The sequence below is a fragment of the Balaenoptera acutorostrata genome, chromosome 2 (assembly GCF_949987535.1).
Source record: "Balaenoptera acutorostrata chromosome 2, mBalAcu1.1, whole genome shotgun sequence".
NCBI classification, from domain to species: Eukaryota; Metazoa; Chordata; class Mammalia; order Artiodactyla; family Balaenopteridae; genus Balaenoptera; species Balaenoptera acutorostrata.
The window spans coordinates 182,862,613-183,132,748 of NC_080065.1; the positions used below are offsets into that span (position 1 = coordinate 182,862,613).

The 270,136-nt window shown below is 54.6% G+C and overlaps 16 protein-coding genes and 1 non-coding gene across 45 annotated transcripts; 7 read left to right on the plus strand and 10 right to left on the minus strand.

Moving 5' to 3' along the window:
• The first annotated feature begins 916 nt into the window (after positions 1 to 916).
• PLIN4 (perilipin 4) lies at positions 917 to 12,808 on the plus strand. 2 transcript variants are annotated; one of them, XM_007169161.3, is made up of 8 exons: positions 917 to 1,041; positions 1,160 to 1,227; positions 1,731 to 1,878; positions 2,695 to 2,756; positions 5,120 to 9,266; positions 9,379 to 9,566; positions 11,696 to 11,773; positions 11,845 to 12,808. In XM_007169161.3, the coding sequence occupies exons 2-8, from the start codon at positions 1,177 to 1,179 to the stop codon at positions 12,175 to 12,177; spliced, it is 5,007 nt and encodes a 1,668-aa protein (XP_007169223.2). In that variant the 5' UTR covers positions 917 to 1,041; positions 1,160 to 1,176; the 3' UTR covers positions 12,178 to 12,808. The 2 variants fall into 2 exon arrangements, with proteins under 2 accessions (XP_007169223.2, XP_028019054.2); XM_028163253.2 differs by lacking the exon at positions 917 to 1,041 and having other exon boundaries at positions 1,069 to 1,227.
• On the minus strand, positions 12,808 to 32,572 carry HDGFL2 (HDGF like 2). Of its 5 annotated transcripts, none has more exons than XM_057540858.1 (16): positions 32,402 to 32,572; positions 29,946 to 30,022; positions 29,714 to 29,852; positions 23,746 to 23,937; positions 20,230 to 20,406; positions 20,045 to 20,116; positions 19,274 to 19,433; positions 19,100 to 19,175; positions 18,718 to 19,027; positions 17,546 to 17,649; positions 16,646 to 16,719; positions 16,441 to 16,511; positions 15,979 to 16,080; positions 15,581 to 15,773; positions 14,763 to 14,895; positions 12,808 to 14,424 (listed from the first exon to the last, which is right to left on the minus strand). In XM_057540858.1, the coding sequence occupies exons 1-16, from the start codon at positions 32,471 to 32,473 to the stop codon at positions 14,325 to 14,327; spliced, it is 2,052 nt and encodes a 683-aa protein (XP_057396841.1). In that variant the 5' UTR covers positions 32,474 to 32,572; the 3' UTR covers positions 12,808 to 14,324. The 5 variants fall into 5 exon arrangements, with proteins under 5 accessions (XP_057396841.1, XP_057396843.1, XP_057396842.1 ...); XM_057540860.1 differs by having other exon boundaries at positions 20,230 to 20,346; positions 32,402 to 32,571; XM_057540859.1 differs by having other exon boundaries at positions 12,808 to 14,427; positions 20,230 to 20,346; positions 32,402 to 32,571.
• Positions 32,573 to 43,416: 10,844 nt separating this feature from the next.
• Positions 43,417 to 55,279, plus strand: UBXN6 (UBX domain protein 6). 2 transcript variants are annotated; one of them, XM_057541544.1, is made up of 10 exons: positions 43,417 to 43,607; positions 46,873 to 47,036; positions 47,491 to 47,555; positions 48,620 to 48,748; positions 52,251 to 52,348; positions 52,906 to 52,981; positions 53,684 to 53,768; positions 53,875 to 54,225; positions 54,399 to 54,547; positions 55,129 to 55,279. In XM_057541544.1, exons 1-10 carry the CDS (start codon positions 43,525 to 43,527, stop codon positions 55,252 to 55,254), a joined length of 1,326 nt encoding a protein of 441 aa, XP_057397527.1. In that variant the 5' UTR covers positions 43,417 to 43,524; the 3' UTR covers positions 55,255 to 55,279. The 2 variants fall into 2 exon arrangements, with proteins under 2 accessions (XP_057397527.1, XP_057397528.1); XM_057541545.1 differs by lacking the exon at positions 43,417 to 43,607 and adding an exon at positions 44,311 to 44,444.
• A 2,382-nt stretch (positions 55,280 to 57,661) lies between these two features.
• CHAF1A (chromatin assembly factor 1 subunit A) lies at positions 57,662 to 84,681 on the minus strand. 2 transcript variants are annotated; one of them, XM_057541170.1, is made up of 15 exons: positions 84,480 to 84,680; positions 81,746 to 81,796; positions 79,591 to 80,456; positions 73,933 to 73,989; positions 71,162 to 71,391; positions 70,924 to 70,984; positions 70,377 to 70,445; positions 67,688 to 67,914; positions 66,998 to 67,166; positions 66,758 to 66,838; positions 66,227 to 66,319; positions 65,234 to 65,486; positions 64,092 to 64,582; positions 58,719 to 58,815; positions 57,662 to 58,144 (listed from the first exon to the last, which is right to left on the minus strand). In XM_057541170.1, exons 1-15 carry the CDS (start codon positions 84,529 to 84,531, stop codon positions 58,044 to 58,046), a joined length of 2,898 nt encoding a protein of 965 aa, XP_057397153.1. In that variant the 5' UTR covers positions 84,532 to 84,680; the 3' UTR covers positions 57,662 to 58,043. The 2 variants fall into 2 exon arrangements, with proteins under 2 accessions (XP_057397153.1, XP_057397154.1); XM_057541171.1 differs by lacking the exon at positions 73,933 to 73,989 and having other exon boundaries at positions 84,480 to 84,681.
• On the plus strand, positions 82,784 to 82,907 carry LOC114236191 (small nucleolar RNA SNORA28). Its single transcript, XR_003622188.1, has one exon. It is a non-coding gene; the product is annotated as a small nucleolar RNA SNORA28 (small nucleolar RNA).
• A 2,452-nt stretch (positions 84,682 to 87,133) lies between the features above and the next one.
• SH3GL1 (SH3 domain containing GRB2 like 1, endophilin A2) lies at positions 87,134 to 120,024 on the plus strand. 3 transcript variants are annotated; one of them, XM_057540138.1, is made up of 11 exons: positions 87,134 to 87,382; positions 112,717 to 112,813; positions 114,722 to 114,790; positions 115,124 to 115,196; positions 116,033 to 116,176; positions 116,567 to 116,700; positions 116,865 to 117,023; positions 117,392 to 117,495; positions 118,174 to 118,298; positions 118,465 to 118,524; positions 118,921 to 120,024. In XM_057540138.1, the coding sequence occupies exons 3-11, from the start codon at positions 114,782 to 114,784 to the stop codon at positions 119,151 to 119,153; spliced, it is 1,041 nt and encodes a 346-aa protein (XP_057396121.1). In that variant the 5' UTR covers positions 87,134 to 87,382; positions 112,717 to 112,813; positions 114,722 to 114,781; the 3' UTR covers positions 119,154 to 120,024. The 3 variants fall into 3 exon arrangements, with proteins under 3 accessions (XP_057396121.1, XP_057396119.1, XP_057396120.1); XM_057540136.1 differs by lacking the exon at positions 112,717 to 112,813; XM_057540137.1 differs by lacking the exon at positions 112,717 to 112,813 and having other exon boundaries at positions 87,135 to 87,382; positions 118,957 to 120,024.
• LOC130707046 (40S ribosomal protein S23-like) lies at positions 91,123 to 96,056 on the minus strand. Its single transcript, XM_057539708.1, has 2 exons — positions 96,014 to 96,056; positions 91,123 to 91,621 (listed from the first exon to the last, which is right to left on the minus strand). The coding sequence occupies exons 1-2, from the start codon at positions 96,054 to 96,056 to the stop codon at positions 91,179 to 91,181; spliced, it is 486 nt and encodes a 161-aa protein (XP_057395691.1). The 3' UTR covers positions 91,123 to 91,178.
• A 673-nt stretch (positions 120,025 to 120,697) lies between the features above and the next one.
• MPND (MPN domain containing) lies at positions 120,698 to 130,490 on the minus strand. 4 transcript variants are annotated; one of them, XM_057540133.1, is made up of 14 exons: positions 130,241 to 130,490; positions 129,946 to 130,108; positions 129,589 to 129,865; positions 128,622 to 128,858; positions 126,111 to 126,243; positions 125,170 to 125,254; positions 124,874 to 124,970; positions 124,500 to 124,572; positions 124,345 to 124,421; positions 123,346 to 123,514; positions 123,189 to 123,259; positions 122,538 to 122,627; positions 121,750 to 121,842; positions 120,698 to 120,944 (listed from the first exon to the last, which is right to left on the minus strand). In XM_057540133.1, exons 1-14 carry the CDS (start codon positions 130,266 to 130,268, stop codon positions 120,858 to 120,860), a joined length of 1,680 nt encoding a protein of 559 aa, XP_057396116.1. In that variant the 5' UTR covers positions 130,269 to 130,490; the 3' UTR covers positions 120,698 to 120,857. The 4 variants fall into 4 exon arrangements, with proteins under 4 accessions (XP_057396116.1, XP_057396115.1, XP_057396117.1 ...); XM_057540132.1 differs by lacking the exon at positions 130,241 to 130,490 and having other exon boundaries at positions 129,946 to 130,193; XM_057540134.1 differs by lacking the exon at positions 130,241 to 130,490 and having other exon boundaries at positions 129,589 to 129,848; positions 129,946 to 130,086.
• Positions 130,491 to 136,081: 5,591 nt separating this feature from the next.
• Positions 136,082 to 146,426, plus strand: STAP2 (signal transducing adaptor family member 2). 4 transcript variants are annotated; one of them, XM_057541731.1, is made up of 13 exons: positions 136,082 to 136,327; positions 140,186 to 140,257; positions 140,397 to 140,519; positions 142,430 to 142,486; positions 142,988 to 143,088; positions 143,572 to 143,706; positions 144,070 to 144,139; positions 144,232 to 144,334; positions 144,460 to 144,543; positions 145,531 to 145,686; positions 145,773 to 145,856; positions 145,933 to 146,013; positions 146,176 to 146,300. In XM_057541731.1, the coding sequence occupies exons 1-13, from the start codon at positions 136,226 to 136,228 to the stop codon at positions 146,232 to 146,234; spliced, it is 1,227 nt and encodes a 408-aa protein (XP_057397714.1). In that variant the 5' UTR covers positions 136,082 to 136,225; the 3' UTR covers positions 146,235 to 146,300. The 4 variants fall into 4 exon arrangements, with proteins under 4 accessions (XP_057397714.1, XP_057397715.1, XP_057397713.1 ...); XM_057541730.1 differs by having other exon boundaries at positions 136,084 to 136,327; positions 146,268 to 146,426; XM_057541732.1 differs by lacking the exon at positions 143,572 to 143,706 and having other exon boundaries at positions 136,083 to 136,327; positions 146,268 to 146,426.
• Positions 146,427 to 146,793: 367 nt separating this feature from the next.
• On the minus strand, positions 146,794 to 157,436 carry FSD1 (fibronectin type III and SPRY domain containing 1). Of its 2 annotated transcripts, XM_007169166.3 has the most exons (13): positions 157,303 to 157,436; positions 156,214 to 156,309; positions 155,918 to 156,049; positions 155,049 to 155,150; positions 154,333 to 154,355; positions 154,041 to 154,162; positions 153,318 to 153,527; positions 149,991 to 150,089; positions 149,029 to 149,188; positions 148,595 to 148,674; positions 147,346 to 147,597; positions 147,154 to 147,242; positions 146,794 to 147,054 (listed from the first exon to the last, which is right to left on the minus strand). In XM_007169166.3, the coding sequence occupies exons 1-13, from the start codon at positions 157,315 to 157,317 to the stop codon at positions 146,944 to 146,946; spliced, it is 1,491 nt and encodes a 496-aa protein (XP_007169228.1). In that variant the 5' UTR covers positions 157,318 to 157,436; the 3' UTR covers positions 146,794 to 146,943. The 2 variants fall into 2 exon arrangements, with proteins under 2 accessions (XP_007169228.1, XP_057397712.1); XM_057541729.1 differs by lacking the exon at positions 146,794 to 147,054 and having other exon boundaries at positions 147,071 to 147,242; positions 147,437 to 147,597.
• TMIGD2 (transmembrane and immunoglobulin domain containing 2) lies at positions 156,290 to 166,022 on the plus strand. The gene is made up of 5 exons (XM_057541734.1): positions 156,290 to 156,335; positions 160,444 to 160,803; positions 165,277 to 165,306; positions 165,391 to 165,492; positions 165,826 to 166,022. The coding sequence occupies exons 1-5, from the start codon at positions 156,290 to 156,292 to the stop codon at positions 165,897 to 165,899; spliced, it is 612 nt and encodes a 203-aa protein (XP_057397717.1). The 3' UTR covers positions 165,900 to 166,022.
• A 985-nt stretch (positions 166,023 to 167,007) lies between these two features.
• Positions 167,008 to 172,809, minus strand: SHD (Src homology 2 domain containing transforming protein D). The gene is made up of 6 exons (XM_007169169.2): positions 172,159 to 172,809; positions 170,961 to 171,066; positions 170,694 to 170,882; positions 169,293 to 169,416; positions 168,049 to 168,168; positions 167,008 to 167,420 (listed from the first exon to the last, which is right to left on the minus strand). The coding sequence occupies exons 1-6, from the start codon at positions 172,453 to 172,455 to the stop codon at positions 167,234 to 167,236; spliced, it is 1,023 nt and encodes a 340-aa protein (XP_007169231.1). The 5' UTR covers positions 172,456 to 172,809; the 3' UTR covers positions 167,008 to 167,233.
• A 5,110-nt stretch (positions 172,810 to 177,919) lies between these two features.
• Positions 177,920 to 195,453, minus strand: YJU2 (YJU2 splicing factor homolog). 2 transcript variants are annotated; one of them, XM_057541398.1, is made up of 8 exons: positions 195,342 to 195,453; positions 193,260 to 193,360; positions 191,069 to 191,213; positions 188,975 to 189,109; positions 186,447 to 186,628; positions 184,753 to 184,873; positions 181,379 to 181,523; positions 177,920 to 180,338 (listed from the first exon to the last, which is right to left on the minus strand). In XM_057541398.1, the coding sequence occupies exons 1-8, from the start codon at positions 195,363 to 195,365 to the stop codon at positions 180,223 to 180,225; spliced, it is 969 nt and encodes a 322-aa protein (XP_057397381.1). In that variant the 5' UTR covers positions 195,366 to 195,453; the 3' UTR covers positions 177,920 to 180,222. The 2 variants fall into 2 exon arrangements, with proteins under 2 accessions (XP_057397381.1, XP_057397380.1); XM_057541397.1 differs by lacking the exons at positions 177,920 to 180,338; positions 181,379 to 181,523 and adding an exon at positions 181,532 to 184,550.
• A 2,157-nt stretch (positions 195,454 to 197,610) lies between these two features.
• Positions 197,611 to 205,234, minus strand: EBI3 (Epstein-Barr virus induced 3). 3 transcript variants are annotated; one of them, XM_007169173.2, is made up of 5 exons: positions 204,612 to 205,234; positions 203,867 to 203,987; positions 201,989 to 202,167; positions 200,087 to 200,244; positions 197,611 to 198,146 (listed from the first exon to the last, which is right to left on the minus strand). In XM_007169173.2, the coding sequence occupies exons 1-5, from the start codon at positions 204,682 to 204,684 to the stop codon at positions 197,994 to 197,996; spliced, it is 684 nt and encodes a 227-aa protein (XP_007169235.1). In that variant the 5' UTR covers positions 204,685 to 205,234; the 3' UTR covers positions 197,611 to 197,993. The 3 variants fall into 3 exon arrangements, with proteins under 3 accessions (XP_007169235.1, XP_007169234.1, XP_007169233.1); XM_007169172.2 differs by having other exon boundaries at positions 203,867 to 203,990; XM_007169171.2 differs by lacking the exon at positions 204,612 to 205,234 and having other exon boundaries at positions 203,867 to 204,511.
• A 47-nt stretch (positions 205,235 to 205,281) lies between these two features.
• On the minus strand, positions 205,282 to 230,498 carry ANKRD24 (ankyrin repeat domain 24). 6 transcript variants are annotated; one of them, XM_057541683.1, is made up of 23 exons: positions 230,405 to 230,498; positions 228,389 to 228,460; positions 220,623 to 220,980; positions 219,710 to 219,796; positions 219,478 to 219,608; positions 219,312 to 219,400; positions 218,186 to 218,250; positions 217,631 to 217,688; positions 216,016 to 216,086; positions 215,748 to 215,854; positions 215,385 to 215,572; positions 214,863 to 214,891; positions 214,149 to 214,229; positions 213,904 to 214,011; positions 213,245 to 213,289; positions 213,057 to 213,155; positions 212,136 to 212,208; positions 211,785 to 211,903; positions 210,200 to 211,606; positions 208,029 to 208,196; positions 206,668 to 206,793; positions 206,374 to 206,439; positions 205,282 to 206,165 (listed from the first exon to the last, which is right to left on the minus strand). In XM_057541683.1, the coding sequence occupies exons 3-23, from the start codon at positions 220,950 to 220,952 to the stop codon at positions 206,088 to 206,090; spliced, it is 3,525 nt and encodes a 1,174-aa protein (XP_057397666.1). In that variant the 5' UTR covers positions 220,953 to 220,980; positions 228,389 to 228,460; positions 230,405 to 230,498; the 3' UTR covers positions 205,282 to 206,087. The 6 variants fall into 6 exon arrangements, with proteins under 6 accessions (XP_057397666.1, XP_057397661.1, XP_057397662.1 ...); XM_057541678.1 differs by lacking the exon at positions 219,710 to 219,796; XM_057541679.1 differs by lacking the exons at positions 214,149 to 214,229; positions 219,710 to 219,796.
• A 1,125-nt stretch (positions 230,499 to 231,623) lies between these two features.
• Positions 231,624 to 238,812, plus strand: SIRT6 (sirtuin 6). Of its 5 annotated transcripts, XM_057541646.1 has the most exons (9): positions 231,903 to 232,037; positions 232,418 to 232,478; positions 232,861 to 232,988; positions 234,355 to 234,537; positions 234,820 to 234,879; positions 236,765 to 236,860; positions 236,938 to 237,018; positions 237,666 to 237,789; positions 237,878 to 238,806. In XM_057541646.1, exons 1-9 carry the CDS (start codon positions 232,027 to 232,029, stop codon positions 238,217 to 238,219), a joined length of 1,086 nt encoding a protein of 361 aa, XP_057397629.1. In that variant the 5' UTR covers positions 231,903 to 232,026; the 3' UTR covers positions 238,220 to 238,806. The 5 variants fall into 5 exon arrangements, with proteins under 5 accessions (XP_057397630.1, XP_057397632.1, XP_057397633.1 ...); XM_057541647.1 differs by lacking the exons at positions 231,903 to 232,037; positions 232,418 to 232,478 and adding an exon at positions 231,624 to 231,737 and having other exon boundaries at positions 237,878 to 238,803; XM_057541650.1 differs by lacking the exon at positions 232,418 to 232,478 and having other exon boundaries at positions 231,901 to 232,037.
• A 684-nt stretch (positions 238,813 to 239,496) lies between these two features.
• CREB3L3 (cAMP responsive element binding protein 3 like 3) lies at positions 239,497 to 257,424 on the minus strand. Its single transcript, XM_007169175.2, has 11 exons — positions 257,346 to 257,424; positions 251,047 to 251,188; positions 250,418 to 250,546; positions 249,665 to 249,962; positions 248,685 to 248,797; positions 246,550 to 246,684; positions 245,883 to 245,989; positions 243,119 to 243,187; positions 240,807 to 240,891; positions 240,505 to 240,601; positions 239,497 to 240,297 (listed from the first exon to the last, which is right to left on the minus strand). The coding sequence occupies exons 2-11, from the start codon at positions 251,071 to 251,073 to the stop codon at positions 239,984 to 239,986; spliced, it is 1,374 nt and encodes a 457-aa protein (XP_007169237.1). The 5' UTR covers positions 251,074 to 251,188; positions 257,346 to 257,424; the 3' UTR covers positions 239,497 to 239,983.
• Between the last annotated feature and the right edge of the window lie 12,712 nt (positions 257,425 to 270,136).

Consider the following 270,136-nt stretch of genomic DNA (forward strand, 5'->3'; position numbering starts at 1 on the left):
TCTGCCACTTCCCAGCTCTGTGGCCTCAGGTATAGGATGCCTCTTCCAGGAATCCACCCTCGGTTAGCCCAAGCCCACCAGGTCTGGATCTCACTTCTAGGGCACCTCCAGTTCTGTTGGTGTCCTGTCTTGGTCTGTATTTAGGCTCTTTCTCAAGGGAAGTCCCTTCTGGAGAGTGACACGTCCCCTCACTGCTCAGGACAGACCCTGCTCATCTCTTTCTGCCTGGACAATGCTAAGCTGATGTTTCTTGAGCACCTGCTAGGTACCAGGCACTGGGGTAAACAGGTTACATGCATGACCTCATTTCATGCTCACAACTACCCTATGAGTTGGTCCGTTTAGCCAAACATTTATTAAGTTGCCAACTGTGTGCCAAGTGTTGTTCTATTGCAGGGGACACAGCAACGAACAAAAGACAGGCCTGGTGGAGGTGAGGGAAGAAGCTGTGTGGGTGTCTGGGGAAGATGCTCCAGGCAGAGGGAATAACAGGTGCAAAGGTCCTGGGGCAGGGCCATGCCTGGAGATTTGGAGGAACAGAGAGGAGGCCTGTGTGGCTGAAGCATGGTGAGTGAGAGGGGCAGAGAGGGAGGGAGATGAGGGCAGGGAGGAAGTAAGACCTTGTGGGCCACGGTGAGGAGTCCGGAGGGGGCAACTGAGGCACAAGGATGGTAACTGGCCAAGGTGGCCCAGCAGAGTGACTTGAACCGTGCCTGTCACACAGATGGAAGTCAGAGGCCGAGAGTGTGCAGGCTGTGCCTTGAAGGTACAGGACGGCCCATGAATCACTCAGTCTGGTGGGGGTGGGTGCCATGGGCAGAGGCTGCCCAGTGCTGAGAGCAGGGGAAAGGTGCTGGGCCCGGGGCCCACGCTGGAGCGGGCAGGCACGTGACTATCCAGGGCCCTCCCCTGGCCCACTGGCCGCCTGCCTCTGCCGGCCAGGCCTGCACCACCCCAGACCCTATAAGGCCTGGGAGCTGAGAGCAGAGCCAGATGCCAGCTGTGCTTCCCGTCACTCCAGGGGACCCTCACACGGTCCAGGTGAGCAATGCCAGGGTGAGGCTGGCCTCCGGGCGGGTAGCGGGGGACTGCTCAGGGTTATGGGTGTGGGGCAGGAGGCCCGGGAGCCCCCATTCATGACCCCTCTCTGCCCTTCCAGCTGCTTAGAGGATTACCATGTCTGCTCAAGATGAAGGAGGCCGGGATCCCCCCAAACCCAAGGGCAAGGTGAGGGCAGGAGTGGGAGGGAAAGATCTCAACTGGGGCCTGGAGAGACCACAGAACCTTGGGAAGGTGACCTCCACAGTCCTGGGGTCTGGAGGGGCTTCCCGGGGGGGTGGGGGGGGAGGGATCTGAAGGCCACAGTGCCAATCTTCCCTCCGGTCCCAAGCTGGAGGGTGGGGGGTGGGAGGATGCACTCAAACCTCAGTTCTTTCCTTGCTGTGTGACCCTGGGCCAGCCTCGGCCCCTCTCTGAGCCTCAGTTTCCCCATCTGAGAAATGTGGGCCATGGAAGGAAAAGGAGAGACCCAGAGAATGAACTTTTTCTCTGTCCATGGGAGGCAGGCTGAACCTGCCCATTGCTCAGGCGAGGAGACTGAGGCTGAGTGGCTGAGGTCATCCAGGAGCAAGGGCCTGAGGTGGTTTGGGAACCCAGGGCTCTCTGATGCTCCCCTCACCCCACCCCCACCATGGCCTGGCTCTGCTCATGCTGTCCCCCACCCCATGTAGACCCTGGGCAGCTTCTTTGGGTCCCTGCCTGGCTTCAGTTCTGCCCGGAACCTGGCGGCCCACGCCCACAGCTCAGCGAGAGAGGCCCGGCCGGTCGCCCATCCCGCAGGTGCTCCAGCCGCCAAGACTGCCCAGCCCCAGGCTCAGGGTGAGTGCACAGCTCCATGGAGGCGGGAGCTCTGGAGATGGACCCCAGCAGGGACTTGTGCCCATCTTGGGGGTGCTTCATAGGTGCCTGCGTCATCTCAACAGAGCCCACGCAGCTGGCATGCTCATTTAGTGCCAGATGGGGACCTGAGGCATAAATATGAGTGGCCCAAGGGGGCACAGCCAGCAATGCCCCCCACATTCTCAACCCCCCTTCCACCTTCCATCACCCCGTTTCTGACGCCCTGTGGACCAGGGGCTGGGTGTTCTGCATGTCTAAGCTCATCAAAGATTTTGATCCTGGTTCCAGAGAGGGGCAGCAGTTTCCCTGGCGTCACACAGCCTGGGGTGCTCCCCATCCTCCAGTTGCTCAGCTGGGGTGCTCGGGGCAGCCCTAGCCCCAAGTCCTGAAGAGGGGCTGGTGCAGGGGAGCCCAGGCTGGGGCGGCCGCTCTGGGCCCCCGCAGGCAGCTGACTTCTGCTCCATATACCCAGGCCTGGCAGGCGGCTGCCAGCTGTGGTGGAGTGGGGCAGGGCGGGGCCCCGAGTCCTCTCCCTGCATCACCCCGGGTGGGCATCCAGCATCCAGGACCCAGGCAGAGAAAACTCTAGAGAACCCCTGCTCCAGGAGACCGCCCCTGGGGGTTGAGGGAGCCAGACCCACGGCCGTGGATGTCACCTTCTGCCGTCCCTGGCAGGGCAGCTGGGACATTCCTGACCTTTTGGGCTGTGCCCGCTGATTGTGCAATGGGCTTCAGGGTGGCTGATGCCAGCGAGTGTCCCTCCCTGGGTTGCCTGATTGGCTCTTGTCCCCACAGTGGCCACCGACCCGGAGCAGACGACCAGGGGCATTGAGAAGACGCTGCCGCTTTCAGACAGGGTGAGAGGGGCTGGCAGAGCCTGGTCTGGTCTGATGGGCTCCGCCTCCCCCTGGGTACCTCCTCCTGGGATGTTTCAGTTCCTGCCATTTGGGGGTTGTCATAGGCCAAGGAGCAGGCAGACACCCCTGTGGGATTCCAGGCCAGTCTTCCCCTCTAAGCCTCTGTTTCTACATCTGTGAAATGGGTGCAGTACTGCCTTACTGCTCGGCACCATGAGGCTCCATCCGGTCTACAGACACCCCCCACCCCCACTCCAGTTCTGTGCCTAGCACATTACGACCCAAACAGTGGTAACTCACTCACCCTGTGTCAGGCTCTGGGCTCAGTGTTTACATGTGCTGCTTAATAGTTAACCCTCCCAACTGTCCTGCGAGGAAGGGAGCAATAGTACCCCACACAAAAGCTGAAGCACAGAGAAGCCAAGCCACCTGCCAAAGGTCACACAGCAAGACACTGTAGCATGGGATTTGAACCTTGGGCAGTCAGAGGCTGAACAGTGGCCAACGATGCATCCACCCTCGGTCCTGGATGACCAGGGACCGCCCATATAACCATGTCCTCAGGGCCAGGGCAAGCGGAGTGGCTGATGTAAGACTGCTGAGGGCCATAGCAGGGTGACAGAGCCCTGATACAACCCTTCCGCCCAGCACACACCCCACACTGGCGTCTTCCTCAACTCCCCTCTGCCCTCAGCTCGGCCAGATCTGAGTATCTCGGAAGGCAAAGAACCACCGGGCTCACCCTGTGGCCCAAATTAAAATGGACCCCGGCAGCTGAGGGCCCCCCTCCCCACTTTTTCACTCCTCCCCCTCCACCCCTCTTCACTTGCATTAATGGAGCATCTGTTGCCTGCAAAGTGCTTCAGGCACCTTGACTCAGTTTTCTCTGCCAATCTTTGAAGGAGGTGCTGTTTTTATTGTTTTTTGTTTGTTTGTTTGTTTTTTTAAATGGCTGGGAGGGGATTTTTTTAAATAAATTTATTTATTTATTTATTTATTTATTTATTTATTTATTTTTGGCTGCATTGGGTCTTCGTTGCTGTGCATGGGCTTTCTCTAGTTGCGGTGAGCGGGGGCTACTCTTTGTGGCGGTGCGTGGGCTTCTCATTGCGGTGGCTTCTCTTGTTGTGGAGCACGGGCTCTAGGCGCGCGGGCTTCAGTAGGTGTGGCTCGCAGGCTCTAGAGTGCAGGCTCAGTAGTTGTGGCGCACGGGCTTAGTTGCTCCGTGGCATATGGGATCTTCCCGCACCAGGGCTCGAACCCATGTTCCCTGCATTGGCAGGCGGATTCTTAACCACTGCACCACCAGGGAAGTCCAAGAGGTGCTGTTTTAATTGCCACTCTTCAGATGAGGCTCAGAGAGGGGATGTGGCTTGCCTGAGGTAACACAGCAAGTGTGGGAAAGAGCTGAACCCAGGTCTCTGTGGGCAAGGTGCCCACTTGAGACGATGCTGGGCAGGAGGCAGGTGGTGAGAATAACATTTCAGGGCTTCTCAACTTCAGTCGTCTGGCCAATTCAGGGCCGGGTCATCCTCTGTGGGGGGCCATCCTGGGCACTGGGGGGTGTTCAGCAGCACCCCGACCCCACCCACCCACTCAGTGCCAGGAGCTCCCTCTTCCCTGAAGTTGTGATCGTCACAGATGTCCCCAGACATCGCCCAGTGTTCCCTGGGGGGGGGGGCAGGATCACCCTGGGTCACCCCTAACCCTGGGTTAAGAACCCCTGAATTGGAAATAGGAAACTGCTGGTTGAACCTGGGTGGTGGCAACCCTGAGGCCATCACAGCCCTTCAGCAGTTTGGATGAACAAGAGGAAACTGCCCTCATTTTTGACCTACCAAGTTATCGACAGTTTCCTATGGCTCAAACCCAATACTTGGCCCTGTACTTTTCCAGTTATTACTCTTCTAAACATAGATACCCAGATCCCCTTCTCTTACTTGAATACATTCATGCTAACAAGCATTTGGCCTCCTCAAATTTCTCCCCGTGATGGGGAAACCAGTCTCAAAATTGCCATAGAGATTAGGCAAGATGAAGAAAACACGTAATTCAATGGCTTGCTGAGTACAAGGCTAAGGGATATTGAGCAAGGAGGGTCCCAGAGGTGCTAGGGAATAGCTGTCAGCAGTGGGGGATCTATTGTGTCAGGGGAACCACGGGGCGCTGGGACAGAGCTCAGTAGGCTGTATCCTGGAAGCCAGGGAGGGAGGTATGTCAGGGTTGGGAGAAGAGCAGGCTGGGCCTCTGGGAGGAAGGTCCCACTCCCCGGGTCATGTTAGGGATGAGGTGGAGACTGGGGAAGGGTGGGGAGTGAGGTGTCTAGCACTCTCTGCTTGATCACGAATGTCCTTCCTCATCAGGTCATCTCCGGGACAAACGACTTAGTGTGGTCCAAGATGACCAGGACCAAGGATGCCTTCTCGTCTGGGATGGCCAACGTCGTGGACACAGCTAAAGGCGTGGTCCAAGGAGGCCTGGGCATGACCCAGTCCACGCTCACAGGCACCAAGGATGCAGTGTCCACTGGGCTCACTGGGGCAGTGAACATGGCCAAGGGCACTGTCCAGATGGGCATGGACACCACCAAGACCGTCCTAACAGGCACCAAAGATGCAGTGTCCACTGGGTTCACTGGAGCAATGGGTGTGGCCAAGGGGGCGGTCCAGACAGGCGTGGACACCACCAAGACTGTCCTAACAGGCACCAAAGATGCAGTGTCCACTGGCCTCACTGGGGCAGTGAACATGGCCAAGGGCACCGTCCAGACTGGCATGGACACCACCAAGACTGTCCTAACAGGCACCAAAGATGCAGTGTCCACTGGCCTCACTGGAGCAATGGGTGTTGCCAAAGGGGCCGTCCAGATGGGTGTGGACACCACCAAGACTGTCCTGACAGGCACCAAAGATGCAGTGTCCACAGGGCTCACTGGGTCAGTGAACATGGCCAAGGGCACTGTCCAGTCTGGCATGGACACCACCAAGATTGTCCTGACAGGCACCAAAGATGCAGTGTCCACTGGGCTTACTGGGGCAGTGAACATGGCCAAGGGCACTGTCCAGACTGGCATGGACACCACCAAGACTGTCCTGACAGGCACCAAAGATGCAGTGTCCACTGGGCTCACTGGGGCAGTGAACATGGCCAAGGGCACCGTCCAGACTGGCATGGACACCACCAAGACTGTCTTCACAGGCACCAAAGATGCAGTGTCCACTGGGCTTACTGGGGCAGTGAACATGGCCAAGGGCACCGTCCAGACTGGCGTGGACACCACCAAGACCGTCCTAACAGGCACCAAAGATGCAGTGTCCACTGGGCTTACTGGGGCAGTGAACATGGCCAAGGGCACTGTCCAGACTGGCGTGGACACCACCAAGACCGTCCTAACAGGCACCAAAGATGCAGTGTCCACTGGGCTTACTGGGGCAGTGAACATGGCCAAGGGCACTGTCCAGACTGGCATGGACACCACCAAGACCGTCCTAACAGGCACCAAAGAGGCAGTGTCCACTGGGCTCACTGGAGCAATGGGTGTGGCCAAAGGGGCCGTCCAGATGAGCGTGGACACCACCAAGACTGTCCTAACAGGCACCAAAGATGCAGTGTCCACTGGCCTCACTGGAGCAATGGGTGTGGCCAAGGGGGCCGTCCAGACGGGCATGGACACCACCAAGACTGTCCTCACAGGCACCAAAGATACAGTGTCCATTGGGCTCACTGGGGCAGTGAACATGGCCAAGGGCACCGTCCAGACTGGCATGGACACCACCAAGACTGTCCTAACAGGCACCAAAGATGCAGTGTCCACTGGCCTCACTGGAGCAATGGGTGTGGCCAAGGGAGCCGTGCAGACGGGCATGGACACCACCAAGACTGTCCTGACAGCCACCAAAGATGCAGTATCCACTGGGCTCACTGGATCAGTGAACTTGGCCAAGGGCACCGTCCAGACTGGCGTGGACACCACCATGACCGTCCTGACTGGCACCAAAGATGCAATGTCCACTGGGTTCACTGGAGCAATGGGTGTGGCCAAGGGGGCCGTCCAGACCGGCGTGGACACCACCAAGACCGTCCTGACTGGCACCAAAGATGCAGTGTCCACTGGGTTCACTGGAGCAATGGGTGTGGCCAAGGGGGCCGTCCAGACCGGCGTGGACACCAGCAAATCTGTCCTGACTGGAACCAAAGATGCAGTGTCCACTGCGTACACTGGAGCAATGGGTGTGGCCAAGGGAGCCGTCCAGACCGGCGTGGACACCAGCAAATCTGTCCTGACTGGAACCAAAGATGCAGTGTCCACTGCGTACACTGGAGCAATGGGTGTGGCCAAGGGAGCCGTCCAGACCGGCGTGGACACCAGCAAGTCTGTCCTGACTGGAACCAAAGATGCAGTGTCCACTGCGTACACTGGAGCAATGGGTGTGGCCAAGGGAGCCGTCCAGACCGGCGTGGACACCAGCAAGTCTGTCCTGACTGGAACCAAAGATGCAGTGTCCACTGCGTACACTGGAGCAATGGGTGTGGCCAAGGGAGCCGTCCAGACCGGCGTGGACACCAGCAAGTCTGTCCTGACTGGAACCAAAGATGCAGTGTCCACTGCGTACACTGGAGCAATGGGTGTGGCCAAGGGAGCCGTCCAGACCGGCGTGGACACCAGCAAGTCTGTCCTGACTGGAACCAAAGATGCAGTGTCCACTGCGTACACTGGAGCAATGGGTGTGGCCAAGGGAGCCGTCCAGACCGGCGTGGACACCAGCAAGTCTGTCCTGACTGGAACCAAAGATGCAGTGTCCACTGCGTACACTGGAGCAATGGGTGTGGCCAAGGGAGCCGTCCAGACCGGCGTGGACACCAGCAAGTCTGTCCTGACTGGAACCAAAGATGCAGTGTCCACTGCGTACACTGGAGCAATGGGTGTGGCCAAGGGAGCCGTCCAGACCGGCGTGGACACCAGCAAATCTGTCCTGACTGGAACCAAAGATGCAATGTCTACTGCGTACACTGGAGCAATGGGTGTGGCCAAGGGAGCTGTCCAGACTGGCGTGGACACCACCAAGACCGTCCTGACTGGCACCAAAGATGCAGTGTCCGCTGGGTTCACTGGAGCAATGGGTGTGGCCAAGGGAGCCGTCCAGACCGGCATGGACACCAGCAAGTCTGTCCTGACTGGAACCAAAGATGCAGTGTCCACTGGCCTCACTGGAGCAATGGGTGTGGCCAAGGGAGCCGTCCAGACCGGCGTGGACACCACCAAGACCGTCCTGACTGGCACCAAAGATGCAGTGTCCACTGGGTTCACTGGAGCAATGGGTGTGGCCAAGGGAGCCGTCCAGACTGGCGTGGACACCACCAAATCTGTCCTGACTGGAACCAGAGATGTAGTGTCCACTGGGTTCACTGGAGCAATGGGTGTGGCCAAGGGAGCCGTCCAGACCGGCGTGGACACCAGCAAGACCGTCCTCACTGGCACCAAAGATGCAGTGTCTACTGGGCTCACTGGAGCAATGGGTGTGGCCAAAGGAGCCGTCCAGACTGGTGTGGACACCACCAAGACCGTCCTGACTGGCACCAAAGATGCAGTGTCCACTGGGTTTACTGGAGCAATGGGTGTGGCCAAGGGAGCCGTCCAGACCGGCATGGACACCACCAAATCTGTCCTGACTGGTACCAAAGATGCAGTGTCCACTGGGCTCACTGGGGCAGTGAACATGGCCAAGGGAACTGTCCAAACTGGCATGGACACCACCAAGACCGTCCTCACTGGCACCAAAGATGCAGTGTCCACTGGGCTCACTGGGGCAGTGAACATGGCCAAGGGGGCCATCCAGACCGGCATGGACACCACCAAGACCGTCCTGACAGGCACCAAAGATGCAGTGTCCACAGGGCTCACTGGGGCAGTGAATGCGGCTACAGGGGCTGTGCAAACTGGGCTGAATACAACCCCAAATGTTTCAGCTGTCACAAGGAACACCGTCTCCAGTGGCATGGCTAGTGCCATGGGTGTGGCCAATGCTGCTGCCCAGTGGGGTCTGGACACCTCGAAGGCTGTCCTCACAGGCACCAAAGACGCCGTGTCCACTGGGCTCACCAGGGTAGGGAACGTGGCCCGAGGAGGCGTGCAGACTGATTTCAGAACCATCCAGAACTGGTTACCTGGTTCCCAGGATGCTGCCTCAGGTGGACTCGCCACTTCCGGAGCCCCAGATGAAGGAGAACAAACCATCCTGAACCCTCATGAGGCTCAGTCCTGCGGGGTCTCCAGGCCCCCGGACACTCTGCGTGCACACCTGGACCTTGCTGGGAAAGCCACCACCCATACCAAGGGCCTCGTGTCAGCTGAGGTGACATTCACCCAAGGGGCCGCCCTGGGCAAGGAGGATGACGTAGGGCCTGGGGCCACCACTTGCGGCCAGGAAGGAGCCCGGGGCTTTGCAACACTCCGGGACGAGCTGGAGGAGCTGGGGGAGATCTTCCAGCCCATGAGCGCCGAGGAACAAGGTGAGAACAGGACAGGCTGGTCCCAGCTCCCAGGGGCCTGGTCGTCTGTACAACGCATGCCCCTGACGCCCGAGGGGCCTCTCGGGTTGAGTGACCCTGTCTTCCCTTTCAGCTCAGCTGGCTGCCTCCCAGCCCCGGCTGAGGGAGTCCACGGCCGACCAAAGCAGCTACTTCGTGCGTCTGGGCGACTTGGACCCCAGCTTCCGCCAGCGGGCTTTCGAGCACGCCCTGAGCCACCTGCAGCAAGGCCAGTTCCAGGCCCTGGACGTGCTGGCCCAGCTCGAGGACGCCTTCTGGCTGGTAAGAGCCCTCCCTTCTGCCGGTGCCTTCCTCAGCCACACGTGGGGGACTCGACAGACACTTACTGAGCACCTAGTAGACAACGGCCGTCGGCCACTCAGTCACGGGTCTGCTCTCAAGGAGCTTGTATTCCAGGGAAGAAGATGGACACAAGACCCAATACTTGCCACCAACGGGGTTGCAGAGAGGGAAACAAGACAGTTGTGCAGAGAGGGGCAGGGCAGGAGTGTGTCTGTTTGAGCCAAGTCGTGTGGAAAGTGGGGACCGCAAGGACAGTGGCCTGAGAACAAGCTAGGTGTGTTCCAAGGAGCAGAAGGGCGGCCGGTGGCAGGGGAGGGTAAAGTGAAGGGGCTGACAGGGTAGGGGGAACCGATGCGATCTGGGCGGGGTTCAGTGATGCAAGGAAGGGCCCAGAGGAAGGTGACTTGAACGCCACCGCGGGGACAGGCACCGAGCCAGCAGGGTCATGCTCTCTCGCCAGCCCCACTCACCCCTCCAACCCAGGCTTTCTCCCCCTGCAGCACCACTGACACCCACGCTGGCTCCTTGTGGGTGCTGCTGGGGCTGACCTGCCTGCGGTAGGAAGTTTAGTGGCATCCCATCTGTGGCTGATGCAGACGGTGATGGACCCCCAGGTCTGAGCATCTCCAGGTTCTCAAGGTCATGGGTCGTAAATGTCGAACAGCCCCGTCTACACAGGTGGCGAGGAACCCAGCCGTGCTGCCTGAGTGGGGATCCCTGGGATGCGCTCAGGCACCTGTGTTTTCCGTCAGTGCCCCAGGGGTCTGTGGTGAGCCGCAACTTGAGGACCACTGCTCCAACCCAGAGGGTCTCAACGGGGCAGTCGTGCCCCCTGGGGACACTGGGCCACGCCTGGGGATGTCTGTGGTGGTCACCTGGCGGGGGGTGGGGCTCCTGGCATTGAGTGGGTGGGAGCAGGGAGGCTGCTCCTCGCCCCGCAGCGCCCAGGACTGGGGGCCGAGGGTTGGCCTGATGCGACAGAGGTTTTATTTAAGGGGATCCCTCTGGCTACTGTGGGGAGGACAGGCCACCGGGGTCAAGGGCCAGAGCCCTTGGAAATGAGTGAGGTTTCTGCAAAACTCCTGGCAAATGCTGAGGGGGGCCTTGGGAGTAGCATCGGTGGTGGCAAGAGGCAGTTGGGTTCTGGATGTGTTTCCAAAGCAGACCTACCAGCTTAGGTGTGAGAAGTGGGAGAGAGAAGTGTGAGAAGTGGGAGAGAGAAAATACCCTACAAGGTCTCGGGGACTTCTAGCAGGGGACACCTAGAAATGCCCTGGGTGGGTGGGTGGTGAACATTAAGGCTTGGTCTTGGACAGGGTAACCTGGAGATGACTAGTAGGCCCCCCGATGGAGTCGCTGGGGTAAGAGCTGGGAGGGTGATGGAAAGTTGGAGTCAACATTTGGTCCACTTGCTGAGCTCTCAGGAGGACAAGGAAGATTAGTCAATGGGGGTGTGGGGCTCCTATGTGCCAGGGACCCAAAAGGCAAGGAGGAAAAGGTCCTGACAGAGCTCCCACCCAAGGGGGGGAGATAAACAACAAAGAAACTCACGGTAACTCGACAGTGATAGGCCTCTGAGGAGAGTAACAGAGATCTGACAGGGAGGGCCTGGGGGGCCACCGTACTGGGCCAGAGGAAGCATGTTTCAGGCTGAGTGGGCAGCATGTGCAAAGGCCCTGAGGCAACAACATGCTGGACGTGCTCGAGGGACAAAAGGAGGCCAGCGTGGCCTGAGCAGAGAGCACAGCGGGATGTCAGCAGGAGGTGAGGTTGCAGGTGTCCTGAGCAGGCCACGCAGGCCATGGTGAGGAACTGGATTCGGTCCAAAGGCCACTCACTGGGAGACGTGGGAGGATTCTGAGCTGGGGTGTGACATGGTGCCCCTGCCATTCTGCTCTCTGAGCTCCCTGACAACCTCATGAGGAACTTGGATTATTGCCTCTTTACGTGAACCATCCTGGTGCAGCTGGCCCTAAACCTTTCCACCACGCCACAGGAAAGGTAGACACGAAGCTCCAGGCCAGGCCTGGGAATGCTGCCCCCGGGGGAGTATCGGGAAGGTCCCTGACAAGAAGGCCTCATGTCTCTGCTGGGCTGTCTCTTTCCAGATTGAGGAGGCCCAGCAGGCTCCAGACCAGCAGCCGTGGCCGGACCAGGATCTGAGCAGCCAAGCCGGCGCCCGAGAGGTGCGTACCAGGGGGCCGGTGCTCCTGCCCCTCCCCTCCAGCCCCGCTCACCGCCCTCCTTCCGCCCACAGGTGCCAGCCGCCGGGGCTCTGTCCAGGGTCTGCAGCCTTGTCCAGCAGCTCCATGTCGCCTACAGCAGCCTGGCCTCCGGCCTCCAGGGCCTCCCCGCCGAGCTCCGGTGGCAGCTCAGGCAGGCGCGGCACAGCCTCTGCGAGCTCCACAGTGTCGTCTCCTGTGCCACCTCCGTGGCGGAGCTGCCGGCCGAGCGCCTGGCCCAGAGCCGCCAGGGCGTGCGCCAGGCGTGGCAGGGGCTGGAGCAGCTGCTGGAGAGCATGCAGCACAGCCCTCCGCCCAGCTGGCTGGTGGGGCCCTTCACCCTGCACCCCGATGGGCAGCAGCTGTAGGAGCCCCTCCCCCGCCCGAAACCAGCCCCAACCCCCGGAAGCTCCGGGCCCTGCCGGCTGGCGCCCCACCTTTCTCCCAGAGCACAGCTGGCCCCTTTGGCCGAGGAGCCCGGGGCGGCTAAGACCCTCGACGGCGGCGGGGGGGCCCGGGCTTCGCCTGAAGATCTCAAGCAAGCGCTTCATTTAGGAACAAGAAGGGGAATCGTGCCTGTCTTGAAGGTTCTCCACTCAGCACCCCCAGTAGGGCCCTTTTATCTTTTACCTCTGGGGGGGTCTTCCACCCCGGCCTGGGCCCTCTAGCTATACCAGCTTGGCAGGCGGCCCCGCTCCTCCATCCTGGGCTCCAGGCAGCTCCGTCCTCGCTCTGAAAGCCTACGCCCCTCAGCAAACAGCGCATGCCAGAAGGTACCAGAACGCCACCATCATCCTGAGGCAGGTAGGCCCCCACCGCCTCTGCCGACCCCCGGCCTGGCCCAGGGGCTTCATGAAGGCAAAGCCGCAGCAGCCACTGACAGCTGAGGACCGGCCTGTCCGGGCGGGGGTGGGGTGAGTACGCATCCCTTCCTGCTGCAGCCCACTCACCCGGCAGCGCCCCCTGGTCGTGGGTGATCACAAGGATCCCACAGATGATGTTCTCAGGTCCCTGGGCCCAGAGGCTGCCGATGAAGGAATAAAGGGGCTCCCTCACAAGGGATGCGGCCCTAGGGAGCACGTGACAATGTGCTCGGGGGACTTCCCAGGTGGTCCAGTGGTAAGGGCTCTGTGCTTTCACTGCCAAGGGTGCGGGTTGGATCCCTGGTCGGGGAACTAAGATCCCACAAACCACAAGGCGCGGCCAAAAAAACCAAAAACAGAAAAACGTGCTCGACACACGTTCAGGTCACGTGCTCCAGGCCAGAGACCAGCAGCCCCGGGACAAGGGCCCCTTCCTTCCCGCCGTGCTCTCCCTGGATCCTTGGGGCACCCTGCGAGGTGGGCTGCACATGGGAAGGTGGGACAACAGAGGGCCACTCCCCCTGCTCCCCGGGGCCCCGGGAGATGCTGAGGGAGCTGCTGCGTCAGAATTCCAGCGGCCCGAGGCTTGTCAAGCCCCCACTTCCCACACCCGCAGCCCCCCTATCTGGCCACCTCCTTGACGGAGGAAGCAAAGAGGCCCCGCTTCTCAGAAATCACCAGGTGCTCCCAGCCCTGGGAAGGAAGGGCCAGCTCTCCCCAGAGGGTCACCAGGGCTGCCAGGGGCCACGAGGGGCCCTGCACCACAGGAGCTGGCCGAGGCAAGACATGGGGACCAGTCCGGGAACTTCCCCGAGCCCTTCCTTCCTCACTCCCCATCACAGACGGCCATCGGAGGGGGTGACACTGGAAACAGTCGTTCACGGAAACCGAGCTCAGCGACAACCAAATCCAACCAAACCAAACCTAACCAAAAGGGGCAGGGGCAGGGGCGGGGGCGGTACGCCAGGCCCAGGGAGCAAAACCACACCACACCTCTCTCTCAGCCGGGACAGAGGGGCTCGGCCACCGGCAGGACAGGGGACACACGGTAGAGGCCACCGTTTAACCAGCAACCGCCGTGTGCAGATGCCTGGCTGGGTGCTGCACACACATCCCCCCACATCTGAATCCAAGCGACAGGTGAGCACAGAGAAGCCCAGAGCGTGGGGTGTCACTCGGCCCACATCACACAGCGAGTCCTGCCCCCAACACCCACGCCCTGTGAACATCGAGAACAGACAGCCCTCAGCATCCCTCCTGGTACTTTTGGAAAGGCCTTGCTCACTGCCTCCGTCAGCCCTGCAGGGCTTGGAGCACCATCAGAACCAAATTCATATTCGCTGTTCACGGTGACCCTATGGCTTAAAATCCTCTGTCCCTGGACAGCTCCTTGACAACTGCAAACCAGACACGCTAGAAAACCGAGCCAATAAAAGCAACTTTTTTTTTTCATTAAAAAAAACCCTTTATAGTCATTTCATGTCCGTTGGAAATCACAGAAATTAGGCAAAAAAAAAAAAAAAACCCAGGGGAACAGATACAAACAACAGCGTCTCCCCAACAGTTCTCTGCTCCCTGGGTGCCGGGAAGGAGCCAGGCAGGCCTCGGGGCGGCTGCGCGTGGCGGCGGGGCCCGGCCGCAGGCTGCCCGGCTCAGCTGTCCTCGTCGTCCAGGGACTCCGAGTCCACCCGCAGCCTCTCTCGCTCCTGCCGCTCCTTCCCGGGCCCGTCCAGGTCGGGGCCCTCCCGCGCGCTGCTGGTGGAGGACAGCACGGGCGGGCGGGGGTGAGCAGGCCCCTTGCTGTCTGTCTCCTTCCTTCCACCTACAGAGACCAACAGCCCTCGCCCCCAACCTCCCCCTGCCGTGCCTGCGGCCCCGGTGCTCCCGTGGCGGGTGTCAGGAGGGAGCCCCACCCTCCTAAAGCTCAGGCCCAGGCCAGTCAGCCCCGAGCCCAGAGCTCCCTCCGAGGGGCCTGGGGGTCAGTCAGCGTGTGGGAGACTGCTGTCCCTCTGGCCCTTACCCACTGGGAGCAGCTCAGACACCGGGCTGCCTTCTCCAGAAGTCGCCCCTGCGGCCCCAGCGACACTTACTCGTTGTGTAACGGGTCTTCAGAGGAGCCGCCCCCCGGCCCCTCCTCTGAGTTCTGTCCTTCATCCGGCTCCTTGTCCTCCATGCTCTCCCCCTTCTGGGACATGGCCTCGCCGTTCACGGGGGCTGCGAGATCTGCGGGGAGAGAGGCTCGTGGGACGCTGTGGGGCAACCCCCCTGCAGAGAGCGAGCAGCGTGCGAGCACCCGCCTGTGCACCTGAATTCACCCGCACTCCCAAGCCACCGGACACACGGGGGCGGCCGGCTGCGTGGGGCTCTTCCTCCAGCCGGCCCCTGGCCCGTCCACGCAGCCTGAATATGGGAGGGGCCGGTAAACAAATGGCCGTGGGCAACACTGGAGAAAGCCTGCCACGGCCGTGTCCAAACAGACGTAAAGAGAAACGCCCCCTCTGTGCTCTCCCCCGGGCAGCCTCGGCTTCAACTAAGCCCTCTCGGTGCTGGCCTTACGGGCTGCTCCAAGCATCTCTCACCAGGACCGCATGACCCCAGCAGGAAGGAACGCTCTCCTGTCCCCGCAGCCACTGTCCCCACCGCAGACGCCCTTTCTCCTCTCAGCCCACCCGTGGCCCTCCCCTCCCAGACCTCTGCGACCGCCCGTCCCAGAAACACTGGCGCACCTGGCCGCACACACACAGCCTCCCCTGCTAGCTGGCTCTGAGGGTCTGGATGGAGCCTATGAGCAGCACGGGGGCGTGTGGCCCGGACACCAGCTGCCTTGGGGACACAGCCTGCGCAGCGAGTACCGACAGGTGGCACCACCTGGGCGGTCTGCTCAGCGCCCCGCCCGCGAGCTCCTCACCAGCGCTCGTCTCGTCCTCCGCCCTCTCCGCAGGGGCCTCCTCTCCTGCCAGTATCTCCTCGGCCTTCTCCGGCCCAGTTCTGGTCGCCTTCTGGATGGCCTCGATCTTTGGTCCCAGGACCCGAGACTTGAGCCGGGCGTAGACCTCCGCAGCCTTCTCCATCACCTCCTTGTTGGCCTTGTAGCGGCGGATCTGGCCCACCAAGAGGCCTGGCTCAGGGGGCGCAGCCACCTCACCCCCCGCCCAAGACCCTCCCCCATCACCGCACCCCGCAGCGCCTCCCGTGCACACGGCTTCCTCCTCGCTGACCACAGGCGGCCGTGGCCGGAAGCCCAGCGCCCCAAGCAGACCCGTAGCCCCACCACCAGCCCCTTCAACCCCTGGGCTCCCGCCGCACCTTCTTCAACGTGGCCACCACGTCCGTGTTCTTCTGGAGGATCTGTGAGGTCACCTGTAGGGTCCCTAGTTCCTCTAACGCGTTCAGACACCTCTTCACATCCTGCAGGGCAGCGAGGGCAGCGAGGAGGGTCAGCGCCTAGCTGCGGGGGTTCTAGGGGGCCCAAGAGGGCAGAGAAGGACACCTTGGGCTGAGCAACAGGGAGCCCCGGGGACAGTGGTGAAGCACCCAGAACTCGAGGGGTCTTGGGGCCTTGTGTGGCATCACCTGGTGGGAACGCAGAGCACTGCACTCAGGAGGCCAAGCTGGGCCCTTATCTGGTGGACGCCCACGTGAACAAGGACCCTGCCCTGCGCATGCGGCCTGACTTTGCCTCAGCGTCCCCAGACTTCTCAGGGAGCTCGAGCGATGAGGGGGCAGGGAAACTGAGACATGACCTCTGCACCCCGAGGAAGGTCTCACCGGATTGTCAACCTTCAGGGCGAACTTGATCTCGCTGTGCAGCTTCTGAAGCTTCTCCTCCACGGAAGGTTCTGTGGCCAAGAGAGAAGGCAGCGCCCAGGCCTGAGCGGGGTCCCTGGTGATGGGAACCGGCTCCTCCAGGGCCGTCCCTCCTCCCGTTCGGCGACCTCAGGCTGCAACCAGGGCTGGGCAGCTGGCCCCTCACCTTTCTTCTTCTCAACCTTCCGGTCTGGTGGGAACCCTTCTGACCGCTTCCGGGTCCGCTCCACCTTCGCGGACCTGTGGAGAGTCGTGCCCTTAGAAGGCCCCTGACCAATGTCCCCACTGAGGGCCGGGGGCCTGTGGGGGGACCCATGGCCGCTGCAGAAGGAAACCATCAGGAGGCCCAGGAGGCTGGGAGGAGGAGGCTCAAGGCCCGCCTGACCTGGTCTACGGCAGCACCTGAGAGGACCCAAGACATAGCCCTTCCTCTAGGAAGTAAATAATGTGAAAGCCCAGAAATTTTTTTTTTTTTTTTTTTAAACAAGTGGTTCAGGGTGAGTGGCTAGTTACGTAGACCCCAGCGCATGAGTTACTCTGATATGATGCTGGGAAACGGCAGCAGGCATGTCACCGAGCCTTCGATTCTACATCCTGCTCGGCAGCCTGGCTGCCACGTTCCCAGGGGGCAGGTTCGTTTACTGATGGCTGGGATTCCACACAGAAAGTGGGCAGGGAGATGGGCTCTGTGCTCCCACCTCAGTGGGCCTTGGACTTTAAAAAGCCTGAGAGCCAATGGTCTGGGGACAGTCTCTCCCCCTAAGCACTGGCGACACGGGGGCCACGTCATCCTCTGTGGGGCTCCATCCTGGGCACTGTGGGTAGAGGGGCAGCCTCCCTGGCTCCACCCACTGGATCCCAGGAACCGCCCCCCATGTGACCACCACAGATGTCCCAGGACACTGCCCGGTGTCCCCTGGGAGCAGGGTCACCCCGGGGGGAGAGGCCTGCTCTGGGGAAGGACCACAGACCTGGGCAGTGACTCCTGCATAACCTGACGGGGCCTTCCCTTGAGATGTGGGGACCCCCAGGGGGATATGGGAGGAGTGGCAGTGCGGGAACGGACCTGGCCCGGGGCTTCTCCTCGGGGCGCCCTCTCTTCTCCTTCTGGCTGGGTCTCCGCGCGGGCTCTGTGCTTTGCAGGTGCAACTTCTTCGCTGATTTCTTCACCTGTAGCAGCCAGAGAAAGGGAAGGGCTGGAGTGGCAGGCGGCGTGGGGCTGCCCCAGACCCCCGAGCTGTTCCCTTAGAAACACAGTGTGACATTCCCTGCTGTCACCTTCGCCTGATGGGAGCTGACGGACTGGGCAGGATGGACCCCGTGTCCAGTCCATCCCCGGGCAGCAGCTTCTCAGGCCCTGAAAGGATCACCCAACAGTGGGGCAGCCCCACTGCATTCCCCTTGCCGAGCAAGACACCTCCCGTGCCAGGGAACTTGGTCCCCCTTTTGTGACAAAACGGAGAGCAGTGGGGAGAGAACAGGGCATTGTTCAGCTCCCCCACCCCTATCGAGTGGGATCCTGGGCTCAGACTAGAAGGTGATGGGCCCGGGGGGCTCGGATTCCTGGACTCAGGCTGGCCTGTGAGAGCCAGGAGGACAGGGAGCTGACGTCCTGTGGTCACGCATGGTGCTAACGGTCACCACCAACATGCACCAGAGATCGAACTGCTCCCATGCTTACCCCACAAGCCGTTCCCCCGCAGCAGCCAGAGGGCACCTGTGAGCACCCACCCCTCCTCTGCCCACAGCCCTCCAGGGTCCCACCTACCTCCCTTGGGGTAACAGCCCAAGTCCTCCACAAGGCCCTACACGACCTGCCCCGTCCCCTCCCCTCCTCCCTCTCCCCCCCTCGCTCACTCTGCTCCAGACACACGGGCCTCCTCGCTGTTCCTCCAACACACCAGGCATGGTCCTGCCCCAGGGCCTTTGCACGGCCGTGCGCTCAGCCAGGAATGCCTCTCCCCCAGGTATCTTCTCACTTCATTCAGATCCTTACTTAATGTCGGCTGCGCGCCTGAAGCCTCTGAGGTCTGCCCTCTTTGCGATGGAAACCCTCTCGCCCCCGCAGCTCACACCCCGCCCCGGCTTCCATCTCCTTGGCACCACACACCATCCTCAGGTGGTCCGCTGCCCGTCTCCCTCCCTCGTGTCAGCTCCTTAAGAGCGGGCTCTCTGTGTTTCCCTGACCGCTTGGCGCCCAGCACACAGCGGCTGCTGCACGGACGCCACCGCACGCACCTCTCTGTCCAGTTCGGCCTCGGGCTCCGAGTCGGAGGAGGACTGGGGGCCCCGGCCGCGGCCCTTCCGGCCGCGCTTCTTGACGGGCTCGTCGTCGTCCTTGAGCTCGTCGCCGCTGCTGCCCGCGCTGCCCGCAGGCGCCGCCTCCCCACGCTCCCGCCCCCGCCGCCGCTCCTTCTCCTCCTTGTCGCGCTCGCGCAGCCGCCGCAGCTCCTCCTCCTGCTCCCTGCGCCGCCGCGCCTCCAGCTCACGCCGCCGCTCCTCGTCCCGCCGCTTCCACTCGCTGATGCGGTCCACCTCGTCGCTGTCGCTGGGGGTGCGGGCCGGTTAGGGCCCCCGTCCCGGCCTGCCCGCGCCCCCGCCCCGAGGGCCCCGCACCCACCTGTCACTGCTCGAGGTGGTCGGTGGCCGCTCAAGCTTCGGTTTCCGTCCGCGAGGCTTGGGGGGAGGCTTCTCGGCTACGGAAGGCGTCTCTCGGTGGGCGTTCCCCCCCCCCCCAACCGCCAGGCCAGGCCCGGCCCAGGCCCAGGGCAGCACCCCCCCACCGCCTGCCTACCTGGCTTCCTGCCCCGAGGAGGCTTCTTTACGGACACGTCCGAGTCGGAGGAGGAGGAGCAGGAGGAGGAGGAGGACGCCGACCTCGCCACGGCCACAGGCTCAGCCTTCGCCCCGTCCGATTCTGCTTTGGAGTCCGAGTCGGAGGCTGACGGCGCCTTCTGGGGGAGGCCGGGGGAGGTGAGAGCAGCCAGGGCGAGGGGGCCCCAGGCGTCCCTGCAGCGCCCCGCCCCGCCCAAACCCACAACCCTTCGTTCTGGCCCAGAACCCCAGACATACACATGCACACACCACACTCACACACTCATGCACACATACTTGTGTACACACAGTACACTTGTACACGCTCATACATGCCTGCTTGCACACAACACACACACACGCACATACATCACACTTGCACACAGGCGCGCGCACGCGTGCATTCTCTCTCTCATGGGGCCCCTAAGAGTGCTTTGCCCCCTTCCGATGCCAGCATCCCAGCATCCCGTTTTCCAAACTGGCCTCTAAGGCCCTCTCGGGGGCAGCAGCGGCTGGGTGGTCTCCTGCTCCGGGGAGGTGCTCCGCGCACACAGCACTCGGAAACCATGGGCCAAAGCCATGAGTGAAGGTGGAAGCGGATGTCAGCGGGCCCCGGGGTCTCCCTGGGGCCTACAGCCTCCCCTCCTCCAAAACGGACTGACCCTGACCGCAGACCGTGGCTGGTGACCGTGGGAGATGCTTGAGGAGCTTCCACCGGCCAGTGTGTGGGAACAAAATAAAACACCCGTACCTTTTTCTTCCGTCCTGGAAGGGGGCCCCGCCGTGGGGCCCGGACCACGGCTTTCTTCTCGGGGGTGAAGTCCTGGGCGGAGATAAGGGAGCTGGACGTGGTGCCCACCGGCCGGCTACCCCTCGGCGCCCCCCCGGTGCATCCCTCCCCCTGGGCACCTGCCCGGGGTCTGGCCAGCTGCTCACCTGGTCACTGGTCTTCTCTGACTCGGAGGAGCTTTCCGAGTTCTCCTCCTCGGATGGAGACATGCTGGCTTGATCCAGGTCACTGGAGGCCTTTCGAGCTCGTTTTGAGACCGACATCTGGAAGGGGAGCAGCCCGGACACATCAGCAACTGAGAAAGCCCGTGTGCTCGGGAAACTCTGGGGGGAGGAGGGCAGGGACCCCTTTGAGAATCTGATAAAAACCAGGGATACTGATCCTAGAAGACATGATGCTCAGTGAAAGAAGCCAGACACAGAAGGACAAATACTGTGTGGTCCCACTCACAGGAGGTCCCTAGAAAGTCAGACCCACAGAGACAGGAAGTAGATGGTGGGGGCCAGGGGCTGGGGGAGGGGTGGGGAGTCAGGGTTTCATGGGGACAGAGTTTCAGTTTGGGAGGATGAGAAAGTTCTGGAGATGGATGGTGGGGATGGTTGCCCAACGGTGTGAATGTAAAATGCTACTGAACTGTGCGCTTAAAAATGGTTAAGATGGTGAATTTCACGTTGTGTGTATTTTACTACAATTAAAAAAAATGAAGAATACAAACCAGGGATCCTTCCCCCAGAAAAACACATACACATGTGTTTTGCAACTAGATAGAGGTGGTGGTTGCACCACACTGTGAATGTATTAAATGCCACTGAGTTGTACGTTTTAGAACGGTTAATTTTATGTGAATTTCACCTCAATAAGAAAGATTTTTTAAACACACACACACATACAATTCTGAATTAGGTTTCAGGGGTTCACAGACTCCCAGATGCCCACTCAAAGAAGCCAATTTAAGAAACTGTATAAGGAAGAACTGAGGAGGCAAAGAGGACTGAGCTTTGGACACAGATCTCAGCCCACTGACGCCTGGTCCTCCTCGTCAGGGCGTGGGTTTAGGTGCGATGCACCTCTGCCTCTGTCCCGTTACAGCCCAGACTCGCTGGTTCTCGTCACAAGCACTTACTGAGAGCATCTTGCCTCCTCCAGGGCCTGACCAAGGCCAGGGTACGATGGGCTGCACTGTGTTCCCCCAAAGCGCATACAATGAAGCCCTGACCCCCAGGACCCCAGAATGTGACTATTTGGAGATGGGTCTTTGAAGAGAGAATTAAAGTAAAACGAGGTATTAGGGTGGCCCTGACCCAATATGACTGGGGTCCTTATAAGAAGAGGAGATTAGGACACAAACATGCACAGAGAGAGACCACGTGAAAAGATGGTGGACACACAGAAAAACAGCGACAAAAGAACGTTAACTAGAGAGAGCACAAAGCTGACCCGGCGGAAAGCCATAGCCACGCCCCCAAAAATGGAGAAAGGAACACCAATAGGTGTGTTCCCAGCTAGGGTGCTGGGTTACGAGGGAAGAGGTCGTCGAAATGTCTCCCTAGTGTGGGGGAAAGGTGTTGTAATAATGACTTATATTCATTTAATGCAAAGTTGGCCATAAAAACCCCAAAAAACAAAACCTGAATACATACTAACCTACAAGTAGTGGTTAATATCTAAGAGGTAGGATGGGGGGGGCCATTTATTTTCAACATATTTCTGTCTGGGGGCCATTTATTTTCAACATATTTCTGTCTAACTCCTCCAATAACCGTAAACAGAAACAACAGGGACTTTTAAAAAACGATGCCAGGGACTTCCCTGGTGGTCCAGTGGTTAAGAATCCGCCTTCTAGCAACCTAAGTGTCCATCGACAGATGAATGGATAAAGAGGATGTGGCACATATATACAGTGGAATATTACTCAGCCATAAAAAGAAACAAAACTGAGTTATTTGTAGTGAGGTGGATGGACCTAGAGTCCGTCATACAGAGTGAAGTAAGTCAAAAAGAGAAAAATACCGTATGCTAACATATATATGGAATCTAAAAAAAAAAAAAGGTTCTGAAGAACCTAGGGGCAGGACAGGAATAAAAGACACAGACGTAGAGAATGGACTTGAGGACACGGGAAGTGGGAAGGGTAAGCTGGGACAAAGTGAGGGAGTAGCATGGACTTATATACACTACCAAATGTAAAACAGATAGCTAGTGGGAAGCAGCCGCATAGCACAGGGAGATCAGCTCGGGGCTTTGTGACCACCTAGAGGGGTGGGATAAGGAGGGTGGGAGGGAGACGCAAGAGGGAGGGGATATGGGGATATACGTGTGCATATAGCTGATTCACTTTGTTATACAGCAGAAACTAACACAACATTGTAAAGCAATTATACTCCAATAAAGATGTTAAAGGAAAAAAGAAAAAGAAAAAAAAAAAAGAATCCTCCTTCCAATGCAGGGGGCGGGGGTTCGACCCCTGGTCGGGGAAGTAAGATCCCACATGCTGCGGGACAACTAAGCCTGCACGCTCTAGAGCCGGCACACGCCACAACTAGAGAGCCCACGTGCTGCAACTACTGAACCCACGCACCACAACTAGAGAAGTCCACACGCCGCAACGAAGAGCCCGACACAACCAAATAAATAAATAAATAAATAAATAAAATATTAAAAAATAATCATAACGTTTAAGGACAAGGAAATGCTCATCTATTAGGTGGAAAAACAGCAAGACACATTACGTGCGTGATTGCCAATTCCATACTTTACATACCCACCCCGCCCGTGAGGCACACACAAGATCACGGAGAAACACATCAGGATGTTTCTAGTCCTTGGCGCAGAAACCCCCTCAGATAGTTCAGGCATTTTTCACCGGCTTCTTTATGCTTTTCACATCTTCTAACTTATCTACGATGAGCATGGCTTATTGTTATAACTGGAACCAAAAGCAAAGGTTATTTTTAAAAATCATAAAAACAATGCCTTACTCTATCAAAAGAATTTGCTGCTAGGTCCTGGTCCTTTCATTCTGCACCCAAATATTCGGAAGCAGTCAAAAGGCAGAGAAGAGGGGAAAAAAGGCAGGAAAGAGAATCTCTCCAAGAGAACTTAAAACTCACATCCACACAAAAACTTGTACACAAATGTTCACAGCAGCGTTATTTGTGATGGCCCCAAAGCGGAAGCAACCCGAATGTCCATAAACGGATGACAGATAAACAAAGTGTGGTCCAGCCACACCCAGGAATATCGCTCAGCCATGAAAAGGAGAGAAGCCCTGACACTCGCTACCACATGGATGGACCCTGAGGACACGATGCTCAGTGAGAGAAGCCAGACACAGAAGGACACACGGTGTGTGATTCCACTGATGGGAAACGTCCAGAACAGGCAAGTTCCACAGAGGCGGATTCCTGGTTACTAGAGGCTGCGGGTGGGGATGTGGGGGGACTGCCAGTGGGGACGGGGTTTCTTTTTGGGGTGATGGAAAGTTCTGGAACTGACAGAGGGGATGCTGGCACAACTTTGTGAATGTACTAGAAACCGAAAGAAGGAAAGGGAGAAGAGCAGGCGGCCAGACGGAACCTGTGGAGGGAGGAGGAAGGGCGGGAGGAGGAAGGACCCCAGCCCCCCACAGGCCAGCTGTGCCCGCCCCATCCCCATGCCCCTACCTTCAAGGCCACCGCCTTCCGCTTGAGGCCGCTGTTGTCACTGCTCTTGTCCGAGTCCGAGTCGCTCTCCATCCTGTCGCTGGCGGCTGCAGCGGTCACGGCTGTGACGGCCATGACCCCCCGGTCCTCGTCGTCCTCACTGCCACCTGCCGGGTCGGCTTCAGGGGCCTCGCTGTCGGAGGAACTCACCGGCTGGGGGTGGGGACGGAGAGAGCAGGTCACCACCAGGTGTGGCCCACAGGACAGCAGCCACTGGCCGGGTCTCAAGTGTCAGGGTCTGGCCTGCTGGCTCTCCAAATGCGGGAACTGAGGCCCAGAGAGGCCGGGTCTCAAGTGTCAGGGTCTGGCCTGCTCGCTCTCCAAATGCGGGAACTGAGGCCCAGAGAGCTCCAAGGGGGACTTCCCTGGCGGTCCAGTGGTTAAGACACTGTGTTCCCAACGCAGGGGGCGTGGGTTCAATCCCTGGTCGGGGAACTAAGATCCCACACGCCGTGCGGCGCGGCCAAACAATATTAAAAAACAAAACAGAAAGCTCTGAGGACTGATGCGGCAGGACGAGATGGGCACGTGTCTGCTAGCCACTAGGATTCAAGCACTGCAGGATCTGAGGGCAAACCCTGGGCCAGTGACTTAAGCCCCTGTGTGCCTCATCCCACATCTGAGCAATAGGGCCGACAGCACTTTGGCCTCACAGGGCTGTGGCGAGGGTGAGACAGAAGTGGCATGTACTGAGGACAGTGCCCAGACTGGCAGGAGGTCCATCGAGGTTTGCTTTTTGTAAAAATTATTATTATTGCAATTACTGATGAGGAAGAAAATGACCTAGGACAGGACCTCTGGGTGCGAACTTCCAGGCACTTCTATTTCTGTTTTAGCCAAAATGCCTGCTCAGGCGGTAACAGCCGCAAAAATAGCAGACACGTAGATAGCACTTCTTCTGTGTTAGCCGCGTGCCAGGCTCATCTGCACACCAGTTGCCGTCTGTGAGCAGCAGCCAGGTGCCAGGCACTGTGCTAGGGAGGTGGGAGCGCCCAGACGTGAACACGGCACGGGCCCTGCCCCTGGGGAGCTTACAGTCTAGTGGGAGACCAACCACGGCCATGTGAACAGACCAGAGTCAGGGGGTGTGGAGGAAAAGGAACCCTCCTACACTGTGGGGGGGGGGGAATGTAAAGTGGTTGCAGCCACCACAGAAAACAATATGGCGGTTCCTCAAAAAACTAAGAATAGAGCTACCACATGACCCAGCAATCCCACTCCTGGGCATATATCCAGAGAAAACTATAATTCGAAAAGATCCACGCACCTCTATGTTCACAGTAGCACTATTTACCATAACCAAGACACGGAAACAATCTGAATGTCCATCAACAGATGAATGGATAAAGAAGATGTGCTACGTATACACATTGGAATATTACTCAGCTGTAAAACAGAATGAAATTATGCCATTTGCAGCAACATGGATGGACCTAGCAATAACCATACTAAGCAAAGTAAGTCAGAAAGAGAAAGACAAATACCATACAATACCACTTATATGTGGGATCTAAAATATGACACAGGGAATTCCCTGCTGGTCCAGTGGTTAAGACTCTGCGCTTCCACTTCAGGGGGCATGGGTTCAATCCCTGGTCGGGGAACTAAGATCTGGCATGCCGTGTGGCACAGCCAAAAATTAAAAAAAAAAAAAAGGGTAAAAAGTGCCACACGAAGTAGGTCAAGCCCAAACCTGAAACACTGGGAGAGAACCATCAGGCTTTCAGGCGGATTTCCCTCACACCTCTCCTCCAGGGCGTCACTTTTCTCTGGGGCACCCCTGGTGAGTGGAGAAGGGAAAGGACGTCCCCGGTTCTTCACGGAGGAAACAGCAGCTTGGAGTGTGAGTGACTAAATGGAGGGTCCAGGACCCTCCTGATCGTCTGCGGGAGGAACGGAGCCAGCCTCGTGGCAGTGAGAGCTAGCAGACACGAGGGATCACCTCTCTCCGTGTAGCATGTGGGGAGCTGTCATTCTCACTCTGCAGACAAGGCAAAAGGCGGCGTGATGGAGCCAGATCACACAGCGACTAAGCGACAGAGCTGGGGTGCAAGCCAGCTCTGCTGGGCCCCGAAGCCTGGCCCACTGGACACAGCTACTGCCTGTTAGAAACCCCGGCTTGCTTCTGCTAAGCGCTCAACCAGCTGTGGCCGGATGTGCGCCTCGACAACCGGGGAGGCGACTGGGATGAGTGGGCATGTTCCATAAGTGGGGAAACGAGGTCTCGGGGAAGGTAAGTGACTTGCCCTGCACTGTGCTTTGGGGATAAAGCCAGGAACTCTGCATCTCCTGGGCTCGGCCCACAAGACCTAACTACCTGCCAGCAAAAGTTTTGGGAAATCCGATCCCCATGGAGACGTCTGGAGGACAGGAACACTGGTGGCTCGGAGAGGAACCAGGAAATAAAGGCCAAGAGCCAGCTGACCTGCAACCATCCCAAGACCCACTGGTTGAGTGAGATGAGTGATGAGTGTTGGTCTCTTTCACTGTCTTTTTTTTTTTTGGCCTCACCGCGCGGCATGCGGGATCTTAGTTCCCCGACCAGGGATCGAACCCGTGCCCCCTGCATTGGGAGCTCAGAGTCTTTTTTTTTTTTTTTTTAATTGATTGATTGATTGATTGATTGATTGCTATGTTGGGTCTTCATTTCTGTGCTAGGGCTTTCCTTAGTTGCGGCAAGCGGGGGCCACTCTTCCTTGCAGTGCGCGGGCCTCTCACTATCGTGGCCTCTCCTGTTGCGGAGCACAGGCTCCAGACGCGCAGGCTCAGTAGTTGTGACTCACGGGCCCAGTTGCTCCGCGGCATGTGGGATCTTCCCAGACCAGGGCTCGAACCTGTGTCCCCTGCATTAGCAGGCAGACTCTCAACCACTGCGCCACCAGGGAAGCCCGGGAGCGCAGAGTCTTAACCCCTGGACCACCAGGGAAGTCCCCTCTCACTGTCTTAATGGGTCGAGAGGGTGACAGAGATGGAAAGGAAAGGTCAGGCCCAGCCTGGCCTCCTCGGTCCCCAACACCTCGCACCCCTGTGCCGGGTGCCTGATGTGCACTGGCTCACCGTGTTCCCCCGACAGCCCCGTGAGAGATCGTCGTACCCTGAGCCTCTGTTTTAGATGAGGAAACTGAGGCTCCGAGAGGTGACATCAATCAATCCCCAAAGAACACGGTGAACAGGAGGAAGAGCCAGGCCTCGAACCCAGGTCCACGCATCCACACAGCAGGGCTCTTACCCCAGGATCCATGTGTAGAGGTCCTTCTCTGGGCCCACCTGCCCCTCCAGGACCCCACCCAGCTTGTACCGACCAGAAAAGAACTTCAGCCTGGGAGACGGGAGGCCTGGGTTTTAGTTCCAGCTCAGCTCAAACCAGCTACTGGGACAGGTCCCTTTACCTCCTCTATCAGGTCACGAGGATGTATCAACTGGGATCCTTCTAGGTCAATCCTTCTCAACAAGGGGTGATTCTCTCCCCCAGGGGGCATTTGGCAATGTCTAGAGACATTCAAATTGTCAAGATGCACGGGGGTCTTGGCATCGAGTGGGCGGGGCCAGGGATGGTGCTCAACAGCCCACAGTGCCTAGGACGCCCCATGGAGACGGAGAGAAGTTGAAAAACCCTGGTCTAGGTTTCTGAGGCCTCACGTTCTAGCTGGGTCCTTCCGGGCAATCAAGCGAACGCTCCGGGCCTCAGCGTGCTCAGCTGTAAAATGGAAAAGATGCCACCTACTCAGCCCATCTTGGGATTACCGGATATAGCTGGAACCACACTGAGATACCGTTTTCCACCTCCTGGCTTGGCAGGAGGGTGCGGGAACAGGCCCTGCCGTACGCTCCTGGTGGGAGCACGCCGAGTTAAGGCTGTCAAAAAGAATGAAGCCATTCTCTGCACAGACGAGGGAGACCAATTGGGGGAATAAAGCCAAGTGGAGCATTACATGCTTCAAAAAAAGCAAGCTATGTAGGGTTTTACGTGAACAAAGAATCTTGGAAGGACACACAAGGAACTGGTAGCTGGGGCTACCTTGAGAGGAAACTGAAACAGAACGGCCGTGAGGCAGGGCTGATCCCTCACCGTACGCCCTTTTGTACTTTTCAGTCTTGTACCAGGAGTCTGTACTCCCACTCGAAACGTAAAACTAAACGAAAACCTTACAGGATGAAAAGACAGACTGCCCGGGCACCCTCCAAGCGGTGCTTCCAAAAGCCTGCTGTGGACTGGCTCCATCAGAAGCATCTAGATAACTCGGGGGATGAACCACCTCAAGGTGCCCAGGCCTCAGCCCTAAACTACCACACCTAAACCTCTCGGGGTAGGGCCCAGGGATCTGCATTTTTAACCCAATGTTCTGTTTGGAGGCACAGATGGGTCAGAGAACCAAAGAGCAGTAATATGCTCTCACACCTATAGCTACTTCTCAACCTGGGGTCTGTATGGGGCGGGTTTAATGTCAAGGTTACTCCATTTTTGAATTTCATTTCCTTGAGGGCAGGCATCTATGCGGTACTTCACAGGCTGAGGGTGCGTAATAAACATTAAATGGTGTGATGATTCACCAGGAGGCAATAAGCTTAGGACAAGACTAACCAGCACTTGGGCTAGGGCCAGAATACGGTCTCATGAAACTCAACTACCTTCAGGAACTTCCAATCCGTTTACCCAAGTGGGGAATGTGCAAAGCCCGGAGAGACGGCGGGGACCAAAGCAGGGGGAACGTCCATCTCCCAGACCCATCACGGGAGGTAAAAGACACCACACACATGAAACGTGGGCCTGGCCCCTTGAGAAGGGGCTGCCAAACCCTCAGCACTGGAGAGAGCTCTTGAACGGACCCCAGGTTCTAGATCGTGAGCTCCCAGAAGGCAAGAGGTGTGTCTGCTTCACCTAGGATTCCTCGTCCCTAGTGCACCACATGGCATGCGTGCGGCTGGGGTCTATACAGGAGTGTTTGTGGGGTCGGTGGGTAGACGGAGGCACAGGAGAGGCACACCCAGACCATCTCGAGACCCCGAGTTCTCAAGCAGGACCAGATGCTACAAAACTACTCGGTCCTTCTCTCACACAAACCAGACCCTCTCCGACTCCCGCTTCCCCGCCCACAGACCAGGAGGGAAGTCCGTTTCTTCCCTAACAGCAGAGGTCCGAGCCCTGCGGTCAATTTGCCGGCTCTTCCGGCCCACCTGGAGCCCACCCCTGCTGAGGCCAGGCTACTCCACCTCCCCGCAACTCCCCTCGTCTGCATCTCGCCCCAAAACACCCAGAGCAAGGCACCCCTCTGCCACCCTTCCTCAGCTTTCCACGGCTTCTGTACGAATTTAACTTCAACTTCTCTAAATTCCCTTTTTTCCCTGAATGTTTCCAGACACTGATTTGCCACTGAGAATGTCATCTCTGTGACTCTTAGCACTTCTTTCCCACCTAAGCAAGAGCTCTCACGTCTACTAACTACAGCCTTTTTCCGAGTCTGAAATCTGGCAGTAATGGGGGAAGGAAAGGGTGTTACTGAAAGGAAAAAAATTTTTCTCCTTAGAAAACAAAAGGTTTCTTAGGAGCTCTAACGATGCTGTTTCACATTCAGGCTAACCCTAGAGCAGTGGGTCTCACCAGGAGGGATCCTGCACCCCTCCACCCGACACTCGGCAATGTCTGCCAACGTGTTTGGTTGTCACAACTGGGTAAAGAAGGAGCTCCTGGCATCGCATGGGTGGGGCCAGGGATGCTGCTCCAACCCCGACAGTGCCCAGGACCGCCCTCACGGAGAACGATGAGGCCCCAAACATCAGCGGTGCCCAGCGGGAGGAGCCCTGTCCCAGAGGCCTCTCCTTTCTCTGTGGGACAAGCTAAGACCACCTCTGGTCCCCAGCGCACTCGAGTGCCTGCCTGACCTGGGCTCCGCAGACCCCCGCCAGCCTCCCACCCCCAGCACGGACTCACCAGAGGAGCACTGTAGCTGGCATGGGGGTTGTTCTGGATCTCCCACAGGCCCTCATTGAAGCCTTTCCTCTTGTTGGGTTTCCCGTACTTATCTTTACACTTGTCGTAGGGAAACAGGTCCTTGGGTCCCAGGAAGGCTCTGGAGAAAAGAACCACGGGCCGAGCCCAGGTGAGCCAGGCCACCCGGGAGGCAACAGCTGGGAAAACTCCACCCCCAGCGGGGGACACTTACGTTTCGTGGGTACCAAAGAAGAAGATGGGGTACTTGTTGGGCGGGGGCTTCACGGCACCGTCGGCGATGTCATCGATCTGCAGTGAGAGGCCAGTCAGGGGGTGGCTGGGGGGTGGGGGACAGCTTCACCCACTGACCCAGGAAGTGACCAGGAAAACAGCCAAGTTACTTGGGGGAAAGCACGCTGGGAGGAGGGGAGCCTTCAGAGGAAGGCTCATCACCTTCCAATTAGGCATCTGCCTTCTTCTGTGCAACGCGCCCCCCCCCAATTGCATACCTGTCCGCTCCCCCCAGGGTGCTCTCTCTTCCCCCAAGGTAGGTGTTTCACCTGGGCAAAGCCAAATATGGTCCTCTGAGCAGCCAGGGGCTGGGGCCAAGCCCAGCTTCTGTGAACTCCCAGGACCCCCCAAAGGACCCCCTCCTGCAAAGAGGCAATCGGTGATCAGTCTCCCAGAGGCTGCAGCTGGCAGCTCCAAGGATGCAGAGGGTGGGGGGTGGGCTGCAGGAGACAGGCCCGGAGCATCCAGGAAGTCCCACCCTCTCCCTATAGGCCCATGGGCTCCAGCAGCTGTCAGTCATTTCCCCACAGGAGGCTAGCAGCCCCTTCCCTTCCAATCAGGTGCTTGGAAGCATTCTGGGCTTAGAGAGCCAGCTGGAGGGGGGCGCGGAGGAGAGGGAGAAGCTGGTACTCTGGGAGGAAGGGAAGTGCCCGTAAAGTTTTATCACTCTGGTGCTTCCAAGAAAGTAAGCCCGAGCAAATCAGGTTGAGTGGGTTCTCTGGTCCCCATTAATTCCTTCCCGTCCTCTTCAAAGCCTGGGAGCTGCTGGAACCTTCCCTGCCCCCCTCACCCAGCTTCCTTCCTCAGTTCTCTGGGCTACTTTTCAAAGTCCTTGGGCCCTGGGCCCCAAACACCCATCCCAAGCATCCCGCTCCTGCACAGACACATCCCCAAACTCCATCACCCTGAGGACCAGCCTGCCATGCCTTCCAGGCCCGCTTCTGCTCTGACCCCACCCAGGACCCGCCTCTGAGCCTGAGGCACAGACATCCCAGCGGCGGCAGCACCCTTTACGGACCACTCTCAGGGCTGCCTGGTTAGCAGTCCCTGAGCCCACTCCTGGCATCCTGTGGCGGCCTCTCTGCAACCAAACGCCCAGCTCTGTGTGATGCCCTTCTGCTTACTTCCACCCAGAGGGAGGGAGGGTCTGGCAGGGAACGAGGCTGAAATCTCCAGGCACCCCACAGTACTGCCCAGGCAACTCCTGAGCTCCTTCTGTTCCAGCCGAACCTTCAGCTTCATGCTTCTACTGCCTCCCCCTCCAAATTCCTTCAGTCCTAACATGCATATTCCACCAACATCAGTCCTGGGGTGACTTAGACCTGGGGATGGCAACAACCTCCTGGCCCCTCCTCCACACTGGCCTGCCCCACAGACAGTGCCTGAAACTCCACTCTGCAGTTCTGAGACTCGCACTCAAGACTCCCTTCAGAACTGGACCCCTCGAATCATCTGGGTTCTCTGGATCCCAGCTTCCTCCAGAGGGGATCCCTAAAGTCCCCTGGGCCCAGCCCCCTCCCTCAGGGGCTCTCTCTTTCCAGCTTGAGTCCCCGTGGCTGGCCTCTGATTCAAGCATCCCTCCACCCACCCCAAGCCCTCCCTCCACCCTGTGCCCCCACCAGCCTCCTCCACCAGGGTCTGGCGGGGGAGTCCTCCAGGGCACCAGTCCCCAGGGTCCCCCAAACAAGTCTTATTCCAATCTCCGGTCTCTGATGCCCCACATTTTCAGATCCAGTCCCCTCAGCTCCAGCGACCTTGTGAACACAGCACCCAGCCCTATTTCCAGCCCTAGTCCTGCTAAGCATCTCTCAATCTTGACCCTCAACCCTTCTCCCTTACTGGAACCCTTATCCATAGGCCCCCTTCATACGTGGCTCGGACCCCCAGCCCCTCAGAACTTGGCTTCTTTTTGCCCCCCATAAAGAGGTCCTTCAGCCCGGAGCACCTCCTTCCCATTAGTTTGAACCCTCTCCTCAAATCCCAGATTCCTCAGCTCCCCTCACACCCACCAAACTCCTTCAGATTTGAACCCTGGCTCCTCAGGCCCCAGGTCCCTCAACCCCATGTCCCTCGGCTCTGGGACCCCCAGAGCGGGTCCCTCAGGCTCGGGGCCCTCTGCACCTCCGGCGCGCGGGTCGCTCAGGCCCGGGACCCCCAGACCTCCTGGCCCAGGTTCCCGCACAATCCCCGCGCGAGGGTTCCTCAGGACGGGGACCGCCAGACCCCCAGGCACGCGAGTCCCCCAGGCCCGGGTCCCCCCAGAACCCCGGCGCGCGGGTTCCTCAGGCCCGGAGTCCCCCAGACCCCGGGAGCGCGGGTCCCTCAGGCCCGGGGCCCCTACTGCCCCACCCCACCCCCAACCCCCCGTCGCCTGGCCCATCTCCCTCGCGGCCTCACCCGGGCCGGCCAGTGCGGGTAGCCCTTCATCTTGGCGAACACCAAGTCCCCGGGCTTGAAGGCGTGCGGCATGCTGGCGGCGGGAGGCCCAGGCCGCGGGAAGCGGCAGCGGCACGGGCAGCAGCAGCGGCGGCGGCGGCAGCGGCGGCAAGGGGAGGCGAAGCCGGGGGCGGGAGCAGGGCGCCAAGGGGGCGGGGGCGACGGCCTGGGTAGCGGGTCGGAGCGTGTTTATTGGCCTGCCCGTCGCCGGAAGTCCCGCCTTACGGCCGTCACGGGCGGGCGACGCCGTCGCTCAGGACCACGTGCGGGGATAGAGGAGCAGGGGGACCAATGAGAAGAGGGGTTGGAGCAGAGCATGTTAACGGGATTGGATAACGGGTAGAGCCAAGGGGGCGTGACCCAGAAGCCTAATGGGAGGGGACGGAGGTTAAGGGAGGTGAAAGAGGAAAGGTAGGAGGAGGGAAACAGGCGCTCTGGGAGAGTAGAGGCAGGCAGCCAGGCTCTTTCGGGGCTGGGCTTAGGGTAGAGGGGCGGGCCATAGAACGCCACAGGAGGAGGGGCCTTAAGTAGGAAACATGCTATTGGATTACCACAGGAAAGAAGGCCCAATCACTGTAGGGGGCGCGTCATTAATAGCCTCCCGCTCCTGTGAGGAGGGGCATAATATAGAGCTGAAGGGCATTGGGTACCACGAGAGGAGCGGCTCAAAGTAGAGAACCGGCATTAGCTATCACAGGAGGAAAGGCTTAAGCGGCTGTCCGCCATTGGATATCGCAAGAGACGAGGTTCAACTCAAAATAGGGACGCGCCGTTGCCTGCTCGAGGGGGCGGGGCTTAGGGGTAGGGACGGGTCATGTGGTGATCTGAGGATAAACAGACAAAAAATTCACAAAACACTTATTTCTTCACTCACGACAAGTTTATTGAACACCATATGCCAGAGCCACAAAATACCCAATATACATACTAATTCAGTCGAGAAAAATGTATTGAGCACTGCCTGGCCAAGTTATGTAATCTCTGTGCCTCAGTCTCCCAACCTGTAAAACGGGACTCATAATGGTACAGATCTTATAGGGGAGTAAGGATTAAATGACATCACCGCCCCTAAGGCTCTGGAAACTGTGCCTGGCAGCAGGAAATACTGGACGCACTTAGGTGCTGTTACTCCGGCTCCTGAAGTATCCAACGTCTAGCAAGGCAAAGAAATGTTAATTTCTTTGTAATTAAGACCCAGGGAAGGAACTCTGAATAAAATAGGATGCTTAAGAAAGAGCTGAATTGGGCTTCCCTGGTGGCGCAGTGGTTAAGCATCCGCCTGCCAATGCAGGGGACACAGGTTCGAGCCTTGGTCCGCGAAGATCCCACATGCAGCGGAGCAACTAAGCCTGGGCTCCACAACTACTGAGCCAGCGTGCCACAACTACTGAAGCCCATGTGCCTAGAGCCCATGCTCCGCAACAAGAGAAGGCACTGCAGTGAGAAGCCCATGCAGCGCAACGTAGAGTAGCAACGAAGACCCAACGCAGCCAAAAATAATAAATAAATAAAATAAATAAATTTATTTTTTTTTTTTAAAAAGAGCTGAATAAAACAACAAGGTCCACTTTATAGCACGGGGAAGTATATTCAACATCCTGTGATAAACCAGAACGGAAAAGAACATAAAAAAGAATGTATGTATATGTATAACTGAATCACTTTGTTGTACAGCAGAAATTAACACAACATTGTCAATCAACTATACTTCAATTTTTTAAAAAAAGGAAAAAGAAAAAAAAAAGGCTGAGTAATGCCAGAGACTTCGTCTATCATGGGGGAACAGAAGTATTTTCTGGAGGAGATAGTAGTTTAACCAGAGAGTTCAAAGATGACTAGAAATAGGTCCAGGTAGGGAGGTGGGCACTGGGAGGGCATTTAGGGCAGAGCGGATAGCAAAAGGGTCCGTTAAGGACCTATCATACGCCTTGTGAATATCAGTGACACGCTTGGGTTTTATTTTAACTTCTTGGGGAAAAAAAACCGGGAGGGATTTGATCACAGGGTACAGAGATAATACTTTAATCTCAAGAAACATCCTTATGCATGTGAAATACATCTCAAAAAGGCAGGTTTTTCTGCTTTTTGGGTTTTTTTACAAAGTTAAACAAAGACTTACCATATGAACCAGCAATTCCAACTCTGTGTATCTACCCAAGAGAAATGAAAACAAACATCCACACCAAAACTTATACAACTAATAGTCATAACAGCATTATTCACAAAAACCAAAAAGGGGAAATAACCCAAATGTCCATCTATGGATAAATGGATAAACCAAATGTGGTATATCCTGATGATGAATTTTACTGCTGACTCTTCAGCAAGAGAAAGAAACGAAGGACCGATACACACTACAACAGGGATTAACTTCCAAAACATACTCGGTGAAAAAAGCCAGACGTAAGATCACATACTCTATGATTCCAACATCATATGACATTTGATAGAATGTCCAAAAAAGGCAAAATTTTCAAGACAGAAAGTAGATCAGTATTTGTTTTGAGCTGAAGGTAGGAATCTAGAGTGACTGCAAAGGAGTATGAGGTTTCTTTAAGGTGATGGAAAATCACCTTATATTCTAAAACTAGATTGTGGTGATGGTCCTAGAGCTCTGTAAATATACAATAAAATTCATTGAATTGTACACTTTAAAAAGGTGAATTTTAGGGTATGTAAATGATATATCAATAAAGCTGTTTTTAAAAAGATTCCTGGGGCTTCCCTGGTGGCGCAGTGGTTAAGAATCCGCCTGCCAATGAAGGGGACATGGGTTCGAGCCCTGGTCCGGGAAGATCCCACATGCTGCGGAGCAACTAAGCCCGTGCGCCACAATTACTGAGCCTGTGCTCTAGAGCCCGCGAGCCACAACTACTGAGCCCACGTGCCACAACTACCAAAGCCCGCGCTCCTAGAGCCCGTGCTCCGCAACGAGAGAAGCCACCGCAATGAGAAGCCCGCGCACTGCAACGAAGAGTAGCCCTCACTCGCGGCAACTAGAGAAAGCCCGCACGCAGCAACAAAGACCCAATGCAGCCAAAAATAAAATAAATACAATAAATAAATTTATTTTAAAAAGTAAATTAAATAAAAATAAAAAAGATTCCTTAGGCTGCTGTGTGAAGAAAGGCTGTAGGTAACATTGCCAGATAAAATTCAGAATTACCAGTTAAATCTGAATTGTAGATATGCAACAAATACTTTTTTAGGGTAAGTATGTTCCATGCAATATTTGTGACATACCTATACTAAAAAAGTACTTATTACACATTCTACAACATGGATGAACCCTGAGGCCATTATGCTCAGTGAAATAGACTAGTCACAAAAGGACAAATACTGTATGAGTCCACTTATAAGAGGTCCCCAGAGGAGTTAAATTCATAGAGACAGGAAGTAGAATGGTGGGACCAGGGGCTGGGGGAGGGGATGGGAAGTCAGTTAATGGGGACAGAGTTTCAGTTTGGGAAGATGAGAAAGTTCTGGAGATGGATGGTGGGGATGGTTGCACAACAGTGTGAATGTGCTTAATGCTACTGAACTGTACACTTAAAAATGATTAAAATGGTTAATGTGTTATATATATTTTATCACAATAAAAATAATTAATAATGCATATATCATGAAATAACACATAACAATATCTGACACATAGTTCTTTTTCAAATGGTTAAGATTGTAATTTTTTTTTTTTTTTGGCCGAGCCACTGGGCACGCGGGATCTTAGTTTCCTGACCAGGGATTGAACCCGGGCCCCAGCAGTGAAAGCGCCAAGTCCTAGCCACTGGACTGCCATGGAATTCCCTGTAAATTTAAATTATATATATAAAACAATAAAGTATTTGTATCTGAAATTCAGATCTAACTGGGCATTCCGTATTTTTATTTGCTAAATCTGGGCACCCTCACATAGAGGTAGAAATTGCACAATAAATGAGGAACTTGGTGCAGAGGGGTCTGGCCTAGGCCAGGGTACAGATGGGGATATTGAGGCCCAGAGAGGGGCATACCTTGCCTGAGGTCATACATCCAGTCCTTCCGAGGGCAAGAATGCCACTTCTCTGGGTGCCCACCTCCAGGTCCCTCCTGATTCAGTGCAAACTTCTCCCCCAGACCTTGAGCCAGTGCAGAAAACCAGAGACTGAGCTATGTCGAGCAGCTGAAAAAAGATCAGGCTCTGATGGAAGCCAGGGGGCAGAGTTCCCCAAGAGGGTTAGGAGGGCTCCCCCAAAGTGGCAGGCTGAGCGGGGAGAGGAGCCATGCCTTCCCGCCAAATCAGAAGCCACTGAAGCCAACGGCTGGGCCATTAGTCATCACCTGGGGAGGTGACTTTGCTTCCTGTTCCCTGAGAGATGGTGCCTGGCACCTGGCCGGAGGAGGCAAGGTGGGGAAGGTGCTGCCCTGCCCCAAGAACTGTATGGAACGTCTCCTTCTAATCAGCAGGTGACCTGAGCACCTACTGTGTGCTGCAGGCTTGATCTCCAGTTTACAGCCTGGGCCATCAGCTTTCAATCCTATCATTTTTTTTAAAAATATTTATTTATTTAGGCTGTGCCGTGTCTTAGTTGTGGCATGCGGGATCTAGTTCCCCGACCAGGGATCTAACCTGGGCCCCCTGCATTGGGAGTGCAGAGTCTTAACCACTGGACCACCAGGGAAGTCCCTCAGTCCTCTGATTAACAAATATTTACTGCCCACTTACCCAAGTAGAATAATAACTAAGATTTATTGAGCAGCTACTATGTTCCAAGTCACATATAGTAAGCATTTAACATGGTTAATTTCATTCCCATGTCAGTTGTTATTTTTCACCCTTGCTTTCCAGATAAGGAAACTGAGGCACAGGGATAGCACCGGGGGATTGGAATCTGGGAGTGTTGGACATTTGCCCCAGAGCTTCTCCTTACCTGAGCTGTGAGGGTAACATTCATTCATTCATTCCTGCCTCATTCATTCTCCCCAGGAGGGTGTTGTCAGAAATGCAGAATCGCAGCCCCCTCAAGACCAGAGGCAACAAAATCTGCCTTTAAATAACCTCCCAGGACTTGCCTGGTGGTCCACTGGGTAAGACTCCGTGCTCCCAAGGCAGGGGGCCTGGGTTCGATCCCGCAACTAAGAAGTCCGCATGTCCCAACTAAGAAGCCCGTATGCTCCGACTAAAGATCCCACATGCCGCAACAAAGATTCCACGTGCTGCAACTAAGACCCAGCGCAGCCAAAATAAGTTAATAAATAAATAAATATTTTAAAAAATACATAAACAAGCTCCCCATGGGATTTGAGTTTGCATTATGGTTCAAGAAGCACCCACTGAAGTGTGATTGGGGTCCGATGGTCCTGGGTTTGAATCATCCCTCTGCAAGCTGCAGGGATATGAACAAGTCCATCCAGAACTTTGCAACCTCCCCTATAAATTGGTGAGAAATATCAGTACTTGTTTCCTAGGGTTATTTAGTCTAGGGGTTGTATTCATTTCCTATTGCTTTCGTAACAGATTACTACAAACTTAGTGGCTTAAAACAATGCAAATCGGGCTTCCCTGGTGGTGCAGTGGTTGGGAGTCTGCCTGCTAATGCAGGGGACACGGGTTCGAGCCCTGGTCTGGGAAGATCCCACATGCCGTGGAGCAACTAAGCCTGTGAGCCACAACTACTGAGCCTGCGCGTCTGGAGCCTGTGCTCCGCAACGAGAGAGGCCGCGACAGTGAGAGGCCCGCGCACCGCGATGAGGAGTGGCCCCCGCTCTCCGCAACTGGAGAAAGCCCTCGCATAGAAGCGAAGACCCAACACAGCTAAAAAAATAAATAAATAAAATAAATAAATTTATAAAAACAAACAAACAAACAAAACAATGCAAATCTATTTTGACCATTCTGGAGGTCAGAAGACCCAAATGGGTCTCACTGGGCTAAAATCCAAATATAGGCAGAATTGCACTCCTTCTGGAGGCTTGAGGGGAGAATCAGTTTCCTTGCCTTTTCCAGTTCCTAGAAGCCGCCTGCGTTCCTTGGCTTGTGGCTTCTTCTTCCATCTTCAAAGCTGCAATAGCAAATCGGGTCCTTCTCGTACTGTTGTGGTCATCACATCTTCTCTGACCCCCCTGCCTCCTTCTTATAAGGACCCTGTGATTACGTGGGGCCCATCCAAAGAATCCAGGATCATGTCCGCATCTCAAGGTCCTTGATTTAGTGACATCTGAAGCATCTCTTTTGCCACAAATGTCACCATATTCACAGGTTCTCAGGATTAAGGCATGGTCATTTTTAGGGAGCACTATTCTGCTGACCACAGGGATTAAAAGTATGGACCCTATAGGGACTTCCCTGGCGGTCCAGATGTTGAGACTTCTCCTTCCAATGCAGGGGGTGCAGGTTCGATCCCTGGTCAAAACATAAAACAGAAGCAATATTATAACAAATTCAATACAGACTTTAAAAATGGTCCACATCAAAAAAAAAATCTTAAAAAAAATATGGACCCTATAGAGTTGAAGTCCTATTTCTCTAGGTCAACTAAACAGTCACATGAATACATAAAAACAACCTTGACCCCTACCTTATATCATACACACGCACAGAAAGAAATCTTAAAGTTAATCACATACCTAAATGTAAAAATTAAACTGCAAAGCGTTTTTTTTTTTTTTTTTGCGTTTTTAAATTATTATTTAAAAAAAATTTTTTGGCCGAGCCACACGGCTAGTGGAATTTTAGTTCCCTGACCAGGGATCGAACCCCGGCCCTTGGCAGTGAGAGTGCGGAGTCCTAACCACTGGACCGCCAGGGAATTCCACTACAAAGCTTTTTGAAGAAAACATAGGAGAAGCTTTTTCTGCAACTGTGGGATATCTTGGAACACAAAAATCAAAAGCCATGTAAAAGCTGGGTGACCTTGAGCAAGCAATTTGATTTCTCCAGAACTTAGTTTACTCATCTGTAAAATGGGAGTCCTAACACTGTTTGATTTATAAACAGAGCTGCTGTGAAGATTGTGAAGATGACACACAGAATATGGGCACGTAAAGAGCACTCAGCAAATATTACCAATGATTTTTATAAGAGGGAGGTGCTTTGGGAGCTCAGAGTAGACTACACCCAGCATGAGGAAGGTAGTCAGGAAGGGCTACCTGGAGGAAGAGGACTGCTTTAGACAGATTGGGGACAGGTCTCTTCCAGCAGAGGTGACTGCCTGGACAAAGGTCTGGAGGTAATAAGCGGTGAATAGTGCCAGGTAGCTAAGGCAGAGAGGGCAAAGTGGGTGGTGACAAGAGATGAGGTTTTTTAGACCCTCAGGAGCCTCCTGATGTTGAATGCCAGACAGAGTAGTCTGATAGCACTTTACTCTCAGGGAAAGGGGTGGCGGGTCTCTGCCATTGTCTGGCTGTGTGATTTTGGATTAGTCTGTTATCTTCATTTGAGAATATGAGGGATATGATCCTTTATTTCACAGTACTAAACTTTAATTTTCAATATTTCAAACATTTAGAATAGATGAAAAGGGTAGCACAATGAACACAGTACGTTCTTCTATTAGTTAGCTATTGCTGCCTAACAAATTACCTCAGAATTTAGTTGCTTGAAACAACAAACCTTTGGGACTTCCCTGGCAGTCCAGTGGTTAAGACTCTGCGCTTCCAACACAGGGGGCGCGGGTTCGATCCCTGGTTGGGGAACTAAGATCCCACATGCCACGCTGTGCAGCCAAAACAAACAAACAAACAAACATTTATTATGTCATGCAGATTCAGAGGGTCAGGGATCTGGGGGGGTTCTGGCTCAGGGTCTTTTATGAGACTGCAGTCAAGATATCAGCCAAGGCTACATCATCTGAAAGCTCAGCTGGGGCTGGAGGAACCACTTCCGTGTCAGCTCCCTCCCATGGCTATGGGCTGCAGGCCTCAGCTCCTCATTGCATGGACCTCTTCACATCACTGCTTGGGCATCCTCACCACATGGCAGCTGGCTTCCCCCAGACTGAGTCATTCAAAAGCAAGAGCAAGGGGGCTTCCCTGGTGGCACAGTGGTTAAGAATCCGCCTGCCAATGTAAGGGACACGGGTTCGAGCCCTGGCCCGGGCAGATCCTACATGCCGCGGAGCAACTAAAGCCCGTGTGCCACAACTACTGAAGCCCACACGCCGTGCTCCGCAATAAGAGAAGCCACTGCAATGAGAAGCCCGCGCACCGCAACGAAGACCCAACGCAGCCAAAAATAAAAATAAATAAAATAAATTAAAAAAAAAAAAGCAAGAGCAAGGAGGAAGATGCAGTGTCTTTTATGATCTAGTCTAGAAGTTGCACGCTATCACTTCCGCCCAATTCCATTTGTTGAAAGCGAGTCACCTGGGAACGCATGACCTTTGACCCGCCGGTGGCGCGTCCGTTAGTCGGGCCCCCGCGGTTGCCTCGACTGAGGCCGGCGCGGTGGAGTTGCAGAAGCTGCGGGTGCGGAGGAGCTGTGGAGCCGACCCCGCGAGCCGGGAGCATGAGGACCTGGTGTCTGTGTCAGATTTGTACCTGCAGCTGAATATTTGGAAAAATATCCTATGTATGGCAATGTTCTTCCACCTCAGAGTCTGAAGCCCAAGCAAGAATTTCGAGCACATCGTGGTAAAATGTAAGGAATAACGACATTTAAGTCGGATTATCGTCCTTATGAAATAGTCAAACAGCCTCGCCATGCACCAGAAGAATATAAACCAAAGCAGGGGGAGATTGATCTTGGTATTACCTACAAACGGGATCTTAATTCTTATAAAGTGCAGCGTGTGGCAATAGCTCGGCCTTTGGAGAGACAAGTTAAAAAAGGGAAGTGGGATACTGTCCCAACCTATAAAGGTAACTTGCCATTTCAAAAATTAAAGAGCCAAAAAACAAAAACTTACTTCCAGCTTTGAGATCTAACATCAAATCATGATTTCGGTGCATTGCCAAACTTAAGTCTCTGTGGCTTAGGAAAAAACTTTTTTCTCTGTTGTCCAAATAGTATTGTATAGTGAGAAAAAAAAAAAGACTATTTGCTTGATGGAGAGTTAAGAGACCTGGATTCCTGTCCAAATTCAGCCACTTAGTTTTCTCTATCTCAAACCATGAAAACAAAGGATACCACTGAACAAGCATTATGTCATATTTGTCACATTATGCTACATTTAGTCGGCACTGTTCCTTTCCTTCCATCCCAGAATGAGTTGAAACTTTACTGAGCATACTGGAGCCTTTGAGAAAGTCAAATAAAGAGCAACCCTCTTCGCCATTCACATAAAAAAAAAAAAAAAAAAAAGTGAGTCACCAAGTCTAGCCCACATTCAAGGGGAGGGGAATTAGGCTCCACCTTTGGAAAGCAGGATCATCAAAGACTTTATGGACATATTTTAAAACCACCACAACCTTACACCTATATTCAACAATTGTTAACATTTTTCCATATGTGCTTTATATATGTGTGTGAATATATACGTATTTGTTTTTAAACATTTGAAAGTTTCATACATCCATCATGACCCTTCACCCCTAAATACTTCAGCATTTCCTAAGAATAGGGACGTTTTATTACATAAGTGCGATACTTTTATCACAGCAAAGAAAATTCATATTTATGCCAAAATATTATTTAATATTCAGTCTTCTAATTTTCTTCATTGTTCTAAGAAGCTTTTGCAGCTTTTTTTTAACAGGGATCAAATCAAGGTTCTTGCACTACAAGTAAAGATTATATTCCTCTAATCCCTTTTAATTAGAATCTTGTTTATTTTTCACAACATTGATGTTCTGGAGCAACCAGGTCAGTCGGCTTGGAGAACGTCTCACAGTCTGGATTTGTCTATCTCCTCATGAGGCTGTTTTTGTTTTTTTGTTTTTTTTTGGCGGGGGACGGGGCATGCCACTCGGCTTGTGGAATCTTATTTCCCCGACCAGGGATTGAACCCGGACCCTCAGCAGTGAAAGTGCCAAGTCCTAACCACTGGACCGCCAGTGAGGCTGTTTTATTCTTTGTCCATCCCTTGTAATTCCCATAAATTAGACCTAGAGGCTTAATTGTCTTTTTTTTTTTTTTGGCTGTGTTGGGTCTTCGTTGCTGCGCGTGGGCTTTCTCTAGTTGCGGCGAGCGGGGGCTACTCATCCTTGCGGTGTGCGGGCTTCTCATTGCGGTGGCTTCTCTTGTTGCAGAGCACGGGCTCTAGGCGTGCAGGCTTTAGTAGTTGCGGCCCGTGGGCTCAGCAGTTGTGGCTCATGGGCTCTAGAGCGCAGGCTCAGTAGTTGTGGCACACGGGCTTAATTGCTCCGCGGCATGTGGGATCTTCCCAGACCTAAGGCTCGAACCCGTATCCCCTGCATTGGCAGGCGGATTCTTAACCACTGCGCCGCCAGGGAAGTCCAGCAGGTACTATTCTTATCCCCATTTCATAGATAGGAAACTGAAATTCAGGAAGGTTAAAGTTTGGGCGGCACCAGATTCTTCCATTCTTCCTTAAACTCCGTCAATGCTCTGAGGATAATCTCCCGATCTCCTTAATTTAAACCCTTGGGGTCCGCCATCGTGGGTCCCCAAGCCCCAGCTCTGTGCATCCTCTTCATTCTCTCCCACACTGTGTGCGTGGGGGACTACTAGGGCGGACCACCGGGTTGCCTTGTGGGAACCTTGAATGCCCCCATATTGAGTTGGGACCTTATCACGTAACCGCTGGGGAGCCAGAGATGGTTCTTGAGGAGGGAAACGGACAACGCCAGCGCTTTCTCCGTGGGGTCGTAGGTCTGTCACTCCCTCTCCTGTCACTCCTTGGGGAACGCGGTGGAAGGCGCCCAAGCACAGCCTCCCGCTGGAAGCGCCCTCGTTGCCCCTGGCAACAGAGTCCAGGAGAACCACCGAGACGCGGCCCGACAGTGCAGAGCGCTCACTCCGGGCCAGCAAGGCGCGGAGATCTAGAAAGCGGCGCCTGACCGATTGTCACGTGGGCTGCCCTCGGGAAGGCGGGACTTCCGGCGGCCCAGTATTTTCTTTCCGGTTGTTGGCTCCTGCCGGCCCCTCCCTTACTGGCCCCTGCGGCCCCCTCCCCCCGCGGCCCCCCGCCGCCGGGCCTGCCGCCACCATGAAGAAATTCTTCCAAGAGATCAAGGCCGACGTCAAGTTCAAGAGTGCGGGGCCCGGTCAGAAGCTCATGGAGTCGGTGGGGTGCGTGACAGGCGCTGAGGCTTGAGGCCCGGGGGCGGAGATGAGCGGAGGGGGAGGGGCGGGGAGGCCAGGGAAGACGAGAGGCGGGGAGGGGCGGCAGAGAGTCAGAGCGTGGGGAGAAACCTCGGGGGGCGGGGCAAGAGGGAGGGAGTGGGAGTAGGGGGGAGGGGAGGCCACCGGGGGCGGGGCAGGAGGGGGAGAGGCTGGAGGGGGCGGGGCTGCAGAAAGTGAGGGGGGGGTCCCTGGAGACCCTAGGAAGTTAGGGCGGGCGGTAAGGGAGAGGCCGGGGATGCGGAGAAGGGGCCCTGAAGAGGCATCGCATAGGGCTTGGGGGAATCTAGGTGACCAGAGATTGGGGACTGAGCCTGGAGAAACAAGTCGAGCTGGGGTCGCAAAAAGTCGTGAGGCTTAGACTCTGTGGCGATAGGGGTCTGGGCCTTGGTTCTGGAGCAGGAGGGAGGACGGGTTGAGAATCTGGAAGCCCAGGGAGCCTGAGGCGTTGTTGGAAGGGTGGTCAGGGACTTGGGAGGTGCGCGTGCACTGGGTGGGTGGTGGGTGCTGCAAGGGGCTGAGGAAGGTCTGGGAGGAGAAGGGAGGCAGGTGGGTGGAGGTGGGGAGCTGGGGGAGTCTGCGACCGGAAGGAGGTGGGGGGCCTCGTGGGTGATGGCTGAGTGGCCTGGAGGCCCCGAGGGTGACCTGGGAGGGGAGGGGAGGTGGCCTGCATTTCCAGGCCTCTGTGACTTATTTGGGGAGGACTTGGAGAAGAGAAGGGCCTGGGGCCACACTGGAGGCGTGACGGGCCAGTGCTGTGCAGAGGATAGTGAAGAGCTGGACCAGGTGAGGATGCCAGACTGAGGGCTGGTGGGCTGAGAAGGAGGCTCCACTGGGGGGGATGGGATGAGAAGAGGGAGTTCAGGAGGGGCTGGGGCTGCTACCAGGAGCTACAGAGGGGGCTGGGGGGCCCCAGGGGGTTTAGGATGGGGAGTGACTGAAGAAAGAGGTCAGCCTGGGGAGGGGTCTGTGAGGCATAATGGAAGGGATTGTGAAGAGGTCGGAGCTGGGAGGGGGTTGGAGGAGAGGCAGGGAGGCTGGCAGGAAGGGGTGGTGGGGCATCATGAGGCAGTGGGGGTGGGTGAGGGAGATCGGGTGCGTGGCAAGGAAATCAGGGCATCTGTCACGAGGATTGGGGGCCCCTGGGGTTCTTGGGAGGGGACAAAGGAGTAGTGGGACAGAGGAGGCCCATGAGGGTCAGATCCATGAGTATGGGAGGGAAGTGCAGGTCCTGGGAGCCTGGTGTGGTGACAGGGAGAGGAGGGCAGCTTAAGAGGGGCCCAGGGAGAGCGGTGGGCCAGACAAGGGGGTCCATTCATTTGTTCCTCAAGTAGTGGGTGGAGGTGGGGGGCTGGTGCAGCTGGGACTGTGTGTGACAGGAAGGAGGTGGGGGCTGATGGCTGTGTCAGACTGGAGGCCTGGGAGGACAGGAGAGGGGAGTCACATGGAGATCCAAGCTTCTGTGACGTGCCTGGAGCCGGACTGGAGACTCAGGGTGCGTGCGAGGGTGTGTGTCCAGCACTGTTACGGCATGAAAATCCGTGCCCTCTCAGGGCTCACGTTGTAGTGGGGAGAGAAGGACAAGTAGAACAACACATAAACGATGAGAGATGGGCCCTGAAGAAAAATAAACAGGGTCCAGAGAGTGAGCCATGTGGGTGACTGTTAGGTGGTCTGGGAATGCCTCTCTGAGAAGGTGACTTTTGAGCGAGAGCTGGATTAGGTGAGACTCAGCTGTGTGGAAATCAACCCCTGTCTCTCTGTCTCTGTCTCTCTCTTTCTCACACACACACACACACGCACACAGTTGAAGCGGTGCCTGTCCCTCCCAGGCAGAACACTCCAGGTAGAAGGCACAGAAGGTGCAAAGGTCCTGTGGTAGAAGGTTGGGTCTGTGTGAAGAACAGCAGGGAGTTTAGATAGGAGTGAACAAGGGAAAGGGGCAGGTCGTGAAGGGCCTGTAGGGCGCGGAGGCTGCAGGATTCTGTCCTGCGTGGGATGAGAGGGCTTTGTGCAGAGGAGTGACTGGGTTTTAGAAGGATCCCTCTGGCTGCCCAGAGGAGCCATGAAGCGGGTGAGTGAGGGGTCTTGGAAAAATGGCGTTTTTATGGAAAGATGGGCTAGGGTGGCACTATGTGACTTGTCTTTTCTTCGACCTGAAACTCTCAGCTGTTGGGAGGGCTGGAGAGAGGGGCCGGGATGGGCAGGAAGCTCCCAGAGGCCTGGGGACAAGAAAAGAGGGCTGCCTGTGTTTGAGCAGAGCGGGAAGCATGAGGGCCATGAACTCAGAGCCTTGGCTCCTGAGAAGGTTCTAGAGATATAGCACAGATGATTCCAACTACTGGCATCGGGAGAGGGTCCTGAGGAAAGGAGGAGGGTGAGGCAGGTGAGTCAGACCCTGGTGGGAAGAAGGCCATCTCTGCTGGAACGTCAAGGCCAGGTCGCTCTGGAGCTAGGTTGGGTTAGGAAGCTGCCCATCCCGTGGGATGATCACCCTGCCTACTTCCCAGGGTGGAGGGGAGATTAAACCAGATCTTTGTTTGTTTGGGGTTTTTTTTGGCCATGCTGCGCAGCATGCCGGATCTTAGTTTCCTGACCAGGGATCAAACCCAAGCCCACAGCAGTGAGAGCACCGAGTCCTAACCACGGGACCGCCAGGGAAGTCCCTAAACCAGATCCTTGTAACACACTCCACGCAGGGCCTGCGTGCGGCCTGGCCCGCTGCCCGAGCTTCCGTGGCCCTCTGGGGCTTGTGAAAGGGCGTCTGGAGCGCTCGCTGGGAGGCACGTTGCCATGCGGAACAGACGCGCCGAGCGACAGCTAGCTCCTGGCGCGCTGTCTGGCGCACAGTAGGCGCTCAGTAGACGAAGCCTCCATGTCTCAGCCTCGTAGACAGTAAGGGTGGAGCCTCTCGCCCAGGGAAGGGGGCGACGAGCGTCAGCCCCTGCGGACGGTAGGTGTGCTCTTACCTCGCCTGACAGAGGATGACTCCGACGCCCAGGCCGGTGCAGGGTTTGTCCAAAGTGGCGGGCAGGGCGGGGAGCAGGGTCACTGTCTGCCTCCCGAGGCTCCTCCGTCTGCGTTAGACCCCATCTGGTGGCCCCTGGGGCAGAGGCCCATGTCTGTCTGCTGGGGCAGGAGCAGAAGTGGGAGAGGGACAAACGCTCTTCTGTCTGCCCCCACGTCACCTCACGGTCTCTCCGCGTCTCCTTAGGGAGAAGGCCCCCAAAGAAAAGCCCAGCAAGCCGGCGCTCCGGCAGCCCCGCCAGGGACCCACCGATGAGGCGCAGATGGCGGCCGCGGCAGCCCTGGCCCGGCTCGAGCAGAAGCAGCCCAGGGCGCGGGGCCCCACGTCGCAGGAGTCCATCCGGAGCCAGGGTGAGCCTCGGCCGTCCTTGGGCCACGGGGGTGGGGACGGGGGGCGGTGGGGCAGGCCTCTGCCCCTCTGTCCTCGAGGCTGATCCTTGACTTTTCAGGCGTTCCAGGTCCTGTGCTTGGCTCTGGCTGAAAATAATTTCACAGCCAGCGATTCGGGGTGGGAGGAGGGTTTAAATCACAGCTGTGAGCCAGTCCACAAAGGGGCCATGCAGGTGGAAAGGCTAAGGGGTCTGCTGTGGTCTGGGCAGCACGGATGTCAGGGAGGTTGCAGAGGGGAGGGCTGGGACTCAGAGGAGGAGGAGCACGTGGCCTGGCGCAGCCTGGGGGCACGGAGAGGTTGGCGGGCTGGGAGGACCTCGAGCTGGAAGGACTAGAATTTGACCCACATGAGGGTCCAGGCTGGGGAATGGTGTGCCTGGCTCACACATTGACCCGTCCCTGCCTCTCCCCCCAGTGAGAAAGGAACTTCAAGCTGAAGCAACTGTCAGTGGGAGCCCGGAGACCCCAGGGACCAACCCGGTAAAAGCATCACGATGGCAGCACGACACCCAAGGGGTGGCCTGGGGCGGGCGGGGGAGCTGGGAGCCCTTGGAGTGCCCACTTGGGCTCTCTTCTGCGTTTGGTCTGATTGGTGCCCAGCCCTGGGTGGTAAGCATCTGGTGCTGGAGAGGGTGGGGAGATGCAGAAGGGATATCGGGGTGGATCGAGGTCATCTCTGGCCTCAGGACACTGGGGATCCCCGTGGTTGAGGGTGGTGTCGTCTGGGACCTGCGTGCTTGGCACCTAATGACACCAGGCCCAGGCCCTGGGGGAGGGACTGCACCTCCGTTAAGTCCCCTCCCTCCCCTGTAACCCCATGAGGGTAGGTGCTGTTATAGTTCCCACTTTTCAGAAGAGAAAACTGAGGTTCAGAGAGGTGAGGCCCGGTGCCCTTGGTCATGCACCTCGAAACCAGCAGGGGCAGGACTGGAACCCCAGTCTGTCTGAGTCCAAAGCCCTTAGCCTTAGCGCTGCCCTCTGCTGCCTTCCTCGGATACAGGAGGGCACCATGGAGACTGGTGTAGTCAGGGAGGCCTTCCTGGAGGAGGCAGGCCTCAAAGGAGAACTTGGCAGAAAGGGTGTTCTGAGCAGCACCACCTGTGAGGCCTCACTGAATTTCAGAATGGAAGGGACCCTGGATATTACCTAGGAATTGAGGCCCAGAGCAAGGCTGGGACTCGTCCAGGGCACCATGACTCCTCACTCTCCCACCAAAGCCCCTTCCTCACCAGGTAGGGGGGGCGGGAAGAGCAGGAACGATCAATTCAGCACTTACACCGTGTCCGGAGCTGCTCCACACTTTCCGTTCCTTACCTTGTTGAATTCTGAGGTGGTCCCTCGAGGACATCTTACAGACCAGAAGACAGGCTCAGAGGGGCTTGGCCACTGGGCCACGGTGTCCCATGGCTAATAGGCAGAGGGGACAGCATTGGGACCAGGATGTCTGGCTCCCAGGGCCAGGCTCTCAGGACTGTGGCACTCGGGCGGCTCGGGGTGGCCTCTGTCCACAGTCTAGGCTCAGACACCCTCACCCATCCTCCCAGGTGCCCAAGCCCAAAGAGGAGGGCTCGACACACCTGGCAGTGCCCGGAGTGTACTTCACCTGCCCGCTCACAGGGGCCATCCTGAGGAAGGACCAGCGGGACGCCTGCATCAGAGAGGCCATTCTCTCGGTGAGTGCCGGCCCCGGTGCCGGAGCCGCCCCCTGGGAGCCCAGATGGCACAGAGCATATGCTGTGGTTCTACTCTAACCTCTCTAAAGAGGGAATACTTACCTGAGGAACAGAATTCAAGATACAGAAGGGTAGGCGGGGAAAAGCCGCCTCCCACCCACCTCGCGGCCATTCTCCCTGAGGCAGCAGCTGTAAGTAGTCTAGGCCCCTTTTCAGAGATGCTCCAAATATGTACAAACTACCGATGCATCTATATCTGCCACACGTGCTGTGTGTTTGTTTTACGTAAAAGGTAATGTACCGTTCACGCCTGACGTGGAAACTGCTAGGTATTATATCAGTACAGAAAGAACTTCCACATTTTTTTCCCCCTTAAAACTCTGTATTTGGAAATAATTTCAAACCTAAAGAAAAATTGCAAGGAGAACAAAAAGAACACGTGAACATCCTTTACTCAGGGTGGGAGTGTCCTATTACTGTTCTGACAGATTACTAGGAACTTGGTGCCTCCAGACAGCATGCCTCTTATAATTCTGGAAATTAGAAGTGGGACTTGGGTCTCACGGGGCCACAGTCAAGGTGGCCGCAGGGCAGTGTGCCTTCTGGGAGCCCTAGGGGGAGTCGGGCTGTCTGTACTCCATGGCTCCTTCTCCATCTTCACAGCCAGCGGTGCCAGGCCAGGTCTTTCCCAGCTGCCATCTCTCTGCTTCTCTCTCTCTCTCTCTCTTCCCCCTTTTAAGGGCCCTTGTGATTCCATTGGGCGCACCTGGCTAATCCAAGCTAATCTCCCTATTTTAAGGTCCACTGATCAGCAGCCTTAACTCCATCTGTCACCTCCACACCCCCTGACCCATAACTTAACATACTCCCAGGTTCCAGGGATCAGGTCACAAATATGTATGTCATTCTGCCCATCTTACTCACATTTGCCAGTTGCCAGCATTTTTACCCCATTGGCTCTGTCATGCCTCTGTTTTTTCCTGAGCGGTTTGAAAGCCTGCATTCTCCACAGTGACTGCGTGATGACTCACGGCAAATTGTTCCCTGACTCTTTAACCAACCCCGTGTTGATAAGCGTGTAGGAAGTTTCCAGTCTTTTGCTAGTGAGGACAATATTTATGATGAAAACCTTGTCTGTACATCACTTTGAGCTGTAGGCTCCATTCCAGAAGCAGAGTTGCTGGGACAGAGGACAGCGTGTAGGGCTTTGGATAGTTGTCACCAGATGAAGTTCCATGTGGGTTGTCCTGATTCACACTCACTCAGCAGTGTGTGAGAAAATACCAATTTCCCTGTCCCCCGTCGTCACTGTGGGTTACCAAACATTTTTTGTCTTTACCCAAACTGATTGGTAAAAATAATATCTCAGCATAGTTTTAGTTTGCATTTCCTTTTTTTGGCTTAGGTTGGCTGTGTTTTCATATGAGAATGCATCCTTTGCCCATTTTTGTGTTGGGTGGTTTTTTTTTTCTTATTGATTTGTAGGCACTCTTTACATATTAGGAAAACTAGTCTTTTGCCTATGATCTGAGTTGTGAATATTTTTCTCCAGTTGTTTACTTTTAGAGTTGGCTTATGGTCATATGGCCATGTAGAAATTTTTAATCTCTATGTAATTCAGTGTGTCGGCCTTATTTTATGGCTTCTGGGTTTTGTGACCTACTTAGGAAGGCCTTCGCCACTTCAGGATTAAAACAACTCTTCCATGGTTTTTCTAGTGCTTTTCTGTTTTGTCTTTTGTTGTTTGCTTTGTTTAATGTTTAAAGCTTTGATCCCACTAGAATTATACCTGTGTAGAATAGGACGCATGGAGCTAGTGTTATTTCTTTTTTTTTTCCAGATAGTTATCCAGTTTTCCCCAATCCTCATTTATTGAAACACCTGTCTTTTGGCCACTGTGAAATCTGCCGTTATCACAAAGTAAATCCCTACGTGGATTCGGTTCCTTTCTGGATGTGTCTGTTCCTTTGTCCCCTTGTCCGTTCGCGCACCCTGGTCCTAATTTAAACAAGGCTGCAGGCTGCCTGGAAACATCTGAGAACAGCATTTGGAGCTGCAGCTCTTCCCTGGGTGGGTGGGTGTGCTTGTCCTGAGGAGGCTGGCGTAGGGGGCGGTGAGCCTGGCTCAGCCGTGTCCTGAGGACACCCCCCATCTTACTGCTGCTTCTCTGCAGACCCGATTTCTCTGCCCTTCCACGTCTCTTTGTCCTACCCTGGCAACTTACTGGCAGACTGGGCTGGGTCCCAATTTGAAGCTCCCAGGAGAGCTGGCCCAGTTCAGATCAGACAACTAAGTGACACAGCTGTGGCCGCTGAAGGCTCACCCCAGTGTAGCTGAGGGAAGGTAGCTGGGGCAGGGCGGAAGCCCCACAGCTGCCTTCCAGGAGCTGTGGCTGGGCTTCTGTGGGGCTGCCCAGGGGTAGATCTGAGTGGGCCAGGTCGTCTGTGCTCTTGATTCATCACCTCTGGTGACCCAGCTGTTCACCCCCACCATTTTTTTTTTTTTTCTTTTTGGCCACACCGTGCGGCATGCGGAACTTCCCAGACCAGGGATCGAACCCGTGGCCCCTGCAGTGGAAGCGCGGAGTCTTAACCACTGGACCGCCAGGGAGGCCCCACCCCCACCATTATCCAGGCAGAGCAAATGACTTTGGGGCTGACGCGGGTGCCAGCCCCTCTCGCCATGTAACTAGTGACTTTCTGGGGCTGCAGAGAAACAAGACCACACGGTGTGGCCGTGTGCAGTGGCTGTCCAGAGCGTGAGCGGATCTGCTGCCCAGTCTTGCCCCTCGCCTTAGTTATCCATTCTCAGCCTCTCCTCGCTGGGGTGCTGTTCGCAGGGTCCCCAGGGCTGCCCAGAGGCTGGGCCGGTCGAGGGATCAACTGTGGGCCCTGTGACCTCTCCATCTGCAGCTCCTCCTCTCCCCAGGGAAGCAGGGGGAGCCCCCGAGGCACGGGGACCGGTCAGTGATGGCTCCACTATCTTGCCTCCCCCAGGAGTGACCAGGCAGCCGCAGGTCACAGACCTCTTTTGCGTCCTGTCTCTGCCACCTCCGTCTGTTTCTAGAACGTCCCTCATAGGGATGGGGGATGAGGAGGGATGGCAGGTCCGCGGTGGCCGGCGGGTCCCGGGCACTCAGCTGCTGCGCCCTTGGTGGCGCGCTCAGTGCTGGCGTTGGGCGCCAAAGCCAGAGCGGTAGGCAAAGGTCTGTGTCACGCCGACCTGAGGAGTGGCGTAACCCAGGCTGCCATCGCCCCCTTTTCCCTAGACGTGAGGGCAGGGCTGAGGCCCCAGGCTGGAGTCATCAAAAGGGCTTTCCTCCTCCTTTTTCTGCTGTTGAGTTTGCTTTGGTCCCATGCTAGGGCCTGCTGTCAGACAGTTCTTACTGTTGTCACCGGTGTCACTGCTGCCACCTGAGTGCTGAGACCTGGCTGCTTGGCTGGCATGGCCTCCAGGCCCTGAGGTGGACGCTTTCTGACTCAGCTTTCCTCCCTCCTCCCAGCACTTTTCCACCGACCCAGTGGCCGCCTCCATCATGAAGATCCACACGTTCAACAAGGACCGGGACCGGGTGAAGCTGGGCGTGGATACCATCGCCAGGTGAGTGGGTGGCCCCCTCCCACCGGGGTGCCAGCTCCTGGGCCTCCATCGTGACCGGCTGAGCGGCCCCGGAGGGAGCACGGCCATGGGAGTGAGGCCAGGCCCCACACTTCACTCCCCCTCGCCCTCGGGGAAGGGGCTTGGCCTCTCTGGGCCTCAGTTTACCAGTCTTTAGAACGAAGAGGTTTACTGAATCGGGGGTTCCCAACCCTGGCTTCTCTTTGGGATCATCAGAAGAATGTGAAGCAGGCAGGGTCTCCCCCGCCGCCAACTCCTCTGATGGGAGCAGGTCGGGGGTGGGGCCAGAAGTCTGTGTTGCTCAACAACCCCCAAGCCGGCTCTGGGGACCCATCAGCTCTGGCTCTGCCTGCTCCACCCCCACCACGGTGGCTCCTTGGTGCCCTCAGGGGGAGGCAGGACCGAGGAGGAGGCCCAGTGTCAGGGGCACCAAGGGTTGGGCTCTATGGGGTGTCCAGGGTGTGACGGCAGCCTTCCCGGGGGGTCACTCTTAGCACGAGCCGGTGTGGCTCTGAGCTGCTCTCCCCTGTCCGCCCCAGGTACCTGGACAACATCCACCTGCATCCCGAGGAGGAGAAGTACCGGAAGATCAAGCTTCAGAACAAGGTGTTCCAGGTGAGGGCTGCCACCAGAGTGACTTAGCCTGGGGTGGCCGGCGTGGCCGGGCCTGTGAGGCCACCCAGAACCCAGGCTGGCGGTGGGAGCAGCTGGGCTGCAGCCAGCCGGTGGTGGCCAGAGCCGGCTGCAGAAGGGCCCCTGCAGGGCTTGGGAGTTGAGGTGGGCAGAAGGTGCCAGGCAGGGAGGGAGGGCTTCGTGAGCGCAGGACGAGCACAGTATGCGTACACTGTCTGCTCTCGCCACCAACCCACGGCGTGACTCGACTTTTCTTTGAATTAGCTGGGAACACATCGGCACTGGGGAGATTTTTCACGCAAACGCAGACTTCTGGTTTCTGTGGAGAAATCGCGGGGTCCTAGCACTCTGGCCCGTGGTACCCATGCAGCTGGCGGGGCCCCGCTCTCTCCTGGGGGTCCCCACCCACATCCAGCATCCCAGAGCCCGCCTCCCCCGCTTCTGGGGACTCCCAGCCTCCGCTGTCCTTTGGCTCTTCAGCCTCCTTCACCCTGGTGTTGACCTTTTGGGATCCCAGGCCCTCTGTGAGCTCACCCCTGCAGACAGCTTTGGGGGTTCATCCTGTCCAGGGGCAGCGGCCGCTCTGAGACGGGACTCTGGGCCAGAAGGGCGGGGTGGGCAGTGAGGCCGGTGGGGCACGAGGAGGCCCCAAGTGTCCCGCATGACCTCTGGCTCCGCTCTCAGGAGCGCATTAACTGCCTGGACGGGACCCACGAGTTTTTTGAGGCCATCGGCTTCCAGAAGGTGCTGCTTCCGATCCCCGACCAGGGTAAGAGAAAAAGAGAAGGGCCGTGGCTGAGCCCAGGGGCAGGGGTGGGAGGGGCCGGCTCGGGGGTCTCCCTGCCACCGCAGAGTGACATGCCCACGTGTCCCAGAGGGCCCCGAGGAGTTCTACGTGCTGAGCGAGGCCGCCCTGGCCCAGCCCCAGAGCCTGGAGCAGCACAAGGAGCAGCTGCTGCGCGCCGAGCCCGTGCGGGCCACGCTGGCCCGCCAGCGCCGGGTCTTCCGGCCCTCGCCCCTGGCCTCCCAGTTTGACCTGCCTGCGGACTTCTTCAACCTCACGGCGGAGGAGCTCAAGCGAGAGCAGCGGCTGCGGTCAGAGGCCGTGGAGCGGCTGAGCGTGCTGCGGACCAAGGCCATGCGCGAGCGGGAGGAGCAGAGGGAGATGCGCAAGTACACGTACACGCTGCTGCGCGTGCGCTTCCCCGACGGCTGCCTCCTCCAGGGTGCGTGCTGCGTGCTGCGTGCTGGCGATGCTGCCTCGGGTCCGCCGTGCGCCGGCAGGAGCAGCCTGCTCTGTTCTGAGCTCGTCCTGGGGGAGGAGGCCGAGGGCTCAGGGGGCTGGGTGGGCTCAGGGGGGCTCCCACGAGCTCCAGCGCCACTCTTGTCCCACCGCCAGGGACCTTCTACGCCCGGGAGCGGGTGGCAGCACTGTACGCGTTTGTCCGGGAGGCCTTGCAGATCGACTGGCTGCCTTTTGAGCTGCTGGCCTTGGGAGGGCAGAAGTTGTCGGAGGACGAGAACCTGGCCTTCAATGAGTGCGGGCTGGTAAGTGACGGGCTCCCCGCACAGCGGATCCGGGTTCTCTGGGTTCTTGTTGAATCGGCACAAACCCCCGAGGAGGGGGTTGCTCTTCGGTTGGGGATGGCATTAGGGGAAGGGGTCCTGGGGCCCGGCTCCCTGGGTGTGAGTCCCACCTTTCCACTTCTTGCCACGTGATCTTGAGTAACTTCTCTGTGTCTACAAAATGGGAATGTGCCCAGTGTGTTTAGAGTCCTCTGCGGCGCAGAGCCAAGGTGGCGTTCAAAACGCAAGCAATTACTGGGAGGGTGCAGGAGGGGGCTGGAGGGCGGTCAGACCCTGATTCAGGGAGGCCTGGACAGGAAGTCCTGACTGCTGCCCGATGCTGGGTTGGCTTCAGCCAGGCCAGGGGGCGTCCCCGAGCCCAGGTCATCATCAGAGGAGCCCCTGTTATATGAGAACGGACTGAGCGCATGGGTGTGCCGTCAGCGGCGGGGAGCGGCCCCGGGCGTGCGTGGCCCCGGCTCCAGCAGGAAGATTTGAACGTGAAGCGGGAGCTCTGTCACATAAAGGCCAGAGCGAGGCTGAGGCTTCTTACCCCACTGCAGGTGCCCTCGGCCCTCCTGACCTTCTCGTGGGATGCAGCCGTGCTAGCGGACATCAGGGCTGCGGGGACCCAGCCAGACTCATCTGTCCTGAAACCCGAGCTCCTGTCGGCCATCAAGAAGCTCTAGTGAAATAAAAGCAGGGTTGGCTTCAGCCCCTGTGGGTCTGTCTCATGCTCTCTCCCTGCTTCCTCCACATTCCCCTCGTCCCCGGTCCCCCCACCACTCCGGGGCTTCCCAGCCTCCTCCGGAACCTCCTCCTGCCCACGGGCACCGCAGGCATGGGGAGGGCTGCTGGCTGGCCGTGGACGCATGCTGAGACTGCCACCAGGCTGGAGCAGCCACTAGTAGCCTGCTTAGAGAAGCCTGGGCCCAGTCCCCGTGTGCTGTGGCCCCGGTGGCTGCGGCTAGCCCTGAGGTGACTGGCGCAAGAACGAGACGCTGGGCCTGTCAGGACACGGTGTGTAAAATGCTAAACCTGAATAAATAGGGTGTTTGACTACTTTCCCGGTGGTGAGTTGAAGCCGTGGGAGGCGGCGCAGGGTGGCAGCTCTGCAGAGCCGCCAGCAGGCGAGGCCCGGCCGTGGCTCCCGGTGAAGTGGGCCCAGGCGGACACCCCGCGGCTGCCTGGGCACCTAGGGGCCCCTCACGTCCGAGGCGAGCTCTTCACTTCCCGCACCTTCCTAATTGTTGTCCCCACCGGCCTGATGAGCCAGCCCTGCTGAGCGCTTCCCAGGGCCCCGGAGCCTTGCAGGCCCCGCAGGGCAAGCTCCCCCAGATGTCCACATCCTCCTCCCTGGAACCTGTGAATGCGTTACTTTACGTGACACAGGGACTTGGCCTGTGATCGGGGATGAGATGGGAGGTGGCCCTGAGTTAACCTGGTGAGTTCTAATGCGTGGAGGAAAACAGAAGGGACGGGGAGATGTGGAGGAAGGGGCCGCGTGCCAAGGAATCGGGTTGGCCTCCAACAGCTGGAAGAGGGACAGAAACAGATTCCCCCTAGAGCTTCCAGCGGGAACCAGCCCTGCTGACACCTGATTCTGAGCCAGTAAGGCCCTTGTCGGACTTCTGCCCCCCAGAACTGCCGGTAGAGCAAGTCTGGTGGTTTGTTGCAGCAGCCGTGGGGAGCCAACACAGACGGGGGGACCAAGGCCTGGAGGGTGCGGGCACTCGCCTCTGCTCACACCTCTGCCGGGAGACACCTGAGCCCCCACTCCTGGCCACTCGTCTGGATTGTCCCCTCCCTCTCACCCACAGCCTGGCCCCGGGCTGCGGCCCCTACTGGACCCTTGCCTTCACGGAGGCCAGTGGTGGCTGGTTCTCTGGCCACTGTGAGATTAAAGCATCCAGGCCCCAAATGTGATTGAAACAAAATTCCCTGGTAACCCCGTCAGCCACACCACGCGCTTTGCCTCCCACCTGGGCCGCCAGCAGCTCTGTTCTCACGTGGGGGCAGGACCTGGGCCCATGCTCCTTTGCCGCCTCATCTCCGGAACCCAGCACTGCCTCGGCTTGATACCCCGCTCTCATGTTCTGCTCTCAACTACTGGGAGTCGACTGCAAGTTGTCAGGTGGCAACTAAAACGGTTTAAGGCAACGTGACCGCTGCAGGTAGTCACGTCACAGGTGGAGTCACACCTGCGTCCTGTCCCTGTGCCAGCACTCAGCTGCACCCCACCTGCAGCAGCTCGTCCTGGATTGGGCCAGGGTCCTCACCCCACAACTGGGGTGCTTGTCAGCCCCACCCATGCGGAGCTGGAGAGGAATGGGACCCCTCCAGGAGGATTGGGGTGCTGCCAGGAGAGGCAGGCCCGGCAGGGACCTGGCCACCACACGGCGAGCTCCCTGGGGCTGGGGTCGTGTCGCCCTGTCTCGGGTGCATCCACAGTCAACACTGAACCATTATTCACAATGAGATGCCAGCCGACTCTTCTCTCTCGGGAACAGCGGCAACAAAGACAGCATGATGTGAGGGGCCAGCAGACAGGAGCCCGGTTCCGATGGGAGTCTGAATTCTGCCAAAATCTCAGCTGCCCCAGGCCCTCAGCGCATGCTCGGACGCCTCTGCGGGGCCTATCACAGCCCCGTCCGAGGGCTGCTCCAGGGCCTCAGAGGCCAGGGCTCCAGCAGGCGCCGTGGCTGGCTCCACGCTGCTCAGCTTCAACACTCCCGAGGGGTGGCCTGACCCAGAGGTCGGTTCTGGAAGCCAGGATTCAGCTCCTGGAGGTTGGGAATACCTCTGCTCGCCTACCCGAGGGGCAGGAGGGATTAACCGGCATAAGCCACCTGCCGAGAAGCCCTCACCTTGAACTAGGTCAGTGGGGAGGTTGAGGATTTCACAACAAAGAGGTGGAACAGCGCTTTTGCAAAGCGTAAAGCTTTATACACATGCCACAGGTCCATGCGTGGCGGGGAGGGGGCAGCAGGGCGGGGAGCGGACACCCGACGGCACAGAGCGCCGGGCTCGGGCCCAGGGCAATGGACGCACCAATCACAGAAGTGACGTGTTTGAAAAGACGACAGACATGCCAGGTCAGGCTAGACAATAGTTTATACACATCCATGTCAGGTCCGGGCGCCACACCGCACCCGAGGGGCTTCAATTCATTTACAAGCATCTCATCACAGTGCCTGCCAGGGGTCCGGAGAGCACAACCAGGCTTTCCCCGTGCAGGTCATCACATCACAATAATGCTTTATTAAGGGACAGAATAATATGCAGCTTTGGGGGGGAAATTTTTACAAATATCAAAAAGAACTAATCAAGCATCCTATATAAAACTTTCCAAACTTCCAGGGAGGTCTGCGAAGCAGGACAAAGTGCTCTTTACACAGGAATCGGGACTTTCAAGTATCTGAGAGGCATTGAAAATACCCTAACCATTCTACGTACATACACAGGCCAGTCGGGGCGCTCAGGAGGGGCTGAGCGAGCTGGAGGCCACGAGGCTCTCACTGGTGTCCACTCCCACAGACCCCCCAGCTCCAGAAGTGGTTCCACATGGGGCCTGGATGTCTGCAAAGCAAGAGAGGGAGGGGCTTCAGCCGCCGTGTCCGCTGTGGGGCCGGGCAGGCTGCCCGATCCTCACTAGAGCTTCGGCCGCGTCCACCTCTAGCCCGTGTGCTTCCATGGCCACTTTCCAGCGGCTTTACCCTTGACCCTCCAGGGCAGGGGAAGCCCGTGGCAAAGATGAGGAAAGTGGGTGGCAAGGCCCAGTGGCTTGCTGGAGCTCATGCTGCTGAGGATGGCCGGCCTGGGGCTCACTGCCCCTGGGAAGCTCGGTTCAGAGGCTGCCCCTCACCAGTGCCGGGCGCCCCACCCCAGACCCTCCCTCCCTGACACGGCTCATCACCACCAACCTTCAGATCTCTGGTTTCCTAAATGCAGCTTTCAGGCCAGGGCAGGCAGCCCAGGGCCTGGGCTGGAGCCTACTGCCCGCACCACCATCAGACCGGCCCGCCCAGCGCCTTCCAGGGCCTCCTCACTCAGTCCCCGTTAGTCACAGGAGGCGAGCGGGAGAGTGACCGTAACCATTCTTCCCTTTCCTGCCAGCCTGAAGGAAAGGAGGAGGGTTTGGGACCCTTCTCACCCCCAACATCCGAGATGTCCATGATCACACAGTCGCCTTCCTCCTCCTCCTCCTCCTCTGTGTCCGCCTGGAAGCCGTCCAGGTCCCCAGCTCCGACCTGAACAGACAAGGCACACGGCCGTCAGCAGCGGCAGCACCAGCAGACAGGGACGGTGTGGCCCCTCCCGCCACCCGCTTCCCTACTCCTGATCTCCTCCACCCATCTTGAGGAGTCTGTCTGATGGGTTATGATCCAAGGAAACTTTGGGGGAGTTCTCTCAAATGAACTAATTATGTTCAGATTTCTGAAAACTACCCCCATTGTTATTTACCTGATTACAAAAATAATTTGTTTATTGTTTTTGAATGAGAACTCTGGGTTTCCGGTTTGGTTTGAAAGAGAGATGGATAAAGCACACACTTTCTCTGAATTATTATTTGCATTAAGTGGCTGAGAAGTTAGTTGGTCAGTGTTTTCTTCTCTGCCCAACAGCTTCATCCCCTCCGCCTGATGCTTGGTTAACTCTCTCCCTCTGATTGAGGCTCCGACCAGTTCTGCCCATGAGGACATCATCTGCACCCTGTGGACAGGGGTTGGGAGGGGTGGGAAGGCTCTACGGAGGGTAGGATTTCCAGTGAGATTCCCAGGCTGTTTTCATTGGCTTCCACCAGAGGGGACAGAGAGACAGACTGTGGAAAGTAACAGGACCGATTTTATACATCACCCATCCACACGCGGCTCGCACTCTGTACATGAACAAAGAGCCAGCAGAGGCGGTGGAGTTGGGGTTACTTCCGCGGGGAGGCTATTTCTCAAAACACTCCTGGAGTTCCTCTGCTACAGAAGTCTCCGTTTGCCTGGAAAAGGGACGACAGCACACCAGGGCTGTCCGCCTTGCCCACGGTTCCCCAGCCTGGCCGGCAGACAGGGCTCAAGCTCGCAGCCCCCTCAGTGCTAGTGTAGAAGCTCCATGCTGGGCTCCTCGGGCTGGGAGCCACCAAGGCAGGAATGGCCCCAGGCAGGCAGGGGCACCACTGGGGACGCTGTGGGCAGTTTCCAGCTACCTGTTTCAAGAGAGCTGACTGGCCAAGACGAACAGACAGCGCTACTCTCCCCCACGCTGCCCTGGAGGTACTGGTTTGGGTCGGGTGAGGGATGGGACAGATGTGTCTCTTTAGACCTCTCCCCAGCCCCTGGGCCCTCCAGACAGGAAGCCAAGAGCAGATGAATGAGGAAATCTCGGAGGAACCACCACCCACAGCCCCACAGGCACGCGACAGGTTTCAAGCCTCTGAAGTGAGGGTTCTGGACGGTGCCCCGAGTCCTGCTGAGCTGAGGGCCACGGGACAGCTCGCCACGCTGCTATCACTACTGCAGGGGAGGGTGCAGCGCCGGAAAGTGAGCCTCCGGAGTAGGAAGACACTGAACCACAAAGCATGGAGACTGGAAAGGGCAAATGCAGCCCCTGCCCATGTAAAAATAAGACCAAGGCCGAAGGGTTGAGCTGCCGTGGGGCCACACACACACTTGGTGGCAGAACTGGCACCTGACCTCAGCCTGTTCGATTCACTAGATCATGGTACCTTGTAAACCTGTAAGGTAGCATGGCTACTTTGAACTCTAAATGAAAAGATTTTCGAATTCCCACAAATTGAAAAAGCCCAACCCAAGCTAAACTATTCATATGCGTTTATAGTTTAGCAACAATTACCGCCAAGCGTGTGGAAGGATCAGTTAGTGGCTTTACGAAAACGCAAGGGGAAGCATTCCGCGTGCTCCCAGGCCTCCTCCAATCCTGACCTCAGAAACTACCACCCGTGGCTCCCACTTCATGCCGGCGCCGTGCAGCACAGGCCCTGCTCAACGCAAACCCAGAGCTATCCTCCCACCCGCCCTTCCAAATCAACCAGCATTCTGTCCGTCAAGGTCTCATTGAACCAGCCTCTCTTGCAGCTGGGGTGGCTATGCCAGAGCATTCCAGCCAGAAAGATAAGGTGGAAGTCAGCCTCCCCTCCAGCCAAACGGGAATCCTCCCCAGGGTGGGCTTGGCCATCCTCGTCTTGCTGGCTGGAGGTGCAGCAGCCATTCTGCCACCATGAAGACAAGGCCACAAACTAAAGCAGGAGGGAGTGCGACAGGAGGTGCCTGGCCCCGGACGACAATGTTCACAAGCTCCGGACTTCCTGTTGCTGGAGACAAACTCCCATGAGTTTAAGGTGACGCAGGGGGCTTTATACCTGAGGCCTGCCCAGTTCCAGGGGACCAAGTGTTGTCACAAGCAGGGTGTCACACCTCGAGCACTCAGAGGAGCAGCGGGGATGACTCCCCACCACCCTGAAGAGCCGGTGCTCTGAGCTTCCCTTCCCGAGATGCACCCGTTGTGCTGGGCCATGCTGTGGTCCTGGGGCCTTCCCACGGGATTCCCTGAGAAGGGGCTTTTAAACTGCAGACCTTAGCACCTACCCCACACCCACTGAATCAGAACCGCTGGGGCCAGCACACCCAGAGCCACCGGCTGTGTAGCCTTCCGTGAGTCCCCGCCACACCGCGGAGCCTCTTCAAGGCCTGTGAACGGGGAGAAGCCGCACTGCCTGCTGTTCACGTGTGTCTTGTGGGATGAAAGGCGTCACTGACTCTCATGAATCAACCCCTCTCACCTGGGGAGGGGCACCCAGTTTATGTGGGAGCATTTTCTCGTTCCTGGTAGCTCAGTAAACAACGAAGCACCAATGAAACGTAAGAATCCACGTCAAGTGCCTGGCGTGAGGAAAGTAATAAGGGCTAAACAGTCGTTTTCCACGTAGAGAAACACAGGCAATGAACACGCGTGGGGATGGCCACACCAGGAGAGGAAGAGCAGAGAGGGGCTCAGGAAGACAGCTGTGTCTCGCGAGAATCTGAGGGAGGGCTGATGGGGGTAGGAGCCCACGAACACTGCTTGGATAAGGACACTAAGGAGGTCTTCCAGACCCAGCCCCTTTCAAACAGGCTCTCTGGCCAGTTTCAACCAGAGCAGCCACACTCGCGGTCCTGCTAAGATTGTCTGGCTAATGACATCGACCGTGAAAAGGCTCTGCGGCTTGAACACAGCTTGAACACATAACGGATTGTTTTGGGTCGAGGCCCAGGGAGGGAAGTGTTTGTGGGGCTGGGGCCCCCAACTCCTCACCAGGTGGGCTCCCCCAGTACTAAGCCGTGTCCACAGGCCTCACAGGGACAGGGGCTGGGGAGTGGCAGGAACAGCCAGCATGACCACACTGGACGGTTCTGACGGTCCCTCTTGCTGTGACAGTTTAGGAAGCAGGTTTACGTTGCACCCGAGACCTCACCAGTCTGCTGGCCTCAGGGAGAAGGCTAAACGTCACTCCAAGAGCCGTTCCCCCCACCCCGACCCCCCTGGCCTCCTCACCCTGATGGCCTCACGGAGAAGGCTAAACGTCACTCCAAGAGCCGTTCCCCCCACCCCGACCCCCCTGGCCTCCTCACCCCGATGGCCACACACTAACTAACAGCAGAGGAGCAGGGGGCGGGGGGCAGGGGTGGGGGTGGGGCGCATGCCGGCTCCCCTCTGTCTCCGTCACCACCCAGCCTTCAGCAGCAGCTCCTGGAGTGGCAGCACCCCCGAGGAGAGCCCGGGATGTGAGCGGAAGACCCAGCTCCTCCTCGTAAAATCAAGTCTCCCCACATCTCTAGGTCTGTGAGACGCCTGCCTCAAGTGAGGACCCGGTGGGCTTCCCTGGTGGCGCAGTGCTTAAGAATCCGCCTGCCAATGCAGGGGACACGGGTTCGAGCCTTGGTCCGGGAAGATCCCACATGCCGTGGAGCAACTAAGCCCGTGCACCACAACTACTGAGCCTGCGCGCTAGAGCCCGCGAACCACAACTACTGAACCTGCGCTCTAGAGCCTGTGAGCCACAACTACTGAGCCTGCATGCCTGTGCTCTGCAACAAGAGAAGCCACCGCAATGAGAAGCCCTCGTGCCTCAACAAAGCGCAGCCCCCGCTCACCGCGACTAGAGAAAGCCCATGTGCAGCAACAAAGACCCAAAACACAGCCAAAAATAAATAAGATTTTTAAAAAATCAGAGGCTTCCCTGGTGGCGCAGTGGTTAGGAAATCCGCCTGCCAATGCAGGGGACACAGGTTTGAGCCCTGGTCCAGGAAGATCCCACATGCCACGGAGCAACTAAGCCCGTGAGCCACAACTACTGAGCCTGCGCTCTACAGCCCGCAAGCCACAACTACTGAGGCCGCGCACCTAGAGCCCGTGCTCCACAACAAGAGGAGCCACCGCACTGAGAAGCCTGCGCACCGCAACGAAGAGTAGCCCCTGCTCGCCGCAACTAGAGAAAGCCTGCGTGCAGCAACGAAGACCCAACGCAGCCAAAAGTAAATAAAATAAAAGGAATAAAATCTATCTTTTGAAAAGAAAAAAGTGAGGACCCAGTACTCACACCACAAGGTTTCCAGTAAGAGTAGCTACAAGATGAGACTCATTCACGCCCACATTCCAGTAAGAGAAAGAACAATCAAACGTGGACCCAGGCTGAGGCTCGGGTCCCAGCCTCTGGGTGTCCAGGCAGCACTGGAGACTTCACTCTGGGGACCAGCGTCTCTCAGGAAGCCCGCCCACCACCAGGCGAGGGCAAGCCCCTCGCGACACGTGTCCCCACGGGGCCACGCGCTTCCTCCTCCACGCGCTGTCAGGCTGCAATCACGTGGCTGGCTGGCTGCTCCACCGACCCCCGTCTGTGTCTCCCATTAGATGGTGTTTTGCTCACCACTGTCTACAGGCCTAGCAGGGTACCTAGTGCAGAGCAAGTGCTTAGTAACTGTGTTAAATGAGTGCAAAAACTAAATAAAAGCCACGACGTGGAACGTTATTCAGCACTAAAAAGAAATGAGCTCTCAAGCCATGAAAACACACGGAAGAAGTTTAAAGGCACACGACTAAGTGAAAGAAGGCCATGGAAACAGTAAACGGATCAGTGGTTGCCAGGGGTTGGAGGGAGGGAGGGATGAATAGGCGGATCATGGGGGTTTTTAGGGTAGTGACGCTATTCTGTATGACACTGTAATGCTGGATACAAGTCCTCGTACATCTGTCCAAACCCACAGGATGCACAGCACCAAGAGTGAACGCTAGTAAACCACGAAGTCTGGGTGACAGTGACGTGTCCATGTAGGTTCATCAGTTGCAACTGCCGCACAGCTCTGGCTGGGGACGCTGATACTGGGGGAGGCTGTGCATGGCGGGGGCAGGGGGCACATGGGAAATCTCTGTACCTTCCCCTCAATTTTGGTCAGTTTTGTCACCTCAATTTTGCTGTAAATCGAAAACTGCTCTAAAAAGAAAGTTTGTTAAAGATAACAAAGCCGCTGCGGGGTCTCACCTGCCCGTCATGCCGGCGCTTCTTCATGAACTGGGTGATGCACATGCTGCCCGCCGACTTCCTCTTGAGCGAGACAGGCGTCCCCTGGCTGGGCCCTGGGGCAGGGACGCTGCCACTGTCCTCCCTGGTGGCCGAGGGCACTGTGGTGACGTAACTCCACTGGCAGGGCACGGGCAGGTGCTCCTGGGCAAAGCTCTTTAGCACCTGTGGGTGGACGTACCAGCACATCCTGTAGTCGGGTCTCTTCTCATACACCGAGTTCTCAGAAATAATCCGCTTGAGCCTGGCCTTGGAGGGGACGGCGGTGTCCTCGCCGGCGGTGGGGGTCTGTGGGCGGGAAGGGCCAGGGCTCGGGGGGCTGGCGGCGCTGAGCTCAGGGCTGCCGGCGTCCTTGCTGAGCAGTCCTCGGCGGCAGCACTCCTGGAACTCCCGGATGATCACTTTGCTGCCATTCACGTTCCCGTGCAGCAGCGGGAGCAGCTGGGCCAAGACTGGCAGGGAGAGGGGGACACGGTGGATGAGACTCGGGGGGCGGGATGGAATAAACGTGGCACCCGGGTTCCCCAATCTGTCACCGAGGCCGAGAAACACGGTCAGCTTCGGGTGGACTTTTTTTCCCTTCTGGTTTTATTGAGATATAATCAACACACAGCACCGTGTAAGTTTAAGGTGAGCAGCAAAATGCTTACTGACATCACGAAATGACCAACCACGATAGGTTTAGTGCGGGTGGCTTTTTATGGGTGGACTTAAGACACATGAACTTGTTCCAGAAGAGATTCTGAGGCCCAAGCCTCAGGAGGCAGGACTCGTTGCGATAAACTGTCATGTCTCACTTCATGCGCCTGTTTCCTTAGTGACAGTCCTCACGTTCTCCTTCTGAGTGGCGGGCCCTCCCAGGCTTTGAAGAGCTAGGGACGTGTGTGCTGGTTGGGCAAACGGGCCGACTGAAGAGGCTGCCCCGTACTGCTCCCGTGAGTGTCACAGAAAGGACACGTGTGCTCAACAAGCGCTGGCTTTGGCTATTTTTTGGAAGAACTTCTGAATTACCACGCCACGTGCCTAGGAAGTCTCCTGCCTGCCCCGGGCCTGGAGGAGGTGGGAGCCCAAGCCCTCCGTCCCCACCCGTCCCCAGCACTCACTCTGCTGGTCCCTCTTCTCTCTCTTGGAGGCCTTGGGCGTCTGCTCCTCCTCGGGGGGCACGGTCTCCAGCAGGCAGGCCGTGAACTGCTGCAGCACCTTCAGGTCAGCTCCGCTGTCCCTGTCGGCCGCCCAGACACAGCCGATCGTCACGGGCTGGAGGATGCGGAACCTCTTCCCCTTGGCCAGAAACTCGTCCCACTCCTTGGCCTTCAGTTTCTGGCGAAACTTGTGGTTCTCCGGGTCGGCACACTCCTTGCAGGTTAGAGAGCAGACGCTCGCTCAGGGTCCCCCTCCCCGGCACCCGTGATCCCAGCCTCTGGGGCAGTGAGAGCACGTGCAGGGGCGGGCCGGCGAGGAACGGCGCCCACCCAGCTTCCAACCCCCGACGGGTGATGAAACGGGCAGAGGGCATTTTCGGATTGAACAATAACTGGCACTTTCCCCCATTTGGTGCCTCAGTTGCATCTGCCCCCTCTGGCCATCCCTGGGTAGTCACAGGTATTTTTTACTACCTCGCCAGTAAGCCTCTTAATGCCACTGTGGGTTTTCTGGTTAACGTGGGATCCTGAAGCTGAAATCACCATGCCCAGCCCTCTCCCACCCCAGACTGGTGCCACTGTCTAAGGCAGATACACTGCGGGCCCAACGAGACCTGTCTGCCTCGTTGGCTGGAAACGTACGAAGAACACAGGCCCCGCAAGTCTGGCTCTGAGACAAGTCACTCCCGCAATGGCATCAGCCCTGTCAGCTTCCCCACTACCCACACACCATGACCCGGCAGGCCTTCGGAGCCCTAGAAATGGCTCCCTCAACAGTCCCACCATCTGGCAGAACTGAGAAAGCTGGGGGGGGCGGGAGCGCTGAGCCTCTGAGGCTGTGGGGAGCAAGGTCCACGTGGAATCCGCCGTGGGGGTGGGCTGAGACCTATGTCACCACCCCCAGGTCGGCGGCCACCAAGCTCCGGACCTGTCCCCTCCCCGTTCACCCCTCACCTCGGTTACTCCTTCATCCTCAGACAGGTACCCATGGGGCACGAAGAAACCATCGTCCTCATCCTCATCCTCTCCCACCTCATCATCGTCGTCCTCAAGAAGAGAAAAAAGTACGTTCATGATGTGTGGAAACAACACATGCTTCACGTAAAATCTTAACCCATGAACGTCTAAGAAAGAAAAAGCCTCCTACTGCTTCCAGTCTCACTCCTATGCACACCCTGAGGGTCAGCCACACTCCCATGACCCAGCCCCATCGTGCTCCAGCGGGGGTGGGGGTCAGGCAGGACACAGACGAGCAAGGCCCAGACGTAAAGCAGCGGGAGCGGTGGGCCCCTCGGTGAGGCAGCGAGCAGGCAGGCCCATCCAGAAGCGGGTGGACGCCGCCCCGTCCACCGCCAGGCAGGTTACTGCCACCCATTGAGGTTTTCCCAGCACGGCCGTAAACCCAGACGCTGAGTGTGAGGGAGCCCGGCCCGGGCCACGGCGGCTCTCAGGCCGGAAGCCGGCAGCACCCCCGGCCGCGCTCACCCCTTCGCTGTGGGAGAGGGACTCCCCCGGCTCCTCCTCCTCCCACTCGTCGTCACTGTCCACCTCGTAGTCCAGGAGGTCCTGAGGGGGCAAACACGCGGTGGTCACTGTCATCTTCAGGGGCGGAAGGGAAAGGCAGAGCACGCAGGCTAGAACACTCAGGGAGCTCCCGGAGCCCAGTGAGAAGGGCACACTGGGAAGGAAGCGCAGAGGGTCGGGAGCAGCTGCCCGCACGCTCACCCGGTCCTGGGCCCAGGGGTCCCTCGGATGGATGACCGTCGTCTTCCTGTTCCACGTCCCCCAGTAGGCTGGCCGGTGGTTCTCGGAAAATTGCAGCAGCTTCATCCTGCCAAACCTCCTCCTTTCGGGGACGTCGTCCACTTTGCTGCTCTCCACGATCACCACATCGCTGAGGGGAGAGACCCCTGCTCAGAGGCCCTTCTGTGGCGTGCACGCCCACCACCAGCGGCCCTCCTCCCAGGGCAGCGGGCCGTGACGGGTGGCCCCGAAGCGGTGGCACCACCTGCCCCGAGGCAGGCTAGCGTTTACTCCAGGGGCCTGGCGCGAGGAGAGGGAGAAGCCCGACTGTTCAGCAGCTGCCCCACAGCGCGCACCAAGGCGGCGTGTGACGGGTAAGCTGGCAACAGTGGGGGAATGTCCCTGCCCTGCCGGGAGGCCGGCCCACACAGCCCACCCTCCAAAGCAGGGCTTTCTGCGAAGCCGCCGCACCCGGGAGACTCAGGAGGCTCAGGGGAAGCCGGAAGAGAGAGGTCTGGTGAAGCAGCCGAGTCTGGGGCCTGAGGCCCAGGAGGGAGAGGACCAGCCAAGGCCACAGGACTCAGGAGCGACCAGAACGCAGGGGTCTGCCCGGGCCACCCAGGGCTCTCTGACATCACCAACGGGCAAACGGCAGTCTCCGCCAGCACTAACCTGTTAAAAAGGTCTGTGTTCTGGTTACAAACCACGGTGGGTCCGGACCTGAGGGGCCGCCGGCTTTTCAGATCTTTCAGGAAGGAGAATTCGCCGCTCTGCTGCCGGAGGAGCTGGTCTAACTGGTCACAGAGGTCTTGGTCGAAGGCGGTCCGACAGCGAGGGGCGAGGACCATGTGCTCTTTGATTTCAAAAGGGGCAAACTTCCCACAGGAGCCGGCCAGGGTCTGAAACGGAGGAGGGGCGTGATGGCACCCCTGCTGTGACAGACCCGCACACAGCAGCGGCGAGGAGGAGCCGCTGGACGCGAGGCCCGGTGCTCTCGAGTCGCTCAGGTTGGGAGGTCAGAGGAGACGCGTACACAGGCCACATACTGCTTGATAGCATTTGCGTGGGTTTCTGGAAAAGGCGAAACTACAGGGCCAGAGACCGTGTCGGCAGCTGCCAGGGCTGTGGTGGAAGGAGGGAGCCGTCTGGGGGGACGGAAATGCTCTACATCTTGATGACGGAGGTGGCTGCAGGGCCCTGTACATTGTCAGAACTCGCTGATCAGTACTCCTGAAAAGGACGGATCTCACTGGATTTTTTTTTTTTTTTTTAAGATAATTAGACCTTGATGAGCAAACAGAGACCTAGGAGAGTGACCCGCCACACTGTTACAAGATGACTCGAAACAGAGCTGAAGCCTGACGTAAACCTGAAACACGGGTGTCTGTGTCCTAAGAATCCTCCTCGGTAAACCCTCGTAGGTTTTTTTTTTTTTTGGCGGTGTCGGGCAGCATGTGGGATCTTAGTTCCCTGACCAGGGATGGAACCTGTGTCCCCTGCATTGGGAGCACAGTCTTAACCACTGGACCTCCAGAAATTCCCAACCTTGGTAGGTTTGAGTTCCCTTCTTGGAGCTCCTTCAGCATCGTGAACGTCTGCGTCAGCGGATCCCAAGGGTGGCAGCAAGTGAGGACAACATGGGGGGGTTAGGAGGAGCGTGTACGTCTCTGAGGTTGGGTATAAGAAGGCCAGACTTTCACCCCAGCAAGAAAACAACAGCTGAGGCCAGCACCCTCATTGTGGGTCGCATGACAGGGTCACCCAGGAACTGTTGAAAATCCTGATGCCCAAGCCAGGCCCATCAGATTCTCTGGGATGGGATCCAGGCTCCAGTGATTTTTAAAGCTCCCTGGTGAGTCCAACACACAGCCGAGGCCAAGAACCAGTAGACTGTTCTCCTCACTAACAGCTGCTGGGAACATCGGGTATCCGTACAGGGAAACATTACGGCCACGCCCGAATCCACAGGCACAAAGAATTCCAGCTAAGCTAAGGAACTAAACATAAAAAAACAAAACGTAAGCTAAAAAAAAAAAAAAACCTGGAAAAAATTAGAACATGTCTATAACCACAGGATACATAAGGCTTTTGAAGCAAAAGCCAATTACAATAAAAGAATAAAAATGTTCACATTAAAACGAAAAATTTCTGTACGAGATACCATCAACAAGTCAAGGGGGAAGGAATGGACTGAAGGAAGTATGTGTAGTGTACCCCAGCAAGAATGAAAACCCAGACTATATAAAGAGCCAGAGATACGGGATAAAGCCTATCCTACAGAAACATGGGCAAGAAACAGGAACTGGCAAGTCACAGAAAAAGAAATAAAATGGCAAGCAAAGATGAAAAGATGTTCAACTGCACTGAGAATCAAGGAAAAACAAAGTGAAACAAAGATACGTATTTTTCACCCGTCAGGTCGGCAGTGATAAGAAAATTCGCCACATCCAGTGCTGGCAGTAAGTAGGCGGAGAGGACGTATTTTCACGCACTGTGGGGACGGGAGACTGTCCATCAGCATTTCCTGCTGGGAGGGCACTTGGACAATGACAAATACAACTCTGTCAACGTTGTGTCCTCCGGACATAGTGGCAAGTCTGCGTCCCGAGAGGTGTGCTGGTGACATCCATGCACCGTTTGGGGGGATCAACAGGGGAGGGGGATATCAACCATGATGCCACCCACATCACGACACTTTATGCAGCAACGAAAAAGAATGAAGAGAGGCCAACATGGCAAGAATCCAAGATAGGGCTAAGCAAACAAAGCAGTAACATAATAAATTCATGATTTGTTACCTACATAAATACACAAATATACGAAGGGATGCACGCGCAGAGAATGATCTGGAAGGACACCCTTGCATCAGAGGAGGTGGGTCACACCTCTGGAGCATGGAGGGAGGGGGGGGATGGGGGGGGATGGAGGTCTGGGGTCTCCACAGGCAAAGGATGGTCTAGAAGGTGACCGGATGGCAGATGGGGAAGCAGAATCCTGTGCTGAATCCCACATGCTTTACGCTCAACCTTGTCTCCTACGTTGAGCAGAAAATCTCCGAGGGTGAGGACCGGGTCTTCCTCCCTTACACCTTCCCACACGGCTCCCAGCACAAAACTGTTGACGAAGCAACCTCTAAATGCTTGGCAGTTTTAGCAAACGTGCCACTTTTTGCCTTTTTGAGCACGTAGTGAATGACAAGATATCAAACCTCCAGACCCTACCAGAGATCAAAGCTCCCTGGGCAAGCGGAGGCCCCTCTTGATGGAAGCAGAGCCAGTGGGTCAGAAGACATCTTTTTGTTTTTCAAAAGGAACAGCCTGACAAAGGCCAAAAGTAAAGCCAAAGGAAGCCAGCTGCTCACCTTGGGGGCCTGTGGAGTCTTTGGTTTCTGAAAGAACCTCGTGATTTCCGCCTTCTCGGCTTTAATGCGCTGCAATGTAAGAGAAGAGGAGGATGAGGAAGAAATGAAGAGAAACTTTATTTTTTAATTTATTTTATTTTTTGGCCATGCCGCACAGCATATGGGATCCTAGTTCCCCCACCAGGGATCAAACCTGCATCCTCTGCATTGGAAGCACGGAGTCTTAACCACTGGACCGCCAGGGAAGTCCCGAGAAACTGTTTTAAAACATGCAAAAGCCCCTAGAACTGAACCCCAAGCATTTTTAGATTGAAAGCATTATTTTGATGTTAGCTCTCAAAACCCACAAGTGGGTACCAGGCAGTCTCAAAAGGTCAGAGCTGCAGAAGGACGGGGATGTCAAGCCAGCAGGCACGTGTCAGTCCCTGGGCCCCCCGCCCCGCTTCCCACTACCTCTGGGACGACATCCGAAATCTAGCAGTAATCAGGCAAAAGACCCCGCTTCTCAAACACACAGGAAGATGCAAGTTCTGGGAGAACATGCTACCTTTTCCTCTTCTCTCAACCGCTTCTCCTCTTCCTTTTTCCGCTTCTCCTCCAGCTTAGCCCTAAGAGACATCAAAACTCAGCTTCACCAACCAGCACAGGCCCGGCCCATGCCCGGCAATCGTCCCCGGGAGACGGACAGGGACGAGGCCGGCATGGGGAGGGGGAGGGGGGAGAGGCGAGGGGAGGGGGAAGGGGAGGGGGAGGGGCAGGGGGAGGGGCAGGGGCGGGGCACGCACTCCAGGGCCTCCTGGCGCTCCTTGCGCCGCTCCTCCTTGCGCCGCTGCTTCTCTGCCTTCTCCTTCTCGTCCTTCTCCCGCTTCTCGCGCCGCTCCTTCTCCTTCAGCTCTTTCTCCTCCTCCCTCTTCTTTCTGGCCTCCTCCTTGGCCCGCTTGGCCTCCTCCCTCAGCTTCTCCTTCTCCTCCTTCTCGGCCCGGAGCTTCAGCTGCTTGCCCAGGCGCTCCTTATCCTGCACGGGAGACGGTCCACAGCTCAGCCCCGCGGATGCCACGAAGGGCCGCGCCGGCGTCCGGGGGCGGCCGTGCGCAAGCGGAGGGGAGGCACGAATGAACCAGCCCCGGGAGCAGCCTGCTGGTCAGCGTCCTTACAAAGAAGGGAATTTTCAGTCCATTATATTTCCTTCTGTCATGAGAAAGGCGATGAGGGTTAGCCGGCTGCCACAGGACCTTCTGGGCAATTCAAAGTAAGATACGTTTAAGACACCGTCTTCAAACGTGGGATGAGGGTTAATTTTTACTTAATTAAAAAAGATTAAGTAAGCACCTCTAGGCTGCCTACACCGGGTACCTGCTGTTGGGTCTGAACTGCATTTATCTGCTCAGAAAGCTGTGGTGAAATAAAGACACAAAAACACCCACAGGTTTTGCTTCCCTACCTTCAAAACAAAAATATTTTCCTTCCCGTCCCCCCAGAACTATTCCAGACAATAGGGTTTCTTTTCTTTCTCTTGAAATGGGAGAGTGGGATGAGACAAGGAGGGGGAACCTGACGAGCAAGTCTTAAAAACAGGGGGGGGGAACTGAGACTTTCCTGGTGGCGCAGTGTATAAGACTCCACGCTCCCGATGCAGGGAACCCGGGTTCAATCCCTGGTCAGGGAACTAGATCCCACATGCATGCCGCAACTAAGAGTTCGCATGCCACAACTAAGGATCCTGCCTGCTGCAACTAAGACCTGGCGCAACCAAATTAATTAATTAATTAATTAAAAACAAACAAACAAACAAACAGTGAGGAGCAGATGAGAACACATTAAAAAATAAAAGCAAAAAAAACTTTTTTTAAATCTTTACAGCCATTTCTCAAAAGAAAAAATTCTTTTTATCTTTAAAACCATTTCTCAAAAAACCAAAACGGGGACTTCCCTGGTGGCGCAGTGGTTGAGAGTCTGCCTGCCAATGCAGGGGACACGGGTTCGAGCCCTGGTCTGGGAAGATCCCACATGCCTCAGAGCAACTAAGCCCGTGAGCCACAACTACTGAGCCTGCACGTCTGGAGCCTGTGCTCCGCAACAAGAGAGTCCGCGATAGTGAGAGGTCCGCGCACCGCGATAAAGAGTGGCCCCCACTTGCCGCAACGAGAGAAAGCCCTCACACAGAAATGAAGACCCAACACAGCCATAAATAAATAAATAAATTAATTAATTAAAAAACCCAAAACGAACAAACATTTCTTGGGATCTGAAAAGGTCAGACATTAAGAAAGGACCCAGAGTGATCTCTATGACTACGGCAGTGCCGTTTCATTAACAGCAGGAGGAAACAGCTAGTTTCTTGGATATTCTTTAAAGTGGGAACATCTCCTTTAATCACATCAGCTCCTCATTCCAAAGAATTCGTATGTGGCCTGGGGCGCTGGGTTATTATATAATTTTGATTTTGTATTAAACAAGTTTCACCTCCCAGACTGAAGGGCATTACCTTCTAACATAGCACAGGGTAATTCTCAAGGACAGGAACCACCAAAGATGGGCTTCTCACCTTTGGCAGAAGCCCAACTCAGCTTTTGGTACGGGCCTATGATCATGCCCGTGTCCCTAGAGAATATCCTACCCTCTGCCCTGATCAACCTTTGCTCGCTTCACAAGAGCCATGGAGGCATGCTGGTAGAGATCTGAGAACGTCCTTGCCAGGTACCCTCCGCACGTGACTCGTGGGATACCTGAAGAAGGGGCTGGTCTGGATCGAGTAACTGAGTAACGAGACCAGCCGCAAGTGCCGGGTGGTGAGGAGGAGTCTCCCCCTGCTAACTACGAGGACAGGAGGCTTCTGGAATCAGGCCCTCCCCACTCCCGCCCCGCAGGTGCCCATCTCTGAAACTACAATGAAGAATGAGATAAACTCTAAAAAAGCCATCAAAATCCGACCCACAAAAATCGAACACAGCCATAAGGCAGACGGCACAGGAAATGCCTGGTGAGCGCACAGCCAACTGTCATCGGCGCCCCTTCCGTGAGCTGGTCGGGGAAGAAGGCCATGGCCTTCTCTGCAATTCATCCAGTAAGGAAGAAGGTCCCTGCACTGCCGGGAGTGAAACGTGGTGACCTCCAGATAACTGAATGGAAGACTCAGCAGGGAACCACTAAACAGTAATCACCCATCTGATGTAGGGGCCACCACGGTACAGCGCCTGGGAAGGGATGGAACTTCAATCTATGCGCATAGGAGGCTGGGGCGCAGGGAGAGCCACTGGGTTATTTTTACGGCAATTTTAAACTACAGTGGGGCTGCCCAACTATTACGACAGTCAGTACTAATTATAATAAGAGCTTAGAAAAGCCTACGTGCAAAACCTTAGGATTCAACAACCTAAAAATGATGCAACCCATAAGCACGAGGCCCAGTTATGCAAAATGAAGCAAGAATCAAAATAATGCTCAGAACAAGCAGGGGAGGGTGAAAACGGGGCCAGAGAAGGGCAAAGGGCTTTGCTTCCTATTTACTGCAAAAAGCGCACCAGGGGAACTTTCTGTTTCAGGGGACATGTCTTACTCTTTGCAGTCTCATCTTGTTCTTCTCTGCAGAGCCTTTGACCAATTTCTTACTTATCTGAAAGGAAAGACATTGATCTGTAAACACAGGTTGTTTCAATCACTTTAACACGTTTAACATACTGCACAGTCCTTGGGGAGGGCAAGGAGTAAACAATGTAAAACAACAACAGTGAAAACCTTTCCGGGTGACCAGTTCCAGCAAACAGAACCAAAACTTCTTAGTTGGGTCATAAACTCCAACGCATGTGGGGATAAAAGGGGAGACCGGGAGGCAGATAACCAAAAAACGTAGGTAGCCAAGCTGGAAATAAGAAGCCACAGCCAGGGGCCTTGGTGTCAGGGAGACACAGAGTGGTAGGTCTGTAGGCACCTGGAGAGGAGGCGCCCTGGCCACAGAGGACGGAGTCTTACAGGCACGCAGCCCAGCACTGCCGCTGCCCCTTCTGCTTCTCCCCGGAGAGGCTGCCAGTGGAAATTTCCTGAGTACAGGCACACCAACACAATGCCATTTTCCCAACAGCATTTGCTCCCTTTGTGTCTCTGTGTCACATTTTGGTAATTCTCACATTGCAAACTTTTTCATCATTATTATACTTGTCATGGTGATCTGTGGTCAGTGATCTTTGATGTTACTATTGCAAAGATAACGACTTGCTGAAGGCTCAGACAACAGCGTTTTTTGCAGTGAAGTATTTTTTAATTAAGGTATGTGCTTTTTTTCAGGCATAATGCTATTGCACACTAAACAGACTACAGTATAGTGTAAACATAACTTTTATATGCACCAGGCAACCAACAGATCCACGTGACTCACTTTATTGTGATACTCGCTTTACTGTGGGGGTCTGGAACCAAATCCGCATTATCTCCAAGGTCTGCCTGTAATGTCTACAAATCAACACCCCGTGAGTCAAGTAAGACACGTGTACGGGCTGGATTCCCATGTTTGTACCCCCTGCCCAGCACAGCCCTGCTTCTTAGAACACAGAGTAAACGCCCAGGAAGAAAGGTCAGCTGGCCAGAGGTGGCAATCTGGTCTAGAACCCCTGTGTTCTAGAGCACCCCATTCTCTATCGTCCTGCTTCAAATTGAGCATGGGCTACAAGGACTGACCAAGACGCACGGCTGGACTCCCTCGCTGTGCTGGCTAAATGGTCCCAGGTCGGAATACACACAAGGAGTCCAGGCTAATGGCCTAAGCTACCTCCAGAGCAGGGAATCCTGGCGAACAGACCATTCATTGCATGGAAGACCAATGGGGAGAATTCAGGCTGGAAAGAAATACCCACCCGGGCTCATTTTAGACTTGAGGAGGCAGCCAGAAAATGAGACGAGCTGAAAAACCGAAAGCCCATTTCTCTTGAAATTGTCTGACATGCCAACAAAACTATGTAAAAACAGTGCTTCCTCTATCTAGGAAAGCCTCGCCCTAAGACTTCCTACCAAAGAAAACTACAGATTAAGACATCCTTCTTACTCAGGATGCACCGAGTCCTTTCTGGACTAAGCCTTCCCTCAGGAGAGGGCCATGTGAAAGCCATGTGATTGGCAGAGCGCTCAATCCCACCTCACTGCGCAGGCGCCCAGTCATGTGAAAGCCATGTGATTGGCAGAGCGCTCAATCCCACCTCACTGCGCAGGCGCCCACAGAAACGCCAAAGCCATCTTACCAAGGGCTTAAGAAAAAGCATCTGCCTCTCCAGCATCTACTTGGCCTGCCAAGCCTGCGGACTTGAGCCCCACAAGAAAGGATTTAACAGCAGGACTTGTAAGGTGCTGTGTCTGTATCGTTGTCCTTTGTGTTTAAAGATGGTAGCACCAAACGTGACTGCCAGACAGCTATATGAGGGTGTTTGGGGAGCAAGACGCACCTGTTGTTGAATTTCAGCTGCAGAATCAGTGCCTTTCACAATCTTCCCCTTTGCTGTGAGTCCAGGAATGAGAGAGTTGACGTGACTACCAAGAGCTGGCTTAACGATATCCAACAACCAGAGCAGTTACGATTTTATTTAAAACTAGTATCTCTATTGCTTTACCAGGCACTCAGATAGACCTTACTGAACAGATATAATTTTAATCTTCTTGACCTCTGGCCCAAGTATTTATAGAACTCTCTCAAAATATAGGCCACACATTTTACCAACCTGGAACTGAGCTACCAAAAACCAAGATCCAGGATTCCACAATGAGGATGAAACACACACATCAACTACCCCAAAGAGTCAAGGCAGATATAACCATGTCTGTGAGGTAAAATTCCTGCACTTTATTTGGGAGAATCCTAGGGCCCACTCACTCTGATGTGATACCTAAGGAGGTCTAATTTCTAGGCCCAGAGCAAGTAAGCAGCAGTAAGTGAGGGGAGGAGAGGTGGCTGTGGACAGGCCCCGCAGCAGCTAGAAACCTGACAGCAGGGGAGGGACAGCAGGCGGAGGGGAGACACAACCCTAACTGGTCCAGGCATGTGGGGATTGAGAGCAGGCAAAAACTGACACGCCCGTTCCTGTGAGCCTGCAGTTCCACTTAACAACTCGGGGAAGCTCATGACAATTACTGTCTGTCAAGGCCAAGAATGAGAGACAACAGAAATATCCATCAAGGAGAATGACTATGCAAACTGCAGTTTATCCACACCATCACAGGACCATCAGCGTATGATACAGCAGTTAAAAAGAGATTTTCCCATCCCAATGTAAAAAATTGCTAAGACACCCTGGAATGAAAAAGAAACATATTTACACTATACGGCCCATGTAAAGAAACAAAAATGATACTGTTTATTCCTAGGGATCTCTCACATACACACCACACAGAGAAATATAAGATGAAGATAGTGGCAACCTGGGGGACAGAAAAAAGCCAAAGGGGGCTGCAGTGTTTCAGTGATCTTTTTTAAACATGGAGAATTTAATACTTCTATAATTTAAATTACCTGGGAAACAGTTCCAGCGTCTGTACAGAGGCAAGCCATAGATTCCAATAACACCACCGTATCCACACAATCCTTTACGGAACAATAATCTTGAGTCATCAATAATGTAGGCTGAATTACACATCTAACTGCAAACAAACTGGAGAAATGGTTCTATCCTAGGTGGTAAAAAGCTCTGATGACAAATAGCCACATTCTGGCTAATCAAGAGACCCTGGATTATCTCAAAAAGGTGTTCCTAAATTGTTTTTCAAAGTCAGACTCTCTAGATACCTGGAAGTACTTTTAAATACAAAACAGGGACTTCCCTGGTGGCGCAGTGGTTAAGAATCCGCCTGCCAATGCAGAGGACACAGGTTCGATCCCTGGTCTGGGAAGATTCCACATGCCGCGGAGCAACTAAGCCCGTGTGCCACAACTACTGAGCCTGCACTCCAGAGCCCACGAGCCATAACTACTGAGCCTGCGTGCTGCAACTACTGAAGCCCACGCACCTAGAGCCTGTGCTCCGCAACAAGAGAAACCGCCGCGATGAGACACCCACTCGCCGCAACGAGAGAGCCCGCGCGCAGCAACGAAGACCCAACGCAGCCAAAAATAAATAAATAAATTTATTAAAAAACAAAAACGAAACAAAGCTCTCTCAGGACACACACACACACACACACACACACACACAACAGAGGACCAGCAAATGCTTAGGGGTTCCAAATGCAGAGATTTTACAATTCCAAGTCCAGAACTAACGGAGCCCAATAAAAACCACACACATGACATGGTAATAGGAAACAATCTGTAAGCCTTCAACAAGTGTCTGCCTACAGTCTGGAGAGGAGGAGGAGGAGACAGAGAGGGAAAACGGAAGAACAATAGTATTCCCCACAGTCACAGGGGTCAGGAAAAACTTGGGCCCACAGCAGGGAAAGGTGTGAGTCAGGTACCAACCATGAAACCAACCAACCAACCAGGAAATCCAGCACTCCCGAAAGGTGAGAAGCTAAACTGGAAAGCTGAGTGTGTGAGGCTGGAGGTGGGCTGCCTCCGCCAGGCCCTCAGGCACCTCCTGGTGGTCATTCCATTTTGCTCTCATACCTGTCTTGTCACCCAAAGTCACGAGGCTCTACTCCCATCCTGTGGGTGACTGGAGCGATTTCCTGCCACAGGCTGGGTGGCGGCGGTGGGGGGTGGGGTGGGGGGGCTGCGGCCTTAAGGCTTCGCCACCTGCAGTGTGAATTATCTGCAAAGCTGTGTGGTAACACTGTCTTCTAGAACATCTCAAAACTCCAAGCCTGTGTTCAGAGCCAAATTGAGCCTCTCAGAGGCAGGATTTCCTAAACGCAGCACACTTGGTTTCACGTGTTCAGATGTTGCATGGCCACTCAGGCCAGCGGACAAGAAGTAACACTCTTCTGTGACAAGGCCCAATTGCATGGCTTCCCAGTCCTCAGGCTTGGCTATGGGCATAAAAACAAACTTAAAAAAAAATGAAGCTATTAAGGAGAATAGAAACATGTGTACATGTCCTGTTCTCCAGGTTCACTGGCTGTCATGAGTCATGTGACAAATTAGCTCTGCAAAGCAGAAGCAGCAGTCTGGAAGGATTCTGAGCAACTTGGATGGACAGAACAGAACAAGATGGCTGACAGCAAGGGACTCAAACTCGGATTTTGAGTCTGGGTAAAAGCTCAGATGAAAGTTTAAAAAATGAGTATGTCAGTCTGCCACATTTAGAAACTTAGAAGGAAAAAAGACAACCCCACTCTTGACTGATATTTTGTGTACCTAAAGAGGAAGCCATTTTTCCCGTTCTCCAATCTCCTCAAGGAGGTAAAACACAAGAAATGGAACCATCTAGAAAAATAACTAGTCCCTTAGAGATCGAATTTTAGAAAGCAATCAAGGTTGGTGGTTTATGGTCAGATTAAGCAGGTACAGTTAGCAAATGAACAACCCACCCCAGGATCCAATCTTATGTGAAAGCCTGATGTGAACAAACACAAGTGCTACAAAACCAAAAAAAACCAAAGAACACTGTTCACTATGCTTTGGTATTCTTGACTGATTCTATCAGTTTTACCCACAGGACCTCAAGGACAGGTGAGAACAGAGACATCGGCCACTGTGCCGCTCGGAAGCCAGTAACAGAAACAGGCATTTCCAAAGTCACCTGTCCAGGTCCTTAAACATGGTGCCAGGACTCTCCTGTTCTCGCCATTCTGGGTGAGGTTTTTAAGATGGGCAGGCCGTGCTGACAAGAGCTGACCCTAAAGAATGCCCCTGTTTTATTCTTCCTGCCGTCTTGGGGTCTCTCCACCAACACTTACGGACTGCTTACTGACAGCAACGGCCCTACGAGTCTGTGTTGGAACAGGAGGCGTGCAGGGAGCTGGAAGCTAAAGGCTGAGTCAAGGGTCACAGCCGCCCGCTTACACCCATTAGTCACTAAAGTGGCTGAGGTGACCAGCACCGTTAATTAGGTGTGAACAGGGCTACCAGGATGGCACCGACACACCGGTGACTCACAGAACCATCAGCACATCGCAACGTACACACAACCAAACACCCCAATGGCTTTCGATGCCGGAAAGTCACAGGACTTGGTCTCCGGCACCACTTGCTCGGCCACTAGCCATCTGGGGGACACAGTGTCCCTGGATGAAGAGTGAGGGGCCGTACCCAGAAGCCTCTGGATTCCGACGGCACTGATTCGGGGGAGATACTCACTCTGCGGACGGGTGTGGAGGCGGGGAGGGGGCTAGGGCTGCTGTGCTGCTTGGCGGGCGCAGACTGCCCCTCGGGTGAGCTGGTGGGAGAGGAGGAGCTCAGGGACGAATGGCTCAGGACAGAGTCCTCTTCGGGGCTGGACTCCAGCGCCTCGCTCTCGGAGGGCACAGCCTGGCCCGGAGGTGTGGCAGGAGGAGACTTGGCTCGGGGTGTGGCAGCCAGGATATCCTGCAGGACGACCACGGGCACCTTCCCCTTGAACAGGAAGCTCCTGGCCCCGCTCCAGCCGTCCTGGTCCTTCTCGGAGCACGTTCTCAGGCCACCGGTCAGCTCGGGGCAGCTCTGGGGCGAGCCCTTCTGTGCGAGTCCCCTCCTCTCCGCGCCCCCCGAGTCAGCACCCCCCGCCTCTGTTTTGCACGGGAGGTCTGAAAGGGCCTCTTCGGGAAACGCCAGCTCGTCCTTCTGACTGACCGTTCGCAGCCCCCTGTCATCTCCAGCTTCGTCTGTGACCCTGTTTACATTCTCCTGGGAGGGAGAGGCTGCAGAATTTAGCTTATCGTGGCCCATGGTGCCATCCGGTGGGTCACTCGAGTCCTCCGTCAAATCGATTATTGCCACAGTCTGGCCAATACTGGTTTTGACTTGACTTCTTAAAAAGTTATCTAAGGGGCCCTTCCCGTTGACAAGTTTTGGCCTAAAATCTATGTCGGAGCCCATGTGACAGTTGTCCTCCAAGTGGTCCAAAGAGGTCTCTAAATCAGGGACGTGACCCTGCACAGGAGCACCCTGAGCGCCCCCCATGTCGTCCAACCCGTCGTCGGTCTTCTCCTTTGGGACAAGATTCAGGCGCTTGAACGGCAGACGAGCTGAAACCAAAAGAGAAGGAGGCCATCTGTTGAGTGAGAGTGTGAAGAGTGACAATCAATGCTTTAATATTCCACGTGCTCAATGAGTAATCGACCTTGCTGTACTTGGGGGTGGGGGGAATTTCTAAAGTTTAAAAAGGGGTTATCTTCTCATTATGTACTTTTCCAACATCCTAACTAAAAGCAAAAGCAACAAACAAACAAACAAAAAACTGACAAGCTTTCATAGCGGGGACATTGCAAGAATTTCAAAGGAGAAGACACTTTCTGATCTGTTTGAGACTCAGTTCAAATTCCAAAGTTATTTATTATGGGTGGAAATCTCATTTGAAGATAAGTGCATCTGGCTCTGAAGAGCGAAAGAGATAGATTCATCTGCGGAAAGATTTCATTCTGCTCCCAGCATCCCAAGCTGTTAGCTTTTCTTGCCAATGAAACAAGTACCCTCCCACTGCATGCCAGCCTTCTGGCTGGTCCCAAGAGATACACAGCAACACCTCAAGAGAGTGAGGAAGTTCAGGTGAGTGACTTCCCATGGAGTCCACATGTACTCAAATGCCCAAACATCTTATTAACTATTTTCTAATGTAATAGACTCAACAAACAAGCCTGTTTTTTGTCAGTTTATAAAATTATCATGCTCTTGGATTCTACGGTTTGCCCCTAATTCTTTGACCTCAGAAGATGGTTGCCCTTCATATGATTCCCACCAACACCAAACCTGCTATCAGTTGACACAGGAGAAGGCAAACTGCTACAGGGGAACCAGGTAACCAAGCTTTGAAAACCAGAAACCATCCTTTTTTATACAGTCCAGCCACTAACCTGGCCTAAGGGCAAATCCATTCCCCTTTTTACACGAAAGGATTTGGGGACACTTCCTGTAAAACGCTGTTCAACCAGGGGCAGCTGTGCCTGCCATGTCTGAAGACATTAAAGGTTGTCACGACTTGGGAGACGAGGCTAGGAATGCTGCTAAACTCTCCACAGTATACAGGACAGCCCCCCATGACAAAAACATTACAAAATGTCAATAGTGCTGGAGTAGAGAAATCCAACTGTAAGGGCAGCAACCTCTGGATATGCTCCTGGCAACAGCAGTGTAATGAAACGGGTTTCCCAGCTTCCAGTTGTAAGATGCAACTGTTTTCTCCCCTTCAGCCCCTTGGAGACTTCTGCTGGGGACCCCAAGAGATGGCCTCTGCTCAAGGGGAATGGACAATATAATTGAGAGGACAATGAAGGATATAAACCAGGAACAAATATTTAACCCATTCCCAGAAAGTTACCTTGTATTAACTTCTTGACTGGAAAAGCTGGTCTGTCTTTGCAATCCATGGCTGTGAATAAGTGTCAAAGGATAAGTTATTAAATGCTGGAAATAATGAAGTAGCAAACACACATGCAGTACCTACTGTGTACAAAGTGGTTGTCCAGTGTGGCTGATTTCGCCCCCAATCCCACCTCCCCAGGAACATTTGGTGACGTCTAAGGACATTTCTGGCTGTCATGACTGGAGAGAGGGCGCTACCAGCATCTAGTGGGTAGGGGACAGGGATACTGCTAAATATCCTGCAACACACAGGACTGCACCCCACGACAGAGAATTATCTGGCCCAAAAATGATAATGAGTTGAGAAATTCTGCCCTGGACACCATCACATCTCGTTTTATTTTCCTTGAGCACTTATCACTCTGAGACTTCTGTGTTTATGTCTCCCCCCTCCCCCATCAGAATGCCAGCTTTATGACAGCAGGGAGACTTGTTCCACACTGTACCTGTGGCATGGGCTCAGGGCCTGGCACATAGTGGAAAACCAATGAACACAGTAACAGGGACAATGAAAAGAAGACTGAGTAAAAGTAGAGATGAGAGAAAACATTGTATCACTGATTTCACCATTCATATGAACCCAAATCATCCTTCTCCAAACCAAGCCCTCCCCACCAACAAATCTGTAAAATTAGAATAGGGCTTATTTTCTTTCAAAACAGAGTTTATAAAAGGTAATACATCTTAAAGCATTTCAAGCTTGCCAAGCTGGAGCTGAAGTGCTGTCAAGAAGTGATAAGGGAGAATGTTTTCCTGCACGCACACACAAAAAATCTCAAAAAAAGTATCACAATATCAAAGCTGATGCAGAAATGACTATAAATAGAACCAAATCTTTGGATAAATATCTTCAAATGGCTAGAATAAGTTTAGAAGCTGACACCTGCTAGATCTGGCTTGGAAAAGTCTAGTTTAGTTATTTTGGCCAATCTACATTTTTTTTTTTAAAAAAGATACATACAAGTGAGTATTTTTTAAAAGCAGATCAGGATGCAAGCAACACTCTGTGGCAGATGATCAAAACTCTGACACAATTTGAGCTTGCTATAGCAAGAAAGTCTAACCTATTCCAGTGTTCTCTTCTCTGTGAGACAAGCCGTTATATAGACTTAAACAGTGTAAATAAAAAAATAAAAATAAATAAATAAATAAATAAATAAAAGCAGATCAGGGCCTTTTAAAAAAACTCAGCTGCCCTTAGATGAAGCTGCTCTCCCCACTTCCAAGCTTGGAATATAAGAAAAGTACCCAGAGGCTCACATTTCCTTTCTACCTATTTCAAGATAATATCATTCTCAAGTTTTCAGTTACCAAAAACATGGATTTCCTCCCGTCAGCTGAAGGATACATAATCTTTAGCCACTTAAATTTATTTTTAGGACAACCACAAGGATTTATTGGCATGGCCCTGAGTCACCAGCTTTGATGCAAGTGGAACAGAGGTGACCCGGGGCCCAGAAGCAACCTCAGGTCGACATAAAAAGGGATCCCATCCAGGGATTCAGATTGTTCAAAGGTACACATACAAATTAACAAACACTTCTGTATAAACTTACCACTGCTCTTTATCCTGAGATTATATCCCTCCTAATTTTAGTTGGCATTAAAACATCCTTCCCTTTTATGGTGCATGGTCAAAACAGATGGTGCTTTTAAAATTTTTTAATTAAACATGATTAATGGGTCAAATGACAATCAGTCCCAACTTTATTTATATGAATTCTATGTCTCTTTGAAATCCCGAAGTCTGGAAACAATTAGCACAGTGGTTCTCAGCTAGAGGGCCCCTTGACAATGCCTCGGATACATTTTTGGTTGTCGCAACTGGGAAGAAGAGGTTGTTACTGAGACCTAATGGGTGGAGGTCAGGGATGCTGCTCGACACCCTACAGCGTACAGGATGGCCCCAAATGTCAGTAGTGCTGAGGTTGAAAAACCCTGAACTAAACTAGCTGATGTCCCTACCAACCCTTAATTCATTCAACCAACCCATCTTTATTGGGCACCTACTATGTGCCAGGCATTGTGCCAAGTGCTGGGGGTAAAATGGGAGTCAAGCAGAGGAGACAACCCGTCTGGTCTTCCTTGGTTCACCACCCCACGTTTTGGGGCCCTGCCAGGCGCCAGAAAGCCCCCTCCCAAGACACAGGAAGCAGAAAAACAGGTCTTCACCATGCATATCCGGCAGCATCAAGAACCCGAGACCCCTACCATCCGGGCCGCTTACCTGGGCTGGCCCTGACCCGCAGACGCAGCTGTTCTGGTCCCCGAGCCCGTGTGACCCCGGACCTCAGTTTCCCCACCCGGCCACAGGACCGCTGCAGGGTCCAACTTGTCCAGGGGACACAAACACACTCGGTAACCTGCAAACCCGGCCCTTTCGCCTCCCTGGGCCTCAGCTTCCCCTCCTGGCCACACACACACCCGTCACCGCAAAGCGCTCTGGAAGGACAAACTGACGCAAAAGTGCCGGAAAAAAAATGGTTGCGGCTGCAACAATAACGTCAAGGAGGGTGCCCTTCGGACTGCAAGGCCCTTCCTCGGGATTGTTAACGGCTCCACGGACCGAACGCCAGGCGGGGAGGAGCGGGCCCGGGGCCGGGAGGCCCGTTGGCCCCCAAACCGCCGCCTCAGCCCGCACAGGCCGCGCGCCGCGCCCCCCCTTCCCCTCGGCGTGGGCCGGAACCGACCTGCGGCCGCTCCGCGGGCACCCGGCGCCCCGCACTCGGGCTCCTCCACCATTGCCCCGGCGGCGTCTCGAGCTCCCCTCAGGCGGCGGAGGCGCGGGCTCCGCTCAGGCGGCCGCTGCTGCTCGCCCTCCCGCCCGCGCCGCTGCTGCCGCGGCCGCCGCGCTCGTATTTGGCGGGAACCGCGGCGACCCCCGCGGCCCACGCGCGGATTGGGTGATGCCGAGTCACGTGACGGTCCTCCTCGGGAAGAGGGGAGCTCAGGGAGCATCCTCGCGAGAGCCGAGGCTTCCATTGCTCCCATGGCTCCCCTATTGATATTCCTGCGGTGGGCGGGGCTTCTTCTCGGCCGCCTGTCGTTGGCAGGGAGCAGGCGCCCTGCGATTGGTGGTGGGTGGTGTCAAGTTGAGAGCCCCACACTGTGATTGGCTGAGCTCAAGGGCTATGTCTCTGGGAGGAGGGAGGGTCAGGCTCTACGTCATGACGAAATGCTTTACGTAGGGCGCCGGTGGCAACCTGAACCTGCGATTGAGCTGAAGACTAAAGTTTTTTTTATCCTAATGGGACATAGGCCGAATACAGCCACAGCAATTTAAAATTATAAATTATTTTTATATTAACAATAAAAATAAAATTAAATAAACTCTGGGTATCGCTTCAGAAGCATTTGAGAGGCAGTAAATATATTCAGAGGGAATGAATGAAATGGATATTTCTGGTTTAATCCTCAGGGTTTTGCACATGCTGTTTCCTCGCCTGGAACACTCTTTCCGCAGCTCTTTTCCTGGTTGATTTCTACCTAACTTTCAGATCTTAGATTGAAACCCCAGAGGAGCTTTCCTCCCCAACCCCCAACAAGATGAAGTTCCTACAACAACACTGTTCTTTTTCTTGGAGCAATTACAGCTTGTGTTTATTTATTAGCGTGTTATTGGTTAATGAATTCATTTCTGTTTTTGTCATTAGCTCCATGAGGGCAGGAATCATTTATCACAGTATCCCCAGAACCTACCGGTGACATACATTAGTAGGTACCCAATAAATATTTGAGTGTATACATAAATATCATTTAATTGAACTGTGTGATCATGTAAGTTAAAAGCCTCACACGGAACAGAGACCTTCAGAGGCAGCCTGCAAGCCTTAGGACAGGTTTTCTTCAGCACCAATTTAACCTCTCAAGCAGAGCAGAAGTGAGGAGAGAAGAGTGAAATTTAGCCCAATTTTGGAATTCTATTTATCCTGTAGAATGCATAATTAAATCAGTAGAATTGGTTGGAAATAATGTGGAAAAATAGGAAATTTGAGGACATCACTTTGGGCAAGTCATGTCTTACTCAAGGCCTCAGTTTCCTCATCTGAACCATTAGGATGTTTTCCCTTCCTTCTCTGACATTCTGGCATCTGAATTGATTTAGACCAGTGGATCACCATTCAGGGTGCCCATCAGAATCACATGGGAGATTTTTCAAACTATTCATAATAGCCCCATCAGGATCTTGGGGAAAGAGGTTGGGGCATGCATATTCTAAAGCAATCCTCTGATCTAGTCCTTCTGTTGAGGCACTTGTAAACTTCCAGCAATCCTCTGCTTTACAAAATCACTCAACTCTGTCAGAGATTTCAGCACTGAAGTTGCAAGCACTTTAGCTCTAGTCACGTTATTGTTCTTTTTCTGATCCGTAGTCAGACACGTTATCCATTGTGCAACTGGCCCCCACCCTGTTCTTTTTGGACTCATTTACTCATTTCCATTCATTATTAATTTCCAATTCATTCAATAAAAATAACAATTGATGAAAAAATCAATATCAGTAAACATGTTTCAATTTGAGAAGGCTTCCTGGAGGAGGTGACATTCCAAATAGAGTTCTTTTTTATGCACAAGGGACGGGGGAAAGATTGGGGAAGAATGTGCATGAGAGGAATAAAGTTAGCAAAATCCACAGGCAACAGGGACCATGGGTTACAGAAAATGAAGAGAGCCGAAGTTAGACAAGGTGATGGGGCCAAATTATACAAGCTTTGTAGCCCATGTTAAGAAATTGGGAGAGTATGCTAAGGCCAGTAGATGGACTTTAAACAGGGGACTGATGTGATCTGAATTGTGTTATAGAAGCATCATTCTGGCTGCCTTGTAGAAGATGAATTGGAGGGGAGAACCTGAAGGTGGGCACACCAGAGAGGAGGCTGGTGGAATGGTCTGATCAGGGCAGAAGACAGTTGGGGTAGTGGAAAGGAGTTATAAGTGATAGCCTGATGTCTGACTTGGGCAACTGAATGGATGAACACGGGGCCGGACGGGATGGTGGTGGAAGACCACAGAAGAATTGGGTACAGCTGAGATTACCGAACAGGTATCCGAAGATTTGTAAACCCAGCCTCTGGAGTTCCACCTGCCCCTTCGCCTCCCCAACCTCTGCAAAAAGGTGTTAAGCGCCTTTCCTAAGACGTCAGGCCCACCTCCGGGACTCGAGGGGTCGCTGCAGCCGCCACAGCTCCTCTAGGCTCGCCCCCGTCCACTCACTGGGCTAGGCGGCCGCTCCATCCGCAGGAGGAGTGCGCGTGCGCTGCCTGGCCGGCAGGGGGCGCGCGTGCGCAGACGGGGCCGGGGGCGCGCGTGCGCGCGCGGAGGCCGGCACCGGAAGTGTGTGGTTGCCATGTAATATCCTGGCCGCGCGAGCGCGCGAGGGGTTGAGGCGGCGCCGGGGCGGGCGCGGAGCTGGCTGGAGGGCGGCGGAGGCGGTGCCGTAGGGGCCCGCTGAGGCGCGCGGGGGGTTGGCGGCGCCCGGAAGCCTGTCGCTTGTGCGGTCCCTCCGGTTCGCTGGGTCCGCGCGGGAGGCCCGACGGCGGGAGGCAGCATGTCGGTAGCGGGGCTGAAGAAGCAGTTCTACAAGGCGAGCCAGGTGAGCGGAGGCCGAGGCGGGGGGCGAGCTCCGGGCCACAGGCTGCTCGGAGGGGGGCCAGGCCAGGCCCTGGCTCGGGAGGGAGCCGTGGGTACTGAGGGGGCGGCGTTGGCACTCGTCCCCCGCCGGGTGGGGACAGCCTAGGAGGGGCGGGGGTCTGCGTGCGAGGTGGCCCGGACCCTGCCCGCCATGTGGGCTCCAGTCTTCTCGAGAGGGGTGGGCAGACGCTTTAGAGGCGCGGAGGTGCACCCAGAGATTGGCCCCGGACGTGGATCCCTCTCCTCCCGTCCTTCTCTCTAAAAGGGCGGGCGGGCGGGGGGTGGGGGGGGCAGGGAGAGAAGGGGAAGAAGCAGTCCCGAGCTTGTCGACACAGGACTCTTGCTAGAGAGCCCAAGATCAGGGAAATTTTGTGTCTAGAACAATTCTTTTTTTTTTAAAGACAGCAAACGAAAAAATCTTTTCAGTGGGCCGGGTACAAAGTTGAAAAGGTAGAGTGAAAAGTCAGTTTCCCACTTCAGTCCCTCAGGCATCCAGTCCCTCTCCCCAGAGACAGGGACTGTCACCAATTACCAAAGAGAAGGGTATGCCTCTCCTTTAAAAACACACACGTAGCAGTAACATCGTTTACACAGAACCGTGTAATTGATGTTTTTCATTAAACGTGTCTCGGAGATCGCACTAGAGCCAGAATTCTCCACCTTGGGTCATTCTCTGTTGTGGTGGCCCTCCTGGGCACTGTGGGGCGTTGAGCAGCATCTCTGGCCCCTACCCAGTCGATACCAGGAGCTCCCCCCACCGACCACGGATGTCTTCGGATGCTGCTAATGTCCTTAGGGGAACCCCCCCCTGCCCTCCCCCTCCCCCTCCCCCAGAGCTACTCCTGGAGCCTCTTGGATCTTTTTAATGGGTATGTGGCATTCCATTCCATGGAAGTCTGTCATAATTTATTTAATTAGTTGTCCATCGATGGAGTTTAGGTTGTTTCCAGTAGTTTTCTGCTGCAAACGATACTATCGTGAATAGCCAGTGAATATCTCTGCTCACAGGTGGGATTGGATTTACAGGATAAGTTCCCAGAAGTGGAATGCAGAATCCAAGAATATAAGTGTTCTACTTTGACAGATAGAATAGGTGTTTTGGAAAGTCCAGGCCCCATTGCTCACGAGTCTGGTGAAAGCTGAGTGGATCCACTCTTCAGAAAACTGGGCGAATGCAAAATTCAGTTTATAATTTCAGATCCAAGAAGTCCCAGATCCCTTGATCCTATGAGAACCTTGGGTCTGGAGTTTGTGTGGATAGACTCCAGGAAGGAACGAGCAACAGTCATAGGAGTTGTTTGGCCCGTGCCGGCAAACCAGACTCTGCCCACAATTTGGAGAGGTCCAGTGGGAGGGAAGAGAGATGAGTCCCCAGTAATACACAGCTGGGACCTTTTGCCCCTTGAGGGGGAAAACTAATGACCCTAGTAGTTGTCCAGGGCTAAAGATATTTGGGGTCTATCTCTAGACTCCAGGCTAAACCCTGGAGGAAGAGAGGTTTAATCCAGAGGGATTCTAGGATTGTTGCTGAGAGTACAGCCCTTTGCCCCAGCAGGATGGAATTAAGTGACCTGGCCCTGGGTTAGACCTTGCCCAGCAGGCCTCAGACCCCACCCCTGCACACTTGACCAGAGCACCTTGGAGTACTGCTTACTATCTTGGGCCCTGATGTAGCCCCTCTCGCAGGAACTATGGGTCTCGGAAGAATTCCTGGGCCACTTTGTTCCTTCATATAGACAGGTCTCTGGAAGCCCTCCCCACCCCGACCCCAGCCATGAGGGCCCATGCTGGTGGTCCATGCTGTCCCCAGCAGACACGCTGTGCCGGAGGAACTAGCTGGGCCTCTCAGGCCATCCACCAGAGCCTTTCTTCTTGGGGAAAGAAGGATGGCCTGCATTCAGACCTGTGGGGAGTGCTTGGAAATCCGGAAAGCTCAGAGCAGTGCAAGCTGGTGGTGCGGATCAATTTATCATCTTGATATTCTGAGGCCCAGTCCCAAAGAATTGCTGCGACACGTCCTCCTCTGAGAGCCGTTGTCTTGGCCTCCTGACCGATTCCGTGTTGAGTTGTGCTCTCAAGAATCACCCTGGCTGTATTCCATTCCCTTCTGCAATAGTTTCCATAGACCTCCGCTGTTTATCTGGATGTGTCCACCTCTTTGTGTGTTTCTTTTCTTTTTTTTTTTTATAAATTTATTTATTTGGCAGCGTTGGGTCTTCGTTGCTGTGCGTGGGCTTTCTCTAGTTGCGGTGAGCAGGGGCTACTCTTTGTTGCAGTGCACAGGCTTCTCATTGCGGTGGCTTCTCTTGTTGCGGAGCACGGGCTCTAGGCGTGCGGGCCTCAGTAGCTGAGGCTCACAGGCTCTAGAGCACAGCCTCAGTAGTTGTGGCACATGGGCTTAATTGCTCCGCGGCATGTGGGATCTTCCCAGACCAGGGCTCGAACCCATGTCCCCTGCATTGGCAGACGGATTCTTAAGCGCTTTGCCACCAGGGAAGCCCTGTGTTTCTTTTCTTGATCTTAGGAACACCTCTTTCAAGTAGGGTCGTCTGTGTCAGGTAATATTCTTGTTAAGTCGTAATAATATATATTGAGTTTTCACTGCGTGAACAGGTGATATGCTTTAAACCAGTCGGTCTCAATTGGTCTCATTTATCTGGCCTAAGGGTAAACGCTGTCCCCTTTTTACACAAAAGGATTTGGGGGCATTTGTCTTCCTGTAGGACAGTAGTTCTCAGCCAGGGCCAGTTCTACCCTCCAGAGGACATTGGCAATGTGTGGAGGCATTTTGGGTTGTCACAACTCGGTGGTAATTAATTATATTACAGCTCACTGGGCGGCCCCGCACAACCAAGAGTCACCCGGCTCCGACGTCAACGGTGCTGAGGTTGAGAAATACTGTTTTATGGCTTGAGAAAAGTGAGGATAATTTTACCCAAACAGAAGAACAACAAAAAATCCTTCCTGGGCATTCTTCTGGCAGCTGCCTGCTTTTCCTAATTCTCGAAATGCAGATAACCACATATACGCAGATGGACACGTGCGTAAAACTCAGCATCCAGACACCAAGTCTCCCCCTCCCAAGTCCTCAGGAGAACCCCAGAGTGTCTTTTGGCATCTGGCATTTTTAAGAAGGTACAAGCTTGCATTGGTGCCTCTCAATTAGGGGCGACTAACCCTCCCCTCTCCCCTCTTCTGCCCTGTGCACCGCCCAAGGGACATTTGGCAACGTCTGAGACAGTGTCACGCCTTGGGGAGAGGGTGCTACTGGCACCGAGTAGGTAATGGCTGGGGATGGTTGTTAAGCATCCTACAACATACAGGACAGCCTTCTACACAACAAAGAATTACCTGGCCCCGCTTGAGAGAAGCGCCAGCGTTTCTGTAGCAAGAAACCCTACTTTGAAACGGGTTCTTGATTTCCAAGGCTTGTAAGAGCGTCATTTCTGAATTGAGAAATAGAAGCCAGGTGGATGTGTGAGAGAGAGCTGGGAATAGAGAAACTGGGTTTCTCGAAGGTGAGGCTGTGATGTTAATGAAAAGTTTCTACCTCCTTGGTGACCCTGGTAACAAATCAGGTCCCGGTGTCTGGCAGTATACTGGCAAATTCCACGCCAGTTCATCTCTGGTGAAAACTTTCAGGTCTCAAATAAAATCGGTTTGAGCTTGAGCGGGAAGTTTGTGAGTTTTTACTTCTTTTTTTTTTTTTTTTTTTGGCATATGGAAATTTATTACTATCCTGCTTTCATCATCAAAACTTATGATCTTGGTCTTTCCTTCTTGCCTTTGTATAAGGCCAAAAGAGAGACATTGGCTACTTTGACAACCTTAAAGCGGACTCCAGGAATGTCACCAACAGCATGACCTTTGCGACCAAATCCAGCAACCAGAACTTCATCATTTTCCTCAATAAAATTCAAACAACCATCATTGGGTACAAAGGCGGTGATTTTTTTGCCATTCTTGATTAGTTGAACCCTGACACACTTCCTGATGGCAGAATTTGGCTGTTTGGCTTCAACCCCTACTTTTTCAAGCACAATTCCCTTGGCATGAGAAGCACCTCCAAAAGGGTTGGCCTTCAGGGCTGTGCCCAAATGGGCTTTCTTGTACTGTTTATCATGCCACTTTTGGTCTCGTCGGTGGCTACGGAGCTTCCTGGCAGTACGAAGACCGCGACACTTGCCCCGGCCCAGGACACCTCACCCATCCTGCCGGCGCCACGGGCCTGAGCGAAAGAGCGAGTTTTTACTTCTTAATAGGAACTGGTCACCTGAGCTGAGGAAAGTTGAATGTATGGAGTGAAGCAGCCAAAGAAACGGGCGTCTGTCTCGGGCCCGTGGTTTTGGTCCCCTCTGGCCTCGCTGTGTAATGCCACTCAATAGCCCTCTGGTACTCGTGCACACCGAGAATCCGGGGAGATGCTTTTATGAGTCTTTCTGGGGAACTGAGGTGGGTAAAGGAACCCAGTAGCGAGATCTAGGCTCAAAAGTTCACTTGTCATTGTGGTGTGTTTGGGTGACATTAATTTCCAGGCCTAACCTTCTAACTGGTTTCCTGATAATTCTTGTGGCTGGGCTGTGTGGAGATTTGAGAGTGTAACTAGGGATAGAGCTGGCAGCTGCCTGGAATGCTGGCCTGATTTTTTTTTTTTTTTTTTTTGCCTGAAAGGAGAGAGAGAATTTAAACTGAAAGATTGGTTCCGTCCGAGCTAGGAGGGAAATTCATGACCGTCATATCCCGTAGCTTTGACGTTTGTTGGATACTCGCTAGGCTCCGGGTTTGTGTCTAGGAGGAAAGATCGAGCTTCCTGGGAAAGGCATGGGGTGGGGGTATGACGGGGGGCCCAGGACCCCAACGTGTTGGAGTAAGCAGTAGCTGGGGGAATGTCTGACGTCCCCAGACACTGCCTGCTCTGACTTTTTTTTTTTGGCTGCATCAGGTCTTAGTTGCGGCACACGGGGTCTTCATTGAGGCGTGCAGGATCTTTCACTGCGGCACGGGCTCCTCTCTAGTTGTGGCATGCTGGTTTTCTCTCGTTGTGGCACGTGGGCTCAGTAGTTCTGGCGCACGGGCTTGGTTGTCCCGCGGCATGTCTTAGTTCCCCGACCAGGGATCGAACCCGTGTCCCCTGCATTGGAAGGCGGATTCTTTACCACTAGACCACCAGGGAAGTCTCTCTGACCTATTTTTTAAACTTCATTTTATGGAATCATGCTTCTGATTTCCCAGCAAAGTTCTTGGCCTGCTAAGTAGTGGACATGGAGTGATCTTAGGATACAAAAATCTGGAATTTGTAACCCCTTAGTCTCAGCACGAATCAAAGTGTGGAACCTGTGAGCCGGGAGCGACAGGTGTCAGGCGAGGTCTGGGAGTGGGGGTGGTCCCTGGCCCAGACCCTTGAGCTGAGCAGCTGCAGTCTAACCTCTGGAGGACCTTCTGCCTCAGGACAGCAGACCTGGGAAGGGCCTTTGGCCATTGCCATGTCCACGTGCGATGGGAACTGGGTCAAGTCCACTCTTACAGGAAGCCACTCTGCTGACTCATTCTGTAGGAAGACCCTTGACCTAGCAGTGTCCCTGCAGGACCCTGGACGGAGATGATCCTGTCCTGCTCCATCAGTATTCCGTCCCCAGCCTGCTGGGTGGAGTAACCAGCCCTGTATTTTAGGCTGCGCTGTGGAGCTACAGAAGAGATTTGAGACTGCCCTTCCCAAAAGGAGCCAAGGGGCCTCTTTAAACTCCACCACTTCCCAGGCCCGTCTGTAAAACCAGGTTAACCCAACCTCCTGGGCAGGACCCACTGTTCGCAATCAGGGAGGGGCCCTGTAACCAAGCAGCATCCTGCATACTCTTGTTATTAACATACCAGGACCAAGGGGTCATCATATTCTGTTTCTGCTGCCCGTGACTGCGGTACATCAGACCTAAAGTTCACCTCTGACTCAGAGTCCTGTGTGTAGTAAAGAGCAGTTTATCAAAGAGGGCCCGTGGGAGCTAATCGCCCTGCTTATCTGGGTATGTTTTGAGGCAAAGCTGTAGGATACTTAATTTTATTCCGTGTGCCACTTAATAACAGCCTGTGAGGTTAGGGGTTCCACAGTGTCTCTCTGTTTGGTTTCAGAAATTGGAGGCTGTCACAGTTTTGCGACCCCAGAACTGTCACTGACTTAGCAAGTGAACTAAGGAAATGGTGCTATTTACCCACCCACCACCCACCACCCACCACCCATCCACCCATCCACCCAGCCTCCCTCCGGAGCCAACATCCAAGCAAGCGCTTAGTGCCTTTGGGGGCCTGAGCTCTCCGCCCGCCCGTCAGGTGTCCATCTGCGCATCTCTTTGCTTCTTTCCTCAGAGGACAAACTGACAGTCTTTGACCGGGCCCCTCAGGCCTGCCATTTGCCTCTGGTGTGCGTGTCCCATGGCCTTTGACCCTGGGGTGTGGGCCACAGTTAGCTCTGCCCTGGTCTCTGTCTCAGCCCTCTCCTCTTTGTTGCCAGTATTTTGAAACGGATCCAATCTGGGGAAAGTTAGTTTTTAATTTGGGGCGTGCAGCCAACTTCCTCCATAGGATTTCAGAGGCATCTGCACATTTTGACACTGCAGGGCTGCCGTTGGCCGTGGAGTGGCAGAGGAAAGTCAGATTGTCTTCTATTTCTGGTTTTCGAGGTCACGGCGGGGGGTGGGGTGAGGTTTCCGAGGTTTAAGGAGGGTTTGATGCTGGAGCCTTCCAGCCACTGGAGGGGTGAGCAGGCCTGTTGAGGCATCTTTACCCCCTGTGCTCAAACCCTCCTGGCTTTTAAGTGCCCGGGGAAGTGTCGGGCGATTTTTTCTGGTTCTTTTTTAAAGCTGTCCCTGGAAAGCTGAGGAAGGCTATATCAGACTGTGGAGCAGCCGGTTCCTCTCTTCTCCCCTCCTCTCTGCAACCCCCTCCTTCCTCCTCCTCTTGTCCTTCTTTCTCTTCTCCTCCCCCCCACCCAAACTTTTTCTCTCCCCGCCCCCTCCCCAGGGCTGGGTTTGCATCCACTTCTCTCGAGCACTGCAGTTTGGGTCCGATTCTGCTCATTTCCTGTTAAGCAGTAACCAGGGCTCCACAAACTCAGGCTCCCAGAGGATGGCCTCGTCTTCCTTTTCCACTCAGCTCCTAGAAAAACCTGCTGACTGGGCCCGAGAGGGGGGTCACGCGGAGACTCCCAACCACAGCAGGAAAACAGACGTGCGATTTCCTCTGAAGGACCTGACTCAGCATCAGCCGTGGCCGCCCTGGGAAGAGCTGCTGCCTGGATGCTCAGATTTCCACACCTGGGCATTAAACCCCTCCAGCGGTACCACGCCCGCCCGGGCTGTCACGGCCCAGTGACGTGAGCTGCCCCCCACCCCGCCCTCCAGGAGGGGGTGGACCGTGAGGAGGACAGTGGGTCGCTGTCCCAGGAACTCAGTAAAGGTCAGCTGGACGGAGTTTGCCCCGCGTCGTAGGTCATGAGAGCGCAAAAGTGGGGTGGCCGTGTGGGCGCAACTAGAGAAGTCAGGGCTGGGGTCTGCTGAGGGGAGCGTCCCCCACCGACCTGGGGTGCAGTTCCAGCTCCAACCTGGCATTCAGGACCTTCCGGAGCCCCCGCCCCGGTCCCGGCTTTCAATCCCACCCTCCCCCTCGCAGCCAGCACGCTCCAGTCCAACAGGTCTGCTTGGGCTCGTACCTTCCCTCCTCCTTCCCCACCCCAGCCCGGGTCTCCCTGTCCACTTCCTGTTTGCCCTCAGAGCCCTGCATGTATCTTCCTGTATCCTTGCCATCTCCTGGGTTCCCCCACCCCAAAATATTTCTCCACCCTCCCTGGTGGTCTCCTGCCCACGTGCCGCACACCCAGCACATCCTCACACCCAGTGCGCTTTTCTCCTCATTGGGTGTGCGCTCCCGAGGGAGCAGGCTGCCTGGCGGCTGGTGACAGGCCCAGGTCCCCACGGGTTGTGGCTTGCTGGCCAAGTCGTCAGAAACGGTGGACTCCTTCTCAGCAGGAATGGGGCTGTCCGGTGCCAGTGACGGTGCCCATGCGAAGCCAGGTGGCTGGCAGGGCCGTGGAGGCCTCGGTCAGGAACAGGTCCGACTGGTTTAAAGAATCAGAAATCAAAGCTCAGAGGTTGTTCCCTTTGGCTTAGGATCTGTCTTGAGGGCTCCAGGCCGAGGGACCGGTGCATGACTGGCCCAGAGGGGCCCGACCTGTGTCACGGGCAGTCTCTGTCATTTCAACCCCACAGCCAGGCCTGAACTTAACTGGAGGTGCCCAGCCTGCTGGGAAAAGGAGTTCCCTGGCTCCACTTTCCCCAGGCCCCACCACTCTGGCCTCAGAAGCCTGCTGTCTGCCCCTGGACTTCTGACCTCTTAGACATGACCGGCGTTAGCCCGGGTCCTGTGTGCAGCCCCTCCCTGGCTTCCACACCTGGCCGCCCTTCTGCCTCTTCTCCTGTGTCCTGAGTCAGCTGGCCAGCTCTCTCACCCCCTCCTCCGCTTTGCCCCGTTGGTTCCCCCTGTGGACTTGCCACCCTGCCTCTGGGCCTTCTCCCTCCAGGACCTGAGGGACCTCCCTGGTACCCACCACCGCTCGTGCACATGTCCTCCAGATCTTCGTCCCCAGTCATGGCACTCCCAATCACCCTCTAGATGGTGGTCCCTGCCCGTCTGGCTGGTACTGGAAATGCAACAAGCTCGTAGGCCCAGTGCACCTGAGGGCAGCCTCCTCACCTGCGGGCCCTAACCTTCCCTGTCCTCGCCCTGAGGCCCAGGGGGCCCCGCCACCTTCCCCGAGGTGCTGTGTCCATCACACCAGCTCCTGGGCCTGCAGTAAATACCTGGAACCAACCACCTAGCCTGTGGCTTGAATCAATTAGTTAACTTGACTTTCAAATAGACTCACTTTTTAAATTTATTTTAAAAGGTATCTTGATGTTGTTTCTTTCTCTAAATCATAGTAACTCGATCACCAGAAACAAAGCAATGTAGTTGATTCCTCCTGGATTCCTTACCTCGGAGGCTGGGGTCTGGTCCCTCTTATTAAAAAGTTGCTGAAACAGTAAGTGCCCACCAGGACTTCCCTGGCGGTCCAGTGGTTAGGACTCTGCACTTTCACTGCAGGGGGGCATGGGTTCGATCCCTGCTCGGGGAACTAAGATCCCACATGCCACGTGGCACGGCCAAAAAATAAAAATAAAAAGCCAAAAAAATAGTAAGAAGAAAAAAAAGTGCCCACCAGAAAGTTTTCCCTTGCCAGAACGAGGGGTACTGAAAGAGCGTCGCGGTGGGAATAACCTTCTCACTTGTCCCTGTGTTACCTCTTCTCTTGGCACCCCTTTCCCTGCCCCTCGTCGTCTTCCCGTGGAGCCAGGAAATCCTGCAGACTTGAATTAAGGCTCAGAAGAGAGAGCTCTGGGGTGAGGGTGCATTTCCCAGGTGTCTGGGGAGAGGCCCGGCAGTAAGTGGCACCGTTCAGTCTGTGTGTTTAGTCCCCCGACACCACCTTGGCCGATAATTCAGATGTCTTTGGCCAGCACACCTCAACCCAGTCCCACTTTGTCTAAAGCGGAGCAGCTGACTGATGGTTTTTCCTCTGTCATTTTGGGTCTCGGCCCCAGGAGTGAGCGGAGACTTAGGACGCCCCTTGGGAAGGAAACTGGGAACTTTCTCACTCCCAAGGCCCCCTCCTCGTCTCCTGCTAGCTGCCTCCCCAGGATGAGGTGTCCCTCAGCTTGATGGCCTCAGGTCGTCAGAGCCGTGATTGTCTGAGTGATTGTCTGAAGTCAGGCGAGCAGCCCTGGCCCTTCAGGGTCAGCCTTTGTCCAGAAGAGGGCAGCGAGGGCACGGGGACAAGGGCGGGATTTCTCCGTCCCCTAACCCTAACCTGGCCTAGGGTTGTCCTTTATCTCCTCTCCCTGGAGTGTTTCCTCCAAGGTTGAGAATCCTTGCTGTCCCGCCAAGTCAGCATTTCACCTTTGAGGAGTCTTGGAGCTGCTGCAGCTCCCCACTGATTGCCCCGATACAGTTGTGTGTGCTGCCCTCAGAGTTGGCTCTGAGGTTCGTCTTTTGCCCCCAGCCTTGATACATTTACTTCACGGCTGAGAAGCCTTAGGTATTTCTCCCGGGCTCTCTGGGAAGTTCCGCCTCACCATTCCTTTCCCACCAGTGGACTCAAGGGTAGCTGAGTGCTCTCTCCGCTTTGCTTCAGAGCACCCCATGCCCTTGGCCTCGGCCCAGGGTGGGCAGGAGGCACCAGTCAGCCAAGTCCCTCTGCCGCCTCCAGACTGCCAGGTTTGGGAGGCTTCTGTGGGAAGTTGTGCAGATGGGGGCTCACTGGGGACCCAGGAGTCCAGGTGTGCTGGTTCTGGGGAGTGGGGAGGAGGACCTTTTGCCCAGTCTCAGTCCAGGCATCCGCTCAGCTCTCAGCAGAGCCTGGAGGAGAGTCCACCGCCGTCCAGGGGAGTTTGCACTCAGCTAGTTCCCCGCACCAGGCAGTGCCAGTGCGTCGTAAAGGGCATGTCTCTTTTCAGGCACTTGAGTTTGTGTTAAAATGTCTCAGCTGTAGAGAGAGAGGTGAAGAATGGCCAGCCGATAGCCAGGCGCCCACAGGCGCTTGAGTTAACACGAGCGGCACAGTTAGAGTCGAGGGCCCCTCCCTGATACATCACTGCGCACGAATCTACTGCTAAAAAGTCTGCAGCTTTGTTTTGCAAGTTTACACCTCCTGAAAATGGTGTCACATGGCAGCTTTTTTGGCCTGCTCTTTCCGCTCAGCACTGCTGGGGCGCTTCGTCCACACTGAGCGTGTGGCTTGAGTTTTTTGCTTCCACAGCTCCCTGCTGTCCTTTGTGTGCTGACAGCGACTTGTCCTCCCTCCGCTGGCAGTGGGCATTTAGGACGTTGCCGCGTTTTTGCTCTCGGTGTCGCAGTGAGCAGTCACATGGATGTCCCCGCAGGCAAGGTCCAAGTGCTTCTCTAGACTCCTGCCCATTTAATGTGACCGTGTAAGGTTTTCAGCAGGACCAGCCTGGAGAACACCACCACCTCTTCTGTTCGCATGACCCGAAGTCTTGATCAAAGCTACTGGGGGTCCTGCGTCGGGGCCCTTGTCAGGGGTGACCTATGTGCTAGGCTCCATGGTACCGCCTGAGCCAGGAAGCTGGGTGCGTGGGGCAGGGGCTCCCCAGGCACAGGGTCGGCTTGGTGGGGGCACAAGCCAGGGGGAGACCCAGGGAGGCCCACCTGATGAAATTGGGCCCACCTGGTCATCCAGGGCGAGCGCTTCCACCTCCTGGTCGGTGCCTCTGTTTAAAGAAACCTTATTTAATATGCATTACTGATTCATTAGCATTGGATGCGCAGCCAGCAGCACCTGAACTCACCATTGGTCCATCCTCATTGTTGGCAGGTTTGTGTTTGCAGTTTCACCCTACTTGACGAAATGTGTTTGTAACCGCCCCCAATCAGTACTTGGGGCACTTTCGCAGGTATTCGTGAACATGCCCAGAGTGACAAAAATCTTTGAGTCTCCCAACACGCTCATTCCCACTGAGGCAGAACAAGACTGTAAACCAACATCCTTTCCACGGCTTGTTTAGTGACGCGTGTTTGTACCTTTGTGCTTCTTGCGGGTGTTATCGCTCTTGGTCCCAAGTGTGGAACTGAAGTGCTGGCTAGTGTCCCAGGCACAGGAAGGCTGTAACATGCTCACAGAGCACGTGTGAGATGAGCTCCACTCAGGCGAGATCAGGTGCTGCTGGCCGTGCGTCCAGTGCTAATGAATCAGCAGTGTATATTAAATCGGTTTTCTTTCTTTTTCTAAAAAATATTTATTTATTTATTTATTTGGCTGCACCAGGTCTTACTTGCAGCACGCGGGATCTTTAGTTGCGGCTTGTGGGCTCTTAGTTGTGGCTTGCATGTGGGATCTAGTTCCCTGACCAGAGATGGAACCCAGGCCCCCTGCATTGGGAGCTTGGAGTCTTAACCACTGTGCCACCAGGGAAGTCCCTAAATAAGGTTTCTTTAAACAGAAACACACGTAACATGAAGTTACAGGTGATGAGTTGTGACCAGAGGCCCACAGGAGCCTAACCCCTGCGTGTCCCCAGAGCAGTGGTTCAGTATTTACTAGTTTGGCGTCTGGGCGACTTTATAGCACAGAACCACCGTGAGTAACGAGAGCTGACTATTCCCGTGGCAGGCAGAACACCACCCCCCTACCCTCCACCAAGGTGTCCCCGCCATTATCCGGAACCTGTGAATGTGTGACCTCACTTGGCAGAAGGGACTTTGCTGGTGGGATTAAGGGCATGGACCCAGAGGTGGAACCAATGACCAGGTGGGCCCAATTTCATCATAACGGCCCTTAAAAGTGGAACCTTTCCCTGCCTGGTCGGAGGGAGACAGGACCGTGGAGGAGAGAACCAGAAGGCAGGCGGCACGATAGACCCACCTCGCTGGCTGTGAAGATGGAGGACGGGGCCACAAGCAAAGAAACGCGGCAGCCTCTAGGAGCCGAAAAGGCGGGAAAGCTCTAGAGCTCCCAGAAAGGGACGCAGCCCTGCCAACACCTTGGTCCTCGCTGGGGAGAGCCATGTTGGACTTCTGACCTCCTTCAGATTTTTGTGCGGCTTAGGAAACGTGTTTTGAGTCACTGAGTTTGTGGTAATTTGTTACAGCAGCCGTAGGAAACTCTTACAGGTCCCCGCTGTCTTAAAGCTTTGTCTGGATAAAGGTTTTCAGCTCAACATTGAAGAGTGTGTGTGCGCGCGCATGCGCATGTACACACGAGCACATGTGTTTCATCCTCCCTTAGCTCTCACCTCCAGCTTAGCGGCTGAGGTCAAAGAGGAAATAGGAGCGATTTGCTTTGCCAAGCTGATGGACGGGTGCTGTGCGAAGAGCGGGCCTCCCACCGAGCCAGCTTCGTTTCAGTGCTGCATGGAAGTCGTCCCCTGGTTTGTGGAATCCCACCTTGGTGACTTACCAGCTAGTGGACTGATAGGGAGTCCTCCATCGTCAACTTGAAAACCGGCTCTGTGTTCAGGTTTTACACAAAGAACGCTGTGGCCCGTCTAAACCTCCGGGAAATGCCACAGTGGGATTTCGACCTGCATCACTTCCCATCCACTGTAGAAAGAGATCAGCAGTTCTCGAGCCTGATGGCGTGCCTTTCTTCCCGTCACGGACACTAGAGGCTTGTGCCAGGCAGCCTTCACTAACCACTCCCACACCTTCAAAGGGGACGCTTCAGAATCACATCGTGGGAGTTGGTTTCCAAGCCGGCCCTTAGCGCCTCTGTCCTCTGCCTTGGTGCAGACCCTGCGTCCTCCGTCTCTGCCTTTCCTCACGTCATGTCCTTTTCTCCTTCTTGCCCCCAAGTTCAACCCATCCTTCAAAGCTAAGTCCAGGGACATCTTGTAACTCCTACCTGGTTCCCTCCCCACAAGGAGGAAGGGGCTCCTTATATTAGGTCCTTAAGCTAGTGCCGTTGTTGTGTGAGCTTGTAGTATCCATCTCTTTTTCCCTGTACTATACCTGGCACATATAAATATCTGTTGAATGAATAAGGGCAACCTTCTCAAGTGGGGAGTTGGCCTGCTGACTTTGACCCCAGACGTTCAGCCCCATCCTGCTCTGATGGAGCAGGTAAGCTCAGGGCAGGAGAGTGTCCCAGACACGCACAGTGGCTTAGCGATTGAAATAGGGCAGATACGGTGACACAGGGTCCTATGACACACGCCCTGTACGGAGAAACCAGGGATGACTCACGAGGAGGTGACCTGGACCCTGGCTTTGAATGTGGACACGGGAAGGAGAAGGGAGAGGAGGATGCAGATTGTCCCCAGCAGGCAGCAGAGCGAAGCCCCCAGTGCTGGGGCCTCTGGGTCACTGGCCTGCCCTACTGTGTTCTTGTTCCTCGTCCAGGAGTCCAGACACCGCCTGTCTGTGGGCTCAGTCCTTCCAGGGGAGCAGAGGCTGGCCTGGGTGCAGGGGGGAGGCCCTGGCTACTAGACCATTGTCATCAGGTGGAGAGAGATTTGAATATGCTTACGGCTCCTAACTCAGCAAGTGGCAGCACCAGACACACGTCACACGGTGACAGCGGAGAAGCAAGGGCGAGGGCAGGGCTGCTTTACTCCTGCAAAAATCAACATAAAAAGGCATTGCTGAGGGACTTCCCTGGCGGTCCAGTGGTTGAGAATCTGCCTTCCAGTGCAGGGGACGCGGGTTCCATCCCTGGCCGGGGAACTAAGATCCCACAGGCCGCAGGGCAACTAAACCTGCGTGCCACAACTAGAGAAGCCCGCGTGCCACAACTAGAGAAAAGCCCCGCAATGAAGAGCCTGTGCACACAACGGAGACCCAGCGCAGTCAGAATATTTAAAAAAAAAAAAAAAAAAAAAAAAAGATAAAAGAGGCATTGCTGAGAAGTGCCTTGAGTCAGCATCACCCAGCCATCTAGGCAAATGCGGCAAGACCACGGATTTAGGGGGTAGGGTCTCCCGCCCCCAGAGCGTAAATGTAGCATCTTGGGGGTGGATACTGGCACCACCCTGAAGGACGGGCAGACTGTTGATACACCAAGGTAGAGAGGGTGGGACATCCCAGGGGCACAAGCGTGTTAGCCAGGATCAGGGCAGAAAGCCACTCGGGGTACTGAGGGTCGGCCAGCAGGCCGCATCGGTTGGCTGGGCAGAAGCAGGAGGGGTGTGCTCCAGAGGCTGGCAGTAGCCTGGGCCAGGGCTTGGCAGGGGTTTACCGCCCATCTTCCTTCAAATCCTGTTGCTCTGCTTCCAAGCAGAGCTTCAGAATCGTGTATCACGGCCATCCGTCAGCAAGTACACTTAGTGCCGTGAGCCCTCTGGAGTCTGGGCTATGATCTCTAGGAGCTTTTGGTGCAAAGGAAGAGGTAGCACATCGGCCTGCTAGCGACACGGTTTACACAGTTTTTACACGTGTCCCTCTGTGTGCGGAACCACAGATCTCTCACAGAGGACCTTCGCTCCACAGACACTGGCGTTCTCATGCCCCCGTCATCCAAGCTACTCAGCACATCCTGCCTCCCAACCTGGCCTGCACGGGGACCCCGCCTCGAGCTCCCTGCACGCTGCCTTCCTGGCCTCATTCTTTCCTTGGGACACGCATCATGCGGGGACTGGCAGGCTCGTCTTTGTAGAGCAGTTTGTGGTGCTTGAAGCACGTTCACACCCGGGTCATCACGGGTCGTCATCAGCACCCCGTTTTACATTGAGGAAACTGAGGCTCAGAGGGGTCCACATTCTTGTTAAGTGACAGTGCAGTGACAGAGCCGGATGCAGTCCCCGTGCTGTGGTCCACACCCCCCCCCACTGCTCCCCGGCGTCCCCAGCCCTGCCTCGGGACCTCTTGGGCACACCCTTGTTTTGGCCTGTTACTGACACACCTGACTCGCGGTGTTCTCCCCTGGGCTCCTAAGGGCGAGGTTTGTGTTATCTCAGCAAATACTGATTGCCCATCACCTACTGGGTGTCAGGCCCCCTGCTGCTCTCCTAGCCCCATCACAGCAGCTGGCAGCCAACGGGAAGTCAGCGTTTGGGGACAGGGTGCATTTGGGTGGGGAGGCGAGGCTCTCCCGGGTGCTGTTGCTGGAATGAAGGTGAGCTGTGGCGGAGGAGATGGCCCCTGAGAACTGCTCTCCTCTGTCTGTGATCCAGGGCGGGGTCCCTGGGAACCCCTCAGTCGGGTGCTCACCCACCAGTGGGGCAGTTACAGGCAGTAACGTCAGGGAGCGTGTGCGCCAGGCCTGATGTGCGTCCTGAGAAGGAGAAGGCCCACCCCCTCTGCCACTGCAGGGTGGATGGCAGCCGGGGACAGGAGCGGCAGCTCTGGTGCCCACCTGGCCCCAGCAGGCCCCTGTTGATCTCCTCATCTGTGTGCTGAGATTCCTTCCAGCTCCGCATTGCCAGGACTGACTCTGCAGGTTAGAAGGGCAGGTGCCCCTGGACAAACAGGGTGGGGGACAGCAGGAGGAGCGGCCGTGCAGGGTGACAGGGCGCCGGCATCTAATACGTGGCCGAGTGTCGCAGTGCCCGTCACTAACCCTCAGAGGGGCTGGTCTGCTGTGCTGAGAGCTGCTGATGGCGTCACCTCCCCTGGCTTGCCGTGTGCTGTCCTGGGATCATGACCTGCCCGGGTACTTCTGGTAGCCACGCCTGAAGAAACTGGTCTCGTGGCCCTGAGTCACCAGGTGTCGCCGCCCTGGGGTGACAGGCGAGCTGTGGAGCCAGGTGAGGGTATGTTCCTCAGCGCCCACTCAGAGCTTCTTCCTGGAGCTCTCTCGGAGGAGCGCCCAGGCCGAGCTCTGCCCTCCCCGAGAGGTCGCCCTCGATGATCCTCGGAGAACCTAGGTGTGCGGCCCCCACGGCTCCAGCCCAGCCCATCTGGGGGCCATTTCCCTCTGGCCTTCAGAGCCCGTTTGCCTGTCAGCCTTCCTTTCCCGTGTCCTGTCCTCCCAAACTGCAGGCACGTGCCTTTCACAGGGGATTCCTCCTCTGGGTGCGGGGTCCTCTGGATGCAGGCCAGCCTGGGCCCAGCTTGCTCAGATTTTTTTCCTTTGCAGACTTTCCCTTTGCTCTCTGGTGAGGGGGTCAGCTGTGGGCAGACCTTGGGTGGAGAGTGGGGAATTAGACTGGCAGCCCCCAGGCAGAGTGCCGCCTAACTTGAACTTCCCATGAGCAACGCAAAGGAAAGTTGGAGGTTCAGGGGTAGGGGGTGCTGTCATCCGGCCGGCTCCCGGGTCCGCAGCCCTCCCAGTGCTTAGCCACCGCGGAATGGCGTCATGAGATCAGACCCCTGTGAGGTCGTTCCTTCCTCCCGTGGGGCGCTAAGTATCAACTAAGCATTTCCTAGTCTCAGACACCGTTCCGAGTGCAGGTACAGCAGTGTGGGGTTGCTCACTTGGAGTTCACAGTGCAGTGGGAGGAGGGCTGTAAACAAACAAGGGAGGCTTGAGAGAAAGATGAGTGACGGGTGGGTCAGGGACAGCGCCCCACTGGGGAGGGGGGAACCAGATGGACAGGACCCAGCCATGGGAAAGTCTGGGGCAGAAGGGACAGCAGGGCAGAGGCTCTGACGTGGGGTGAGGTGGGTGCCTTTGTGGAACAGAGCCTGGTCCAAGGTGAGGTCCAGAGGGGGCGGGGGGTTCTGGCCTCGAGAGAGGAGGTGCCAGTAGTGTGCTGGGAGAGGTGGCCAGTGGCCAGGTCACTCCCACCTGGGTAAGGAGGCGGGCGATGGAGAATCAGGAGGGCTTCCTCGAAGAGGTGGCTTCACATTAGTTAAGTGTCTCAGAATGGAAGTGGTCATAGAGATGGGGGGACAGCATCTGTGTTCCAGGAGGCTGGGGCTCTGGGCTTTGAGATCGTTCTGTCGCCTTAGCTTGTCGCTGTGGGGGTACTCATGGCCCTCCGTGAGACTCGTGACCTGGTGCCTACAGCCTCTTATGTAGTAGGCTGCGGTGATGGTGTTGGATGCAGGGTCTGTTCCGGTGCTTTCCGGAGGCCGAGCAGCTGTGCGCCTCACAGGGTTTCCAAGCCCCATTTCCTGTCTCTTCCTGAAGGGCTGCTCTTGCGTCAGCTCTGCCATTGACAAAAGGTGAGTTTGCAAAACACCTCATTTACTCGCCTGTGGGGACAGAAGTGTGCTGTGCTGCCCTGAGCGGGGATCTGCGGGCGGTAGCTCCCCAACAGCGCACCCCGGCACAGCACGCGGTCAGCGGTGCGGAGCGGGCGCGGCAGGACTCGGGAACTTATTACCTCATTTGTTTGTGGGTTGGCTGTCTCTTTTTATGAGTTTTCATCTGAAATTGATTTTCCCGGTTGTGTGACATGCAGCCCTCCTGCCTCGTCCCCGAGATGAGAAATTAAAATGCATGAGGCCGGTTTATACCCAGACTTTTCAGCTCTGGCAAGAGTTCCAGATGAGGTCTGTTCCTAAGAGATGAGCCTCAAGCAATTGCTGGCCTCTCGGTTGTTGGGTAAAAACCCTTGGGCGCCGGCTGGGATCAGGCCCACCTTAGAGCCCCTGTTCAGCGGGCCTTGTTCCCTCCCTGTGTCCCAGAGGAGGCAAAGTCCTGAGCCCACACCCCAGTCTGCCACCTGGCTTCCTCAGCCAGGCCCTGTGGCTTTGGCCCTCGCCTCCCCCGATAACGTTTGGGGCAGGGCCCGTCTGATTCTCCCCCACGTGAGCTGCATCATGTCCCGCGCAGGGGTCTGTGTGTGACTGGTGTCCTCCTCCCCGAGCAGCTCCCGGTCTGGGGTGCCACTGGCGTTCGTAGAAAGCTCTGTGCTATTCCAGGGGCTGTGGCCTCATGCCACCCTGGAGTGGTGGGTATCATGTGAGAGACTGGAGTTCCAGAAGGCTCAGGGCAGAGCCGGCCCTCCAACGCACGCCTTCCGCCTCCAGGCTCTGTGCACTCAGTGCGGTGTAGGGTGTCATCCTGGGTGGTCGTCCGCCACTGTCACTGTCCAGGAACAGCTGTGGTCCTCCTGACCGCCTGCTCCCAGGGGCTGCGATGTGGCCTCACACTTGCTGGGACGCTTCCCCAGCCAGGCGGGAGGGGCGGAGCCTGAGCGCGGGCCCTCGTCTCCCCAGCACCCCGACTGCCGTGGCCAGTCTTTGAAAATGAGGAAGCAAACCAGGGAGATGCAGGGCAGCCTCCAGAGCAAGGTGGTTTAAGACTTTGGGGACCCAGTTACCCCTCCTGTCTGGCTTGGTCTCACACACACACTACACTGCACTACACTACACTACACTACACTACACTACACTGCCTGGCCCTGGGAAAGGCGGGTCACCTCCTGGGGTGTTAGTTGCTCCATTTATAAGGTGGAGATAACTGCCCAGAGGCTGCAGCTGGGCCAGATGGGTGCTGGAGGTCCCCGATGGCTTTATCTCTTCCTTTTGGGGCTCTATGCCTTCCTCAAGTTTGACAGAAGGGCTGGCAAGGCCGCGGGTCCAAGGAACAATGCAGTCTCTGCTACGTTTCATAGAAACATTAAAAGATGCACGTTCTGTGGCCCCTTCTCCCCTCCAGCAGTCCTGCCTCCCCCCACAAGCCAGAAGTGCTTCAGTTTGAAGCCTGCTTTCCACACCTGTCCCAGCACCCAGCAGGGCCCACTTCCTCCCCCAGACTCTACCAGATGACCTGGGGAACTGGTTAACCATGAATGGAAGCAGGGAACACTTCTTGTTAAGTGCTTCTGCTTTCTTGTGGAGGAACTCAGTGTCTTAATGGGAATCCCAGGACCAACCATCATTAGAGTCGAGCCCTGGCTAACGCTCTGGGCTGGGGGGTTGGTCCCCAGAGGAAGTGCCCGCCCCTCCACAGTGCACCGGGAAGGCACTCGGGCCTGTGGCTTCTGGCCAGACAGGCTGCGAGGGGGAACACTGGCCAACCTGGGCCCCTGTGGCCGACACTCAGCTGAGCTCCACGTGGAGGTCGGGCCAGGCAGGGAGTGAGTTCCTTGTCACCCCATCTCCAAGGACTGCTGGGTCACCTCGGGGTGAGGGAGGCATTTTCCTCAAACAGAGGGCTGAGGCAACAGGAAAGGCACCGCACAGCCACCCGTGTCTGCCCAGCCCCTCACTCTTCCTCCAGCTTCGGGTACTTCTGAGCTGCCACTCCTCTGCAAGGCCAGGAGAGGACCCCCCAAAAGGAAGGGGCCTGGGTGCTTGGTCAGATGCACTGGGCTCGGTGATGGCAGAAAGCAAGACACACGGGGTCCCTGCGCTCAGAGACAAGCACGGGCGCGTGGGAGACTAACGGGGGGTCAGGCCAGGCCTCGGCCTCCAGCCCGTGCAGGAGGAGGGGAGCAGTCCCGGGATCGCAGGAACCTGGAGAGGGCGCAGACCCTGACACACAGAGGGTTCTGGACCCAGCCCTCGGGGGCTGCCGTGGGCAGGAGGCCCAGCAAGGCCGAGGAGGGGAGAGCAGCCAGGAGGGGTCCTGGGGAGAAGTGAGGAGAGTCTGAGCCAGGGCAGGGCAGACCTGGTTTACACACAGGGGCCCTCGTGACGGATCTGGGGTTCTTAAAGCCAGTATGAGGCCCCATCGGGAAAGCAGTGTCACAGCAGCGGGAGGTCTGGCGACTTGGTCGTCAGCCTGGGGCTGAAGGGGCAGCTCTCTGGGTGTCTACCCTGGGTGAGCCTCTGGCTGCTGGTACTGGGACCCGCGAAGCCTGCAGAAGCAGAGGTCGGGGCTTTGAGACGAGGCTGAGGCTACACCCCGATCCATCTCGGGAGCTCCGTCCCCCAGCTCGTCACTGCCTTGACAGTCACTGAGCGACTGTCCCCATGTGCCATAGCTGCCTTCCCTAGTCCATTCTTTCCGACGACCGGTTCCTGCTTTGCTCCCGCTGCCCGTGCCGTGTCCAGACCAGACTCTCGGATTAAGCCAGACGTGACTTTGAGGGGATTTTTCTCACGTAACGGTTTCCCCCCTCATCTTAGCAGCATGTGCCACGCAGGGGAGCAGCCACTGGGACTCACTTGGCGTTCAGCTTGCTGCCCACCGAGCCAGCCCTGGGAAGGTTTGGGCAGGGAGGTGGGAGGGGCACCACGGGGCGGGGGCAGAGAACCAGGGGGGTTCAGACTGCGAGAGGCTAGGTCAGACCAGGCCCCCCAGCCAGGCTCCTCTCCACAGAGACAGCCAAACGCTTCCCCCGCCACCACCCGGGGGACCCTGCAGCTGGCTTGTCCCTGCAGCCTCGGGGACCTGAGGGGTTCTGCTTCTGAGCCAGTATCTCAGCCGCTGGCCCCAGGCCAGAGGTGCCGTCCCTCCTGCTGAGAGAACACCTTGGGCTTCAAAGCCACTGTCTTTGTGCTGCCAGAACTAGGTTCCAGATACACCGCGACACACTGCTGTGTGGAGGGGCGTCTGTGGGTCGGTGTCTGCCCCTTGGGGCCGGACCTGGTGGTCGTGGTGCCCGACTGGGGGTTTCCACGGGAGAAGTAACTTCAGAAGTCTTTTCCTGCTTGATCGTTTCCACTGCTCCCGTTCACAGAGCTGCTTTTTTAAAACCTCGTAGCTTTGATCCCTAGGAGGAGAGGAAGTGTGTGCCCGGAGGCATGAAGGGTACCAGCAAACCGGGGAAATTTCAGAATTCCCGGTATGCTGAAGGAAGTTCTGACTTGTCAGGACACTTCCCTCTGTGGAGCTTGACAAAGGGGGTGGTGACTTATTCTCCATCAGCTCACAGATATTTACTAAAGACCCGTGACAGATAGGCTCTCCTGCTGCCAGAGCCCTCAGGCTTCCTGCTGGCCCGCCTCCTTGGGCTGAGGAGTTGGGTATGAATAGTGTTTCTGTGGCCTCGGCTTCAGTGGCACCTCTCCCTCACCCCTTAGGGCGGTGGCCCGGCCCCACGCCTCGTGGCCTTTATTCTCAGAGCCACGTGGGATCCAAGCTGCCTGGAGTCCAAGTGCCGCCCCCGTCGGCAAGCATTTCGTACTCAAAAGGGCCCAGGCTCTGGAAATCATCCCGACACGGGGGCCACTGGAGGTTTCTGGGCAGGGACGGACAGGAGGCTTCAGCGTGGCAGAGCACCGTGCACGTTACCTCCCCAGAAGCACCCTCGGCTCGCCTTTCCAGAAAGGGCGTCAGTTAGCCAAAGAGTGCACCCTCTGGTGTGTCTGCCAGCAGCTCTGAGTCAGGGGCCCAGGGCCCAAGCAGCAAAAGGAGACTCGAGAAGGCCAGCGGCTTCGTGTGTCGGCAGGGTAGCAGGCCAGCCTGGGCTCTGCCCGTGTCGTGGGCTCTCCAAGTCATGAGACAGAAGGCCATAAAGGAAACTAGAAGGGGCTGCTCTGAGGTGTTTGGCAAGCGGCTCCCAAGTGTTGGGAGGCCAGCAGGAAGGGGAGTCGCAATTGGAAGGGATGTAGAGGCGAACGAATCTATCCCTGTGTCGCTCCCTCCCGTCCCTGTGCCGTCCTCCCCGTTCAGGAATTTCTTAGCCCTGCCCGGGAGTCATTGCAGTTGCCTCCCGGGACCTCCCACGTCTGGGCATTCTGCGCACAGGCACTCCGCCTCCTCCCCACAGCCTCGGAGGCCCCGTGCCCTTCCGGCAGGTCCTGCATTGCGGGGAGCGGTGAGGGACGGACCGACCAGTCCGACAGCTCTGGGCGCAGCTCCCAGCTTCTCCACTTTCAGCTCGCAGCCTTGCTTTTCCACCTCTCACCCCGGGGTTTCCTCATCTGTAGAATGGGTGTGCAGGTCCCTGCATTGTCATTGCAGAGGGGTGACAATCAATGGCAGGATGTATGGAAAGCGCCCACACAGTGCCTGGCACTTGGAGGACCAGGAGTGGCAGCCCCTGTGCCCCCGAACCTGGGTCTCACCCAGAACACCATACGCCTGCCTGGCCAGGCTCTGCCTGCTGGAACCCTGCCCTTTGAGGTCCAGCTCAGACAGCACTGGCCCCTGCAGCTCACCCAGCCAGGAGCATGTTTGGCATGTTTAAACCTCCCTTGCAGCTCTTATCACTGTGTCTCTGTTCTGCCTGATGTTCTTATCTCCCTCGCCAGAGGGGCGCTCCTCAAAGCCAGCACAGCCTCTGCCCTGGCGGCAGGGTAGCGGGCCTGCCCACCCCTCTTCCGACAGTGGTCGCTAACTGGAGCCGGAAGTGCTCACACCTGACAGCCTTGGGTCACAGTGCCTCAGCCACAGGGCATTCACTGGCCCAGACCCGAGGATGGCCGGAACGGGACCGCACAGCAGGGCGGCTGGGCCTGGACCCCAAGGCTCTTTCACCCCCCATCGCCTTTTCTTTTTTTTTCTTTTTTTAATTTTATTTATTTATTTTTATAAATTTATTTATTTTTGGCTGTGTTGGGTCTTTGTTGCTGCGCGCTGGCTTTCTCTAGTTGCGGCGAGCAGGGGCTACTCTTTGTTGCGGTGCACGGACTTCTCATTGCGGTGGCTTCTCTTGTTGTGGAGCACAGGCTCTAGGCACGCGGGCTTCAGTAGTTGTGGCACGCGGGCTCAGTAGTTGTGGCTCGCGGGCTCTAGAGCGCAGGCTCAGTAGTTGTGGTGCACGGGCTTAGTTGCTCCGCGGCATGTGGGATCTTCCCGGACCAGGGCTCGAACCCGTGTCCCGTGTTGGCAGGCGGATTCTTAACCCCTGCGCCACCAGAGAAGTCCTTCCGTGCCTTTCAGTCCAACTCTCCAGCCAGTGCCCGAGAGCGGCTGCCCCCAACGCGCACCCCCTCCGCCTGGCCCTGGGCTCCTCACTGCTGAGGAGGGAGGGAGAAGCGGGGGCTGCTCTGTAGCGCGGGGTGGGGGCAGGGAGACGTTAGCCAGGCGGAGGGCAGGAGGGGAGTTGGGGGGGTCGGGAGAGGATGGGGACCTCCGCTGTTAACCTGGAGCGCGGCAAGCGGCCCCACGGAGCATATCGGCTGGACGAGGTGCGAGGGTGCTGAGCAGGCCGTGCAGAGCATCCCTCCTGCATTGTGAGGCCCTGAGCAGCCCTGCTTTTCTCTCTCCCGGCTCCTCTGTGCCAGCCTCCTCCTGCTGCTCTTTTTACTTAAACTCTTAATTCATCAAAGCGGATCGTCTGCCCCGGTCACTGAGCCTGCAGATTGGCTGTTTATTTTCCATGTCATATTGATCAGGTTTCCCAGCTGAGATGATTCAATTACAACGTCTCCCGCTGGTGCATCCCACTTGGCAGGATTCGAGCTTCTGCTGCCCCCGAGGGGCCACTGCAGCGTGCCTGCCTGGTCTGGGGCAGCCGTCCGTCCCCACGTCCCTCCCTGGGGGAAAGAAGGTTCTCCTGCCTTCCTGTTCTCTGTTGGACTCCCGGAGCGGCTGCCCTGCCGGCTCTTGGCGCACAATGTCTTGTGTTTTCGGATTGTTCCACTGCGCGTTCTTTGTTTCTCTCACGCGTGTCAGATTCCTCGCTCCTCTCCAAACATGGCCAAAGTCTAGAAGGCCGAAGAACGCCAGTCCTTGAGAGAACAGCCCCTTCTCCGAGTGGTCTTTATTATGAGTGCCCACGGGTGGCTTGCATTGGGTGGAGGTCGTGTAGGTGCTCAGGGATGAAGCCCCATCTCCGTTCCAAGTTCGCTCACTTCCCAGGTGCCTGGGGCAGGTGTCCTCAGACCACGCGGCTCCGCTGCTCCTCTGTGTGGGAGCCTGAAGTGGGTGCCCTCTGCCTGTCGTGGTCACTTGGGGGTCGTGTCGTCGTAAATCTGACCATTCAGAGTCCAGGTGGGAGCTGGGCTGGGGCCGTTGCTGGCGGAGCAGCCCGAATGGGTCGGCACACGGGGAAGCGACAGTTTGGGGGTCCTTCCACTCTCTGGCTGGCAGTAACCACCTCTGCAGTCTAAGCTGCAGTTTGAACTTAGGGGGACCCGGAGCTGGAGCCCTGGCGGGGCCTGCAGGCTGAATCGCGGGCAGGGCACGCTCCTCTCAGAGGTTGGAAGTAATACAAGGGCAGTGACATAGGTCAGACCAAACAAACGGAGGGGGGTTGGCTCGTGCAGCTTCCCGGAGAGGGACCGCCAGAGGGGCAGGCCGCAGAGGGAGCCTCCTGCGGGCGGAGGTGTGCACCCCCTGGTGGGTCGTGCACAGGCCAGCAGTACCTCGATAGAGCCGCCATCACGGGGGACGCACAGGCTGGTCTCAGAACCACCCGTGGACCTTTTTACCAGACAGCTGCCCGGCCTCCTGAGAAAAGACCCCGTTCTGGGCCTTCATGGGACTCACGGTCCCTGAGCGCCCTGCCAGGGCGGAAGTGAAGCCAGGCGTGCAGGTGGGGAGCCAGGCTGAGATCTGAGAGGCCCGTGTGACGGGCAACAGCGAGTTCATCTCTGAAGGCCGCTGCCAGCTCTGGCCGAGCGCAGCCTCTCCACAGCGACCCCTCAGCCCCGGCTGTCACCTGGTGGGGGGGGGGGCTGGGGCCGTGGCTTGGCCTGGGCCCCACGTTCCCCCAGGGAGGCACCCACGTGGGTTTCACGGTGGCAGCCAGTGTGGGCCCACTGCTGGTGACTCAGGCTCCCACCCAGCTGGGCGGGCCCAGGAGGCCACGATTTCCACACCGCTGCGGTCACGGCCCTGCTGGAGAGTGGGCAGCGCTCACCCACCCCCTCTGCTGCCTCCCCCACTCTGGGGGGGTGCCTTGGCCGGCGGGGCCAGCCCCTCTGCACTGCGGGCTGGAGTGGGGGGGGCGGCGTCAGTAGCTGCAGAGAGAAGAGTGGGCTTCAGCCCTCAGGGCCCCTGCCAGGGCTGCACCTCAGTTTCCTCTCCTGCAGCCGGGGAACACCGTCACTTGTGGGGAGTGCTGGATGCAGACGCTACACGTGAAGGTGTTAATTCCATGGCGGTGCTGCTCTTGCCGGGCCTGAAAAGGTGTGTGCGGGGTCCCCAAGCAGGACCGAGCGGCAGGGTCCTGGCCTCCCACACAGACAGGGCCTCCCCACCCTCCGGCCTCCTCCTGGGGGCTCCCCAGGCCCCTCCTCTGGAGCACAGCCTCCCTTTGCTGATGCTCTTGCTGTGGTTGGCATGTGGCTTGCTTTTCCCCACTTTTCCCTTTTGGCCTTTTGTCATCCTTTCGTCCACTTGTGCCGGTTCTGGACTGTGGGCCTTGGAGAGAAGGGACCTGGGGCCAGTCAGCCTGAGGGACTGGAGCTTGGAGCTCCCAGGTGGGGTTAGGGCGAGGAGACTGGTAGGGATGCAGATGTTCCCAGCACAGCCCCCCGGTGCCAGAGCAAGGAGGCCCCGCATGGGAGCTGTCAGAGGGCTCCCAGGGGAGATGGGGAGGTGACACTCCTGGAGGGCCTGGAAGAGGCTGTGGGGTTTGCCCATGCCCTCTCCCCTCAGAGGAAGGACGTAGTCCCCGCCAGCAGGGGCTGCTCCCTGGGGGCGCCCGTGTCCCCTGTACTGAGCAGGCCCTCGGCCCGGAAAGTGTGGTTTTTGAGCCCCAGCACTTCAGCTACCCTTTCAGTTCACCAGAAGTGTCTTGTCTCACATCAGACACGTAACTCATTTCCCTCTGGCAACCACTGAATTTGAGAACGTCCTGTTTTACCATAATCAAAAGAAGTGAAACTGCCCCATGAAATAAAGTGGAACACCCCAGAAACACCTAGGAGAGACCAGGGTCTTTCCTTATAAAGTCAAAAACGGGAGGGCAGCCCCTGCCTGCCCTTGGAGGTCCCCCAGAGACTGGTGCATGGTGGAGGGGCCCTGAGCCAGCCCTGCTTCCTTTCTGTGCCCCGTCCCCTCCTGGGCTCCTGGGGTGCAGCTGCCGTGAGAACACTGACTGGCAGGGGTATGCAGCGCCCCCCAGACGCCCCTTGACCCCAGGCGGGGAGGGGCAGGGATGAAGGCCTATAGGCTAAGCCTGCCCTACAGTCCTGTGGTCCCCCTGGAGAACCAAGATGCGTGGGGAAAGTAACAGCAGTCATCGGTGTGGGCAGCATGGTGTCGCAGGAGTACCCCTGAGCACACACTTGCACACAGCAGCCCACGGGAGCCTGGCCCAGCTCGGTGAGTGCACACCTGTCACCCCATTTTAGAGGTGAAAACTGAGGCCCAGTGAAGCTGACAGCCCAAGACCACACAGGTTAGGGTTAGGGTGCCTTCAGGAGCCCCGGGAGCGGTCCTGACAAGTGGGCAAAGACTGCTGCTGGCCACCAGGAAATTGTGTGTTTGTGTGTGTTCACACCCACGCACACAAGAAGTGACTTCTGGGCACCACAGTTGGCCCGTGTGGGGCAGGTCTTCCCTCCCGCTCGGCGCTTGTCCCATGGCAGTCTTCATGTTCATTTGGCCTCAGGACCTGCTCGCCTCTCAGAGGTGCCCCTGGGGCGTGCAGACCCTTGGTCCCCGAGAGTCCTTCGCGGAGAGGCAGGAGTTCAGTGGGAAAGGGAGGCCGCAGTTGCCTGAGCGAAGGGGCTTCCGTGAGCCTCGGCGTCTCGCTGAACCACAGCACCCCTGTCCGGGCGTGGGCCCCGCAGCCCTGTGAGGGGGGCCTGGACAGTCTGCACAACCCCGTGGGGGTGGGGGACCCTCTCAGGGGCTGCGGAGCCGCCAGCGCAGCCTGACCAGGTGGGCGCAGCCAGGGAAGGCTTCCGGCAGGAGGAGCCCCTGGCCCTGGGTTTGCAGGAGCGTGTGGGTTTGGAGCGGGAGCTCGTTCGGCTCCCCGTTTTGCCATTGGCTGCCACATTCAGCATCCCTGGGAAGCCATCGTGGACGCCTGAGCCCTCGCCCTCCTCCCCTGAGGCTCACACTCTCTTCCCTACTTTCATTCCCCAGCTGGTCAGTGAGAAGGTCGGAGGGGCTGAAGGGACCAAGCTGGACGATGACTTCAAAGAGATGGAGAAGGTAACGGTAGAGGGGTGCCTGTCTGACGCTGACAGTGTTACTAGCCCCCATAGGGCCCGGCCCTGGCATCTGGGGGGAGGCGAGGCTTACCGGGAGGGTCTAGGCAGGTCGCAGGCCTCCCCCCAGCCCAGGGCAGGCAGCGGCGGGGGCACAGCATAGCCAACAGCAAGGAGGCAGGGAGGCGAGGTGGCCCCCAGCAGCAGCTGGCAGTTCTTGCGTGGGCTCTGAGGCGGTTGGGGAACTGGGACCGGGGCAAGGGCTGTCCAGGTGCTCCTGGTTTGGCCTCAGGCGCCCTGATGGTTTCGAAACCCCACACGTGGACTCTCTTTACAGAAGGTGGACGTTACCAGCAAGGCTGTGACAGAAGTGTTGGCCAGAACCATCGAGTATCTGCAGCCCAACCCAGGTAGGGCACCAGCCAGCTGCGAGGGGTCTGCCCCCAGCTCCTCAGGTCTCTTGTCAGTCCAGAATCTTTTGGTTACCGGAACATGAAGAAGCTGTGCGTGGCCCCACAGAACTGAAATGCCCAGGGGTAGGCGGGTTCAGGCATGGCTGGATCCAGGCAGCCAAAGGATGTCCTCAGGGTCATGCGTTTCCTTTCTGCTTTATCTGTCAGCTCTCGCTTCTCATGGCAACCCTAGCCTTAAATTATCCTTAAAGCTAATGGTCCCAACAGAAAAGAGCATCTTTTCCCCCCAATCAACTCTTTGGACCAATTTGAATTAGGTGCCAGGCCCCAGCCACAAGCCTGCCTTTGGAGCATGAGGTGGGGTCTCCGAGGCTGAGAGGGAGGCAGGGACTTTTCCTGGAGGAAAATCCAAATGTTGGTTCCTGTAGTGAAAGGCAGAGGATGCAGGACAGACAGCAAAAGCAGCCGTGTCCACCTGAGGCCTACGCTGGGGACAGACTGGAGCTGGCAGAGGTGCAGGCACGCCCCTCACCTCCCACCCCCGGTAGAGGTCTGCACTGGGGGCGCCTGTACCTGTCCACACCTCTACCTGCCTACCCCGCTTCTCTGGGGGTCTCGAGGAGCCGGCCCCCTCACCTGCCCACTGCTGGTACTCCTGCGCGAGGACCAGAGTAGAGGGGGGACTTCTCACGTTCGGGAGGTTCTTCTCACGCTCTGGTTCCTCGGGCCGAGGGAGCACTTCAGAAATAAACAAGCACCCAGGCAGAGGGGGGCAGCTGGCAGTCTCGTGGCTCCTTGAGAGACCACACCCACCCGGCCCCACCCTCTTCTAGCCTCGCGGGCCAAGCTGACAATGCTCAACACGGTGTCCAAGATCCGAGGGCAGGTGAAGAACCCTGGCTACCCGCAGTCGGAGGGCCTGCTGGGCGAGTGCATGATCCGCCATGGGAAGGAGCTGGGCGGCGAGTCCAACTTCGGTGAGGCTGTGGGGAGGCTGGAGGCGGGGGCGGGCTTGAGAGCTTGGGGCCAGAGTCTCTGTGCTGCCAGCAGGCTGGCACTTCCCCCGTAGCTCGAGGATCTTCTTCTCCAGGGCTGGCTGGTCCCCTGGACGAGGGCTGCCTATAGCATCAACGGCCATGCGAAAGCCACCCTCCCGGCCCATGGCGGACCTGGGTGCCTTCCAAGAGGTGGGAGGGCAGCTCGTGAACACCTGTCACCACCGGCCCCCCTGGCTCCGGGTCAGACTTAAGGGTCCCTTGTTTCGTTCTCTGTTCTGGCGTCCAGGTCCTCGGCCGTGGGGTGTGTCTCGGCCGCGCAGGCCAAGGCCTCCTGTGACGGCTTCCTCCGCCACCCCATCCTCTCCCCAGGCGACGCCCTACTGGATGCCGGGGAGTCCATGAAGCGCCTGGCTGAGGTGAAGGACTCCCTGGACATAGAGGTGAAGCAGAACTTCATCGATCCCCTCCAGAACCTGTGCGACAAGGACCTGAAGGAGATCCAGGTACGCGGGGCCGCTCCAGGCCCACCCTCGCTCCTACCCACCCACCCCCCCGCCGCCATACAGCCCAGCTCGGGCCACGTTTCCCAGCGGGAAGGGCTGCAGGGCATCAGGTGGCCCTCCCCGAGGTCCCAGGCACGCGGTGTGACCCTCGTCCCGGCCCCCAGCACCACCTGAAGAAGCTGGAGGGCCGCCGCCTGGACTTTGATTACAAGAAGAAGCGGCAGGGCAAGATCCCCGATGAGGAGCTGCGCCAGGCCATGGAGAAGTTTGAGGAGTCCAAGGAGGTGGCCGAGACCAGCATGCACAACCTCCTGGAGACCGACGTACGTGTGTGGGCCCTGAGCCCCTCGCCGCACGCACCCACCACAGTGGCCTGCCGGGCACCACCCTGGGGGAGCCCCTGAGACAGGAGCCCAGCGGCGGTGCCCACTTCCCAGGGCCAGTGGGCAGGCTCTGTGCCTGTTCAGGGTGTGAAGGGAAGGAAGGGGGAACAGGAGGCCCAGAGGAAGCCACTGGCCCACTGAGGCTCTGGGGTCTTCTCAGGCCCTTCACCCTCCTCTGGCTGCAGCTCAAGGGTCAGGCAGGGGCTGGGCCCACGTCTGGAACAATCTGGGAAGGCTCCCTGCAGGAGGCAGCCAGAGATGGGGGCCAGAAGGAGGGCAGCTCTTCAGACCTGGCTGGTCCCTTGCAGATCGAGCAGGTGAGCCAGCTCTCCGCCCTGGTGGATGCCCAACTGGACTACCACCGGCAGGCCGTGCAGATCCTGGACGAGCTAGCTGACAAGCTCAAGCGAAGGTGGGCCTGGCCCCCCGGCCTTCCCCGCGGGAGCCCTGGCCCACCCTGCTGGCTGGGAGGCCCGGTGGCTGGGTGCTGTGGCTGCCGGGGCCAGCCCTGGGGGACCCGTGGGATGCCCCCGCCCCCGGACAACCCAGCCCCACTGTGACATGTTCCTTCCAGAGCAGCGGGGTTACTTCCTTTTCAGAAAGAATCCCCAGGCTTCATGAGTCAGGGCGGGGGTCCCAGGAGGGAGCAGGACCTCATCACGCTCATCCTGGTCCCCAGAGGAGAGGCTTGGGATGTCCTGTGGGCAGAGGGTTTGCCCAGCCCTGCCCCTGGGGAGCCCCTTCCTCTCCTTCCCTGTCTCCGAGGGCCATCTTGCAGTCAGGCAGTGTCCAGGGCCTAAGAAGGGAAGCCCCGGTGGGCGGTGGTTCCCTGGTGAGGGGTGGGTGTCTGTTGGGCACCAGCTCCCCAGCCTCCACTGCCAAGGAGGCGTCTGGGTGCAGTAGGACCAGGCCTGTAGGCAGCCTTGGAGATATGCCTGGGGGCCCCCTTCTCGCCACCTCCCACGTGCATCCTGAGTCCCCGGGGCAGCAGCATAAATAGCTGCGGGTGGAGGCGTTGTTCCCTGACCTCGACACGCGAGGGCTCAAGAGGTGGCCCTGCAGCTGCTCACAGGCGTCCTTCCACATGCAGGATGCGGGAAGCCTCTTCGCGCCCCAAGCGGGAGTATAAGCCCAAGCCCCGGGAGCCCTTGGACCTCGGAGAGCCTGAGCAGTCCAACGGGGGCTTCCCCTGCGCCACGGCCCCCAAGATCACAGGTAATGGAGGAGAGGGCACCACTCTGCCCCAGGCCCCTTCGGGGGAGCCCCCAGGCCGCCACCCATCCAACCGCAGGGCCAGTTCTCTGCACGAGGAGCCCCAAGGATGGGCACCAGGCCCCACGCCAGCATTCTCAGCCCACCTCTGTGCTTTGTCTGCAAGCAGCTTCGTCATCTTTTCGATCTTCCGACAAGCCCACCCGGACCCCCAGCAGCAGGAGCATGCGTGAGTGGCCCCAAGGGGCCCAGGCCCTGCCCCGTGCCCCTGCCTCGGTTTACGATGCCGTCTTCTAATCTGTGCCCCAAGGGTCCATCTCCACCCCTTCTCTGGTAGAAGTAGAGCTGGGCTTCCCTCTGTTCCAAGTGGTACCCTGAGAGCTGTGTGCTTCTGGTCACTGTCACCCTGATGCCACTGGGTGTCCCCAGCTCCTCCCAGGAGCGTTTTGGTGACCACTCACAGAGCCCTTTTCCCTCCCCTTGTCACTTGGCTCCTTCTGATAGCAGTGGGGGCCGCAGAGGAGGGAGCGGCTCTCCTTGGGGGAAAGCAAGGAGCAGTGAGTGGGCAGGACAAGGGGGTGGGAGTGGAGGGGAGAGGAGGCGACATCCCCCTGTGCACCCACAGGGGCAGGTGACAGCCTGGACCTTCCCCCGCCCCCAGCGCCCCTGGACCAGCCGAGCTGCAAGGCCCTGTACGACTTTGAGCCTGAGAACGACGGGGAGCTGGGCTTCCACGAGGGCGACATCATCACGCTGACCAACCAGATCGACGAGAACTGGTACGAGGGCATGCTCCACGGCCAGTCTGGCTTCTTCCCCCTCAGCTACGTGGAGGTGCTGGTGCCGCTGCCCCAGTGACCGCGTCTCAGTGATGTGTCGGCCCGCCGCCCCTCCATCCAGATCTCTGCATTCCATGGGCCCCGCAGCCGGGCAGCGCTCACAGCCTGCGGGGTGGCCCGCTCTGGGCCTGACCCGGCCCCAGGGCAGCGGGGCCCCTGTTTACACTAGCGCTCACCCCCGGTGGTGGGGGCTCCCTTCCCCACTCCACATGGCCGTCTTGGGGGCTGGGCAGTGTTCCTCCTTCCTGCTGCTCACAACTCTGCCCCCCCAGCTCCGCCCACCCCGCCCCAGGAGGCTCACACTAAGGTGCTCTTAGAAACACTAACTCCTCCTGCCCCTCCGGGGACCGGTAACTCCAGGTGGGCCCCCCTTCTCTCTCTTCTCTCTCTCCTCTGTCTCCTCTGTCTCCTCTCTCTCTCTCTCTCTCTCTCCCCCCCCCCTCTCTCACTCTCACACACACACACACACACACACGTGCGCACGCATACGCATCCTCTCCCACCTCCATCCAGCTCTGTTCGGAGACCTGCCCTTAACAGGATAGGACTGAACATTGGTGTGATGGGGTGGTCTGGGCGAGACCCCTGGCTGAGACTCGCCACCCTGCTTTTAAATCCCCCCCCCCGGAAACTACCAGCCCCCTCCAGAGCTCCCTAGGCCCCTGAGTGCCTACAGATGCCACCTTCCTGGAAGGGTTTCACCCCTTTCTTCTGGCTGGGGACTTGGGGAAAGACGAGCCTGGGGTTCTCAGGGGCCAGGGCCCCTAAAGACAGGCCATCTCCCCCCTGCAGGGCACTAAGCCCCAAACACCCGTGCCCACCACCGCATCCCAAGCCAAGCACATGGAGCATCTCTCTGGCACAAGCTGCCAGTGCACACGTGTGTGTACGCACACGTGTGTGTACGCACACACGCACACACACACGACCACGGGAGCCCAGCCTCCACTATGTGGAAGGTCAAGCACAAAGTCTTTGTTAAGTGAATGTTCCCAGACCCCTGGCTGCTGGGACCCCTTGGGGAGTAACGGGCACCACGCTGGTGAGCCGGCCACCATACCCTCTTTGGACAGTGGCCCAGGCCATCTCCTTCAGACCAAGGTAGGCAGCTGCCCAGACCAGCAGGGCCCCAGCCCTGCACCCACTTCCCCTCTTGCCTAATCCAAAACTTGGCTAAACAGGGGACCCCGGGCCTGGTTCACATTCTCCTCCTCTGGTGACCCGGTAAAGCCCCCAAGGACACCAGGCCCTCCCTGCTGCTCCGAGAGGCCCCCGGTCACCAGTACCTGGAGGAGACACAGACATCCCAGCCTAGGGCAGATCAAAATGTAATCCTGATTTTTTTAAAAAAGTATTAAATGTCTCTTTCTACAGCCTCTTGCCTGGTTGTGGTGCAGGGCGGGCCCTCCCGAAGGGGTCACCAGTCAGGGTGGGGCCCACATGAGCACCAGCCCACAGCGAGCCCGGGAGGGACAGCTGTCATCTGCCCAGTCGCCAGCACGGCCCCTCCCCATAGCCACTGCTGCAGGAACAGCAACCCCTCCTGCATCCGTGAGACACATGCCTAGGCTGTTTCTCCTTTATTATCTGAGCCCCTGCCGTCACACACCTCAGTCACACAGCAACAAAGCAGCACAAAGGCCCTGGGCCGATTCCCTTCACCCAGAGCCTCGGGGAGCCACGTCTGACCAAAGGCCTCCCCGGTCCTTGGAGGCTGGTGCTCTCAGCTCCCCTGCTTGAGGACGCCGTAAACCTGCTCCAGCACATGGCACAGGCCCTGGTCCTTGGGCGTCCTGCTGGCCAGGGAGATCTGAAACAAGGAGGCCTGGTGCCTCAGGGCTGCAGCCTGCCAGGGGGCCCTCCTAACCCAAGCACGCAGCCATGTCCCTAAAGCCACACCTCAAGGCCTGGGGACGTCGTCCTTTGGGGGTGAGGTTCCTCCACACCCTCCAAATCCTGCTCTTACAGGCGCCCCCCTCGTGTGCCGAGGCCACCCCACCCCACGCACCTAGCACCGGGCTGGGAGGTGACCAGTGGCAGCTTTAAGCCCTGGTCACTGTTAAGTCTGAACAAAACAAGCAAACGTGTGAAGCTATTTCTCTGCAAAGCGGAGTGGGTAGTGTCTTCTGAGAACGACTCTCAGGCAGGAAATATGCGGAGCCCCTGCCGACACGTCCCGTTAACCAACCGTAGGGCCAGCGGGCTAGACAAACCCACTCCCAGCACCAGCCACTCTGCTCGGTTCGGCTTTGCTGCTGCTTAAGATTCAGAACCCCTCCTGCACCTCCGTGGATGGCCCCGGGAGAAGCAGGGCCCAGAGCAGCGTCTCCAGCTGGGATGTCCCAGGGGTCATGAGGTCTACGGGGCTTTTGCATTTTCATCTGCGTTTTGATGATGCCCACCAGCGTCACCACCCCCATGTGATAAAACACAACTTTTCTCTGGCAGCATTCATTTCTGACTGAAGTATTTTTGTCCAGGCCCAGGTAAGAACTCACTTCTCTTCAGGCTGCCCACGGATATATTCTGGAGGGAGAGGGGGCGGGGGGTCCCCGGGGCTCCCAGAGATCTTTATAAAAGAAGGGGTTTTGCACGGGACTCAGCATGAGTCTCACCTTGAGCTTGTCGAGGTAGGTGTGCTCCTGGTTCCAAGGCTCCTGGAACCTGACGAGGTCATGGGCGCCCTTGTAGAACTCCACCAGCAGCATCTAAGGAACGGGGGACAGGTGAGCCCCAGCGACCGCGCTTCCTGGGCCAGGCACTCGCGATACAGCAGCGAGTGTGACAGACACTGCTGCCACCCCTCGGGGGGCCTCTAGTCTAATGCAGCGCGGCATGTAGACGTTACCGAGGTCCTGGAGAAATTAAGGAGCTTGGCAGGAAGGCCCCCCGGAGGGGGAGACAACTTCCGCAGAAGCAGCAGGCACACTGAATGTGATCCTTTATACCCGCCCCGGCCCTGACACGGCTGCATGGTTTAGCCTCAAACAGAGCAGTAACATCAGTGAAGTCACAGGTGTGACGAACTAGCTCCATTTGTTTAAATGCCTGCTTGCTATTCATCCGAGTAACACCCGAGGTTCTCACGTGTCCCCACTTGGAGAATCACTGGCAGGTGCGGAGGCCCAAGGCGGGAGCATCCCTAGCATGTTCCAGAACAGCCAGGAGGGCGAGGGGGGAGAGGTAGGAGGGGCCGAGGCAAGGATCTGGGACTTGATCCTAAGAGCCTGTGATTTTCAGGAGCGGAAGAGGAGCCTGACTCGGCCCTGAGGTGGCTCGTTCAGCCAGTGCTTCCCAAGTCCTACAGTGTCAACGTCCATCCAGCTGGGCGCCCTCAGCTCCCACCCGCTCCTCCCAGGGCGCCCACCCCACCCCCACCCACCTCACACGGCAGTGAACTCACCATCTCATGAAGGACGTCATTAGTCAGGAAGCCATCCTGGACGTAGGCCATTTCCACGTCCATGGGGATGCCATAGTCACTGGGCCTTTGCTGGCAGAGATACATGCCAGTCACCCTTAGCTACCCCCAACCCGGCCCCCCTCCAAGATGGCAGAGCACAGGAGGAAGTGCCCAGGGCTGGGAGTCAGAGAATTGATACTGCAGGCCTGGCTCCGCACTCGGATCAGATCCAGAGCCGCGCGAGACCTTAAAGGAACCCAGCAATGCGACTAGAGAGGCAGGGTGGCACCCTCCCCACCACACACAGAGGAGCGGCCATGGCTCCGGAATTCCTTTCTAAAGCTGATTTCTGACCCCGAGATGGACTTGGGGAATGAAACCAGACAGGGCTCAGGAAGGAGGCTACCTTAGTGGCAAAAGCAGCACGCTACAGGTAGAGCACCCACCTTTTCAACACCCCTCATGCCCACTGCCTCAGGGCAATGATTATGCTCCCATTTCACAGATGAGAGAAGCAGGCCCCAGCTCCCCCAGATGAGCCCGGAACCAGAGTACTGGCTTCCTACCGCTAACAAGGCCTCCTGACCCCTCCCACACCCACACCCACACCCACACAGGGCCCCGCCCACGCCTCCCAGCAGCCCCGCCTACCTCAGGGGGCGGCATCACCCAGAAGGGCGAGATCTTGGACTCCGGGCCGGGGTTACCAGAGTAGTAAGGGGCTGGGGGAGGAGAGAGAGAGAAGGGGCTGGGCCTGGAGGCTCGGTGGCCCGCTGGGGCCCCACGCCCGTCCCCTCCCGGGGCTCACAGCAGAGCAGGGCGAGGCAGGGCTGGAAGCCGTTGCTGGAGCCCTGCAGCCGCAGCTGGTACTCCATCTGCGCGTCGATGTCCTGCAGCGACGGCAGCGCCGGGCTGTACGGGTGGCTATGGTACCAGCCCACCAGGGACAGGCCCCGCAGGAGCAGGCTCTGGTAAATCTGGGGACAGAGACGCGCGGGGCCGGGGGTTCTAGCAGCCCTAGTGCGCTCACGTGCCTGGCACCCATCCAGCCCCACGCGGCCAGCATTTAATGAGCGCCTGCTGTGTACCAGGCCTGAGGACACAGCAGTGACGGAGACACACCCTGCTCCGCCCTCAGCGAGTCCAGTTGGGGGGACAGTCAACAAATAACGTAAAAAAGTTGCTGCTATAGTCCCTGGCGGTCCAGTGGTTAGGACTCCACGCTTTCACTGCCCAGGGCCTGGTGTTCAATCCCTGGTCGGGGAACTAAGATCCCGCAAGCTGAGTGGTGTGGCCAAAAAAAAAAAAAAAAAGATGCTCCTCACATAAATCTAAGTTAAAAGGTTATTTTGCTCACTGCTGTATCCCCAGCTCAAGGAACAATTCCCGGCACATAGTAGGCGCTCAATCAATAGTTAAATAAAGAGATAGGGTAAAGAGAAAGGAAGAAATGGGCGGAGAAACGTGCGCGCTCCGAATCCACACCCATTCTGTGCCCTGTGACAAGGTTGAGTGTGGAGCGCAGGCGCGTACTAAGCACCCTATGAAAACATTAAGGACGGCAGCTAATACTTATCGGGCCTTTACCAGGTGCCAGACAGGCTCAGAGGGGAAGGGGCCGGCGGCGGCGTCTGTACAGAGGAAGTATGACGGTGGGGGTCACAGGTGAGGGGACCGGAGATCACACACACCCATTTGCACCCTTGCTGAGCGGCGACACGGTGCTAGGCGCCAAGAGGCGGTAGCCAGGACAGCTGTGTCCGCGCCAGCCCTCCCCAGAACGCCGAGTCGCCCTGCGCCCCCTCACCTCCTCTTCCATGGTGGCCGCGGTATCCGCGTCCCCCAGGCGGCTCCGACAGGGGAAGGCTCTCAGCACCGTCAGCGCTGCGCGGAGGCGGGAGAAGGCGTGGACATCGACCCCAGCCCCAAACACCCCCCTGCCCACAGGCCCCAAATACCCACTCTGACTGTTGATATCCCAGCGGCCGCCCAGGTACCCCACGACCTGGCTGCGGGTCAGGTGGCTGTGGAAGTCCTGGGGAGGGGAGGGACATTGGAAGACCCGCTCAGACTGCGCCCCGCCGCCCCAAGGCCGTCCTGGGGGCCAGGGCCCTTGCGTTGTGACGGGGTCAGCCCACCCACCTCCTGCTTCATTCAGACATTGAGTGCCTACTGTTTACCGGTAGTGAACAGAGCAGACAAGGTCTCTGCTCTCATGGAGCCGACCTTCCAGGGATCCTCTGGCCGGGGTGGGGGTGGGGGTGGGGACGGACACCCCCTGCCCAGGCCTGCGAGCCCCTGACCCCTAAGGGGCAAGGTAGGAGCTGGGCACACACCAGCAGGAACAGCACGTTGCTAGAGATGGCCACGTTGAACGGCTGGAACTTGTTGATAGCTGCGAAGGATGTTACTTCCACCAGGGTGTGCGGGTTCCTGAAGGAGCCAGGAGGGTTCCACAGCCTCAGGAACCCCCAGGCGCTTCCCTCACCCCCACGCTGGCTTCCCAGCCGCCCACAGCCAGCTCGGACCTGAGGCCTTGTCTCCACCCTACCCCTGCCTTTGCTCCCCACACGCCGGCAAGAGCTCACACCGATGGGGGTGAGGGTCCCGGCAGGCACGGGGTGTATCTGACCTGGCAGAGTCTCGACTACCCAGCATGCAGTAGCGCACAGGCACCCGGATCTTGTTTTCCACCCTTTTCCCTGGGGGCGTGGCCTCTGCGGGGTTTGGGGGTAAGGGGAAAAAAAAAAAAAAGGCAGCGTCAGTTCCTTCCCCAGCCAGGAACTGGAAAATGAAGACCAGGCAGCCCAAGAAAGAAAAAAAAAAAAAACACTCCAGGGGCAGCCTTAAAAATCAGGCAAGTGGACTGGGAAATCAGGCGGCAGGTTAACAAATCAGACAGAAGAGATTTAAAAAATCAGATGGGGGCTTCCCTGGTGGCACAGTGGTTGAGAATCTGCCTGCCAGTGCAGGGGACACGGGTTCGAGCCCTGGTCTGGGAAGATCCCACATGCCACGGAGCAACTGGGCCCGTGAGCCACAATTACTGAGCCTGCGCGTCTGGAGCCTGTGCTTCCACAGCAAGAGAGGCCGCGATAGTGAGGGGCCCGCGCACCGCGATGAAGAGTGGCCCCCGCTTGCCACAACTAGAGAAAGCCCTCGCACAGAAACGAAGACCCAACACAGCCATAAGTAAATAAATAAATAAATTTTAAAAAGAAAAAAATAAATCAGATGAAGGGCTCAGGAAATCCCGTGAGGACCAGGCAGCGGGACAAAGAAATCAGGCAACAGGGCAAAGAAATCCTACGGGCGAGCAAGGAAATCAGGCGGCATGGTGAAGAAATCCGGCAGCAGATAAAGAAATTGGGCAGTGGGACCAAGAAATGTAGTATTAGAGCTTAAAGAAGTCAGGCAGTGAGAGTGAAATTAGGCAGCGGGGGCTGGGAAGTCAGCCAGGCATCTTGGGGGCTCTAAGGAAAAGAAAGGCCAGACTTGCCCCCAGCCTCCTCCCCCACCTGAGTTCTGTCGGCCTCCTGCCCTTCCTCCTCCCCTCCTCCCCCCACCTCTCACCAGGATGGACAGGCTCCGAGGGGCCCTTCACCAGTGGTCTCCGACTCTTGTCCTCCGCTGAGGCTCCTGTCAGAACCTCCTCCTCCTCTTCCTCCATCATCAGCTCCTCCTCCTCTCCTTCGCTGGCCGGGCTCTGGCGGGGTCGGGGTTGGGGGGACAGCGACGGGACTTTCAGCTGGCTGCTCCCTACCCTCCCCGCAAGTTCCACAGAGACCTCTGGCTGGCCTGAGCCTTCGGTTCCTGTCGTTGCCCCAGGTGCCCACTAGAGGGAGGGAGTGAGCAGAAACAATCTAGGCTGTGGACTAGCCTCGCAGGTTCGAATCCCGCCTCTGCCTATTACAGACAGACTTTGGGCTCTAGTCTCCTCATCTGTAAAACGGCACAATGACCTCCAGCCCCACAGGGGTGGCGTAAGTGTGAAATGAGAATGCGTGCAAAGCATTTAGCATATGCCCTGTTGCTCCATTCATCCAGGAAGCAAGCCAGCACTTTGCATGGATTATTTTACCAGATTCTCTCAATAACCTCTCCCCCTGCTCTCTCCTCAAGACCCCTTGCCGAGGTGACCTCTCTGTGTCCAAACCCAACGGTCACATCTCAGTCTCTGTCCCCCGCCCCCCTCTTGACAGCGTCTGCCCGGGTCAGTTCCTCTCCTCCCGGAAACTCCCCAGGGACACCCCCACTCACCTGGCTTCCCTCCCACCTCTCCTGGACCCCCTTATTCTCCCCCATCTCACTCGCTGGCCCAGGGCTGGGTCCTCGGGCCTCTTTCCTTCCCCACCCACATCCCTCCTGGGTGGCCTCAAACCCCATCTACCCCCTGAACAACTGCCCACAGTCCTGACTCCAGCCTGGGGCTCTCCTGAGCTCCTGACTCGGGGTCCAGCTGCTCAACATCTCCTCGCGGGGGGTTCACACTCAACATGGCCACCCTGCCCCTGACCATCCCCCCAAACCTGCTCCTCCCCACATCTCTGATGAGGGCAATCCTGTCCACCCGCTTGCTCAGAACAAAACATCTCCTAACACCAACATCAGATCCATCAGCATATCCCATCAGATCCACTTTCAGAATTAACCAGAACTTGCCCACTTCCTCCCCCCTCAATGGCTGGCCTGGTCCACTCCATCATCAGCCACCTGGATCTGTACAATCACCTGCACCCCAATTCCCCGGCTCCTACTCTCGCGCCCCGGCCCCGGTCTGTCCTCCCTACACCCTACAGCAGCCACCAGAGGGTGGCTGTGAGCACCTGAGTCAGGTTCCGTCCCCTCCTCTGCCCACAGCCCTCCAGGGCTCCCATCTCCCTCAGGGTAAAAGCCCAAGTCCACCCCGCAGCCCATGAGGTCCTGCATGACTTGCCCCTGTCCTCCCCCCGGCCCTGGTCCTCACCTCCTCCCTCTCTACCCCTTGCTCACTCTGCTCCAGACACACTGGAGCCTCACTGCTCCTCAAAAACACCAGCCACAGTCCAGCCTCAGAGCCTTTGCATGTGCTGTTTTCCAGAAGGCCTTATGGCTCCCTCACTCCCCTCCTTCAGTTCACTGATCAAATGTCACCTTCTCAGTGAGGCCTTCCCTGACCACCCTAACCCTCCCACCACTCCCATTCCCTGCCCCTGCTTACTTCCGCCAACATACAGTAAGATGGACTTATTTGTTTCTCTCTCCATGAAGGCAGAGATTTTTTCTCATTTTGGTCTCTGTTTTATCCCCAGCACCTAGAAGAGGGCCTGGCACACAGGTGGCATTTACTAAATACTTGCTGAATGAATAGCCCTATGGCATGGTGTGAAAGTTAGTTTTAAAAGTCAACTTGGCTAGGATATAGTACCCAGTTATTTAATCAAACACTAGTCGAGGTGTTGCTTTGAAGGCACTGGGTAGATGTGGTTCACATCTACAATAAGTTGACTTTCAATAAAGATTACCCTTGATAATGTCAGTGGGCCTCATCCAATCAGTTGAAAGGCCTTAAGAGCAAAAACTAAGGTTTCCTGGAAAACAAGGAATTCTGCCTCAAGACTGCAGCATTAACTCTTGCCTGAGTTTCCAGCCTGCCAGTGGCCCTAAAGATATCAGATTTGCCAGCCAGGTGTGTGTGTGTAATACACCTGGGTACCATTATCATCTCTATTTTACATAAGAAAAAGACTAGGAACCCAGAGAGGGTCCTTGGCCAAGTTCAACCCAGCTGGTGAACATTCAAAGAATATCTATTACTATCATGGCATTCAAGACCCTCCCAGATCTGGTCCCTGCCGATGTCTCCAGCCCCTTCAGCTACCAAGGCATCTGAATGTCCAGCTGCATCAGCTTATAATGGTTCCCTAAGCAGCATATGTTGCTTCATGCCTACAAGGCTTTGCATATGCCATTCCTTCCTCTGGAAAACTCTTCCATTCACCTTTCTCTGACCAACTCCTGTTCATCCTTCAAGGCCCCAGCTCCAACATCCTCTCTCTGGGTACTCCTTATCCAACAGTTAGTCAGGGAGGCTGAAGGACGCACCTCATCGGCGGCAGCTGCAGGTATATGGAGCTGGTTTCGCCGGAGCCAGGCAGCCTTGTACTTGTCCAGTTTCTGGCCCTTGTACTTGACAGAGGCCCAGCCACAGCCAGACTTCTTGGCCGGGTTCACCAGCTTCTTGCAATGGGTGGCCCAGGCGCTGGGTGAGTTGAACACCTGGCCCGTTTCCTGCCACACAATCCTCCCATCGGGCTGCAGGTCTCCCACGAACTTCTTCCCCTGCAATGACAGTGGGCTGGCTGGGCCCAGGAGCTGGTACCCATCAAGACCCCTCCTCTGAGAAGTCCTCCCTGACCCCATGCTGCTTCCCAGGGTTTGGTAACCACTTCCTGCTTCCTTCCAGGAAGGCTTCCAGCTTAGGTACCATCCCGATCAGCCTGGATTGGAACTGTCCAGTTATATGACTGTCCCCCCTCCCTTCACCGGACTGTGAGCCCCAAAGGGCAGGAACAGGGTCTGTCTTGATCTCTGCTGTGTCCCTAACACCCAACACAGCCTGGCACACAGCAGGTGTTCAATTCACAAGTTGCTCCCACTCACAAAGAGCACAACAACAACAATAATAGTAATAATTGCAAACACTTATAAAGCACTTACTGTGTAGCAGGCATACTGCTGAACACTTTATTCATTGAATCCTCACGCAACCCCATGGGAGGAAAGAAAATCCCATTCTACAGATGGGAAAACTGGGATACGGAGAGGTTGAGTGAGGTCACACAGTCAGGAAGGCACTAGTGTCCTCTCTGAGCCTAAGTTTCTCCTTTGTGGAGTGGAGTGTTTGGTGAACAATGCTCTCCCGCCCAGAAGGGCTCATGCTGGGTCAGGATGCTCCGTACCTCAGTTTCCCCTCCCCACACCGGGGCTCGGCCTGAGGCAAGAAAGCACACTGGACTCCGGTTTCCCCTTTTGCACCAGCTAGGATGGGATGCGGCTAGGGGGCGCTCACCAGATAGTAGATGGACAGCACCCCGGCGCCGGGCTCCAGCAGCGCGTCGTTCAGGAGCACCCGCAGCGTGACCGCGCGCCTGGTGAGCGCGCCCCCCGGCCCGCCGCAGCTCCCTGGCCCGGCCCCGCCGCCACCGCCGCCGCCGCTGCGCGCGCCACCCGATGCCCCCGGCCGCTCAGAGTCCTCGGCCTCCGCCTCGTCCTCGTCCTCATCCGGCGCCTCCTCGCCCGCGCCGCCCGCGGGGGACAGCGGCTCCGGAGCTGCGGGCAGCGACAGGCTGCAGCGGGGCCTCGCACCCCGAGCTGGTCCAGCCACCCCGCCCAACGCCTTGCCGGCCCCCCGCCAGGCCCGCCGTACCTGCCATGGCCGCTCAGCCCCACGCCCAGCGCGCCTCTGGTTCTTTCTTCCCTGCACGTGACGCGGCTTCGCCCCGAGGGGGGAGCGCCCCAGCCATTGGCCGCCGCGGGTGGGCGGGTCAGCAGGAGCGAGTGCGGAAAGTCAGGCCTCCGGCCTGCACACGCTGGAGAGGGAGGTGGCGGCTCAGCCCTGCGGGACCATTCGGAAAACTGAGGCCTGAGGCCACCTTCCATGGGAGGGGGGTGGTAGCCGAGAGCTCAGGGTACCACTGGGGAAACTGAGGCCGGGGACTTACGCTTTCGGAGAACCAATGACTCCACCATCGCCTACAGGATTGAGGCCTGGGGCTGGGGGATAAGGGGGGCTCAGCCCACTACGACGAGCGAGGAAATTGAGGTCCGCGGCCACTCCTATTGAGGGACACACAGGCCTCGGCTCTTGGGACCGGGGAGACACTGAGGTCCGGGAGAATGAGCCACACTGCCCTGGGGCTACGGTCTAGAATGGGGAAGCAGCCCCGCGCCGCGACTGTAGAGCGCCCACGCCGGGCGGCAGTCTCTAAAGGGTTAACTTCCACCCTCCCCGGCGGCCCTCGACTGATTCCATGATTGGATCACAGCAGAGCCAGCCAACCAATTATAACTGGGTCATTTCACCTTCAGCCAATAGACGGTAGAGGCTGGATTCCTTCCAGCCAATCAGTGTTAAACTGCTCCTCCTCTAGCAGTCAGCAAGAGACTCCGGCCTCACGCATCCAATCAGTTGTAGGGTCTTGTCCTCAGCCAGCCAATCAGCTCGCGGGTCAAACCTGGCTCGCGGCCTCCGCCTCCCACCCAACCCTAGCGCTTCGTGCATGTGGGCGGAGCCCGGCTAGAAGTGCGCCGCGCAGCTGCAGCCCTTTCTTTTGTCGGTGGCCACTGTCCCGGGACCTCTGCTCCGAGGCGCAGGGCCACCTCCCAGCGCTGGGACTCACCAGCCCCTCGCAGGGCTTAAAGCCAGGGGTGGGGGCTCCGTCAAGCTGCAGGGCACCTTTGGCTGGGCTCAGCCGCAGATGGGTGTACCCGACCCCGGTCTGGAAGAGGGGACAGTATGTTAGGGGCGGGGGTGTCCAGCCAGGATGATCTGGAATCAGACTGGACCTGGCTCCAAATCCTGCTCCACCACTTCCCAGCTCTGTGACTTTGGCCAAGTGTCTCCACCTCCCTGTTTCCTCCTGGGGATAATAATTCCTACTTCAGAGTTGTTAAAGACCAGGGCTTGACAAAGCGTAAGAGCTAGGGAATGTGAATGATTATTATTACTCATGATGAAATAAAATTTGTATTTTAAGGCAGGACAAGAAAAAGTAAACAAAATTCTCTGTTTGTTTGGACCTCCTTCCTCCCTCTCTCCCTAATCTGCATTACACATTAACCAGCCATCCTCAAAAATGGGAAGATGGGAATGCCTACTCAACAGTAAATGTAACTTCTTAAAAGAATAGTGTTCTTTCCCAGCTCTGTAGGGGATCAGGATGATTTGCTCCTCCCTTTTTACGGGCTTACCTGGACTATCTATCCTTGGTGAACTTTATGTAAAATATCAGTATGTCATTTTGATGTATGATCCTTTGTCTCAAGGCGGTCCAGTGGTTAAGACTCCATGCTTCCACTGCAGGGAGCGCGTGTTCGCTCCCGTTGGGGAACTAAAGATCCCGCATGCCCCGTGGTGCAGCGTAAATAAATAAATAAATAAATAAAATGTATATGACTGTGCCTTCAGCTTCTAACAGGCAGAACGGCTCTCAGTGCTTTCTGAGAATCTGCTTCCTCTGTTATAATCCTCAGTTTGACTCAAATAAAATTCCCTTTTTTCTTCTTCTTAACTTGATAGTTAAATTTCATTGACACTCACTTTGTGTCCAGTCCAAACCTCCTTTTGGAGTCATCTCACCACCCACCCAGGGTCTAGCCATCAACTAGGCATCCCCCAGCCCCTTAGACTCAGCAGAGCTCAAACTGGCCCGTTTATTCCCCCATTCCCTTGCCTACTTTCTCTTTGGCTCTCTTACAAAACCCAGGGCTGGATCTCGAGCCTCTCCCATCTGGATCATTTCCTAGGGACTCAGGCCTCCATACTCACCTACACCCTGTCCATCTCTCACCCTGGCTGGCCCCAGAGTGATTTTTATAAAATACAACTATGACCACCTCCCTCCCCATTGCCTTTGATAAATAAAATTAAAACTAACTGCTGTGTGGACTTCCCTGGTGGTGCAGCGGTTAAGAATCCGCCTGCCAGGGCTTCCCTGGTGGTGCAGTGGTTGAGAATCTGCCTGCTAATGCAGGGGACACGGGTTCGAGCCCTGGTCTGGGAAGATCCCACATGCCGCGGAGCAACTAGGCCCGTGAGCCACAACTACTGAGCCTGTGCGTCTGGAGCCTGTGCTCCGCAACAAGAGAGGCCGCGATAGTGAGAGGCCCGCGCACCGCGATGAAGAGTGGCCCCCGCCACAACTGGAGAAAGCCCTCACACAGAAACGAAGACCCAACACAGCCAAAAATAAAATTAATTAATTAATTAAGAATCCGCCTGCCAGTGCAGGGGACATAGGTCCGAGCCCTGAGCCTAGAAGATCCCACATACCGCGGAGCAACTAGGCCCGTGCGCCACGACTACTGAGCCTGCGCTCTGGAGCCCACGAGGCATAACTACTGAGCCTACGCTCCTAGAGCCCGCGCTCTGAAACAAGAGAAGCCACCTCAATGAGAAGCCCGGGCACAGAAAGGAAGGGTAGCCCCCGCTCGCTGCAACTAGAGAAAGCCCGCGCGCAGCAACAAAGGCCCAACGCAGCCAAAAATAAATAAATAAAATAAATAAATTTATTAAAAAAGAAAAAGCTAACTGCTGTGACCTTATTAACCATTAACCATTTACAGCACCCCTATATGGCAGATAGTATAATCAACATTACCAGACAGTTCAGGAGATGAAGAGGTTGCCCAGACTACACAGTTCTTGAGCAGATTCCAAAGGCTATTCTTTGCTATGCGTATAAAGTCCAGGCAGCCCTATAACTACTAAGGAAATTGAATTTGTAATTTTAAAAGTCCCCAAAAAGAAACTAGGTATCTTCAAGATTCTCAAATTGTTTAGCTACACTTTCATTTCTGTAGCAGACCTGACAAGTATTTGAGGTCAAAACCCTATGTGTTTTAAAAAAATGTTTTTTACCATGCTAATAAAAGTATTCATTTGCTTGGGGGGAAAAAAAAGTCCCCAAAAAAAGAAATCTCCAGGCCCAGATGGAGAATTCTATGAAGGTTCAAAGAAGAATTAATACCATTTTACATATTCTCTTCCAGAAAGTTGAAGAGGGAACATTTCCCAATTCATTTTTTTTTAAGATTTTTTTTGATGTGGACTATTTTTAAAGTCTTTATTGAATTTGTTACAATATTGCTTCTGTTTTATGTTTTGGTTTTTTGGCCACGAGGCATATGGGATCTTATCTCCCTGACCAAGGATAGAGCCTTCATCCCCTGCATTAGAAGGCAAAGTCTTAACCACTGGACCACCGGGGAAGTCCCCCCAAGTCATTTTATGAAGCTAGCATCTCCCTGACACCAAAACCAGATAAGGAGAGTACAAAGAAAGAAAACTACAGGATATACCTCATGAATCCAAACACAAAAATCCTTACCAAAATATTAATAAATAGAATTCAGCAATATATAAAAAGAATTATATACATCATGACCCAGTGAAGTTTATTCCACGGGTGCAAGGCTGGTTCAGTATGCCAAATTCAATCAGTGTTTTCCACCATATTTAAGAGACTGTGGTGGGTGGAATAATGGTTCCCTAAAGGTGTCCATGTCTGAATCCCCAGAGCCTGTGAATATTTAGGTTACATGGCAAAGGGGATTTAAGGTTGCAGATGGAATTACAGTTGCTAATCAGCTGACTTTAAAATAAAGAGATGATCCTGGGACTTCCCTGGTGGTCCAGTGGGTAGGGCTCCATGCTCCCAATGCAGGGGGCCCAGGGTTCAATCCCTGGTCGGGGAACTGGATCCCGCATGCATGCCGCAACTAAGAAGCCCGCCTACCACAACAAAAGATCCCATGTGCCACAACTGAGACCTGGCGCAGTCTAAATAAATAAATTAATTAATTTTTTAAAAATTAAAATAAAATAAAGAGATGATCCTGGATTATCTGCTGAGCCCAATGTAATAATAGGGGTCCTTAAAAGTGGAAGAGAGTCAGGAAGAGATAACTATGGAAGAAATTCAGCGATATGATGTGAGGTTCCTACCCACAGTTGCTGGCTTTGTGGATGGAGGAAGGAACGAGGAAAGCTTCTAGAAGCTGGAAGAGGCAAGGAAGTAGATTCATTCTTTGAGCCTTCAGAAAGGAAAACAGCCCTGCCAACACACCCTGATTTTAGCTTTGTGAGATCCACGTAGGACTCCTAACCTACAGAGCTGTAAGATAATACATTTGTGTTGTTTTAAGCCTTTAAATTTGTGATAATTTATTATATCGACCACAGAAAACTAACACACAAGCTAAAGAAGAAACATCATAAGAACGTATCAATTCATGCAGAAAAAGCATTTGACAGAATTCAACACCCACTCATAATAAAAACTCTCAGCAAACTAGGAACAGAGGGAAACTACCTCAACTTGGTGAAGCACGTCTACAAAACTTCAGTTAAGGGCTTCCCTGGTGGCGCAGTGGTTGAGAATCTGCCTGCTAATGCAGGAGACACGGGTTCGAGCCCTGGCCTGGGAAGATCCCACATGCCACGGAGCAGCTGGGCCCGTGAGCCACAGCTGCTGAGCCTGCGCGTCTGGAGCCTGTGCCCCGCAACGGGAGGGGCCGCGATAGTGAAAGCCCCGCACACCGCGATGAAGAGCGGTCCCCGCACCGCGATGAAGAGTGGCCCCCACTTGCCGCAACTAGAGAAAGGCCTCGCACGAACCGAAGACCCAGCACAGTCAAAAATAAATAAATAAATAAATAAATAAATAAAATTTAAAAAAAAAATAAAATAAAAAAATAAAAAAAATAATATGCCTTTAAAAAAAAAAAAACAAAAAAAAACTTCAGTTAACACTGTACTTTATGGTGAAAGACGGAACACTTTTTTTATTTTTGGCCACGCCACGTGGCATGTGGGATCTTATTTCCCCCACCAGGGATTGAACCCATGCCCTCTGCAGTGGAAGCATGGAGTCTGAACCACTGGACTGCCAAGGAAATCACACTTTTCCCCTTAAGACTGGGAACAAGGCAAAGATGTCCACCCTCACCACTCTTATTCAACAGAGTCCTGGAAGTGCTAGCCAGCACAACAAGACAAGAAAAGGAAATAAAAGGCATACAGATTGGAAAGGTGGAAGAAATGAAACTAACCCTATCTGCAGATGACATGATGGCCTGTGGACAAGATCACAAGAAATCGACCAAAAACGCCCCTTGAACTAAGAAGTGGGTTAGTTCAGCAAGGTTATAGGATAAGAGATCAGCACCCCAAAATCAATGGCATGTCTGTATGCTAGCAATGAATGTGAAAACTGGAACTAAAAATACAATGGTGTTTATAATTACTAAGAAAGAAAGAAAGAAAGAAAGAGAGAGGGAGGGAGAGAGGGAGAGGGAGAGGGAGAGGGAGAGAGAGAGAGAGAGAGAGAGAAAGAAAGAAAGAAAAAGAGAGAAAAAGAGAGAGAAGGAGGGAGGGAGGAAGGAAGGAAGAGAAGGACCATGTCTGTGGGTTGGAAGACTCAACCCAGTACATAAAAGATGTCAAGTCTATCTCAACTGATATACAGGTTTAGTGCTATTCCTGTCAAAATCCCTGCAAGATTTTTGGTAGATACAAACAAGATTGTCCTAACGTCCAGGCAGCTTAACGGGCTTCCTGGACATTGTATCACTCTCTGGTCTCATCCCCTCACCACTCTGGCACCAGACTCCGTTCTCTCCCTTCCAGGCCTTTGCTTAGGCAGGTCCCCCTCCTGATGACCCCGCACTGACAGCTCCCAGCAGCTCTCTCCTCTGTTCCCTTACTCCAGCCAGGCCTCCCTGACCTCTTGTGGGCACCAGAGAGGAGGGGATTTCCCTAGGATCTCGGGACCTGCCCAGGCCCAGCCCCCATCCAGCCCTGGCAGGGGAGGGAGCTCGGGAGCTGACAGAAGAGAGGAAATTCCCCTGGAACCTGTTTCTCTGCTTCCCGGCTCAGCTGGGGCACCCACTGGAGGGAGAGGCCAGGCCAAAGACCTGGGCCCGCCATGGCCTTGGCCCTGAGGCCACCCCGGGTTCCCAAGCCCAAGAGCGGCCTGCCCTCACACTACCACGAGAGCTTCCTGGAGAAGAAGGGACCCCGAGACCGGGTAAGACGCTCCCAGCTGGCGCTGCTGGGCAGCCTAGGCAGGTGCAGCACCTCTCTGAGCCTAGACCTCCGCAGCCGGCCAAGGAGAACGCGGTGGGTGCTGGGTGGGGCAGGGCACGGACTCGGGGCTGGGAAAGCTTACGTCCCTCTGTCTGTCTGTCTCTGTCTCTCTGTGTGTCTCTGATTCTGATCTGAGCTCTTTCTCTTTCTCTGTGTCTCTTCCTGCCTGCTTCCATCTCTCTCTGTCTTGGTCTCTTTACGTCTCTCTCGGATACAAACAGGATCAGCGAATTTACTCCAGGAAATGGGGAGCCTTCTGATTCCCACACCTCCCCCCCCCCCCCCCCCCCGCCACCCTGAGCTAACTCTGTGAACTTCAGACCCAGGGGTCAAAGTCAGTACAGATTGCGAGGAGGGGCAGTGAGAATTAATGGGGGCTACGTCCCACAGGCCCAGATACTGGCCAGGGGCCCAATGTGTGTGTGTGTGTGTGTGTGTCTGTGTGTGTCTGTGTGTGTGTGTTTGTGTTTCCTTCTCAGAATAAAGCCCAGCCTGGTTCCCACTAAGGCCCATCCCGCATACTCATCTCCTACCAGGACGCAAACCAACCAGGCTTTTCTCTGCCTTTGCCCTGGCAGTTTCCTCCTCCTGTCCTTCCGCCTCCATGCATCCAAATCCTCCCCAGCCTAGAAAGCATCCAGAGGCATGAGATCTCAGGGGTTAAGAAAGAGCGCGAGGGCCCCAGAGGATGAGACCCAAGTTCACATCCCTGCTCTGCGCGGTCCTGACTCCCAAGCCGTGTACAAGTGACTCTGCATCTTTGTGCCTCGGTTTTCTCTATTATAAAATGGAAAGAAAAAAAAAAAAGGACTCCCTTGGTTGTCCAATGGTCAAGACCCCACACTTCCGCTGTAGGGGGCGCAGGTTCTATCCCTGGTTGGGGAAATAGGATCCCACAGGCCACACCGTGAGGCCAAAATCATAAAATTAAAATTAAAACTAAAAAAATAAAATGGGTTGAAAAGGCCATAGGCATGGTTACAGAAGAGGGATATCTCTTTTTTTTTTTTTTTTAAATTTATTTTTGGCTGCGTTGGGTCTTCGCTGCTGCTCGCGGGGTTTCTCTAGTTGCAGCGAGCGGGGCTACTCTTCCTTGTGGTGCTCGGGCTTCTCATTGTGGTGGCTTCTCTTGTTGCGGAGCAGGGGCTCTATGCGCAGCGGGCTTCAGTAGTTGTGGCACGTGGGCTCAGTAGTTGTGGCTTCTGGGCTAAGAGTGCAGGCTCAGTAGTTGTGGCACACGCGCTTAGTTGCTCCATGGCATGTGGGATCTTCCCGGACCAGGGCTCAAACCCGTGTTCCCTGCATTGGCAGGCAGATTCTTAACCACTGCACCACCAGGGAAGTCCCGAGGGATAACTCTTAGCATGCCAAGGATCTGACTCAGCGCTTTGCATGTATTAATTCACCCAATTCTCACAACAGTCTCTGAGGCAGGTACCTTTTTTTTTTTTGGCCATGCCAAGAGGCATGTGGGATCTTAGTTCCTGGACCAGGGATCGAATCTGTGCCCGCTGCAGTGGAAGCCCGGAGTCTTAACCACTAGACTGCCAGGGAAGTCCCAGGCAGGCACCATTATTATTGCCATTTTATAGGTGGGGAAACTGAGGCACAGATAGCTTAAACAATGTGCAACGGATGGCACATAGCTGGTGCATGACAAAGTAGGTCTGACCATGTGAGTTTAATCACTGCTGTATTCCCAGTGCCTGGCACATAGTAGGTCTTCAGTAAATGTTAAATGTATGTATGTAGTATGTACCTATGGATGGACAGATGGGTGAATGGGTGGAGGGACACATAGGTGAATGGATGGATACACAGAGCTATACTTCGGAGACACTGCAGGTTTGGTTCCAGACCACCACAGTAAAGCAAATATATATTATTTATTTATGTATGTATTTGCATATTTATGTATGTATGTATTTATTTATTTTGGCTGCTGCCAGGTCTTAGTTGCAGCATGCGGGATCCTCAGCTGTGGCAGGCGGGCTTCTCAGTTGCAGCATGCAAACTGTTAGTTGTGGCATGCAGGATCTAGTTCCCCAACCAGGGATTGAACCCAGGCCCCCTGCAATGGGAGCACCGAGTCCCACCACTAGACCACCAGGGAAGTCCCACAATAAAGCGAATATTGCAATCAAGTGAGTCATATGAATTTTTTGGCTTCCCAGTGCCTATAAAATTTATGTTTACACTCGACTGTACTCTATTAAGTGTGAAATAGCATTCTATCTTAAAAAAACAATGTACGTACCTTAATTTAAAAATAACACTGTTGGAAAAATGGCGCCAAACGACTTCTTCAAAGCAGGGTAGCCACAAATCTTCAATTTGTAAAAAAAACCAAAAACAGAATATCTGTGAAGTGCAATAAAATGAGGCATGCTTGTAGACAGGTGGATGGATGGGTGAGTACATAAGTGGATAAAAAGGATGAATGGGGACTTCCCTGGTGGTCCAGTGGCTGGGAGTCTGCCTTCCTGTGCGGGGGACGCTGGTTCGATCCCTGGTCGGGGAACTAGGATCCCACATGCCGCGGGGCAGCTGGGCCCGCGCGCCACAACTAGAGAGAAGCACACACGCCACAACGAAAGATCCCGCATGCCACAACTAGGACCCGATGCAAACAAAAATAAATAAATAAAAGTTTGTGGGGAAAAAAAAAAAAAAAGGATGAATGGATGGATGTGTGGCTGGATGAATGGATGGGTAGGCAGATGGATGAATTGATAGGTGGATTGATGGATGGATGATCACCGTCAATATAAGAGCTATCCTCATTATCATGGACTAATTAAAGTACCTCCTCTTTCAGGAAGTCTTCCCAGATTTCCCAGTTGGAGGGCTTCTCTCCTCCTCTGTGATCTCTTGGTCCAGGATCTATCCCTCCCTGAGGGTGCTAGTTTCTCTTCTTTGGAGGATTTAAGTATCTATGCTTTCTCTATCTTTCTAAAACATCATTATTTTATTTTATTTGGCTGCACCATGCAGCTTGCGGGATCTTAGCCCCCACCCCAACCCTTCACCACCAGGGATGGAACCTGTGCCCCCTGCAGTGAAAGCACAGAGTCCTAACCACTGGAGCGCCAGGGAATTCCCAGAACATCATCTATTTAGAAAAGGAAGCCATGCCCCATTTATTATTTTGCCTGCAACAGAGCTGAGCGCAGAGTAGGTGCTCAGGGACTATTTGGTGAAAAAGATTCTAGAATCTTATAATCTGATCTGTATCAGCCCCTTCGGCCTCCAGAGAGCTAGGACATTTGGAATTCAGAATCCTGAGGGGGAAATCCTGAATCTGCAGACCTTCTAGTGTCCAGAGCCTTGTGAAATTCTGACTGTAGACTGAGCACCTAGCCCAGTGCCTGGCACCTAGGAGATGTTAATATTTACAGGGTGGATAAGGGGACAGGGGGTTATATGTATGTATGGGTGGATGGGAGGGTGGAAGGATGGGAGGGTGGAACAGATGGATGAGTGGGTGGATGGATGGAAAACCATAAAGTGAGTTAGCACAAATTACTCCTAAAGCTCCTACCCCTGTAGGTTCCCTTTGGTCCTTTCTCAGAGAGTAACAGATCCCCAGAAGACAGGCCATGGATGAGGAGGGCCTCCCCAAGAAGGCAACACTTGTTCAAAGACCCAAAGCAGGTGATGAAGGAAACTATGTAAAGATCTGGGAGAAGAGTGTTCAGGCAGAGAGAAGAGCCAGTGCAAACGTCCTGAGGTAGACTATGATGGAGGTACCCAGCCTCGCCACCTCACCTCCTTCTCTTTCTCCAACTCTGGTCCACAGGATTACAAGAAGTTCTGGGCAGGCCTCCAGGGCCTGACTCTCTATTTCTACAATAGCTATCGGGACTCCCAGGTAAGGATGGAAATGAAAGCTCAAGAATTGGCCCACCTTGACCCCAGGGACCAAGCAAAGGACGTGGATGGTATGTCTAAGACAGGGGGCCTGAGGGGCCACAGGCCTGGTGCTCAGACCCTGTCTACTGTGCCCCCAGTATATGGAGAAGCTAGACCTAGGCGTGTTTGTGAAGCTCACAGATGAATCTCCCTGGGGGAGCTCCCATGACCCTGGCACCCACTTTTGCTTGGTCCTGCGGCACCAGGAGATCAAGTTCAAGGTAGGTCTCTTAAGGTGGGGCTGGTAGGAGACCCTCCCTTCTTGTCGCACCCACCATTAACACATACTAGCATGGAGTCGCACAAAGTTTACCACTGGGTTGGTGACACTGGGCAAGTCACTTAACCTCTCTGGGCCTCAGTCTCCTCAACTGAAAAGTGGGATAATATATGTAAAGTGCCCAGAACAAGATCTGATCCACAAGGACCATCACAGCCATCATCCAATCTTTCAGCTAACGTTATTGAGCACCTACTGTGTGCCAGACACTCTTCTAGTGTCACGGCAGTGACTAAGACAATTAAAAATCCCTGCGCTTAGAACATTCTCTAACACCATACCCAAAAATAAACTCAAAATAGATTAAAGACCTAAATTTAAGACCGGATACTGTAAAACTCCTAGAGGAAAACATAGGCAGAACACTCTTTGACATAAATCGCAGCAATATCTTTTTGGATCCACCTCCTAGAGTAATGGAAATAAAAACAAAAATAAACAAATGGGACCTAATTAAACTTAAAAGATTTTGCACAGCAAAGGAAGCCATCAACAAAATGAAAAGACAACCTACAGAATAAGAGAAAATATTTGCAAACGATGTGGCTGACAAGGGATTAATCTCCAAAATATACAAACAGCTCATACAGCTCAATATCAAAAAAAAAAAAAACAACAACAACCCAATCAAAAAATGGCAGAAGATCTAAACAGACATTCCTCCAAAGAAGACATACAGATGGCCAAGAGGCACATGATAAGATGCTCAACATCGCTAATTATTAGAGAAAAGGAAATCAAAACTACAGTGAGGTACCCACCTCACACCAGAAAGAATGGCCATCAACAAAAAGTCTACAAATAATAAATGCTGGAGGGCTTCCCTGGTGGCGCAGTGGTTGAGAATCTGCCTGCTAATGCAGGGGACACGGGTTCTAGCCCTGGTCTGGGAAGATCCCACATGCCACGGAGCAGCTGGGCCCGTGAGCCACAACTACTGAGCCTGCGCGTCTGGAGCCTGTGCCCCGCAACGGGAGGGGCCGCGATAGTGAGAGGCCCGCGCACCGCGATGAAGAGCGGTCCCTGCACCGCGATGAAGAGTGGCCCCCACTTGCCGTAACTAGAGAAAGCCCTCGCAGGAACCGAAGACCCAACACAGCCAAAAATAAAGAAATAAAGTAGCTATAAAAAAAAAATAATAATAAAAAATAAATAAATGCTGGAGAGGGTGTGGAGAAAAGGGAACCCTCCTACACTGTTGGTGGGAATGTAAATTGGTGCAGTCACTATGGAGAACAGTATGGAGGTTCCTTAAACAACTAAAAATAGAGCTACCATATGGTCCTGCAATCCCACTCCTGGGCATATATCGGGAGAAAACAATAATCTGAAAAGATATATGTACCCCAATGTTCACTGCAGCACTATTTACAATAGCCAAGACATGGAAGCAGCATAAATGTCCATCGACAGATGAATGTATAAAGAAGACGTGATATATATATATATATATATATATATATAAAGCCCCTGTGGCTGGATCAGAGTGAAAGAGGGGGAGAGAGGGAGGGAATGAGGGTTGTGGGGGGGACAGGGGCAGGTTGTACAGGGCCTGTGGGTGACAAGGAGGACCTGGGCTTCTACCCTGAGGGAGGTAGGAGTCAAGGGAGGGTTTCAAGCATAGGAGATACATGATCTGACTTTTTAAATGTTGATGTAATAACATTAAAGAATAACAGTACCCCACATTACTAAGAACTTATATTCAGACATCATTCTAAATTAACCTGTTCAAGCTCATTTAGTCTTCAAAACAGCCCTTGGACACAGGGACTCTTATTCCTCACTCCCATTTCACAGATGACTAGACCGAGGCTCATCGACACAAAATCTTTTTCTTTCCCTCCCTAGGTAGAGAGCCTGGAGTCTCGGGAGATGTGGAAAGGCTTCATCCTGACGGTGGTGGAGGTAAGAGTGCTCGTCCTCGGCCCCTCTCTCCCCCATTCCCCACTAGGCCTGCTCAGAAATCCTCTTTTTAATTTCCAACCTTCATTCCCCAAACAAACCTCTCGAGTATAGCAAACTGGTCACAAACTGGCGGCCTATGAGCCAGATGTAGCCCATAAACGTCTTTTGTTTTGCCAACAAAGTGCTATAAATTTAAAAGTCAGCTGCTATCACTTAAAAACCAGGAGTGTTAGTAGACATTCCTGATTTCTAGGTTACTCATTTGTTCCCAGTCTGCCCCCTGCAGGCCGCTGAGTTTGAGACCCTACATGCTAGCATTTGCTCTGTCCTCCTCATCACCTAAGTCCTCTCTATGCCCTCTTTGCCCCTGAGGTGTCAGGTGGCTCTGGAGCCCCCAGACCTGGGTTCCCATCCTGGCTGTATCCGCACTCTGGCCTTAGTTTGCCCCTCTGTGACACAGTCACAGCCTCCCATTCCCTGACGCCCCAATGCCCCCCTCAGCTCCGTGTCCCGTCCAACCTGACCCTGCTGCCCGGACACCTGTACATGATGGCCGAGGCCCTGGCCAAAGAAGAGGCACGACGTGCGCTCGAGATGCCCTCGTAAGTGCCCGAGGGTCTCCAGGATGGTGGCGGGCTGGACAGCATGAAGCCGGAGAGGGCAATGAGTGGGGTCTCCAGGCGTTGGGTCTTGAGCGTAAGACTGCATCCGGGCAGGGGCGGGGATTAGGTCTCACAGCTGGGAGCCCTACTGGGTGTTTGGGGCGGGTCTAGCTGCCTGGGGGCGGGCCTGGATCTCCATGGGCGGGCCTAGGTGCCTGGGGGCGGGACAAGTTTTCCAGGACAGGGTATAGGTGCCTGGGAGGCGGGTATGGGTCTCTGAGTGTTGGCCTGTGTGCCCGCAGGATAGCCTGAGCCTCCGGAGGCAGAGCCTGGGCCTGGGGTCGGGCAAGGCAGGGTCTCCAGGAACCAGGTCATGGACGGGAGGGCAAGGCTGGGTGCCCAGGGGCGGGGTTACGTGGGGGAGGGCGTGGCTGTGTCTCTGGGGGCGGGGCCTGTCCTGCTGAGTGACGCGGCCCGCCCTAGGTGCTTCCTGAAAGTGAGCCGGCTGGAGGCTCAGCTGCTCCTGGAGCGCCACCCCGAGTGCGGGAACCTGCTGCTCCGGCCCAGCGGGGACGGCGCGGGCGGAGTGTCGGTCAGCACGCTCCAGACGCTCAACGGGTGCGCATGCGTGGCCCCGGCGCCGGGGTGGGAGGGGCATCGGGTGCAGGGGTGTGGTCAGATATAGGGGCGGGGCCAGGCAGAATGTTGAGCCGGGGGCGGGGCCCGGGCGGGGCCCCCCGGGATGGAATCCATACAGGACGGTCCTCCTGGGGGGCAGTGCCAGGACCAGGCGCAGGGTTTTTCTAGGAGGTGGAGTCTTTCGAGGGCCTGGTCCCCTGCAGAGACCCACGCCAGGATGTGGCGTGGTCAGTGTGCAGGGGAGCAAGTCGGGGTTAGGCCCTCCATGGTGGCGAGGCCCGGACGAGGGGCAGGCCATTTTTTGTCCTCACCCAGGCCACTCACTCGCCCCTGCCCTTGCAGGACGCCGGTGGTCCAGCACTACAAAGTGAAGCGCGAGGGCCCCAAGTACGTGATCGACGTGAAGGAGCCGGTGAGAGCTGGGCCCGGGTCCCGGGAATTGCAATGGCTTGGGTCTGCTCCCCTTCCCCGCCAGCCCTGATAACATCCCCTATCTGACCCCAGTTCTCCTGCACCTCGCTCGACGCAGTGGTCAACTATTTCGTGTCGCACTCCAATAAGAAGCTGATGCCCTTCCTGCTGGACGATGACTACGAGAAAGTGATAGGTTGGTACAGCCTCAGGGAACTCGGGGGGCCCAGTCCACGCCTCTCCCGCCCCCTCCCCGACCCGGACACCCTTGGGTCAGCCCCCAGCCGCCGTGCCTCCTCCAGGCTGCCCTCTCTGTTCCAGGCTACGTGGAGGCGGATAAAGAGAATGGCGAGAGTGTGTGGGTGACGGCCTCGGCCCCCTCGGCCCCCTCGGCCCCCGGCCCAGGTGATGCCCTGTCCCCGCGGTCGCCACTGGGGCAGAGTGGGGAAAGACCTAGGAACCTCATGGCGTCACCTGTGCCCAATCTTCTACCCAGAGTTGCAGGGACCGAGAAATTACCCAGACCTTGCTCTCTAGGGGCTTCCAGGTTATGGAGGGTTCGGGCATGGCTGGGCACAGACACTCCCAGCCCTGAGGAGTCGAACCTGGGGCTGGGGGCGGGGGGTGGTGGGGAAGGCGCGGCACCTAGAGCTGGGAGAAGAGGAGGCAGGGCAGAGTAGAGGGGAGTCTTCCTGGAGGAGGGGGTGTTTGCTGAAGGTCTCAAAGGATTTCAGTAGGTAGAGATGGGAAATCAGGGTGGGAGGTAGTCCCGATTACAAAGCAAGAAGAGACTGGAAAGGTCTGTGGAGTGAGCAGTATAGTTCTCCCTGGGCTGGGCAGATGCTTCAGACCCCACGTGCATGAAGGGCCCAAGTATACATACATACATACATGCCACACTCATGAACACAAACCTGTATGTGTCCACCTGCATAATCAGAAGGTCCTATGTAGATAGTGGCTGCACACATGCATGAATACGGGTGTCACACAGTTCCAGTCCCATGTAGCACACGTATACATACCTCACGTCACAATCACGCACGTACACACAAATGCAGACATACCCACTCGAGAGCACAAATTCAGACTTTTACACATACATGCGTGCACACACTAATAGAGACAAGCGCCCAAGCACATACCTTAGCATCCACGCGATGTCATGCACACACGTGTGTATAAACCCTTTGCATATATTCAACTTCCGCAAATTCACCCAGTGTCCATGTATATGCTACACAGGGACACACACACAGACTCATAAACGGGCACATGCACAGACACACATGCACAGGGACACATGCATGCAACCAGGTGTGCACATACATCCTCACCCTGAGGTGTCTCTGCACCACGTGGGCCCTGACAGTGACCACAGTTTCCCACCAGGTCCTGCACCCCCTAGGGGTGGCCCTAAGCAGCTGCCTCCCTCGTCCATCGCGCCCGTGTCCAGCCAGGACAAGCTGCCCCCACTACTGAACCAGGATGAGAACTATGTGATCCCCACTGGAGATGCCCCAGCTGCCAACTACGTGAACCAGGACGGTGGGTGGCGGCCGGGGTGGGTGAGAGTTGGGGATGAGAAGCAGGCTAACGACTGGATGTGACATGCCACACCTCTGTCCACGCAGTGCCTTCCCCTAGTCGACCAGTTGTCCCGAAGCCCAGGAAGTTGGCCATGTTTCAGGCAAAGCCACCCATTGTGCCCATGTCAGGTAGGGGTCCCTCTTCCCAGCCCCTTCCCCATCCAGCCAAGAGCCAGCCTCAGCCTTCATCTGCCTTCTCCACCAGAGCCCAAAAAAGGCCTCAACAGTGGCCTGGCCAGGAAGCTGGCAGTCAGCTCAGCGCAGGCTTTCTCCTCCCCGACCACAGGTAAGGGGTCAATGCAGGGTGGGCTTCACAAGCGGGGGACCCGTGTAGTCACACATGGGTGACCTCCACGCTTGGTTTAATGCTCTGCTGTGTCCATCTTGAAATTCCTCATGTCCACTGAACACATTTTTCATTTTATGCTGGGCCCCGAAAATTCTGCAGCAGTCCTGGGTGGATATAAGAGAGAACAGCCTGGACTGGGGAATCCCTGGTGCCGCTGAAGCCTCAGGGACCACCCCCCTCCCCACTCCCAGGGTTGGCAGATGTGACAGCAGAGCTGAAAGGGAAACTGCAGAGGAGACTGGCGCTGGAGCACGCAGCCGAGTGCACAGGGGACCAGCGGGCCAATCTGCAAGCGTGGCGTGTCAGTCAGGCAGATCCCTCCTCCCAGAATTAAAGCTCAAGTGACCCCAGGACCTGCGTGTTTGGCTTGGCTGGGTGGGGCAGTGCGGGGTCCCTCAGATGACTGCCCACAGTGGTCCTCAGCTCGGCAAAACCTGCCTCCTGACCCTCAAGAAAAGCCTTTTTTGGGGGGCTGTGCCTCACAGCTCATGGGATCTGAGTTCCCCGACCAGGGATCGAACCCGGGCCTCAGCAGTGACAGCTCCGAGTCCTGACCACTGGACTGCCAGGGAATGCCCAAGAAAAGCCCACTTTACAGCCAAGAAAGCTGAGGTCCAGAGAGGGCCAGACACACCCAGTGCCACCCAGCCCCGAAAATTAAAGCAGCAGCACCGCCTGGCCAGTGTTTGACCTTTATTAGGAGGTGAGGTGGGGAGGAGGGCCCGCCCCCATGCCCGCTCCCCATTGGTGACCCCCATCAGGAGTTAAGGCTCCAAGCAGCAAGTGAGAGGAGGGTGCCCAGCCGAAACTGCCGAGGCCTGGAGGCGTCCCCCCGAAATCAGCCCGGCTGAGGGGCCGTCCCGTGGCCTAGGTGAGGCTGGTATTGGAGCTGCTGGTAGCACTGCCCCGCTTCTGCAGGCAGCGCACAGAGCTGGGGACCTGTAGGCCTGCCGTCACGTGGAAGCTGCCACACCACACCTGGGGGACGGCGTCGGGGGGGACACAGAGAGGCTCCGTAGTGAAGCCAGCCCTCACGCCACCCCCACTCTTACCCCTGGGCTGCGGAGGAGGCCTCACCGTGAAAGCCGGCAGCAGTGGCTGTGTGAACTTGGCCTTGAAGGTGTGCAGCAGCTGTTTGGTGCGGGCGTTGTAGAAGGACAGGAGGCCTGGGGTGGAGGGCAAGAGGGACAGGGGGACCGGTAAGAGGGGTTTGGGCAGAGAGACGGCGGACAGGGGTGGCCGGAGAGGTCAGCGGGGGCTCGGGGTCACCTTGGTGGAAGTCGCAGTGCACGCCCAGGCAGTCGGGCACGGGGGTGTCCAGCACCTTGGCCTTGTTGGCGTGCTTGGCAGTGAAGCTGACCTGCAGCCAGTTGTTGACGTACAGGCACCAGGACGCGGCTGTCTTGCCCAGCTGCTCGAAGCGGCCCAGGCTGCGGTAGGCCACCCCCAAGCCAAAAGCCTTGCTGTCCGGCTCGTAGCGCACCTCCCAGTAATGCTCCCCGCCGTCAATCAGCGTGTCCCCTGTGGGGCGGAGCGGGCAGGGGGGACTGGGTAGAATCGGGTCCCGGGTGCCCTTTCACAAAGGGGCAACCAGAGCCCAGCTATCCCCTCCAGAGACTGCTCGGTCCTCAGCTGTTCCTTCCAGATACTCCAGGCGTCCCTAGATATTCGTTAAGTCTGGATCTTCTCCAAGCCTCACCTAGATTTCAGCTACTCCCTGAGTCCACATCCTCCCCAGACCCGGATCCAGATTCTTGCCACCTCAGCTACTCCCCGATCCAGCTACTCCTGAGCTGCAGCTTCTCCGCACAACACTCCTGCCCCACCAGATGGTAGCTTTTCTCCTCACTCATTCCCAGAAACCAGCTACTCCCTAAATTTGTCCCCTCCCCGCCGCCACCTGCCACAAAGTACAGACCACACTGGCTTCCTCATTTACCCCGGCTTCTTTTTCAAGCTTTTTTTCTGGACAGTGGTGATCCCCCTGTACTCCAGGTCCTCCTTGGACTCCAGCTTCTCCTTCACAGGATCCAATCAGTCCTGTGGTGCTAACCGCTCCTCTCATCCTAGCCATTCTCTCCACTTCTCAGACCCAGTGACTCTCTCTGGCTCCTCCACTCACCCTAAGCCATTTCCCCGAGCCCCTGTCTTGCTTCAGCTCCTCCACAAACCTGGCTGCTCCACAGGCAACTGTTCTTTCCAGCTACTCCCTGAGTCTCAGCTACTCCACAGACCCCAGGAAATCCCCTCTCAACCTCCTGCCCAGCCACTCCCCAGTCCAAAGCATCCATAAGCTCTGATTCCCCCCAATAATCCCTCAGCCCCAAATCTTCCCATTCCTCCAGTGTCACAATAACACATTATTGGGACCATTCCCACAGAAGCTTTGTTGATAGCTACCTCAGTTTCCCCAGCCAAAGGAATTCTCTCCCACCACCCCCCATCAGGGCCCTGCCCAGAGTTCTCCTCTCTCCTCCCATCTTCCCTCCTCCCTCCTCCCATCTTCCCTCCTCCTTACCCAGCACCGTGTAGGACTCAGCTGTGAAGCGATCCCGTCCCCCACGACCCGAGGGCATCCTCTTGGGAGATGGAGTACCTCTGTGGGCAACAGGGAAGGGGAAGTCTCAATTCAGAACTCACCTCTCCCATCGGAGGGCTTCCCTGGTCCACCCCAGCCACCAGGAACTTCTCATCATTCCTTGACTGTCTAAGGTTCTTTTCATACACAGGGCCTCTCGTGTCAGAACACACCAGTGCCCTTCCTCATCTGGAAAACTCCTATTCAACCGTCAAAACCCATTTCAAAGTCTCCTCTCCCTTCATTAACTCTTTGGGTCCCCCCAGCTCCACATCCCTCCCTCCACCCCAGCCTTGAGCACACTGGGCTTTGTGTGTCCATGTCCAGCTTGATCTCCTCCACCAGAGACTCAGGGAGGGGAGAGGGCAGGCTACCTGGCTGGGGAGTTGACGGGAGACGCCGTCCGCCCCTTGCCATCTTTCTCGCGAGCTTTGATATCCTGCACCTTCCCGCCCATGGCGTCCCACTCCACGGAGAGATCATCCACCCGCAGGTTCTGGTGGGATGTGGATGCATCCAGGCGGAACATGAACGCTGGGGCCGGGCAGACGTGGGAGTCACAGAGATGGGGAAACCCGGAGGCACAGAGAGAGACAGACAGTGACCAAGACAGACCATGACAGGGACAGAGAACAGAAAAACAAAGAAACAGAGACTAAGACAGAGAGAGGGCAAAAGAGACCAACGGACAAAGGTTCAGAGACAGACAGATACAGAGACAACAGGCAGAAAGACACCAAGAGACAAGATGGGGAAGAGTGGAGAGGGCAGAACATGTAGCCAGAGGAGTGAAGACCAAGGGCTTGTTGCCTAAAGGTATCCCAGGTCTGAAGCCATTTTCAAACCACTGTGCTGCCCAGTGCTTCCACTGGGGATTAATCCCAGGAAAGGGGCTGGGCTACAGCATGACAGAGTTAAGCAAGATTGCAAAAGGACTTCCTATCAGGACATTCAAAGGTGTCACTGTGGGAGGCTAACAAATCTGTCTTCAGTACTGATATCCCATTCCCAATTCTATAGCGCGCTTAGCCATTTTTTGGAAGAGAGAGAGAGAGAGAGAGAGAGAGAGAGAGAGTGTGTGTGTGTGTGTGTGTGTGTGTCTAAAAACCATCCAGGTATAATGGGATCAACTGCAAATGCAAAGAACAATACCAAGTTTATACCAGACACTCAGGCTAAGGAAGCTACTGTGGACCGAGCACTGAGCTTCCTGGCAACCATGGCAAAAAGGGTCATAGAATCCTGCTTAGAAGATTCTCCTCAGACACCAGTCCCTGGGGCCCTGGGAGTAAGGGGTTATGGTGTCTCAGCCAGGGCAGGGGTGGGAGCCAGTCACCTGGTGTCTCCAGGGTCACTGGCTCAGAGAACTCGCCTGAAACTGCCTTATTACAGGCCTTCACACGGAAATTCATGTATTTCATGTCAAACTTGAGACCTACGAGACAACAGAGGAATCAACATTGTGTACACTTTGAGCAATAGATTAGAGGCCCCTGTGTCCCACAGTAATCCCACCACCCTTCATTCTAAGGAGTATCTTATAAATGACATCCCTGAGAAACCATCCTTGCCCTCATTCACCTGTGGAGTATCACTTGGCTCTGCCCACAACCCAGACTGGCCAATCAGGATGCTTTATGGCTCAGTCACACCAATTGGTCCAGGGATAGGCACATGACCCAAACTAGCCAATCAGAATCTGCCCTGGGACTCTGGTAATTATAACGAGCAGATTCTGTCTGTCCTCTGGGCTGGCCAGCTAGGAGGAAGATCCTTTTGAGAAAATTTGCCAGCACGTCGGCAAGCCTCCTTAGAGAATGCAGCCCCTAGAGCCAACGAGTGTCGGGAACGGAGATGAGCGAGTCATTTGCTGGAACCCCTGGATCTAGCCATGCCTGGTTCCTTAAAGACTTTCCATACTACTAGGATATATCCTACCCTCCATTTCTATCATTTAAAAAAATATTATTAATTTCTTCTAATCTTACAAAATAAAAGCAACCATCAAGCTGTCTTCTCCCTCAAGCAAAACCTCTTTGGAGAGCTGTCCACACCCCCCCTCTCGGCTGCCTCACTCCCTCTCCTTCCTTTGGCCTGGTTAATCCTCATCTTTCAGGATCTCCTGGCTGACCACTCCTTCCTTCATGGAACATTCTCTTTCCTTGGCAGCCACGGCATTGCCCTCTCCTGGCTGCCCCCTCTGATTGCTCCCCCTTGGTCTTCTTTGCAGGCTCCTCCATACCCTCAAATGTATGGGTGCCTCAGTCTGGAACCCCTGCTCACCTCACTCTGCTGACTGTCCCCTTCTCACCCTTCAGACACCATCTCTCCACCCACAGCACTCACAGCCCAACCTTTAGCTCAGACCACATGTCCAGCTGCCTCCTGGGCATTCCTCACAGGGTGCCCATTCTCTGGGCATCCCAAACAACACTTAGTACCCCCTGCTCTGAAATCTCCCATAGATCCCCTTGCCCTCAGGGTAAAGCCCCCATTCCTCCTCTCCCCTCTCCCTACAGTTGTTCCCTCTGCAAACTTAACTAGTTCCAGGCACAAAGGCTCAGTGTTCTGGCCTCTGAGCCCTTGATCAGGCTGTTCTTCTGCCTGGAAGTCTGTTCTCCCCGCCCCCCCTTCTCTTTTGGGCCTCAGCCTGGCTGTTAACCTCCTCCAGGTGCTCACCCAGATTGCCTCACCCTTCCTTGAAGCCCCTTTTCTGAGAGTAAGGTGGTTTGCTCAGCAGCGCCATCTACTGCCCCAGAGCTAAGACTACCACCCAGGAGGCTTGGTTTCAGAATCACGAACCCATCTGACTTTTGACAGTGCGTGCCTCAGTTTCCTACTCTGCAACCCAACAATCATATCCCCAACACTGAGCAGGGTTCACATGAGGATGAGATGGGTCAAGGAATATAAGTTATAAACACTTAACCAAAACCTTCCTGTCTTCCAAACAATCAACGAGAGTAATAACCACATAGGTTATTTACATAGGTGAGCGAATTCATCATTATCTTGAATATCGAAGGTCTTTTGAGGGATTCAAGTTCCTGCCCTGAGGAATTCGCTCACTATGGATTTTGGAAAAGGCCAGAGAGGTAAAGAGGATGCATCCAGAAGCCTGTGATAGAGAAGATCCACACCTTGATGGTGGTGGTGATTACACAAATTTACGCATGGGATAAAATTGCATATGGGATTACACAGGCACACACGAATGAGTGCGTGTAAAACTGGTGAAAAGTGAATCAACACTGCAGAATGTACCCGTGTCAGCTTTCTGGTTCTGGTATTGAATTCTAGTTATGTAAGCTGCCACTACTAGAGAAAGCTGGGTATAGCCACACAAGGGACTATCATTCAGCCTTAAAAAAGGAAGGACATTCTGACACAGGGTACCATGTGGATGAACCTTGAGGACATGATGCTCAGTGACATAAGCCAGACATACTGTGTGATTCCACCTATATTAGGTACTTAGAGTAGTAACAGTCATGAGGACTGGAAGTAGAATGGTGGGTGCCAGGGGCTACAGGGAGGGGAATGGGAGTTAGTGTCTAATGGGGACAGGGGGACTTCCCTGGTGGTCCAGTGGTTAGGACTCTGAGCTTTCACTGCCGAGGGTGCGGGTTCGATCCCTGGCCAGGGAACTAGGATCCTGCAAGCCGTGTGGTGTGGCCAAAAAGTTAAAACAAACAAACAAACAAACAAAGCTAATGGGGACAGAGTTTCAGTTTTGCAAGATGAAAAGTTCTGGAGATGGATGGTGGGGAGGATGGTAGCACAACATCATGAACGCAATGAATAGCTGATCTGTACACTTAAGAATGGTTAAGATGGTGAATTTTATGTTATGTGTATTTTACCACAATAAAAAAAGACTGGGGGAAAAAAATGGGATGTGTTTATTTTGATTCCCATGCAAAGGATAAGCCAAGAGTTTCTCAGGCCCTCTTGCAGGTTGCTGGCTTTTCTTTCCTGCAATTAGCATGCTCATTATTAACCATGCATGCTGATTACAGATAAGGAGCAGGCTGATTACAGCCCAAGAGCCCTGGTGATAGTTATCTTGTCAGCAAGACTCTCCCCGCCCCTGAGGGTTTCCCTTGGCTCAGGACGGCTTCTTAACTCATTAGGGACCCCTAATTTTATCTTCCTTCAGACCCTCCCCTACCAGCTGGATGGATTCCCCCAGGCTTTCTGCTCTCTTATAACTGCCAAGGAAATCCCCAAATCCTGGTAGGGTAGCCCCCCAAACACCAGTCCACAAGAGGAGGGATTTTCACCCACTTTGCTCCCCCACTACTGCAAGGATGGTGCTTGGTACCCTGCAGGCATTCAGTCAAAATGAATGAATGAATGAATGAACGAATGCTGGATCATAGAGATAAGACAGGGATGGAGGAGGCCCTCTCTCCCCGTACCTCACTCAGTTCCTTCATCTGTAAAATGGTGATAATAAGCATGCCCATTACACGTGGGTGAAATGCTTAGGGCATAGTAAGCCCTCAACACTCGGTGCAGTGGCTGTCACCAGTATCGTTTTCATTATTGTTATTTCTGCTACTCCCCATCAGTCCAGCCCGGCTGCTCTCACACCCCACGCGCCTTGAGGATCGTCCATGAGCCCCAGGCTGACTAATGGGGAAGGGTGAGCTGCCCTTACCGGTCAGGGTGTATTCTGTCTGCTGGATGCCCTCGATGACCATCCAGGGCTGGTCCTCCTTGAGGCGGGGCGGGCCCTCAAAGTTGGTCCGCCGATACTCCAGCACGTAGTGGTCAATCTTGTTGTCCTCGTCTGGCATGCGCCACACCAAGGTTACACAGTTGTCGGCCACCAGGGACTCGGCCAGGTCGATCACAGGGGCGCTAGGCACTGCCCAGGACAGAGCAGAGATGGGTGTCAGGGTGCTGCGCCTGCAGGGGCGGGCCTTGCTGTAACCCCGCCCACATAATAGACCTTCTTGGGGGCGGGGCGTCCTCCAGATCCCAGGATTAGGGGCGGGGCCCCTCTGGGTTGTGGGGCCTGGGGGTGGAACCTCCTCAAAGGGTGGAGGGTAGGGAAGAGCTTTCTCAGGGTTTAACCAACAAATGGCTGGGCCTTCTCTGGATTCCACCATTTAGAGGTAGAACATTTCCAGAACACTACCAATTGGGGGTGTGGCCTCCATGGGACTCCACCCCTGGTGGGTGGGCTCTGCCACAGGGTGGGGCTTCCTCATGGCTCCACCCACTGGGGGTGGGAATTCTCAAGCCTCCACCCCAGGGCGGGGCCTTCTGGGGTTTCCACAAAAGGCTGTCAGCCCTACTCTAGGCCTTGTCTCAGGGCCCCCCAGACTCCCGGGCCATTTCCCTGCAATCTTGGCCCTCCAGCAAGTTCCCCTCTCACCAGGCAGGAACGTGAGTGCCTGTAGCATCCTCCGCTCCTGTGCAAAGTCCACCATGAGGTGACTCATGTTGTCGCTGACCTTGGCTTTCAATGACAGCCGGAAGGCGGGGGCCATTGTCACACTGTAGGGAAGGAGGTGGACGCCTAGGCCTGGTCCTCCGAGGTGTGTGTAGGGGACCCCCTCCCCCTTATTCCTGTCCAGTGCTCTGGGCCAAGGGACCCTCACCTGGGCATTCCCACCTTCACAACAGGGGTGGGGCAATGGGGTGGGAGCCAGGTCCCAGCATCTTACCCATCTTTGATTTGCTTGGCAGCCTAGAAAGAGGGACAGAATAAAATCCAAAGAATTGTGTTGACTGAGTCTGAAAGCCAGTAAACAGATAGGAAGACTGAGGCCCAGCCAGGCATCTATGTGGCAAAGTGCCCCAACACTGGGGCAGAAAACCTTGGCTGTGCCCCGAAGGGATAGGGGGCGAAGACAGGCTCCCACCCCCACCTTCCGCCCAGTACCCAGTACATACAGTTGGCTGATTTAGCAAATAAAAATTTTATAGGATGCCCAGTTAAGTCTGCATTTCAGATAAACAGGAAATGATTTTCTAGTATAAGTAGGTCCCATCTAATATTTCAGACACACTTATACTAAATGTCGCACGTGACATATGACTAAAAAATTATTCATTGTTAAATCTGAACTTCAGATAAAGAATGGACAGGTATTTTTGTGTAAATATGTCCCACGCAACACTTGGGAAATATTGATACTAAACATTTGCATGAGATATACTAAAAAATTTATTTGTTCTTAAATTTGAATTTCAGATCAACCACGGAGAATTTTTTTTTTAGTGTATGTCCCATGTGATCTTTGGGATGTACTTAGACTAAATATTGCATGGGCCATACTTATACTAAAAAATTACTCGTAGTTGATCTGAAAGGCAAATGTATCTGGGGGTCCTGTATTTTATCTGGCAGCCCTACCAATCTGGCTTCCGAGGCACCCACCTGAGGAAAGTCCTCGCGGTCTGTGGCCTGCAGGGTCTGGTTAGCCGTCTCCAGAAGCTCCTCAGAGCTCTCCAGAGCTCGCGTGCAGGCAGCCAGCTGGTTCTGCAGGTGCCACGGCACCGAGAGGAGAGACACCTTACTCCACTGCCTCACGCCCTCCCAGGGCTCCCCACCGCCTTCGGGATCCAGGGTACCATGCCCTTCTCCAACTGCAGGTGGGAGAGGGAGGCTGGCCCTCTGCGGGCAAGGCATCAGAACCACCTGGGGATCCCTTCTTTAGAAACGCACATGCCCAGGCCACACCTAAGCCCAAGGCTCCACATCCCCCAGGGATGGGAATCTGGGGTGTTAGGAGGTTGCCCAGGAGGTTCTGGTGCAGCTCCAGCGACCCCAGCTTGGAATCTGGGACCCCAGGAGAGTCACAGGGGGTGTTTGGCAAGGGGTGATGCCCTCAGATCTGGGGCACCAGTGGGAAGGGCTGAGAAATTGGAAGCGCTGGGTGAGGACCGGTGGGGAGGAATAGCCAGATGTACGGGTGGGGCTGCAGCAGTGGAGAGGAGGGGTGCATGGGAGAGGGGATTAAGAAGGAGAGCAGGTGGGTGGGGCATTAATAGGTCATGGCCAGGGAGGAGGCTGGGAAGAGCCCAGGAAAAAGAGGAGGTGTGGCCGACACCACTAGAGGGTCTGGCTCTGGACACCGGGGACACGTGGGGACATCTCTGGGAAGGGGCACGGGAGGAGAAGCAGGTTTGGAGGAAGACGCTAAGGCCAGCTGGTCTCTGCTGAGTGGGAGGGGTGAGATGGGGGATGGCGTCTGGGCAGGGGTCTGGGAGAGCACCCCCCCCCCGGCCCGCCCACCACACACACACCTGCAGCTCGTAGGCGCGGCTGGCACGGTCCTGCTTTATCTTCATGAGCATGCCCTCCTTCAGCTCCTCCAGGAGGGAGAAGAGCGACTGGAACTCGGCTTCCAGGTCCTCCTGCACCTTGGCCGAGTTTGCCTTGGAGAGACATTGTGGGGTCAGAACGGCTAGGATTGTCAAAGCCGGTGCTCAGATAGGGAAACAGGCCTGGCCGTGGCAGCCAGGCCCACGAGTCCCATGGACATCAGCAGATTAGCTCGTTTGGCTGCCCCTCCCTCCCTCCTGGGGGGTGACTTCCTCACCTCCACGTTCAACAGCATCTGCTTGAGGGAGTAAATGAAACTCTGAATCTCTTCATTTTTCACAGCCAGTGTCGTGATGATCTTCCGCAGAGCCTCCTGCCCCCAGGGAAGTACGTGCACAGGTAAGCCCCTCAGCCTGGCCGGGCTCCCTGACTTGAGGCTCCCCATTCTGTCCTCCAGGCTTCCAGGGAGGGGATGCGGGGGCCACTGTGCCAATGAGCTTGGGCATCCACCAAGAGCAGGCCCTGGGCGGAGCTCTGGCCCTACATCCCTCAGGGAGCGAGCAGGCATTAGGCACCCTGCGTGTGCCCATTTCACAGGGGAGGAAACTGAGGCTGTGAGAGAGCTTCTCAGGAAGGGACAGACCCTGGGCCCCAGTTAGGTCTGCCTGAGCACAAAGCCTCCAACCAGGTACCTATATCCTGAGGGCAGGGCATGATCCAGGGTGAGGGGCTAGCTTGGGGAAAGAAGCCCCAGAGGAAAAGGAGGCCTGCAGAACATGGGCTCATCTGGGGAAGGGGATACGCTGGGAAAAGGGATTAGCAAGGAGAAAGGAGGTATCTGAGGAAGGGTTAGAGAGGCCAGGTAAGTGGAGAAAGGCAAGGAGGCCTGGAGGAGGGGATGCGGGAGGGAAGGAGGCCGCGTGGGAGGATGTTGCTGGGGCCTGTATCCCTAACCCAGGCCTCCGACGGGTGCTTTTCCTGGGGGCGCGGGATTGGTGGGGTCACCAGTGCTGAGCTGGCGGGGCGTCCTCCGAGGCGGGGCGGGGCGGGGGCCGGGACACCTGGTCCGCAATCCGGGTGGAAGGCGTGGGGGATGGAGTCAAGCCTGGGTCCGGGGTACTGGGAGGGCGTGGGGGACATGGAGGGGATGTGCCTGAACCCAGGCCAAGATGATGTGGGGTTGTGGCGAGGGTAGGGGGGCTGAGTCTAGAATGGGGGCTAGATCCGGGCGCGGTTGCGGTGGGGGTGGGGCTTCGTCCGCAGAGCAGCTGGGGCGGGGGGGCGGGGAGGGAGCTGCGGCATCACCTGGTCCCCTCCTCTTGTCTACCCCCGCCGCGGGCCCCGCCCCGCCCCGCCCCGGTCTTACCCTCTGGTCCTCCATGGCCGCAGCCTAGGTTGTCCCCGGCCAGGCCCGCGGGTCTCACTCGCTCTTCTAGTCCCCAAGCTGCCTTTGCCGCTGCCGGTAGCCAATGGCCCGCCGAGCCCTCGCCGCCGCCGCCGCGCCCCCAGTCAGCGCTCCATCACTGGCCGCAGGACGCAGGCGCTTCCCTCGCGGCAGGCTGGGAAATGTAGTCCTTCTTGCGCTAGGGTCGCCGAGAGCCGAGACCCCCAGAGCCTGGGTCGTACCAGGCGACATTGCTAATGATGTCTGAGCTGGAGAGAGCCCGGAACTGGGAGGCAGGATGCCTGGGTTCGACTGCCGTGTGGCCTTGAGCCTACCCCTAGTCCTCCTAGTGCCTCAGTCTCCCCACTCTCTCACCCACACAAATTCTCAGCTGCCACTCAAACTGGAATTCCACTGCAATCCACCTCCACCTGGCCCAGAGATCTGCCCCCCGCAACTACTCACGCCTTACATTTACTGAAAAGCCAAAGTCTTTTGCCCAAGCAGATGTTCAGCTTCCAATGCTGCCTTTCCCTCCCTAAATCACAATTGAACTCCTATGCATCCCACAAAGCCCCAGGCTCTCACATCTCCTCCAGAAGCCTCTCTGCCTGCCCAGAATCCATAGGGCTAGGAGGAGGCTGGGAGGCACTTCCTGGGGAAGTGTGGGCAGAGCGCCACCGCAGGGGCCTCCCTGTGGTTGACAGGAATAATTCTGCCAAGAACACTGACCCTCTTCTTTCTGGTTGAAAAAAAGGAGGTCACACTGTGGTTGGGGTGAGACATTGAGGCCTAGGAGTCTGCCTCCTCCTCTGGGGTGGGTACTGCCGGCTGTGGGGTGATGGGTGCAGGGCTGGGAGAAAGTCCAGAGTCTGTGAACCCCCTCGACTGGGCCCCCAAACTTCTCCCCAGGCTGTGGGGACAGAGGAGCCACCCTACCTGCCGTGGGACTCAAAGCCATTAGCAGAAATCCCTTCCTCTGAACCCCAAAGGAAGACATCTTGGGGGCAAAATAACTGAGGCTGGGATTCTGCCATTCTGTCCCCTGCTCAGGCCTCTGCCACCTGCTCCCCTCCCCTCCCCTTGCCTCACCTGCCCTTCAATGTGTCCCCCCCAGCCTAGGTGTGTTTATATAGCCTTTTAGAGGGATTTTCACTCACATGATCTCCATCACATACGCAGACTGCTTTACAGATTAAAAAAAAAAAAAACTTCTGGGAAACTGAGGCAGGAGGTGACAGGAAGGGGAGCCCCAAGCAGCAGTGGCCACCGGACGTCTGCTGGCTGCCCGGGTGTCACATATACCTCTGTGGTGGGGGTGGAGTGTCACATATGTCTCTGTGGCAGGAAGTCTGTCACGTAGGAGGGGGAGAGGGGGTGGCAGGATGCCAGCTGGGAGAGGGGAGCCTGATGGGCCAGGAATGGGTTCCCTGGGCACGGTGCTGGTCCTCCTGGCACAGTTCTGGGGTGAGTACTTGGGCCTCCCTCCCCTCTACCCCCATCCTGTTGTGACCCATCACCCCAGCTTCCTGCCCCTCCTATCCAGAGCCCCTTGAAACCTCAGTCTCTCTGCTCTGCTAAATAGGCCCCAACTCTCTCCCTGATACTCAGAACTTTACAAGGGTTGGAGGGTTCTAGCAAGGATCCGCAGAGGGGCGCGCAGGATAAAATTCACACCGTGACCTGGGTACGAGTGTTGCGTGACCTGGCTCCGCTGGCCTCTCTCATCTCCTCTCTCCTCTGCATTCCCTCTCTCCCCCGTGGCCAGCCTGCTGACTCTTCTCTCCTTTTTTCTTTTTTTTATCCCAACGTATCAAGCTTGATCCCACCTCCGGGCCTTTGCACCTGCTGTTCCCTCTGCCTGGAATACTCTTCCCTGGATCTCCTCTCTCTAGCGTCAGCTACAACTGCACCCCAAAGACCAGGAACTTGAAGGCGTGTCTAACAGACACCCCAGACTTCTCATGGCCCAAAGCAAACTCTTTCTTTCCCCTCCAGCCCTGCTTCTCCCTCGGTGTCCCCCATCTTGGCCCAAAGCCTCCACCATTCACAAAGTCCCTCAGGCTAAAACCTTGGAAATCTGCCACTGTCCCTCTTTCCCTCTCTCTCAATTCAGTTCTTCTTGTAGTTCTTCTGGGGGCAGCTTTCAAAATCTATTCAGACTCTGACCACTTCTTTCCAGGGTCCGACCCCCATCACTGGTCTCCTGGACCCTCGTTTCCTGGCCTCATCTGATCTCCCTGTGGCATAGTCTGTTCTCAGCATGGCAGTCAGGGTGATCTTTTTAAAACTTAAATTGGACCACATTTCCTCCCTGCTCCCCTGGTTTCCCATCACACTTAGGTTAAAAACTAAACTGCTCCCCTTTCCCCACCCCCACCTCAGTACCTCCACCACACCCCACTCCCATGGCCTGCAGGCCTTGAAAAAGCCATCCCCTGCTGACTTCTTGGATCCCACTTCCTCTCGCTGGCTAGCTCTTCTCCAGCCACAGGGCCTCCTCACTGTTCCTGCAACTTACCAGGCACGGTCCAGCCTCAGGACCTTCGCACGGCCCATTCCCTCTGTCTGGAGTGCTCTTCCTGCATATCTTCCTTCCTTCCCACGGCTGACTACTTCTTACCATTCAGATCCCTGTTCAAATGTCACCTCCTCCGAGAGGCCTTCCCTGACCATCCTCTATAAGTAGATCCTCTCACTTCATCCTTATCCCCTGTTGCCACTCCCCATTCCTCTCCTCCATCAGGATTCTCATTTCACGACTTCCAGTGTCTCTCTCTCCCCACAGACCCTCAGCTCCACAAGGGTAGGGACTTCTGTCTTAGTTACCTCTGTGTCTGTGTCCACAGTGGCCAGGACAGGGTCTGGCTCACACGAGGCAATATTTGTGTGGCTGAGAGCAGGACACGTCATACAGTCCACCTTGAAATCTCGCAAGTGCCAAGAGACTTATCCCCATTTCACAGATGAGGCCATTGAGCCTCAGCAAGAACCTTGCAAAGATCACACAGACAGCAAGCTTTCAGACTCTTACTGCCTCATCCCTGTGGGCTGCCTAATGCAGTAAGTCACACACACTCACACACACTGAGAAAGGCCTCACTCACCTCTTCTGTCCCCCAGCCCTGCGAGGAGCCACAGGCCTGAGCGTGCAGCAGGCACCCAAGTTGCTGCAGGTGAGGCAGGACAGCCAGGTGACCTTGGCTTGCCAGGTGGTGCAGGCCCAGGCCTGGGAGCGGCTCCACGTCGAATGGACCAAGGATGGTGACATCTTGTGCCAGACACACATCATCAACGGCAGTCTCACCGTGGGTGTCTGCGGGCCTTGGGGCCGGTTCTCCTGGCAGCCGCCTGGCAATCTCACCCTGCAGCTGGACCACGTGAGCCTCAACGACAGTGGGCTCTATGTGTGCTGGGCGACCGTGGAGATCCCTGATTTGGAAGAGGCCCAGGGCAGTGGGACGCAGCTCCTGGTGGAGACAGGTATGAGAGCGTGTGCGGGCAAGCCGGGGACTTGGAACTTCTAGAAATCTTAAAACTCTAGAATCTCAAACTCCTAGAAACATAAATTCTCCAAATCAGATTCCTAGGAACAGAAAGTCTGCAGATGCAAGAAGTTTGTAAACCAGACAGCCTCTGTTGCGACGACTCCACTCTGCCGTTGCAGCGTGAAAGTCACCAGAGGCATACCTACAGGAATGGGAGGGCCTGGATGCCAATAAAACTTTATTGAAAAAAACAGGCAATGGGCCGTATTTGCTGAGCCCTGTTCCAAGATATCACAATTATAATAACCCTTGAATATATATAATTCTGGATTCTGATTCAAAACAATCCCATAAAACATGCTATTCAAGTACATCCTACATACAGAGAAATGCACACACTGTAAGTGGCCAGCTCAATGGATGTCTTAGTCTGTTTGGCCGCTGCTATAACAAAACACTACAGACTGGGTGGCTTATAAACCACAGATTTATTTCTCAGAATTCTGGAGGCTGGAAATCCAAGATCAAAGCACCAGCAAGGTTGTGTTCTGGTGAGAACCCTCTTCATGTTTCATAGCTTGCACCTTCTAGCTATGTCCTCACGTGGCAGAAGGAGCCGGGGGGCTCTCTGGGGTCCTTTTTTTTGGGGGGGGCATGCCGCACGGCTCGTGGGATTTTAGTTCCCCAACCAGGGATCGAACCTGCGCTCCCTGCACTGGAAGCGTGGAGTCTTAACCACTGGACCATCAGGGAAGTCCCCTGGGGTCCCTTTTATAAGAGCACTGATCCCATTCATGAAGGCTCTACCCTCATGATCTAATCACCTCCCAAAGGCCCCGACCTCCAGTTACCATCATATTGGGGGTTAGGATTCAACATATGAATTTTGGAGGGATGTAGACAAACCACAGCAATGGATTCTCACAACCTGAACACACTTGGGTACCCACCACCATGCTCAACCCACATATCTGCTTCCTCATAGATGCCATCCTCACGCCCACCCCACCATCCTGACCTCTAACAGCATAAATCTATTTTAACTGGTTTCACATGTTACTTAAATGGACTCAGAGAGTATATTCTGTCTCCGACATCTTTCACTCAACATGATGTCTGGAAGATTCCTCCATGTTGGTGCGTGGAGCAGTGGTTCATCCTGGCTGCAGAGCGGCCTCCATCGCCACCAATCATTCCAATTTCCTACTGATGACCATTGGGCAGCTTCTGGGTTTTGGCTATTATGAATAAGGCTGCTGTGAACAATCTAGAACTTGTCTTTTGGTCAACATATGGACACATTTCTATGGTACCGAGGACAATTCCAGAATCTCAAACCACAAGATAGAATCTTGCACTCCTAGAATCCTAGGGACATAAATTCTAAGCTCTGAGAATTACAGCATATGTTCTGCATGGGACTGTCACTCCTAAGGAGGCAAAAATTTGTTCTTGGGAGCAAAGAAAATCTTACTCTTTTTATGTACAAAGCATCGATATGCAGACAGCCCATAAACAGAGTTACAGAATGTCTGTGGTATTAACATTTCATCAGGGAACAAATTAAGGTTCTTAGAAAGTCTACTTAGGGGAGTGATAATGAAAAAAGTTGAGAAACACTGAAATAAAGGAATGCAAGATTCTAGAATCTTAGAGTTGTAGTCTTAAATACTTTATTTATTTACTTATTTTTAATATTACTTACTTACTTACTTAATTAATTAATTAATTTATTTTTGGCTGTGTTGGGTCTTTGTTGCTTGCACAGGCTTTCTCTAGTTGCCCCGAGTGGGGGCTACTCTTCTTTGCAGTGCGTGGGCTTCTCATTGTGGTGGCTTCTCTTGTTGCGGAGCAGGGGCTCTAGGCGTGCGGGCTTCAGTAGTTGTGGCGCATGGGCTCACTAGTTGTGGCTCGCAGGCTCTAGAGCGCAGGCTCAGTAGTTGTGGCACGTGGGCTTAGTTGCTCCGCGGCATGTGGGATCTTCCCGGACCAGGGCTTGAACCTGTGTCCCCTGCACTGGCAGGTGAATTCTTAACCACTGCACCACCAGGGAAACCCGTCTTAAATACTTTAAAAAGAGAGACTCGGGCTTCCCTGGTGGCGCAGTGGTTGAGAATCTGCCTGCTAATGCAGGGGACACGGGTTCGAGCCCTGGTCTGGGAAGATCCCACATGCCACGGAGCAGCTGGGCCCGTGAGCCACAATTGCTGAGCCTGCGCGTCTGGAGCCTGTGCCCCGCGACGGGAGGGGCCGCGATAGAGAAAGGCCCGCGCACCGCGATGAAGAGCGGTCCCCGCACCGCGATGAAGAGTGGCCCCCGCTTGCCGCAACTGGAGAAAGCCCTCGCACGAACCGAAGACCCAACACAGCCAAAAATAAATAAATAAATAAATAAATAAATAAATAAGAAAATCCTAAAAAAAAAAAGAGAGACTCTTAGAATTTTTTTTTCTAAATATTTATTTATTTATATTTTGGCCGCATTAAGTCCCAGTTGCAGCACTCAGGCTCTCTAGTTGTGGCGCATGGACTTAGTTGCCCTGCGGCCCGTGGGGTCTTAGCTCCCTGACCAGGGATTGAACTGGTGTCTCCTGCATTGAAGGATGGATTCTTAACCACTGGACCACCAGGGGAGTCCCAGAGAGACTCAGAATTTTGCAATCACAAAGTGTGTAGGAGCAGAAAAGTCTAGAATTCCAGAATCCAGAATTGAAAACCACTGACTCTCGGGAATTCCCTGGGGGTCCAGGGGTTAGGATTCCGCGCTTCCACTGCAGGGGGCACGGGTTTGATCCCTGGTGGGTCGGGGAACTAAGATCCCGCAAGCCGTGTGGCGCGGCCAAACAAATAAACAAAAAAGAAAGCCATGGACTCTCAAGGCTGGAAGCCACTTTCCCGATCAGCTAAGCCAGCTGCCTCGCTTTACAGAGGATAAAGCTGAGGCCCAGCAAGGGCCGAGACACATCCAACCACACACACAAGCCGGGGATGCAGCCAGCTTTCTCCAGAGCCCACCTCATGCATTTCCCCCACTCTGCATGACACCCCATTATAGGCCAAACCATAGGGGCCGGAGACCCAGGTTGACCCGATGGGGTCCTGCTCTCTCTCGGCGGTTCCCGAGGGCCTTGGGCACATGCCTGGCCTGTATCAGGCAGAATGAAGCACCACCCGGGCTCCCAGGCCCAAGAGACGCCCATTTGTCTCCAGCTGGCAGGACCCACCCACTGCCTGCCTCCGGGGCGGTGTGGTATGGCTGTCCTGCCTGCCCCCCACCCCTCCAGTGATGAGGGGGCCAATTACCAATTAGCAGAGGCAGGGTAGCAGAGGCACCAGGCTGTGAGTTGTTGGCAGCTGTGAGGGAGCGAGAGTGAGCAGGCACAGGTCCAGCTCCCCACAGCTGGCTTCCCCATCCCTGAACAGCTGCTTGGAACCCTGGGACCACTGCCAACTTTAGAACCTGCAAGATGAAGGGGTTGGGGGCTCTGGGTCTCGTCTTAGTCACAGGAGAAGGCGCCTTTGGCTGGGGTTCATGTCAGTTATACAGACCTGAAAGCACATCCCCATTCTGCCATTCACTTGCTGTGTGACCTTGGGCAAGTGACTTGACCCTTCTGTGCCTGTTTCCTTAGTCATCAAAATTCAGCTAATAGTGCTTTCCTCATCAGATTAGGTGAATTTAAAGTGATTATATCTAAAGAGTTTATTGCAGGGTCTGGAACATAGTAAGTCCTCAGTAAACATAAGTGGTTATTATGGTGTCTATGATGCTGATTATTCAGCAAGACTCAAAAATTCAGGCCTGTGTAAGTTTTTGTTTGTTTGTTTTGGTTTGGTTTTTTTCCTTTCCTTTCTTTCTGAAACAGGGAAGGGAGAGGGAAGCTGAGGGGAGAAACGCGTTTGTTCAAAGCAGGGCCCAGCTGTTGCCTGGGTGTGTGACTCCAGGCAAGTGACTCAGGCTCTCTGAGGCTCAGTTTTCTTGGGATTGACACAGTGTAGACGCTCAAAAAACAGGAGCCATGCGGACGATAGATCCCATGATCAGGATGATGGAACTCGTGGTGGTGCTGGTGAAGTTCCTGGTGAAGATGGTGGAGCTCAAAAGGAGGATGATGGAGCTCGTGTTCAGGGTGATGGGACTAAGGGTGGGGATGATAAGGCTTGTGATGGGAACGGTGGAGCCTATGATGACAGCAATGGGGCTCATGACGAGGGTGGTGCAGCTCATGGTGGGGATGATGGAGCTCATGATGAGAAAATCCCGTTGGCAGTTATTTCACAATAACCCAGCAAGATTTTTTCAAAAGAGGAAACAGGTTCAGAGCAAATCCCTGCCTGAACTCACACAGCATGGCAGGGGCAAGAACCCTGAGGTCCCACACGGGGCAGAGGGGCTCTTACCGTGAAGGGGTGCAGGAAGCTGGACTCGAACGTGAGCTCCCCTGAGACGTAGGTTTCTTCTCGGCAGATGGCTGGCTACTGAACTGGAGCTTCTCAGGTGAGCTCCGCCCACGTGCCCCTCATCCAGCCCCGCCCCGCCCCGCCCCCGTGCCCCGCCCACAAACCACCACCGCCTCCCCAGGGCTCTCCTTCGCACTGCTGGTGACTGGGGCCGTGGCCGTGGCCGCTTTCGCTCTGGGCGCCTGGATCTGGGGCCGCCGCCGCTGCCAGAACAGAGACGCAGGTAAGGAACCGCGCAGGTAGCCGCTTGGAGGGCGGACGCTTCCCACGAGCACCGCCATCCACTGGCGACCCCGCCCCCGCGTGGCGGAGGCGGGAACTGCAGCTGCTTGGCAAGGATGGAACGCAGACCCTTCTGACTTTGATACCTGCCCCTTTTGGAAGGAGCGAGGGTGAGGCTGGGAGGCAGAGAAGGGGAATAGATGGGGAAGGCTGGCCCCTACACCCATGTTTTTCAGAGGCATAGACAAAGCCTCCAGAAAGTGGGCTGGAGAGGGCCAGGCTCTCTTAAGTGATTCTCCCCTCTTGGTGTCATACCCCCCTCCTTCCAATGCAGGGAATCCACTCTACAGCAATGCCCTATACCAGCCCCGGAGGGCTCCAAGGAAGAGTGAGGCATGGCCTGTGTAGGGGAAGGTGCTGGACATCTCCAGCAAGAATCAGAAGGGCCAAAGCTTCTATTCGATCTCTTTCCCCTGGCCCCCCACCCCCAAGCGGCCTCTGGCTCCCAAATCTTCCTCCAGCCCCAGGCCCAGTCACCCCATCTCTGCAGCTGGAGTCCCTCCTGGCCCAGGCTCCTCTGGGCAGCCAAGGCCAAGAGGATTCCTTGAAGTGGGAAGACGAATCAGAACCCCCAGAGACCCAGAGAGGACCCCTCAGCAGCTACGTAAAGATGTGACTTATTCCAAGAGGATCACCAAGTCCAGCAGTTCATCCTGAGACACGCCCCCTCCTCATTTCTATGAGGCTGGACCTCTCCCTTGCCCACAGAACACCCAATAAAGGCTCATGAAGAAAGCAAAGCCAGAATTTGTGGCAATTTGGGAGTGCTAAAGAGATCTGAGGAGTCATCAGGGGGGTCTCAGAGGACCACTGCGGTGAGGGGGCTCTTTGACGACTCGCAAGCCTTCCGCCTCTTATCCTTGGAGAGACCTGTCCAATTAGCAGAGAAGTGATGCCCCTGGCTTCAAAACAGTGCCCGGAGCTGGACGCACCCCCCTCCCCAGCTGGTATCTCCCCCCCCCCAGGCAGGCTTGGAGTTGGGTGCGGGGGGAGATCGGGGCTTCCTGGCATTTATCAGCCCCCCGGGGTCTCCTGCCCGACTGTCACCTTGAAGTGACATCAGCTGGGCCTGGCTCCCCTCCCCCACTTCTGCTGTTTCCATGGGGACAGATGTCCTTTCTGCAGCATCAGCCCTTGCCCGCCCACCCGCGGTAGGGAGGAGGGGCAGCGTGGGGGCAGGGTTGGCCTGAGAGCCTCGCCCCCTCGGTTTCTCCATCTTTTTAATCTGCTGGTCTCCATCCACTGTCTCTGGGTTTTTATCTGCCTCCATGCCTCTCTCTCCCTGCCTGTCTCCAGCTCTCTGAATTCTGGTCCCTCCCTGTGAGCCATTCAGGCTCCAACCCCAGCTCCATCCCCAAAACAAGGAGCTGGGGATGCTCTTCCCCCTCCAAGGGTCTGCCTCGCCTCTTCCCTCTGAGGGGCTGAGATCCCTACCTCCCAGAAAGGACACTTGAAACACACAATAACTTATTTATTTTCCAGGCCAGAGGAGGGCTTCGAGACAAAATTCTGATCCGTAGAACCCAGAAGGAGGCTGAGCAGGGCGGCTCTGATAAAGACCCAGAGCCTGGAGGGGCAGGGGGGGTCTCTCCATCCAGCCTCCTCCAGGACTGGAAAGACCTCCACCGTTTGCAGCCACTGATCTGGGTCCTCACAGCCCAGGGCGGGGGGCTGAGGCTCAGTCAGGGGGTCTGTGAGACCACGGGGTACAGCAGGGCCAGATGCTCAGCGCCCTGCACGGGCAGTGGGCGGGAGCTATAATGGAGCACCAGCTCCGGCACGCTGGGGAAGGGGCCGCTGTGCTGACCCAGCACGAACTGGTTCTCTCGGATCCGAGCAAACTTCAGATGCAGGAAGCCCTGGCTGCTCCTGGAGACAGGGGTCAGAGGGGGCACCCAGCGCTCCAGACCCGCCCACACTCTCCAACCCTAAAGCCACCCCCTCATGGCCCCCAGGAGCCCGACGCTGGCATCCCCTAATATTTCTGATTAACAGCCACTTGGCGTCAAGCTCTTGGCTAGTTCCACACCGCGGGGATGCCTTCCGAGCTTGTCCCCTATCAAGACAGGCTGGAGCTCCTACCAGGTGGAGGTCCCTCTCCAGGAACACAGAAGGCACTTTCTCTCCGAACATCTTGACACCTTGTGCTACCCGTCCTGTCCTGGGCTCCTCACTAGTTACCCTCAGTCTAGGGTCCCTGGTTCCCCATCTCACTCAAGCCCTAGATCTACTGTATGGCTTCCTCTCCATCTTCTTGCATACCTCCAGTGACAGGGAGTTCATTCTCAGTCGGAACCAAGCCGGTGGCCTCTCTGGAAGCCCCACCCTCTGGCCTAGAAGCCCCGCCCATGGGTCCCATAAGCCCCGCCCCCTTGCCTGAAAGCTCTGTCCATCAGCCCTGGAAGTCCCGCCCACTGGCTGCTGGAGACACACCCCTCTGCTCCGGAAAGCGTGCAGTCCTGTGACCCTCTGTCCCTTCAGGGGACTGCGGTCTCACCTGAGGGATAGGGAGCAGTCTTGGGGGCTGGTCTCGCTGAGCCGCACGAGGTAGCTGCCTTCCTTGCAGAGCGACAGGAGGTTCTCGGCATCTGCCCGGCTCAGCGGGCCGTGAAACCACCTAGGGGGTGGGGACAGAGGTCTCCTGAAGGGCAATCCCGCTTTCCAACACGTCCTGGGGCTGGATGCAGGCACAGCTCTTTCAAGGACTTGTGACGTCCAGGCAAACAAGTGAGACAAATTCCCTCGGATTTCTCAAGAGGAGCCTGGTTTTCAGGCAGACAAAGTTCTCCCTGGGAGGGAGCTGAACCCAGGTCAACCTGGAGCTGCTCTTTCCAATTCAGCACATACCCCGACCTTGATTTTTACAGCCTCCCTCAGCTGGGTCTCCAAGTGTCCTCAACCCCTCCCTAATCCCCCAACTCGAATCACTTGCATATCACTTTCATGAGATTCACCACATCCTGTATCCCCAACCCACCTGTACCATTTGTTACATAATATTTTTCTTTAATGTGCTCAAGGAGAAGTTAGCAGTGGGAGCAAAGTGTCAAAGACAGATGAGCACCAAACAGTTGTTTGTATTTAAAGAAAATACCCTGTGCTTGTGTTAATTAGGCAGTTCTGTACTGCCCACCTAAGAGGTTTGGGAATGACTGTGATAAACACACCCTGGTACTCACAGGGCTGGGCTCTGGGGGCTCGGGGAGTTCCCTGAGAAGCTCTTAGACTGGAGAGACACAGAGAGCACCCAGACTCTCCCAGCTTGCGAGCTTCACCCAGCCTAAAGTTGGGACCCCTTCAAAATCCTGCTCCTCCCACTTTCACCACAAGATCTCCTGGGGGTGAGAAAGATGTCTGTCTCTTTGCTCTCAGGCTTATAAACCCCACTCGAGGGAAGGGAGGAAATCCCCTTTTATTCTGTGTGAGGCAGGCACTGTCTTGGAGGTGTTGAGCCCAAGGTTTAGAGAGGTTAAGTGAGTTGCCCAAGGCCACACAGCCAAAAGATAGAGAAGGGATTTGAACCCAGAATCTGACGCCGGAGGGAATGGAGACGCCATCTGATTCTGCTTTGCACCGAGCTGGGTGTCTGGCCCACAGCAGGCGCTGTAACCCAGCGAAGATTAGTTGAAGAACTAAATGAAGTGAATAAGTGAAAGTTCCTCCAGCCCCCCTGGCCCAAGGAATCTGTGGCTAGTGTGGGGCAGGGAGGGATTCAACTCCATCTTCAACTTCCCCACTCACGGCTGTTTTTCCAGAGGCAGGGCCGGGTCCACGCGCTCTGCAGGCTGGGGGCTTCTGGGCGGGAGTCTCCGGAGTTCCTTGGCTGAGCCTGAGGTTCTTTCCCACTCCGGACCGTCAAACTGCACTGGAGAAGGTTAAAGAGAAAATGGTTAAGTCCCGCCTACCTCAAGAGGGTGGGGTGGGGGCAAGCCAGTGGAATTTCAGTAGGAAGGCGGTGCCAGCTTAGGGCAACCTATCAGAACCCAGAAGAGGAGGGGTTGGGCTTAAGGCTGGGGCGGGATTGGTACTCGAGCAACCAATTAGCCTTCACAAGAAAGGGGTGTGGTCATTCTTGAATCTGGTGGCATGGAAGGGTGGGCAGTTCCCTGAGTGATAAATCAGAGAACAGGGGGTGTGGCTAGAGGGGTGGGTGGGAAGTTCTGCCTGATTTTGGCCAACTCATAGAGCTAGAAAACCACCCCCAATACACAGACAGGTAGACTGAGACACTGAGCTCCAATTTCCCTCACAGTCATACAACTTCTGGGGCAGATTTGGGTACGCACAACTCTTCCTGGTCCAAGTTATTTTTTTCTTTTTTTTTTTTTTTGGCCGCACCATGCAGCATGTGGGATCTTAGTTCCCCGACCAGGGATCGAACCCACGCCCCCTGCAATGGAAGAACGAAGTCTTAAACACTGGACCACTAGGGAAGTCCAGGTTATTTTATTTCTTAAAGCTGACCTTATTATTCCCTCTTTACAGAAGAGGAAACTGAGGTTCAGAGACTTAACCAGGCTTACCCAACTCAGTTACGAATTGACTCCAGGAAATGCTACCTTCTTCCACAACGGCTCCTGTGTAATTGAGCACTTTAGAACTCAACTTACAAGTACCCTATTCGATAGGTACTAGAATGATCCCCATTTTACAGGTAAGGGAACTGAGACTCAGGGAGATAAAGGTATTTGCCCAAGTGACACAAACCCAGATCTAGTCTAACATCAAAGCCTATTCTTGCACTATACTGAGCAGAATGAGTAGGTTCCATTGCACTCTGAAAGGGGTTTCAGGGAATTCCTTGGCAGTCCAGTGGTTAGGACTCTGCACTTTCACTGCCGAGGGCCTGGGTTCAATCCCTGGTCGGGGAACTAAAATCCCGCAAGCCACGCGGTGCGGAATGAATGAATGAATGAATGAATGAATAAATAAATAAATAAATAAATAGGGTTTCAGTTTCCAAGGAAGTTACAGATTCTCCTGGGAAGATTATGACTATTAGTCATTCACACTTTAGTGAGAATTAACAAACTACCAAAGTGACAGGTGATGGGGATTTACTCTGTAAGTTGAAACAGGGGATGTGACCAGAGCAGGAAATAGAGGGACGCAGGCATTCAGAGGTCAGGGTCAGAGAAGCACCTGCAAACGCCTTGGAGATGTGGTCTTTCTTCCACTCCCAGGGCTGGTCATACTCGTCCGCTGGCCGTTCATCCTCCTGGGGCAGCCGGCTCTGCCGAGGTTTCCACCCTGAAGGAGGCCCATCTCCCAGATCTTGGTCCTGCTCCTCATAGGGAGTGTCATACAGCTGCACCCTCCTGTATGGCAGTTCTGGGAGGCCGAGGACACTGGTCAGCTCCCACTCCCACCTGGGACCCTGTCACCTTCCCCCAAGCTCTGTCCACTCACCGCTCATGACTCGCTGGGCATCGTAGGGCTCCATGTAGCCATCATCCGGGGGTGACGGGTGAGGCTGGGCATCAAAGGGGTCCGAGTACTCGGTGTCGACTTCCAACTGGAGACAGAAAGGAAGCGGAGGGAGTCAAGGGCTCAGGGGGACCAAGCCTAGTTCTGAATACCCCTGCTGGGCGATACTACACCTCTTGCCTGCTGTCTCTGGGCCATCTGATACATCCCCTCCAAGCAAGTAGTTTTCTCTTCCACCCGCGAGCCTTTGCAGATAGAGCTTCCCTTGCTCTCTTCCTCTGTGCTGTTCCGATTCTCCCCGACACAGACCCCTACCTCCCTCCTTCAATCATTTTAATGATTAGGTGCCAGTACTGTTCTAAAGGCTTCACATATATTTACTTGTAGTACCAACACTCAGTAAGTACCTTATCCCCATTTTACAGATGACAAAACCAAGGCATAGAGAGGGCAAGTGACTTGCTCAGGGTCACACAGCTGATAAGTAAGAAGCAGTGTTTGGTCCTAGGTTGTCTGCTTCCCCGAGTCCCTGCTTCCTCCTACCTTTCTCTGTGCCATTAACCACTACCTGACACAGCCTACCATAACCCTCTTTGAAGCCTTCTCTGTCTCTCCACTGAGGGTTTGTGGTGGACCCCCTGATCCTCTAGGAAAAGTACTGAAAAAAAAAAAAAAGCATGGGCACTGGAGGCAGGTTTGGGTTCAAGTTCTAACAAGCTACATCCATGTGACCTTGGGCCAGTCGCTTCTCTTCTGTGAGCCTCAGTTTCCACTTCTGTAAAATGGGAGTAATAAGAGAGGAAGGGTGGAGAGTAGTGGTGAGGATGTTTAAGTGCCCGCAGGAAACTGACTCACTCAGATGTGTTTAAGGAAGATCCCTTCAGCTGCTAAGAGGAAGGGAAGCTGTGAGGAGGGATCCAGAAGGGGGGAATCAGGAAGCAGGAGGACAGGGGCACAAAGCCAGTCAGAGAGGGAGGAGGACAACCAGTGCTGCACAGTGAAAAGGGGCAGATATCAAACTCCACCAAGCGGATGGAGGATTGGGGAGTGTCCGGCTGGTGCCCTGGTCTTTCCCTGGGGTAACACATAAAACACGCTCCCCAAAGTCCTGGGGGAACCTAGCCTGGCCGCCCCACCCAGTCTCCTGGGGTCACCCAACCTCTGGGCCTTAGCCACGCACCTCTTCCCGGGGGCTGCCCAGCAAGACCTTGGCTCTGGCCATGTCGACTGCCTCCACCTTGATGAGCCGGTGCTTTGGGGAGTCGTGCTTGGTGTCTCCAGGGCCCTTGGAGTCCCCGGGCCCCGCGGAGTCGGTCTCTAGGCGGCCATCTGCATCCTCATAGGGGTCCTCAAAGTCCAAATCTTTCTGCTCCCGGTAGGCCCGAAGGATGTCGCTGTCCGTGTAGTCGGGGGTGGGCGGCTGCGGAGGGGGCCTCCGACCGCCAAAGCTCAGGTAGTCCCGTAGCCACTTGGCCATTTGAGCGCGTGTCACCCCAGACCTGGCCACTGTCAGAAGAGGACCCACATGCCCTCTTCTGGGCCCCCTTCCTCGGCAGAGTCCCCAGGGAGGAGCAGGGGGAGAAGGAAGGGAGAAAGGCAGGAAGGAGGAGGAGAAAGATCAGGTGTGACCCTTGGCTGGGCTCAGAGGAGGGTGAAAAGGGGAGAAAAAGGAGGAGACGGAGGAGGGAGGAAGGGGGAGGAGGAGCAAAAGCGCACCTTAGCCCGGCTCTGGAAAGACGGCGGGGGAAGCGGGCGCCCCGTAGGGCCCTGAACGCCGAGCGCGGGGTCGTCCAGCCAGAGCGAGGGGCATCCGCGGAGTTTCCGCGGGCAGCGCGCTCTCCTTGCACGGCTCGGCCACCCGTTGCCTCCGGGAAGCTCCGGGATACCCTCCTGGGGGCCGGGGGTGGTGGGGGGGAAGCGCCGCCTGCGGACGCCCCCAAGCCCTGGCTCAGCCCGGACGCCTGGGTTCTCAGCGCAGCGGGCAGGCTCCCCGGGGACTCGGGCGCCGCGCGCAAAGTTGGGCCGCGGGGACGGTGACCCCGGTGCGGCGCATCCTTTGTTGCGCTCCTCGCCACTCCGGGGGGAGCCCCAATCCCGCGGCCCCCAGCCCGGCCGCCTCGATCCGGCCCCAGTCGCGGGCACAAAGGAAAATAAAATCTCCAATCCCCCTTCACGCTTTCGGAGAGACTTTAGCCGCAGCCGCCGGCGCGCGCCCGGGAGGTGGGACTCTGGGGAGGGGGCTCTCAGACGGACGCCCCAGCCCCTACCAGCCCCGGGCCGGGTCCCGGGCAGCGACGTCAAGGCTTCCCCGCCCCCTCCCCTCCCCTCCCCTCCCCTCCCCTCCCCCTGCGCTCCCCTCGGAGGTGACTGAGACCTTCAGCTGTTCTGGGGAGGGAGGGGAGCATCTGCCCGGGGAGGGAGGGGGGATGCGGGGCGGGAGTCGCGGGGGCCGAGGCCGCGGCGGCTGGACAGTGACCCGGAGGACCGAGGCTGGCAGGAGCGAGCGAGGAGCACGGGACGTGGAAACCCACAGGGGCTGACCTTGCTCCGGAGAGCGAGAGGTGTTGAGACGGGGAAGGGGGAGAGGGAGGGGAGGTGGAAATTGGCCGGGAAATGGAAGGCTGGACTTGACCGCGAGCAGGGGTGAAATTGACCAGCAGAGGGGGTGAGCGTGACCACTATTGAGGGTTGAAATTGAACCAGGATCTGGCGGCGAAACTGGACAGGAGATTGGGGGTGTGGAAATTGTTCCAGAGGTCACCGGCTAAAATGGATATTGATGCAGCCGAAGGAAGGGGGGTTTGCAACGGAAGGGACGGGGTTCTGGCTTCCCCTCCCCCAAGAGGGCTCTTCTCTGTCCCCTCTCCCCAGGGGACTAATTGCAGGATGGGGGAAGGGGTTTGGGGCAGCTGGCCAGGGGAAAGGAGATGGTATCTGTGCCTGGAGTGTGCCTTCGGCATCTGTCCCTTTGTGGTTTCTGGGGGTGGAGGCCGGGAGGGGGACAGAAATGAGAGGTGTCTCGCCTGGCCTGGCTGCCTGTTGGCAGCTGCAGCTGTCAGGGGGCGAGGACACTAACGGATTTGGGGGGAGTAAGAGAGGCAAAGGGAGCTGCTGGCCAGTTCCAAAGCAAACACATTTTCTTTCTTTCCCCATAAGGGGGCTTGCTCAGTGACCCCTAATAGAAAGAGTAAGAGAGGGGTAGTCAGGAAGGATGGAACCTCAGATTCCCTTCTCCAAGCCCCCTAGGGTGGGCGTGTGGCTTGGAGGGGAGGCAGGACCAGACACAAGTCAGAGCTGACACTGCTGTGAGCTCTCCCCCACTCCGCACCCCCCCCCCCAAAGAATAGTGGGGCCTGGGCAATGTCTATGCAGGCCATGCTTTGCTTTCCTGATTTGAAAAATGGGGTTTCTAATAGGAAAAACTCAGAGAGCTGGAGGAAGGATCGCCAGGAGGAAGTGACATTTTTTTCCTGATGGGGAAACTGAGGCACGGAGAGGGGAGACACACCTGGCAGCTCATTTCTGCCTGGATGCTGTGATATGGCCTGGCTTGGGGTGGTATTCGACCCCCATCAGGTCTCTTCGTGGAATCAGAGGTTCTCCATCTCCCCTCCACTGTTAGCCCCATTTTCCAGATGGGGAAACTGAGGTCCAGAGCCGATGAGGCAAGGCCCCTCACGGCAGCAGGGGCGTCCGTATGTCCTCCCCTCCTCTTTCCTGCTTTGGCTGAGGTGGCCTCCACACGAACCTGTTGAACTCGGTCCTCCCTCCTGAAGAGCACTCACACAGACCCCCACCCCACCCCGCCCTCTCTGATCAGCGACAAGGCAGCGTCCCTGGGGACTGCCCAGGGAGCACGGAAGGTAATTGTCCTGTTTTCTGTCAGCCGCAAGGCAATACCCGGCTCGGAGATGAGCTGTTGACAGATCTCATCAAATCCGAGTCCTCTCCCTGTCAGATAAATACGTGACATCTAAGGTATAAATATTTGAAAGGGGCCTTCTAATTCCGGTGTGTGTCAGGAATAGCAATTAGAGGCCCCGGAGGCAGAATCAAACGGCGTTTGACTTTCCTGCGCTTTTGAGCTGGCTTCTCCCGGGGCTGCCCCCACTCCTACCGCAGGAGCAGGGAGGGGGCTTGAGGAGGGGCGGGAGATGGTGGACGAGGGTTAGAGCCAGGCTGGAGGTCCGGCGGCCCTGCAGTGGTATGACCTTGAATAGCCACGTAACCTCTTGGGTTTTGCCTTTCTGATTGGGGGAGGAGGGAGCAAGAGAGCAAAGCCAGGAGGCGGGCACTGCATGGACAAAGGCAAGGAGATGAGTGGCCTGGGGGTCCTGGGCTGAGGGGACCTCTCTTCCCCCAGCATTTAGGGTCTGAAAGACGGTTTATCAGGGTCTCCTCCATCAAGGTCTCCCCCCCGGGTAGCACTGGGTTTCTGGAATCCCAGCCCACCTGACCTTGAGTAAGTGACCTGGCCTGTTTTCCCGCCTATGAAATGGAACAACAGCTAACCTCTGTTGAGCGCTTACTGCCTGGCACTGTTTTGGGTGCCTTAAAAAAAATTTTTTTTTAAATAAATGTATTTATTTTTGGCTGCATTGTGTCTTCGTTGCTGCTCACGGGGCTTTCTCTAGTTGCGGCGAGTGGGGGCTACTCTTCGTTGAGGTGCGTGGACTTCTCATTGCGGTGGCTTCTCTTGTTGCGCAGCACAGGCTCTAGGCATATGGGCTTCAGTAGTTGCGGCACTCAGGCTCAGTAGTTGTGTCACAGGCTCTAGAGCGCAGGCTCAGTACTTGTGACGCACGGGCATAGTTACTCCACGGCATGTGGGATCTTCCCGGACCAGGGCTCAAACCCATGTCCCCTGCATTGGCAGGCGGATTCTTAACCACTGCACCACCAGGGAAGCCCCTGAATAGTACTTTCTTGTATGGCATACAGTAAATGCTCAATATATGCTTAGGGTGGATGGGACCTCAGGAAAAAGCCAGAGGAGGTCCCTGGCTGGGGGCTGTGCCTGCTCTCGTCTCACGGATCCCCATGTGTGCAGGGGGGATGGGAGCCAAGGCACCAGGACAGGAGGGGACCAAGTGGGGATGACCCATGGTGGGGCCTATAACCTCCTGATCTGATGGAGGAGACATGGCCCTGATTTAGGAGCTCCTAGTCTGATAGGAGAGACGACCTCTGCTCTCAGAAGCTCCTGGACACAGCCCTGCCTTCAGCTCACAGTCTGATGGGAGAGACATGGTCCTGCCCTCAGAAGCCCCCAGTCTGACGGAGGAGATGTGTGCAAGCGTTAATAGGCTCCCAGTCTGAAGGGAGAGGCACGGCTCTGACCTTAGGAGCTTCCAGTCTGATGGAGGAGGAATAAGACTGACCTTCGAAGTACCCAGTCTGACACAGGAAATATGTGCTTGCTTTCAAGGGCTCCCAGTCTAACACTGGCCTTCCAGAGCCCCAACCTGATGGGGGAAGCACAGACCATTCCCTGGAAGCTCCCAGTCTATAGCGCGTGGTGATCGAAGGTGTAGCCTTGGCGCCTCGCAGTTTCAAAGCCAGGTCCAGCCCCTCACCCACTCTGAGCCCTTGGCCAAGGAGACTCCTGCCATCTGTAAAATGGGGCGGTGGGTAAGAGAGCATGTGCCCGAGGGCATGGGTGGCAGAGCCCTGGCATGGAGGGAGCTTGGGGCAGTGCTTGGCCCTCAGTGAGAGCTTGGGAAGCAGGAGCGGCCCCTTGTCTCCTTTGTGAAGCCCAGGCTCAGGAGGGAGGGGCTCCGGCATAGGGGAGACCACCCCCCCAGTCCCTCTGATGTGCTCCGGCAGCCAGGCAGCCCCCAGGGGAGTTGATGGAGGAGATTCCGGATGAGGCCTGACAGCTCCCAAGGACCAGATGACAGACATGGAACTCGTGGGGAACAGGGACTGTCGGCAGCGAGCGGGGAAGGGCAGGCTCCAGAGAGCAAAAAGGGGGTGTGGATCTCGGGGTGGCGGGCTCAGGGCAGGGAGCGAGGGGGCGTGCAGGCTGAGGCCCTGGAGGGTCAGCACACACAACAGACCTCCTGCCCAAAGTGTTGCTGCGCTGTCCTTCTGCCTGCTCGGCCCTGGGAACCCCTGCAAGAAAATTGGGGGCCAGGAGCCAAACTGTTCCCAGGACACGGGTGGGAGAACAAAGCGCAAAAGCCTGCAGGGAAAATAAGAATTAAAGAAACAATTCCAGTGCAGTGTGGAGGAAAGGGGAGGGTGGCAGAGAGTGGGCAGAAGCGTGGGGCTCCCTGGGCCTCAATTTCCTCATCCGTGAATGGGGAGATACCCACTCAGGCTACATACATTAACTGAGCACCTACTAAGTGCCTGGCTGGTCTTAGGTGCTGGGGACACACTCATCAACACATGCACCCTTGCAAAGCTCACTGTGCGGGGGAGTCTGCAGGTAAACCCTCAGGTGGCCCCCATGACCCCAACCTCCTGGTTGTCACACCCATGTGAGCCCCTCCCCTGGAACGTGCGAGGGATTTGTGGCTTGCTTCTAACTGCGGAACACGGCAACAGTGATGGGCCGTCACTTCTAGCAGACTCTCAGGAAGCCAGTCCGTGCAGGCAAGGAACTGAGTGTGGCCTCTGGCTAAGGGTCCGTGAGTAAGTGAATTCTGCCAACAACTACGTGGGTGAGCTTGAAGCGGATCCTACCCCAGTCGGGCCTTCCAGTGAGACCCCAGCCGCAGCCAACATCTCAATTGCAGCTGTAACGGACCCTGAAGCCGAGAACCCAGTGAAACCACATCCAGATTCCTGTTGTTTTAAGCTGCTAGATTTGGGGATCACTTGTTACACAGTACTAGGTAACTAATACAGGGAGCCACGAGCAGTATGCACACTTCCTAAGGTACTCCTATCAGAACTACCCTATCCTGCTTTAATTGCAACATTAGCGCCACCTCTAGTATCATTTTACATCTTATTATGATATATGAGTAAATATTTTGGCTTTGCAGGTCACAGAATTGCTGTTTTAGTCACTCACCTCTGCCACTGGAGAGCAAAGGCAGCCGTGGGTGATATGCACACAAATGGGTGTGTAGGTGTGCCAATAAAACTTTATCTACAAAAACAGGCCACAGGCCACATTTGGCCTGTGGATCACAGTTTGGTAACCCATGTTTTAGAACGGAGTCAGGTTAACAATAATGTTAAGTAAATAATAGCAACGGATGGTGCACGTACATGGCAAAAATTGTGGTGGATTAAGAGCAATAGCAGTTCAGGAAGCAGTCTGAAAGAATGAATCGAAATGAAGCAGAGCGCCCCCAGCCCCCCAATTTCTTTTCACAACTACTTAAGCTGGGTGACTTCTTTACATTTTTTTTTTAAATAAATTTATTTATTTTTGGCTGTGTTGGGTCTTCGTTTCTGTGCGAGGGCTTTCTCTAGTTGTGGCAAGCGGGGGCCAATCTTCATCGCGGTGCGCGGGCCTCTCACTGTTGCGGCCTCTCTTGTTGTGGAGCACAGGCTCCAGACGCACAGGCTCAGTAGTTGTGGCTCACGGGCCCAGTTGCTCCGTGGCATGTGGGATCTTCCCAGACCAGGGCTCGAACCCGTGTCCCCTGCATTGGCAGGCAGATTCTCAACCACTGCGCCACCAGGGAAGCCCCAATTTCTTTTCACAACTACTTAAGCTGGGTGACTTTTTTACTTTTTATTTTTTGTTTTTATTTTTATTTTTAGGCTGTGCCGAGCAGCTTTCGGGATCTTAGTCCCCCCACCAGTGATTGAACACAGGCCCTCGGCAGTGAAAGCGCCGAGTCCTAACCACTGGACCGCTGGGGAATTCCTTGGATGACATTTTAACCCAGAGTCTCTGAATGGCCCACGTCCAGGGCACTGTCTGCAGGATGCTGAGTTGGGGGAACAACGGGCAGTGGTGCGCTGGTACGGGCTTCACAACTGGCTCTGGCGTGGGGAACTGGTTTGCAGCATCTGCCGATTTCCGTGGTGTAAACACTCCATGGTGGCCAATTTTAAGCCATAAATATGATGCTGCTGGGTGCAAAACTGGGAAGAGATGCACGAGGCATCAGTTCTCACTAGCTGCCAGTGTGGGCTGGCTTCAGTCCCCACCGTCAGGGGTTTTTTTTTTTTTGGCCACGCCAAGAGGCACATGGGATCTTAGTTTCCCGACCAAGGATCGAACCCGCACCCCTTGCGGTGGAAGCGCGGAGTCTTAACCACCGGACCGCCAGGGGAGTCCCTGTCAGGGCTTTGGAATCAGACCCACCCAGGTCCTATCTTCACAGCCATGGAGCTGTAATATAAGACCCCCAAGCCCTCATCAGAAGCCCTGGCTGGACCCCGGTTCACCTCGTTGTGCTGTCCCTAAGCAAGGAAATCACCATAGGAAAGCGAATCCTCAAGGTGGGGGGGTTTCATCCCCTAAACTCTGACAGTGAAAAACACAAAGCCTCATTATCAAATGTCAGATGACAGTCTGTGTGTGTGTGTCTGTGTGTGAGAGGAGGGCTAACATCTGTGACCCCGGGTGGGGCGGGAGACCAGAGATGGGGGCTGATCAGGTTGTGAAGCAGTCTGGCGGGGGCACAGGACCTTCAACTAGAAAATACTGCAGCAGGAGGGGATCACACGAGCTGGAATCTGGCAACCTTGAAAGAACATGAGCTTTGGAATCAGACTTGCTGGTTACATGACCGTATCAGCTTTCCACTGCTGCTTCACAAATTATCCCCAAACTGAGTGTATGAAACAATGAACATTATCTCGAAGTTTCTGAGAGTCAAGAGTCCAGGATTGGCTAGGTTGCGTGCTTCTGCAGCCCCCTCCTCAGATGCTGGCAGAGAGAAGGCACCCCCAGGCCAGATCAGCAGGTTCCTTTCATGGGTTCCAGATGGTTCTGTGGCGGGAAGGGATGGAGCCAACCACTGGTGGGTGGGCTCACCCATGTGCCCAAAGCATCTCAGGATGTCAGCCGCGACGACCTCGAAGGCCTGCCAGAAGCGGCTCCGGGGATGTCGCCATGTGAGCTGGGGACCCCGAGCTCCGGAGGGGGTAAGGTGGGGGGACGGGAGAGAAACTGAGTCCCTCAGCTGAAGCCCTTGCTGACCCCGCCGGTCTTGGAGGTCATTTGTGCTTGTCCGGTGGTGACTCTGGTTGGTCCCAGGGCCTCCTGCCCCGACCATGGGCTGGAGCTGGCTGTGGGATCTTGACCTGGGGAAGGGCCTGGGGGCAGGGCTCAGTTGCTGCCGCTGCTGTCCTCGCTGTCGGAATACACACCGAGCTGGCTCAGCGAGGAGGTGCCCACAGGCGTCTGGAGCGCGGGGCCAGCCACCTGCCCATTCTTCATTGCACCTGGGGGAGAGGCAACAGCTAGCCCACCGTGCCTCCTCGTCCCGGCAGCCCACCTCGGGACAGTTCCAGGCGGGCTGAGTCTGGGTGAGGCTGGAAGAGCGGGGTCGGCCATTCCTGCTTGTTTGCAGCCTTTGTGGAAAGTGCCTGGCAGACCCATCACGGTTTAAACCCGCACACCCCTTGACCCAGCAGCTCCGCTTCTGAAAGCTGATCTAGGTGGGCACAGGTGCCCATGCCGGGGTGCAACACAGAAAACGGAAACACTCCAAGTCCCAAGTGACAAAGAGGGGCAGACCCTGGCTCCACCACCCACCCTGGCCATGTGGCTTTGGGCAAACAGCTTCACCTCTCCGGGCCTCAGTCTCCTCATCTGATAAATGGGGTCATAACTGTTCTGATAACAATAGCTCGTGTATTTGCAAGGCTCGCTGGGTGCCAGGATCGACTGCAGGCGCCTGACATGGAGCAGCTCATGGAATCAGCCCCCAAACCCTACGAGGCCCTACGAGGTTGGTCCTGTTGTCATGAGCATCTTCCAGGACAGGAAGCTGAGCACCGGAGTTGAGGGCCCTCGACCAAGGCCACAGAACGAGCACGCAGGGGCGGAGGGATCTGCACCCAGGCTGCCTGCCCTGGAAGCCTGCTCTTTCCACCTCGTCGGGCCGACCTCACCCTAATTCTCCATCTCCCGAGGGTCCGAGGAGCCACACACACACAGCATCGGCGACACAACAACCGAGGTGCGGACGTCCAGGAACCAACCTGGAGGCTGGGGCCGGTGTCTATGTACAACGGAAGACTGGGATATGGGCGGCCGTGGGATCGGACAATTTGTCCTACACGCCTCTATCTGACTTGGGTTTTAAAAGCGAGCACTTGCTCCTTTTGTAATTACAAGAAAAAAGGGAACTGCAGCCCTTCTCCCCTTACCCCTGGTTGGGGGCACACCTCACCCCGCACCGGAACAGCACCGGGGGTGCTGTCGCCACCTGGTGGCCGCCCTTGGCGCTGCATGAAGCTAAGGGACTGCAGGAACCTACCTGGGGCGGGCAGGACTCCTCCTCGCTGGCTGCTGCGGCCCAGGTCTGTTTTCTTCACCACAACCAGGCCAGACAGCTGGGGACTGCTGCCAAAGGTGCCCACACTGCGCTCCCAGCGCTCCGCCTTCCTCTTGGCTTTTGGGGCCTGCAGTTTGTGGCGGGGGTAGCAGGGGGCAGGCATGACTGGGTGGTCTGTCCCAGATCCTGCTCCTTCTCTGGCAGCCCGGTTCCTAGTCCCCAGCTGAGCCAGGATCTTTACCATTCCCACTCCCCCTGCTGTGCTGACCAACTCTCTTTCTCCTGCTCGAAACTCCTCTGTGGGCCCCCACACCCTGCGCTTACACTTCCTAAATCACACCGTGATGGCTCACCTCCATGCCATTCCCTCCACCTGGAATGCCCCCTTTGCTTCTAGTTCACTTGGTGAACTCCTACTCATCCTTCAATACCCATCTCAAGTATCTGCTCCCCTGGGAAGCCTTTCCTCACATTTCAAGCTCATGTGCATGCTGCATGTCTGTGCCTACAGTGGCCTCCACTGCCTTATTAACTGCCTCTGCAACCAAGCTGCGGGGTCCTGCCTTGTTCACTGCTGGGTCTGTAGTAGGTGCTCAATCAACATGTTTGAGGGAATGACAGAAGATGGGGGCACCCACTTTGGGGACCAGTTAGCGGGAGGCAGAGAGGGGCTCAGCCCCACCTCTAGCTCTTCAGTCGCACCAGAAGGGACCCCTTTTATCTGTTTGATGTTTAAATAGAGGAACTGGAAACCACTAGATGCAGGAGGTCCTATCGGAGCTGGGGGCTGAGGGTGCAGGGGGAGCATGACGGCAGGGGGCTGCCCGCACAGAGCTCACCATCTGGGGAGGAAGAGGGTGGATGAGCAAGTAGATGCTCAGGACACCATCGTCTTCTTCTTTTTTTGGCTGCACGGCATGGGGGATCTTAGTTCCCCGACCAGGGATCAAACCTGTGCCCCCTGCATTGGGAATAGTTAGTCTTAACCACTGGATCGCCAGGGAAGTCCCCAGACACCACTGTCTTGATCAGTGATGTGAAAGAAGGAAGTCAGGGTGGTGTGACAGCATGGGGGGACAGCTACTGCTGATCAGGGGCCAGCGGTGCCGAGGTCAGAACGCAGTGCTGAGGTCAGCAAGCAGAGATGGGAGGCAGGACTGAGCCTGGCCCTTCCGAGGGGGCTGGCACAGTTGGGGCGGGGAGTGGGGGCAGGAGGAGGACACAGCGGCCTCACTGCATCCCCCGTGTGTGGTAACCGAGACAGAAGCTGTCCACTGGGGGCACAGCGAGAGACCGGCAGTCCTAGCTGAAGCTTGCTTATCTGGCACCACTGAACTGACTGGCGGACCTAGCTGCTATCCTTCACCTTTCGTCGAACGCCATTACAGGTCCCCATTAAACTAAATCCAGGGAACAGAGGGGTGAAAGAGAGATGTTTCCGTAAAAGTTATGGTGAAGTTTGTGTAAAGCAAAATACAAGAAGAAGTCCACCATCAAATTAGCTACGAGCAAGGTAACTGTAAGAGACTGGCAGGTGGGCTTCCCTGGTGGCGCAGTGGTTAAGAATCCGCCTGCCAATGCAGGAGACATGGGTTCGAGCCCTGGTCCGGGAAGATCCCACATGCCGCAGAGCAGCTAAGCCTGTGCGCCACAACTACTGAGCCCGTGTGCTGCAACTACTGAGCCTGCAAACCACAACTACTGAGCCTGCGTGCTGCAACTACTGAAGCCCACGCGCCTAGAGCCCGTGCTCCACAACAAGTGAAGCCACCGCAATAAGAAGCCCGGGCATCACGACGAAGAGTAGCCCCCACTCGCTGCAACTAGAGAAAGTCAGCGCAGCAGCAGCGAAGACCCAACGCAGCCAAAACTAACTAACTAAATAAATAAATTTATTAAAAAAACAAAAAAAAAGACTGGGGGGAAATCATACAAGGCCAGACTGCTTTGAAAGTACCTTCAATCTCTTGTTCCACTTGAAAGAAAAAAAGAAGAGGAAACTTTAGACCATGAATTCTGAGGCTGGTTTATGCAAGAGAGACAGCGTGAGAACTCTGATCAGGGGATACAGCCTCAAGGAAAACACCTTGCTTCTATGTCAAAAGGTTAATGGGTGAGAGTGAGAGTACACGACCCCCAAACCCGCTCTCTTCAGACACTTACAGAATTCTCAGCTGGAACATGGCTGCCTCAGTGAAAGACTACGTTTCCCAGCCCCCTTTGCAGCAGGATGTGGTCAGGTGGTTCAGTTCTGACCAATGGGGTGTGAGAAGAATGTACTCAATCAAGGGTATAGTTACCCTCAATGTCTTCCTCCCTTGTCCCCACCTCTTTCCACTGGCTGGGATGCAGACGTGGCACTGAGCTGCCTTGCAATGAGGGCATCATCCTTGGGACAGCAGGATAATGAGGACCCGGACACCAGGGCCCACCTTCTTTGTTCTGCACAGCCCCGCAAAACCGTTATTCGAGAGAAGAGTAACTTCCATGAAGTTGAAATGGCTGTCACTTGGGTCCTGTCCAGTGGCTGGACTTGTATTTAACTAATACAGACCAGGAACATGTTTTGAATTAAAATGATAAGTTTCTGGGGGTGTCTGTGCTATTTATGATTTCCCACTTTAACCCCCTCCTTCGATTAACAAACCAGAGTGGCCTTGACCACCTTGGATAAGACACCTGTGGTGGAAAACGCTAGCTCCCTCCCCAAATCCTCTTCTTTCTTTCTGCCAGCAAGGGCAGCTAGAGGAGGCAGCTCCCAGCCTCCCCTGCAGCGGGATGCGGCCATGTGACTATGCCCGGCCATTGGGACTCGAGGGGAATGGAGGCGGGCTGCATCTGAACCTGGGCCTCCAGGTGCTGGCTGGTGGTCCTCCACACACGCTCCGCCTTCCTGCAGCTGGAACCCCAGGGTGCTCTGAGCCAGCTGTGACCGCGGAGTTGGCATCCGTGTTCCAGGACAGGGCAGAACTAGGAGACGGGAGGAGCCTGGATCCCTGAATGACTGCATGGAGCAGGGCTGCCTGGGAGTCCAGCCCAGGACTGTGAAGTGACTGAGAAATAAATGTCTGCCTGATGTCTCTAAGTGTGGGGAGTCTCCTCGTTTCTGCAGCTGAAGCACGGGTGGAAAACTACAGTCCCGGAGGCCAGCCACCTGTTTTTGTAAATAAAGTTTTATTGGCACCCGGCCACGCCCACTTAGTCACGTACTATCTACGGCTGTTTAGTGCTATGACGGTGGAGTTGACCACTTACGACCCAGACTGGCCTTTCAAGACAAAGTTAAGCCAACCCCTGGCTTACTCTGTCCCTGCTTCACCTGAGAGCATGTGGAGACGCGGGCGGGCCCCACTCACCTCGTCCAGGATGGCGGTGGGGTTGGGCAGGAGGGCCTGCTGGGGCTGGGTGGGAGCAGCATCCTCCTCTGAATCGGAATCTTCCAGGAGTCTTCGTTTCCTAGATTCTTCCACTAAGGCCCTGCGGGAAGGAACGTGGGACTTGGGAACGTGCTCTGTTGCGGGACAATGGCCGGGACACCACTCCCCCCCACTGTGGTGCACCGCCTGGCTGCCCTGTCCTGATCTCACTGAGTGGGGGATGGGGACGCACAAATAACTTGAAAAAAAAATTCTTTGTCCAGGGGCTTCCCTGGTGGCGCAGTGGTTGGGAGTTCACCTGCCAATGCAAGGGACGCGGGTTTGAGCCATGGTCCAGGAAGATCCCACATGCTACGGACCAACTGAGCCCGTGCGCCACAACTACTGAGTCTGTGCTCTACAGCTCGCGAGACACAACTGCTGAGCCTGTGTGCTGCAACTACTGAAGCCCGCGCACCTGGAGCCCGTGCTCCGGAACAAGAGAAGCCACTGCAATGAGAAGCCCGGGCACTGCAACGAAGAGTAGCCCCTGCTTGCCACAACTAGAGAAAGCCCGCGTGCAGCAACGAAGACCCGACCCAACACAGCCAAAAATAAATAAATAAAATAAATTAAAAAAAAAAAAAGTTCTTTGTCCACTGAGCCCAGTGGGGTGGTTAAGTGCCTGGAGGCCAGAAGCAGTCTGGGTTTGAACCCCAGCTGGGGGGACTCAGTCAGGGCTGTGCTGGGAGCTCCTTGAACCTCAGTTCTCTTGACCACCATAACGACAGAGCCAAACTCAGAACAGTGCCTGGCACCCAGAAGGGGCTCGATAAATGCACACTCCTCTCACTGTTATTTATGGTATCACTGACCTGCCAACCCAATAGCAGCTACTATGTGCTTGACCCTGTTCCAGGCCATGGATGCAGAGGTCAAAACAAGTCCCTGTTCAGACTTCAGATGAGGGGAGATAGATAATAAATCAGGAAAGGGGCAAATCAGCAAGAAGTTTCCAGAGAGTGGGAGGTGCCAGGCAGAAGCATGAACACAGCAGGCCTGAGGCCAGATCCTCAGAAAGGTTGGCTCACCAGGCCAGCCCTTGGGGGGCATCTGGATCTGGACTTGGGGGCTCCTGCCACCCTCACTGATGGGGGGCTCCCTGTCCCAACACTGTGCAGACATGGGGTCCACACGGGCACCCGCTCTCCTCCTGGGTCTGGGGTCTCGGCCGTGCCGGGCCGAGGTGCCTGCGTGACCGGCCCCCAGTGAGAACCCCAGGCTGGGTCTCGTGAGCCTCCCCGGGGACCGCCCCTCCCTCTGCTGTCACGTCTCGTTTGGGGGGATTAAGCCTGTCCTGTGGGACTCCACCGGGAGAGGACTCTGAAAGTCTGCACCCGGTCCTCCAACTCTGCCCCACCTGCCTTTTCCTTCTGCTGATTTTTCTCTGTAGCTTTTCACTGTATTTAACTCATCAAACCTGGGGGTGATCCTGGGGGCCCCCGACACAGACGCCACGAGACACAAAGTGAGATGGGGCGGGGGATGCGGGGAAGGCCTCCCTGAGACGGTGACGTGCGAGGGAGCTGTGGAAAGATCCGGAAGGGGGGATTCCAGGCAGAGGGAAGGGCCCTGTGAAGGCCGTGAGGGGGGTGGGCGCCCCGGGACCCCCGGCCCCGCCCGCCCCGACTCACGCCGCCTCCCGCTCGTCCTCCTCCTGCTCCCGCTCCTGCCGCTCCTCCTCCGACAGGCGGTGCTGCCGCAGCATCGCCTCGAAGTCCACGTGGGCCTGCCGCTGGTTCAGGTCCTTGAGCTCCTGCAGGTTCTCCAGAACCTCCATCTCCAGCTTGGAGTCCTTGGTTCTGTTCTCCAGCACCTGGCAGGTGCGCAGACGCCGGGCCGAGTGAGCTGGGATTCCACCCCTCCACGCGGCCTGCCTGGCCTCTGGGGTCACCACGGGCAAGGGGAGACCCCCCCACCCTGGGGCCTCGATCCACAGCACCTGGTCCCACAGCTGTACCCATTTCACGGCTCGGAACACTGAGGCTCGGGGAGGGCAAGTGATTGCCCAAGACCATGCAGGTGGTCAACAGTGGAGCCAGGTGGCCTGGACTTCCAGCCTGGCTCCGTCACTAAGCAAAAGTAATAAAGATTTTAAAAAAAGACGATCTGAGCAACTGGTGTGTGCCAGGCTCCAGGCTAAGATGTTTCCAGACATAATCTCGTTTAATCTTCGCAATAACCCCCGCTTTACAGACAAAAGAAACTGAGGCTCAGAGACGTGAGGTCGGCCCCGCCAGGTCTCAGAGAGGTGGCTTTGGAGCCAGGCGCGGCTGGGAATGAATCCTGCCTTGGCTGCTTCCTGGCTACGTGAGCCTGTTGAACTAACCCTCTGGGAAATGGCAGCTGTGGTGGTTTGAAAATACGTCCACAAATTCTTTCACGCTCCTCCCTTCCAGAGGTGGAGCCTAACTGCCCTCCCTGTGAGGGTGGGCTGGTGCAGTAACTCGCTTCTGATGAACACAACAGGACCAATGACGGTGTGTCCCTTCCGAGACAGGTCATAAAGGGCCCGGGGCTCCTCCTTGTTCTCTCTGGGACTCTCGCTGGGGGAGGAGGAGAAGCCCCCATGTCGTGAGGAGGCTCAAGCAGCGCTGTGGAGAGGCCCACGTGGACAGGACATGAAGCCTCCAGGGAATGGCCACGTGAGGGGGCCACCCTGGAAGCGGCTCCTCCAGCCCCAGTTGAGCCGTCAGATGAGGCCGCCCCGGCAGACAGCCTGACTGTGACCTTGGGAGGGACCCACAGAACCATCTAGCGAAGCTGCTCCTGGATTCCTGACCCTCAGAAACTGTGGGATAATAAATGCTGGAAGTTGCAAAGTTTTGAGTCGACTTGTTACACGGGGACAGCTAACCAGTAGCAGGGTAATAACCCCGTGCCGGCCAGTGTAGCAGTAACTAGAGCAGCACATGGACAGCACTGAGGGAGCTCCAGGAATACAGCAAACTGCCTCTAAGGCCTATTTCCCTCCCTGCTGCTCCGCATGGCTGCTGAAAACATCGGATCAGATCTGACGTGGCTTGATCAGAAAACACAGCTGGCAGAGGCGTTAGGGTCCAGGAAGAGATGGGAATTATGGGGGTGGGAGGAGACAGAGGAGAACATGGACTATCTACTATTTATGAGAAAGACGAAAAAAAATGTCCAGTTAGAGAAGAAAATAACTTCTTTAAGGGATAACAAAAGGTGTATCAACATTTATGAATTACTATGTGCCAAGCTGTGTTCTAAGAATTTTATGTGTATGAACTCATTTAACCCTCACCACAAGTGTACGAGGGGGGCACAATTCTCATCTCATTTTACAGATGAGGACGCTGAGACACAGAGAGGCCAAGTGCCTTGGCCAAGGTCACACAGCCAGGATATGGTCAAGAGAACGTTTCCTTCTCTATTTCTAGTTTTAATCCAAACTAGCCTAATGAGAACCTCCTTAGAAAACTGCGGGGCAGCTGGCTGCACGAAGCGCCTGGCGTTCTGAAGTCCAAGTTCCTGACTCCCTGTGTTAGTTTTCTCTTGCTGTGCAACAATTTGCCACCAGCCCAGTGGCTTAAAACAACACGAATTCATTGTCTCCTGGTTTCTGTGGGTTGGGAGTCTGGGCCGACACAGCTGGGTTCCCTGGCAGTCTTGCTAGGCTGAGATCAAGGGCCCAGGGCCCTCTTCTGAGCTCACTCAGGCTGCTGGAGAATTCAGTTCCTTGTGGTTGTGGGACTGAGGTCCCTGCCTTCTTACTGGCTGTTGACTAGGGGCTGTTCTCAGCTCCTAGGGGCTGCCTGCTGTTCCCTGCCACGTGGCCACTTCCACAGTGTCAGTCCTTCATGTCTCTGACGTCCTCTGTCTCTGACTCTAGACCCGTATTAAGGGGACCATCCGGATAATCTCCCTCTTACAAGGGCGACTGTGCCATAGTTTAACCTCACATAACTTAGTCACAGGAATAGGATCCTTGTGTGCACAGTCTTGGGACTAGGTGACGTGTGTGACCAGGAGTCAGGGCTCTGGGGACATCTTAGAGCTCTGCTGACCACACTCCACACCCCATCACCCTGCCTGGAGGCCTGAGGCAGGAAGGGGCACCGATTCCGCCAGCACCCAAGCACAGGCACACGTGCGTGTGCGCACACACACACACACACACACACGTGCGCGCACTCACCTTCATGGGGTTGTTCAGCTCCTCGTCCTCCCGTTCCTTCTGCACCCGCTTCTCCTCCTCCTCCAGGAGCTTCTCCGCCTGGAAGTTCCGTGTGGCCCCGTGCTCCATGGTGTAGTCAGTGTTTTCGGGGTCCGTCTGGGAGGGAGGATGGGCACACATCAGCTCCTACATCTCTGAGCGTCAGAAGCTTCTGCTGAACAGCAGCCAGCAGCCTGGGACACCTTCTCTCTGTGTTTCACTCCTCTTAATACCAATTCTTTCTTTTTCTTGCCTTACGGCTTTGGCGAGTACCGTTCTTTCTTTCTAGTGCTCCTGTCCCCTTTTGCAGAATCGCTCAACTCCCTAGCATAGACCTGCAGACCCTTCTCCACCTGCCCACTCCCTCTCTGCTGCCCTTCACCTTCCACATGTTTGCAAATAAAAGTCTCTGGGCCTCTGCACATATCCTTTCGGGTGCGTGTGTGTCTGTGTGTGTGCGCGTGTGTGCACGCACTTGACCTTCTTCCCTTAAATATGAATTACATATCAAGTATGTGTAGAGCATGCTCCTATTTGCGTTTATAAAACGGAGAAGCAAAAATATAACATGGTATCCTGGATGAGACCCTGGAACAGAAAGGTGACATTAGTGGAAAGATTGAAATCCATGTCATGCCTGGAATTTGGCTAACAGTAATGATCCAGTGTTGGTTTCTTATTGTGGCGGATGCAGTGTGGAAATGGAAGACGTTAACAGGAGGGGAAGCTGGTGAGAGGCAGATGGGAACTCTCTGTGCTATCTTTGCAACTTCTCTGTAAATCTAAAAGTATTCCAAAATAAGAAGTTTACTATTTAAAAAGAAAGAGCAAGGAAGAGAGTGATCCCTGTGTGTGTATGTGTATGCAGAGCACATTTTTTGAAAGCCATACAAAAAACTGTTATAAATGTCTCTATGCATGGGGGCTGGCTGGGCAGAGGGGAGCAGTAAACCAATTTTCCAGTGGTAATCCTGCAGTACTGTGGGAATTCTGTTTTTACCATACGCTCACATACACACACACACATATATATATACACATACATATATGCAATCTTAGTTATTCGAAATTCTTCACTATAAAGGCTGATTTATAACATTTTGCCATAGTTTCTCTAGTCTTTAAAAAAATTCATATGTATTCATTAATATCTAAATATACACATATTTCATAATTCAGGTAAAAAAACCATTTTCTGGAGACAACCCATATATTCATCAGCTGGCAAATGGATAAAGAAAATGTGGCCCATCCATACAGTGGAATATTATTCAGCTCTGAAAAGGAGTAAAAGCACTGATACATGCTACAACATTGATGGACTTTGAAAACATGATGCTCAGTGAGAGATGCCAGACACAAAAGGCTACAGAGTGATTCCACTGATAATGAAATGTCCATAACAGGCAATCCACAGACACAGAAAGTGGATTCATGGTTGACAGGGGCTGGGGAGAGGGATGGGGAGTGACTGCTGATAGGGTTGGGGCTTAATTTTGGGGTGAAGAGAACGTCCTGGAATTAAAGAAGACAGCTTGGTACGTTAGGAATATAAGCCACTGAATTATACAATTTAAAAGGGATAATTCCATGGCATATAAATCATATCTCAGAAAACTGTTGTTAAAAAAGTAATTAAAATATATCATTTTTTAATGTACTTTTTGTTTATTTTAACCAAAGGAAAAAAGTCCCTAGCAAAAAAAATGCTCAAACAGTACAGAAGTATGTGAAGAGAAAACTATAAGTTCTCTTCATCCTTTCCTCAAATCTTTAATACCACTTTCTCCTCATCCTTTCCCCAAATCTTTAATACCACCCTTAGAGTAACAAAGTGAAAACATCACTGCTACTGGCTGTGCAATATTCCACTGTACAGTAGTTTGTCCCTTCAGTCCCCTGTCACCGTACATCTAGGTTGCTTCTGTTTTTTTGCCTTTATAAACAACACTGCTGTGAACTTCTCCCCAAACCTTTGCTGTTTCCTGCGAGAAGGTGAAATGGGATTTCCCTGGAGGGAGAGGACAGGAGCACTGACCCCCAGGGGAGGAAGGACCAGCCTGGCTGGCCGCCTACCTTGAAGGTGATCTCTGCCAGGCAGCGCGTACACTTGATGTAGAAGCGGAAGATGGGCAGGCCCAGGTAGGACTCGTTCTGCACTGTCTCTTTGCGGGCGTTGAACTTCTTGCCCTTGTAGATATATTCTCCACATGTCTTACACCTGTGGGGCAGGACAGGGACTCAAGCCATCTCAGTACCCTGGTTCTTACTGGTAGGACGCTTTAGCATTCTGGCAGATGGCTGCTTGCATACCTCCAGGGACAGGAAGCTCCCTACCCCCCCCACCAAGAAGACTGCCCCACTGTGTGTGCTGATTCCCTTAGATGGCATACTCTTCTCACTAATATCTGCCTGGGTCTCAGCTGAAGTGTTGCCTTCTTGGGAAGCACCCAGACTACCCAGACTAGGTGAGACTCGACTATCACCCACTCCAGGAAGCAAGCCTGGAGTTCATGGGACATCCTGACCTCCAAAGGGCACATTCCACCAGGAGGGATGCCACAAGGGGCAAGGCAGAGCTCCCGCACCCTGCCCTCCCGCGGCCCCTCCCGCTCAGATCCTGTGCTCTCTGGCCTCCTGGCTGTTCCTACAAACACCCCAGCTCGGTCCCACCTCCGGACCTTCGCCCTTGCAATTCCCATAGCCCGTGACACCTTCCATCCCTCAGATCCCGGTTCTGCTGGCATTTCTTCCGACGTTTGCCTGACCACCCAGCGAAGCCCCCTCCCTCCCCGGCCACCGTCCAGTTCCTCTCTCTCTCTTGTGACCATCTATGTGTCCTACATGTGCCTTTCGTGAATATGCCTGAGCCCTTGTGTATTACCTCTACTCCCCACCAGACGGCTCCAGGGGGTCAAGTTCTTTTTATTTATTTATTTATTTATTTATTTAATTTTTTTTATTTTTGGCTGCATCGGGTCTTCGTTGCTGTGCGCGGGCTTTCTCTAGCTGCGGCGAGTGGGGCCTACTCTTCATTGCGGTGCTCGGGTTTCTCATTGCGGTGGCTTCTCTTGTTGCGGAGCACGGGCTCTAGGCGCGCAGGCTTCAGTAGTTGTGGCACACGGGCTCAGTAGTTGTGGCGCACGGGCTTAGTTGCTCTGTGGCATGTGGGATCTTCCCGGACCAGGGCTCGAACCCGTGTCCCCTGCATTGGTAGGTGGATTCTTAACCACTGCACCACCAGGGAAGTCCCGGGGGCTGGGGGAGGGGGACAAGTCTTGATGCCCACAGTGTCCCTGGCACCCAGCCAAGGCCCTGGTGCACAGCAGGTGCCCAGTAAGTGACTGCTGAGGGAAAACGAATGAAGAAAGAGGAGAGAGAAAAGAATACATAAACACGGGCTGAATTTCAATAACAAAGGTGGCTTCGATTACCACTTCGTTTCAGATGTGCTAAGATGTGAAAAATTGTGGTGAGGTACAGTAATTCCAAGGCGGTATGAACGACGAGGCCTGGGGACTGTGATGGGGAGGGAAGGATGGAGGGGGTTGGGAGGGGGATCCGGAGGGCCTCTCTGAGGGGGTGAGATCTAAGCCAAGTCTTGAAGGGTGAAAAAGAGCCAGCCAGGGCTTCCCTGGTGGCGCAGTGGTTAAGAATCTGTCTGCCAATGCAGGGGACACCGGTTCGAGCCCTGGTCTGGGAAGATCCCACATGCCACAGAGCAACTAAGCCCGTGCACCACAACTACTGAGCCTGCGCTCTAGAGCCCGTGAGCCACAACTACTGAAACCTGCACACCTAGAGCCCGTGCTCTGCAACAAGAGAAGCCACCACAATGAGAAGCCCATGCACCACAACGAAGACCCAACTCAGCCAAAAAAGAAAAAAAAAAAGAGCCAGCCATGTGAGAGCAGAAAGAAAAGTGTCCCAGGCAGAGGTAACAGCTTGTGCAAAGGCCCTGGGGCAGGAACGGACAGGACTGCTGGAGGAAGTGAATGTACGTACAGGACCCTGTCTTGTGTGCACACTCTTACTACCAGTGACTGAGATCTCGACACAGGTACCAGCTAGGACCTCTGAGACATCAGGGATATTAGTCCTGAACGGCAGGAGGGTGAGGTCTGGCACGGTCACTCGCTCACTGGGTCCACGTCTGAGCCAGGACCGACGACCTGGTCTGAGCACTGGGGACGGGACGCTCTCTGTGGGTGCCGGGCACTGGGTCTGTCCACCACAACCAGTGCAGGGGCCCCGCGGTGTCACTCACCTCATGTTGAAGGGGGCCATCAGCCGCACCACGTACTGCCGGTCTTTGGGCAGCTTGAGCTTGGGGATCTTTGAAGGGTCGAAGTCCGGTGGGTAGTATTTCTGTGGGGAGGAAGGAAGGGTCAGGGGAGCTGCTTTCAGACGCAGGGGCAGGCCGGGGGCACAGGGAAGGGGCTCTGGGGAGCTGTGTCTGGGTCCCCAAGACCACTCCCACGTACGTTTGATGATTTGGTGAGAGGACTCCTAGGACTCGCATACACTTGTCCTCATGGTTACTATTCATTACAACAAAGGGATACAGGGAAAAACGAGCCAAGGGAAAAGGCGTGTGGGGAGGGGCCCAGGGAGACTGGACACAAGCTTCCAGGGACTTCTCCTGATGGAGTCAATTCTCCCAGTGATATATTGTGACAACGTGTGTGAAATGTCCCCCAGGGAAGCTCAGGAAGACCCAGCACCCAGGGTTTTCATTGGGGGCTGGTGTGTAGGCACCTCTGCCCGACACGTATGACGATTCCAGACTCTAGACTCCCGGAGGGGAGCAGGTGCTCAGCATAAACCACACTGTTTGTACAAACAATTTAAACCCAGGGAGCCATTCTTTTCAGAGAACATTGGGAACCATCCCAAAATTCAGGTTTCCGGATACCAGGCAAAGTCTAGCATTGCAAGCCAGCCTTTCTAAGGCAGCAGCCTCAAGCCTGTTGCATTAACTCTTTCTGCACAGAAGCCTGAGATGGGAGATGTGGGGAAGGAGAATTTGGATTATGAAAGAGAACTACATACGATAATCAGAAAATAAAGCACTTTGCGTTTTGAGCACTTACTAGGCTCCACATAGTACACAGAGAGCTTTATGTCTCCTGCCTCATGGAATTCTAGCAAAGACTCTATGAGACAGAGAATGGTGTACCCATTTCACAGAGGAGGAAACTGAGTTCTGGTGGTTTCAGCTACTCAGGGTCACACAGTGTGAGCAGCAGAGCCAGGATTCAGACCCAGGGACACAGCTCTGGGGAAACTGTGGTACAGTGATTAGGAGCATCAGTTACAGAGCTGGCAGGGAGGGGTGTCTGGGTCTGATTCCTCTACTCTCTGGCTATTACATAACCTCTCTGGGCCTCAGCTTCCTCATCTGAAGAAGGGATAACCTGTCCCCCTGAGAAGACTTGATGAACAAGGCACTTAGAGCTGTGCCTGGCACACAGAAGTATCTACCAGCAAGTTATGGAAATAGCTGGGCTGCCACCTGGATCCTCGGTATGGAAGGACTTTCACGGACTCGAAGTCCGGCACACTGCACTGGGGCTGGCTGGGGCTGAATTTCTAATCTAGGTGTTTAAAAGATAAGAGCACTGAGTCACTGTAACGGACATCATCCTGGGCTCCAAGCCACCAGTCTGGAGGTCTCCTCTCTACTCCGTCCAGACATCTTAGGCTTACATACTCCCACGCTGGGGAGCTCACCCCCTTCCTGGGAGCACACACCCCGCTGAAGGGCGGGGAACAGGGACTCAGAATTCCGGAGCGCTCTTCTCCAGAAGCTGAATCCTGCCTTCCAGAGACCAGCTCCACACCCCAAGAGTCCCAGTTTTCCCCAACAGAACTGAGAGAAGCTGAGGCAATTGGAAGGGTCCCTGCCAGCGGAGCAGAAGAGCTTAGCAAAGCCTAATCCCTCCAAGGAACACGATTGGCTAGAACCCCAAGCGGGGAGAGACTTAACAGAGCCACGCCTCCTGGAGATGAGGATGTAAAGTGGGAATACCAATGTCCTAAGGAAGCTCCGCCCCCAAGCGAAGTGATTGGATAATTCCCTTCAGAAAATCCAATCAGAAGTGATTGGGTAAACAGCCTAAGCCCCGCCCCCACAGGTGACTGGGTACACCCCAGCCTCCAGGGAAAGGCTTAGTGAAGGCCCACCCTCCGCAGGAGGTGATTAGGAGAAGTCTAGAGAGCCCCGCCCTGCAGAAGGCCGTTGGGGAAGAAAGCAAAGGCCCTAATAGGAGAGTATAAGTAGCCCTCCGCGGCCCGAGCTCCGAGATGTCCCGCCCCAGGTCGAAAACCCTAGTTGCCCAACACTTACGTTTAAAACTTTTCGCTCCGACATCTTTACCTCCTACTCTTCTCACGACCACGGGAGTACTGATTAGGCTGTTTGTCGAACTTCCCCGACCATCTATCCCTTGTATTTCCGCTTCCGTCACTTCCTTCAACCGCTGTTATTGGCTGCCGCGTACACAGCTTGCCTTTTCATTGGTTCAGATCCCCGCCTGTCAACATTCGAGTCCGTCTGTATTCCCTCCCCAGTTGCAACCTCGGTAAGGGCGCAACAAAAGGTTCCGGCGTCGGTGTGGATTTGCAGTTCCGAGGAGGAGGCGCTGCGCCCTCTAGAGGTGAGCAGCGACTGGTTAAAATTTCGTCGTCAAGCGACGTGGCTGCTGGTCGCTACATTCCCTGTGGTTTGTTCTTTTATTCAGCAAATGTAGAACTCAGCGTTGAGCGCTTACCTTGTGTGTTCGGCTCCGGGAACCTACACATCGTTCTCGTGTCCCTAGCGCTCACCTGAGGACTGGGGCAGTTCTTACTATCCACACAGCTCCACAAAGAAGCACCCTGGACGCCCCCCACCCCAAGTTTATCTTGAGTCACAGGCAGAGACTCAAAGACCAGGCTCCAAACCTACCTCCCCCTACAAACACTCGCTCCCAGATGTCCCCCCCGTTGTTTGCCTCTGCGTTGTCCCTCTAAAGAGGTCGTTCCTTCCCTAGCCTCCTCTCTTCCTTTTACAAATGTTTGTTCTGTGTCAAAGACGTGCTCAGTCACTGGGGACACATCAGAGAATAAGACGTAAGATTTCTGCCCTCACGGAGATCACAGTCTGGTGGGACTGACGGGACAATAAACACACACAAAAACCCTTTCGGGTCCTGGTAAATGATCTGAAGACAATACAACAGGGAGACATATGGCAAGTGATGAGAAGGGGCTACTTGAGATGTATGAGTGTCCTATGACTGCTGTAACAAATTACCACAAGCTCAATATTTCTAAACAACATATTTATTAGAGTTTTGGAGGTCAGAAGTCTAAAATGGGTGGCAGGTTCCTTCCGGAGGCTTCAGGAGAGAATCCATTTCCTTGTCTTTTCCAGCTTCTAGAGGCTGCCAGAGTTCCATGGCTCGTGGTCCTGGATCACTCTGACCTCTGCTACCACTGTCACATCACCTTCTCTGTCTCCCTCTGACCCTCCTGCGTCCCTTTTATAAGGTCACTTGTGATTACCTTGGGGCCACCTGGATAATACAATATAACTCTACTTCATTTTCATTAACTTTAAAAAAAAATATTTATTTATTTGGTTGCACCAGGTCTTAGTTGTGGCAGGTGGGCTCCTTAGTTGCGGCTTGCTGGGTCCTTAGTTGTGGCATGCGAACTCTTAGTTGCAGCAGGCATGTGGGATCTAATTCCCTAACCAGGGATCGAACCTGGGCCCCCTGCATTGGGAGCATGGAGTCTTAACCACTGCACCACCAGGGAAGTCCCCATTTTCATTAACTTAATGAAAGATCCTAAATCTTTAAGGATCCTCAAGATTGTTAAATTAATCACATCTGCAAAGTCCCTGGTGCTGTGTAAGGTATCACATTCACAGGTTCTGGGGATTAGGACATGGATATCTTTGGGGGGGGTCTTTATTCTGCTTGCCCTAGATGAGGTGGTCAGGGAAGGCTTCTTGGAGGAGGTGACCTTGGAATTGAGACCTGAGTGAAATGTACAGAGAAGCTCCTGGATTGAGAAAATCCTTAAGAGCCTGGCTGTGTTGCCCCCTCCTCAGAGAGACCTTCCCAGACAAACTCATGTCCCATTGGTGTCCACTCACAGTGGGGCTCACATCTGGGCAACTTTTTTTTTTTTTTTTAAACTTTGGGTTTATTTATTTATTTATTTATTTATTTATTTATTTATTTATATTTATTTATGGCTGTGTTGGGTCTTTGCCTCTGTGCGAGGGCTTTCTCCAGTTGCAGCAAGTGGGGGCCACCCCTCATCGCGGTGCGCGGGCCCCTCATCATCGCGGCCTCTCTTGTTGCGGAGCATAGGCTCCAGATGCGCAGACTCAGCAATTGTGGCTCACGGGCCCAGCCGCTCCGCGGCAGATGGGATCCTCCCAGACCAGGGCTCAAACTCGTGTCCCCTGCATTGGCAGGCAGACTCTCAACCACTGCGCCACCAGGGAAGCCCTGGGCAACTTTTGAGGTGAACCAAACTGAACTGAACTGAATGGATTCATCATTCCATCCCAGGCGGAACACCCACCACCCCTGCCCTGACTCCCCCAGCCCTGTCTCTTCCTCTGGTCTGGCCCTGACCCCGTGTGTGGCAGTGGGGATTCACTGTGTGTGTGTGTCCTGGTCTGTCCTCTCCTCCCAGGGTCTCATGTGGATCTGTTAAAAGAAGGAAGAGTCCTGATTCTAGTGACAATGATCCTTTTCTAATTAAACAATTTAAAAAATCTCATATTCACAGTTCACAAAACATTGCACTGTGTCAAAGGAGGAGGCAGGGAGTACATCCCCATTTCACAGACTGAGAAACTGAGGCTCAGAGAGGCAAAGTCACTTGTCCAAGGTTGCCCAGCAACTCGGCAGCAGTGAACCCAGGCCAGTCAGGTCCCATCCACCCTTAGTTGGATGTCAAGGGCACAGCCCCTCTTCAGGGGTGCAGGGAACCCCCACTACTTGCCCAGGGTCATGGAGGCAATGGCTGGGAGACTCCAGGCGCTTGATTCCCCATAGTCAGTGAGGTCCAGAGCAGCCACCTGGATGCAGTACTTGGCTTGGGGCCTCACAGCCTTGAGGGTGAAGGATGTGCCTTCAATTGGTCCCACCTGAAAGCAGAAGGAGGTCTGGGTCAGTGGAAACAAGGAAGCTATGTGATCAAGCCTTCCGTCCCCATGTTCGGGCTGCTGTTCCAAGACTCAGGCACCAATGTCAATCCTCAACGGCATGCCCTCTGCGGCCCCCTGTACATCTTCGGACATCTTAAACATCTTGCTGAGCAGGGAGAGCCTGCCCCTCCCTGGGCAGCCAATTCTTGGTCGACCAGGAGCATGCCTTTCATATAAAAACCAATCCACCCCGAGTCCACACCCCCATCCATCCCCTCTCTCTACTGGTCACACACCAGCCCATATCCCCACCCTGCCCTAAATCACCCCAGGGCCAGATGCCAAGCAACTAGAGACCACCCTGCAGCCCAGAGCCCACTGGAATTATTCAAACTCGCTTACCCTAAGCTGTTCACCTGTCCCATCTAGACTTCCCCGAGGAAACCCCAATCCACCTCTGTCCTGGGCTGTCCCCTGGCTCCCACTTCAGCCTCCTGATGTCCCAGAGTTGCCCACATGGCCCTGCGTGGCGTGATGTGTCCTCTTTTCTGGGGAAATGTAATAAATTCTTCTTTCCATGGCCCTGACCTCTCCATGTCCTCACTCAGGCACCTCCACAGATTAAAATCCCTGGGCACCAATGAGACACCCTCTCAGCTCTGCCTTTCCGGTTCTCCGCCCTGCCCCCTCTGTCCCCGCCACTCCACACTCTCCCTCCAGCATCGGGGTCCCCTCATCCTTGGCATGTCCCATGTCAGCCACCACCGGCAGCTTCCCAAGGTCAGGTGTGACTGTGTCCCTCCTTCCTCTGCACAAGCTGTCCCATATGGCAGCCGGATGTGACGCTTTACGTTTTAAATTTAGATTAATTAATCATTGCACAATCTTGCGAATACACCAAAGTTACTGGCTTGTGCACTTTAAAACAGAGAGCTTCGTGGCATGTAAATTCTGTCTCAATTTTAAAGTTGCAAGCGTTTACAAAATTAAATTAATGAATACTACATCGACTTTAAAAGCCAATTCCTCGGCTCCTTACCAGGTTGCAACCACCCGGCAGCCTCACGCGGCCCGAGGCTACCGTCTTGGATGGTGTGGATGTGGAACATTTCTGCTGTTGCGGAAGGTTCTAAGGGACAGGATTGCAAAAGCCTAAACCCTGCAAAGACTCAGCTCCTCAGCCCAGCGTCCAAGGCTGCCCAGGACACAACTGCCCTGCCCCTATGCTCACTGACTGATACCCTGCCTTTATTTTTTAAGAATGTAAAACAATATATTGGTGCTCTCAACTGAGGTGAAATTCACATGACGTAAAATTAACCATTCCAAGGTGGATAATCTAGTGGCATTTAGTACATTCACAGTGTTGGGCAACCATCACCACTATCTAGTTCCAGAACATTCCATCCCCCCAAAAAGAAGCCCCATCCCCATTAGCAGTCACCCCCTCTCCCTCCCCCAGCCCCTGACAACCACTAATCCAATCTCTGTCTCTGTGGATTTGCCTGTTCTGGACGTCTCCCATCAATAGAATCACACACAGTGTGTCCTCCTGTGTCTGGCTTCTCTCACTGAGCATCGTGTTCTCAGGGTCCATCCACATTGTAGCGAGTGTCAGTGCTTCACTCCTTTTCATGGCTGAGTGATGTTCCCGTGTGTGGAGGGACCACATGGTGTTTATCCATCACCCATTGATGGGCACTTGTGTTATTTCCACCTTTTGACCATTGTGAGTGGTGCTGCTGTGAACATTCGTGTACAAGTAATTGTTCGAGGCCCTGTTTTCAATTCTTTTGGGTAGATGCCCAGGAATGGAACTGCTGGGCTGCGTTCATGTCGCACACCAGCACCCCAAGCTGTGACCCACACCCCACTGTACCTTTGCACACGCTCTTCCCTCTACCCGGGAACTGCCCTCCCCGTCACCTCATCCTCCTCACCTGGCGGAAGCGGGCAGCTCCGTGACGCTTGTAGCGGATCCGGTACTTGAGTGAGAAGATCTCTGGGAAGGGCCAGGACCGGGGGGGTTCCCATTGCACCCAGAGCCGCTGCCCAGGGAGGGGGCTCAGGCGCACACCTTCTGGAGGGTCCGGTTTGACTGATGGACAAGCAGGAGGCAGGGTCAGTGGAGGGCACATTCATTCATTCATTCAACCAACCAACCAATAAATATTAATTGAGGGTCTGCTGAGTGTCCAGGGATGTTCTGGATACTGGGGACAGAGTAGTCCTGTCACCTTGGAGCTCAATCCCCCGGGGCAGAAGACACAAGAGGCAGATCCGAAGGTCATAAACAGGAGGGAAGAAAGCTCAGGAGTGCAAGGAGGGTAGTGGGTTGCAATGTTTTTGGAGACATAACTCACATACCAGAGAATTCACCCTTTGAAAGTGTACAGTTCAGTGGTTTTAGTATATTCACAGTGTCATGCAACCATCACCACCATTTAATCCGGAACATTCCATCGCCCCAAAAGAAGCCCCATCCCCGTGAGCAGTCAGCCCCCCATTCCTCCCTCCCCAGCCCCTGACAACCACAAACCCACTCTCTGTGTCTGTGGATTTGCCTGTTCTGGACATTTCCCATCAATGGAATCACACACTGTGTGTCCTTCTGTGTCTGGCTTCTCCCACTGAGCATCGTGTTCTCAAGGTCCATCCAGGTTGTAGTGAGTGTCAGTGCTTCTCTCCTTTTTATGGTTGAATAATATTCCATTGTGGGGATGGACACGTTTTGTGTATCCATTCATCAGTTAATGAGAATTTGTGTCGTTTCTAATTTCTGCCTATTATGGATAATGCTGCTATGAACATTCATGCACAAGTTTTTCTGCAAACATGCTTTCCATTTTCTCTTAGATATATACCTAGAATTGGAATTGCTGGATTACATGCTAACATGTTTAGCCCTTTGAGGGACTGCCAGTCTGTTTTCTAATAACCACCAGCAATGTATGATGGTTTGCAATTAAAAAAAAATGCTTAGGGAGGACTCACTGAGGAGATGACATCTGAGTTGAGAGCTAAAGGAGGTGAGGGAGTGTACAGTGTGGAGACCTGGGGGAAGAGCCTTTTGGGCAGGGGGAACAGCACGTGTAAAGGTCCTGGGGCAGGACTGTGCCTGGTGTGTTGGAAGAACAGTGAGGAGGCCCATGTGGCTGGAGCAGAGTGAGCGAGGGGGAGAGAGGGAGGAGGGGAGGGCAGGGAGGGGACAGGAACAGATGGTGGGAGCCCTGGAGGGCTGTAGGCAGGGCAACAATGGGACCTGACTCAGGTGCTCACAGGCGCCCTCTGGTGGCTGCTGTAGGGAGGACAGATTGTGGGGAAGAGGGCAAGAGCCCAAGGGGGGACCCAACTGGAGTGCTCACAGGCACCCTCTGGTGGCTGCTGCGGGGAGGACAGACTGTGGGCAAGAGGGCAGGAGCCCAGGGCAGGCACCCAGGGCAGGACCTGACTCGAGTGCTCACAGGCGCCCTCTGGTGGCTGCTGCGGGGAGGACAGACTGTGGCGAAGAGGGCAGGAGCCCAAGATGGGACTTGACTTGAGTGCTCACAGGCGCCCTCTGGTGGCTGCTGTGAGGAGGACAGATGGGGGTGAGGGCAGGAATAGGGGACCAGGATGGAGGGGCTGCCACTGGTCCAGGTGGGCGGTGATGGAGGTTGGACCAAGTAGGGGCTCAGGAGAGGGGAGAAGTGGGTGGATTCTTGCTGAATTGTGAAGGTGGAGCCCACAGGATCCGTGAGGGATGGACAGGATCTCATCCTGACAGGTGGGAGGTGGGCGTGTTGGGGGTAGGAGCAGGAGCAAGGGGGACCCTCCACAACCCCACCGCTGCCCCTACTCACTGACGTGCTCTGGGACAAACGGCATGAAGCTGCTGCTGACGCCCCGGGGGTGGACAGCCGTGATGTTGAGCACATAGGGCACCATGGAGAACATCTGGATGTCAGGGATGATACAGCTGGTGGCCTCTGGTGTCTGCTGGAGGCAGGGCCAGCTCTCCCCATGGGCTGCCACGCCAAGCCTGGACACCGAGTGCGCTGTGAGGGTCCCAGCACTTCCTGCTGGCCCCCTGTGCCCTGGACCCCGAGTAGGGACAGCAGGTGAGGAGTCCTGCTCTTGGCTGTGTGATCCTAGGGACCCCTCACTCCAACATCACAGAGCCCGGGGGACCCAGGGTCGGGGGTAAAACCCCACAGGGAGATGCTAGGGTCCGGATTCTAACACTTTCTAGGGGGACTTCCCTGGCGGTCCAGTGGTTAATAATTCGCCTTCCAATGCAGGGGACGTGGGTTCGATCCCTGGTCGGGAAACTAAGATCCCACATGCCGCAGGGCAACTAAGCCCACGCGCCACAACTCCTGAGCCCGCGTGCTCTGGAGCCCATGTGCCACAACTAGAGAGAAGCCCATGCAGCACAGCAAAGAAGAACCCGCATGCCACAGCAAAGACCCAGCACAGCCAAGTAATAATAATAATACAGTTTTTAAAATAAATAAATAAAGCTTTCTGGAACGTCAACATTCCAGCCTTAGAATTCCAACATTCCCAGGACTACAATTCACGGATTCCGGAAACCAAAATAATAAGATTCCAATTCTCTCGAGTTCTGACACCCCAAGATTTCAGACTCTAGAGCCTGGAGCTCAGCACCGTCCACAGAAACTTCCACAGCATCCAAAACGTTCTGCTTCTGCCCTGTGGATATGAAGCGCGGCTAGTGCAACTGAGTGGGACTTTTTGATTTATTTCATCTAATCTGAATGAAAAGTTTCCACCTATCAGAAAGCGTGGGAAAGTTCCTCAGAACAACTCAGGTGTGTGAATCTACTTTTCCAAACACAAATGTTATGAAATCTAATCAGAGATCAAGAATATCTGACTGGGGGACTTCCCTGGTGGCGCAGTGGTTAAGAATCCATCTGCCAATGCAGGGGACACGTGTTCGAGCCCTGGTCCGGGAAGATCCCACATGCCGCGGAGCAACTAAGCCCGTGTGCCACAACTACTGAGCCTGAGTGCCACAACTACTGAAGACCGTGCGCCTAGAGCCCATGCTCCACAAGAGAAGGCACTGCAATGGGAAGCCTGTGCACTGCAATGAAGAGTAGCCCCTGCTCACCACAACTGGAGAAACCCCGCGGGCAGCAACAGGAAGACCCAAAGCAGCCAAAAATAAATAAATAAATTTATTTTTTAAAAGAAGAATTTCTGATTGAATGTTTAGCATCTGAATTGAAGTGTGACACATGTGTAAAGCACACATGGAATTCCATGACTTAGTATAACAAGACCGAATGCAAAATTTCTCATTAATTTTTAAAGTATTGATTACATGTTGAAATAATACTTTAGATAATCCTATTAAATGCTATGAAATCAATTTCTAGTATAAGTTTAAATATATGAATCGTATATAAGCATGTTAAAGTACATTGCATTCGATCATATTAAATGATAAACATTTGGAATATTTAGATACTATTTAAATAAAATATTAAAGCCAATGTCACCCATTTCTTTTTCTTTTTTAAATGTGGCTTTTAGAAAATTTTACCCTCCACATGTGGCTCGCAGTACGTATTTTAGGGAGTATATTTCTAAGGGTTGGTGGTGCTCTAGAATTCTGAGGCGTTCAGGCTCTCACTAAGTCCCCAGCTGCCCTGATCCTAGGGGGTCAACCCAGATGTAGAATCCCCAGGAAGCCCTCCAGGCTCTCTGACCTGTACGTGGCAATGAAGGACGTGGGCCTGGAGGAGTTTGGAGCGGGCGGCAGGGTCCAGGAGCAATCCACTGCGATCGGGTACCTAGAGGCCTGGCACCGCACCCTGGGCTGGGTGGGAGCTGCTGGGGGGCCCAGAGAGAGAGGGAGAGAGTGAGCTTCTGATTCACCCGGGACTGTCAAAGCCCTACCGTGGCTTGGCCCCCACCTCACTGCCAGCCAGTGCTGGGCACACATTAGGAGCCTAATAAAGGTTTGTGGAATGAATGAGTACATGAATGAAAGGCACCTACATCATCCCTCACTCTTGCTACAACCCACCAAGGCAGGAACTATTAGCCCATTTTCCAGATGGGGAAACTGAGGTTGAAGGAGCCACAGAGGGGACCTAGGGTTGGCGGGGATTTCTGGTGGGAGGGAGATGCTTTACCGGACCCCCTCTTTGTGACGGTTTTGTTTTGAATCACATGAAATGAATGGATACAATTAAAATTTCTTTCTCTCCCACCCTCCCTTCCTCCAGGCTGTGGCTGCCACTTCCTGGTCCCTTTGGGGTAGCTCTTGCCCTCTCTGTGCCTCAGTTTCCCCCAGCCATGCAATGGGATGGTAACCCCCTCCCATCAGTGGTCATACAGAAAGTGTGTGAGCTCCCACCCCACCCAGAATGTTCCACGGCAGACAAAGTCCAGTCCTCAGAGAGTGTCCCTCTGCCCTGGCTTCCCCTACCCCCCCGGGTCCCCACATACCTTCTCTCCCGCAGCAAAGTGAGCAACCCACCCAGGAGGTGAGGGTGAGGACCAGGACAAGTCTTGGGGCCATGGCTCAGGCGGGATCTGCTTTCAGGGGCTGGGGCAGGGAGCACCCTCGGGCAGGCAAGGGACTCAGGTCCCACCCAGGGGAAAGCCCAGCCCCCAGTCGAGGCCCCCTACTTCCCCTTCCCCTTCTGACTCACTGCCTGGTTCATGGGGCTCCGGAGGAGGAGCCCCCAGTCCCTTCACCGGCCACCCCCAGTCTCGGGTGCGGAAGGCCCCAAAGGTGGGGGCAGAAGGAGGAGGCCACGAAAGGGAGAAGTGGTGACCCCGTGGCCTTTCCCAGAAGAGCCTTCCTTCCGGCTGCAGCGAGGAGGGGGCACCCCGGGGAGCGCGATGATGACAGGGAGAAAGACAGAGAGAGGCCAGGGCGGGGAGGAACAGAGAGCAGCTGGCACCGACAGAAGATGCCGATCACTCCTCAACCACAGAGACGGGGACCCCCCCGCCAGCCACATTCCACGCTCCAGGCCACAGAGAGGCAGAGACCCAGGCTCTGGGAAGGCAGCCCCGAACCGTGGACATTCTCCAAGGTCCTGGGACGCCCGGGGACAGGCAGAGCCTCTGCTGGACGCTGAGGAAACCTGGGGAACAGGCTGGACACGGAGCTGCCTTCCTGGCCGAGCTGGAAAGAGCCAAGAACCCCCAGGGGATTTCAGGGGGTTGGCCCAGGGGCAAGGAGGCTGTGGGAGGGTGTGGGACACTCCCACCAGGGCCGGGTTTAGGGTGAGGACAGTGAGGTAAGTCGTGCAGCCTCAGATTCTGTCTTCATTTGACATTTGCATGTTTTGTTCATCATGAACTTTTGGGAACCCATTCTGACTTTTAGAAATATCGCAGTAACTGGGGAATTCCCTGGCAGTCCAGTGGTTACGACTTCGCGCATCCAAGGCAGGACTTCGCGCATCCAAGGCAGGAGGCGCGGTTCATCCCCTGGTCTGGGAATTAAGATGCTGTGTAGCGTGGCCAAAAAAAAAAAAAAGAAAGAAAAAAGATACTGCAGTAACATAGTAACATAGTGTACATCTCGGGGACTGAGTCCTGCCTTGCTCTCCTCACCCTAATCCCCAATCCCTGCTCTGGGCCGCCCCTTCCCCGTTTTGCAGTAGGAGCCCAGCAATCAGGCCACACGATGCTTTCATCCTCTGCTCCATGAGCTTTTATTCCTGGGGTGGCGTCTGATGATAAGACCAGACATGAGGGAGGGGACTCACAGATTCTCCGGCGCAGGGAAGGGTACACGGTCAGGGCCGGGGTCTAGACTGACCAGCGCATGCAGGGACCAGTGGGGCCGTGGAGGCAGTGAGGGATCGTTGGGAAGGAGCCCAGGCTGGTCTCCAAGTGCGGATGGTCAGTGCGTGAGTCTGGAAGCCCCGACTCGGGGCCTGGAAGGCGGAGGGCAGTGCTCTGATCTCAGCGGCCCTGGGCCTGGAGTCTTTGCATCTGCAGGATCTGACTCAGAATCCGCTGTACATCTTCATCCATCTGACCCTGGGGCGGGAGGTGGAGAGAAGCGGAGAGAGCCTGGGCGTTCCCCACACCCACCCCGCAGCTTCTCCATTCCCCTCCCCGACCCCCCTCCCCGACCCCCCGCCCCGGAGGTCATGAACCTCTTCCCTCGACCAGCGTCCCATTGTACAGATGGGGACACTGAGGCCCAGAGAGCAGCAGTGGCGCACCCAAAGCCAGGGTGACTCACCTGAATGGCGTAGAGGAGGTGGCTCCTGTACAAGGCCACCACTGCACTGTGGTCCCTGGAAGCTTCCTGTGGGTGTGGGGAGGGCGCTCAGAAAAGCAGAACCCCCTCCAAGATATGCCAGAAAGCCCCCTTTGCACCCCGAGCCCCTATTTTGACGGCAGGTGCCGGCGTGACAGTGCTGCTTGCTAAAATACTGAACTGTTTTCCTCCCACGCCTGGCCCATGTGCCCAACCTCCTGCCTGCCCGTCACCCTCCTGGGACCCCTGTGCCCGGCGGGTGGGCGAGGCTCTCACCTCCAGCTGCTCCCGTAGAGCCTTCACCTGGCCGCGAAGGGCCTCCACCTCCGAGGAGCCTGGGGCTCCCGGCTGGTCCTTCAGTGCCTCCTTAAGACTGAAGACTTCCTTGGAGAGCTCTGTGATCTGAAGTGGGATCAGGGGAGGGTCAGCTAGCACCCTGAGGTCGGGGCTGGGGGCAGGCGACCTTTCCAGGCAAAGGACAGGCCTTGGAGGGAAAGTCGCGTCCTAGAGGTTAGCAAACTCTGCCCTGCAGGCTGAGTCCGGCCCATCGGCTAAGAATGGTTTCCACATGTTAAGTGGTTGAGGGGGAAGAAGTCAGAAGAAGAATGATATTTCACAACGTGCAAATTAAACCAAATTCACATTTCCATGGCTAAACGTAAAATTTTATTGGCGCACGGCCAAGCCCATTCATTGTCACGGCGTCCACAGCTCCTGCATCAGCGGCAGAGCTGAGTGCCGTGGCCAACCAAGTAAGGCCAAAAACATTGACCGTCTGGCCCTTTACAGAAAAAGCCTGTGGATCTTGGAGTCCCGGAAAGTGAAAGCGGAGACAGACAGAACAGGAGGGCCGAAAGCAGCCTGGCCTGGTGGGGCTGGGTCAGACAGGCCAGGGTTTGGGTCCTTCTCTACCCTTTCCCTGCTGGAGATCTTGGGAAGATGACTTAAGCCCTCTGAATCTCAGTTTCCTCATCTTTAAAGAGAATCACACTTCTCACCTTGGTAGGCTACTGTGATTAAGTTTAAACTGTGCCACAGCAAACAGCAGGCACTCAATAAATGCTGGGCTTTATTGTTATTTCTATAGATCAGAGGTTCTCAACCAGGGGTGATCCTGCCTCCCGGGGATGCCAGGCAATATCTGGGGACATCTGTGTTTGTCACCACTGGGGGTGCTCCTGATATCGAGTGGGTAGGGGGCCACGAATGCTGCTCCACACCCCACAGTGCCCGGGATGGTCCCCCGCAAAGAATAACCTAGCCCCAAATGTCACTAGTGCCGAGGGGGAGGAACCCTGCTACAAATAAACCATAATCCCTACCACAATTTTATCTTCATTTTACAGAGGTGGAAACTGGGGCTCAGAGAGGTCAAGTGACTTGCCCAGGGTCACACAGCAGGTTGGGGCCGGGTGACTGTGTGTGCTAAAGCACCTGGGGCTCTGGGGGTCACATCCACTGTCTAGTGAGGTGCTGTGTGACTTCGAGACACTCAGTTTGCCTCTTGGAGCCTCTGTTTGCTCATCTGGAAAATGGGCTGATTTCCGAAGACACTTTCAGTTGGGACATTCTTAGATTCCCTCCAACCTCTGTCGAGTGGGGGGCCCCTTGACTGAGCACAAGAAAAGGGGACCCACCTTTTTGTCCTTCTCCTTGGCCCTCTCCAGGGCCTCCTGGGCACGGCTCTGGGCCTGGCGTGCCCGCTCGGCCTCGGTACGTAGCCCCCGCAGCTGCTGCTCTGCAGTGGCCAGCTGGGCCTCGGCCGCGTGCCGTTCACTCTTCATGAATAGCGCCTCCCGCTGCACCTGCGGCCCAAACCCATGTGTGACCCTGAGGACGTCTGGACCCCAAAGATACCTGGACCCCAAAGATTCTGACCCTTCTACTTTGGTCTGAGGCTATTCAAGCCCATTTGACCTCAAGGAATTTGATTCAGGGAAGTTCTGGATTTCTTTGGGCATGATGAACATTCTGACTCTGCCAAGCTGTGTGTCCTTAGACAAGTGACATAAGCTCTCTGTGTCTCAATTTGCTCATATGTAAAACGAGGATAATAAGAGCCTCCACGTCACAGGGTGATTGTGAGGATACAATGAGAAAATACATGGAACACACTTAGAATGGTGCTTGGCACACAGTAAGTGCTATCTTCAAGTTTGTGATGTTGTTGTTTTTGTTAGTATTATTATTACATAATGAACGTTATTATCATTATTATTACAATATAACCAATGTTCTTTTCTCTGCCAGTGGTGTGAAGGTTTGTAGATTTCTTACAAAATGAAGGAAAAACAGAAGAGTCTGGATGAAAAGCAAACAAATGCCCCAAAATTGATGACTGCATTTTCACAAAAAATATCAAGATCAGAGCAGTGTTAGATTTGCAAAAACTGATCCTGGGGGGATCATTGGCCTTCATAGAAATAATAGGTCAGGGAAAATGGATAATAATTAGATGTTCACTTAGTACAGACTCGCTACACCTTAACAATTAAAAAAAACAAACAAACTATGTCTGAATCAAATCAGACTTGCAAATTTACCCACAAAAGAAGTGATCATGAAGGAAGGTAAAATTTAGAAAATAGGGCTTCCCTGGTGGCCCAGTGGTTAAGACTCCACGCTTCCACTGCAGGGGGCACAGGTTAGATCCCTGGTTGGGGAACTAAGATCCCTGCAAGCAGTGCAGCCAAAAACAAAAACAAAAACTAGAAGAGCATGTTCTTGGAACAATAATCCTGGCTGCAATTATTAATCACTTATACCATCACTGTCCTAAGTAAAATTAAACCATTTAATTTTCATGTGAGGACTAAGAACTATTATTAGCTCCATTATACAGGTGAGTAAACAGAGGCATGGAGAGAAAAATGCTTTCCTGATGACAATTAACAAATGTGGCTTTTTATTCACATATTTGTTAAAAACAGCTGCTAGGTTTTTTTGCGGGATGTGTGTGTGTGTGTGTGTGTGTGTATTTAAGAAAAGAGATGGGGTCAAAAGATCTACCTTCAGGACTTCCCTGGTTGTCCAGTGGTTTAGAATCCTCCTTCCTCCACTGCAAGGGGTGTGGGTTCGATCCCTGGTCAGGGAACTAAGATCCCACATGCTGCAGGGCAACTAAGCCCGCATGCTCTAGAGCCCACATGCCACAACTAGAGAGCCCGTGCACCGCAACTACTGAGCCCGTGCACCGCAACGAAGATCCCACATGCCGGGGACTTCCCCGGTGGCACAGTGGTTAAGAATCCACCTGCCAATGCAGGGGACACAGGTTCGAGCCCTGGTCTGGGAAGATCCCACATGCCGCGGAGCCGCTAAGCCTGTGCACCACAACAACTGAGCCTGCGCTCTAGAGCCCACGAGCCACAGCTACTGAGCCCACGTGCCTAGAGCCCGTGCTCCGCAACAAGAGAAGCCACCGCAATGAGAAGCCTACGCACCACAACAAAGAGTAGCCCCCGCTCGCCGCAACTAGAGAAAGCCCGCCCGCAGCAACAAAGACCCAACACAGCCAAAAATAATAAATAAATAAATAAATAAATAAAAAGGAAGATGGCAAAAAGGGCTAACCATTAGAAAAAATGATGGGACCAAAATGGCCAAAAGGTTTTTAAAAAGAAAATACCAGTTGAAACACCCAGGAGGTCAGAATGGCTGCAGGGTCAAAGGTCCACCTGGATATATCGCAGCGTCAAGTCTCTGCAGGATTGAAACCGATGGGGTCGAAACATCGCATGGCTGTGGGGTCAGAACAGACCACCAACTGGCTACCGGCTGTGCCCGATGGGGATCCCGCCACGCTCACCTGGAAGACCTCGGCGCTGGTCTTCTCGTGGCGTCGCCCCAGCTCCTCCAGCTGCCCCTGCAGCCGGGCCACGTCGGCCTGCAGGGCACCCACGATGCGCTCGTGCTCCAGGCGGGCCACGCTGCCCACACGCTCGCGCTCCAGCTCTGCCCGCAGACGGGCAGCCTCCTTGCCCGTGGCCACCACCTCCTGCTCCAGGCTGGCCGCCCGGCCCCGCAACTCCAGGGCCTCCTCCTGCAGCCGGTGATGCTCCGAGGCCGGCACCGCTGCCTGGCGGAGCCCCTCGGACGCCTCACGCAATTCTGCCAGGCCCCGCCGAGCCTCCTCGCAGGCCGCGGCCAGCTCGGCGGCCCGGGCCTCAGCCGCGTCCCGCGCCTGGCCCAGCTTCACGACCGCGGCCCGCTGCTGCTCCCCGGCGGCTGTGGCCATAGCCAGCTGCTCCCGTAGGGCCTGCAGCTCCCGGCTCAGCTCCAGCCGCAACTCCTCCCGCTGGGCCAGCTCTGCCCGCAGGCCCCGAGCCTCCTCCTCGGCCAACAGCCGGCCGGCCTGGGCCTCGTCCAGCCGGGCCGAGGCCGCTTCCAGCTCCCGGAGGCGGCAGTCCCGGTCTCGGAGGTCCTCCCGGGCCTGCTCCAGGGCGGCCCGCAGTTGGCCTGTGTCACCGCTGCTGACCCCGCCAGCCCCACCAACCTCGGCCTCCGCGGGCTCAGCCTTGCCGTGGGCCGCCTCCAGCCCGGCAGCACTGGGGTGCAGGGCGGGGCCTGGGGTGACCCTCGGGGTCGCGGCCTCCACTCCCACGGCCTCCGTTTTCATGGTCCCTGTGCCTGTGAGCTCTTCCGGCACAGCACCTGTTCCACTGGCCTTCCATTCTGGTTCCTCTGTTTTCATATTTGTGGACTCTGCTCCCGTGGCCTTTGTTTCTGGGTTTCCTCCTTCTTCTAGAGTTTTCGTTTCTGTGACCTCAGCCCCTGTGGCCTTTGTATCCAAGCGCTCGGCTCCCACACCCTCCGTTTCCGTGGCCTCAGCATCCGTGGGTCTTGTTTCCGTGGCCTCAGCCACCACGGATGCTGCTTCCAAAGCTCTGGCTTCCATGGTTTCTACTCCTGCAGCCTCCTCATCTGTGCTCTCGGCTCCATTAACTCTGGTTTCCGGAGCTGCAGTGCCGTTAAGCTCTGTTTGCACCGGTCCGTTTCTGGTGGTCTTGGCTCCCGGGCCTTTGCCCTCCCTGGGGGCTGCCTCCTCTTCTCCAGGGGCCTCCTGCGCTTCCTGTTGCTCCAGCGCCTGCAGGGCCTTGGCATGCTGCCTGCGGAGCTGGTCAAACTCAGCCCGGAGAGAGTCGTACAGCGCCAGAGGGATGACCTCGGCCAGACTGCCAGCCTCCATCTCGTCCTTCTCGAAGTGCTCCAGGATCTGGCGGGGGTGGGGGAGCCGGGCAAGAGCTGAAGTGGCCATGGGGGGGGCACAGGGCAGCCATGCCACTTTCCCTGTCCACAGACTCAGCCACGTGCCCGCCCAACCCCCCGGGGAACAGCCCCTCAGGTCCTCAGGTCTGTCCCCACCCAACCCTCCCGGGCCTCAGTTTCCCCACCTGGACCTTCTCCATCAGCTCCTGGTTCTGTCTGGTGAGCATGGTCACTTGCTCCTGCAGCGAGGCCAAGAGCTCCTGGGCCGATGGGCTTAGGTGCTTGGAGAGCAGCGCCTCAGCCCCTGGCAGGGGACACAGAGTCAGGCCCCAGGGTCCTGGCCACGAGGAGTGGGAGCTGGGGGTCTGGAGCCATGGGTCAGGGCCCCTGGGGCAGGCAGGCTTTGGGGAGTGGAATAACTCATGGGGCGGGCCAAGCTCCCTCCCAGATGCAACCTCTCTCTGTGCCCGTGGGTCAAGGCTCCAACTCCTGGGGCCCCAGACGCGACAGGTGGGGGAGGGCAGGTGGGAGCTCACCTGGGAAGTCGGGCAGCTCACCCTCCTCGTCCTGCAGGGTGGCCACGTCATAGCTCGTGTTCTCCCTCTCATTCTGGTGGGGGGGCGACCAGGGTCCGGCTCGGGGGCCTGCCCTCCCTCCAGTCCCCGTGTCTCCCCCAAGTTTGTGACCATAACCCCAACAACTAGGGGTGTACGTGCCACCTGGGCACAGGGGACCAAGAGAGGGATGGGAGTGAGTCCTTGAAAGGGTGTGTCTGCAATTCTGTGCGGGGCCATGGCTGTCTGCCTGTGTGCGAGTACCTGCAACAGTGGTTCAGGGTCTGTGGGTCTGCGGTGAGCGTGTGTGCACGTGTGTGGGTGTGCACAGTGGCCCCGGTCTCTCCTGTGTGAGTCCCCGTGACTGTGTGTGATTTTGCACTTGTATTTTAGTCTGTGGTGCGTGACCGTTCTGTGTTTGTGTATGTGCGCATGTGCGTGAATATGGTTGTGTACATGTATCTATGTTTGTGTAATTATGTATTTTGAGAAATACTTGTGTGTGTACATGTATTTGTGGGTGTGTGGCCTAGGTCTGTGATTGAATGAGAAATATCTGCTGTGTGTGCCCAAGTATTTGTTGTGCATGTGTGATTATACACACACAGATGTGTTTGTTGTGTGTTTGCCTGTTGTATGTGTAAGACCACATATATACATGTGTGGTTGTTCATCTCTGCATGTACGTGAGTATGTGTGATTCTGTGTTTTTAAAAGTGTCTATTATGTGTACCTGTGTTTGTACGTTTGTCTGTTCTGTGTTTGCATGTGTGTGAGACTATGTGTATTAGTGTGATGATCATGCAGCTGCAGCAGAAGAGAGGCCCTTCCCCCTGGTGGCCCCACCCCTGGTGGCCCCACCCCTAGAAGCCCCACCCCTGCCCTGCTCCCCGCTGGGCCCACCTCCAGCAGGGACAGCCTGCTCTGCAAACTTTCCACCTCCCGTCCTAGACTCTCCTTCTCCTCCTGCTTCTCTGCCAGCAGCTGCTGTAGCTCTTGCACCTGCAGGGAGGGGGTGGGGGGCTCAGTGGGCCTCTGGGGGAAAACACTGGGCAGCTGGCAGTCCAGCTTCCCCCCACCTTCCACCCTACCTGTCTCTCCAGGCTGTGGAGGGAGCTGGCCTCCGCCTCTGGCAGCTGACGGAACAAAGGGGCCTGGGCTTGGATCTGGGCTGGGGGGCCTCCCTGGCCCAACTCCTGCTCAGTGGCCCTCCATCCCAACCACAGATGTCCTCTGGCCTATTTTGTGCCAGACCCCCTTTAGGGCCACTAATTCATTTATTTATTCATTCACTCACTCACTCAAATATTCATCCATCCAATAAATACTTATCAAGCATCTACTGTGAGCCAGGCACTGTCAACCATGCCTGCCCTCGTGGGCTTACAGTCGAATGGGTGAATATGAATAAAATATATGGTACATCTAATAGCAGTAAGTGCTTTGAATAAAAATAAAGGGAACTGTGACGTGAGTGGGGGTGTATCAATTTTAAATAATTTGGGTAGGGGAGGTGTCTTTGAGCAAAGACCTGAAGGAGGGGAGGGAGGGAGTCATAGGGACATCTGGGAGAAGGTGTTTCTGGCAGAGGCCACAGCACGTGCAAAGGCCCGGGGGCAGCACCCTGCCTGGCGTGTTGGAGGAACACCGAGGAGGCCCGTGTGTCTGGAGAGGGAGGAGAGGTACGGTACCCCCAAAATGGTACCTGCCACAGGCTTAGCCCGAGGCCCGTGTCTCTGAGGCCCCTCACCTCCTGCTTCCTCCGTTCCTGGTGCTGCTCCAGGCCCCGGATCTTCTGCAGTAGGCGGCCCCTCTCCTGTCGCAGCCGCACGATCTCCTCATAGGCGTCTTGGTCATCCTGTCCCCCGACCCCGGGAACCCACCACCTTTACATGAGGCCCAAGGACTGTACCCTCCCATACCTGAGCCAGAGCTTTCTCCCCATCCTGCCTGGAGGCCCTCCACGCCTCCCCCCAAGGCCAGGGCATCCCTCACCGGCATCGGGATATTGGCAGGGGGCTGAGGTGCCTTCCGCTTCTTGGGGGCCCCTTGCTTTTCATGGCTGGACACAGAGTTCTGGGGGGAGGGGGACAGGGGGGACATGGGGGACATGCCAGCCTCCCACCCAAATAAACCAACACAGCCAACCCACTCTCTGTCACCAGCCCCAACTCTGCCCTCACTTCCTGCGTGATCTCGAGTGAGTCCCTGCCTCTCACTGGTCCTCACTTATCCCAGCATAAAAGGGGGCAAGACCACATCTCCTGAGAGTTCTAAATCTTATGTTTTACCCTCTGCCCCTCTCCATGCCCTGGTACTTTCCCCAGCTAGACCCAACTGTTTACAATTCTTTCCCTATGGAGCTGAGACGCTGTAGCGCCGGAAGAGAGAAAGAGGCCAGACCTGACTCCTTCACTGACTTCACCAGCCCTCATCCATCTCAGTTCCCTCTGCCATCCCACCCTAGCCCCATGATTTGGCCCCATCCCCCCACTGTTCTCACTGAGTCTTGGGCGTTATGCTGTGGGTGCTGCTCCCACTTGGTGGCAGTATACCCTGAAGGTAGCATTCTTCCCAAACAGGTCCTTCCAGGTATTAACCCTGAGTCAAGGGTCCGTCTCTTCCTTCTCTTCCCAGGGAGCTTGGGGCAAGGGGGAAGGTAGTGTGTGCACAGGGAGAGGGACTTGTTCGCTGCTTAGGGATCCATACCTGAGACGATGCCTCGCCTGAATCATCCTCTGGGAGGGCAGGGGAGAGAGGGAAGCAGGGTCAGGCACTGTTCTAGGGATTCCATTCCTAGCCCTAGGAAGGGCATTAGTGAGCCCAGGGGACTTGAGGGGGCTCCCAATTCCCCCCAGAATCAGGACTTTTAAGGTAGGGATCAACCATTTTGACAGAATACTAATAGGAGGGGCCTTGAAACTCTCAAAAAGAGAGAACAGTGGCATCTCCAGGATGGGGCAAGTGGAAGGGCCAATTCTTAGGAAAGGTAAAGATCCAAGAATATAGATGACCCAGGAAAACAGAGTTGACCCCTAGGCTATTTCTAAAAGCTCTGGGGTTCCTCAAAACTGTCCTGAGTAGTGTGACGGGAGCAATGAAACCTCCTATAATACAAATAGGGGTACCTTGAAACTATCCACGGTAGGGAGGGAGAGAAAGGGGTGACAAGAAATTACCTAGAAGATGGAGGAGGGTGCTCAAAACTGTTCAGAGGTGGGGTTTGCATACCGCTGGGTGGTGAGGGGCGCTGGGCGGCCTCCTGCAGGAGGTGTAGGATGAGTTTGTCCCCTGCCAGGGCGCCGTAGTGAGCAGCGTCCTGGCCCAGCGCATCAGTGATGCCCGGCTGGGCCCCACCCTGCAGCAGCACCTCCACTGTTTCGGGGCTGGCTCCCTCACAGGCCAGCATCAGGGCCGTCCTACCAGAAGAAGAGGCTACTGAGGGGGTGAGGACATTTTCAAACCACCACACCCTCCTCAACGCCCAGGCTGGGGAGGGGGAGGAGGACAACTAGATCCCACACCCAGAGAGGTTAAGAGACTTGCCTAAGTCACACAGCACACAATGGACTGGCTGAGAGGGGAGAGGCTCACCTGCCCTGAAGGTCCTGGTCATTTGCAGCAGCCCCTTGCTGCAGGAGAAGGCGGCACAGATCTGTGTGACACATCTGAGCTGCTATGATGAGGGGTGTTGTACCCAGCTGGGGGAGGGGGTTGGGAGAGGGATGAGACAAGGCATGAGAGAATGACTCTGGGAGGTGGGGAAGCCTATGACGGCCCCCAGGCTTCCCTCCAAATCTTCATACTTTTCAGAGGGTCCCTCAAATGCAGTATCTTTCCCCACAAGATCCCACAGACTCACCCGATCTCGGGGATTCAGACGTGCCTTGAAGGAGCAGAGCATTTCTGAGCAGGAGATGCAGCCGCCAGCCGCTGGAAAAAAGAGAGAAGGGTGGGTAGGAAGGGCATGGCTTTGATATTTTCTGGGGGCCTTCTGCCTGAGTGTGATTCTTATCCTTTATTTCATGAGAAACTCCCACCTCCCCCAGAAGATCAGTGACAAAGATATGACTCCTATTTTACAGATGAAGAAACTGAGGCCCAGCCAGGCCCATGGTCACCCAGGGGGGTCAGAGAAAGAGCCAGGATGAGGACCCAGGTCTTCTAATTCCCAGTCCCAAGCTCTTTCCACATTCCACTGTGGGTCCCTCTTAGGGTGGAACGTTTCACTGATTTTCATGTATTTAACCCCTTTTGATTCAACCAGCATTTATTGTGTACCGACTATATACCAAACCCTCATACACAGAGTGTTAATATTTACTAGAGAGATCAGACCTCCGCTGAGGTTGGGCAGGCTTCTTGGGGTTTGATCTGAGCTTGAGTTTTGATGGTGAAAGGGGGAGGGTAGAGGTCATTGCATGGGCATGGACCCTGAGGCAGGGAGGAGCTTGGAAGGACTTGGTCATCAAGGAAGTAGGACAAGGTGTGTTATGTCCAGAACCTCAAAGAGGGAAGGAAGGGCTTTGTGCAAGGAAGTGTTGCTGGAAAACCATTAAACTCTTGGACTTCTCTGGTGGTCCAGTGGTTAAGACTCCGCAATTCCACTGCAGGGGACGCGGGTTTGATCCCTGGTGAGGGAACTAAGATCCCACGTGCTGTGCGGCATGGCCAAAAAGATAAAATCAGAAAAAAAGCTAAAAAAAATCATCAAACTCTATATGATTACCTGCTGTGTGCCCAAGGACTTATGGGGTTTTGTTTGCTGTGGTAATTCCATTGCTTAGAACCCAGCCTGGCACACAGTAGGTACTCAATAAATATTTATTGAAAGAGAAAAACCATGGAGCTTCCATAACGTGATCAAAGGCTTTGCCACCACTAGGTGGCAGTGTACTCCAACTGCAGGGAATGTTTCAACAGTGAGTAAAACTCCAAAGCAAATGTATTTCACGCTCCCAAGAGGATAGACGTTTCTTGAGTCATCAAGTGAAAGACATTCCCGAATGTCATGGACACGGTGGACAGACGTTGGGCTGGGCCCTGGCTCAGGTGGGTGGGTCCCTTCCCTCCCTCGGGAAAGGAATTTGGATTTGATGACTATGAAGGCTGCCTGGACCTTTGGCCTTCCTGAGATTCCCTAGGAGTTCCTTGAAGCAAATTATACTCTGGTCACCCTCTGATCGTCCTCACCCAGGCCCAGCATACAGTAGGCTGTGCTTCGGGGTCAGACGGCCTGGATCCTCCCCACTTTCTTGCTGATAAGCCTCAATTCCCTTGTCTGTCCCAAGGTCATCGTCCATGGCTCAAAGGGTCACTGAGGATAATGCAGAGCCCAGTGCCTGGCACACAGTAGCGGCCCCGTGAGGAAGGAGGTGGAATGTCCTAGGCAGGTCCCCAGAGCCCGAGGTAGAATAATTCCCAAGCCTAGCACCCTCTGGGCCATGGTGGCCAGGGCGAGGCCAGGCTGCACCCACCTGCGTGATGCAGGGCCGTCCACCCACTACTGTCCACAGTATCCACCACGCAGGATGCCTGGGGGGGAGGGGCGTGTCATTGGAGGTGGAGCCATCCCTGTTTAGGAGCCATCCCTGTTGCCTAATTTCTCTAGGAACTGCCCCTCCTTGGGCTCTGCTGTATTTCAGGCTCCTTGCCTCCCCCCTTCTCCCCTCCCACTCACCTGCTCTGTGGAACCCACTTCTCACAGGCCCCCAAATGACTCTCTTGGCTTTTATGAAAATTGGTGAGAAAGAGGGATTAGCTGGGAGCCCAGGGGCAGCCGGGGGTTTGGGGAGAAGCTGGGCTCAGGAAATAGCTGGTATTGGGAGTATAACTTGGGTGTGGGAAGTAGCTGGACACTCAGGGAGTATCTGCTTGTCCAAGGAGTAGCTGGGACTCAGGAGTAAAAGGGGCCAAGGAATACGAAGGATTCAGGGGTAACTGGGGGTTCAGTGAATTCCTGGAACTCAGGAGTAGTCAGGGCAAGGGAGTATCTGGGGTTGGGAAGTATCTGAGGCAGGAAAGGACATGACCTGCAGTAGTTGCTTCAAGCACTGAGGGTGCCCATACTTGGCGGCCAGGTGGAGGGCACTGTAACCTGAAAGGGAGAGAGAATGTACTAGAGCTTCAGATACTCAGGGAACTTCCAGTTGCCCCCCCAAACCTGTGTCAACTACTTGTGATGACTCTAACAAGTCCCCAAACCCAAGTACTTCTCAAAACCGTGCTACTCCCTGGGGCCAGAGACTCTCCAAGCCTCAGCTAGTAGGTGTCCCAGACAATCTCATCCCAGCTACACTCCACATCCATCCACTCCTCAAGCACTACTGTCCCCAGCTACTCCCCAGGTCGCCAGCTACTCCCCAGGTCGCCAGCTACTCCCCAGGTCCCCAGCTACTCCCCAGGTCGCCAGCTACTCCCCAGGTCCTCAGCTACTCTCCCGGTCCCCAGCTACTCCCCAAGTCACCAGCTACTCCCCAGGTCCTCAGCTATTCCCCAGGTCCCCAGCTACTCCCCAGGTCTCCAGCTACTCTATAAGCTCAACTACACCAAAGTGCCAGCTATGCCGCTTTCTTTGATACTCTACAAATCCCCAGTACCCATACATCCTGGCTCCTATACTTGTTGCCCTGAAGCTTCAGATGTGGCTATGCCCCCTGCCTAGCTATTCCCTGAGTCCCAACTACTCCCTCTGGCCATGCCTTCTATCGCAGTTATCCCTCAGGGCCCTAGTTAGGTCACACACCTAGATTCTCCTTTTGTCTCAGCTACTCCCAGAGCTCCAGCTAACTCTAAAGCCCAGCTACTCCATGCATCTCAAATACTCCCCTCCAAAAAACTGTACTTGTTATTCTCACGCCCCCAGATGTTCCTCAAGCTCAGATGCTCCTCTGTTTCCATTACTTCCTCTGACTCAACCACTACCTGAGTCCCAGCTCTCCCCGATCCACAAGCTGACTCACTCGGCTTGCTACTGGCCATGGTCTCCATCCTTGGGTACCACAGCCTGACTCGCCCCTGTGCCTCCCTGGGGGCACTGAAGAGAACCCCCCTTTTTCACCAGGACACGGAGGCCATGAAGCAGGGCCTGGCTGGACCCTCAGGCTGGGCACCTGGTCTGAGTTCCTCTTCCCTCCCCCAGGGCCCGGCGGGTAGTACCTGCCCCATCCGTGCTCATAACGTTGGCGCCATGTGTCAGCATCACCTCTAGACAGCTGGCTGCACCCCTCATGGCCGCCAGGTGGAATCTGGAGGCCAGAGGTCAGGGGTCAGCTGCAGGGTGGCCACCCCTCAGCCATCACACCCCCAGGACGTGGGCACTCACGCGGACTTGCCCTCGGGGTCCAGCTTCGTGGGCACCAGCCCCTTGCGGGCAATGAGGGAGGCCACCCGTGCGGCATCATTGTTCTCCACGGCCTGCAGCAGCCGCTCGTCACTTTTGCCCCAGTCCTGGCTCTGCGGGGCACACCCAGGGGAACATGGGACTGGCGGCCACTGCCCCTCCCCGCTCCCCCAGCAGGGGCTCCGGGCTCTCACCGCCCGGCCTGGGCACTTGCCTGGCGCCTGCCTCTGGCTGCCGGCTTCGGGATGGGGCAGGGGCCGCAGGGTGGGCAGGAACCAAGGTCAGTGGGGCTGAGCCGCAGCTGCCGGGGGGAGTGGTCCTGGGTGGGGGCCTGAGACAGCATCCCTCAAGCCTGGGTCCCCAGCATCTGCCCCCAGGTCCATCGCCCCAGCTGTCATACACCACTTCCACCATCGTACCATTAAACCATCCCCAGATCAGCCCCCAGCATCTTTCCAAAAAGTTGTCCCCCAAACCTAGGTCCCCAGCTCATCCCTTAGTGAAAGCCACCTTTCCAGTATCACCTCACCATATCCCTTTCTGAACTACCCTCTGAAGTCTTCCCAAAGGAACCCCTAAAAAGGTTGCTTCAATGTCTCTCAGCACCATCCTCTGCCATCTATCCTTTGACTGCCTCTGAGATGCCACAATTGTCTCTCAAATGTCCCAAGATCTGAAATGCATTCCAAAATGTCTTCCCCAAATTCCTGACATGTTCTCCAAAATCATCCCAATGACCCCATCATCTGTCCCCAAATTGTCCTCCCCTAAAATCTTTCAGATGTCCTCCAAAATTGTCCTCCAAATGTCAATATCTTTTCCCAAAAAAGATCACCCAAAACAGCACCCGAATTGTCCCCACAAATGATCCCATGCAAAACTGTTCCCCAAAACTGTCCCTCTAAATTCTCCTGTGTCCCCATCTGTCCTCAAAACTGTCCCCCCAAATGTACCATCCATCCCCCCCAGTCTCTGTCCCGCCCCCTCCCTCCTCCCTGATCATCCTTCGCGGGTCTCGGGGTGGAGGGTCTAGGCTCTGCGCGGTCAGGGGACGGGGAGGGGCGGGACGGGGAGGGGAGGAAGGGCCCGCGCCCGCCCCGCTCCCCCGCCCCTTCCCCCGGCCCTACCGCAAAGGAGGCGGCGGCGCAAAGGCACAGCTGCTTCATGATGTCCAGGGCGCCGGGCGGCCGGGCGACCGGGCTCCGGGAGGTGACCAGAGGAAAGGGCCCGCGATGCCGGGGCTCGGCCGCCCGGCCCGCGCAGTCCCGCCAAGCCCCGCGCCAACCCTCGCCCGCGCGCCCCGCCTGCTGCTCCCCTCCCGGCCGCTCCCCTACGGGTGGTGGGGAGTGCCAGGGAAGGGGGCTGGGCTCTGGGGGAGGGGCACCGCGGTGGCCCGACCTGACCTTCTTGCCACCGGGAGGCTGAGGCAAAGAGGGCCAGGCTCCCAGGATCTGCATGGACCCGCCTGCGTTCGTCTCCGCCTCTCTGGGGAGGGGGGGGAAGAGGGGGAGTGTGGGATAGGGGGGTGGTCTCAGGTGACTCCCGGTCTGGTTCCACTGCCGCTGGGCTATCCAGGCTCTCCCTCACTCATTCATTCACTCACTCATTCATTCATTCATCATCCACCAGTGGGGCTCTGCAGTCTGACAAACCTGAATTTGAATCCAGGGCATCCCCTCCCCGCCACGCCCCCTGCCCTCCACAAACCCGCATTTACCATCTATAAGATCGGCCCAGATACTTACTTGCTTTGGACTTCACTTTCCTCATCCGGGAAATGGGTTTCATATTAAACAGTACCTACTGCAGAGGGTTACTGAGAGGACTAAACGAGATGCTATATATGGGGCCTGGAACATAGCGCGCCATAACCACGGATTCAAAGAAAGATGCGGTTGGGCTGTGTGCATATCTAATACTGAATCCTAGGGACGCAGGACATAGTAGGTGCTCAGATAAACCACTGAAAGACAGAGAGGACACAGCCTTTGGCTCTAACTCCAAGGGGCTGGGAGGGTCTGTGTTCTGCTGGTTTTCTCAGACTAGGAGCCCCTTGAGAGCAGGGTCCCACTGAGGCCTCCCTGGCAGAGGCCAGGGTGGGGTGGGCAGTTGGTGAATGTTTGCTCAGTTAATGTGTGACTCACAAGGCCAAGCCCTCTGAGCCATGTGTATTTCATTCATTCAGTCCACCCGTGCTACAGGGTGCCTGGCACTGCACTGGGCATTGGGACTCAGTGGTGACAAAGACAGATGTCCCTGCTATCTCTGAGGTCCCTGGGGAGACAGACACACCCGTGGATTTATGAACCAAGGTGATCAGGGCTATTATGAGGGAAGCCCAGGTGAGCTGGGAGCTCAGAGAGGGCTCTTGATATCATCTGGGGAGTCAGGGAGGACTTCCTGGAAGAAGGGACATCTGAGCTGAAACTTGAAGAATGGGCAGGAGTTGGGGAGTGGCAGGAACAAGATCATGTTTGGGAGAAATCATGAAATAAATTGCTCTCCTGGACCAGTGTGGTAGCCTCTGCCCTGGTCCAGGACCTGGGGCATGGGGTGGGGTGGGGTGAGGGTGTGCATACTTAAGGGTGGGGCAGAGGAGGAGAGGTGCTAGCATAGGGGCTGGAGGAGGGAGTCTTGGGAAGGAGGGGGAAACCGGGAGTGTGGGGTGTCAGGAGAGCCACAAACGGTTCCAAAAGTCAGGATAGTCCACTGTGTTGTGGATGCAAATTCAAGAAGGGACCAGGAGAAGGGACAAGATTGGGATTACAGGAGAGAGAAGGGATGTGTGAGGAGACAGGCCTTCAGGAGCCCAAATTTAAGAGCAATGACTGCTGACAGGCACTGGGGCTTTGAACCCAGCTTGGCCATTGTATAGTTGCTGTATGACCCGGGGCCAGCCATTCTCCCTCTCTGGGCCTCAATTCTTTAACAGTGGGATAGATAATGGAACGAACACTACAGAGCCGGGTTCCTCCACCCAGAGGCACTGCTGACACTTCAGCCTGGTCATTCCCTGGGGTGGGGCCATCCTGGACTCTGTGGGGTGTTGAGCAGCACCCCTGGTCCAGAAACACACCCCCCTCCATGTGACAACCGTAAATGTCCCAGGGATCACCCAGTGTACCTCGGGGCAGGATCACTGCTGTTGTCCGTGATTATTCTTAGACACCTTTAGGCAGATGGAGGGAGGGGTGGGGGCAGGTAAATGGAGAGTCTGCTGATAAGCAATTGGGGAGTTGGAAGGAGGGTGTTAAGGGCTCCTCTCTCCTCTTACACCGAGGGGGGGTGGTGTGACCCTCTCAGGCTTGTCCAGAGAGGAGACTGAAATGGATCTCCCAGCTCAGGCCTCGGATTTCCAACTGCCCTCGGCCTGTCCTTCTGGATGCTAGACAAGCTCAGAAGCCCCCCGCAGTGGGCCAAGGGCGTCGCTGTCCCGGTGGGGGCTTAGGCCAAGACTTAGCGTCATCTCACTCCTCTCTCACCCCACACCCAATCCAGCAGCCAACCCCACCAGCTGTAAACTATGTCCAGGGACCCCTTCTCACCCGTGGTTCAGCCCCATCACAATTCTATCTGGAGGTCACCTCCTCCCAGGCCTCCCTGCTTCTGTTCCCCTCCCTGGTCCACCAGCTTCCTAAAGCCTGCATCAGAGCATTTCTCTCTTCTGCTCAGAAGCCTCCAGCGACTTTGCTCGGCATCAAATGCTAACTGCTCACAGAGCCCAGGAGGTTCTATGGCAAGGGGTCCAACTGCCAACTGAGGTCCCCAGGGCTGGGGGGGGGTGGCAAATCCCAGCCCAGCCCACCCCCACCTGGTTTGGTCCAGCTCAAGAGCTAAGAATGGTTTTTACACTTGTAAGTGGTCAGGGAAAAAAAAAAAATCAAAAGAAGAGTAATACTTCCTGACACATGAAAATTATATGAAATTCACATTTCAGTGTCCATAAAACAAGTGTTATTGGGATGGGGCTATGCCCATTCATTTTCAAATGGCCTATGGGAATTCCCCAGTGGTCCAATGGTTAGGACTCCATGCTTTCACTGCTGAGGGCCGGGGTTCAATCCCTGCTCAGGGAACTAAGATCCCACAAGCTGTGTGGCGTGGCAAAAAAAAAAAAAAAAAAAAAAAAAAAAAAAATTTTTTTACTTTCTGGCCCTTTACAGGAAAAATGTGCCTAGCTTTGCTCTAAACAATCCTCCTTGTCAACTCTCTGAACTCATCTCCCTCTACCTTTTCCCTGGTCCGTGACATCCTGACACAGTAGTCTCCTTTCTGGTCCTCAGACAGCTCTGCCCACCTCCGGGCCTTTGCCCTTGCTGTGTCCTCCACCCGGAATGCCCTCCTTCCTCCACCGCCCACAACGCTGATTACTTTACTGTCTTTTGCACTGGAAGACACCTCTTCAGAGAGCCCTTCTCTGATCACCCCTTGTCACTCTGACCCCTTAGTGGGGGGTTATTTTTCCTTCATCGTTCTTATCACTACCTGACGTCATCCTGTGTACCTTTCTGAAAATATTGTTTCCTCTTGATTTCTTCACAGAATGTCACCTCTGCACAGGCAGGAATTTTTGTCCCCCTTAGTCACTGCGGCTGGATCCCCAGCAGGTACCGGGTATAGATTTTGAAGGACCCGGTGCAAAATGAAAATGCAGGGCCCCTTGTTGAAAAATTATGAAGAATTTCAAGATGGGGAGAAATGAGTATGAAACCAAACATGGGGCCCTTCTGAGTGGCAGGGTGTGTGTGTGTGTGTCTGCGAAGCAGGCCCTGATCTCCAGCCCACAGTAGGTGCTGAATAAATGTTTGTTGAATGAATTAAAGAAATAGTGACTCATTTAAAATAAGGTCACATATCTAATATATATCTATATGTACATTTGTTCATTTCAAGAGTACTTTTCAGGGCATCCTAATAATAAACTACAAGCTACAAAATTCAGTCAATCTCCTAGTGCCTGTGTTGATCTAATAGCAATAAACTACTTTGTTCAAACTGAAAAATAGAAAAAGAAAAAGAAAAAGAAACAGTGACTCTGGGAATAAAAGTGAGGGAGAGACAGACAGACAGATTTTCCAAAAAGTGTTGAGGCACCGGGAGTCTACAAATCTCTAAAATTTTCTACAAATCCGCAATCTTCTTCCTTGTAGGATTTTTCTAAAACCTGAAATAAGGGCAGGAGGTTGATGGGAATCCAAAAACTAGGCTCCCGGCTCCAGTTAACTCACATCTTTTTTTTTTTTTGGCGGCATCGCGTGGCATGTGGCATCTTAGTTCCCCGAACAAGGGACCAAACCCGTGCTCCCTGCATTGGAAGCACAGAGTCTTAACCACTGGACCGCCAGGGAAGTCCCTCCCATCTTATGGATGGAAAAACTGAGGCCCAGAGAGGGGGCGAGAAGGCTCAGAGCAAGTAGGGCGCTCTGCTGGGACCTGGCAGAGCAGGCTGTATCATGAGAGAAGCAGAAAGGAGCGGGGAGGGCACGCCGGGCAGGTTGTGTGCTGAGAATGGGAAACGGAAGGTCCGGAGAGATGGAGACGGAGGTGGAGGCGGACCACTGCAGTCGCGGGTGTTTGCTTTCTTCCCGCGGGGCAGCCGAACAAAAGCTGAACCTGACTCCTGCATTTGGCAGAGAAACTGGAGCCTGGCAGGTAGAGGGACTGACGGGGGTGGGGGGTGGTTTTGGGGGGGGAATGGAGGACCAGCTTCTCCTCTCTTTCCTCCCCCAGGCCTCCCATCTGCCGCGCCCGCTCCAGCCCAGGCGGGCTCTGCTCGCTGCCCCCGCCCTCCCTGACATACCCAGAGACCCTCACACCCCGGCTGAGGTTTTAACGCCCCTCTATTCCCGCCCTCCTCATCTTGACTCTGTGCCAGGCACCTATCAAAACACACCCACGTCCCAAATTAGGTGTTTTTTTGTTTTTGTTTTTTTTAGAGGCACAAACGTTTTGAAGGATTGGATTTCAACAGGACTCTGCTTTTGAAATTCAACAATCGTATGGTTTGGTTTACCACTGGCTACAACTTCTCGGGAATTTTTAGCAGGAAATGCGAACACTAACTAGGAATCGATTTCAAACGGGATGAAAATTTTAGGATCGTTCTGCAGTGAATGAAGCTTACCCCATGCCACGTTTTGTAGGGATTAACAAACAATTTATTCCTTGCTCTGGTGCCCTCTCTCTCTCTCTTTCTTTCTCTCTCCCTCCCCCTCTCCCTCTCCTTCCCTCTCACTTCAATCAGTGCACTTTCCCCCCAACCAAGGCCCAATAACACAGCCCTAGTAACACAGGTGTTCCTAGTAACACAGCCCGGGAGGGGGGGGGGAAGGCAGGCATCTCACTTCCTAGCTGTGTGACATTGGGCAAGTTCCTTAACCTCTCTGGGCATCGTTTACTCATTTATAAAGTGGAGATAAAAGCTCCTACCCTACATGATTGTTATGAGGGTTAAAGGAGCTGACATCTGCAAAGCACATGGAAATCTCCTGGTAGTGTTTGAAAACAAATAAATAAAAACAAAAATGGGATGAAATAAAAATGAGTTCAACGACATTAAATGTAAATTTTAAACGTTAAAATAAACAAAATGAAAGGAATGTTAAAATTGATAAATAATAAAAATACATTTAAAAATCATTTTGAGGGGGTAATTCCCTGGCGGTCCAGTGGTTAGGACTCTGAGCTCCACTGCAGGGGGCATGGGTTCGATCCCTGGTCGGGGAACTAAGATCCCACAAGCCGCGCAGCACAGCCAAAATAAATAAATAAATAAATAAAATAAAAATAAAATAAAATAAAAATCAGTTGGGAAAACTTTGGAAGGCCAGAGAATGGCGGAGATATACGCAAAGTCACCGAGCTAGTCAGGGACAGAGGAAGGATTCGAACCTAGAGCCACCTGACTTTAAAACCAGGCTTGGGACTTCCCTGGCGGTCCTGTGGTTAAGACTCTGCTCTTCCACAGCAGCGGCCACGGGTTCGATCCCTGGCTGGGGAACTAAGATCCTACATGCCGTGCAGCACGGCCAAAAAAATTTTTTTTTTTTTTTTTTTTATGAGGATCTTGAATCAGATGCGTATGTTTGATTGATTGATTGATTGATTGATTTTGGCTGTGTTGGGTCTTCGTTTCTGTGCGAGGGCTTTCTCCAGTTGTGGCAAGCGGGGGCCACTCTTCATCGCGATGCGCGGGCCTCTCTCGTTGCGGAGCACAGGCTCCAGACGCGCAGGCTCAGCAGTTGTGGCTCACGGGCCCAGCCGCTCTGCGGCATGTGGGATCTTCCCAGGCCAGGGCTCGAACCCGTGTCCCCTGCATTAGCAGGCAGATTCTCAACCACTGCGCCACCAGGGAAGCCCCCCAAAAAATTTTTTAAATTAAAAAATAAAACCAGGCTTGTTCCTCTGCCCCGTTTTTGACATTCAAGGACTCCTCAGGCTGGGCCCTCTCGGGCCTCTGCTCCCCCTCACATTCTCTGCTCCAGCCAAAAGAACCTCTTCATCATCCCATTATGTCCCTGTATCAACCAGGCTCTGCCCAGCCTCCAGACCTTTGCTCACACTGGTCCCCATCCGCCTCCCTGTGTGCCTTCACTTGTCTAAATCTTCCCCGTCCTTCCAGGCTCCGCTCCAGCACCACCTCCTCCAGGTAGCCTCCCTGATTGCCTTGGGCCTTCCGGATGGGAAGGCCCTGTCATGGGAGAAAGACCAAGGGCTCTAAAGTCAGACACGTGTGGGTTTGAATCTCCCTGTTGCCACTTTACTCTGTGACCAGGAGAGGTGAGTTAACCTCTCTGGACCCTGGTTTCTTTGTGCTGTAATTGGGAAGTTTAGCCTGACAGAGGCCAGTGCTCAGGAAGGCTGGCTGCCAGACTCTACATCTGAATGCTCACTTAGCTTCTGTGACTCTGTGCCCTGGACCAGCCTGCACACTGGCAGGGACTAGCGGGGCCGGGAGGGAGTGGGTAATGAATGAGGAAGGAGCACAGTCTCTGGAAGTTCACAGCCCAAAATATAGCTGCAAGAGAAGCCAGCAAGACCCCACCTCAGGGTCTTTGCACTGGCTGTTCCCTCTGCCTGGAATGCAATTCCTGCAAAACACACATGATTTCCTCCTCCTTTCCCTTCTGATCTTTGCTCTAATATCAGCTTCTTGGTGAGGCCTTTCCGGACAACCTGCTTTAAAACTGCAACCATCTCCCCTGCCCCAGATGCTTTAAATTCCCTTTCTTTGCTTTCTTTGTCTCCCTGGTACAAAATATGCCTTTCACTTATTTATCTTGTTCAGCATCCATCTCACCAACACAGCTGTCAGCTCCACAAGGGCAGGGATTTCGGTCTGCCCTGTTGACTGCTGTGTCCTCTGTGCCTAGAACAGCACCCAATACAAATATTTGCTGAATAAATACTCAAAAGCAAGAAATCAGGGTCCCTGAGAAAGTGAGGCCCCAGAAAAGCAAGTGGTCACTGTAGCTGGGAATAGAGATCTTCCGGAAGAAGTGTTCTTGGAGCCAAATTGTGAGGGATGGGGAGGATCCGATGCATAGTAGTACAGGGAAGAGAATTGCAGGTGGAGGGAACAGCCTGGACAAAGGCATGGTGGCTGAAAAGCTTGAACAGGAAGTAATGTGGAGATCAGGGCAGCAGGGGGCAGTAGAGAGGAAAGGGAGGGGAGGTGGCCAGAGGCTAAAAGGGTAAACTTGAACCTGTGGATGGTGGGGAACCATAGAAGAGTTTTGAACAGGAAGGGGCTTGGTCATACGGAAGCTGCCAAAAGAATCTGATGACAGACGGAGGACAGCAGTCCAAGGGCCCAGTGGATCTTCAGCCAGGTCCTGGGGGACAGGAGCCTGAAGTTGGGGGACATTGGGCATCTCAGTGGCCTCAGACTCACCTCTGTCTTCTTAAATCGTGCCCGGAGGGTCTTCATGGCCAGTGTCAGGTGTTTCTCCTCTCCCCAGGCCACCTACAGAAGGCCAGGGGGTAAGGGACATCAATCCTGGTGGGCAGGAGAGTCGTCCGCCTCCCACTCCTCAAAAGTACCACTTCCTCCTCCCCCCTGGCCATCCCAGCCCCTAGAGCAGGACATGGACCTATCCCATCTTCTAACTTCTGTGTGTCCTTCAGCAGGTCACTTGCCCTCTCTGTGTTTTACATCCCTCTTCCATAAAATGCAGGAAATAATCCCCTCCTAACCAACTTGTGGCCAGTTTCCTGTGAGGTCCCTAGCATAGAGCCTGGCAAACAGTAGGTGCTCAATAAATGTATCCCACCAGTATTCCCTGTTGCCCAAGTAGATCAGGCTTTTTCTGGTTTCAAGCTTTTATCTGTGCAGTTACTTCTACCTGGGATGCCTTTTTTTTTTTCCTTCTCTGGTGAACTCCTATTCATCCTTCACAGCCCAGTTCCAAAATCCCATGGTGTTCTGATCAGCTTTGCCTCTTACTAGTAGGCAGAACTCTAACTCCTCAAATTGGGTTCCCCCAGCTCTTCCTCTGCCCCACCCCTGGCTCCAGAGGCTGGAAGTGTCTGGACTGGTTCTGTTTTCTTGAATAGTTAGGGGCTCCTGGGGGGCCAGGCCCAGAGCCGAGGTGTCTTAGCACAGAGGCATGTTTCTTGGAAAGTCAGAGAGAAAATTCTTGCAGCTAAGTCCCCTTACACCAGCCTGGCTCCTGTGTGAGTGAGAGCATAGAGGCAAGTCACCCAAGGTGGGCAGAGGTCTGGGGTGATGGCTGCATGCATGTGTGTGCACGTGTGAGCACAAGGTATGTGTGTGCATGCATGTCTGTCCAGCTTAGCCTGTTTTGAGTTTCGTGCATGTGCAGGTATAGAGGTCAGGCAGGGATCTCAAGGGGGCATTTTGCTAGGTGTCTGGCTAGGAATTCCTTCCTATGTCTGAGTGGGATTTCTGTTAAGACATATCCTTCACCTGTCCTTTCACCTGCTCACCTGCCCATGAATTCTCCAAATCATCTTTCCACCCATCCACTCACCTGTGCATCCATCCTCCCACCCAAGCACTTCTACATCCACCCACTGTCCACCATCCACCCAACTTATGTTCTCATGGTCCTCGACGTACCCTTCAACAGTGCTCTATCCACCATCCACCCACCATCCACTCATCCATCCAATCACCCACTGGCCACCACCCACCCACTCATCCACCCAACTCATCTTCTCATGGTTCTCCACACACCCTTCAACCATCCTTCATCCATCACCCACCCACCATCCCACCCACCATCCCATCCACCCACACAACCACTCATCCAACCACCTATCTCCGTCAACTATCCACCCACCCATCCTTCATCCACCATCCACTGACCCATCTACTTACCACGCATCCATCCAAAACCCACCCACCCATCCATCCACTTGTTCATCCACCCGTCCATCCATCTACTGCCCATCCTTTCATTCACCCCTTCAATTTACCCCATTCAATCAATGTACCCATTCACTCACCACCCACCCCACCCTTTTTCTTTACTCCTGTCTAACGGACTCAATCACACCCAGAGCAGGGTGTAACTGACACCCAAGAGAGGAGTCCGCAGGTTGCCTGGGCAGGAGGGAATCCGCAGGCTGGGGGAGGGGGAAGTACCCTCATCTAGGGAGCTGCTTCCTGGAAGAGGTGATGATATATGAACAGGGCCTGATGGCTGGGCAGGATATTGAGCTGCAGCGGCAGAAAAAGAGGGTATGTACCCTAGACAGCGCAAAGGCTGGGAAGTGGGAGGTGCACGCATGAATGAGTGTGTGTGTGGGTGTCAGCGTGCCTCAGCATAGCTGGGACACACACCAGCCTTTCCTTTCTCCCACATGCCAGGGATCAGGGGCAAGGAGCCTGAGGCCCTAAGGGGAGCCTCCATCCCAGGCCTCCCTTAACTCGGTCCCCTCCTACCTCCTGCAGCTCCAGTGACTCCAGCACCAGGCCACTGTGTCCACTGCCAGCTCTGGTTACCTGCTCCCAGCTGGGCCACCAGCTCGCACCAGCAGCTCCCAGCTCTCAGCTCTGACACCTGATCAGCTCTGAGCGGGCAGCTGCCCCAGGGGGCCGGGGATGAGCAGAGGGAGGAGACAGGCTGGCAGCAGGGCTGTCTGTTGGCCAAGGGGCTCTGGTGGGAAGACACCGATGTTCTTCCCGACCATGGCTGGACGGATTTCAGTTTCTGGAATGAGCCACCCTTTTCCTCTCTTCTCAGCCTTTGTACTTGCGGTCCCTATGCCAGGAGCCCTCTTTCTGTACCTCCTGTCACCCCCCAACTGGCTGATTCTCCCCACCACAATCGTACTCACTGTTCAGATCTTTGCTGCAACATCCCCTCCTCCAGGAAGCCTTGCTGGTTGCCCCCAGGCTGGGTCAGGCGCCTCCTCTGAGCTCCTTCATTGCCCAGTGCCCTCATTACAACCCACTCACACTAAGTCACCATTGCCCCGTCACAGGGTGCTGCCTGTGTTCTCCAGCGTCTCCCCAGTAAACAATACATTTCTTAAATGAGTCCTCAAGGCCTCCAGCCCCAGTGAGTGTGAGCAGTTTCCCCAGCCTCTTGGTGAAGTCAGGACCTGTCCTGCTGACTGATAATCATCCACCTGGATAATGTTCAGATAACTTAGAGTGGCGTCCGTGACCCTCCCTAGTGAGGCCCCAAATTGCCACCCCCTGCGGCCCCCGCACACATGCACAGGTATCCTGCATTTGTAAATTTAGAAACTTATGAAATGTGCAGGGGAAAGAACCTTGGACTCGAAGCATAAGTCCTGGGTGCCTTCTCTCAGGCCCTGTCCTGTGAGGGGTGGGGTGCGGGGAAGGGGAGTATCAGTTTACTCATTTGTAAAAAGGGGAAAGAGGGAACCGATCGCTTGCGCCCCTCATTTCGGAGGTGACTAGAGAACTCTCACGTGGGCAGTCCCCTAGTTTCCAGGCCGGGTCACTGGACAGCCCTTTTCCCGCCACTCTCCACATCCCCAGCACAGTAGGAAGCTGGCTGCTCTTTGCCAGCAGTTAATATGGCGACTGAGGCGTCAGCGCGAGGCGCATGCGCCTTGGGGAGAAGAGGCCGGGTACGGAGGATGAGAAGGCGGCTCCTCCTTCTTCTTCGTCCCACCCCGTTTCCGGCGGAAGCGGCCGCAACAAGGGAAACTTTATTGTTCCCGTTGTGGTCTCGAGGATGTCGGTGAATTATGCGGCGGGGCTGTCGCCGTACGCGGACAAGGGCAAGTGCGGCCTCCCCGAGGTGAGCGCGGCTGGGTGTCCCGACTGCCGTCGTCAGGGCCGTGGGCTGGGCGGGGCCGCCTGGCAGCGGGCATTCTGGGAGTATCAGGAGACACTGAAGCTAGACAATGGGAGGGACTTCCCAGTGAGGAGGGGGCGGGAAGTGACGCCCCAGCGCGCCTGGGGACGCGACCACGCCCAGCTCCGGGTCGGTCAGGCTGGGACTGAGACTAGGACCCACGTCGGGAAGTCCTGAAGTTCTGATGGGGGACCAGGGGCTGTAGTTCCAGGCGGAAGGCACTACTGGGTCAATGGCGCGGAGGTGGGATTAAACAAACTTGGAGAACAGATTAGGCCAGAGAGGTTACCAGAACCAGGCCAGGATGGGCCTCAAGTGCCAAGCTGGGGAGCTGACACCGTCCTGAGGGTGTGATGAGGAAGGGTTTTGAGCTGGGGAGGAACCTGGAGGATGTAAGTCAGAAAGACCCCTCCAGCCACGCCGAGAGGAAGTCCCCACCATACACTGAGACCTTGGCGGGGTCACTTCCTTTTGTGTCTCCTCTCCTCTTCTGTAAACGGGGGAGAGAAGATTGCCCCCGCCCCACAAAGGCTAGTGCGTCCCTTCCGAGTCAGGCATTAGTGAGCTCCCAGGTGGTGTGAAGCCCCACTCCTCTTCTGCCTGGTTTCCACTTTATTCCACAAACATTTATTAAGCACTTACCATGCACCAGACACTTTCTCCGCCCTGGGGCCCCATCAGAAGGTGAGAGGCCTCGAAATATGGCGTGGTTAGTTTGTACGGGCAGGGTAATTTCATAGGCTAGTTAGTGAGTGGGAGAATTATTCCAACTATTTCGGGGAAGGGGTGGGGAGTTCCAGGAATTAGGCCACCGCCCACTTTTGGGCCATTTATGGTTAGCCTTTGAACTGTCCTGACACCTGTGGGTGTTAATACATTTAGCATATGCTGAGGTATTACAATGAGTGTATAACAAGGCTCCAGGTCTACTGGAAGTCGAATCTTCCGCCATCTTGGACCTTTAACCAGTTTTTGTTACGTCCTACGGCCGTGTCACTCTTTTAAAGGTTGTGCCCTGCCCCCTTCCCTCCTGTTTCACTCCCTTCCACTCTCTCCCACCCAACAGGTCTTTGACCCCCCTGAGGACTTGGAGCGGAAGGTATGGGAGCTGGCACAGCTGGTCTGGCAGTCCTCCAACGTGGTGTTCCACACGGGCGCGGGCATCAGCACAGCCTCAGGCATCCCCGACTTCAGGTCCGTGCGCACGGAGGGAAGTCAAGGCAGGGCTTCCCTGTGAGCTCACAGATGTGTGGCCATCGGAACCCCTCCTGCCGCCTTCCCTCCCGCTGAGTCTGGGGTGATCTGTCAGTCCCCTGGGGTGTTGGGGATGGGAAAGACCCTTCCTTGGGAGCATGTCCCTTTATATCACACCCAGCATTCCATTCCACCGGCCAGAACTTGGTCACCTGACTATACCTAGTTGCAAGTGTTGCTGGGAAATGTAGTCTTTCGTCTAGGCTCACTGTGCAAGGCTAAGTAGTGGGGTTCTGTTATTACCAGAGAAAAAGGGGAGAATTGATATCAAGGACAATTAGCTCCATACTCACTTGCAAATATTTTTCTGTCAGACCTCTGGTGGGACAAGTGGCTTAACCACCTGGACCTCAGTTTCCTCACCTGTAAGTGAGGGTGTGAGGACAGATAGTGTCTAACTTTAGGCAGGCTGTGTTAGACAAGAGTCTCATTGCTGAATAGCAGGGGTCTCTAACTGATGGCCTCCGAGTGGCCCCTGTAGGTGCTGAGTTTGCAACCCTACCCCGTAGGGCAGGCCTATCACAATTGTACTCTCTTTCTAAGGCCTCTCAGGCCCCCGGAGTAGACTCCTAACAGCAGAAGAGCAGATTCCTTGTTTTTGGAGGAATGTTAGAATTTTAAGGTGTGAATCTCACCCCCCTTCCATAACCTGCCATGGCTCCCCATTGCCACACAGGAGAGTTCTAAGCACTTCAGGCTGGAAATCAAAGCTCTTCCCAACCTAGTCCTGGATCAGCTCTCCAACCTCAGCCCCTGCAGCCCCCAGACCACTCACAGGCTGTTGCCAGCCCCCTGGCCTTTGCTTACCTCTTCTGTCTGAGCTACCCGGCCCTTTCCTGTCTGTTCAAGAGACAGCTCAGCCTCCTCCAGGAAGCCTTCCCACAGTTCCACAAAGAGCCCTCACCGCTTCTACTGGGCCAGCCCAGCCCCGGGTTCCTCCCTCTGCCCCAGCCCCACAGAGCTGGAGGGTCTGTGTCCACCTATGTCTCTCCCCACAAATGGAGGACTCCTTGAGGGCAGGGCCTGGGTCCCCTAGGGCCCCAGCATCACCCAGCGCAGGGCCAGGCTCAGTGCAGCAGCAGTAAGTGTTGGTGGAATTGAATAGTTAATTTCTGCCCTTGTGTACCACGTTCTCCCTCCTTCCTCCCCCACCCCCTCCTTTGACTGTGTCACTCTGTCTCTCTCTGATTCTCTTTCTCTGCCTCTGTTTCTCTGTCTCCTCTTCTCTGTCTCCTTTTCTCTGTCTCCTTTTCTGTCCCCTCTCTTCCTGATCCCTAAGCTCTGTCTCTCCTGCCTGCCACCTCAGGGGCCCCCATGGCGTCTGGACGATGGAGGAGCAGGGCCTGGCCCCCAAGTTCGACACCACCTTTGAGAACGCGCGGCCCACGAAGACTCACATGGCACTGGTGCAGCTGGAGCGCGTGGGCCTCCTCCGCTTCCTGGTCAGCCAGAACGTGGACGGGCTGCATGTGCGCTCCGGCTTCCCCAGGTGCACCCCGCGTCCAGCCCCGCTCAGCCTTGGGCAGGCTGCCCCTCTCTCCGAGCCTCAGTTTCCTCATCTGGAAGACGGGTGTTGATGGCAGCCCCTCCCTCTCAAGGCCACTGTGGCGATTCAGCCAGGAGAAATGCTTGGTGCTCAGCTGCCACTGTCAGTGTCTGCTAGGCGGGCACGTCTGGAGAATCGAGATCCCCTCTTCCTGGTCCTGGGGGGGATTCCAGCCCTGAGCCCTCTGGATCTCCTCCACTAAGCCTCTTCCTTCTCCTCCCACAGGGACAAGCTGGCAGAGCTTCACGGAAACATGTTTGTAGAAGAATGTGTCAAGTGTAAGACGTGAGTGCCACGGAGGGTAGGGGCGGGGGCCCAAGGCGTGGATGACCCAGGTTGGGCTCTGCAGGAGGGCCTTGTGAGTTGAACCTGATGTTTCCAGAGACGAGGGTGTGACCCTCCCAGGGTGGGACTTGGGGGCGTATCTTCCTCCCAGGAGGTGTATTCATTTCCTGCAGCTGCTGTAACAAACTGCCACAACCTGAGTAACTTAAAACAACAGAAACTGATAGTCTCATGGGTCTGAAAGCTCGAAGTCCACAATCAAGGTGTTGGCAGGGCCGTGCTCCCTCTGAACCCTGTTGCGGAGGATCCTTCCTGCCTCTTCCAGCTCCTCGTGGTTTCCAACCATCCTTGGCTGTAGACTCATCACTCCAGCCTCTGACTCTTCTATCACATTTCCGTGTCCCTGTGTGTCTGTGTCCCCTACTCTTTTTTTTTTTTTTAATATTTATTTATGGCTTTAGTTGCGGCATGCAGGATCTTCGTTGTGGCATGCGGGATCTTTTTTAGTTGCCACATGCGAGCTCTTAGTTGCAGTTGCAGCGTGTAGGATCTAGTTCCCCGACCAGGGATCGAACCCGGGCCCCCTGCATCGGGAGCACAGAGTCTTACCCCCTGGACCACCAGGGAAGTCCCTGTGTCCCCTCTTCTTATAATGACACCAGTCATATGGGTGAGGGGCCACCCTACTCAAATGTGACCTCATCTGAACCCACCCAGGACATCTGCAACAACCCTACTTCCAAATAAGGTCTTATTCCAGAATACTTGGGAGGCGCCACTCAGCCCATAACAGGGTGTGACGGGGCATTCTTCTGGCTCTGGGAAGGCTGAGCCTTCCTGGAACAGGAGGGCTCTGGGCGTGTCTCCCTCTGCTGGGCGAGCAGCCTTACGGGTGTGAATAACTCAGGTGTGGTGGGTGCGTGTGGCTCCCCTGCGGGTGGAATCTCTTGAGACCAGAGCACAGGTGGGGCCCCAACTTTAAAAACAAATTTTTTTTCTCTCTAAATTTATTTCGAAAAACTTCTGTCTGGTGGAAAACTCACAAGAACCATACAATGAACTCATACTTCACCTAGACCGGGGATCCCCAACTTTTTCCTGTACAGGGCCAGATGGTAAATACCTTCAGCTTTGTGGGCCAGACTGTCTCCGTCGTGACTCTCAGCTCTGTAGCGTGAAAGCTGCTATAGACAGCACTTACAGGAATGGGCATGGCCGTGTGCCAATAAAACTTTATTTATGAAAATGGGAAGCGGAGGGCCGGATTTGATCCTCAGGGCTATGGTTTGCTGACCCTGACCTAGATTCATCAGTGTTACCATTTCGCCACAATTTGTTTCTCCTCTTCTCTCTGTGTTCGGATTTGCTCTACTGTTCAAGGGGCAGATTTCCTTATCCTTTGCCCCTTAAACCCTTTAGACATCTCCCACGAGCCACGGTATTCTCTTCCACAGCCGCGGTGCAGTTTCTGAAGTCAGGACATGTAAAAACCACAAGCGCGACTATTCGATCCCCAATCTGTGTTCCCAGTGTTCCCTCCCATTGTTGCTGTTTTTCCCCTGGTGCAGGGTCCAACCCAGGGTGGCACTCTGCATGCCAGTGTCCCATCTCTTTAGTCTCCTTTACCTGGAGCAGTTCCCGACCTTTCTCTGTTTTCCGAGCTGTGGACCTTTTGAAGCAGCCAGGCCAGCTGTTTTGTGGGAGGCCCCCTCTGCCCCCCCGTGGTGGGTTTGCCAGATGTCCCCTCATGCTTAGATTCTGGTCACGTGGCCCCCGCTTTCCTGGGAGAACAGCTGCCTGCAAAAAGCAAGAGCCACCCAGGTGGGGCCGCAAGGTAGGCACCTGGGAGCAGGCAGGGAGCTGACCCCTTCCCCTCCCGACACAGGCAGTACGTCCGGGACACCGTCGTGGGCAGCATGGGCCTGAAGGCCACCGGCCGGCTCTGCACCGTGGCCAAGTCAAGGGGGCTGCGGGCCTGCAGGTAAGCGGCCCCTCCCCACGCCCTGGTCCCCAGGGGAGGTGGCCAGTGTCCCTGCTAACTCCCCGCTCTCCATACAGGGGGGAGCTGAGAGACACTATCCTGGACTGGGAAGACTCCCTGCCTGACCGGGACCTCACTCTGGCCGATGAGGCCAGCAGGTCTGACCCCCGCCGAGCCCAGGGTGGGGTGGGCAGGGGAGGGGCAGAAACACAGCCAGCTGCAACCCCGGAGACATCAGGAAAGAGGTGGCCCACACCCTCTCTGGGCTTCGCTTCCCCCGTAACAATGGCAGCTCCTGTGTACTGAGCCCTCATACCCCCGGCCCCGGTGAGAGGCCTCACACACCATCCTCACCACAGCCCAGGGTGGGTGCTGCTCGGGGCCCATTTTACAGATGAGGATACCGAGGCTGGAGCAAGCTGACACCTCCGTCCACACTGCCCAGCCAGGAATGACTGAGCCAGGTCTGGAACCCAGGAGTCCAAGTGGGGAAGGTCCCACCCACATCAGCAACTCCACTTCTGCCGACAGGGTGGGGTGGCTCCGGCGGAAGGGAAGCGGCGGGCAGGATTCAGGGCAGCTTGGAAGCTGGGGCAAGCCGGCCCCCAGGCAGAGATGGGCGCTGTGTGAGCTGGCCTCCCAGGGCTGGCCCCGGCGTGTCAGTGGAGCAGTGAAGCCATGGCATTTGAGCAAGGGTGGGGTGGTGTGTGTGTCGGAGACCGCCGGCCCCCAGCCTCGTGGGCAGGAGGAGGGCTGCAGAGACCCTTGCCGAGGGGCTCAGGCTAATCCCGCCCCCTGGCCCCAGGAACGCGGACCTGTCCATCACGCTGGGCACCTCCCTGCAAATCCGGCCCAGCGGGAACCTGCCCCTCGCCACCAAACGCCGCGGAGGCCGGCTGGTCATCGTCAACCTTCAGCCCACCAAGCACGTATGTGCTGGAGCCCACCCGTGACCCCTGACACCCCACGCCCCCCCAAGCCTTCTCCCTCTGCCTGACCGGTCCCCGCCCCCCACAGGACCGCCACGCAGACCTGCGTATCCACGGCTATGTAGATGAGGTCATGACCCGGCTCATGAAGCATCTGGGCCTGGAGATCCCGGCCTGGGACGGCCCCCGCGTGCTGGAGAGGGCACTGCCACCCCTGCCCCGCCCACCCACCCCCAAGCTGGAGCCCAAGGAGGAGGCCCCCGCCCAGCTCCACAGCCCAGCGCCCGCCAGCCCCAAGCAGGAGCCCACAGCTGAGCCTGGCGCCCAGCACAACGGCTCTGGGCCCGCCAGCCCCAAAAGGGAGCTGCTGGACAGTCCTGCTCCCCGCAGGCCCCCCAAAAGAGTGAAGACCGAGGTGGTTCCCAGCTGACCAGGGGGCCTGGGGAGGGCGGGGCTCTTTGTAGAAACCATGGATTCTTTTTTTTTTCTTACTGGTTTCACTTTGTTACTTGTCTCTGTCCTTGGGGGGAGACCTCAGGGTGCTGAGAGCTGGGCTCCAGGCCCCGGGGCAGACTTGCCCTCCATTGCACCTCCCTTTAGCTTGGGGCTTCTGGAGGGGGCCTGGGAAGGAGCATCCCCCCTGGACCCTGACCTTGGAGCTGACACCCCCCCACCCCGTACCTGCTCCAAACCCAGGCTCCAGCCTCTGACTCAGGATGTTCCTGGGAGGTGTGGCCAGGCCCTCTGTGGTTTCCTCTGACCCCTGGGCCCTCACACTCTCCAGCCCCTGCCTACCCCCGGACAGCCTTCACAGTCCCTCCAGGAGGGAAGGGAGGCAGGGCCATCATTTAGGAGCCAAACTTCATGGCAGGACAGACAATAGAAGCTCACACTGCCTTTGGGGCTGGAGGAAGAAGGGTGGGTCCACCTGGCTTCCTCCAGGCTTCCAGAAAAGCCTTCAATGCAATAAAAGAATTTCTTGCATCTGAGTCTGTGTTTGCCATCCACAACCTTGCCCTGGGTCCTAGTCCCTGGGGGCAGGGCTGTGTGGTCCCCTCACCCCCTGGGATGTGTGCCTGGGCATGCAATCCAGGCCTGGGGGTGAAGGAGGGCCTTACCAGCTGCTGACATTTGCTGAGTCCTCAGTTTGTAATTCTGACTTGCGGGATTCTTTATTATGTGCCCTCTGCTACTAGGCTGTGAGCCCCTTGAGAGAGGCCGCGTTTTTTGATCGCAGTTGCAACCCCCAGGCACCTGTGCTTGGGGAGGGCCAGGGTGACGCGTTAAAGGAAGAGTGCAGGTGCAGCTGGGGTCAGTCCTCCCCAGCTGTGACCTTGGGCAGGTCCCCTCATTCCCGACGCCTCAGTCTCCTCATCCATAAAACGAGCAGGGTGGGGATCCCGGCCCCCCAGGAAGGCAACTGCCGCAGGCCTTCCGCGAATACCCTGGAAGGGTCGGGTGGGGGTGGGGGTGGGGGGGCGGGCCAGAGCTACCTCGCACTCCTGGTGCGCCCTGCTCTCCGCCCGCCGCCGCTCTCCAAGGTGCTGAAGACGCCCCGGCACCTCTCTGGTCACCGCTCCAGCCTGGGGGTCAAGGGACCCCCTGCCTCACTCCTCTATCCTAGGCTGGCCCGGTCCCTCCTTCTGTGGGTTGGGGAGCCCCAGACTCTAATTCAGCCCCCACCCCACTCCACCTCCATGCCAGCCGTGTTCTCTCAAAATACTTTATTAAGGACCATAGCAGTCTTAGAAAAAGGGAATGGCTGTGAGCCATGGCGGCCCCGAAGTTCAGAGCTCAGCCCGTGCTCCAGGGCCAGGGTCCCAGCAGACTTGGCCGCTTCCTCCTCCCTGTGTTCCAGGGGGCAGAAAGGAGTCCCCGAGCGGGGAGTTACCGAGGCCTGGTGTATGCCTATCTCTCTGGGTCTGTGGACCAGTCTGTGTGTGTCTTCCTGTTTCCTTCTGCACCTGGGTCTGTATGTGTATTTCTCAGGCTTCGTGGCCTTATGGTCTATGTCTGAGCATCAGTTTGTGCATGGGCCTGGGTCCCTGGGTCTGTAGCTGTGAGTCTGTGCGTCTCCATCCTGACACCGTCGCCGGGGTCTCTCCCTCACCCCGGATCCCTGTGCCTGTCTCCACTGCAGCACCCACTGCAGCACCCCTGACTAGAGGGGCCTGGGGACACGTACCCGTGGTGCTCACAGCTCACCCCCTGCCACCTCCAGCCCCATGCGCCCTGGGCCGAGTGCTTGTTCAGGCTGGGCACAGTCTAGGAGGGTGGTCCGGTCCAGCTCCTTCATGGAGTTGCCCTGGACCAGGGTCCCGTTGTCCAGATCCTCCGTCGAGTTGTCCGGAGCCGGCGGGTCCCGGGATCCCCATTCCTCCTGAGGGCTGCTTGGAGACCCTTCCTGAAGTGTGGCAGCCTTGGGCCCATGTCCTGGGGTTTCGGAGCCTGGCACGGTTTTGGGAGCCACACGGGATGCAGCATCGTTGTGCAAAGTTCTGGAGAAAACTGAGCAAGGGTTGGGGGGTCGTGAGGGATGGCCTGGGGGGCTGGTTCCCTTCTTTATTTTAGCCCCCAGCCTCAGGAAGCGGTTGCAAGGGGGCCTCCTCCCTCTCCCCCAGTGGCCCAGTATGGGGGCTGGGGAGCCAAGGGGAGTGCGCCCACGGGGCAGCCCAGAGGGGTTTTGAGGGAGGAGCGACCCCCTGGTCCACCTACCTCGTACAGGCACGAAGTCTCCGGGGCTCTCGGCTTTGTTGGAGGCGAAAGGGCTGATGGAGGGGAGGATGATGAGGGCGAAGGAGAAGAGCAGGACCTGGTGGAGATGGGGGCAGGGTCACCCCATCCCTCCCCCTCCCCTGAGCACACTCGTCTCATAGGCAGGGAAACTGAGGCCCAGAAGACTGGAGCGCGCCTGAGCTGGGGCTCAGGGCCGTCCGTGCTCCTACTCACACTCACCTCCCCCACAGGACCCTCTGCCAAGGCTGACAAGCCCCTTGGAGCTGGGGGTCAGGACTCACCGCTATGCAGGTGCCCGTCTGAGCCGACTTGCTGGTGGACTGGACCACGATGGCCTGGAGTTTCTTCAGCTGCTCCAAGAGGGACCTTAGTGGAAACGGGAAGACTTGGTTGATCCCTACATAGCCTTGACCTGCCTCCCTGTGATTCCTGGGGTCCCCCAGCCTGGCTGAAGTCTGAATCCCGTCCATCCCTGAAGGCCCCACTGCTCTTAAAAGTCCCAGAAGCTCCCTCAATAAACCTCCACTGAACATCTCACCCACTTCTCTGCCACCCCACCTTCTCCATCCAGGTTGCCATTACTGCTCGCCTGGACACCAGCCCCAGCCTCTGGTCCCCCCAAGCTTCTCCTGCTTCCTCTAGAGTTCATGCTCCGCACTTTTTCAAATGTGAGTCAACTTCTCCCAACCCTCCCAGAGTTCCCATCTCCCTCGGAGGTAAAAGCCCAAGTCCTCCCCGAGGCCCACAAAGCCTGGCACAGCCGGTCCCGTCCCCTCCCTGCCTTCCCCTCCTCCCTCTCTCCCCCTCGCTCACTCTGCTCCAGACACACAGCCCCTCACTGTTCCTCCTACACACGAGCATTCCTGCCCCAGGGCCTTTGCACAGGCTGTTCTCTCTGTACCAAGGACACTGTTCCCCCGCTCCACCCCCCACAGGTCTTTTTGTAGCTGCTTCTTTCTTATCTGTTGGGTCTCATCTCAAATGTCACTTTATCTGACCTCCCTGCCTAAAATGGCACTCCCCTCACTCCCTAGCCCCTTCCCTCTAGTTTATTTTTCTTCCCAGTGGCTATCACTATTTGAATGATCTTTCATATATTTTTGTTTGTCTTGAGTCTGTTTCTCAGTAGACTGTGAGTCTTTAAGTGGAGGGGCTGGGTCTGTTTTGTTCACTGTTTGGGTCCCAGTGTCCAGAACTATGCCTGGCACAGAGTAGATGCTAAATAAAAACTGAGTAAGTAGGGCCATACAGTTTGATCTAGAAGTATGCCAATGTAGCAAATACTCAGTGGAAGCTATTTGGAAACAATGGCTCAAGAATTTTCCTCAGGTTAAAAACAGGTTAGTAGAAAATATACCACCTGGTTGGAAAGTTTAAACATAGCTACATTATAGCACAGAAAAAAAAGAACTAAAATTCCCTTCTAAATACCACCATAAGAATCAATCAATTCCCTGGTGGCTCAGTGGTTAAGAATCCACCTGCCAATGCAGGGGACACGAGTTCGAGCCCTGGTCCGGGAAGATCCCACCTGCCATGGAGCAACTAAGCCCGTGCACCACAACTACCGAGCCTGCACTCTAGAGCCCGCAAGCCAAAACTACTGAGCCCACTTGCCACAACTACTGAAGCCCGTGCGCCTAGAGCCCATGCTCCACAACAAGAGAAGCCACCGCAATGAGAAGCCCGTGCACCACAACGAAGAGTAGCCCCCGCTCACCGCAACTAGAGAAAGCCCGCGTGCAGCAATGAAGACCCAGCTCAGCCAAAAATAAATAAATAAACAAATAAATAAATTTATTAGGAAAAAAAAAAGAATCAATCCCTCACTATTAGCAAACAGACGATTCTATGAAAGAATAAGGCACCAAGCACTGTCCACACAAGAAGAATATGCTGATAGGTTTTTAAAAAATAGATCAAGCTGTTTAAACTTCAGACAGGACATCACAGAAGATGGAAATTTAGCTTGTATTAACTCAATTATGGAGGCAACACCGACCTTGTGACAAAATGAATGTATACATGCAGGGGGATAAAAGATTTAAGGTTTAAAAAACACCCAACAACTTGACAGAGGCATACATTTCTTCCCCAAAGCTGAATGAATGCAACAAAGTCCTCTCTGCCACCAGAGCAGACATCCAACAGTTCAAAATGTGAATCGGGAGGTTGACCACGACGGGGGGAGGAAATACCACCTCCTCCCATCACAACTGAAGTGTTATCACAAGCTATTTCACAAACCCCTGTAATGGCATCATCCATGACACCCCCCAAAAAATTGACTAAGTAAATGCACCCACAGATGGAATCACCTGCAGTTATCCAGCACACCATACTCCTAGCCTTTAGACATTCATATGCCATTTCCTCTACCGGCAGCATCTTCCCTTTAGTGAACTCTTACACATCCTTCAAGGGCCCAAGTCCAAAACCCTTTCTCTCTGCAGCCTTCCCCCTTTCTAGGTGGAGCCCTTACCCCCTGCTCTGCCCTGCCGTCACACAGCCTGTCCGCCCATGTCCACCTCTCCTGCAAGGGACTCTGAGGTCAGCTCCCCCTGTTCCCTGCCCCGGTTTGACCAATACTCACAGGTTCTGCTTCTCAAGATGCAAGACCTTCCTCTGAAGTTCCTGGTTCTGGGCAGTGCAGGCTGACATCCTGCAGGGGCAACATCACAGTGACATTCAGAATATGCCTGTCACCAACAGGTCAAAACTAACATCTCTTTGTGAGGTCCCACTGTACAGGCAGGGAACCGAAGCCCAGAGAGGGGAAGTCATTCATCCAAAGTCACCCTGGCAAGTCTGTAGCAAGGCCAGAACTTGAACCCAGTTCTGCCTGGCTCCTAGGTACCATCTTTGCATTGGTGTGGGCGCTTTATTCCGGTCTGAGCCCCCAGGATTGGAAGTGGACCACCAAACTCAGGCAGTGATGCTTTGAGAAGATGCAGTAGCATGGCAACTGAGTCCAAGGAGACCCGAGTTACAATCCTCACCCTCCCTGTGACCTTGAGGCGCTCTGCTGTCTGGCCTCAGTCCCCTCATCTGTAAAGTGGAGATACAGTTACCTAGTTCATAGAGCAGTTGGGGACTGACATGAAGTAAAGTTGATTAGGGGCTTAGCAGAGTACATTTGCAGAACGAGACAATGTGATCATTCCAGCTAGGGTTTTGGGGTCCAGTCCAGGAACCCCACCTTTCCCATCTGCATCCATCTGTTAATGCTGTCTTGGCCCAGACCACTCAGATGTAGAATTAAAACACTCAAATCATGGGACTTCCCTGGCGGTCCAGTGGTTAAGACTTCACCTTCCAGTGCAGGGGATGTGGGTTCAATCCCTGGTTGGGAGCTAGGATCCCACATGCCTTGCAGCAAAAAAAAACCAAAAAAAAAAAAAACCAACCAAAACATAAAATAGAAGCAATATTGTAGTAATTTCAATAAAAACTTTAAAAATGGTCCACATCAAAAAATCTTTAAAAAAAACAAAACACTCAAATCATGGCATGAGGATATGCTAGCCCTCATATCACAACCAGGGAAGAGAATAAATTCTCCCACTAAAAGGCCCTCCTTCTAAATAACTCATGGGATAAAGAAGAATCCACTGTGTAAATTAAGAAAGACCTAGGGACCAAATGGTAAGGACAATGGTACAAACCAAAATGTGTGAGATGCAGTTAAAGCAGTGCTGAGAGGAAAATGTATAACCTTTTCTCTTTTTCTTTTTTTTTTTGGCCCCTCAGCATGCGGGATCTTAGTTCTCTGACCAGGGATCAAACCTGTGCCCTGCTGCAGTGGAAGCATGGAGTCTTAACCACTGGACTGCCAGGGAAGTCCCCCAAAATGTATAACCTTATTACAGCTCAACCAGCTGAACATACACATTTAACAATTAGCAAAAGAACAACAGAATAGATCTTCCCCACCAAAAGCAAAACAAAACACAACTAAAGACACAATAAAGCTAAGAGTAGAAATAAAGGAACTAGAATACAAAAAGACAACCGGGTGGGAGGAAAAGCCAGAAATTCATTCTTTGAAAAGAATAATAAAACAGACAAACTTCTGGCAAGATTGACCAAGATAAAAAACAAGAGAAGGCACAAATACACAACATGAGTAATTAAAAAGGGCACAACTATAAATTATTCAGAACTTAAAAAAATAATAGGCGAGAACTATGAACAATTTTATGTCAGTAAATTTGAAATGGACAACTTTCCAGAAGAATATGACATCTCAGAATTGACTAGAAAAGAAATAGAAAACCCAAATCTGTAACATTTAATTAAATCACTTTTAGTTTAAAAAGTGAGCAAGCTAAGTTTTTATGTTTCTATTAAAGAATAAAGAGGAGCCTGTCCCTCAGTAGCCTAAATGAGTTGAGAGAGGTGATTGGATGAGATTGGGGTGCACAGTTCTTTTTCTTTTTTTTTTTTTTAATATTTATGTATTTATTTATTTGGCTGCACCAGGTCTTAGTTGCAGCACGTGGATCTTAGTTGTGGCATGTGGGATCTAGTTCCCTGGCCAGGGATCGAACCTGGGCCCCTGCATTGGGAACGTGGGGTCTTAACCACTGGACTACCAGGGAAGTCCTGGGGTGCAGAGTTCTTTTTTTTTTTTTTTTTTTAATTTATTTTTGGTTGCATTGTGTCTTTGTTGCTGCGCACAGGCTTTCTCGAGTTGTGTCAGGTGGGGGCTACTCTTCGTTGCGGTGTGCGGGCTTCTCATTGTGGTGGCTTCTTTTGTTGCGGAGCACAGGCTCTAGGCGTGCGGGCTTCAGTAGTTGTGGCACGCGGGCTCCGTAGTTGTGGCTCACGAGCTCTAGAGTGCAGGCTCAGTAGTCGTGGCACACGGGCTTAGTTGCCCCGTGGCATGTGGGATCTTCCCGGACCAGGGCTTGAACCTGTGTCTCCTGCATTGGCAGGCGGATTCTTAACCACTGCGCCAACAGGGAAGTCCCGGGTGCACAGTTCTTAAGCTGAGGAAATTCTGCCTTTCTTCTCTCCCACCGAAGGAAGCCATGACAGCTCTGAGGACCAGTGATGCTCAGCAAGGGAAGTAAATGTCCCATCTTCAGGCAAACAGCCAGGACAAGATGGATGATACCTTCTCCCTTCTTGGCATAGCATCTTCTAGGGGATTAAGGGGCCTCGAACCTGAGCCCTGTACCACCTTACTAGGCATTTTTCCGTCCTTGCAATTCACGTGAAAAATCGTCTCTCCCAGAGAAGGAAACAACTCTAATTTTGTCAGATCCTGAAAACTGTGACCTTAGCTCCGTTGCGTCCCTCTCTCAGGCCTCAGTTTCCCCCTTAAGTGTGGTGTCCCGGGACCCCAGCCTTACCGAGTTTCCAGGCCATCAATATATTCCTTCTTCTTTTTCCGGCTTTCTTGGGCTGACTGTTTGTTCCGAATTTTCCGGCGGATTTTTTTCAGCACTCGCTCCTCATACTGCAGAGTGACAAGGGGGGCAGACTGAGGCGGTCTGGAGGGTCTGCTCTCTTGTCCAGACCCCACAACTTCACCCCATTATCCTCCCAAGGGAGCCATCCCAGACTCAGGGACTTGAGGGCAGACCCATGATGACTTGAAGACCAGATTTTCTGCCCCGAAATTCTTGCAGAATCTCTAGGGGGGGTCCTGGGTTCTGAAGGTCTTCCCAGCTCCCAAACCCAGTCTCGTATTGGCAACTAGATTTTGTGCACTGGTGCAATCCCGCCATCTTCTGGTCATCTGTGGGAACAGCGCCTTTCCCGGGGCCAGTTATCAAGACTAAGAGAGGTCTTTCAGTTGGAAAAGCAAACTCAGATACTGATATTGAGTGAATAGGCTGGGTGGGGACTGCGGCCAGCTAGAGAGCCCCTACTGCGTTGGCTCTGAGGATGATTTTTCTGGCTCTGGTGACAGACACGTCCTAACATTCTAGTGGGGGAGACCCAAAGGTGAGACTCATGGGCAAGTAGCTGCAGGAAAGGGGGCGAGCTCCAGAGCCAGGGGTCCCACTGACTCACCTTGGTGAGGGGCAGCTGGGTGGGCAGGGTGATGCCTTCTTTGGCCAGCAGCTTCTTCTCGTCCTCCGTCAGCACCAGCTCCTGGCTGTGCCCGGTCCCAAGGCGCAACAGGTTGGGGGCTGCCAGGTGATGTTGCTGTGGGGAAACCAAGAGAATTGCTTTGAGGGCAGGGAGAGTGACCGCCTCTGGGAAATGAAAGAGGCATCAGGTCTGAGAAACAATCGATCCATCTGCTCTAGAGTCCCCACTGGCACTAGGGCTCCAAAGAACCAGCACACAGCCCTCTGACCCAGCAATTCCACTTCCAGGAATTGCTCTTTAGATACAAGTTTTTCATTTGTTTCACAAGTAGTCATTAGACAGCTATGTATTTAGCACCTACTACATGCCAGGCACTTCTCTGGGCTCTGAACATTCCTTGCAGTGCAGTCTGCAACAGCAAAGGGAAAATCCAACACACAGGGCACACGTTAAATGAGCCTCCGGGAAATGGGGGTGAGGGGTGTTTCTCCCTGTCTACTTGTTTGTACCTTTGGAACTTGGACTATGTGAATGCATTTGCCTATTCAAAAATTTTTTTTAATTAAATTTAAATTATGGGGCTTCCCTGGTGGCGCAGTGGTTGAGAATCTGCCTGCTAATGCAGGGGACACGGGTTCGAGCCCTGGTCTGGGAAGGTCCCACATGCCGCGGAGCAACTGGGCCCGTGAGCCACAACTACTGAGCCTGCGCGTCTGGAGCCTGTGCTCCACAACAAGAGAGGCCACGATAGTGAGAGGCCCGCACACCGCGATGAAGAGTGGCCCCCGCTCGCCGCAGCTGGAGAAAGCCCTCGCACAGAAACGAAAACCCAACACAGCCAAAAATAAATAAATAAATTTAAAAAAAAGAAAAGGATCTGTGGGAACATCATAGCTGAGAGCAGCATTTAAAAAAAAATTTAAATTATGAAATAGAAACACTGAAAATGAAAGAATCGTGTCATCACAGAGCCAAGTCTTAGGAATGTCACACCATGGAATGGGAGGCTCAGGAATAAAGGTGGAGATTGGGGCAGCCTGACATTCGTTGGATCAAACTCCACTCCCTAGAATTCCAGGCCATGGATCAGCCCAACCATTTTCTCTCCAGGATCCCAGCCTCAGCATGTTCATCTGCAAAATGGGGATAAGGTCTTCCACTTCTCAACGTTGTTCACACACAGAACAACAGTATTAAACTTGACACATTTACAAAAGCCAGTTAGTATTTCCAGAGCAGTCATTCGCCTTTCCTATCTTTCAAGACCTGCTGAAGTTCTGCCTCCTCCAGGAAGCCTTCCTGGACCTGCAATGCCCCTCCAGCCTCTCTCCCTTATGGGTACACTTCCATGAGCAGTCAGTTGTCCCCTTTTGACCATGAGGTCCCCAGAGGCTGAGCACACAGCTGGTGCTCACTGCACATCTCTCAAGTCAAGAGGGGTGTTCTGCTCTTTCCTAGAGGTTGTCAGGACAACTTTGGGCATCAGGCAAACTAGAATTCAAATCCTGACTTGGCCACTTGCTTGCTGTGTGACTTTGGGTTTGTGGCTTAACCTCTCTGGGCGTTGGCTTTCTCATCTGCGAAATGGAGGTACTAATTGGGTTCTCAGGTCTGGTTTACCTGTAGTAGAACCCCAGGGCAAGATAGACAGCCCTCGGTCAGCGTGCAATGGGTCAGCCCAGGGATTGAGCCTGCAGCAGCTGTGTGACTTAGGTCAAATTACTGGACCTCTCTGTGCCCATTTCCTCAAACGTAAAATTAAGATAAGAGTCCCAGTTTTCAGGGTTGCTGTGAATTAAAAGATGATACATTAAGAGCATTTAGAAGAGTGCCTGGCCTATAGTAGATGCTTGGTAAGTTTTAGCCTTTTTTTTTTTTTTAATACTACTACTATAGTAGAAAGTATCCCAGCCCAGGAGACAGAGAACTCAGGACTGGGACCCACTGACTTACTCTGGGTGTAAGTCAGAGTAAGTGACTTGGACTTACCTTGGACAACAATCAGCCCTTGTCTGTGACTGTCTTCCAATCTCCAAAATGGGGGTATTGGGGCCCCATGAACCCCAGCGCCCTCCCACCTCTGATGCTCCAGGGGGCGGGTGGGGACTGCTCACCAGGTCCCCGCCACTGCCAGAGAGGAGGAGGTCTTTCACTGTGAGGTTGCAGTGCGGGGGTGAGCTGGCCAGCTCAGCCTGCTCCCCGGCGTAGAGGCCTGGGCTCCACATTTCTGACAGGGCAGATGGGGACAGAGACAGGGAGGGAGTCAGGCAGGGGTCCCCTGGGCTCCCAGCTTCTACTTCCCTCCTCCAGCGAAGCTCCCAGCATTGACCCCAATGTGCTAGGGATCTGTGGCACAGCTTGGTGCCCCAAGACCTGGCGCCTCAGTCTCCCCCCCACCATAAGATGGGAACCCAGATTCATCAGGACATTGTCAGGGACCCACGGTCAACCCAGGAGGGAGCAGCATGTTATCGCCCAGGATTATAGGCTAGATCTGCAGCTGGCCTGGCCTTATCTCTCCCTCGGGGAAAGGACCAGGTCTGATTCACCTGTGGTTCCCTCCCACCAGGTACCTGGCACACTGTAGGTGAGCTGCTCTGGAGAGCACAGACTTCAGAGTCAAATAGCCCTTTGTTCTAATCCCAACTAGGGGGAGCTGTGTGACCTTGAGTAAGGGACTAAACCTCTCTGAGCCTTAGTTTTGTCAAGTCTCCAAAGGGACTAATAAGCGTTCCCATACCATCGCGATGCTCAAGAGACAAAGGATACCCTGTTGGCAGTGGCTTCTGCATCAGGCCTTTCTCCAGGTCCAGGGGGAGCACCCCAAGGCCTGGGATCCCATGACCTCACACACTTTCACTGAGCGTCTACTATGATTCAGGCACGGAAGGTACAAAAACGAGGTTGCCAGCATGATGCTTGGGGCAGGAACCAGCCTGCCAGGGCCGCATCCCACCTTTGCGGCTCTGACTCATTTCTTAACCACCTGGAAAACGGGCCCATGACAGCATCCCAATACCCATCTCAAAAGGTGGGTTTGCGTGTACAGTGCCTGGGAGAAGGGGAGGGTAGTTGGCAAAGACACAGGGCTCACCCAGGTCTATGGCCACGGAAGCCTCAAGCCCTTGGGCCACTGGCCCAAGGTTCCTGGTGGGGCAGGCAGGGCCAGGATGGTAGGAGGGGCAGGGCCCCTTGCCAGACTCCGCGCTGTGGCAGCTGGCCGGGGTGGCAGCCACCCCACTGTGTGGAGGGGTGTCCTGGGGGTCGGAGGGCAGATCTTCTGAGATGCCACTGTCACTGGCCGCAGGAGACCAGGTCGGGGAGCTGGGCACTGATTCTCCAGAACCCAGGATGGAGTTGAGGAAATCATCAGAGTTCGGGCCTGGCAGGACCTGTTGGGACGGAGAGGGACGGTGGGAATTAGGAGGCCTATGTTTTGGCTTGGATAGCTGTGTGTCTCTGGGCAAGCCACTGACCCTCTCTGGGCCTCACGTGTCCTTTCTGTAAGATGGAAAGAGCTAATGCTCCTTGCCCCCAGTGTTGTTGGAGCCTGAACACAGTCAGGTAGCACGGGAACAACATCCAACCGTGTCGAGGCACAGGCCCCAAGTTTAAGTCTGGACCCAACTCCAAACTGCTGTGTGTGTGACCCAGGACAAGTTACCACCCCTCTCTGGGCCTCGCTTTCCCCACCTATAAGAAGGAGGTGATGTCATCTGTCCCTTAGGGTCGCTGAGAGATTCCATACAATAACATGCTTTGCTAAAATCTCACACATGAGCAGTAAATGCACACAGCTGAGTGGGGTGCTGGCTCTGGCCCTGGGGTAAATGCAGTGGGTTATCACCTGGTCCTCAACGTGGCCCCAGTCCTCGCCCAGCTCTACGTGTCTCAGGATGCCGTCCTGCCGGTCAAACAGGAGATCCAAGAGTTCCAGGCTGTCGATAGGGCACGTGAGACTGGTGGAGGAAGCCATCTGGGGCAAGGAGGGGACATTTGTGAGGGTCACGCAGCCCTTCTCCTCCCCACCACCCATCTGCACACCACCCTGAGGTCCATCCTGCTCCAGTTCTATCCCGGCTCCAGCCCCAAGGTCGGGCCTGTTGCTCCTGCTTACTGGACTTCTGTCTCCAAATCTGTGTTTTGGGGCCAACCCAGAGACTCCCGGGGCCTGACAGCCAATTTCTTTAAGAAGTGGTAGACAGATGCCCCCGTGGGGATGATCAGCCGATGGAGATAGCCCTCTCTTGCACTCCCATGCTGCCCAAATTCCCCCCTTCTGGAAGGCGGGGGAACCAGGAAGAAAGACCAGGAGCAGCCCCAGAATGGAGACACAATTTTGGTCGTTGCATTCTCCCTCTGGACCCCAGTCTTCTCATCTGTAAAATGGGATGTGAGGTTCCTGCCAACCCTGGGAGCTTGGGGAAGGTTCCTGGCATAAACCCTCCCTCACCTGGAGACCCGTGCAGGGCTCACCTTTCCAACTGCTGAATCCCCATTCATGAGCCAGGCCAGCTCTTTCTCCAGCCACTTCTGCGTCTGCTGCGAGCTGGGGGCTCACCCCACCACCAGGGCTCCCAGGCTCCGCCGGCTCTTCTCTGTGGCTCTGTCACCACCCCTAAAAGATGCTGAAATAGTCCTGGGGAGCTCCTAGCCCACCCCCAGGTGCTGATTGGGGAACAGGCAAGACAGACAGGGTTAAGGGCCAGTGACACGGGGGCAGGCTAGGGGGAGGGGAGGGAAGACCGTTATCTCAGATGTTTCTTGCTTTTCCAGCCGGCAGTGGGCAAAGGCCAAAGTCTGGGGAGCCGCGGCTCTCGCATGACCTCTCCCCTACTTTCAGGGACTGTTTCTCATCATAATCCCTGGATGTTGGCTCCAGGAGAGCCCAGGGCCCCTGGCCGGGTCCTGTCCACTCTCAGAACAGAACCAAGAAGAACTGCCCAGGCCTCCGCTAGAGCCCTTCCCTCTGCCAGGAGCCCCCTTCCCTCATTGGAGCTGGCAACCCCCAACCCCCTGCCCACAAGCAAGCTCTCCATGGCCAAACCAGAACAATCGATTCCTTCTAGAATCTTCTATCATTCATTTATTCTCAACAAATATTCATTGAGCCAAACTTATTCCCTCCTCAGGGCCTTTGCACTAGCTGTTCCCTCTGCCTGGAACTCCTATCCCCTCCACCCCGCATCTATCACTGCGTTCACATATTCGGGAATGTTTTCTATCTGTGGATCTCAGCCCAAACAGCTGAGAGGCCGTCTCTGACCCCTCACCAGAGAGGAGCCCTCACCCTGTACCTCTTTATCACATCACTGGTTTCACTGAAATCCTCACTATTTGAAATTTTCTTGTTTACTTGCCTGTATTCTTCCCTCATTCCTCCCCTGCCTCTTCATGTGAGTGACTTCGGGGCTAAGATAGAGGCTCTTTTGTTCTCAGCTGGGTCCCCAGTGTCTAGGAAGTGCCCGGCACACAGGAGGTGATCAGTCAACTCTTATTCATTGGGCACCTCCTGTGTGCCAAGCACTATTTAAGGCCCTGGGGATAAGGCAGCGGATGAGCTAGACCATAAATGCATAAACACACCAGAAAACTGACAAATGGGCAAATGCTACCAAGAAACTAAATGTCATCATGTAAAGGGCAACAGAGGGCTGGCAAAGTCTTCTTTTTAGAAGGTGACATTTAGGGACTTTGCTGGTGGTCCAGCGGTTAAGACTCCACGCTTCCAATGCAGGGGATGCAGGTTCAATTCCAGGTCGGGGAACTAAGATCCCACATGCCATGTGGCATGGTCAAAAAATTTAAAAAATAAAAATAAAAAAAAAAAGAAGGTGACATTTAAGTACAGTCCTGAGTGATGAGAAAGAGCCAGCCACTGGGAGATCTAGTGGAAGGGTGTTTCAGGCCAAGGAACAGCATGTGCAAAGGTCCTGGGGCAGGATGGGGCCTGGCGTGTTGGAGGAACAGCCAGGAGGCCCGTGTGGATGGAGCAGAGTGAGCGAGGGAGAGAGAGGGAGGAGGGGAGGGCAGGGAGGGAATGGGGCAGGTCGTGCAGGGCCTTGCAGTCTGTGGCAAGGAGTTTGGTTTATACTAAATACAGCAGGAAGCTGTTGGAGATTAGTGAATGGATGACGAACCTTCTGTGTGCCGGGCACGATGGTAGGTGCTAGGTTTACACAGTAACTCAGACACCCTCCTTGCTCTCAAGAAGTTCACATCCTGGTGTACATTTCTCCCTGGACCAGCCATTATTTATTCATGCATCAAAAATTTAAGGACGACCTACTATGTGCTGCGCCAGAGTGGTTCTCTTATCTGACGATAACATCTGTGGTTGTCACAACTGGGGGTGCTCCAAGCGTGGAATGAGCGAGGGTCAGGAATGCTGCTCCACACCCCACAATGCCTGGAACGGCCCCACACAGAGAAAGCCCGGCCCGGATGTCAGCAGTGCCTGGCGGGAGAATCCCTGCATTACGGTAAGTGTCCCCCTCTGGATGGGGGACATGATCTCACTCTTGACCTCTGCATCTCTTATTTCCTTTTTAACCACTCTGTGTTGGATGTGTGTGTGTGTGTGTGTGTGTGTGTTGGATTTTTTAAGGGGTTTGTTTTGTTTGGTTTGGCTTTAGTGATCCCAGTCATAATATTTATTCAGCCTTTGCTATGGAGGCTCCTTTCCAGGGCAGTCTCAGCAGGTGTAGAAAGTAGGTGAAGTTTGACTTCTGGGCTTGTCTCTGCCTCCCCCTCACTCCCATTTATGACTCTCAGGAGCCCCGGTGCCCTTGACATAGAACTCTTCCTCCTCTTCTTATCAAAACCTGCCAGAATCATGGATCTGGTATTACTCATTTACACCTTCCTGTAGATTTAGACCCCATAGTCCACCTCCCCAGGGTATTTGTACTTTTTTTGTAATTTTATAATCATGGGCTTTGGAAGGCTTTTATATGTCCTAATGAAGAGATGTCTGAAAAGGTAGGATAAAGATAAGCATTTGAGGGACAAGAGGACTTTCTGATGCCCTTGGCATCATATGACCTAATTTACTGGACATGACCACACGCTTCAAAGCGATGCTAAGTGGGAATCTAAAGTAAAAGTCCCACAATAGATTCCACCGATGTGTTTAAGCACGAAACATGGGACTTCCCTGGTGGCGCGGTGGTTAAGAACCCACCTGCCAATGCAGGGGACACGGGTTCGAGCCCTGGTCTGGGAAGATCCCACATGTCATGGAGCAACTAAGCCTGTGCGCCACAACTACTGAGCCTGCACCACACCTACTAAAGCCCACGCGCCTAGAGCCCGTGCTCCGCAAGAAGAGAAGCCACCGCAATGAGAAGCCCGCGCACCGCAACGAAGAGCAGTCCCCACTCGCCGCAACTAGAGAAAGCCCGCGTGCAGCAATGAAGACCCAATGCAGCCAAAAATTAATTAGTTAATTAATTAATTATTTAAAAAGTATGAAACATAACACAAGAGGGTGCTGTGTTGATTGAGGAATACTGTGTTAATGAACAGCTCTGCGGAACTTGTCAGAGCCTTTACAACACGCTGTAACATCCTTGGAAGGGACAGAGTTTGTAGCATTTCTTAAACATAATTGCATAGGTGTGAGTTTTGTTTTTAAGTTGCACCTGATTCATACTGAACCATTTCTGATATATGAAAACGTTTAAAGATACCCACTAGACTGACTGCAATACAAAAGACAACATCAGGTGTTGGCGGAAAATCTGGGGCAACTGGAACTCTCACCCATTGTTTGTGGGAACCAAAAGGGTCCAACCACTTGGGGAAACTTTGGACAATTGGGAAATCTCTTATAAAGTTAAACATGCATTCACCATATGACTTAGCAATTTTATTCCTGGGTATTTACCTAAAAGAAATGTAAATATATGTTCACAGAAAGATTTGTACGTGAATGTTCACAGCAGCCTGATTCATAATTGTCCTGAACTGTAAACAACTCAAATACCTAACAATAGGGGAGTGGATAAACAAACTGGTGTATCCATACAACACAATAATACTCAGCCATAAAAAGGAATAAATTACTGATACATTCAACAACATGGATGAATCTCAAATGCATTGTGATAAAAGAAGCCAGACATAAAAGAATACTGTAGGATTCCATTTATATGACACCCAGAGAAGAGGCAAAAGTAATTCTTGGTGATAGAAAGTGGTTGCCTGAAGTAGAGAGGGCAGTTGATTGGACAGGGGCATGGAGGAACTTTCTAGGGTGGAGAAAATATTCCATAGCTTATTTTTATTTTTTTTTTTATTTATTTTTTATTTATTTTTTTTTTATTTTTATTTTTTTTGAAATTCACGGTCTTTTATTTATTTATTTATTTATCACTGCGTTGGGTCTTCGTTTCTGTGCGAGGGCTTTCTCTAGTTGTGGCAAGCGGGGGCCACTCTTCATCGCGGTGCGCGGGCCTCTCACCATCGCGGCCTCTCTTGTTGCGGAGCACAGGCTCCAGACGCACAGGCTCAGTAACTGTGGCTCACGGGCCCAGTTGCTCCGTGGCATGTGGGATCTTCCCAGACCAGGGCTCGAACCCGTGTCCCCTGCATTGGCAGGCAGACTCTCAACCACTGCGCCACCGGGGAAGCCCCATAGCTTATTTTTAATGGTGGTTACATGATTGTCTAGAATTGTCAAAACTCAGCCAACTGAACACACCTGAGACCTGTGCATCATTATTGTAAATTAATTCTACCTCAATAAAAAGCATACTAAATACATAATGAACAACCACGTACATAATGCGTTTAGGAAAACATTAGAAACAACCAAAATATCTGTCAATAGGGGATTGATTAATAGAGTCTGATGTGTTAACACAATGGAATATTATGTAGCTGTGAAAATAAATGAGGGTTATCTTTATGTACTGATATGGGACAATATTGAAAATATATGGTAATTTCAGTGTTTCTCAACATTTTTTTACTCTGGCCCTCCCACAAGGAGTCTTTGAAGACATTTTCCTAACTGCTCCCCCATGAAACTGTAAATCCACATGTATTCTATACACATGCTTGTGTACCGTATGTATATCTGTGCTTTATACAGTAAAAGAGTAAGATTTTTTTTCACCCCCTAAGAACTAGTTTTCACAACCCCCTTGAAGATAATATCTTTCCCATTGAAAATGCACTGGTTAAGTAAAAATTAAGGTGCACAACACAAGATTCTGTTTGTGTGTGACAAAAGGAAAAATGAATGTGTATACACGTTTCTTATATATTTATAGAATATCTCTGGAATGAGACACAAGAATCTGGTAACAGTGGTAACCTTCAGGGCTGGGAGCTGGGAGGTGGGATAGAGAAGAAGGAGGGCTTTTCCCTGCATAATCATTTATTTGGGAATTTTCAGCCATGTGCCCAACGTACATATTCCAAACAAAGAAATACAATTTAACTTTTTTAAAAAGGAAATAAAACAATACAAATAAAATGCAAAGCATACCTTTTCCATAGTTTCCCAAGTTTTCTAATACAAGCTCACCTTGTATTAGAGTTAGTGTTTAGGAGCTGCCCCCTCTACAAAAGTAAATTGATCCACCTGGGTCCCCAAAGTCCAGCATTCCCACTGCCTTGCCTGTAACATTCCTTAAATAAGGTGATGCCTCCCTTTCATCAGTATTGCTTTATTCTGATGTGAACACTACCATATCAATAATTGCCAGCCAAGTCCTGCCAGGAGGCAGTTTCCCTATACCCATGCTTTTCTCACAGATCTCTCTTCCTTTCCATCTCTAAAATTACCTCAGGGAAAATGTGCTCAAAGCACTTTGAGCTAATTCCAACTAAAGTGTGAATGGCTGATATCAGGCACATATATTCCTTTTCTTGGGAGCATTTACATTTCCTTATGGAGCCTTAAGGCATTATAACTCAAAGATTAGTTCTTAGCATTTTTCCCCAGGGCAAAAATCACCCCTCTCAGATGTTACTTAGATGTAACTAGACCTAGGTAAAATGTGAATGACTGATTTTAGGTGAATATATTATTTTTCTTGGGAACATTTACATTTCTTCATGGAGCCTGAAGGAACTGTAGCCCAGATCTATATTAGCTCTTATCTTTTTGCCCAGGGCAAATAACTTCCCTCTGTGGGTTTCAGATGTACTCAAGTGGTAAGATGTTCAAAAGCCACTGGGTTCTATGTGAAACACCATGAAATTATGATATTCAGTCTCACACCCTTAAACATACAAGTTTCCTATCTATAAAATCCCAGCATTTAGTTTAGGGCACATAGGAACTGCTTCCTGAATCTTTACTGACTGGAGATTGCATACTGTACCAGATTCTAGCTCAGACAAGTGGTAGTTAAAAGTCAGAAAAGACTGAAAAAAATTCAAATGAGAAAACTCTAAAAATTGAGAAAATGCTAACCATTTCCTCTGCAGCTTGGGGACAGTTCTATAGGAGGTAGTATGATTCAGTGGTTAAGAATTACTCAGGGTTTGGAGACAGATGGACGTGTGTGTGAACTCTACCTTCACTCCTCACAGATATTACGTTAGACCCTGGTAAGTCACTTCACTCCAAAACTCCCCTTTCCACTCTATAGCACTCTAGGGGTGCTGAGCTGTAGGAGTGTAGATTTGGGGCTGTTGGCCATCATTACCCCATGATGGGAGAAGCTATCTGAGAATGAAGCCCACCCAGAATACAGCAGAGCAGACAGAGAGCAATCAATCCCTGACAACATGGTCTGAAGTCCTGGACTCAGCCATACCTGAAATCCACTCCTTGGCTTCAGAAACATGGCAGTGATGTGAGCCAGTGACTTCCCTTTTCGGTTTAAAATGTTTGAGCTGGAGTTTCTGACCCTTGCACTGAACAAACAAACAACAAAACAAACAAACAAAAAAACTATTTACTTTCCTTGATTAATCCTGTCCACAGAGTCCTCTCCCCCTACCCCAAACTTCACATTTGAATGTGGATTATAGAGATTGGCACTTAACACACTCTCCTTAGGTATTTGTTGATTGGTCCTGCCTGTCTGTATTGTCTTTTCAAAACTAGACTGAGTCCCTTGAAGGTTGATGGCAGGTCTGTTCATCTCCCTTGACACTACTCAGGGCAGGGTGGATACTCAAGAATCTCTGGCCAGTTCTGAATTTGCCAAAATGGTCCTCCCCTATTCACATATCATTGCTTTTCTTCCCCCTTATTTTTTGGCTGTCAAATGCTCATAATTGAATCTCTGATACTGTAATCTGATGGCATGCTATTAGCATTGGTTTGCACCAAGATCCTGTGTAAATTTTTTTAATTAAAAATATATATAACTTTTGGACTTCCCTGGCAGTCCAGTGGTTAAGACTCTGGGCTTCCACTGCCGGGGGCACAGGTTCGACCCCTGGTTGGGGAAGTAAGATCCCGCATGCCGCATGGCACGGCCAAAAAAAAAAAAGACAAAGAATATTCCAGAACTCCAGAAATCCCTTTTCAGGAGTTACCCCTCCCCCCATGGAGGTAACCACTGTTCTGAATTCCGTGGCATTTTTTTTGGCTATCACTACTTCCTGTGTATCTGTCACCCTCCTCCTTCCCTTAGCTCCCACACTCTTGTGCTTCTGTTTATCTTCCAGTGGGCTTTGCACATGTTTATTACAATCTATCAGCAAGTCTTGACAGCTCTGCCTTCAAAATACGTTCATTCTTTGCCTGCTCCATTTCTGCTGTCCTGGTCCAGCCCCATCCTCACTGGGCTGGACCAGTGCACTCTCCCCCTTCTCCTCCTCCTCCTGGCTTCCATGCTCGCCCCCATAGTCCGCTTTCCTTATTAGGACTCAAAAAGCCCTCTCCCTCGTTACCTTTGCACCGTCTTCCACTGCCTTTCCTCTCTCTCCCTCCACACTGGACTCATGTCACCAGTCACAGCCCTCCCCCAGGGCCTCTGTACTTGCTGTCCTATCCCCTTTCCTAGATCTCCCTGTGGCTGGTTCCTTTCACCTTTAAATGGCTGCTCAAATTCACCTCCTCCATGAAGCTCCCCATGACCACCTTCTTTAAAACCAGTCTCCATCCCCATCTTGATTTATGTTTCTTCATAGAAACTTACTGTCACCCGACACTATATATTTTGTTCATTTATCACAGCGTACATTCATTCAACAAACATTTATGGAGTGTCTATTCTGTGCCAGGCAGAGGGACACATCCTAGGGAATGTCAATATTCATTCATTATTTCACTCTACAAAAGTGTCTTTTACTCCTTCCGTACATCAACACTGATCCAGGTGCTTAACAAGTCAGAGAGAGGAAAGGTTGTTGCGGGGGAGTACCATAAAGTCTCTAGCTAGGATTCACCTGCAAAACAGGGACAATCATTAGGACAAGACCTACCGTGTGCAGTATCCCTAGTGCCTGGAACTGTGCCTGGTACGCAGTAGCTGCCCAATCAATACTTGTAGAAGGAACAACTGAACATGTATAAATATAATCATGCAGTTTAGTGCGTGGCTGACAAACTACAGTCTATGGGCCAATTCTGGACCCTTGCTTGTTTTTATAAATAAAACTTTGTTGGCACATGGTCACTCCCACTAGTTTACATACTGTTTACAGTTGCTGTCACACAGTTGCATAGTCTTAACAGAGACACTTTGGCTCGCAAAGCTGAAAATATTTACTGTCTAGCCCTTTTCAGAAAACGTTCTCTGTAATCCACAGGTTCTGTGGATTAGACTTGCTCAGCCCAATAGCAGGATAAGGTTCGCATGTGGTTACTGAGCACTTGAAGTATAAAAAGTGCGACTGAGGAACTGGATTTTAACTTTTATTTAATTTCTATTCATTTGAATTTTAAAAATTGATACTTAATTCAGTTAACAGACAACTTTTGAGTATATATGGAACAAGTTGCGTATGTGAATGTACATTTTTACTGTAAATTTTCTGAACTCTATAAATACAGATTGAGGATTTCTGATGAAAACTGAGCATCCACATTGAGATGGGTTGTACGTGTGAAATACACATTGGATATCCAAGACTTAGCATGAAAAAAAGTGAAATACCGCGTTCATAACTGTGACACTGACTGCACGTTGAAATGATAACAGTTTGGGTTTATGAATTCAATCATTTAGATTGACAAAAATTTATTATTAATACGAAACTTCATTTTGCTTTGTACTTTTCTGATGTAACTGCTAAAAACTTTAAAGTGAGAATGATATTTCCATGGAACCGGGTGGGGTAGAGCAGGGCCTGGGTTCGAATCCTGCCTCTGCCACTTGTAACTGTGGGCAAATAACTGTGCTCCTCTTGCCTCATTTTCTTTATCTGTAAAATGGGGGATAAAGACCCTGCTTCACCGGGTTCTTGGGGGTTCGATCCATTGTAACATGTGGAGTGCTCAGAATGGATGCCCACACAGCCAGGTCTCAAACTCCGGCCATTTTTAGGGTTATTGCTATTATTACTAGTATATGAATCTGTAAGAAACACGCCAGGCTCCGGTTCCGAGGCGCTTGAAGGGCAGACGTCCGCTTGTCATTTTCCGGCCGCCTCAGCCCTTTGGCCTCAGCATAAGTCTGGCCCTAATGACAGTCCCCATTCTGCACAGGAGGACAGAGGGGCTAATAAGGGGTTATGATTCACCATGGCCACTCCATGAGTCAGCCACCATTGAGACAACGCCCAGGTCCCCTGCCCCAGATGGGGACAGGCCCCTCGTCACCATGTCACCTCCACATTCCTTTGACTGCTTGCCGGAGGGTCCTTTCTACTTCTCCCTTTCGGTCAGTTTTGGGGGAAAGAGGTGAGGGGGTCTGGGAGCAGGTGCTCCTCCCCCTCCCTTCCCCCTCCTCCCCCTCTTTCTCCTCCTCCTTCTCCGGGACTCTCCCCTGGGGTACGGCCAGGCCAGGCAGTGAGTAAAACCCTTGTGACATGGGTGTGGCTGAGGCAGGCCAGGGGCTGGGGACAGGGGGACTCTGATCCGCCTCTTGGGCAACGCCAACTGATTAGCACCGAATCCGCCAGGCTTCCCAGTCCAAGGGGTTCCTGGCTCTCAGGGGTGAGTGAAGACAGGAAGCTGGAACCAGGGTCTCCCAATACCATGAGAGGCGAGACTTTGTCAGGGGGTGGGAGGCTCCCGCTGCCCTTCCTAAAGCATGAAGGACGTCATGTGCGGGAATTCATTCATTCATTCTTGTGACCATTACTTCTTTTTTTTTTTTTTTAAAGGAATTCCTTTATTTTTATTATTTATTTATTTATTTATTTATTTTTGGCTGTGTTGGGTCTTCGTTTCTGTGCGAGGGCTTTCTCTAGTTGCAGCAAGCAGGGGCCACTCTTCATCGCGGTGCGCGGGCCTCTCACTATCACGGCCTCTCTTGTTGCGGAGCACAGCCTCCAGACGCGCAGGCTCAGTAGTTGTGGCTCACGGACCCAGCTGCTCCGCGGCATGTGGGATCTTCTCAGACCAGGGCTCGAACCCGTGTCCCCTGCATTGGCAGGCAGACTCTCAACCACTGCGCCACCAGGGAAGCCCTTGACCACTACTTCTTGAGTGCCTGCTGTGTGCCAGGCATTGGGGACCCAGCAGAGAACATAACCAATTATTCCCCATGCCCCGCCCCCGTGGAGCTGATGTTCTGAGGTGGGGAAGAGGCTAAGTAAAATCAGTTGTGCATAAGCAAGGAAATAAATAAATTGAAGAGAAACACAACACTGTAAATCAATTATACTTCAATTAGAAATTTAAAAAATAAATAAATTGGGAGAGACCAGGTATAGAAGAATAAAGCAGGAAAGAGAGATGGGAGGGGTTGGGTCAGGGAGGCCTCAGCAGAAAGATCCTGGGGAGTTGAGGGCAGGGTGGTGCCTTGCTCCAAGATGAGAAGGCTGATGTCAGTCCTGTGATGGTTCTAGAAGTTTCTGTGTGGGGCTGGATGGGATGTGTTTGTGGACAGAGCTGGGAGGTCCCTTGGGTCAGGGATCCGGTTCTCCAAGCTTGGTGTCGGGGTCTAGCCCTTAGTCAACCATAGGAAGGGGGTCCCCCAGCTTCAGGAGAACAGGTGGCCTCTGGGACAGTACCCCGTGAGGGTCCTGAGTCTAGACCAGCAAACGGGGTCAGCGTCCCTGCCATCTCGCAATCCACACCCCTCTGCCCAGTCCCCCCCCCCACCATGTCTCACCACCATCTCATCTCACCTCATCTCGGTGATTGTTTTATGGCTGGTGGGTCCAAGGGTCAGAGCTGACCCTCTCACCAGGAAAAGGAGGCCTCCTACGGCTGTGGATGTGGTCAACTCAGCTTCCTTCCCCCTGTGGGCGAGGAGACCTTGTCTTCCTTGGCTCCACCCCTGGGGCTTCGGGGAGGGAGCCCTTAAGCTGCAGGTGGGGGAAGCATGTCGGGGTCCCCAGAGCCTGAATTCGTCCTGGCCCTCCATCCCTCACCTTCTGAATGTGTTTGCTGTAGCTGCTGAAACAAAGTCCCACAGACTGGGGGGCTGGAACAACAGAAATGTATTCTCTCCCAGTCCCAGAGGCTGGTAGTCCAAGATCAAGGTGTCAGCAGGGCTGGTTCCTTCTGAGGCCTCTCTCCTTGCCTTTTATATTATTTTATTTTATTTTTTAAAGAATTTATTATCTATTTATTTATTTATCGGCTGCGTTGGGTCTTCGTTGCTGCGCACAGGCTTTCTCTAGTTGTGGCGAGCAGGGGCTGCTCTTCGTTGCGGTGCGCGGGCTTCTCATTGCAGTGGCTTCTCTTGTTGCGGAGCACGGGCTCTAGGCGTGCGGGCTTCAGTAGTTGTGGCTCGCGGGCTCAGTAGTTGTGGCTCGCGGGCTCAGTAGTTGTGGCTCGCAGGCTCTAGAGAGCAGGCTCAGTAGTTGTGGCGTACGGGCTTAGTTGCTCCACGGCATGTGGGATCTTCCCGGACCAGGGCTCGAACCCGTGTCCTCTGCATTGGCAGGCAGATTCTTAACCACTGCACCACCAGGGAAGCCCCTCTCCTTGCCTTTTAGATGCCATCTTGTCCCTGTATCTCTGTGTCCAAATGTCCCCTTTTTACAAGGATCTCAGTCTTATGGATTAGAGCTCACCCTAGTGACCTCATTTAACTCGATTACCTCTTTGAAAACCCCCAACTCCAAATACAGTCACATTCTGAGGCCCTGGGGGTTAGGATTCCAACATATGAATTTGGGCCTGGGGGATACAATTCAACCCCTAACACCCCTCAGAGCTGTGATGAAACCGAAGCCTGGTGGTCACCTCCCCAAGTAGCTGCCCTGACCACCCCAGCCAAAGTCACCCCCGCCATCCCAGTCACACCCAGTACAACCCCTTTGATGGGAAGGAATTCTGTTTATCTATCTACGTTATCTGTTTACACCAGGGAGCAGGGACCTGTGTATTTTGATCACTGATATACCTTCAGCCACGAAATCAATCCCCCACCGCCACTGAAGTGGCTCCAAACCCATCTGTGGAGTGAACCCCACAACTCAGTGTGCGCCACGGATCTCAAGAGAAATGCACCTGCTCTCGGCCGAGCTGGGATATCTGCGTTGTCTCTAATCAATTCAAAACTTTCCCATTTTGTGCGCAATTGCTTTCTGGACTGGGTGCCAGGAGGTCGAAGTCCTAGCCCCAGCTCAGCAATCCACTTGGCTGTGACATCACAGAGTCACTCCTCCCCTCTGAGACTCTGGTTCCCCATCTGCAAAATGGGACGATGGATCTAAAGGTTATATAAAATGAAGCCCCTGCCAGGTTAAACATTGGGGTTAATGTTTAATCCCAGGGAAAATCTGACCAGGAGTGGAGTTTGATAAGAGTCGTGGGCCACGTTGTGTACGTATATATGGAGAAGCCCACCGGGTAGGGGACAATCCCGCCCACGCATGAGCGAGGTGGAACGGGCTGAGAAAGTGTTAAGAAAGAACCACGCCCTGATTCTTCTCGCTGGGAGCGTGGTTAATCCCCAAGTGTCCTCCCTGCTGCAGGAAGAACACTGTAGAAATCTCAGATCACCAATAGAATCTCCAGGTTAGAGTATACTTAAAAGATCACCAAAACCCTCAACAGAATTTAGTAACTTTTTTTTTTTTTCTTGGCGGCGCAGTGTAGCATGTGGGATCTTAGTTCCCGGAAGGACCAGGGATTGAACCCGTGCCCCCTGCAGTGGAAGCGCTGAGTCTTAACCACTGGACCGCCAAGGAAGTCCCTAGTAACATTTATTTTCATGTTAGGTTGCTTTTACAATTACCTTCTAATTGGGGCATCTGATACTGGTCTAATTTACCAGCGCGTTACTAAGTGTCTTTCAAAAATAAATTTATTGAAGAAAAAAAGCCAAATACATAATAATGCTGAAGACGGTACTAAACTGTCTTCAACAAATGTATCTTAAAAGGAAACATTATAACACCAGGTTTTTTTTTTTTTTTTAAGTATCAGGTGCCTAAAACAGATGCAAAAGAAAATAAACAATGTTATTATATTCTAGACAGCTACTGTTGCCTGTGGAAGGTTCTGGATTAGGTGACTCTGTTGAGAACTCAGCAAAAAGGTGTTAAGGACACAACAGCACCCAATTTGAGTGCTTCTTTATAGAATCAAACAGTTTAAAAAAGGATTGAAAAGGAAGTCATTTCTTACCTTTCATTAGGTTTATTTTGTATATGCAATTTGCATGCAAACGTGCATGGAGAATCCCAGCGGGGCCTCTGAAACAAACAAACAAACAAACAAACATGCATGGAGAACTCACTCTGTGCACTGAATTCTCTCAAACCGCCCCCACTCCACCACTCTCTTGGACTTCCCTTCTCCACGAAAAACAATGCCATTTCTCCTAGGCCCAGCTTCGGGATCTGGGCACCCAGTCTCATCAAAACCACAGCTAAAATTTATTGATCACTCACTGTGCCAGGCACTGTGCAAAGTACACAAATAAACTTGATCCTCCAAAAACCCCAAATGAGCTGGGAACTTTGTAAATACCCATTTTGCATATAAGTAAACTGAGGCTCGGGGAGGGGATGCTCTCGCCCAAGCAGCTTGTAAGCAGTGACACTGAAATTCAAGGCAGCAACGCTAAGTCAGAGCTGCCCCCGGGGTGAGCCAGAGTCAACCCCAGGTAGCAGTGCTCATGGCAACAACAGGCCGGGGCTTTGTCATGTCATCTAGCACAGAGCGAATGTCATGGTTATGGCTCTCTGGATTCAATTCCAGCTCCTCCTCTTGCAAGCCGCGTGACCCTGGGCAAGTTATTTGGCCTCTCTGTGCCTCTACTCCTCTCAAAATGGGGATAATAGTAAAGATCCAGTGAGCTCTTACACGTGAGCGGTGGCATACCACGGCCCCGGGGAGGGGAGCAGCCCACCCCAGGTGCTATCAAAAAAGAGGCCCATTAATTTCCAAAATATACAAACAGCTCGTATAACTCAATAATAAAAAAAAAACCAAACAACCCAAACAAAAAATGAGCGGAAGACCTAAATCAACATTTCTCCACAGAAGACATATAGATGTCCAACGGGCACATGAAAAGATGCTCAACATTGCTAATTATTAGAGAAATGCAGGTCAAAACTACTATGAGGCATCACCTCACACTGTTCAGAACGGCCATCATCAAAAAGTCCACAGATTAAAAAATGCTGGTGATGGTGTGGAGAAAAGAGAACCCTCCTACACTGTTGGTGGGTATGTAAACTGGCGCAGCCACTATGGAGAACGGTATGGAGATTCCTTAAGAAACTAAAACTAGAGTTGCCATATGATCCAGCAATCCCACTCCTGGGCATATATCCAGACAAAACTCTTAATTCTAAAATATGCGTGCACCCCAATGTTCACAGCAGCACTATTCACAATAGCCAAGACATGGAAACAACATAAATGTCCATCACCAGATGAATGGATAAAGAAGATGTGGTATATATGCAATGGAATACTACTCAGCCATAAAAAAGAATGAAATAATGCCATTTGCAGCAACATGGATGGACCTAGAGATTATCATACTAAGTGAAGTAAGTCAAGCAGAGAAAGACAAATATCATATTATTTCACTTATATGTGGAATCTAAAATATGATACAAATGAACTTATTTACAAAACAGAAAACAAATGTATGGTTACCAAAGGGGTAACCATACGTTTACCAAAGGGGTAAGGAAGTGGGGGAGGGATAAATTAGGAGTTTGGGATTAGCAGATACAAACTACTATATATGAAATAGATAAACAACAAGGTCCTACTGTATAGCACAGGAAACTATATTCAATATCTTTTAATAAACCATAATGGAAAAGAATCTGAAAAGAATCTGAAAAGTGTATCTATCTGATACACTTTGCTGTACACCAGCAACTAACACACATTGTAAATCAACTACACTTCAATTTATAAAAAAGAAAATCTGAAGTAAAAAAAGGGGAGTCCATTGTCTGCAGAGAATTCAAAAACTGATAATAAACCTGATTTTATTATTATTTTTTTATCAACGTGCATAGACAATTCTGAACAATGTCAGTGTCAAAATAATCTCCCCCTAAGACATCTTTTCTTGGTCTAAACCAGGGAGTGAGCAAAGTTTTTCCATAAAGGGCCAGATAGTAAATATTTTCAGCTCTTTGGGCCAGATGGCAACTACTCAGCTTGTGATTCCAGCAAGAAAGCCACTACAGACAATTCATCAATGAATATGGCCCAGTGCCAGGAAAGCTCTTTTTATGGACACTGATATTCGAATCCTCTATACTTTTCACATGTGAAATATTATTCTCTTTTTGATTTTTTTTTAAGATTTTTTTTTTGATGTGGACCATTTTTAAAGTCTTCCTTGAATTTGTTATAATACTGCTTCTGTTTTATGCTTTGGTTTTTTGGCCACGAGGCATGTGGGATCTTAGCTCCCCAACCAGGGATCGAACCCACACCCCCTGCATTGGAAGGCGAAGTCTTAACCACTGGATCGCCAGGGAAGTCCCTCTACTTTTGATTTTTTTCCCAACTAGTTAAAAAAAACAAAAACAAAAACCCTCTTTAGCTCCTACAAAAATAAGCTGGATTTGGCTGGCAAGTCATGGTCTGTCCACTCTTGGTCTGAACAATTGCTGTAGTTTAACCACTGGAAGTTTTGAATTAGCACATTTTATTACTTATCCTTTAATAAACATTGTATTGTACACGGAACTGAATTTGGAGAACTTCATGCAATGCATTTGGCTCCAGACACACACAGACTCAGCTACACACATTCATTTGAAGAGTTAGTTCTTAACGATTCTAATTCTTTTGGGTTCTCTTTGGACACAGTTCATATTTCCAACCCTTGTGGTATTACACGATCTTGTGTTTAAACAGTAGATTTGAAATAAACAGTGATGGGCCAGTGATTTTAAATACAAAGAAACAGAGTTTGAGCTACTTCACTTTTTTTTTTTTTTCCCTATCTGACCACTTGGACCTTCTATTTCTGTTTAAAAGTTTAGACAGTGCACCAATTGCAAATTATAATATTTTTGTTTGGCAAGCTCAAATTTTAATTCATTTTTACTGGATTTGAGCCGTATCTTTAAAATGGAAATATCAGTAATTTCCTCCTTTAAATTATTATTCTTGTTTGATGATTTAAACTTATTAAACTGTAAAGCTATTATTCATTGCTGCAACAGATTAGTAGAGATATGTACCTACATGTAAAGAGAAGTTTTTCTTTAAAAAAAAATTCATTAATGGAATTAAAATGTATCCATTCATCACCTTTTTCCCTTTATTGGACTGGGATATTTATTTATTTATTTAATTTTTAAACATCTTTATTGGAGTATAATTGCTTTACAATGGTGTGTTAGTTTCTGCTGTATAACACAGTGAAGCAGCTATACATATACATATATCCCCATATTTCCTCCCTCTTGCATCTCCCTCCCACCCTCCCTATCCCACCCTTCTAGGTGGACGCAAAGCACCGAGCTGATCTCCCTATGCTACGTGGCTGCTTCCCACTAGCTATCTATCTAACGTTTGGTAGTGTATATATTGGACTGGGATATTTATTTTACGTATGTTACTGGTGTGATTATATAGCTGGTGTTCAATGAAAGAAAAATATTTCACTTTATATTTCTCTTATGGCTATTACAATTATTGGTTGCTTTGCATAATTGTTACTGAAACTTTCTGGCTCATAGAGGAGTGAGTGTTAAAACAAGATTTCCTCCAGCTTTTAAATGTGCTGTGTAAGCCACTGCATTTAGGCACTTAATACCTGGTTCCTAGTGTCAGACAAATAGTTATTATCATCCATAGTCCATTGACAAACTATACCCCCATAGTCTGTCTTTGTAAAGACTGAGAGCAAAGACCAGCTTTTGCATTTTGAAATAATTTTAAAATGTAGAATAATTATTTCGCTTTAAAAATATAGGAAAAAATTATTTCGCGACACAGGAAAATTACATGAAATGCAAATTTCAGCCTCCAAAAATAAAATTTCGTTGGCGCACAGCACGCCCATTTAGGGACTGTATGGTCTGTGGCTGTTTTGGGACTAGAAGGGCAGAGTTGACTAATTGTGACGGGCTGTGTTTAAACTATTTGCTACGCGGCCCTTTAAAATTTTTTTTGCAGACTGCTACTCTAATTTTTCAACCCCTCTCCTCCAAACCCCCAACTCTGGAAGTCCATGTTCAGAGACTTAGGCCCCCAGGTCCTCTTCTATAGACAGCTGCCCAGCGTCACCCAGTGGACCCCTCCCCTTCCCACCCAGGCCAGGTCTGAGGCTGGGGCAGACCGGTCAACTTCTCAGTCCCTGGCGCCCTCTTGTGGACCCCGCGAGCAACTGCCTTCTCAACCTCCTTCCCTGGAGGCCCCGCCCACGCTCTCCGCCCCCCCTCCCCAGGTCTCCTGGGAAGTGGGGAGGGTGGGAGGTTATTTTTGTGCCTCCTCCTTGTCCTGATTCCTCCCCCTGCCCCCTGACAAGGTCTCCAGGACTCCCCCCTCCTGGGGCCATGCTCCTACTCTCCCACCATGTTTTACACACTAGGACTCTCAATGAATTAAATCCCATGCAGTTGGTGTCAAAGATGTCGACAAATTTGAACAGCTTCGTTACTTTCCAAAGCCCCTTGGTGTGTATACACACCACCTCTTAATCTGTGCTTTTTATCTGTACGTACGCCTTGCATTTGTGTAGCATGCCATTCTTTGCCCCTCCAAAGTGTTGTTTAAAAATATTTATTTATTTATTGGGCTAAGCCGGGTCTTAGTTGGGGCATGCGGGATCTTGGTTGTGGCATGCGGGATATTTAGTTTCAGCATGAGGGATCTTTAGTTGCGGCATGAGGGATCTAGTTCCCTGACCAGGGATCGAACCCTTGCCACCCTGCATTGGGAGCCAGAGTCTTAACTGCTGGACCACCAGGGAAGTCCCTCTCCCGAAGTATTTTGATCCACATAATTTCATCCAACATCTGCAGGAACTGGCTAGTATTTCACACTGAAGACATAGAAGGACAGAGGAGATAGGTAATATATACACTCAGGCTAAGAGATGATGTTGGGGCCAAGGCCCGAAAAGACTCAGGTACAGTGGTGAGCTGGAGCTGGCTTCCTCTGGCTGGTGAGATTCAATGACATCACACAGGTAGATTGAAATTGGCCAAGGTTGGGGTATTTACACCTCAGAAATCGGCAGATGCTACAAATTAGGGATTTTCTGTGTGGCTCACGAGAGGGAAGGTGTAACCATTGCGTTTTGCGATGTGAGCAGATCATCACCAGCATGGCAGTCAGAAAGGAAGACAGTCCTCCTGGGAGAGGGCATCCATGCCAGCTGTGCCAGGGACTTTTGGGAAGACAAATCACTCTTTTTCAGAGGCTTCCTTCCTTCATCACTCATTTATTCATTCATTTTCCCCATCAAATATTTATCAAATATTTACCTGATGTAATAAGACGTTACCCATTCCTTCTCAAATATTAGAATAATGCTTGGACCTTTCTCCCCCCAAAAAGCTGTGATTATTTATAAAGTCCAGTACCACCTCTCCAAGATATCAGGTGTGAGTTATTAGATTCAAAATGAACTAGCTTAGGGACTTCCCTGGCGGTCCAGTGGTTAAGACTCTGCATTTCCACTGCAGGGGGTCCGGGTTCGATCCCTCCTCCGGGAACTAAGATCCAACATGCCAGTGGGGCATGGCCAAAAACAAAACAAGCAAACAAACAAAAACTAGCTTAGTCCCTACCGCAAATGCAGCAAGTGCTTCTGCTACGCCTGTCATTTCTAGAAGTCTGACCTTGTTTACAGGGTTAACTGCTGAAGGTTGGCAAATGGCCTGCATATCCAACTGCCTTTTGCCATCTCCATGCGGGCGTCTCACAAGCCTCCCAAATTCAACGTGGCTGACTGAGCACCTGCCATTCCCCCAAACCTGCTCCTCCTGCTGCCCTTCCTGTCTCACTAAACGGAAGCTACAGCCTTCCAGTGCTCAAGGTCAAAACGTTGGGTTGTCCTTGAGTTTCCTCTTTCCCTCACACCCCACA

What these genes read in the sequence shown, in the direction of transcription:
- PLIN4 (XM_007169161.3), top strand. Translation starts at nt 1,177, where the DNA reads ATGTCTGCTCAAGATGAAGGAGGCCGGGATCCCCCCAAACCCAAGGGC. An exon ending in CCCCCAAACCCAAGGGCAAG is followed by an intron (nt 1,228 to 1,730) that starts GTGAGGGCAGGA and finishes CACCCCATGTAG; the next exon opens with ACCCTGGGCAGCTTCTTTGG. An exon ending in TGCCCAGCCCCAGGCTCAGG is followed by an intron (nt 1,879 to 2,694) that starts GTGAGTGCACAG and finishes TTGTCCCCACAG; the next exon opens with TGGCCACCGACCCGGAGCAG.
- HDGFL2 (XM_057540855.1), bottom strand. Translation starts at nt 32,473, where the DNA reads ATGCCGCACGCCTTCAAGCCCGGGGACTTGGTGTTCGCCAAGATGAAG. An exon ending in GGAAGGCGGTGGCCTTGAAG is followed by an intron (nt 20,407 to 23,745) that starts GTAGGGGCATGG and finishes TCCTCCCCCCAG; the next exon opens with AGTTTCCCGAGCACACGGGC. An exon ending in CAGAGAAGACCAGTGACCAG is followed by an intron (nt 20,117 to 20,229) that starts GTGAGCAGCTGG and finishes ATCTCCGCCCAG; the next exon opens with GACTTCACCCCCGAGAAGAA.
- UBXN6 (XM_057541544.1), top strand. Translation starts at nt 43,525, where the DNA reads ATGAAGAAATTCTTCCAAGAGATCAAGGCCGACGTCAAGTTCAAGAGT. An exon ending in CGACGGCTGCCTCCTCCAGG is followed by an intron (nt 54,226 to 54,398) that starts GTGCGTGCTGCG and finishes TCCCACCGCCAG; the next exon opens with GGACCTTCTACGCCCGGGAG. An exon ending in CCTTCAATGAGTGCGGGCTG is followed by an intron (nt 54,548 to 55,128) that starts GTAAGTGACGGG and finishes ACCCCACTGCAG; the next exon opens with GTGCCCTCGGCCCTCCTGAC.
- CHAF1A (XM_057541170.1), bottom strand. Translation starts at nt 84,531, where the DNA reads ATGGTGGAGGAGCCCGAGTGCGGGGCGCCGGGTGCCCGCGGAGCGGCC. An exon ending in CCCTCTCCCACAGCGAAGGG is followed by an intron (nt 66,320 to 66,757) that starts GTGAGCGCGGCC and finishes TCTCTTCTTGAG; the next exon opens with GACGACGATGATGAGGTGGG. An exon ending in GGACATCTCGGATGTTGGGG is followed by an intron (nt 58,145 to 58,718) that starts GTGAGAAGGGTC and finishes CTTGCTTTGCAG; the next exon opens with ACATCCAGGCCCCATGTGGA.
- SH3GL1 (XM_057540136.1), top strand. Translation starts at nt 87,338, where the DNA reads ATGTCGGTAGCGGGGCTGAAGAAGCAGTTCTACAAGGCGAGCCAG. An exon ending in GGGCGGCGAGTCCAACTTCG is followed by an intron (nt 116,177 to 116,566) that starts GTGAGGCTGTGG and finishes TCCTCTCCCCAG; the next exon opens with GCGACGCCCTACTGGATGCC. An exon ending in CCCCAGCAGCAGGAGCATGC is followed by an intron (nt 118,525 to 118,920) that starts GTGAGTGGCCCC and finishes GTGCACCCACAG; the next exon opens with GGGCAGGTGACAGCCTGGAC.
- LOC130707046 (XM_057539708.1), bottom strand. Translation starts at nt 96,056, where the DNA reads ATGACTGGGGACGAAGATCTGGAGGACATGTGCACGAGCGGTG. An exon ending in GGACATGTGCACGAGCGGTG is followed by an intron (nt 91,622 to 96,013) that starts GTGGGTACCAGG and finishes AGGATGGGTGAG; the next exon opens with GTGTCCTGGGCCGGGGCAAG.
- MPND (XM_057540132.1), bottom strand. Translation starts at nt 130,178, where the DNA reads ATGGAAGGTGGCCTCAGGCCTCAGTTTTCCGAATGGTCCCGCAGGGCT. An exon ending in GGGCTGAGCGGCCATGGCAG is followed by an intron (nt 129,866 to 129,945) that starts GTACGGCGGGCC and finishes GCCCCGCTGCAG; the next exon opens with CCTGTCGCTGCCCGCAGCTC. An exon ending in GCAACGTGCTGTTCCTGCTG is followed by an intron (nt 124,573 to 124,873) that starts GTGTGTGCCCAG and finishes TCCCCTCCCCAG; the next exon opens with GACTTCCACAGCCACCTGAC.
- STAP2 (XM_057541730.1), top strand. Translation starts at nt 136,226, where the DNA reads ATGGCCTTGGCCCTGAGGCCACCCCGGGTTCCCAAGCCCAAGAGCGGC. An exon ending in CGTGCGCTCGAGATGCCCTC is followed by an intron (nt 143,089 to 143,571) that starts GTAAGTGCCCGA and finishes GGCCCGCCCTAG; the next exon opens with GTGCTTCCTGAAAGTGAGCC. An exon ending in TGACTACGAGAAAGTGATAG is followed by an intron (nt 144,335 to 144,459) that starts GTTGGTACAGCC and finishes TCTCTGTTCCAG; the next exon opens with GCTACGTGGAGGCGGATAAA.
- TMIGD2 (XM_057541734.1), top strand. Translation starts at nt 156,290, where the DNA reads ATGATCTTCCGCAGAGCCTCCTGCCCCCAGGGAAGTACGTGCACAG. An exon ending in GCAGCTCCTGGTGGAGACAG is followed by an intron (nt 160,804 to 165,276) that starts GTATGAGAGCGT and finishes TCTTCTCGGCAG; the next exon opens with ATGGCTGGCTACTGAACTGG. An exon ending in CTGCCAGAACAGAGACGCAG is followed by an intron (nt 165,493 to 165,825) that starts GTAAGGAACCGC and finishes CTTCCAATGCAG; the next exon opens with GGAATCCACTCTACAGCAAT.
- FSD1 (XM_007169166.3), bottom strand. An exon ending in AGTGACCCTGGAGACACCAG is followed by an intron (nt 149,189 to 149,990) that starts GTGACTGGCTCC and finishes GCCCGGCCCCAG; the next exon opens with CGTTCATGTTCCGCCTGGAT. An exon ending in CCCGTCAACTCCCCAGCCAG is followed by an intron (nt 148,675 to 149,028) that starts GTAGCCTGCCCT and finishes TGTTGCCCACAG; the next exon opens with AGGTACTCCATCTCCCAAGA.
- SHD (XM_007169169.2), bottom strand. Translation starts at nt 172,455, where the DNA reads ATGGCCAAGTGGCTACGGGACTACCTGAGCTTTGGCGGTCGGAGGCCC. An exon ending in CATCTCCAAGGCGTTTGCAG is followed by an intron (nt 169,417 to 170,693) that starts GTGCTTCTCTGA and finishes AACCTTCTCCAG; the next exon opens with TGCAGTTTGACGGTCCGGAG. An exon ending in GACTGCTCCCTATCCCTCAG is followed by an intron (nt 167,421 to 168,048) that starts GTGAGACCGCAG and finishes CCCTGTCTCCAG; the next exon opens with GAGCAGCCAGGGCTTCCTGC.
- YJU2 (XM_057541397.1), bottom strand. Translation starts at nt 195,365, where the DNA reads ATGTCGGAGCGAAAAGTTTTAAAC. An exon ending in CGGAGCGAAAAGTTTTAAAC is followed by an intron (nt 193,361 to 195,341) that starts GTAAGTGTTGGG and finishes TCCTCCCCACAG; the next exon opens with AAATACTACCCACCGGACTT. An exon ending in GAGGACGAGCGGGAGGCGGC is followed by an intron (nt 184,874 to 186,446) that starts GTGAGTCGGGGC and finishes TCCTTCCCGCAG; the next exon opens with GGCCTTAGTGGAAGAATCTA.
- EBI3 (XM_007169171.2), bottom strand. Translation starts at nt 204,141, where the DNA reads ATGTACTCATTCATTCCACAAACCTTTATTAGGCTCCTAATGTGTGCC. An exon ending in GTTTGTCCCAGAGCACGTCA is followed by an intron (nt 200,245 to 201,988) that starts GTGAGTAGGGGC and finishes CTTGTCCATCAG; the next exon opens with TCAAACCGGACCCTCCAGAA. An exon ending in GAGCTGCCCGCTTCCGCCAG is followed by an intron (nt 198,147 to 200,086) that starts GTGAGGAGGATG and finishes TTCTGCTTTCAG; the next exon opens with GTGGGACCAATTGAAGGCAC.
- ANKRD24 (XM_057541683.1), bottom strand. Translation starts at nt 220,952, where the DNA reads ATGCAGATCCTGGGAGCCTGGCCCTCTTTGCCTCAGCCTCCCGGTGGC. An exon ending in GCGCCGCCGCCTCCTTTGCG is followed by an intron (nt 219,797 to 220,622) that starts GTAGGGCCGGGG and finishes TCCCCCCGGCAG; the next exon opens with CTGCGGCTCAGCCCCACTGA. An exon ending in CAGGCGAGGCATCGTCTCAG is followed by an intron (nt 214,230 to 214,862) that starts GTATGGATCCCT and finishes CCCTCCCCCCAG; the next exon opens with AACTCTGTGTCCAGCCATGA.
- SIRT6 (XM_057541646.1), top strand. An exon ending in CCCTGGGGCCCCATCAGAAG is followed by an intron (nt 232,479 to 232,860) that starts GTGAGAGGCCTC and finishes CCCACCCAACAG; the next exon opens with GTCTTTGACCCCCCTGAGGA. An exon ending in CTGGCCGATGAGGCCAGCAG is followed by an intron (nt 237,019 to 237,665) that starts GTCTGACCCCCG and finishes CCCTGGCCCCAG; the next exon opens with GAACGCGGACCTGTCCATCA.
- CREB3L3 (XM_007169175.2), bottom strand. Translation starts at nt 251,073, where the DNA reads ATGAATGGGGATTCAGCAGTTGGAAAG. An exon ending in GGGGCCACGTTGAGGACCAG is followed by an intron (nt 249,963 to 250,417) that starts GTGATAACCCAC and finishes CCGTCCCAACAG; the next exon opens with GTCCTGCCAGGCCCGAACTC. An exon ending in CTGGCAGTGGCGGGGACCTG is followed by an intron (nt 246,685 to 248,684) that starts GTGAGCAGTCCC and finishes GTTTCCCCACAG; the next exon opens with CAACATCACCTGGCAGCCCC.